At 40.8% G+C, this 288,358-nt stretch overlaps 1 protein-coding gene and 1 long non-coding RNA gene across 5 annotated transcripts; one reads left to right on the top strand and one right to left on the bottom strand.

Annotated features, from left to right (window-relative positions):
• Nucleotides 1-95,765: 95,765 nt before the first annotated feature.
• On the bottom strand, nucleotides 95,766-199,024 carry LOC125461829 (rab11 family-interacting protein 2). 2 transcript variants are annotated; one of them, XM_048551094.2, is made up of 5 exons: nucleotides 198,484-199,024; nucleotides 136,083-136,519; nucleotides 128,539-129,031; nucleotides 109,121-109,256; nucleotides 95,766-97,599 (listed from the first exon to the last, which is right to left on the bottom strand). In XM_048551094.2, the coding sequence occupies exons 1-5, from the start codon at nucleotides 198,834-198,836 to the stop codon at nucleotides 97,375-97,377; spliced, it is 1,644 nt and encodes a 547-aa protein (XP_048407051.1). In that variant the 5' UTR covers nucleotides 198,837-199,024; the 3' UTR covers nucleotides 95,766-97,374. The 2 variants fall into 2 exon arrangements, with proteins under 2 accessions (XP_048407051.1, XP_048407052.1); XM_048551095.2 differs by lacking the exons at nucleotides 95,766-97,599; nucleotides 109,121-109,256 and adding an exon at nucleotides 113,728-113,806 and having other exon boundaries at nucleotides 128,549-129,031.
• A 43-nt stretch (nucleotides 199,025-199,067) lies between these two features.
• Nucleotides 199,068-255,453, top strand: LOC125461882 (uncharacterized). Of its 3 annotated transcripts, none has more exons than XR_007249565.2 (6): nucleotides 199,104-199,177; nucleotides 227,487-227,588; nucleotides 243,536-243,669; nucleotides 246,724-246,881; nucleotides 248,855-248,908; nucleotides 254,495-255,453. It is a non-coding gene; the product is annotated as an uncharacterized LOC125461882 (long non-coding RNA). The 3 variants fall into 3 exon arrangements; XR_009446950.1 differs by lacking the exon at nucleotides 254,495-255,453 and adding an exon at nucleotides 250,766-251,727; XR_009446951.1 differs by lacking the exon at nucleotides 227,487-227,588 and having other exon boundaries at nucleotides 199,068-199,177.
• The last annotated feature ends 32,905 nt before the right edge of the window (nucleotides 255,454-288,358 follow it).

Below are 288,358 nucleotides of genomic sequence, written 5' to 3'. Positions count from 1 at the left end.
TCCTCCACTATTGAGGAAGAAACCACTGATCCTTCTGAGGAAGAACCAACAGGGCTGGATCCTGCATCCTCCTTCATCTCAGATACTGGCACCTTGGTGTTTAACTTTAGCTGGATTAGAACTGGGAGCACATGCTGATGACCACGTCACTGGCATGTCTCTACAGTTGGTCAAGGAAGAAATACCCCAGACTGCTGGCAATCAGAGGACAGTTGGAGTCCAGGCGAGTGCTCAGCCTGAGGCAGGAGAGGATCCAATAGTGCCACCTACAAATAACTTAATTAAAATGTACAAACTGATGCAAGCTTCTGGAAGGCACTTGGGAAACCATCTTGAAGGTTGGAGAAGTCACCAATGGTATCCATATGTTGCTGCCTGTTGCATGTGAACATCTGACAGCCTCTATGGACAGGGTAGAGCTGCCATGGAGAGCCAGGTCCAGCACCCTCTCTGTCTGCTGGATATACACACAGACTCGCAGACAGTGATCTCACACAGAACACAATCCCAGAAAATGATCCCTGTGAGAATAAGACCCCAGAGAGTGATGCCAAAGAGAAAATAATCCCAGGCAGTAATCTGGGAGGGAACGCAATCACAGACAGTGATCCTAGAGAGAACACCATGTCAGAGAGTAATCCCTGAGAGAACATGATCCCAAACAGTGATCCAAGAGACAACGTGTGAGGTGTTGCATTTTGGTAAGGTAAACCAGGGCAGGGATTACACAGTTGATAGTAGGATCCTGAGGGCTGTTGCGAAACAAAGAGACTTAAGGGTGTAAGTGCGTAGCTCCTTGAAAGTCGAGTCGCAGGTAGAAAAAGAGGTGGAGAAGGTATTTGATGTGCTTGCCTTCATCAGTCAGAACACTGAGTATAGGAGTTATGCAGGTTATGGCTAAACAGCACATAGGTGAGGCCATTTTTAGAATACCATGTACAATTCTGGTTACCCTTCTATAGGAAGGATGTTGTTAAACTCAAAAAGGTTTAGAAAAGATTTATGAGGATGTTGCCGGGAATGGAGAATTTGAATTGTAAGGAGAAGCTGAATAGGTTGGGGCTTTTTCCCTTGGAGTGCCAAGGGCTGAGGGGTGGACCTTTAAAAGTTTATAAAATCATGAGGGGCATGGATAGGGTAAATAGACAAGGTCTTTTTCCTTGGGTTGGGGAGTTAAAAACTAGACAGCATAGCTTCAAGGTGAGAGGAGAATCATTTAAAAAGGATTTAAGGATCAACCTTTTCACACAGAGGGTGATGCGTGAATGGAATAAACTGCCAGAGGACATAGTGGAGGTGGGTTCAATTATAGCATTTGAAAGGAACCTGGATGGGTATACGAATAGGAAGGGTTTACAGGAATATGGGCCAAATGCTGGCTAGGTCACATTGGGATGTCTGGTCAGAATGGATGAATTGGACCAAAGGGTCTGTTTACATGCAGTATGACCTATGACTCTATGACCTGCACCCCATTCCTTCAGCAATTGGGTCTCAGTGCCAACGAAAGGCAACGGGGGATGGAGAAACTTGAAACAACAATTGATGCCCTTCCTCCTGAGGACAGGTCTCTGCTGGTAAGCACCCAACTGGAGGAGGAAACATATAGTGTCAAAGAGTCATGCAGCACGAAAACAGACTCTTTTTCACGCCAATCATGTTCCCAAACTAATTTAGTCCAACCTGCCTATGTTTGGCCCATTTACCTCCAAAACTTTATTATTCATGAATTTATCCAAATGTCTTTTAAATGTTATATAACTGAGTCTGCATCCATCACTATCTCTGACAGTTCATTCCACACATAAACCACTCTCAATGTAATAAAGTTGCCTCTTGTGTTCTTTTTAAATTTTTCTCCTCTCACCTTAAAAATATGCCCCCTGGTTTTGAACTCTCCCACTCTGGGGAAATAAACCCCTGTTACTCATCTTATCTGTGCCCCACATGATTTTTTAAACCTCAATAAGGTCACCCCTCAACCTTCTTTGCAACAGTGAAAAAAGTCCCAGCCTATCCAACCTCTCCTTATAACTCAAGCATTCATTCCTGGCAACATCCTGGGAATTCTTTTCGGAACTTTCTCCAGCTAAATGATATTGTTCCTATAACAGGGCAACCAGGACTGGACAAAGTACTCCAGAAGAGGCCTAACCAACATCCTGTACAACCTCAACATTATGTCCCAACTCCTATACTCATTAAGGTTTGAGCAATGAAGGCAAGAGTGCTACAGGTCTTTTTAATGAGAGGGAAAAGAAAGGAAAACCTTACAATGAACAAGGACGACCCCAGTACATTGTTGCAATTGTAAATAGATGTTCACTTTCCATCATCAGCTGGGTGAATGACTTGTTGTTTGAGGTACAACTACAAGAAATAAGATATAGGCAGGCGCATTGGATGTTGTATGTGTAAGGAACAGTAAGCATTGTCCAGAACGGTCTAGGCACGAAATGTCAGCTTTTGTAATCCTGAGATGCTGCTTAGCCTGCTGTGTTCATCCAGCGTCACACTTTGTTATCATTGTCCAGAACTGACTGCTGACTGCGAAGCCTGGCCATTAATGTAAGGGGCTAAGTTAGTACAGTAGGAGTTCCTACCAGATGTAGTGATAGAGACAGACTGCAAGTCAGCGGAATTAAGCAGACAAGATGCCTTCACTGTTGTGAGATTTTTCCTTGTGAATAACATAACTAAACACATTCAATGTTTACATTATTATTGAGTGAAAAGCAATTTGTTCAATCTTAAAATAAAAAGGGCATGTGTTAAGGTTTCTTTATGAAAAAAAAGAAAATAGATTAAGGCACTGCTGGTTTGTAGATGCTTATTCAGGCTTAGTTGAAAGCTAAAATTGTCAAATTGGTTGTAATGCTTTCATCAAGATAGATATTTGGATATTTAAGCTGCTTTCTGAAAGTTGAGAATAATGAGCAGGTTAACAGTTGATTCTGATGCAGGGCTGAGATGATGCACTTGAAATGAGAAATTAAGCCAAGGCCCCTGTTCCTTTTGCAGTGGACCTCATGGATGCCAATGGCAGTACATGAAAAATAATGTTTGTTTGTGATTTGTTAGAGCTATATCAGAGTAGTGAGGAGAGGGAAAGGTGTTTTAATTTTCTAAACAAAAGCTTTACTTTATATTAAATACTTAGCTATCTTAAACCCTTAACATTTAACTACCTCGACTTAGTCATTTTTATTTGTAGTTTTTAAACTTTGCTTTCTTCATTTTGATGATTATTTTAGGGGGCACAGGGAAAACTTTAAAGTGGTAACATAATAAGGATCAAGTTAGAGACTTGCAATTCCTAACAAGTCCAGTTTTGATTAGTTAAGCTCAAATAAGCCCAAATCTTAGGTCTCCCTCCTCACACCTAGCCTGTGATTTGTTGAAGCTGAATCCTCTGCAATAAGTAACAACATTTCCACTTCTTATCTCTTCACTTTCTTCTCCAGATCTCTCTCCCTTTAATCTTTGGAGTCTGCTGCTGGTTAACAAGGAAATCCTGTGCCAATTATCACCAACAACTTCCCACTGAGAAGCTGCAGGGAATCAAAGTTATAAGAGCCTTTTCACACCAGAAAGTAGAACTGGTCCTAATTAAATGGCCCTCATATCCTGCCTAGTGGTGGTCAAAAGATGGATAGTGAGTGAAAAAAAATAACTTGTCAAAATTGTTTTATTTTAGTGTCACTGGAGTTTTCCAGTGTTGTGAAATGTGATTCAGAATTCGTGCAGGCAAAATAAAGGTGAAAATGTCACACTTCAAAAACAGTTTAAGGTCAGATTAACACTTTACATACAGGCACTATGTATATTAACAAGCTATGAAAATCATTCCCTTTCTATAGTTCAAAACAACTGTGATAAACCACTTCTTTAACAAATACTGTAAAACATGAACTAAAAGGACAATGTTTCTGAGAAATCAAGTATTCTTTGTACATGATGATGTATGAGCTAGGGTGAACCAAATTCTTTTTCCTCTCTAGCCATTTCTCTATAAATTTTTTTCCAGTTGCCAACCATCTCACACTTTCTTACCTTCTTCATTCAGTCTTTAAATAAATATAATGCAATGTAATTGCCAATTTTATTGCAATGTCTGTCTTTGTTTCTTTCCATCTTGTTGTTTTCCTTTACTAACATTGTTCTTTCTTTCTTTCCCAGCAACCTTTCATTCATTTCTTCCATCCAATTTTCGATGTCATTTGGTCAGTCGCTTTTGTTTTCTTTCTCTTTTACTTCTGCCTTACCAATTCCTGGCTTTCATTTTATCACACATTTTCCTTCTGCTCTCTCCATCATCTGGTTTTCATTTTATATTGTTTGAATTTTTTTGTTGTTCCTGTTTACTTCTTTTTTGCGATTTCTTTTATGTTTAGCTTATTGCTGCTTTTTAACTCTGTTTCTGCGATTACTTTTCTGTCACCAGCACAGCAGTCTCTGTATTCTACTCTCTAATTGGCAAGCCTTCAATCAGTTCACCAACACAGGTAGACAGATTATTGTTGCTACGGCAGCTTCACAAGAACAGTGAGAGCTGCTGCTCCAGCTGCTGCTGTTATATTGTTTCATATAATATAGAATTTTAGATTCTTACAGCACAGGAGGACATCATTTGGCCCATCGTGACTGTGCCAGTTCTTTGAAAGGTCTGTCCAATTAGACCAATTCCCTTGCTCTTTCTCTGCAGGGTGTTATGACAGCCAATTTATGCACAAGGATCTGGGTACAGCAATTAAATAAATGCCCAGGTAATGTTTTATAATAAAAATATCATGAATGTTAAATTATCAGTGGCTGAGGACAGCACAATTCTTGGTGACTCTGAGGGGTATTTTCAAACCATTGTTTAATGTGCATCTTATTAAATATTGTTAGTCAGCTGTCCATAAGTGGAATTGAAACTAAAGGGAATGTAACTTCCATGCTATTTCAATCTGTAAGCCATGGAAAATTTGTATGAAACCGGCACATATCAGTTGCAAGAGTTAACCAGGTGTAGAACTGGATGAACACAGCAGGCCAAGCAGCACCAGAGGAGCAGGAAAGCTGATGTTTCAGGCCTAGGCCCTTCTTTAGTAACCTCTCCTCTGATGCTGCTTGGCCTGCTGTGTTCATCCAGCTCTACACCCTATTATCTCAGATTCTCCAGCATCTGCAGTTCCTACATATCGGTCACAAATTCAGATTGGACAGCTGAAGGATATCACATTTCCACAGGTTAGGAACAAAGGCTCTGAGAAAGCCAGGTTGAATCAACAATTGAAATTAGTCAGTAACTTCTGATGCTTCCTTATCATTGACTTGAGTAAGGTTAAATCAAGACATGCACATGGAGGAGGTTGTTCATTGCACTGAGAAACCTCGAACTGTACCTGATTATCTGCCGCAACCTAGCTACCATCCCGCATGACCTGATTTGCCTCCAATCGTGATTCAACTTGCTTATCATGTTACTTACCTCACCCATCGATTAACCAATCAACCTCAAACCTCACTCCCCTACCTTCTGCCATCTCATCCACCCAAGTCACTACTGCACATGCCTCAACCACCTACCCACTTTATCATCTACCCGCTCACTCGTTCATCCACTCACTAATTTACCCATTTGTTAACGTTTACACTGGACATTTGACACAGCAGCTATTGCCAAAAAAAAAATTGCTGTGCCCTGTCTTTTTCTTGCATTGTGCAGTGTTGTGTTGGAATTCTCCAGGTGATGTCACGTGTACAGAAGTACAGCAAAAAGTGTCGTCTTATGTGCTTTACAGGCAAATCATACTAAACAAGTGCATTGGGGTCACAGAACACAGTGCAGGACACAATGTTACAGCTGCCAAGAAGGTGCAGAGAGAAATCAACAATATTCTACATTTCTGGAAAAGCTGAATTAAAAATACCTGGCAAGAAATGTGGAGCAGTGTTGAAGAGGGGATTTAATCTAGCAAAGTGGAAATCTGATGATGATTAGTGCTGTTTGGAAGATTTTGGCCAGTGACTTATTTGTTGATTAGAGCTTGCTCCTCTTCATTGTCTGGCTGTAGTGTATGAAGTGATATAGCCTTCATTCAATTAACTTACTAAATAGCGTCAACATGGCATGTGATAAAAAATATTGTAATATGTTATTATCAATTGATAATAAGGATTCTAATGCAGAGGAAAATAGATTTTAGTTGGCAGTTCTGCAGATGTTCTGTGTTAAGATCTTTTATATAGAGAGCTTTGTTTTCGTTTCTTTTGTTAAAAGAACATTGGCAGCCTCTTACAAATGTGCTCAGTGACTGATCATCACCAACCACCACGTTGCAAACACAAAACCTATGATTTATCAAACCAGTTACTTTGAGATCTTACTTGCCCAGTATTGCTATCAGCTGAAACACCTATCATTAGATCCTAGTGTTCATACAGTAAAGAAAATCTTGCCTCAATGAGTTGGGCATGGAGGAGCTGGGCCGAAGGGTCTATTTCGTGCTGTGTGACTGTGATTATATCAACCTGGAGGAAATTTCCTGACATGTTTTCTTTAAAATCTTCAATATTTTGTTCTTGGAAGGAGAAATATTTCAGTCTCTTATCAAATGAATTATTATTTCTAACAATTCATATAGCCTGGTTCTAAGTGTCTACATTTATCTTTTCCAGTTATTAGATGTTCAAGGATAAAAGTCAGTTAGAACATATGCTCAACCTGTCCAGCACGTCCTCCCAGAGTACACAGAGTTCCATAAATCTTTTAAATGATGCTAGAGTTTTAAACTCCACTAGCTACGCTGGACAACCATTCCAATTAGTCACCATTTTTTGAACTTGATAATCCAGGAGCAACCTTTACTCCAATGGTCTCCTTGATCAAAAAATCCAAAATCAGGACAGTTAGTTGCAGCTAGATGAATTAATGAGAACAGGAGTTTAAATTTAATGCCTGCCCCTGAAGTTTCTTGAAAGGGGACCCACAATGACAAAAATCTTGGGGACTTAACAAAAGATTAACCTGGAATGAGGCTATATTGGCTGTTGAAGAAAACTGAGAACGCTCAAATTGCTTTTATTTTTATTCAATGCAATCTCATGAGACTGTGTCTAGATTGAAGTTGGAACCCATTAGAGTTGTCAGGTATCAAAATTACTCAAAACATTAGGCCGGATGTGCTTTATATCTTTCAATCAATAACAATAGTGTTTTTTTTGCCAGAACTATTAACAGAATGAGTTTCATTCTTCAGTAAAGGATCAATATCTGACACTGGAGAATTTTAAACAGTCCTACAGTATGATCTTTTTTTAAAATAATGAGTACAATATAAAAAGCTATTGTATCTTCACATAGGTCTATATATTCCAACAATCCTGAAAACACTGACATTCCCTATTGATTCCCAATTAATGAGTTAAACCCTCACCTTATATAGGATTGTCAGGAAAAGTTAAATCATTGACAGCTGCCAGGAAATACAGTACTGTGAATAATTACTTAATGTTCAGAATAATATCTATCAAGGTAATATCCAGACACAATATATTAGAAAATGCCAAAAATATTACAGACACTAGTGCTTGTGAAATTGAGTTTGATCTTCAAATACCAATTCAAAAGTAGATGTTGAAATCTTCCCTTACTGCTGCCAAGTATATATGTATCCAGCTTTTTACGTTCCACAATTATTGGTTATGGGGCTGAGTCCATATGGTTTCAATAATCTATGGACATTGATATTTCTTATTGACTGAAATTCCTAGAAAATGATGGACAGTGTCTAACGAATTTCATTTTTTGATTAAATCAACCTGGCCATATTTAACTATGTCAGACAGCATAGTTTCCAGTTCAGTGTCTATCATTACTGTTTGCAATCACAAACCAAAAGTGAATTTGGCCTGTATTCTGTATGGTGCTGTATTTTATTTTAGGAATTTAAAATGAAATTACACTATTACTGCAGTTAAAATTGAACAATCTTATTCACTTCATTAAACATGGTCAGCAAAAATGCAGCTAACATCCAATACAGTGTTAAAACACTAACCTAAGGAACCATTTTACCTGGGTTCTTTGCTTATTAATAATGATAACAACAACTTTCCCAATTTCATGGGTTAAGGAGTTTGCTGTATTTTTCAAAATATTTAGCTATTAAATCTTGAGGAGGAATGAAAATGCCCACAATGCTCACAATCATAAATCAAAAGCTATAGCAATGGAGAAAGATCTAAAATCTATCAGTATTTGTGAAAAATTGAAAACGAATGGATCCTACCTCTTGACTGACTCATTTTTGGGTAAAAGACTAAATAAAATGAATGGGGAGGAGACGGCCTTGTGGTATTTTTGCAGAACTGTTAATCTAGATACCCAGATCATGTTCTGGAACAGAGGTTTGAATCCCACCACAGCAGATGGTGGAATTTGAATTCAATAAATGTCTGGAATTAAGAATATAATGATGACCATTGTTGATTGTTGGGGGGAAAAGTCCATCTGGTTCACTAATGTCTTTAAGGAAGGAAACTGCCAACCTTACATATGACTCCAGGCACAACGATGTGGTTGACTCTTAACTCCCTCTGGGCAATTAGGGATGGGCAATAAATGCTGCCTAGCTAGTGACGCCCTCATCCCATGAATGAATAAAGGAAATAGGTAGCCATAATAGAACATCTACTCTGGCATTGGTAGTTAAAGATGAATCTCAATTGCATAAATTGTAATGGAGTTGAATGCATATTTTTATGGAATTTTGCAACAAGTTCGCATGAGTGTAATTCAATTTGGGCTTTAAATATTTGTCTGGCATATAGCAGATAGTGAAAACACATTTCCCTGTGTTTTTTCCCATCTACATCATTCACTTTTCCAACTCTGGCCTATCGTATCCTTGCTTGGCTCCAGATTTTACGGTAGAGTCTCCAACCATCATGATTAAAAACTTTAGAATGCTCCTGATAGACCACCCCCTGGCATCTCCCTCTGCCTGTAGTTGTCTCTTTAAATGTAAAGTCTAAAGTTCAGTTCCAGAAACTCTATTCAGTATCTGTACACCCTCCTTTCGTCAAAGGGTGTTTTTCCTATTTTATAAGTTGCTCTAAAAGCATAGCTTTATTTGATAAAAACATAGTTACCAATAGCGACGGCTAAACTAAATGGCAGAAACTTTTTTTAACTGCTTCTGATGTGTGTCAGAAAGTCATGCTTTTTTTTACAAAGGGTGGCATGGTGGCTCAGGGGTTAGCCCTGCTGCTTCACAGTGCTAGGGCCCTAGGTTCAATTCCACCCTCAGGCAACTGTCTGTGTGAAGTTTGTATATTCTCCACTTGTCTGTGTGGGTTTCTGTCAAGTGTTCCAGTTTCCTCCCACAGTTCAAAGATGTGCAGGTTAGGTGGATTGGCCATGCTAAATTGTCCGTAGTGTCCAGGGGTTTGGAAATTAGGTGTATTAGACATGGGCAATGCAGGGTTACAAGGAAGGGGTAGGGGGATTGGTTGCTCTTTGGAGGGTTAGTGTGGACTTATTGGGCTGAATGGCCAATTGGGATTCTATGAAATATTATTATTTTCATTGCTCTTTTTTCTGCTGCTCTTTGCTTTTTCACTATTTTTGTTATTCTTTTTTAATTTACATTACTATGTTCCTTCATTAGACATTTTTTAGTTATACTCATATCATTTAATTAAGCTCACTAAACTTTTAAATATAAATTCTTGACCATTCTGGCTGACTAAGAATGGACAAGGCAGAAATAGAGAAAGAAAAGAGAAAGAAATCTTAAAAAAAAGGTAGGAAAAGGTCTAGAGAAGACAGAACACAAAGGTTAGATAAGTGAGAAAAAGAGCAACACAGGAAGGAAAAAACTGATGAATTAAATTAAAAGCCAGAACAAGATAGAGGAGAACCCAAGACGCAGTGAAAGAGAAAAAAATGAAAAGCTGCAATGGAACAATAGGGATAAGAGGTGAAATGAAGAGCCAAGACAGGTCAGAGGAATATCTGAAGAGAGCAAAGCCAAATGCGGAGGTGAAATGGAGAGGTAGAACAAGGAACAGCAGGGTTGTGAGATAAGGTGAAGAGGCAGGAGATTATGTGAAGAATTAGGATAAGGCAGAGTTAAGCTCAGAGATGAAAAAGGAAGCCAGGGCAGGGATTATCATGTCAGATCCTTCTCCATTTTAATGCATGATCAGTTTAGGAAGAGTACAAGTGTTGATAAAGATGATTCTGCCACAGCATAAAAATCAAGACCAATAAATGAGGCATTTTTGTTATAAATAAGCATATAAGAAATGTATTTATTTGGTACTGTGACAACATCTTATTTTTGGCATTGATAGAAAATTGAGTAAAAGCACTCATTTCTTTTTCATAAGGCATTGCATCTGAATCGCCTTGGTAACAGACTATAAGCTCCAGGGTACAAAAAATACTGAAGGCCATATTATATACATTCTAAGCCCAGTGCAGGATCTGTGCTGAAAAGATTCTCTGCTGTCCAGACTGCTCCTCGGTGAGTAAAGTGTAGAACTTGTTCTAACCAAGGTTTGAGGTTTTGCACCACGTCTTGCTAGTCCCACTCTTCTCCTTGTCATGACAAATATTAAATTTAATTAGTTTGATGAGCCAGACAATTATATAGGTTTAACACCATGTCTGGTTTAGTATCAGAAACAAATCAGGCTGGTTCATCTATAAATAATAATCAGTTAATTGTAAATTAAACATACTCAAATGTGCAAAAGTTATTGACAAAAAGTAATGTTTGAACTTTGTAAAGGTAAATATAACTTACCTTCATCACTCAATATGAAGTAAATACCAGCAACAGACAAATGGTGATCGAGCATTGTGCAACAAATAGCAGGTGCAGTCTAAACAGATCCCATGGAATTTCAGCAACGCACCCAGATATTAGGGACATTGTAAGTCACTAAATTTCATTAAAACTTTACAAGGGATAATAGATCTTCAGTTTCAATGGAAATCCCTCAAAAACTAATCTGGTGTGGACTTCCTTAACACTGCTGCCTAGCAGCTCTAGGAACCCAGTTTCGATTCCACCCTCAGGTGGTTGTCTGTGTGGAGTTTGCACATTCTCCCCGTGTCTCCAGGTGCTCCGGTTTCCTCCCACAGTCCAAAGATGTGCAGGCTAGGTGGACTGGCCATGCTAAATTGCCCATAGTGTTCAGGGATATGCAGATTAAGTGGGTTATAGGGGTGGTGTGTCTGGATGGGAAGCTATGAGGGTCGGTGTGAACTTGTTGGGCTGAAGGCCCTGTTTCCACATTGTACGGATTCTATGATTCTATGCTTCCTGTTCTGGTAGGCCATCCTCCTTTCCTCGAACTACATCATCCTGAATTCTAAGGAACTGCACTCCAACACTTTTTCACAGGCCACTCCAACTCTTCACAAATTGCAAGCTTCACTGAGCCAGTACCGCCCCTCAGTTTGCTTCCTGAGGTCTAACCTCGGTCAGTTGCACTAATAAATTACCACATGCTGACTTTCAAAGCTCATCCTTTGCTGCATTTGTGACACATGGCTTCTTCTGAGTCACCAGAGCTCCAACGACATTTCTGGAGCCCTGACTCCAACACTTACTACTCCAATTTCTACCTGAATTCTAACAGCACAGAATATCCAGCTGTTCTTGACTTCTCACTATATATACCCTGCCGTTGTAGCATTCCAACTAAATGTATATCCTGTGCATGGATCTTGTTCCTCTCTCTCACATAAACACATTGCCTCTAGTCTCACTGCCTGTCACTTTTGAACTCCTTTTCAATGACTCCCAAACTGTCCTGAATGACTTATTAGAACCCTTGCAATAGGTCCCACCTGCTATTGCTAGATACAATTGAGTGCAATTATGTTTTGGAACAGTCAAATTCTTAGATCTGTCTGTACCTCTGAAAGTTTCGATATTTATTGGGTGCGGGTTCCTGCAGCACAAATTGATACATCAGTAATGGGTTTTATCACAAACTATACAATATGACATTGGCATTTACCCCAGTGTTAAACACAGAGTTGAGTGGCTGCATTCCTGAGCACAGAGTCCACGTTTTTACAAGGACAGCATCATTTGAAAATAGCCTGTACTATCCTAAAGTTAGTTGCTTAAAATGAGAGGTGCATTATGACTGTCTCAGGTTCTAGAAATCATTGGACAAGAGTGCCTAATCGACATAAAGAGTGAATTCTAAACAAAATCGCAAAGAACAGCTCACAGACTTTATGGTCCAGCATCAATAGTCCTCGTGTCGGAGGTGGGCCTTTCCTTAGGCTGCCCTTAAGACTCAAGGATGACCTTGTTTCAGTTCTAGTTCAATGCTACCTGAGATGAATGACAAGCTCTGAGTGTTATTCTGCAGGATATGTTGCATGTGGCGTAGATGATGCTTGATGGGTCATGCGGCTGAGGTGTTCAGAAGCCTTGGTTTCACTTCTGTATTTTTGGTGCCTTCCTGAATGAAGCTTCATCATTTTGGCTGGTTGCAAGGCAATGACTCCCATAAGTCAGCAGGAATGTTTGATCTGATCCAGCCCTAATCCTAAAGTATTTCCAATGTCCTCTTGAGAGTCTCCTGCCATGACTGAGTTCTGAGTAGAACAGTGGCTAGGCATTTGGAGGAGCGGATGTTCTATATTTATGGAGGCTCTGGAACCTCCCCAGTTCATACTTAGAAAGGAAAGGGTGAGGCCACTCTGTACACTGTCACCTTGGAGTCTGGATGGAGTGCCACTGGTAGTTTGACGAGAACACACATGATCTTGCCTATCCTTCAAACTGAATCATTAGTCGGAGAAACTGGTTTCTCACCACATGCACATTGTTCACCTATCAATGTTCTCCAACGAGCATGGCCATTCCTCCTATTCATTGCTTTCCATCACCCTTGTCCATTTAACACAACTGCAACCACACACCCACATCTCAAAGCTTCAGCACATTCCCACCTCTTCAACCATGACAGCCACATCATTCAAATTCATTGTATTACCCTTAGTGATACACTTCCCTCTCTTGAAGGACAGGGTGGCTCAAGTAGTGGCATTGCCCACTGTTTATAGGATAGGCTAGTAGAGGGGCATGAATGAGGTCAATCACCAGGCATGAGAGGGCTGCGGCCAGGGTGGGGGTGTGAAGGATTGTGTGGGTGCCAACTCCCTGAATGGCAAGGGCATCCACAAGTGCTATTGCGCATGGCAGAGAGAGGACTTTAACAGTAGATGACAGTACATGGTAGAAAAAGATCCCAATAGGTGACAGGGACACTGTGCACTGGCAGATCTACCAGTTAAACCTACTGTCACTGCCAAGCAATGTGAAAGAGCCTAGCAGCAATATGATATTTCATAGTTCTTGTTACCCATCATTTCCAGCATAAAAGTAGAAGCCAATGCCTTGAGTGCTCTTGATTACCTGACCATGTGCAGCATGAGGTATCTCAGCTTCCATTTCAATGCTACCTGAATCCATGCAACATCTAACTCTGGTAGTGGAAGCTCGGGCTGAACTCAACACCTGGTGCTACATAAGCTCAGACTGCTGTCATCATAGCTGCGGATTACAGTACCCAAAGGGATTGACAGTGTTTCACAGCAGTCCATACTACAACTGATATACTGGGACACTTGCCCAGGGAGTGTCTCCACGCAGCATGAACCTGTTTCATTTAACAGCATTTATCTCTCGCCACTGACATTCCGCCAGTGCTCTTGCTATCAGCTCTCAGTCAGCCAGCTCATGATGTGAAAGTAAAGTCTAATATCAAGCCTTAAATGTGCCCTGAGCAGCCGCAGAGCATTCTGTAATGTCATCTGCAGCCTCTCCCAGTGAAAGTGAGAGCCTTCCACCAGATCTGCAGTAACAACTGTGGTACCTCTGCAAGGAAGCACAAGGACTGATAGAGCATTAGTAAGACAGGCCCTTAAGGAATGCACAAGGATAATTAGTTGAGTATTATTTTTTTTTGGATAGAGTTGATCATTAGAATGGTTGTTTGTAAAGCATAGCAATGTTGTGCAATGGAGAAATGTGTGATAAAGCTGTATAACATATATTATTATTACTTGGTAATTTGGATTTTTAAAATAGAGGCAGAAAGATTTTGGATTTAATTCTGTGAAGGTGACCTTTTAAAAAGAGAACGGAAAGAAATTTGGAACCAGCTCCTAAATCCATAATTTCTAATGAAGAATGTTATTCATTTAAATGCCCAGTTAGATACCTATGGTATTAATTGAAGAAATATTCATACTTTGAGTTTAGGATAGATAGGGAAGAAAAAAAGAGGCCACTACTTTAATTTTGACTTCAGTTCAGAGGTATCAAGAATTTAGTTCAGGAGATCAGTCGCCCTAGCTGAAGGGTTCTGGTTTTGAAGTCCCCTGACTGGCAGTTAGTATCAACATTTTCAATTGGTCAGAACTGAAAAAAAGGTTTGGACCATCAGAACTGGAAAGAATTTGTAAAACTATTTCTGCAATCCAAGAAGGGAACTGGAAAGATTCAGTTAAGTAAGAAATTTAAGAGTTGAGATGTGAGTGATAGTTCACTGAGATTGAAAAACTGCAAATGATATTGTGGTGTTCCAGGTTGAAATTGTTTTTGTCAATAACCTTGTGAATGCCTTATACATATAAAACATTGTTTAGTTTTCTTTTTGTGTAGTAGACTTGTGTTCTTCTGTTAACAATCTCTGGAGGTAGCCTTGTATGAATATATTCAGCGACTAACCACCACTGCTTAAATTAAACAGAGGGTCTATCAAACAAGGTTTGGCTAAGGGGTCTGACCTGGACAATAATACCCACAGTTGGAATCACAACAATTTGAATTGTGCTCACAGCAATCAGAGTCAAATGAGGGAATTGAGTTCAGCTGAGCTGGAAGGTGAATGTGCATGATGCCTCCTCTTTTCTGCTCTCCTCTTTTAGCCCTCTTCCTACCCTTCCTTTTCCTCCTGAGATACTCATTATTTCTCTGGTGGCAAGGGTTGTGCCCTTATGGTGATCAAGGAGTGAGATGTCCCAAGTGAGTGAGTAGGCAGCACAGAGTTCGTGCTGGGTTAATAGTGAGGGAAGATGTTGATTGGACTAAAGAGACCAGTAGAGCATGAGCCTTCGTGGGAGGTGATGAAAGTAACAGGGATAGAGTGGATGAAAGGTAGCAGAGATGAGATGATGCTACTTAAATGTTTGTAAGTGGAAACATCATTGACCATCGTACCAGATTGTTGTGCATTCCTCTGTAAAGTGGAGGCCACACTGACCCTGGGTGGTGATCTCAGCCTAGGCTGGCAGGATTAGATGGTGTGTCCCTGTCTCTCAACCCTGGAGGAAGAGATATCCCTCCCCTGCACCACCTCATACACCAGGGCATCAAGGTCCCTATCCACAAAGTGGGGCACTAATCCTCCCCTGACACATCTAGAGAAAAGGTGACAAACTGTCCAAGGCAGCTTCAGAATGCCAGTTCTCATCCAGATGACCAGTTGGTGATTCAAAGATGGCATGGGCCAAAAGGATGCTGGTCCTTTCCAGGATATTCGGTGAGTGGAGCGTTTTTTTCTGGCCGTGGAACAATGCCAGAATCAGGCCAGCATCAGACAGAAGGTGCACTCTTGGAGTCTGGTAGGTACATCATTAGGTGCTTTTGGAACGATATGGTGGGACTTATGGAAATTGACACTCAGCTAAAATATCGCAGTATTTAGCCCTAGGAGTCAATGAAATAATCAGCAACAACCTGAAAGTTGTTGATGATTCCATAGCAGATACTGGTGTTAGTTTTGAGGTGCAATTCTTGTTGCTACTTAATGTTTTTCCAGTTGTGCAAATTTAATAGACTTGTGTTTTTGATGACCTGCCAATCCCCTCCAGCTTATGCTGCTAACTCCCTCACTGAGATGGAATTCACAACAGTTTACATCAGAAATGTGCTCATGCAGTGTAGGTCCCAATGTACCTCCAAAATAGCATACCTAGTGTTGTAACTGCAAGTGTTACAGAATCCAGTTCTACAACAATAAGTGAGTTTGTGGATGACTCAAAGATTGGCCATATGGTTGGCAGTGAGGAAGAAGATCTTCAATTACAGATATGGCGGAATTGGTCAGATGGCATGATTAGTGGCAGGTGGAATTTAACTCTGAAATGTGTGAGATGAAGCATTTTGGAAGAAGCAACAAGACAAGGGAGTATTCAATGAATGGCAGGACACCGGGAAGCTGAAAGCAGCAGAGAAATCTTTAGGGTACTTGTCCATAGATCCCTGAAGGTGGATGTTAAGAAGGCATACCGCCAATTGCCTTAATCAGTTGTGATAAAGGTTATAAGAGAAGGAAGGTTGCATTGGAAGTGTACAAAAGCTGCAGCTGGACTGCGGTGTGCTCTTCTAGGTGCAGCACTATAGGAAGGGTGTCAGAGTTTAGTAGAGGAAGGAAACCTCATAGCCTTTAAAGAGCATATGGATAATCACTTGAAATGTCATAGGATTCAAAGTCAGAAATCACATGATGCCAGGTTATAGTCCAACAGGTTTATTTGAAAACACAAGCTTTCAGAGCCTGAGTCCTTCTTCAGGTGTTAGTGAGAGAGGTCGTATCAGACACAGAATTTATAAGTAAAAGATCAAAGGGTCACACTATTGATGAGGATGAACTAACCAAACCTAAGATGCTGTTAAACCTTTAATCAGTTTTAATTGATTAATATGTATATGTAAATCCCCAAATTCCTTTCAAGTCACTGTCCTAAGAGAACTAAGGGTTTTATAAGTGTAAAAAAGAGATAACATTTTAGTCCGATAATGCATGTTAGGTGTGAGGCCTTGTTTTAGAATCTGTGTTTTAGTTTGGAGTCAGTTTGGTTTTATTTCTAAAGTAGAAATTGAGAAAATGCCACATTGACAGACTATCTATAAATTATGTGTTTTATTGAACAATATAAAATATATCTACAAATATAAATTCATCTCATAAATTCATGTGTGTGTGTGTGTGTAGGAGAGAGAGAGTGTGTGTGTGTGCACATGATCGAGAGACTGTATGTGTGTGTGTGTGTGTGTGTGTGTGTGTGTGTGTGTGTGTGGGAGAGACAGTGTACAGTGTGGTGGGGTCACCTGTAGTGTGACAGGAACCCAAGATCCTTTTGAGACTGTCCCCATGGGAACCAAACTTGGATATCAGTCTCTGCTCGGTGACTCTGCATTGTTGTATATCCCAAAGTTGGCCTTGGTTGGCATTTACCCGAGACGCACTGTCCTTCACCACTGAGGTGTTCCCCCACTCGGAGGGTACATTACTGCCTGGTGATTGTTGAGTAGTATCCATTCATTCGTTGTCATCGCGACTGCAGGTGTTGAAGGACACCTCATAGGAACAAGATACAATGCTCAGCTCATCGATCGCCAGTTCCAACAGACCACTGTGAAAAGCCATAGTGGCCTCCTCAGAAGACAGATACGGGATATGTCTGATAAAGTACCCTTCGTCGTCTGCTACTTTCTGGGAGCAGAGAAACTACGCCTTGTCCTTCACAACCTCTCTCTTTCTCTCCCTCTCCCTCTCTCTCTCTCTGACACACACACACACACACACACACACACACACACACACACACACACACACACACATTCTCTCTCCTCCCTGTCTCACACGCATGCACACACACACTCTCTCTCCAACACCCTCACACACACACACTCACTGTCTCTTGCACGCACACACACACACACACACACACACACACACACGCCCACACACACACAAACACGTGATTCTATGGGGTGAATTTATATTTGCAGATAGATTTTATTTTGTTCAGAAAGCCAATAATTTTTAGACAGTCAGTCAATGTGGTGTTTTATAAATGCCTGGTTTAGAAATAAAACCAGTCTGACTCCAAACTGAAACACAAACAGATTCGAAACAAGGCCTTACACCTAACATGCATTATTTGACCTAAAATGTCACTTTTTCTTTACATTGATAAAACCTTTAGTTCTCTCAGGACTGTGACCGTGAAAAGAATTTAGGGATTTACATATACATACTAATCAGTTAAAACCTTCTAACTGATTAAAGATTCAACAGCATCTTAGGTTTATCTAGTGCAATGGTGTGAACCTTTGATCTTTTACTTATAAAGTCTGTGACTGATACTTCCTCTCTCACTAACGCCTGAAGATGGACTGAGGCCCTGAAAACTTGTGTTTTCAAATAAACCAGTTGGACTGTAACCTAATGTCGTGTGATTTCTGAATTTGTCCACGCCGGTCCAACACTCCACATCATAACATTCAAGGGTCTGGACTTAGTGCTAGAAAATGAGATTAGTGTGGATAGGTGTTTATTTTCTGTCAGTGCAGACTCAATGGGCTGAAGGGTCAGTTCCGTGTTTTAGAATTGTATGACTTTCATGTTGACAATGCTTAAAAAGAATCTAAACATGTTTACAATTAGACAGTCTGACCTCGAAAGTTTGCTTTCCACATTTTCCATGCAATTAAGTTGCCAGAGATTGATTCTTCATTCATTCCAATTCTAGACATTTGAACCAATGTGTTCAGCATATTGTGACACCCCTGTGTAGCAGGTGGGACTTAAACTTGGACTTTCTGACCATTGCTTCAAAGAACCCTTCCTTTCAATTATATAATAAATTTATTCATTAAAAAGACATGGATCATACAGAAAAGTGCACGTATTTTTGTTTAGAGATAGCAGGAAATGCCAATGCTGGAGAATCTGAGATAACAAGGTGTAGAGCTGGATGAACACAGAAAGCCAAGCAGCACCCTTCTAAGTGTCCTGCTCCTCTGATGCTGCTTGGCCTGCTGTGTTCATCCAGCTCTACACCTTGTTCTCTTGTATTTTTGTTTAGTTTCTCAATGATTCTCAGCTCATTACTGAGTTGCATGGTTAATGACAGGGGATTTGGGGTGTAAGGTGTAATGGTGGTGGTCATGCAGAGTAACAGGATCCCTTCTTAACACATTCTACTTTAAGCAACATTTGGGAAAACTTATTTCATCTTCAGAAATATGACACTGGCATTCGTAACTGTGTATTTGGTCTATTAGAAAATGCTGCAGACTGTAGCATGTTAAAGATAATTTTTGAAATGAAAAATAATGCCTAAAACTATTATTCCATTTTCTTGTTTTTAAAACATTTTTAAAAGCATTACAAATTATTTATGTTTTTGCCTTGATTAATGAAACAAATAATTTATTTTATACTTTCACAATCAGCAATGCATAACTGTACCATTATGATAAATTTCAAAATGCTTAGACAAATGAAACATTTGGAATAATCGCCAAATCTCTTCTGACAGAAGCAAACCCTCATCATGCCTCAAACAAGAAAAACAATCTACATTCTTTTTCAGGATGCACAGACAATAATGATTTAAAGGCTGCCTTTGGGAATTGTATTCTCAAAAGAGTTATTTTGTCTTTGTGGCCAGACAGACAATACACAAAACTATCCAAGTATTGTAATTAGTTTTCAGGGAGAAGCTGCCAAGAAATCATAGTGCCACTTCTGGTAATTGGAATCTAATCAGGTCAAGGTTATTTGGACACTACTGTTTTTGAAATGTTAATGTCTCCAACTCTACAGATTCATATCAGATGTTCAAAATACTTTTTGTTGTTACAATGTGACCAGAGAAAACAATTCAAAAACCAACAAACTACTGTTCATTACCTTGCTAACTTTTGTTCATTCACTTATGGGAAATGGGCACTGCTGGCTGGGTCAACATTTATTGATCATTCCTAGTTGCCCCTTGAGAAGATTTCTTCACCTTTTGCAGCCCATGTGCTGTCGGTAGACCCACAATGCCATTCAGGAGGGACTTCAGGAATTTGACCCAAACACACCATTGGAACAGTGATACGTTTTCAAGTCAGGATGGTGAGTGGCTTGGAGTGATTTTGCATGTGGTGGTGTTCTCATGTATCTCGTGTCCTTGTGTTCCTAGATGGCAATGGCCATGGGTTTGGAAAGTGCTGCCTAAGAAGCGTTGGTGAATTTCTGCAGTGCATCTTGTAGATAGTACACACTGCTGCTACTGAGCATCAGTGGTAGAAGGTGTGAATATTTGTGGATGTGGTGCAAATCAAAGGAGCCGCTTTGTCTTAAATCATGTTGAGCTTCTGGAATTTTGTTGGAGCTGTCCTCAACCAGACAAGTGGATAATACTCCTGACTTGTTCTTGTAGATATTGGGCACACTTTGGGGAGTCTGGACTTGAGTTATTCTTTGCAGGGTTTTTAACCTCTGACCTGCTCTTGTCGCCACAGTATTTACATGGCTAATTCAGTTCAGTTTCCGGTGAATAGTAACTGCCAAGATGATGTTGCTGGAACTGGAGAGTTTGAGTTAAAGGGAGAGGCTGAACAGGCAGGGAGATTTTTTTCCCCTGCATTGGAAGCTGAGAGGTGACCTTACAGAAGTTTATGAATGGATAGGGTGAGCAGCCAAGGTCTTTTTTTCAGGTGCAGGGTAGTCCAAACCAGAGGATATAGGTTTAAGGTGAGAGGAGAAAGATTTAAAAAGGCCCTGAAGGGTAATTTTTTCACACAGAGGATGGAATGAGCTGCCAGAGGAATTGGTGGAGGCAGGTAAAATGATAACATTTAAAAGACGTCTGCATGGTATATGAATAAGAAAGGTTTAGAGGTATATGGACCAATTGTTGGCAAATAGGTCTTGGTCAGATTGGGATATCTGGTCAGCAGAGATGAGTTGGGCTGCAGGATCTGTTTTCATGCTGTATGACTCTTATGATTCTGTGACTCTATGATACTGGGGAATTCAGTGATGGTAACGCCATTGAATGCTAAGGGAGGTGGTTAGATTATCTCTTGTTGGAGGTGGTCAGGCATTTGTGTGGCAACTTGAGAGTTGGGAATCTAATTTTATAATTTATGAACTATTCATAAGGAGGTAAAAGGAATTGTCCAGAAAAGCTGGATGGTTTCCTTTTTTTAATCTATGCCTTTTCAATACAACATGAATTTATGTTGCACCAATATAAATGATTTCACCTCCCAGCAAATGAAAACACCCCAAAGTACTTTGCAATGACATAATTAGCTCTCTTTTTGTCCTGGCATGAAACAACTCAAATACTAATTTGTCTAACATGTGGTTTCACAAAGTCAGGAGTAGGCTAGGTCATTCAGCTCCTTGAACTTGCTGCATTATTGGAAAAGGTCAAGATTGATTTGTTTGTGGCCTCAATTCTACTTCCCTGCCTAACTCCCACACAGAAAACACAAGGCATGGCTCCGAACTGAACTTGCCAAAAAAAAAGGCAGTGAAATATTAAGCAACTCTGAGGAATATCTCTCTTGTTAGATCTTGTGAAATCCCAAATAGAATCCTTTCAAAAACCCTTACAATTCCACGATAAACAATGACTAAAAATAATTTATTTCTATATTAGTGAAAAGTGGATGGGGAGGAAAGTACTGAAAAGATAGAAATTACTGGATTTGTCACTCTCTTTTCATCTTTACACCATTTCCTCCAGCTTCCTGCAATCCTTCCCTTCCTCATTTCCTATGTCATTTGAATGGATAGCACCAATTACAGTGATGGTCCTTGGACCAGTTCCAATATGCTGGCAGAAAGCATTGTGACAGATTACAGAGAAGAATAAATAGATGTGCAGAAGGGGTCATTTCATTATCAGTACTAATATAGAGAACTACAGTCACTTCACTGATTTGTTGAAGCGTATGTTGTCATTGTTAACAGCAGACACTGCAGAATATAATGGTTTATGCAACTTTCTCTGGTAAGGAAGCACAGCCAGATAATCCAAATCTCATGAAGTGCACACTCTTATAATTCTGTTGCTAATAATGTGATTGAAAAGAAGTCATTTGGAAACAAATAATGAGAGGCTGCATTGCCCTTTTGTGTAATTAATGTTTTGTCCTTATCCTTTGTTTTACCGAATGCCAATTATTCACATTCATTGTCACAGGGATTCTCTCTCTCTCTCTCTCTGATTGAATTATGATGGTGCAAATAGTATTTCAAACTCCTTTTGGTGGTCCATCTTTTCTGAGATCCAATTAAATCTGTTGAATGTGGTCCACATTTATTTTGTTGCACTTCCACACTCCTACTCACTCTTCATCGTCACCTTTTTAGCATCATTGTCATCTAGTCAAGGTACATCATGTCCTGGCCTTAGTATGTTGTGAGTTCTTGTTGTATCTGAAAACCAGTAGATGGGAGCGTGAATGGTCTGCTTTATCTCCTGAAACGCTCAGCTGGGACTCAACTTTAATTGGATAGAAGAGAAAACACTCAGAATGCACAATGAATGCAATGTAACAGTCAAATAAATATTACGTGGATAACAAAATAATAGAGCTATTGAGCTATAATATTATTCCCTTTTGGAATAATACATTTTACTGATATGTTCTGCTCTGTTTAACTATTTTTCACTGGTGAGGGAAAGAGAGATCACAGCAGGGCTACCGGTGATTAAATAGGCCAAATTCCATTTCTAATATATAGCCTTCTGATACTTTTAACTTGTGGTTTGAAATTTGTATTCTACAATTCTGTCTGATTACAATGAAGCTCATTGATAAATGAAAATTAAATTCTTGTTGGATTTTAAGGGTTTCATTGCACACTCTAAAATGCTATCTATTATTTCTGTGAAAACTGCTAAACCTAGGCATTTCTCATAATGAATGAGTTACAGTTACCCCAATAATTATTTTATGAAAAGGGATAAAATATTAAGCATTACTTCCTGCATTATTCATTATTTTTGCAATATATTTTGCTGGTATTAAAGCTGCATCAGTGAGTACTAACTAAATATTACCTTTATTCTCATCTGATCTAAGTGTTTTGGACTAGTCAATCCTTTAATAATTATATAATGTAGAAAGCAGTCTTATTGGATCAATTGTTCCGGTCCTTCTCGCAATTTGAGTTAAAATTATTATCTCTGCAACTGGACCAATTCTTCCTCCATTGCATTTGCATTAAAATACTCTGTCCTGGCATTGCAATACAATTGTTCATACTCCAGAGAGAATATAATGCATGTCATGAACATCAGAGTATTGTGGTTATGTTACTGGACAAGTTGTCCAGAGAGACTGCACTTTGGATCCTTTGGAAATTTAAATTCAGTTTTGAAAAAATATGAAATTTAATGTTGGTGTCAGTAAAAGTTAACATGTATCTACTGTAAAAATGTCTAGTTTGCAAATGAATCCTGTTGTCAATAGCAAATTTGGTCTGTAAGTGACTGCAGTCCCACAGTGGCATGGTTAACTTGTAACAGTTCTTTGCAGTGATTTAGCAAGCTACTCGATTATGCTATACTGCTGTATGCAATTGTTCATGAGAAAAGGAAACCATGACCACATTCTCACATAAACACAGAGGGTTTTCTAGAGCAGTATGTATGTAGTCCAACTCGGGAACGAGCCATACTGGACCTGGTGTTGGGGAATGAGCCCCGGCCAGGTGGTTGAAATCACAGTAGGGGACTACTTTGGAAATAGCGACCACAATTCTGTAAGTTTTACAATACTCATGGACAAGGATGGGAGTGGTCCTAAAGGAAGAGTTCTAAACTGGGGGAAGGCCAAGTCCACCAAGATTCAGCAGGATCTGGGGAATGTAGATTGGGAGAAACTGTTTGAAGGTAAATCCACATTTGATATGTGGGAGGCTTTTAAAGAGAGGTTGATTAGTGTGCAGGAGAGACATGTTCCTGTGAAAATGAGGAATAGAAAGGCAAGATTAGGGAACCTTAGATGACAGGTGAAATTGTGAGACTAGCCAAGAGGAAAAAGGAAGCATACATGAGGCCTAGGCGACTGAAGACAGATGAAGCTTTGGAAGAATATAGGGAACGTAGAGTGAATCTGAAACGAGGGATTAGGAGGGCTAAGAGAGGACATGAGATATTGCTGGCAAACATGGTTAAGGAAAATTTCAAAGCCTTCTATTCATATATAAAGAGCAAGAGGGTAACTAGAGAAAGGATTGGCCCACTTAAGGACAAAGAAGGAAAGTTATGCACTGAGTCAGAGAAAATGGGTGACATTCTTAATGAGTACTTTGCATCGGTATTCACCAAGGAGAGAGACATGACAGATGTTGAGGTTAGGGATAGATGTTTACTTACTCTAGGTCAAGTTGACATAAGGAAGGAGGAAGTGTTGGGTATCCTAAAAGACATTAAGGTGGGCGAGTACCCTGGTCCGGATGGGATCTATCCCAGGTTAGTGAGGGACACGAGAGATGAAATAGTTGGGGCCTTAACAGATATCATTGCAGCATCCTTAGACACGGGTGAGGTCCCGGAGTACTGGAGACTTGCTAATGTTGTCCCCTTGTTTAAGAAGGGTAGCAAGGATAATCCAGGTAATTATTGACTGGTGAGCCTGACGTCAGTCGTAGGGAAGCTACTGGAGGAGATACTGAGGGATAGGATCTATTCCCATTTGGAAGAAAATGGGCTTATCAGTGATAGGCAACATGGTTTTGTGCAGGGAAGGTCTTGTCTTACCAACTTAATAGAATTCTTTGAGGATGTGACAAAGTTGATTGATGAGGGAAATGCTGTAGGTGTCATATACATGGACTTCAGTAAGGTGTTTGATAAGGTTGATGGAGAAAGTGAAGTCACTTGGGGTCCAGGGTGTGCTAGCTAGATGGATAAAAAAAACTGGCTGGGCAACAGAAGACAGAGAGTAGTAGTAGAAGGGAGTTTCTCAAATTGGAGACCTGTGACCAGTGGTGTTCCACAGGGATCTGTGCTGGCACCACTGTTGTTTGTGATATATGTAAATGATTTGGAGGAAGGTGTAGGTTGTCTGATCAGCAAGTTTGCAGATGACACTAAGATTGGTGGAATAGCTGATAGCGAAGGGGACTATCAGAGATTACAGCAGAATATAGATAGACTGGAGAGTTGGGCAGATAAATGGCAGATGGAGTTCAATCCGGGCATACGCGAGGTGATGAATTTTGAAAGATCAAATTCAAGGGTGAACTACACAGTAAATGGAAAAGTCCTGGGGAAAATTGATGCACAGAGAGATCCGGGTGTTCAGGTCCATTGTTCCCTGAAGGTGGCAACGCAGACCAATAGGGTGGTCAAGAAGGCATATGGCATGCTTTCCTTCATCAGATGGGGTATTGAGTACAAGAGTTGGCAGGTCATGTTACAGTTGTATAAGACTTTGGTTCGTCCACATTTAGAGTACTGTGTACAGTTCTGATCGCCACATTACTAAAAGGATGTGGACGCTTTCGAGAGGGTGCAGAGGAGGTTCACCAGAATGTTGCCTGGTATGGAGGGTGCTAGCTATAAAGAGAGGTTGAGTAGATTAGGATTATTTTCATTCGAAAGACGGAGATTGAGGGGGGAAACCTGATTGAGGTCTACAAAATCATGAGGGGTATAGACAAGGTGAATAGCAAAAAGCTTTTTCCCCAGAGTGGGGAACTCTATTACTAGGGGTCATGAGTTCAAAGTGAGAGGAGGAAAGTTTAAGGGAATATGCGTGGGAAGTTCTTCACACAGAGGGTGGTGGGTGCCTGGAAGGCGTTAGCAGCGGAGGTGGTAGACGCAGACATGTTAGCGTCTTTTAAGATATACCTGGATAGTACATGGATGGGCGGGGAGCAAATGGACACAGACCCTTAGAAAATAGATGACAGGTTGGACAGAGGATCTCGATCGGCGCAGGATTGGAAGGCCAAAGGGCCTGATCCTATGCTGTAATTTTCTTTGTTCTTTGTTTAAACAAAGGTTGGATGATAAATTCCAGTCTCGCCAACAATTTCCAATCCCAAGAATATATTGAAAGATAAATTTGAAACAGAAGTGATAAATGATGTGACATTATCTAGAGCCCATTGTTGAATCAATGGCAAAGAATTAAATTAAAGGTATCCCCAACATTTTGTCTCACTTTTTACATCAATCAACTTGCTTTTCATCTTCACAAACAACTTTAAATGGCATTGGAGTATAATTCTTCAATATTATGCAAATCATTTTCCTTTTGCAGCATTGATCACTGGTCAGTGGTTGAGTAATATCCAGAAAGTACCAATGGCTTCAGGTACATAAACGCTAAAAGGATGGTTATGGTAGCCTTGATGAGTAAATGCCATCAAAAGACAAATAACTAAGCCTTGACTTGGCCAACAGCATCGATAATCTTCATCCAATGACACAGCTGCTGCCTATAACAAGTCAACGAAAGAGCAAAGACCTATAATGGCTGTTGATTGTTGGGGATTTTTTTTTAAACCTTAAACTTGCTGAAATCCTTGAAATCAATTTAAGAACAGTAGAAATCCATGACTAGCAGTTGAAAGATTAAGCCTGGAATGGATCCAGTTGTTAAGAGGAATATGTCAGATTAATTTAGCACTTAAAGAGTTAAAGTTTACACAGCACTATGCTCCCACCTCTGCATGCCTTTTCTACAGTAAGCAGTTAAAATTATAAATTTTCTTTATAATTTGTTTAATAAAATAATGATGTTTATTTGAGCATTCTCTTAATTATCAGTTTGTTACATCAAAAGTGACTGTGTACATTGACAGTTTGTTAAAAATATATGGAACGAACTAAAATGCAAAGGCAATGATGGATTTCAAAATATGCTGTAATTACAAAAAAAAGGCTTTAATAATATAACAACATTTTGGCTTGATTTTCTGACCATCGTAAAGGTGAAAAAGGATTAACATTTATTTATATGTTTTACCTGCTTTTAAATCCTTCAGATTTATTTGAAAATGAATTTGAGGTCGATCAAATGATCCCTTTAGAGTTCTGGAGTGATAGTGTGTGCAGATGCAGAAAACATAAAGAATAGTAATGGCTGGGCTTTGTGGGCATTACTGTCTGAAATATGACAGACGAAAGGTTTTGTGCCAGGATTACTTACATATTGCCCTCATATCCTTAAGACTTATTTTAAAATTCTGCGCCTTGTCTGTCTTCACATTTTCGGAGGAAAAATAGAAGGAAAACCAATTTACCAACGGCAAGTCATCAACTGTTTGCCTGTTTATCTCTTACAGGCCACCCCTCAGCCCAATGTTGACAGTACATGATATTCCATTAATCTGCCTAATGAAAATTTAACCAGTGTTATAAACAAATAATTGGCTATTATCCTCTCACAAAGAGGCATGAACATCCCAAATAAATTACTTCTGCTTATTTCATCATTCAAAAGTGGTCACTGATTGGTGTCAAAATATATGCTTGTCTTTCTTTCACTGGAAGTGGGTCTCAGCTAAGCCAGTGATTGATTTAATGAGTTTCTTTGGGGTGAGTAAATCTTCCAAATTGCTCAATCATTAGCTCTTGCTTGTCTATTTAAGGATATGACGAGTCTGCATTGCAGACAAGTTTTGTTGTGTAATTTTACATCCAGTTCCATTTAATTCATTGCTCTGTAGTCAAATTGGCTAAATTCTTTCAACCTAAGTGATGTGAAATGCCTCTTCATTTAGTATAATTAACATTAAAATGAGTGAGCTGTAATGATGTATCATTCAAATTATTTAGTAAATATAATCTTTCTCACTGACACCAAGGTTATACTGGCGTACTGCAAGGAAAATTAGACACAATATACTTAACACTTCAAAAATATTTTCTCTTTTGTTTTTCTTGATATTTCAGAGGTTCAACAATCATTTTGAGTGCATCATATTGGCCTGCTTATATATGTTAATGTCAAACTACAAAACACCTTAAAGCACTGTCATGGTCCAAATAGTTTATTATTTTTGAGTACTAGGTGTTCCTTGTAGAGTTGTGAAAATTTTTTTTGTTGCATTCTCACTATTAACAAATTAGGTTTAAAGAAATAATTACACAGTCACAGATTGGCCACACAATATTCTTGAAAAGAATTAAATTGCTTTTTGGTTTTATAAATTACTTTGGTACAGTCAAGTTTCTTATTCATGAAGCTGCTTAGAGCTGTTTACCACATCAGAATTAGGGTTAAGTGATACGGAAGAGTTTTCACATTCATGTCTGTATTGTAGAAAAGAACTATGAAGCTCCACACATTGACTCTGCTTACACGTAATGAACACACAGTTACATGCCAATTAAATAATTGCATATTTCCTGTATGCGTTCTTCATTACTTTATTAGCCCCCGATAGAGGCAACATACATTAGTGAAAAATAAACATATATTACCTGCAAATGAATGTACACAATGTGAAGCAGACTGGAATTATTCATACTGAGGCAATAAACAACTAAAATATAAAACAAATGCTTTGCCGGTGCTTTCTGTCACTTCAAAAATAAGCTATGCCTGAACATTGCTTGGCTCAGATCATAAGTGTAAAGCCAGCCTTATGTACATTCTGTACCATTTCTCAATCTTTAATGTTCATTGGTTTTACACAAATTGAATTCTCGAAGATTGGACATGGCAGTGGTGAACAATATTTAAATTGAATACTTTGTCATTTTAAATTCATGTATGGGATAAAATTGTGAAATACATGTAATTCTTGATGTTACTGGCAGGTGCTATAGAACTCCTAACTTCCATGATCACAGATGTAACACATGTGGCAGCCTTTAGAAGACATCGATTTGGCATATTTGTAGACAATAGTACTCGGTCTCCATGGTTGCAATGCAATCTGAACCTTGGTAACCATGCAAAAACAGAAAGATATCTTGTCCACTATATATTACAAAAAAATAACAGTTGCATTCAAATGAGTAACAGTGTGAGATTAAAAATGGCATTCAGAAGCTAATGCATTGCACTCTAACAGTTTATTTCACTGACTGAGCTCCTTCATCAGGTTACAGCATTATAAAACAGTCCAATCAAACAGTTATTTGATGTGTATCATATAATGTTATGCTATGCAACCAAACCTAACATAACAGCTGAGTTATAGCACTGAAACATTCAGAACACAATGCTATTAAACAAAGAACCTATTGTTCACTTTGCGTTTACATGAAAGTACCTTCATGTCTCATAGTGTACAAGTTTGAGAAAGAAAGGCAAATTGGCCATTACATATTTTCCACTTGACATCTCCTGTTTACACTTTTACCCTATTCTTTGTTCCACGTAAATCTATCTAAAAATCATTAGCATTTTATCAAGCTCACTGAAGTTTCACAGCTACCAATCATGTTCAGTCAAGCCAAAAGAGGAATGGAAATATTAACAGCAAAATTATAACTCAATGTATTAACCAGGGCATTAATAAGCTTTGTGTTTAGAATTTCATTTCTCTTTAGATTTTATGTTTCTATTCATGAGACCTGCACCTGAAGGAGATGTTAAAGATGTTAAGATACCTTAAAAAGGTAGGTGTTTCCCTTTAATATGTGTTCAGAGAGCACAAAGAAACACTCAGTTCAGTCAGAAGTCAGAACTGCTGTTAAAAATGTAGTATTGTAGCATACAATACCCTTTTACACAAATAGAACAGATGGTAAGACAGTGTAGCTTGACTATGTTTTTATCAGATTAAAATACTGAAGGATTAGTTATTATTACCTAACATAAATATACATTCACTATGAAGTATCACAAATTCAGAACTGTATGGTTCTCAGAAAAATCATACAATCAGCAAGCTGAAGGAGAATATTTGAGCCTTATTTTGAATTTACAAGTAGATAGAATATACATCATTCTTAAATTGAATTCCAGTTGTTTTGCTCCTTTTGTAAAATTAAACAAGTGTAAATTTTGGTCAAATTAAAGGCTGCACAATACAAATATCACTCAACCTTCAAAATGAAATGCAGACATTTTACATCAAATGTAATAAATTAGATGACAATTCAATCCCCTACCAGCTTCATTCAAAACAATTGTTCTTTAATTTGAATGCTTATAAATCAGAAGAGGAAGTATTTTAAAGATTGATTTAGGTTAAAAAAAGATAATTAACTGATGGCAGAGGATTATTATGATTAAATAATTCTTGTGTCTCTAATTTATGAAGAGAAATATTCATGTCGTGTGTTTTGGCTGGACCACTGACAAGCAGTGTGTTAACATGGGCTATAGTGTTCCCCGTAACCTAATCTTGAAGCAATCTTGAAGCAATTAACTCCTTCAAATCTTTAACTAACAGAGCCCACCATGCAAGAGGTCCCACGAGACTACCACTCTAATAGACCTCAGCAAGCACTCTCCATCTTCTGCTGTGATATCCGACATTCAAGAGCTTACTGTAGTGGTCAGAGTGCAATGGTTCATCTGAAACAACACAGATGAATCATCCCAGGATCATAAGCTCTTCATTAACTCCTGATTCCTCTGCTAATTAACAGCAAGCAAAGCAAAAATGCCTGGCAGGCCTGATGGACCCATGGCTCTCTGGTTAATATGATGCAAATGACATAGGTTGAAAGTCCTCAGCTGGAGCCTCTGCTGCTGCCAAATAATCTATTTGCGGTGAGGACGTAATGCTTTCTCTAAAGCAATTTACCGGAGAGCACCAACAGCAAAAATGTGAACTAGATTTAAAACTATTATCGGTAACAATGTTTCTATGTAAGTTTTTTTTTGTTTAAAAAGCATGCACATTAACGAGATGTGATTTATAGAAAGTAATCCACTGATGGTGGGAGTAATTTCAACCCACACTCATCAGTGGGTGCAAGTGAGCTGCACAATTACATCCCCCAACAACTTATTGCATTCATTCCCTCACTTTACTCCAAACTTTATTGTAAAATAATCAAGTTTCCTGCATAGCTCAGGAACAAACATCATTAATGCAGATAAATAAAACTCCTTTAGTTATGATATCATTGGTGCCCTGATGGCATTTTACTTGCCAATTTGTCAACAAATTCTCCCCCAATCCCACCGCCCACCCTCAACGCCCATCAGAGCACTGTTTTCCCCACAGGTTTGGGACTCTGCCATTAGGCCCAAATAGGGGTCAGAGGTCTGGACCAGCTGCTCAGCTGTGATTATTCCTGAAATGGTCAGATGGTGGACTCACCATCTAACTGAAGGTGGTAGGAGTGTTCTGGAGATCAACAATATCACCTCCAACACTATAAAAAAAGTGATTCTTGTGTCTGTTGTTAATTTGCAGATCAAAAGGTCTGAGATTAGAGTCTAAGCCTGTTGTCAATGATCATCCTTTAATTTGAGGCTGACATCTAATCAAGATTGCAAGTTTCTGCCATGGGTTTTCATGTGACTGAACAGGCTTTTTCTTGAAGGGCAGATCTTTGTTATCACAATAGTTGCAAGCCATAAACTATCAATTTCCAACTTCCATTATCTGATTAACTGCCTAAGATGTGTATACACTAAAATGCTTTTCAAAAGGAGAAAACACTGATGCGATGTCGGATGACCAGGCTGCACTAACCTCAAGAAATCAATGCGAAAAGGTCTCAGCCTAAATTAACATTTTGGCAGAAGGCACTGAATCTCATTCAGGAGTGAAGAAAACACAGACTCCTATTTTTAATTTGCATCTTTCTGGAAGTTTCACGTGTTGGGATGAAAATGGTCTGCAGATTGTACGGGTGAGAAATCAATAATGCCAGACACAGGAATACACAACTGAAAGGAGATTCAGGCAGCTTTTGGGCAGAACAGAGAAAAGAAAATGGATTTTTAAAAGGACTGAAAGGCTCCCTCTCTCCCCATTTTCTTCTCAAAGTCTTAAAACTTAGTACCAAGAATAAAACAATTCAGAGAAAAATCCTTTCAGTGAGAACACAAGGATTATACAAATTTCCCTATTTACTAAAGATACAGAACATCAACAAAACAGGCGTGATCTCAAATTCAACTATAATAACTCATGAATATTTTCAGCTGCCAATTCTCGATCTTCTGTTTTGCACTCCACTTCCCCATCTTTCATGTGTGCACGCCCATGGTATTTATTTCAGTTTTCCCTTTGGATTAGTAGGCAATAAAATATTTTATTCACCCAAGAAAACCTTGTAACTGGATCCTTAATTTTAATTTGTACTACTACATTTCAGTTGATTTGTGATATAGCTTCTTACTAAAACAAAATAAATATATTTGGTGCAACCAACTGAGGAGGTTAAAAAAAGGGGAGCCAATTCGTTTCTGCTCACCTGGTTGTAACAGGCTACAAATGTAGGACTTTTCAGAGTGTAGGGTTTGCTTCTGTTCCTTTCCTCCTCTGACACTGCTCTACCTTATCATTGTGATGCTGTGACTTAAAGCAAGAATAGAACACAGGACAAGGAAGCACATTTGGCATGTCAAGACTGGTTCACTATTCAATAAGATCATCCTTGGTCTGGTTGTGATCTCAGGGTCCCTTTCTTGCCTGTTCTCAAACTTTTGACTCCCTTATCTACCAAAAATCTCTCAGCTGTTAATAAATTCAATGGCCCAACCTTTGCTGCTTTCTGGGACAAAGAATTCCACAGACTTACAACCCTCTGAGGGGAAAAAAATTCTCATCTCCATCTTAAAGGAGAGACCTCTCATTTTAAAACAGTGTCTCTCTGTTTGACCAAAAATCAGCTCATTGTCAATTTCAGGGAATTTCATGGAGGGTTTTTCAACTGAGTTATTTCATGTAATTTTCTGCTCCTCACCTTATTATGTATTGACCATGTGCTATGATGCAATGTTCATGTTAGCTTGTGCAGTCAGCAATGGTGAAAAGCTCATCAGGTGCTGGAATTTCTGCTGTTTATGCCCGAGGTTCTACATTTAATCCCAGCTGCATAATATGTCAAACACTGCCAGCCCGGTCTGAAGTAGCCACCTGGACTAGCTCATTGTCTACTTTGTGGAAGAACGTGCAATGCCACAGTAAAATTGATTACATTTAGTGCTCCATGAAGTTGAGGGTGCCCATTGTCTGTTTGCTCCATCTCACTCACTAATTCTTTCAATGCGCCCACTTTGCACCCGAGTTAAGTTCTACCACTCTCAATACTCCATGCAGTAGGTACACTCAATGGTTCTCACCCACCTCATCATGCCAAACTACTAATCCTTCCTGCCCTCTGCACTTCCTACTCTCACTATTGGAACACCTCACCATCTTTCCTATTGAAGAACCAGTTCCTTGACTGACTATAGCCACCTTGGCCATTCATTGCTGTCAAGTCTGTCAAGCTGCCTAACCATTTGTCTGTAACAAAAGGCAAGGCAGAGATGCTTCAACCATCTGAGCAAGCACAAAATGACTGACTGAGTACCAATAAAGCAAGCTAACAGTGTTGGGATGCACCCTGTTTGATGTAGGAGTCCCTGTCCCTGTGTGCAAAACAGACAGACAGCAGCATTGAAATGTAAGGTGCTGGCGAACTCTAAAACTCAGTATTGCAATGCCAGACTGAGTCCCAAATGTGTCATGGTGAGGCTGGTGCTTTGACGATGTCAGCCTCCATGGACAGAAGGCACAGGCGGTCACTCCCCATGTAGTATGGGCCTAGGTATCAGGAAACGTTGGCCACATGGTTACCTGGTAGAGTAAGAAATGAATTGGAATGGCCAGATATCCACTTAGACTTCATGCTCCGAATCTTTGACATCTAGTTTCTCTGCACTGCATGGAAAAATAGTAACTGGAGATAAACGAGGGGAGATTAAGTAATAATGAGACATAAATACTTGCAAATAGGTCTCTCAGCAATTACAAGCAGTCCTGACCCACTGTTCAAACTTTTAATGCAAATCTGGACACTTTCTTTCCCTTATAATAAAATGTGAGGCTGGATGAACACAACAGGCCAAGCAGCATCTCAGGAGCACAAAAGCTGACGTTTCGGGCCTAGACCCTTCATCAGAGAGGGGGATGGGGTGAGGGTTCTGGAATAAATAGGGAGAGAGGGGGAGGCGGACTGAAGATGGAGAGAAAAGAAGATAGGTGGAGAGAGTGTAGGTGGGGAGGTAGGGAGGGGATAGGTCAGTCCAGGGAAGACGGACAGGTCAAGGAGGTGGGATGAGGTTAGTAGGTAGATGGGGGTGCGGCTTGGGGTGGGAGGAAGGGATGGGTGAGAGGAAGAACAGGTTAGGGAGGCAGAGACAGGTTGGACTGGTTTTGGGATGCAGTGGGTGGGGGGTGGGGGGGGGGGGGTGGGGAAGAGAGCTGGGCTGGTTGTGTGGTGCAGTGGGGTGAGGGGACGAACCAGCCCAGTTCGTCCCCTCCCCCCACTGCATCCCAAAACCAGTCCAACCTGTCTCTGCCTCCCTAACCTGTTCTTCCTCTCACCCATCCCTTCCTCCCACCCCAAGCTGCACCCCCATCTACCTACTAACCTCATCCCACCTCCTTGACCTGTCCGTCTTCCCTGGACTGACCTATCCCCTCCCTACCTATCTTCTTTTCTCTCCATCTTCGGTCCGCCTCCCCCTCTGTCCCTATTTATTCCAGAACCCTCACCCCATCCCCCTCTCTGAAGAAGGGTCTAGGCCCGAAACGTCAGCTTTTGTGCTCCTGAGATGCTGTTTGGCCTGCTGTGTTCATCCAGCCTCACATTTTATTATCTTGGATTCTCCAGCACCTGCAGTTCCCATTGTCTCTGATACTAGTTTCTTTCCCTTAATGTCTGAAACTTCATGGTTACATTCCAACCAACTCCCTATTGTTTATGTTGCTCAGGATTTGGGAAGATTCCACACTTGGTTATAGTCTCAGTAACAAGAGCTAACATCCTCCAGTATATACCTTCTCAAGTCCCCTCTGGATCAAATTGCTTTCAATTAGATTGCCAAGCATTATTCTAAACTCCAATGGGTATAGGCCCAACCTGTTCAATCCTTCTTACTATCATCTCAGGAATCAATCAACTGAGTCTTCCCTGAACTAATTAATAAATTATGTATTGTTTCAAATAAAGAGACAATAACTGTGCACAGTATTCCAGATGTGTCCTCATCAAGACACTGTACACTCACAGTAAAACTTCCCTATTGTTATCTTTCATTCCTACTGCAATAATAGCCAGCATTGCAGCTGCTTTCCTGCTTTCTGCACCTGCATACAAGAACGCAGTTGATCTTTGATGTGAATTGCCACTGTCAGTTAGATTGTTACTAGATTAGGGATTATCACACTGCCTTGATTTCCTCAATTACAAGAAGTATGCAATTCAGAAAATCTTCTATCAGACCTTGCTCTGTCACAGACAAGAGTGAGGCAGCTTGATAGTTTTCACAGACTGGGTTCACTGACCTCTTGAAGATTGTTCCAATTGTCACATTCTTGAAGTTGGGGTGGGATGGAGAGGAAGGATGTGGAATTAGGCTTCCTCAAAATTTGTAGGCTATGAATGGAGTCTTGATGTGAGCAAACATCTTTCAGTTTTAAAAACTCAGCTGGAATGCCATTGGGGCTATGGCCTTTATTCTTTTTCATTGGTTTGATGACTTCTTGCAGCTCTCCCATCGATGGTGATTCCCCAGTGTATTCTACCACAGAATACTGGGGGAAAGCCTGCCACCGTGAATTCATGGTTGAGGAATTGTTGATGGATGGGATTGTCAGCCTTCAGAACAGAAACACCACCCTGTGAGCGTAGGGAATTTTGTCCATTTGAATGCGTTATATAGATGATTAGGGGGCTTCCAAAAATCTCATGATGGTCTGCATATGGTTAGATGTCTCAGGCTTACTCTTCCCACTTCGCGTCCTGGTACCCTCCAGATTTGTCTTTGAGCACCAGGCTTAAACTGTTGAAATGGTCCCTTCTTGATTTTCTAACCTGGATTATTCTGACAGGCAATTGAAGATACTCACTGTAGTTGTAGGAGGCCACATATTTCAGCATAATTTTAATTGAACCAGTTCCTGGTGATGATAATGCTCAAATCCAGTGGCATGGAGTTCAGGTGTCTAGTGCAGTGAGCTTTACTGGATCCCACTGTTCAGAAATGGACCATTCTTCTGAAAAAGGGTCATTGTATCCAAAACATTAACTCTTATTTCTATCTACTGATGCTGCTAGACATGCCGAGTTCCTCCAGCAATTTCTGTTTTTGTTTCTGCAATGAGAAAACCACGCTATTGAAGAATCTTCTTGACACTGGGGCTAATAGATTCTGGATGACCACCATATGTGTCGAGGTAAGTGCAAAGGAGACGGGCTTGAATGGCAAATGTTAAATTTTTACTTTATCTATTAACATATTAAAAAGCAATATATCTGTTGCTTCATGAGGTCACACTGCATCTGTTATATGTGATTAACCATACAGAATAATCCCAGATTACTGAATGTTGCTGTGTTCCAGTCTGAAACTATCCAGCGTACTGCAAAGTTCTCCTGCAAAACAATTAAATTTGAATGACCCAGTGTCTGTGACCAGAGATAATGGGAACTGCAGATGCTGGCGAATCCGAGATAACAAAGTTTGGAACTGGATGAACACAGCAGGCCAAGCAGCATATTAGGAGCACAAAAGCTGACGTTTTGGGCCTAGACCCTTCATCAGAAAAGGGGGATGGGAGAGGATTCTGAAATAAATAGGGAAAGAGGGGGAGTCGGACCAAAGATGGATAGAGGAGAAGATAGATAGAGAGGAGAGTATGGGTGGGGAGGTAGGGAGGGGATAGGTCAGTCCGGGGAGGACGGACAGGTCAAGGGGGCGTGATGAGGTTAGTAGGTAGGAAATGGAGGTGCGGCTTGAGGTGGGAGGAGGGGATAAGTGAAAGGAAGAACAGGTTAGGCAGGTGGGGATGAGCTGGGCTGGTTTTGGGATGCAGTGTGGGGAGGGGAGATTTTGAAGCTGGTGAAATTCACATTGATACCATTGGCCTGCAGGGTTCCCAAGCGGAATATGAGTCGCTGTTCCTGCAACCTACAAGTGGCATCACCAGCTTCAAAGTCTCCCCTCCCCCCACTGCATCCCAAAACCAGCCCAGCTCGTCCCCTCCCCCCACCGCATCCCAAAACCAGCCCAGCTCGTCCCCGCCTCCCTAACCTGTTCTTCCTCTCACCTATCCCCTCCTCCCACCTCAAGCCACACCTCCATTTCCTACCTACTAACCCCATCCAGTCCCCTTGACCTGCCCATTCTCCCTGGACTGACCTATCCCCTCCCTACCTCCCCACCTATAGTCTCCTCTCCACCTATTTTCTCCTCTATCCATCTCCGGTCCACCTCCCCCTCTCTCCCTATTTATTTCAGAATCCTCTCCCCATCCCCCTTTTCTGATGAAGGGTCTAGGCCCGAAACATCAGCTTTTGTGCTCCTAATATGCTGCTTGGCCTGCTGTGTTCATCCAGCTCCACACTTTGTCGACCCAGACTCTGTTTGATTAGCAGCAATTATACATTGTGTTTTAAAGGGACACAGATCCAAATTATCACCTGTATTTGCATTGATGCATTTAGCACTATAATACAACTGACTTCATGCAAACATTGCTTCTTCCAAATTTACCTTGAAAAAAGCCACAGGAGATACACAAATGACATATTAACTGTTTTTTGCTAATTCCTTTCGCTTTTTGTCTCTCAAAGGGCATACAGTGTATCTGCCCTCTAGGTACTTCTCTTAAATCTGCTATTTTCTCTCTTCCCTTCGTCAAGAAATGCTTATCCTACTGCCTCTTAAGACACAAACACACTGTAAAGAAACATTTCCTCGAGGCAATCCTCAAAAAGCATGGATTTTCAAGTAACATTTTAAAGGAAATATTCCTTAATAGGAGCTGCGGGTATGAACCCCTGTCATCCATTGTAAAAGCCAATAAAGAGAGACCACGTGTCAGAAAGGAAAGAGGTGAGAAGTGAGACACAGCAATGTGTGTAAGAGAGACTGAAAGAAACAGTTTCTTCATTTAATATTATTTCAATTCTACAAAATGTTGAAATTGAAACCCCATAATTACCTCCACTGAAAAAGGTCATGAGGTCAGTGCCAATAAATAGTCCTGAAAGAAAATTCTAATACCAAACACCTGTGGAAAGAGAGGGAGAAACCAGGGAGAAACACAATAATACAGAAAGGCGTGCAAGTAGTTTTTTTTCCTTGTTCTAACTTGATAAAAATAAAACAAGTTGGACTTATAAAACAAACAAGGTGTTTCACATCTGTCGGATAAGACTGAAACACCTTGTTTGTTTTATAAGTAGAAGCAGGTGAAGACAGCAGGAACCAGTGAGGTAACAAAGTGTAGAGCTGGATGAACACAGCAGGCCAAGCAGCATCAGAGGAGCAGGAAGGCTGATGTTTCGGGGTCTAGGCCAAAACGTCAGTCTTCCTGCTCCTCTGATGCCGCTTGGCCTGCTGTGTTCATCCAGCTCCACACCTTGTTTTCTCAGAAACCAGTGAGGGTTTGGATTTACTGGGTCCAGAGCCAGCCACCCACCCTAGGCAAGCAGAATTGGGGACAGTAAGTGTAGGGCTAAGATTAAGGCACAGTAGCTCCTTCCCTTAGAATATGGTGTACTACCCTCCTTCCAAAAAGGAGATAAAAACATAAAAAGCAAAAAAAAAGTCAGAGGAAGAAATACAAATAAAACTTAAAAACACAAGTAGCAAATACGAGGATACAGAGGAGAAGAGATAGGAGAAGTGACAATAATAACATGTCAATGCAGGCAAGAAATTTACCATATTGGCCAATGTAACACATCCAATGGTGTGTGAATACACACAGAAAGTACCCAACAGACAAGGCAGCATATGTGGAGAGAAAAACAGACTAATCATTCCAGATCTATAACCTTTCAACTGAAAGGTTTGCAATTTGGTAGTGCAGTGGATAGCACTTAATCTGACAGCATTAGTACTCCAGATCTTCAGGTTAATGCTCAGTGTACATTGGTTTGAATCCTGACATGGCATATGATGTAATTTGAATCTGGAAGTAAAAGCTAGGCTAAATGGTCGTCAAATAACCATTGTCAACTCTTGAAATCCAGATGGTCCATTTAGAGAAGGACATCCACCACATTTAACTTGTCTGCCATACATCTGACTCAAGACTTGCAGAAATGTGACTTTTAACTGCCCGCTGAAATGATGTGGTAACTAGGAATGGGCCAGTGATGCCAATGTCCAATGCAATAAAAGATCTCTAGCATGTGAAACAGGATGGGAATAGGAATAGGAATAGGAATAGGAATAGGAATAAGAACACAAGGAAGGGTGTCTGATATATAGAAGGGTAGAAGGGATTATGTGTCAAATGTTCTTATAGTAAAATATAGCGATCTGGAGTGCCAAATTCAATGTTTAATCCACATGGCTGTAGATTGTAAAATGCCCAGCCAAAACATGAGGGGCTGTTCTTGCAGCTCTAGTGGAACACTGCAGCATACCAATGATATTATAATCACAGTGGAAGCAAGGTGAAGAATTATAGTGACATGGAACGGAGAGATTGGTGTCACATTTGGAAGGGTTCCACGGAACAGTCTCTCAGTCCACACTAGGTCTTCCAGTACGGAGGAGGCTGACTGTGTACACTGCATACTGTACACTAAATGGAAGGACGTACAAATAGATTGCTGTTTTGTATACTCTAGTCTGAATGAATAGTGCTACAATGTACTGGACATCTATAAACTTATTAGGCCTCCCAACTGGTTTCATGGAAAATGCATAGCACTGAATTCCATAGATCATGGTTCTTACCTTGTTCTGCATGCAGTTCAATCTCAGCAGGAGTGATAATGAATTACAAAAAATGATCAATGTTCCTCACTAGAAGAAGAAAATTCAGTTAGAGTTCCCATTTCTGATTGCTCATCATCATGTAAAATACAGTGTTTCTGTGCCCGATGTCACACAATTAGGCTTCAGCGCTTCCCTGCCCCTCATATCCCCACCATCCAACATTCAAATAACTTGCTGAAAGTTATGCTCTGAATAAATGAGTGGGGAAGCTATTGATTGGCAGCTGGTGTTTATGGAGCTGCCCAAAAATATAAATCACTACCTTTGGAAAACAAAGAGAGAAAATATGGGTCAAGAATTCAAAACTCGTTAATGTGCTGTTCAAACTGAAAACAGTAAAAAGCAATCTAGCAATTATGATAAATGCAAACCAACCCAAGTACAATGGCAGCAAGTTAAAGAGACAGTGCTGTTTACAAAGAAAAGATGATCCTCTGCATAACGCAGGCAATCTAAAATTAAAACAAAATCCATCTGGTTTATGGATGTGATATGCATACTGATGGCATTCTGTAGGTCAGCTCATAATATGTTTGCACACTTAAAATTAAACAAAAACAGGTGCTTGAAAATAGAAAATCACAAAGGATATATTCTTGGGCCTTGTATGAACTTTAGGTTGAGTTATTTACTTTGTACTGTTAATGTTATTACTAGAAAGGTAGCAGAAGTTCAGCAAGTATTTCTTCCAGTACACCTACTTCCTTTAATTTGTTTCTTTATAGTTACCATTCCAATGCATTTCTGTATGATTCAAAAACTCATTTGTTTCACTCACTGCTGTTTATCCTGTTTGTAATTAACAGCTTGTCTCATTAACTAAATGGTAAATTTGATTTCATTTCATGAACTTCTGTTTGAGATAGTGATCCCTAAACTAACTTGCCATTTTACAATAAATGCATTTACCAAAAATGGGGAACTGTTGGTACTCTGAAATCATGATGATGGTTTTCAATCTTTTTTTAAAGTAGCAATTTGCTAATTTAAGTGAATTTGCATGTTTTTGGCTGTGCTAACAATGCTAGTTTGCAATAAACAAAGGCCAAATGTAGGTAGTATTTTAATGTCACTTTGAAATACTTCCATTTTTGATATAATGCCACAGATAAAAAGAGGACCCTGCGTCATACAGTCCCGTGAGGATGCCCCAAAGTATTTTAAAATCAAATATGAGGTACACTTTCAAAACAGTTGTTTTAATGCAGGGGGAAACATCAAATAATGTAAAGGGAAGATATTGCCATCATGGTCTTACCAGATCATAGGGCTGCTCTCAGAGATGACTGGCGGTGGTGTAGCCAGCAGGTCATCCATACCGCAGGCAAGGGAGAGAATCCTTCATGGTAACCTGAGCAGGTGTGGGAGTTGAATCCATACTCCTGATATCACTCTGCACCATAAGACAGCTGTCCTGCCAACTGAGCTAACCAACCCACATTTGACAAAATACTGCCAGTGAGAAAATGAAGAGATCGTCTGCTTTGGTATCGTTGCTGGAGGATAAATGTTGGCCAAGAAATGAGAGGAACTCTCTGCTCTTCTTTGAGCAAAAGATTTTTTATTTAAATGGGATCCTTTATGCCCATCTGGAAAAGAAAGTGGACCTGGGTTTAACATCCCATTCAAAAAGCATAGCACCCCCAACAGCAACAGCAACTGCACCTCCCAGTCGCAAACCATTTCCACTCCCCCTCCCATTCTCTAGATGACATGTCCATCATGGGCCTCCTGCACTGCCACAATGATGCCACCCGAAGGTTGCAGGAACAGCAACCCATATTCCGCCTGGGTACCCTGCAGCCATATGGTATCAATGTGGACTTCACCAGTTTCAAAATCTCCCCTTCCCCTACTGCATCCCTAAACCAGCCTAGTTCGTCCCCTCCCCCCACTGCACCACACAACCAGCCCAGCTCTTCCCCCCCACCCACTGCATCCCAAAACCAGTCCAACCTGTCTCTGCCTCCCTAACCAGTTCTTCCTCTCACCCATCCCTTCGTCCCACACCAAGCCGCACCCCCAGCTACCTACTAACCTCATCCCACCTCCTTGACCTGTCCGTCTTCCCTGGACTGACCTATCCCCTCCCTACCTATACTCTCTCCACCTATCTTCTTTACTCTCCATCTTCGGTCCGCCTCCCCCTCTCTCCCTATTTATTCCAGCTCCCTCTCCCCATCCCCCTCTCTGATGAAGGGTCTAGGCCCGAAACGTCAGCTTTTGTGCTCCTGAGATGCTGCTTGGCCTGCTGTGTTCATCCAGCCTCACATTTTATTATCACCCCCAACAGTTGTTCTATTTCCACTCCTTCTATACACCTCCTCCACAAATATTTTGTAAGATATTGTGTGTCTATTTAGACGATACGTTGGTTAAACCCAAGACTGAGTTCATTGTTTAATGTGTAATAATGATCCCCCTGGCTCTTAACATGCTCTAGAGATTTGAACAACCTACTGAAGGTATCCCAGAGCATGGGATAAGAGTCATCAGTGATGCCTTCAATAGATCCTTCAAATCCAATGGCAAGAAATGAATCCCCAAGCCAACTTGCCCAGCATTGAGGTAATAATCAGTCAATGATTTCTGCTGAACATGCAATTTGTAACCATTATAATGAACATTCAAAGCAACATGAGATAGTAAGAACTGCCAACACTGGAGTCAGAGATAACACAATGTGAAGCTGGAGAAACACAGCAGGCCAGGAAGCATCAGGGGAGCAGGAAAGTCGACTTTTGGGGTCAAGACCCTTCTTCAGGAAGGGGCAAGAGGAAGGGAGATCAGAAATAAATGGAGAAAGGAGGGGTTGGTCTGGGGAAGGTAGGTGGGATGGTAATAGGTTAGTGCAGGTAGGCAGTGGTGGGGATTTGTCAGTGAGGTGGGAAGGCAGCTAGGTGGGAGAGAAGATGAACAGAGATAATACAGTGAGGAGCTGAAGGAGCACAACAAGGCCAGGCAGCATTAGAGGAACAGGAAAGCCACTACTTTGCTCAGGACTCAGTTGTGGCAGGAAGGTACTAGGAAGATGGTACAAATGCTTTAGAAATCCCTGAAGAGGTCAAATATGCCTGCCAGCACACATCAAGAGACTTTGTCAAGAATGTTTGGGGGTGAATTTGAAGCGTCAGAGAACATATACAAATATTCATATACATCTACTCAATCCATCAAGGACCAATTGCCCTTTGTGTAGCAGAGACTGTAAATCACACATTGACTGAGAAGTCCAGACTTGAAGCAAGCAATTTTTGATCTAGAGACAGTGCTCAAAAAGAAGACAGAGTTTGTGTTCATAAGATAGATAATACAAGACTATGACAGGCTTTTTATGACTGTATTTTCAGATATCCGTATAGATTCAATAAATGGCATTGCTCAAAACAGAACAGCACGTTCTTCCAATGCAAATTGAAGAAGATTAAGAAAACTTCACAGTATTTTATACAGATTGGGATGCCTAACAAGTTTGTGACAGAACCAGTGTAGTCCATTTCAATACGGCCATTAATGCTATATGAGACATAACCATTACATTCTTCGCAATACAGTTAACTCAATGCTTTGTGATATGATTATCAAGTTGCTTGAAAAAATGGTTTTGTAACATGGTTGCCATTGTTCTATGGAACTGATGCTTAATTCGTAAAATTTTGTACATTCATAGAATCATTGGAAAGTTCCGCACAGAAGGAAACCATTTGGTCCGGCTCTTAGAAAATGTGATCCAATACTTGAACACCCATTTCTCTTGTTCACCTTTCTCAGATTCATGTAAAATTAGTCCTGTCATGTATTTATTCAATTTCCTCTTGAATGTTATCATTGAATATACCTTTATCATCCTTCCAAATCATAACTACTCACTCGCTGTAAAAAGTCCTCATTTTGCCAATTATGCTAAATGTGCATTCTTCTTACTGACATGTGATAGTGGAAACAGTTTTTCCTCTATTTACTCTTTCAAGTAAATATTTCACTAACCTATTTTACCCAGATCCAGTCTTTTCACATAACTGAAGTCATGCATCCACAGTACTACACTAGTAAATCTCTTCTACACTCTACGGCCTTGACATCTTCATTTGTGTGTAGTGCACAGAATTGGGCACAATATTCCAACTGGGATACAAGAAGTGATTTAAAACCACTCAGCATAACTTCCTCACTTTTGTACTCTATGCCTGTGTTTATAAAGCTATCTCAGGTCTAAACAGCTGACCCCTTACGCTGATGCTATGACCTCTCTTTCTACATTGTCTGGCAAGGGGAAGCAGACTCTTCACATCAACTCTGTCAAGCCTGCTGAAGAATTTTATTAATTTCAATGAGATCATCTCTCTCATTTTTCTGAACTCCAGAGGATATAGGGCCATTCTACTTGATCTCTCCTCATAGGCAACCTTCTCATCCCAAGAGGGTTGTGTTATGTTTTATGATAGAATGGGGATTTAGAATTACTGAAAGTATTTGACAATGGATCTTGTCAGCATCCAACATGTCGGAATGCTCATTATAGCTCCAGGAAGGCTCTCTTAAAGGCACACACATTTGGCAGTTGACAAATGGAAAATATATAGGGATCATCAGGTTTTGTTTTCAGATGTTTCATGAGGCCTCAAAGCATCTGAGAGATCACATTAGGACAACAAAATAACCACTATTCTTTCCAGTTTCTGCTATTTGTGGGTTCTTAATTACACTGCTCACAAATACTAACAAGAAAACACAGCTATTGAATGATCTGTCAGACTACATCAATGAACTGTTCATTTGTGTGCTTCTGTTTTCCACAAATTTAAGGCGGGCAGTAAAATTGGGTTTCAATTGAAGCAGGCTATCAAAGGAAGTTTGAAACCTCCCCAAGTCAATTGTGAACGGTGAGGAATGCTGCAGCCATTAAATTCAACTGTGCTATGCCTGTTATCACAAGAACGCAAAGTTTAGGAGACCGGCCAACATTCTCTAGTATTTGGTATAGGCTCCACCAGCTCATGGTATCAAATTCTATCAAAGTCCATCGATACAAAGTGGAGTGGTCTCTGCACTTTTTTCACGATTAGCCAGTAATAATCGTCAGAGTAATCAGATGATCACCTCGGCATGTACTTGTAATTGTCAATTCAATGGTCAACTTTTGCACTTCTTTGGGATTACGTTTACAAAACATAAGATGCTCTCACAAAGTAGGCCTTTTTTTTTTACACTCTTCATTATTTTGCTCCTAGTCTGCAGGCAAAACATGAAACACAAATTCCATGGTGGCTCAGTGGTTAGCACTGCTGCCTCACAGTAGTGACCCAGGTTCAATTCCACCCTCTGGCAGCTGTCTGTGTGGAGTTTGTACATTCTCCTAGTGTCTGTAAGTGCTTCCTCCCTCAGTCCAAAGGTGTGTAGGTTAGGTGGATTGGCTATTCCAAACTGCCCCATTTGTATAGTACTGTGCAGATCAATGGAAATGCAGTGTAAAGGGGAGAAGGTGGTTTGGGATGCTCTTTGGAAGGTCGGTTTGGACTTGATAGGCTGAATGGCCTGGTTCTATGCCAATGGGGATTATATGATTCTACTTATAAAGCACCCTTAATATAATAAAATGTCTCAAGACATTTACAGGAGCATTAACAAAAAGTCTTGTAAGGAAATATTAAGGCCTTAGTCGGAAAGCTTACTGAATGCGTTAATATTTAGAGTGTTTAAAAGCAGGATAGTAAGGGGAGTGGGGGATGGTTAAGATAGGAATAGGCTTTTGGAAGAGTACTTCAGAGCTTTCGACCTAGATAGCTGATGGTGCAGCTGGTAGTGGAAGACTTTTTTAAAAAACTAATTCATGGAGTGTAGATTTTGTTGGCTAAGTCAGCATTTATTGCCCATCTCTCATTGTCCAGAGGTCATAGATATTGGTGTATTCGCTGAGCTGGGAGGTTTTGATAGCATTAATGCTATCAAACCTCCCAGCTTAGCGAATGCACCAACAGCTACAACCAGCACCTGAGCTACAAGTCTTCACTCAAACCCTGTCCACAGGTCAGTTAAGAGTCAATCACATTGGGTCTGGAGTCACATATAGGCCAGATGGAATAAGGATTACAGTTTCCTTCTCTAAATGACATTAGTGAACCAGACAACAAGGCATAGAGCTGGATGAACACAGCAGGCCAAGCAACATCAGAGTAGCAGGAAAGCTGACATCTCAGGTCTGGACACTTCTTCAGAAAAGAAGGGGCCAGACTGGAAACGTCAGCTTTCCTGCTCCTCTGATGCTGCTTGGCCTGTTGTGTACATTCAGCCCTACACCTTGTTATCTCAGACTCCAGCATCGGCAGTTCCTACTATCTCTTAGTGAACCAGATGTTTTTTCCTCTCTGATGATCAAAACAGCTTCATTGTCACCATTAGACTCTTAATTCCAGATTCTTATTGAATTTAGATTTCATCATTTACCATGGTAGGATTAAAACCCCAAATCCTCAGAACATTATTAATCTAGAGACAGAGGTAGTCCAGTGATAATACATAAGGCCATTGCCTTCTTTAATTTCTGACATACTCACAAGGCCTGAATTTGTGGAGAGATTTTGGAGCATTATGTACTGCTAAAAATTATTGAGATTAAGAGGGGAAGGACCAGGAATGGAGTTGAAAACAAGGAAAAGAATTTTAAAATTCCCATGAAGCTTAACTGAGAACTAATGATAATCAGCATGCACAGGAGTGAATATGATTTAGTATAAAATCATGAATAGCAAATGTTTTGATGACATTCAAGCGTACAAGGGGTAAACAAGTACTAGTTAAATCAGTAGATTGAAATAGTCCCATCTAAAGGGTACAAAAATTAAAGATGGTATTTCATTTGCCAAGGAGTGGGGGTGAAGTCAGCTGATACTCTTATTTAAGGATAGGAAATTGAGAAGAGCTGACTCAGTAAAAGGATTTCACTTCTGAGATTATCCTTAAATCAGGAAACAAATCAATTAAGCCTTGATATCATTGGGAGAATAAATATAGATAAGTTAAAAAAGATTAATTTGCAAAAAAACTCTTATGAAGCCTACAAAAAGTACCAAAATATTATGACTTTTCTACAGTATCTGACAAAGGACATTAGCTTCTGATAAAATTAAAAACAAACAAAAAAAATCTTACAGGGTTCTCTGACTTTTTCCTGAAGTTCAATAGTGTATCACTGAACGTGTACTTGCAGTAGTTACTCAACATAGAAGCATCCAAGATATCAAAGAAGCTATCTTTGTGTTACTTTGGATCACAAACCATAAACATTAAAAGAAAACACCTAACAGCATGACAAATTTCAGCCTCTGACATTGTTTCCATTTCACTTGCCATGGTCCTATTCCATGATGGCCGGCTTGTTCCACTTTGCGGCCTCTCACCGCGCTGGGCTGTATAGTAACAGGCAAAGGGAAAAGGAGAGGAGTCCACACTGCAGTGTCACTCTCACGCAAAATCCATCATGTACTGGGTAACTGTGCTGAGATTCCCAATGGACATCTGGTCTCATCTACCGTGGTACTTAGTGAATTTCACAGCGTCATTTTCCGATCAGTAAATCAAACAGGAGGACGAAGCAATAGTAACTTTATGGGATCTTGTGAAACTAAGTAAAATGAAAGTACTGCCAAATAAACGTGATTTCTCACATAGCCCAGGTTATGAATGCAGATTGTTGCCTGTGTGTCGTGTTTTAACCACAGTATCGGTTACATATTATGCGCAGGAAGTGAAGCCGTTACTTATTAGAATTAATTGATGTGCCTGTTTTTTATTTGATAATCTGCACAATATTCCATTTCTTTTCGTCGGTATCTCCATTTTGTATATTGAATAGATTGGCATGTGGGTTTGATTCTTAGACAATCACTGTAACATTTGCTGTTAGATTAGTCTTGTATCAAGCTGATTCAACGGTTTGACATTAATATTAGGCGCGATGATAACACATTCAGGGCGGCAACACTGCGGTCACGTTCAAGGAGCCTGCGTTTTCTGCAGAATTTACAGTTTGAAACCGGAGCCCTGTTTATAACATCGCTCTTAGCAATGCAAAAGACATAGCGGGCCACAAAACAAAACTGCGAGCTGTGTTTAGCAATCGAAATGAATAATATCTGCCTCTAGGACCCCCTTCAGACCAATGAAAAGTCGGGTTAATTAGATTAATTCTGAAATGCGGACAGAATATGAAGAAATATGGGCAGTAGACCAGCAAGTAGACACTGAAGGACTGTTGTCAAGCTATAAATTATTGTAAGGACGCATTAAATTTCCAATCAGATCTTCAAAATATAGGGCTAGCTGTAGGTTTGAAACGTATATGAGGCTTTGTAGTTTGAACTCCAAATTGCATTCTTTATAGATATAGATCAGTCATATTAAAATAAATATTTTGGGAATGTGTACAGTTTATTGAAATCTCATACGTATGGCTCGAGCACAGGCTCAAATTTATGACATTTCCATTTGAATGAAATGGGCATTTATTAAAGACCCGTCCTCGAACGGATTGATTTCCCGCGAAGTTCATAGCGCATAGGAAAATATGAATTCCGCCCCCCCCCCGCCATTTTCAATCTCAGCCATATCTGTTTGGTTCAGTTTGCAGTTTCTAGACTTCATCAGTAATCGCTAAACAAATCAGTTTGAATTAGAGAAAGACAGTGTTAACGAATAAAGTCAAGCACGCACAAATCAGTCTTTATATCACGTTCATTCCCGAAGAAAAGTAGGTGTAAATTTTAAGAAGGGTGATTAAAGACAATAATAAGTGAATGAATGGATTATCAGCGAATTCAGTGTAATTACAGGCTATCTATTTTGACCCACCGCCCCCTTCGCACTGTTCGCGAACAATGCGCAAGCTTCATTGTTCTTTCAGTTAATGCATAACTCCAGTACAACTCCCTGTGAATGAAGTGAAAGTTTGACCTGCCATTTCAGAATGTATGTTTATTGTGTAATAATCCAATAGCCCCAGTCCTGACTGGCACAGCAACTTCACGTTGGTACTTGTTCGACGCTCCTTCTCCATATTCTCCCAACTTCTTTCAACATCCAGGCCTCAGTAACTTTTGGGAATCTAACAAGGAGATAAATGGGCGGCCCCAAATATGGCCCAGCTGATGTGTGATGAATGATTGCTATTAGAAATACCGGCGGGCTGTTGCGTGTTGACCAGTTTACAACCTGGTCGTTGAGACTTTGCATTGGTTTAGTTTTTCGGGATAAATAAAACCAGATTCAGTATTCATATATCACGTGCAATTTGACTAAGCACGCAAATAGTTGGCACTATTCTGAAAGCTTCTTACATTGGGATTGAACCTGCGACCCATTTAGTGCAGTGTAAGCAACCCTTGATTGGAAATGTGGTTTTAAAACTGGATTTGGGGTTTGAATGGGTGAATGTGAGGGAGGGGGTGATGTTTGCTGGGAGTGTTGATTTAACACCAATTAAAACGGGACCTGCAGTCGGGCTGTCAACAACTTGTTTAAAATAAAAAGGGTGATCTTTAAAGCTCTCCCTCTTTGGTTTGTTCCAGAGAAACCACGTCTCGATTAAAGCTGGTGTTCGCATTGCAGGCTTAAATCTCATCTCATTAATAAAAGTATAATTACCGTGCTTCAGGAAGCCAGGTCAGATGGAGTTCTAACACCGCGATAACGACACCCGGAGCTCAGTGAAGTCTTCCAACCAGCTGCCGACTGCAGATAAAGTGACAGGCCGTCATTCCGCCAAAACATGGGGTTTTGAAAAAAAAATATTCCTGTGCATTAAACTTTTCTGCGCTCTAGAACAACCAACCGTGAATTACAATTCACCGTAACGAGTAAAGCTAGACTTTCGAGGCTTTTTGCCTTCACAGTGTCTACAAGCGACTTAATATCTGAACCAAATTCAATTTTCGAAACCTTGGCTCACTACTCACCGCCGATCGTGATGCTTGACTTTTATTAAATTGAAGAGCACATCTTAAGGCTTTAACGGAAAGTATAACCGTGTCAAACAGCAGCAGAATCACACCGCTGAATGCAAAGATTAATTGCATTTTTATTACTCCGAGTGGAATCGACCTGAAATTTGTAGAATAAGCTTGCAGTGGTTAGTCGTCAATGTGTGGCGTCGTCCCCCCCCCCCATGGTTTACACAAGGCTGGGACATTGTCCTAATTCACTCGGTGTACTACAGCCACTCTCTCCATTTGAACTCATCTTTAATTATAATTGGGCTGGATTGTCGCTGTGTCGTATTCATTTGAGAGTTACTATTTATCTCAATTGAAAATTAAGTTCACCAGTAAACTGGATCGTGAACGGGTTCTAGTACAAGTGAGACCCAAGTTAGACAAATGGAGTCTACCATATACATATCCAACATACATCGTAAATTAATGAGATCATTAAGCAGAATTAGTGATATGTTTAACTACACATTTTCTAAATTGGAAACACTTCCTCAAACATTAATTTCCTTGGCATGTTTTTTTTAAAATTTGGATTGCAATAAGTAGTAACGTTTTGATCAACGTGGAAACATAAGTTCCAAAGTTTACAGTATAAAGTGTTGACTTTCAGGCTTTTTGCAGTCATTCCATACAACGAGGGCTGGTAACGTGGATTATAGCTTTAATACAACAATTGGGTTGAAAGGATACTGTTAACATATGCTTTCTTGGGGTTGGTATGGAAGTGTACTGTTGATGTTTAATGCAGTGTGCCATTTTAATATCGAACTCCGTTTTGCATATTGAATAAGATTGACATGTGGGGTTGATTCTCATCACGTTGGACCCCAATCATTGCTTTATTATGAAAAGCTTTAGGGACGCGATCAATAGATTCTAGTGAAAAATAACACGGACTTTATGACAGGAATTTAGAATGAGCTGAGCCTTAACACCAAACATGCCGAAATTGAAACTCCTTTCCGTGACCCCTCTGAGTATTTTTTTTTGGGTTCTCCCGCTAAGAGAACTGTGCTAGTACCTCTGACGGTGAAGCTGTTGGAGGCATTTTAAGAAAAGGGAAAAAGTGAAGGAGCCTTTCTTCAGAACAGAATCATTGACTTGTACAAAGCTTGCTCTCAAGTGTTCTCTCTCTCTCTCTCTCTCACCACTCCCATCCCCCAACTCAGCATTAAAAAAAACTGATGTTGGATGTTAGTCTGTATTAAACAGCAGTTCTGTGGTAAAATCGTGCAGGACAGTGGTCTTAAGCAACTTGATAGCTGGTCTAGAATCACAGCCTGTGTACCAAATTGACGGCAATGAAAATAATACCAAAGATACACAAAAGTACACTTGTTTGCAGATTAATGCAGTCTGAATGTCTTTTCAGTCCTTCTTTCCGGATGAGTTAGTGGGTGCACGCTTCTACCAGCCATGATTGGAGTCTAACTCTAATTATTTGGAAACTTTCCTACATAGTTGTAAGGCCTGTTGTACAGGAGACTAGTTTAAACGCTTCCACTGAATCTAAATTAGGACAAAGGCCTGCAAATAATAGCTCACTTTTCTCATAGAATTCCCCCAGATCGTCTTGAACTTGTCAGGTTTGGAATGGCACTGTTTCAAGTGCCTGTTTCCCAATCTTGTCCAACTGAGGCCCTGAGTGAATAGACTGCTCATCTCATCCAGGTACCTTTTCATTAAAAACACGTGTACAGTCTTAACTGCGTCTCCACGCAGGGTGACGTTTTGAAAAAAAAAGTAAACTTAGAAATCTAAATATTATAAATCACTTGCAGTTAGTTATCCTACTTGACAATACTTTAAAACAAATCTAGATTCTTGAAGTTACACAACGACGGTTAGTATGGTCTGTAGAGTCAAGGTGCTTGGTACATCGTGATATCTCCCTGAAGCCCCATTGTTTTTAAGAACGGGTGGATGGTGCACTTTGCAGAGCGTCATTACAAACCTGAAGCTCAATGTGAGTAGGGTGAACTCTTTGGGAAAAGGTGAAATATTATTTCGGGCCTTCATACTGATCAGATCGAGCAAAAATCGCTTTACTCAATCTTCTGTACAACAGACCAGAGTTTCTGAAAGGAGTATTATTGGATTTTAAATGTACTACAGCTGCTGACTTCCAAAAAAGCAGAGCACCTCCCAGTTTAGCGCCTGGGGATCACTGGGCGGAGCAAAGATCTGTCTATCATTTACTGCTTAATCTTCATTTTCAGAGATTGACATTATAGAAACCTGTTCTTTTGAGTAATTCTCATCTCATTCTGGGATATCGAACAGGACGAAGGTTTATTATTACAATATTCTCTTCAGTCTAAAATATACCTGGATAACAAGATTTTGGCGTCAGCCTGGTTTCTCCATCACCTAATTTTATCCTTCACTTTAAGCAAACCTCGTGCATTTGGTGCTTGGATTAGCTTCCATTATGGAAAAATTTAGGATGAAACAAAATGATTGTCCCGTGGTTTTTGCTGTTTGATTGACAGTTAAAGGGTTACAAGTTCAAATTCGTTTCTGGGAGAAGGTAAAATATGCCCCATAGCAAACTTTATTTTTGCTTTGGATCATATGTACTGGGAGCCGCTCCTTCACGCATCACAGCGGAACGCTACAGGATCATAATTACCGCATAATTAGAAGTATCACTGTGGTAATCATTCTTTTCATCTGTGAAAGGGCGTCTTCCCTCCCCCCCAACTATAAAATTAAGAGTGTCTTTCAGGCAAATTCACCTGCCTTCAGATCAGGCTAGTTGTGGGGTTAGAAAGTTGCTATTCTGAACTATTTAGGTAATGTCTGAAGGCTTAGGCTCATCAACGTAATTAAAGAGAAATATGGCTACAAATTGTGAGCGACTGGAGGTGAATTATTTGAATGGGGTAAAAAGGGACTCATTCAGCTGGGGAAAGGATTTACCTGGCTCACTGCGCTTTATTAATAAAGGAACAAAGGATCTCCTGTCTCGGCCGCAAACAATCACTTTGTTCCGGTTCAGCGAGTTGGGTGAGAGCAGAACTGCTTTGAATTCAGGTTTCCTTGGTACCTGCAATCTAGTCTTGGGCTCCTGATGCTGATCGTAACTGTCCAGTCATCATTTGGAGGCGTGAAAGGAAAAGACCGAGTATTCGGATCCACCGCCTGATCCGTCCTTGTTTATTTAATGTTGTCTGATGGGCCACGCAATGAAACGACGCCAACGAGAAACTGCTCCTATTAACATTTGGAGGCCTACCGTGCAGGAAGACTTTTTGCGTTTTGTTCTTTACATAAAAAAAATACTTACTTCATTTGTCTGAAAGTGGCATAAGAGTGCGAGTCAATAATATTTAATTTGGCTGGGGCTTCCCCACCTCTCTAAGATAGGCCGTTGCCCTTTCCATTGCGAGTTGAAAAATATACACAAGATCATATTTGGTGAAGAATGAAAGACTTCCTAAACTAGGTCCAGGGGGCAAGTTAGTGGGCACTCATCCCAGAATATCAGCTTGATTATGCGCTACACTTGTTTGAAACGCATCGCTTAGTATAGAACAGGTGGAAATTTTAAAATTTAAAAAATCTGATTCAATGCAGAAGTCCTCTGAAAAGTCAGTTCCGGGTCAGTCACCTGAATCAAGAGATTTAATAAATCCTGTGTGTGTGTGTGTGTGGGGGGGGAGGGTAGCCCTAGTTTATTCAGGTTCAAGTATTGTGGACAATGAATAGCTGACTAGTTGTAATTAAAATGCCCCTTTGTTCTCAGATGTTAACTTGTAGTTGTGTACTGTTAACACCATTTTTTTTTTGCCCTTTGCAAACAGATTCCCCCCAAAGACTTAAAATTTGTTCGAAAGACTAAGGCGCTTATCTGATCTCCGACAGCGTTTACCCTGTAGATGGTTTCAGCTGCTCTTCCAAACAAGCTTCATATTTGAGCACGGCCTGCTTCTTGTTGTTGTTTTAAAACGTACAATTTTAAAAAAAATCCCGTCGTATCTAATCCCCTGCGAGGAGCTCTGGCTAACAAGGGAATATTCATATCATTATCTGAAGGGAATTAATTTGTCCTTGAACAGTGCGTCTATTAGTTTAGAAAAGACAGGTTTTTTTTTGTCGGCTTTAGTTTTCAAAGGTGATGTCATGAGGAATTGGTGTGTACACGTACCAATTTAGAAACCTACAATTACTCGCTGAATAAGATATCAACGTCAAGTTTGCAGTAATAATATGTCTGTGGAATGGAGGTGGCGTTATTAATTACCTCGTTTGGAAGAGACGATGCAACTTGAAGACCGAGCTAGCAGCTTTCATGATGATTTCTCCAATTAATGAGGATAACTAATGCCCCAGCTCGCCCAGCTGCATAACCTTGTACTCTAACAAATCCCCAATCACCCCCCTGGGAAGTACATTGATCTGATTAAAAATTAAGAGGATATTAGGAAGGAATATCTTTTAAAAGAAAAAGCATTGTCCGCCCAGCGAACGAATATTGAATGATTAATAATGCGTACAAGTTGGTGCCTACATTTTTCATTATCCGTCTTTGAACTTTTCCTCTTGTTGTTTTAGAAAAAAAGAAGTTATTCTGTCCTTCAGTGAGGAAGAACATTTTACAATAGAAGCAAATCTCAGAGCAACATGTTTAAAAATCCATTAAGTTTTCCATTCTGTTGGTACAGTATTCACTTATAGCCAATACTGGAATGTTTTTAAATTACTCTCAATGCAAGCAGATTCTTACTAAACAAAGATTGAGGGATTACTTATCTCGAACTAATTAGACTTAAAACCGCGGAAATCATCTCCCTTCCTCAGGCCCATGGAGCTTGCTTTAAGTACATTTGCTGCTTTGTGTCGATGAGAAATTATAATGAAGCGATGAATACCCTATTGAGTGTAGATTAGAGGATTGTAACTAATTGGTCAATTGGCTAATTGTTCTTTGTTAATTAGCTGGTACAGAGAAACAGATGGATCCAGTGAATGACCGCCAGGATTTCCTGTAAATTCAATGCTTGTTGAATCTGACAGGACGAACAGGATCGAGAAAATGAATTAATCCTCGCCAAACTGTATCCTGCAATACTGAGATGAGATTTGTTTTTCTATCACACTGTCGATCTCCTTCACCCAGCACCCCGGACTCTTCCTATCTTCTACAGTCAGGTCGCACTGAGTGGGTTTTCTCACTTCGGAATTAGAGTAGGACGTTAGACATGAAAGCTATTCGGCCCATCGAGTCTGTAGTGTCACTTTCCAAAAATAAGTTCAGTCTGGGTTTTGTTTTTAGTCCCTACCCCAAAATCTCTGAACGTTCTTCCAGTATCTATTCAAGTCCCTGTATTCTCTAGATACAAAGAAATTTATTCCCACCCACAGCATTGAATTCTAAATCCCAACCACTCAAAGAGGAAAGGAATGCATTTTTTTTCCCAATCTGCAGCAATTAAACATCGGACGGGCTGACACACTAAAATCTGCTATCTAAAAGTTGTGGGGCAGTCGAAAGTACAGCTGCTGTCTGTCAGCCAGGCTTGTTGACGTGGCGACTTGAACCTTACTGGTGCTGTATTTCTAGTTGGGACTGAGAACCCTGAGCTCTGAGTCCGTTCCAACAGCTCCAAAGTTGGGGTTGGAATTGAGGTGGAGAACAGTTGCCTATTCCCCAGGAATGACTGGAATCGAGGACTGATTCCCATGGCGACGCAATATTTGGACCTTGAAGGGAAGATGTCCCCCCAACCCCCCGACTTTTTTTATTGAACGCTTTGTTACAAACTATTGGAGATGCGGTGGGGAGAGACTGACAGTTACCGTATTGGGTGCTTCATGTATTTTGGACAAAGAAAAAAACAAACTTAGATCTGTGGAGAAAGAGATAAAGTACTCTTAGGATCCAATGACCCTTCATGTTTTTGAAGAAGTGTTAGTGGATTGGAAACATTAACTCTGCCATATCTATTGAGTTTCCCCACCAGTTTCCGTTTTTGTTTCATATTTCCAGTATCCGCAGTTCTTTATTTTCGTTTTTTTTGGTAGATGAGTTTCTCTGTCTTGTAGCTTCATACATTAGAAAGCCGAGATTTCAGGCGCTGTCCGTCTCTCTGATTCATTTATCCCAACCCTTGGCCGTGAGCCTCGTTTCCTTCGTGATATTGAAGCTGTCGCTTCGAGATTTCCAACCTTTCACCTCTCCCTTCAGGAGGCCGTGCAAACAGCCGGGCTAACTTTTCAAGTTACTTCTACTGGAAGGTCATCAAACTGACCCGTTCAATCTGTCCGCGTTTCCTGACTGGTTGAATATTTTCGGTGTAAGTCAAATTTAACCTGAAGCCCTTTATGGTGATCCCTGAAATGGAAATTTAACCGCGTCCTCACAACATTGACGCAAAACTGAAGTTACAGCCGAACTGCGATAACAAAGTGTGGAGCTGGATGAGTACAGCAGGCCAAGCAGCATCTTAGGAGCACAAACGCTGTCGTTTCGGGCCTAGACCCTTCATCAGAGAGGGGGAGGCTGACCGAAGATGTAGAGAAAAGAAGATGGGTAGGGAGAGAATAGGTCAAGGAGGTGGGATGAGGTTAGTAGGTAGGAGATGGAGGTGCGGCTTGAGGTGGGAGGAAGGGATGGGTGAGAGGAAGAACAGGTTAGGGAGGCAGAGACAGGCTGGGCTAGTTGTGTGATGCAGTGGGGGGAGGGGATGAGCTGGGCTGGTTGTGTGATGCAGTGGGGGGGACGAGCTGGGCTGGTTTTGGGATGCAGTGGAGTGAGGGGGAGGGGAGATTGTGAAGACAACATTGATACCATTGGGCTGCAGGGTTCCCAAGCGGAATATGAGTTGCTGTTCCTGCAACCTTCAGGTGGCATCATTGTGGCACTGCAGGAGGCCCATGATGGACATGTCATCTAGAGAATGGGAGGGGAAGTGGAAATGGTTTGCGACTGGGAGGTGCAGTTGTTTATTGCGAACCGAGCGGAGGTGTTCTACAAGGGAAGGTGCTGGGTGTGGTGGGGTTGGAGGGGAGTGTGGAGCAGACAAGGGAGTCATGGAGAGTGTGGTCTCTCCGGAAGGCAGACACATGTGGGGAAGGAAAAATGACTTGGGTGGTGGGGTCGGATTGTAGATGGCGCAAGTGTCGGAGGATAATGCGTTGTATCCAGAGGTTGGTGGGGTGGTGTGTGAGAATGAGGGAGATCCTCTTGGGGCGGTTGTGGCGGGGGCGGGGTGTGAGGGATGTGTTGCGGGAAATGCAGGAGATGCGGTCAAGGGCGTTCTCGACCACTGTGGGGGGGAAAGTATAAACAACTGCACCTCCCAGTCGCAAACCATTTCAACTCCCCCTCCCATTCCTCAGACGACATGTCCATCATGGGCCTCCTGCAGTGCCACAATGATGCCACCCAAAGGTTGCAGGAACAGCAACTCATATTCCGCTTGGGAACCCTGCAGCCCAATGGTATCAATGTGGACTTCACAAGCTTCAAGATCTCCCCTTCCCCCACCGCATCCCAAAACCAGCCCAGCTCATCCCCTCCCCCCACTGCATCCCAAAACCAGCCCAGCTCGTCCCCACTGCACCACACAACCAGCCCAGCTCTTCCCCTCCCCCCACTGCATCCCAAAACCAGCCCAGCTCGTCCCCTCTGCCCACTGCATCCCAAAACCAGCCCAGCCTGTCCCTGCCTCCCTAACCTGTTCTTCCTCTCACCTATCCCTTCCTCCCACCTCAAGCCACACCTCCATTTCCTAACTACTAACCTCATCGTGCTTCCTTGACCTGTCCTTCTTTCCTGGACTGACCTATCCCCTCCCTACCTCCCCACCTATACTCTCCTCTCCACCTATCTTCTTTTCTCTCCATCTTCGGTCTGCCTCCCCCTCTCTCCCTATTTATTCCAGAGCCCTCTCCCCATCCCCTTCTCTGATGAAGGGTCTAGGCCCGAAACGTCAGCTTTTGTGCTCCTGAGATGCTGCTTGGCCTGCTGTGTTCATCCAGCCTCACACTTTGTTATCTTGGATTCTCCAGCATTTGCAGTTCCCATTATTTCTGTTACAGCCTAACTGCAGCAGCCCAGCTGAAACTCAGAAGCAGCTGACATCTATAGTGGAGACAGTCTCATGACACCCAATGTGAACAGCACATGCAATAGACTAACTCTCTACTGTGTTTTCATTACTGATTAAAAAGAATCCTGGATCTGTTAGGTCTGCTGCGGATTCAGACATTAATTTCAATGTTTAAAGGTTAAAGTGAGTGAAAATGATATGCTCTCAATTGTTTCATATTAATGGAAGGCACAGTCTAAACCTGCCCATGAAACCTTTTAGGCAACATTCATGTTGTAAAATAATTGCAATTAATGCCAAGTCAGCTTCTTAAACCACCATGTTAATCTTTTAAAAAAAAATGTGTACTACTATCCGTGGGCTCCGTTCAGTCAGATCACCTACAAACATACTATTTAGGAGGAGAAGTAGGCCATTCAGCCCTCCTGGGTTGGCCATCCAATAAGATCCTGCCTGATCTGTTTGTATTCTGATACAAAGAGTGGTAAGCTGGTTAAATAATGATCACCAGTTTTTGATCCTACTTGTGGTAATCTAACAATACATCACTGTCACATGTTTTCAGATCCCCAACAGCTCCTGAGTATGTTAAACTGAGCAACTATCCCTGGAGCAAAAACAAAAATTGCTGAAAAAGCTCAGCAGGCCTGGCAGCATCTGAGGAGAGAAATCAGAGTTAACATTTCAGATTCTGCGATACTTCCTTCTGGCTTTTATAAACTATCTCTGGCACCCCAGCCATGTTTTTAATAACTTATCCACTAAATGTTCTAAGTATGTTATAACCTCAAATGTTTTAGTATCAGAAAACACCCTCCCACATTATTTTCCTTCTTTTGCATTAAAAAATATTTATTTGAGAACAAAGCTGTTAAGTGTAAAAACACACACAACCCTCTTTGGTCAGTGGGTTCAAGGGTCAGTCAGTGAGGAAGTTCAGTCAGCTATGTAACTAAAGCCAGCAGGGATTTTTCACCTTAGAGATAATGGGAACTGCAGATGCTGGAGACATCAGCTTTTTGTGCTCCTAAGATGCTGCTTGGCCTGCTGTGTTCATCCAGCTCCACACTTTGTTATCAGGGATTTTTCACCTTATATATTTAAAGTGATAAACACCAGCTAATCACAAGTACAAAACTCCCATTCTCCTGCAGTATCTGTAGTATGTATGCATTACAGTTAATATCAATAGATCTCAAAGTTTATTCTTGAATTTTAATGCTCTGCTATATTTTTAATTAATCACTCAATTGGCAACCATTTTTAACAATTTCATGTCCATTTATTCCAATTAAGCCTCTATGGTGTCTTTTGTTTTCTGTTCTCCTGTCTAGTCAAATTATAGAATAACATTTTGGTTTTATTGCATCTGACATAAGACATGGGAGAAGAAGTAATTCAATCTGCCCCTTAAGCTTGCCCCACTGTTCAATAAGATCGCAGACGATCTGCCCCAGGTCTCAAATTCTGTTTTGTTCAACTCCTCATAGACTTCAACTTCCCACTATTTGAAGAGTCTATCCACTCCTGTTCAAATACCTTCAGTGATCTTGCCTTCACAAGTCTATGGGGTACAGAATTCCAGACATTTATTACCACACAGAAGAAGTAAAAGTCCTTTGCATCTGAGTTTTCAAAGCCAGAAATCTCTCAGTGCCAGATTTTAGTGCAACAAGTTTATTTGAAATTGCAAGCTTTCAGAATGCTGTTCTTTCATCAGGGTGAAGGAGCAGTGCTCCGAAAGCTTGTGATTTCAAATAAACCTGTTGGACTATAACCTGGTGTCATGTGACTTTCACTTCTGCATTTTTCTACCCCAGTTCAACATCTCAGTTTTACATAAGTATCCCCTTATTCTGTAGCTATGCCTCCTAGATAAAAAAATCCACCGTTTATGGAAACATCATCTCAACATTTATTCTGTCAAGCCCCTCTAGATTCTTGTATGTTTCAATAAGATCATCCCTAATTCTTCTAAACTCTCATAAGTAAAGGCCTAACTTGTTAGCTGTGCTTGTTAAGTCAATCCTTTGAGCCCAGGAATCAGTTCAGACCTTTTGAACTGTCCCCAGTACCAGTTTACCCTTTCTTAAAAACAGGGACTAAAGCTGTACGAAGTAGTCCAGGTATGGCTTCATCAACACCCTGTAAAGTTGTAACAAGACTTCCCTATTTCTATTGTTCCAACCCTAGAGCTATAATACCCAAAAATTCATTTATCTTCTTAATTACATGCTGCACTTGCATAAAATCCTTTTGAGTTTTCCACATAAGAACACCCAGATTCCTTCATCCTGCTCAGTTTTGGAATGTCTATCCATTTAAGTAATAATTTACCTTTTAATTATGCCTTCTGAGTGAATGACTTATCACTCTCCCACAGTAAACGCCATCTGCCAAGATTATGCCCACATATTTAACCTATCTATAGCCCCTTGCAGATTCCTTCCATTCTCATCATAACATGCCCTCCCACCTAATTTTATATCAGCTACAAAATCTAGATACATTACACTTTGCTCCCCCTTCCATGTTATTTATACAGATGGTAGATAATTGATGTGCTAGGACTGATCTCTGTGACACTCCACTTTGAACCTGAAAAAAACATTATTCTTGACTCCTTGTTTTCTGTGTGTTAATCAATCCTCAATCCATGTTAATACACTAGCCCCAAAATCATGTGCTGCTATATTGCACAATAAGCTTTAATGTAACACCTTATTGATTGCCTTATCAAAATCCAAATATACATCATCTACCAGTTCCCCTTTATCAGTTTTCCTCATTACATTTGAAAAGATTTCTAGAAAATTTGTCAAACACAAATTTCATCTCATAAAACCATATTGACAGGAAACAGAGGGTGGTGGTGGAAAGTAGTTTGTATGACTGGAGGCCAGTGTCCAATGGTGCATCACGTGGATCAGTGCTGGGTTTCTTATTGTTTAAGATATGTTTTACGTATAAACAATATAGAAGAAAATGTAGGAGGATGATCAGTAAGTTTTCAGATGACATGAAGACTGGCCAGCTAGTTGATAGTGAGAAAGATGGTTGGATTGGTCAGATGGACAAATCAGTAGCAAATGTAAATTAATCCTGATAAATGTGAGTCATAGAGCCATGCAGCTTGGAAGTAGACCCTTCGGTCCAATCAGCCCATGTTGACCATAATCTCAAACTAAATTAGTTCTATCTGCTTGTGCTCGGCCTATATCCCTCCAAACATTTCCTGATTGTGTACTAATCTAAATGACTTTGAAACATTGTAACTCTAGCCACATCCACCACTTCGTCTGGGAGTTCATTCCACACACAAGCCACTCTCTATGAAAAAAGGTTGCCTCTCATTTTTAGAAATCTTTCCCCTCACTCAAAAAATATGGCCCCCAGTCTTGAAATGGCCCACTCTAAGGATAAAAAAACACCTGCCATTCACCTTATGTATATCCTTCATTATGTTATAAATTTCTATAAGGTCATTTCTCAACCTCCGTAGCTCCAGTGATAAAAGTCCCAGCCTACCCAGCCTCTCCTAATAACTCAAACCCTCAATTCCCATTAAAATCCTGGTAAATCTCTTCTGAACCCTCTCCAGCTTAAAAATATCCTTTCTATAATAGGACGATCAGAACTGGACACAGTACTCTAGAAGAGGCCACGCCAATGTCCTGCACAACCTCAACATAATGTGATGCACTTTGGAAAAAAAATAACAAACTAAGGCAGTATTCCATGAATGGCAGGACAGCTGAGAGGAGCAGAGGGATCTTGAGGTACTTGTTCACAGATTGCTGAAGGTGACAGGACAGATTAGTAGGGTAGTTAAGAAGAAAAATGTATGACTTGCCTTTATCAACCATGGCATTCATTATCAGAACAGGGTAGCTATGTTGGAACTGTGCAAAATTTCTGTTAGGCCACCCTGGAATGGTGTGTGTAGTTCTGGTCACTGCACTACAGGAATAATGTGATTTCACTGGAGAGGGGCAGAGAAGATTCCATAAGACCATAAGATATATGAGCAGAATTAGACCATTCAGGCCACTGATTTGCTGTGCCATTCATTCATTCGCTTGTACCCTTGATACCCTTAGCAATCAAGAATCTATCTATCTCTATTTTAAATTGGCTTGATGACTTTGGACCCATAGCCTTCTGCAACAATTAGTTTCACTGATTCACCACTCTCTGGCAAAAGAAATTACTCCTTATCTCAGTTCTAAAGGGTCATCCCTTCCCTCTGATGCTGTGCCCTTTGGTCTAGGCTCTCTTACTAGTCAAAGCATCTTCTCCACATCCATTCTATCCAGGCCTCTCAGTATTCTGGAGATAGTAGGAACTGCCGATGCTGGAGAATCTGAGATATCAAGGTGTAGAGTTGGATGAACACAGCAGGCCAAGCAGCATCAGAGGAGCAGGAAAGCTGATGTTACATGTTGAGACCCTTAACATCAGCTTTCCTGCTCCTCTCAGTATTCTGTAAGTTTCAATCAGATCACCCCTTATCCTTCTGAACTCCATCAACCAAAGACCCAAAGTCCTCAACCATTCCTCAAAAGACAAGATCTTTATCCCCAGGATCATTGTTGTAAACTTCCTTTGGACCCTCTAATGCAGACACATCCTTCCTTAGATATGGAGACCAAAACTGCTCACAATATTCCAAATGTAGTCTGTCCAGAACCTTATACAGCTTCACCTCTCTGTTCTTGCATTCTAGCCCTCCTGAAATGAAGGATAACATTACATTTGCCTTCTAAACTGCCAAGTGACCCTTCATATTAATCTGAAGGGAATCCTGAACTAGGATTCCTAAATTCCTTTGTTCGAGAAAATTGTCTACACCTCTTCTTCTTACCAAAGTGTATCATCTCACTCTTTCCCACCAGGACGTTACCTGCAATTGAGCAATTTAGCTTTGAAAAAGACCAGAAAAGCTCTGTTGGCTTCTCAGGAGCAGAGAAGGCTGAGAGGGGACCTGACTGAGGTACATAAGAGGGACATGGATAAGGTGGATAGAAAATAACTATTCCCCTTAGTTGAAAATTCGGTAACAATAGGGCATTATATTAAGGTGCAGAGAAAGACATTTAGAGGGGATTTGAGCATTTTGTCAGACAGAAGGTGGTGGTATTCTGGATGGTACTGCTTGTCATAACATTCAAAGTTATGTGCCAAGTTCTGGAAAGTGGGACTGGTATAGACTGATTAGTTTTGTGTCATTGCAGACTAGATGGGCCAAAGGGCCTCTTTTGTACTGTATGATTCTATGACTCTGCTTGATTGCATTAGGCTTTTCTGAGTGTCCTGTTGTTTCTTTCTATATAATGGGCTCTCACATTTTTCCGCAATGACAAATGTTAGGCTAATGGCCTATTGTTTCCTGTTGTCTATCTCCCTCCCTTCTTGAACTGTATCATACTACTTTACCAATTCATTGGAAGTCTCCCAGCATCCAGTGAATTCTGGAATATTTCAACCTTTTCCTGCACCGTGTCTGCAGCCAATTCCTTTAGAAGCCCTTGGATACAAGCCATCAGGTCCTGGTGACTTGCCCATTTAGACCCATTCGTTGTTCCTCATAATAGAGACTGTTATAAGATCTTTCCTCCCATTAGTATATCGCTTATCTTTGGGATATTTATAATGTCCTCCACTCTGCAGTTGTAAAAATATTGGTTTGAATTACCTGCCATTTCCTTGTTCCCTGTTATTAAATTTCCAGTTGCATCTTCCATGGCTCCCTTGCTTACTTTAGCTGTTTATATCCTGATAGAAGCTCTTGCTGTTTGTTTTTATATTTCTTGCCATATACTTCCTTAATTATTTTTTCTCTCTTCATTTGCTTTTCAGTCATCCACTGCTGGTTCTGAAAGAAACTCCTATCATCTGGTGTACTACTAGTTTTCACCACTTGGTATGTCTTAGTTTGTGATTGGATACTCTCCTTGACCACCTTTGTTGACCGGGGGTGATTCATCTTCTCATTGTCTCTCCGTGATATTTTGTCTCTTAACCACATTGTATTGTTTGGCAAATTTAATTAATTTCAACACGTCTTCCAGTGTCTCTGGTTCATTTAAGTTCTGCCAACAGCTGGTTCCATTCCTGAGCAAAGCAACTAGAAAATCTCTGACTATGGTTTGTTCTCCTGTAGCTACATAGTAACTTGACTGGTAACCTGAGGTTTCATTCCTGGCACATCCTATATTCTCAAACCAGAAGGTGCCACTCTTTAACATTACTTTTAAACATGGGGGTAGATGGGGTAATGTGAAAATTTGGAATTCAAAATGTATGCAGATCAACCATGATCTATTCAATAGTGGAGAAGGCTTGAAGGACTGAATGGTCTACTTCTGGTTTGTATAATATTAGTGTATTAATTATGTTATGGTAGGCCCACATAATATGAAGGTATAACAGCTTTACCCATCTGTCAAAAATGTCAAACTGTGTCTAATGCATAAATCAAGACTATCTGAAGCTCGTCAAAGGATATCAGCATCATTCTGTCTGTAACCTGCCAGAAATTCTGTAGCCTAGTCCCTAATTCTGTTCAATGTTCTTGTTGCCCACTTTAGCAGAATGCAATGATGCACAAAATGGACGTCTTGGTGAACTTCATTTCAAATCCATATCCATTATCTAACACCCTATGACCCATTTCATAGTCTTGTTTAAAAGCGTGGGTGATTCATTGGTTCCATATACACGTCACCCCTATCAAATTGCAAACAACACTGTACTATATGTGCAGAAGAATAATACTTGCATATTCCAGGCTAGCTGCCAGGATAGAGTGATGAGAACCATTTTTGGTGGGATGAATTTAAAATGTAAGAATGTGTAATGAACCTCAATCAGAATATTGTAAGCCCTCTTGAGTTTTGGCTTAAGGCTTGTGAAATTGCAGGTCAAAATGAGAGGTGGTTTTGTTTGGTTCTCTGGAAGCAAAAGGCTCAGGGATCATGTTGAGCATTTTAGACAGATGTGTTCAAAGCAAACACTACATGGTTCAATGATTACAAAAGGCTGGCCTGAAATGTGTACTGATGAATCCTCTCTTTATTTCAAATCAGCAACATTGACAATAGTTCATTATTTTTCCCACCAGTCAGCTGGTTGTTTTATTTTTGTTAGAATTTTAAATAGGGCCAAATAAAACTGAATCATGGATCACTTGTCTGTATGGAGGTGGAGGAGGGTTGTTGTAAGTGCTAATTAGTTAATTATATTGTAAGCCTTTAATTGGACAATTCTCACCTTCCATAACTCATTTGACACTTCTTTTTAACATTTTTTGTTGATTTTGAATACATTGCAAAATAGTGACTTAATTATACAATATAAGACCTTTACCAATCCATACGTATCTTTAGTATTGAGGCAGTTGCATTTTAATTGACAATGGAAATAACAATCCAAACACACTGCTTTGGAGCTAAAGTTTGCTAGTTTTCCCTCCATCCACTCATAATTACGTAACAGTAGGGGCTTGGAAAGTTGAGGAAGTGTGGCAGAACATGAGAGTTGTGTAGTGGCATGTTATACCTTCATATTATGTGGGCCTACCATAACATAATTAATACACTAATATTATACAAACCAGAAGTAGACCAGTCAGTCCTTCAAGCCTTCTCCACTATTGAATAGGTCATGGTTGATCTACATACGTTTTGAATTCCAAATTTTCACATTATCCCATCTACCCCCAATAATCTTTGATTCCCTGCCTAACATGAATCTATCTACTTTGATCTTAAAAATGTTCAATTGCTCTGCCTCCACATCTTCTGATGCAGTGAGTTCCAAAATTGCACAACCCTCAGAGAGAAGTTAAATCTTCTTATCGTTATCCTTAAAGGTAATCCCTAATTGTAAATCAGTCCTCCCTACTTCTGGACTGACTCCAAAGGAGAAACATCATTTCCACATCTAGCTGGTCAAGGATGTTCAGGATCTTGTATACATCCCTCACTCTTCTAAACTCCAGAGCAAGCAAGCCCAGTCTGTCCAACCTATCCTCATGTGACAACTTGCTCATCCCATTTATCAATCTAGTAAACCTCCTCTGAGCCACCTTCAGTGCATTTACATCCTTTCTTAAACAAGGAGGCCAGAACTGCATACATCGTTCAAGATATGGTCTCATCATGTCCTGGATAACTGAAGCATAATATCCTTGCCTCTGCATTAAATTCCTCTCAAAATTAAGGATAACATTCTCATAGTCTTCTTGATTACATTCTGTACCTGGAGACTGACATTCTGTGACTCTTGCATCAGAAAATCTAAATCCATCTGTGCCTCAGAATTATGCAGTCTTTCTTCACATAAATAATTCTTTGCTCATTCATCGTTCCTGCCAAAGTGAACAATTTCATATTTTGCCGCATTATACCCTATTTGCCATATTCTTGTTCAACCTGTCCATATTTGACTACACCTTCCTTGTGCTTTCACCATTGTGTAGTTTGTGACCTAGTTTGACATCATCTGTAAATTTAGGTACAACGCTTCAATCGCTTAGATCTTTAATATAAAACCTGAACCCCCCGCATAAATCCCAGCAGGACTTCACTCATTACATTCTACCAATCTGACAAATACCCATTGTTTCATACTCTCTGTTTTTTGCTAACCAGCCGATCTTCTATCATTGCTGATATTTTACTCTCTAGTGAATACTGAAGCAAAATATATATAAAACAAAGAGCTGCAGATACTGGAGATCTGAAACAGAAACAGAAATTGCTGAAGAAACTCAGCAGTCTACCAGCATTTGTAAGAAGAAAGCAGTGTTAATGTTTTGAGCTGACTCTTCTTTAGAGCTGTTAGTAGCTAGGAAAAAGTGGAAGTGAGGGGGAGTGGAGTGGGACGGGGAGAGTTAAGCAGATAGGTGACAATGAAGCCTAGACAGAGACCGACAGAGAGAGAGAGAGAGAGAAAATGAAAGATAATCCCTTTTTTTTAAACCTACCCGTTACATGCCTCTCTCTGGGATTATTCTCCACCTATCTGTTCACCTCTCCCTTCCCTCCCCTGCCTCAAAACATTAGCTCTGCTTTTTTCCCCACAGATGCTGCCAGAACTGCTGAATTTCTCCAGCAATTTCCATTTGTGTTGAAGCAAAATATTTGTTAATTTCATCTGCATTTCCGATTATCTACTCTTAATTCCCAATTCTCATGCTCCGGAGGATGAACACTCCTTTAATTTTCCTCTTTAAATACCAGCAGAAATTCTTGATGTTTTTACATTCCTAGCTAGATTCTTCTCATAACTTACTCCACCTGTTTAACCCTTCAGTCATTCTCTGCCATTCTTTATATTCTGATCAGGCACCTACTTTCGAACAGTTATATGCTTTTCCTAATATTTGATGCTTTTCCTAACTTTTCTACTTAACCGTGGATGGTATGCCCTCCCCTTAGAAATTTTTAATAGTAGGAATATACTTATTTGAGTATTCTGGAATATCTGCCTAAATACCTACCACTGTTTTTCTACTGATCTTTTCTTTAGCTTAGAATGACAGTTCATTTCAGCCAGCTTAGCTTTCCTGCCCACATGGTTGTCCTTACTTAGGTTTTAAACACTCATCTTAGACCCAATCTTCTCCTGTTCAAACTGGATACAAAATTCAATGATGTTGTCAACTCTGCTACCTCAGGACGTTTATCTTCTGAAGTCATTGATTAATCCTGTCACATTACACAATATGAAATCTAATATAATTTGCTGTCTAGTCAGTTCTAAATGTGCTTCACTAATATGCTATATCAAAAGCTTTCCGAGAACTGTACATTCTTCATCCAGGCTAATACTGCCAACGTGATTATTCAAGTTCATATCTAATTTAAAGTCACCCATGATTATCTATCACGAGCACCAAATAATTCTTCTTGTGTACTTTCTCCAACATTGTGATGACTGTTAGAGGGCCAATTCCAAAGGACCAACGATGACTTCTTTTCCCTATAATTCCTCATTTCCACTCAAACTTATTCTACATACTGATTCACTGAATCAAGGTCATCCCTCGTTATTGCACAAGTGCTGTCCTTAATTGACCATACTCCCCCTCCAACGGTACCTAATGTCCTATTTTTGTGAGTGTCATATGTCTCTTAATGTTCAGAATACAATTCTTGCCATCCTGCAGCCATGTCTCCATAATAGTGATGTTTAAATTTATTTTCTTCAAGATATGCTGCCAGTTCATGTACTTTGTTGGGAATGCGAGGTACGTTCAGCAACAGACCTCAACAGTGTTTTTTTTTTGTTATTCTTACAATACCTGGTTTTGATTGTTGGGGTATTTCCAGACTTTTTTCTGTCCCTTTCTGCCATTCTTTCATCCTCGTTCTCACATTTCTCATGTTTTCCCTTCTTAACCTTGTTTCTATCCTTTGACATACCACATATTCCAAATTTAATACCTTGCCCCACTATTTAGTTTAAAAGTCTCTCTATTTCCTTAGTTATACAGTTATCAAAAACACTGACCCCAGGATGGTTCAGATGTAAATGGTCCCTATGGCACAGTTTCCACTTTCCCCAGTACTGTTGTCAGTGCCCTACAAATTGAAATCAACTTCTCCCATTCCAGTCCTTCAGATACTTATTCTTCTCTCTAATTTTACGGAGCATGTGCCAAATTGCACACTGGTTTTGGTTACTTAGACTTGTCCTGTCAAAAGTTTGCTGTTCAGTAAAATATTTGTTTCTTATACAGTTCCAACAATAAAATTAAAGAAAAAAGTAGATGAAACCAAAAGTAAAAGAAAATATGTCTGAATCTAAATTTTAGGTTAGGAAGTGCACAATGATTATAGATCTCTGAAATTGCACACTCACAATTTTGATAGCCTCCAAATTGCTCCAATGTGTTTAAGCCCTGTAACCTACTCTAAGATAATCATTCTTCTCCATCATCTTTAAATTACATGGAATTATTACAAGAAACATTTATGTCTTATTTGAAATTCCTCTCTGCTACTTTAGTGGAGATGTCTAGCAAGTTAAAATAAATTAGCAGCTCAGTGAAATAAAGAGAAAAGGAGTTTTGTTCCAGTGTTACGCATTGGTTTGCACAGAAAAGCCTGAAAGTCTCAGTGTGGAAACAAACCATACAGCTAGTGTGTGCCAGCATTTACTCTCCGCAAGACTAAACAGTTCTAATCACATTTACCATCTCCCACTATCTGTTTAACCTCTTTTCTCTGATTCATCTATTCAACTTAATTTTCTATGTTGATGTAAATTCAGCCTCAATTACTAACTCAGCCCATTATTCTAAATTGCTTGTCTTGTATCTACACCATTTTTCTTGACACCAAAAATCAACAGAAGCAATCTGATTCTAATGACATCATCTCTTCTTTTATAATTGTAAACCTTCATGAACATAAGTATTGCTGGACCAAAAATAACAAAGGCACATCTAACTTTCCTTTTACTTTCCTAGGCATCATATGATACCGCATTACTCGATTCATTGCGATCAATCTCTGTCAAATAGTCTTCAATAGTCCTGGGACATAGTAAAGAATTTTCCAGCAGCGGAAACCTTAAAAAAAAAGTTGGTCCAAGATCATCTGTTTCTTTCAAAGCATCATATCCTTGTCATGGACATAAAAAATTCTAATGCACTTTTTATTTATTCAGGGAATGAGGATTTTGTTAGCAGGACCAGCATTCATTGTCCATCTCTCTTAGTTACCCCGGAGAAGGTGATATGAGCTGCCTTCTTGAACTGTTGCAGTCCATTTGATGTCGGCATATCTGAAATACTTAAGGATTTTGACACAATGACAGTTAATGAATATAAAATATATTTCCAGGTCAAGGTGGTGAGTGATTGTACCCCTAAAGTAGTTTCTGAGATGTATAAATATTGTCCAAATGTATTCCAAACAGCATGTTAGTGAATCTGGGAAACATCCACCAAAAATTTCAATATCTTTCTTTTATGTGATCCCTAGTTCTCACTATTGTTAACATAGATGTTGGTGGGCAAGTCGTTCAAAACAGGCGATAATGTATCTGTTACTGTTTACAAACCAATGTTGCACTTAATACTCCTACGGGGATTTTAAGTAGTCTTATCTTTACGCCTTGGTTCTTGTGTGCTATACCACTTATAAACTAGAATTCTGTTACATTTCTTTTGAAGCAATCTCATCAATCTGAGATAACCACAGAAAAAAATAATAGAAATACTCAATAGGCCAGGTAGACAAACGAAAAGAGAAAGAGTTCATATTTCAGGTCAATGATGATGATTGGTTTTGCCTTGAATGTTCTCCGTTCTTCACAGCAGGGAGTCTGCAATTATCCTACAGGACAATTTTAAGGTCAATTTTATTTCCAACATTTCGATGCATTAAGAAGTGGGCACTGTCAATCATAAATATTTATAAAAATCATAAATTACTATAGAGGTAGCTGTGGAAGATACTTTAAATTGGGTGTCACTTCTCAACACTAGAATACTGCATGATTAATGTTTGCAGAGTCTGTCAGATTGAAGTGTTAAGTTTTATATTTATGCTACAGTTCTTTCGCTATTAGCAATACCTATAACTCCAGTTGCTTTTTCTCTCATTACTGTTTTTTCTCATTTTTAAAACAACTTTTTAGTCTTTGAAATTTTAAAAAAAGTCTTTGTCCTTTTCTCTGACAATTAATAATGTTGCAGATGCTTTATATCTGGACTGTTTCAAAGAAAGTCGGTAGAAACAATGCTGTAGGCATGAAAGAGGGGTGGAAATTGCGCTACATAGTGGTTTCTTCCTATATGAGAAGAAGTTGCTTGTATTTGGCCATCACACCAGACATGGGGGGAGATTAATCTCAGCAGTAACATTAAACCAGACGTTATCATGTCAGATATTTGTTATACTCCCCTGGCTGTGTTCAGTTCTACAGAGATCAATGGAAGTCAGTGTCAGGCAGGGATTGTAAAAAAACACTTGATACATTATTGCCCGCTTTGAACCACTTGCTCACCAACATCTCTGTTAACAATAGTGAGAACCAGGGATCACATAAAAAAAGTCCTTGCATAATAGTGTAAGTTCCTAGAATGCACATTTGTGGCGCCAAGTGAACTTCATTTTCAGTAGGTGAATTTAATATGCAGTCTATCAGATTGAAGTTCAGGTTATGAATCAAAAGACTATTTAATTAAAATAAATCAGGTGAGTGATGTTTTCAATGCAAAAGTACGTAATTAAGGTTGTTTACATACTTTGCTATCACTCACAGTATTTCAAAACCAATAAAGATGCACCTCACTGAGCTCTCTCTCTCAACAGACATTGAGCTTTGAAAGCAGCTGCTCACTTCCCTTGCAGTGAAACACAATCTTAAGAGTTGCTGACTTAATACAGTCTCTTTCCTGGCTTCAAACAGACTTGTTTTCTGAGCATAAAGCCACAAATGTATCATTCCAAATCCTTTCAAGATGTACAGAAACAAAGCCAAAACGAAGAAATGAATTTCCTTTACCTATATTAAAGAGTTAGTATGCAAACCCATACCTGGAATATGACATACTGTACTATGTAGACAATATGAGATCAGTCAGTTACATTTTGCAACAAGTGATTTAGATCCGGTCACTGAAACAATTGTGAAGATTAGCCAGAAACTAACCAGAAAAAGGTATCAATTATTAATACTGTGTTTCTCAAACACCTTTTCCATACTTTTGAAATGGGAGTGAGCACCAGTCAGAATGTCAAACTTTCCAATGTTACATGTTGTACAAATGAGATTCAGCATGAAACTTCAAAGGTAACCCTTCCAAACTAGGCAGTGTCAGAGTATGAGAGCTATGGGTTCAGACCAAACAAATATCTAAATTCATTAGATATTTAGTAGATTTAAGAGTTAGTGTGAATGATTCAGAGCAAAAGAATGACTTATACTAGAAACAGACTTACAAATTAATCATGGCAGTACTATGAAAGAAAGAAGGAAGAAATTAACTTCGTTTAAGTTCTCTTTAACCATTGACAAGAAATTGGACTTTTATGTGATCCCTTGAAATATGATACAACATCATGTTTGTTAACTTTATTTCATTAAAAAGATTTTACTTTAGTTCAGAATGGACTGTCATGCCAAAGTCTTAGATCTTGGCGTGAACAATGTTCAACATTTATTTGTATTTTTACAAATTCTATGCAAGATGCAACAAATTATTGCTTTGGACATTAGTAATACATACTTGTAGCATGATAGAAGCCTGAATTTACTTCTAATTTACAATGTGATTTCCTAGTGACTAGTAAAAGCTGGGCCAGGTTAATGGGGACAGATAGTAGAGTGGTGTTGCAGTCATGATACAATGAATGCAGAGCAGCCTTGAAATGTTGTGTGTGCTATTACTGATTATAATTCTTATGTCTGACCTCATCAGTGAAAAGTAGCTGTATGTTTTATTGTGGTGAAATAAGCTCACAGTGTTCAATTTTCATTTTAAAACCTTTAATTATTGAGACCAAAAATATATTAATTATTTTAATCTCTCCCACAAGTCTCACACAGTTACATTTGACCAAGTTTCGTACTTGCTGAAAATTCAGGGTAGATATACACTATTGTTAACCCTCTGGAGACCACAGTAGCATTTTTGGATGATGTTCAATGATATTCGATAACAATGTCATCCTACTCCTATCTGACTAAGATTTTTGTATTCAGTAATGGTTTCTGATACTATACGAGTCAGCAGTGGTCCTCGCCTGCTATGGTTTATTAAGCTTTATTCAACAAACTCTGTTTAATAAAAGTATAAAAATAATAATGAAATACACAAAACTTTGTGTTCCTATACAAATAATTGTGGTCTTGATCTCTTTAATGTGCAAAACAAAACATACAATATGCATAGAACTTCTATTAAAAGTAAGCCTCAATCAAAGGTAACACAAATTGTGTATAATTTTCAAACTACAGAACTTCAATAGTTTATTTTCTTTGTCTACGAGTTGAAATGAATTCAGAAATAGACTAACTGAATCCCTTTGATAGTTAGCAAAATGTGAGGCTGGATGAACACAGCAGGCCAAGCAGCATCTCAGGAGCACAAAAGCTGACGTTTCGGGCCTAGACCCTTCATCAGAGAGGGGGATGGGGAGAGGGAACTGGAATAAATAGGGAGAGAGGGGGAGGCGGACCGAAGATGGAGAGTAAAGAAGATAGGTGGAGAGGGTGTAGGTGGGGAGGTAGGGAGGGGATAGGTCAGTCCAGGGAAGACGGACAGGTCAAGGAGGTGGGATGAGGTTAGTAGGTAGCTGGGGGTGCGGCTTGGGGTGGGAGGAAGGGATGGGTGAGAGGAAGAACCGGTTAGGGAGGCAGAGACAGGTTGGACTGGTTTTGGGATGCAGTGGGTGGGGGGGAAGGGCTGGGCTGGTTGTGTGGTGCAGTGGGGGGAGGGGATGCACTGGGCTGGTTTAGGGATGCAGTAGGGGAAGGGGAGATTTTGAAACTGGTGAAGTCCACATTGATACCATATGGCTGCAGGGTTCCCAGGCGGAATATGAGTTGCTGTTCCTGCAACCTTCGGGTGGCATCATTGTGGCAGTGCAGGAGGCCCATGACGGACATGTCATCAAGAGAATGGGAGGGGGAGTGGAAATGGTTTGCGACTGGGAGGTGCAGTTGTTTGTTGCGAACTGAGCGGAGGTGTTCTGCAAAGCGGTCCCCAAGCCTCCGCTTGGTTTCCCCAATGTAGAGGAAGCCGCACCGGGTACAGTGGATGCAGTATACCACATTGGCAGATGTGCAGGTGAACCTCTGCTTAATGTGGAATGTCATCTTGGGGCCTGGGATGGGGGTGAGGGAGGAGGTGTGGGGACAAGTGTAGCATTTCCTGTGGTTGCAGGGGAAGGTGCCGGGTGTGGTGGGGTTGGAGGGCAGTGTGGAGCGAACAAGGGAGTCACGGAGAGAGTGGTCTCTCCGGAAAGCAGACAGGGGTGGGGATGGAAAATGTCTTGGGTGGTGGGGTCGGATTGTAAATGGCGGAAGTGTCGTAGGATGATGCGTTGTATCCGGAGGTTGGTAGGGTGGTGTGTGAGAACGAGGGGGATCCTCTTGGGGCGGTTGTGGCGGGGGCGGGGTGTGAGGGATGTGTCGCGGGAAATGCGGGAGACGCGGTCAAGGGCGTTCTCGATCACCGTGGGGGGAAAGTTGATAGTTACTCATCTTCAATGTGTTACAAGGCTACTAACAAGGCTCCTGAGATGCTGCTTGGCCTGCTGTGTTCATCCAGCCTCACATTTTATTATCTTGGAATCTCCAGCATCTGCAGTTCCCATTATCTCTGATACTAACACAGTGATGTCTAATTAGCAGAATTAAGCATACAGACTTGTGTTAAAAGAGAATTGTAAAATTGTCATCCTGTAAGTTGTATCAAGTTGTTGGTTAATTTTTTTTCAGACTAAATAAGCAGAGGCACTTTGCCATTTGTATTGCCAGACATTCTGTTTGTTGGATGAAATGGTCGATCACTTTACTTGTTTTAATGGATGTTAAAGATTTCATGATGCTGTATGACAAAAAAAAGCAGCGCCCAATGTTTCTCATAAATCAGAACCAAATCAATAGGTTGTTCAACTTATAAAATTTGCTTTCCAACATTTCAAAGAAATTGACTGTATGTTAATTATTTCCTTTCATTTTTTGAGATATTCAGTGGCCAGACATAATACTTTCTCCACTGCTGACAGTCAATGCAGAAACTTCTCCTAAAATGGATATATTTGAATTAAAATTGATGGCAACAAAAACCCCTTCCATTCTGTCACACAAATGCTTTAATATCAACCTCAGAAAGTTAGCATCTACATGTAGTGACCCAGTGTCATGACTCATTTTTTGAACAATCATACTTTGGTGGTCTTTTTGAGCAAGATTGACAACTTAATGCCAAGAGAGCAAATTCTGGACATATTTGGCACTAATCATGGGTTTAATGGGTACTGGCCTCAAAGTTCCTAAAATAATTTAACTTAATATATTAATATATTTATAGCACAGAGATTTCCTTTTTTTTCCTTTTTGGTAGAAAAAACATATTTTAGCAATCAACATAATTTTACATTCTTCCACTTGATTTTTTTCTAAATGTGAGGATTCCAAATGGTTTGAGTTTGTTAATGTTAACAATGTGCCACTATATTATCCTCCATTTATTTACAAATTGTTCAGTTTACAAAATCAAGAATTTTGTGATGGGAAATTGGGATTAGTGTTACAGAGGCATCATAAATACCATTCCGCTTAGTTTGTTTCTTGCCACGTAATAAACATTGCTATTCTCATGCTGCCTATTTTCTTTGCAAGGTAAATTCTTCATTTGCCAGTTAACTTAGCCAAATGAATTCCCTTATGTGACAGGCAGTGATATTATGCATTAGATGTGTCTGATCTGCTCTGAGATCTCAATTTTCATGAAGATGGACAGGATCTCTGGTTTAACCGAAATGGTGCTGGACGCTAATATCCAGAAGACCCTCCCCCAACTCTTCAGGTGGAGAATTTATACTGCTAGAGTTCTTTGGAATGTAACATGCCCTTTTGAATAGATTCAGGGACACCTTTGGAAGAGATAACAAGGTGTAGAGCTGGATGAACACAGCAGGCCAAGCAGCATCAGAGGAGCCGGAAGGAGCAGGAGCTGACGTTTCAGGCTTAGACCCTTCTTCAGAAAAATCTGCTCCCCTGATGCTGCTTGGCCTGCTGTGTTCATCCAGCTCTACACCCTGTCATCTCAGATTCTCCAGCATTTGCAGTTCCTACTATCTCTGAAACACCTTTGGGAGAGGTCATTTGGGAGATAGCAAATGTCTTTTTGGATTATTAAAAATAGACCTGAATGTGCACAGGGCAATAAATGATCATGGGGAGTGGTGAATAGAACAATAGGGTTAAGTTTGGCAGGGAGGGTTTGAGGAGACCTGAGGGACTGAGCTGGAATATATTGGTGTGGATGGGGGCGAGGGGAATGAGAGTGTATGGGAGGGGAGGTGACAGGTGTTTATTTGTTTGCTTTGAAGTCCTGGATAGCTGAGATGGACCTTTCTTGCAGTCTGCTCCAGTAACTCCAGACTCAACACCAGTCAGCCAGCCAATCAGAACAAAAATGCAACTGTATGGGACACGTTATGCCGAGATATCTTTGGAGAGATGGCAATTTTCCTTACTTTGGGAGTGAAAGTTTGGTCTTGGCACTGAGAACTATGGTTTGTTGTATTTGAGGATTATAAGGTGAAGAAATTCCACTAGTATACAGAAGCCTCAAAATAAAATCAGTGAATTTATGGCAATGTAATCTATTTAGTATGGACGTGACAACATTGACCCATTAAGGCATGTTATTTCCTGTACCTTAAACCTGTTTGGTACTTGAGTCAAGTAGTGATATGTTGGCCTAGGGATTTCATAGTTTATTTCAGAGTCTATCTGCCTTTGCTTCTGCACCTATTCATACTTATTTAAATCTACACTCCATATTGTTTGTTTTGCTCAGATTTTATTTTCTTTTTGTTACCTGTGTTTGTTAGTGAAATGTTTTGCTTAAAAAGGCTCTATGATGATTTGATTTGATCTATTTTTATTATGTGTACCTAAGTGAAATGTTTTGTTTTGTGTGCAGTACAGGCAGATCATACCATATAAAGTGCATTAGGGTAATGGAACAGTTTGAAGAATATAATTTTGCAGCTGCAGAGAAAGTGCACAGAGAGCAAGATCAACATAGAACATAGAACATAGAACATAGAACAGTACAGCACAGAACAGGCCCTTCAGCCCACAATGTTGTGCCGACCATTGATCCTCATGTATGCACCCTCAAATTTCTGTGACCATATGCATGCCCAGCAGTCTCTTAAATGACCCCAATGACCTTGCTTCCACAACTGCTGCTGGCAATGCATTCCATGCTCTCACAACTCTCTGTGTAAAGAACCTGCCTCTGACATCCCCTCTATACTTTCCACCAACCAGCTTAAAACTATGACCCCTCGTGCTAGCCATTTCTGCCCTGGGAAATAGTCTCTGGCTATCAACTCTATCTATGCCTCTCATTATCTTGTATACCTCAATTAGGTCCCCTCTCCTCCTCCTTTTCTCCAATGAAAAGAGACCGAGCTCAGTCAACCTCTCTTCATAAGATAAGCCCTCCAGTCCAGGCAGCATCCTGGTAAACCTCCTCTGAACCCTCTCCAAAGCATCCACATCTTTCCTATAATAGGGTGACCAGAACTGGATGCAGTATTCCAAGTGTGGTCCAACCAAAGTTTTATAGAGCTGCAACAAGATCTCACGACTCTTAAACTCAATCCCCCTGTTAATGAAAGTCAAAACACCATATGCTTTCTTAACAACCCTGTCCACTTGGGTGGCCATTTTAAGGGATCTATGTATCTGCACACCAAGATCCCTCTGTTCCTCCACACTGCCAAGAATCCTATCCTTAATCCTGTACTCAGCTTTCAAATTCGACCTTCCAAAATGCATCACCTCGCATTTATCCAGGTTGGACTCCATCTGCCACCTCTCAGCCCATCTCTGCATCCTGTCAATGTCCCGCTGCAGTCTACAACAGGCCTCTATACTGTCAACGACACCTCCGACCTTTGTGTCAACTGCAAACTTGCTGACCCATCCTTCAATCCCCTCATCCAAGTCATTAATAAAAATTACAAACAGTAGAGGCCCAAGGACAGAGCCCTGTGGAATCCCACTCACCACTGACTTCCAGGCAGAATATTTTCCTTCTACTACCACTCGCTGTCTTCTGTTGGCCAGCCAATTCTGTATCCAAGCAGCTAAGTTCCCCTGTATCCCATTCCTCCTGACCTTTTGAATGAGCCTACCATGGGAAACCTTATCAAATGCCTTAAATTAAGTTAAATAACATTAAATTGAAAATTTGAATGATCCATTCAGAAATCTAATAACTAAGGGGAAGAAGCTTTTCTTCAATCTATCGGTGCAGGTGTTTTTGCATAAGTTTTTGCATCTTCTGCCTGATGGAAGAGGTTGGAAGAGGCTGTGATGGGGTGGGAGGGATCTTTGATGATGTTGGCTTCCTTCCTAAGGCAGCAAGAAGTATAGGTGGAGCCAGTGAAAGGAAGGTTGGCTTGCGTAATGGACTGGGCTGTGTTCACAACTCTCTGCAGTTTCTCATGGTCCTGAGCAGAGCAGTTGCCATACCAGGCTGTGATGCACCTGGATGGAGTAAGTTAACAAGCTTGCTTGGTCTGTTTACTGTGGAGGAAGGAGGAACTGATTGGAAGAGCATTGTAGAACAAACCAGACTAAACTTCGAGGGCCATTATCATCCACTTGTCCTGAGGATCAAAAACATGTTGCAAGAAAGGAAAACCACATACTGTGGTGCAATATCACAGGTGGAGAATGTAGTGCAGGCATTGATTTTAGTTCAGTGGTAGTCCTCTTGTCTCATCAACAGGTTAAATTCAACCAAGAGACCGGACGTCACAATAAAGACTGCAAGTACAATGATGTATTAAGGGAATACTGCACAGTCAAATCTACTGTTTTTTAAAAGAAATGTTAATCTGAGGCAGTCTCTCCTTTCAGGTGACTATAAAAGATTACACATCACATTTCAAAGAACAGGTGAGGTGTCTTTCAATTATCCGGGCCAATTTTTCCCTTCAGCAAACAACACAAAGACACATTCTTGTTTGTGAGACTTTCTAAATGCAAATTGGCTGCCATATTTTCCTATATTCCAACAATAACTACACTTTAAAAGTATGAAGGGTGACCTTGTAGAGGTTTATAAAATCATGAGGGGGACGATGAGGTGAATAGCAAAGGTCCTTTCTGTAGGGAGGGGAAGTTCAAAATTAGGGGATATATTTTTAATGCAAGAGAAAGACTTAACAGGAACCTGAGAAGCAACATTTTCACACAGAAGGTGGTACAATGGTTGAATGAACTGCCAAAGAAAGTGGTAGATACAGGTACAGTTACAACACTTAAAAGACATTTGGACAGGTACATGAATAATGGTAATTGTAATGGTTTAGCAGGATGTGTGCCAAATGCAGGCAAATGGGACTAGTTTAGTTTGGGAAACTTGGTTGGCATAAACGAGTTAGATCAACGAGTGTTTCTATACTGTATAACTTTTAAGACTGTAAGGCATTTTGGGACATCCTGTACTCATGAACAGCACTTTGTAAATGCAAGACTTTTCACAAATCTTTCATCTATTAATCATGTTTTAATATGACCTGTTTATGTTTTAAAATGAATTGTTGTTAAGATATATAGTAAATAGCATTAGGCAAAAAGTGATCAACTGCTATCAAGATCTCAATAAAGATTAGCTGCTGACTACCTCAACAATTCCTCCACACTTAAGTTTCCTCGAAAGAAGTGTAACAAAAGAATTGTTCACTGCTCCTTCATTTTTTCCATTCAGGACTTCTAAAACTAAACCTTGAATAGATTTCTTCAATGTTCTGGGCTTGCTACAACCATATTTGCCCCATTTTAGCAGCACTGTTTTAAGGTGACAAGCATATTCCGCTTTGCATCGTACATGGTGCACCACAATACTGCAATACTATGTAAAGACTAATTACAATGGTCTAATATAACTTTAGAAACTTGCGTTTATGTAATGCTTTTCATGATGTTAGAATATGTGCAATTACTTCATAATGCAACAAAATTGAGCAATGAATTTTCACGTAAACAGGTTTCATAAGCATCAATGAGGTGAATGACCAGATGGTAATTTGATTATTTTTTAAATGATATTGGTTGAAGCATGAATCAGTTTAATGACACCTTCTCTTTCTTTCATATCTGTCAAAGCGCTGATGAGGACCAAATGTAATGTCACAATCAGACGTACAGCAGTCCTGAAACTGATGTATTCAAGTCACTGCAATGGGACTTGAACTCAAAACTTTGAGACTCAGATCGCTACAAAGACTACAACAAATAACAGCAACAAGTGCAGTTTGAATTTAAATACCACCTCTTAGTAAAACATCACATGACACTTCAAAAATGCAATAATCAAATAAAAGTTTACAATAAGCCAAAGGTGATAGTATTAGGGTAGGTAACCAGAGATTTAGTTTCAAGGTCTGCAATCTGTAATGCACAGTTGCATACATCTCTTCAGCATCTGATTGATTGCTGGTTCACAACTTTTTTGTCCCCAGTAAGATTGTATCAACATGAAAAAGGCCTAAAACAACAAATCAGGGAAATTAAATGAATTCATATCATGGGGGTAACAAGCTAGCAGTTAAAAGTCATTTCAAAACATAGTTTGAAAAAAAATGTTCTTCAAATGTTCAAGGGTTTGGTGAAACCCGAGTTATTCTGATTTGATGAACAGATATGACGACTTTGCTTTCTAAACTAGCTGAGACACTAAATTATTCTGAATATGCTGTTAGAAACGTTTCTTCATGTATTGTGAGAATTAATAACTAAAAACATTGGCATAATTTTACACACTTTAAATTAGCTTGTTTTAAAAATGATTTTATTGCCAAAATTAAACTTTAAAAAAAGACAGTCAATTCAGTTAGATTTATTTTTTTTTTCTATTATATTTACAAATGATGCATTCTACCAGATACACTGTGCAATTTGCCAGTATCAGATTCAGAAATGCCTAATTATGTCTTGATGCTCTCAGTTGTTTTTATTTTGAGTCAATTTCTTTTTAAAAAGGCTTTTCAGGGTAAAATAAAGGTTGCCGATAAAGGGTCACTGGGATGAACGTTAACACAATCTTTCTCTCCACAGATGTGGCCAGGCCTGAGTTTCTCCATCACGTTCTGTTTTTGTCGTGGCTGATTGCTGGCTTTGAAGAGTGGCAAATACAGAGAAAGATCAAGAGTAAGGGTGATTAAATGTTGAAACTTTTTTAAATTACAAAAACGTACTTTTTTAATAAAACAATCTTTGTCTATATTCAAAAGTACTAAAGCAGTTCTGTACAGTCTTTGCATATATGAAAAACACAAACATTGGAAACTTACATTCCCTGCAGTTGCAAAAACCAAAGGCACTTCTTAGTCATGTGGGACACTATTTGCATTCACTGAGAGGGTCTGATAATTGAATGGACCCTCATTATACTTTGGCAGAAACACCTTAGATGGTGGTCTTTCTACACTGGACCTTGGCAGGAGCTGCCCCAATCTTTAGCACGTCCTTTAGCACATACTCGTGGACCTTGGAATGTGCCAGTCTGCAACACTTGGTTGAGGTCAACCTTTTGCATTGGAAGACCAACAAGTTTCACACAGACCAAAGAGCATCTTTCACCAAGTTGATGGTCTGTCAGGTGCAGTTGAATTTAATCTTGATGTGTGTCCTGGGGAACTGCATGTAGAGCATAGAGTCCTGCATCGCGGAGGTGCATGGGAGGAACCATGAAAGAAACCACTTCATCTCTCTCCCCACCTTTGCAAACATTGAAAATTTGAAGCCTGGAGCTTAGACAGTTAAAGACGTGCTGCCAATGGTAGATCAGGTAAAGTCTGGGATATGCGCAAGGCCACCTTTGACATGGCTTAGTGCCCAATATATTTGTAAACTAAGCAAGTGTTGGACTAAGCAAAATTTAATTGTTGCACTACAGTTCAAATAAGACTTGCCAAATAAAAAATCAAAACCTAATATCCAAATGATCTCCTTGACAAGTACCACATTTTTTGAGAAAGAACGTCATTTTCACAGTTATCTTCTATTCTTGGTAACCTGGATTCTGTCTTGAGGATAAGAGGAGGATTACAAGCCTCTGCCAATCGAGACAAAACTTCTCTCAACAACAGCAATTAGTCTGCGACTGATCTCAGGATGTACTGAGCTACATTAATTAAAATGTAAAAACAAAATGGAATGTTGGCCATTAGTGTAACGGAGATAGAGTATAAAAATAGGAAAATCCTGTAACAACTGTATGAGGCATTTTTGAGACCAGCTCTGAATTACTGAGTTTTGGTGTCCTTATTAAAGCTGGGATATGCACGTGTTGGAAGCCTTTCAGAAAATGCTCCCTAATCTGATTCTGGAAATGAATGGTTGTGTTACAAGGAAAGATTGAGCATATTTGGTCTTCACACATACGAGAATGGGAGGTGGTCTCCTTGAAATGTATAAGATTCTGAGGAAGCTTGTTAGGGTAGATACCGGGAGAATGTTTTCTCTCATGACGGGGTCTAGAACCAGGGACATAGTTTAAAAATTACTGCTTTATAAGGCAGGAAGTTCCAAAGTTGTAACAGCCTCAGATAAATTATTTTTCCTCTTCTTCATCCCTAGAGGCTGACCCCTAATTTTAAAACCTATTTCTCAATTCAATGACAAGAAGTGACATCCTTTCCATATCCACTTTGTCAAGACATTTCAGACTCTTTTATACTTCAGTTAAGTCAACCCTCATTCTTTTAATCTCTAAATAAAAAAAATCAGCTTACTCTAACTACTCTGAGATGACAACCTGTTCGTTCCAGGTATCAAGTTAGAAAACTGGTGTGAATTACCTTCAATGCATTTACAACCTTTCTTAAATAAGTAAACCAAAATTGCACACTTCAGCTGATGGATCAGTATGTCTCCATGTTATACAACACTTGGAGGAAGCACTGAGGGTAGCAATGGCACAGAATGTACTCTGGTGTCCACCTGCCCTTGCCCCATGTATGTTCACCACCAAGATTAGTTTAATTGACTAAGCTGGCTTAGTGCTAAAGGACATAGCTGCTAGACTGGGTCCACAATTCACAAGAGGGAAAAATCTACTTGACCTCAACAATCTACTTACCACAGATGCTTACATCTATGGCCGTGATAACTGCACAGTCCTTGTGTAGAGATAAAATCCCAACCTCACATTGAGGATAGTCTCCAATATGTTGTGGGGCATAACTATGTGCTAAATGGGATAGATTTCGAATAAATTTAGCGAGTCAAAACTGGCCATTGATGCACTGCGGTCCATCAGCAGCAGTAGAATTGTGTTCAAACACAATGTGTCACTTCATAGTGCCCCATTGTACCATTACCATCAAGCCAGTTTGAAATCAACATGTTATTCAGCTTCAGATCTGTGAGTAATACAACTTCTGTGCAAATAATCCAAAGCAACTGCAACCTCAGTTGTACCTTACAGCCATGCCTTCAAAATAGCCAGTATTATAAAACAGAAACTTCACAACTCCAGCAATAGCATACTCCTTAACAAAATGAACATTGTTGGAAGACTGCAATTACTAGAACAAGTATATGATGAATGGATTTTTCTCCTGACAGCTAAAGCAGCTCTTTCCGTCTGTAATTAGTATGCCATGTTGTAAAGCCTCAGATCACCTTTCCTGATGACCTTGACTGCATACAGCTTCTTCTCATCATGAGTCTCATCATTTAAGGAAGGGACGTGGGCCCTCTTGTGATACAGGAATAATGTTCCAATCCCTGGACCAGGAGGTCTGGGTTCAGGCACTAACTGCTCCAGAAGTGTGTTATAACAAGCCTGAGCAGGTGAATTAGAAATTAACTTTGAGGGAGGGAATGGCACAGTGGTACTATCATTGGAGTACCAATCCAGAACTCCCAGATCTAGGGACCTGGGCTCCAATCCAGAACTGAAGTTGAAATTTGGTTTCAATAAAAATCTGAAATTAAAAACTTAGCCTAATGGCAAATATGATGCCAACATTAACTATGATTACAATCCATTTAGTTCCTTGATGTCCTTTAGCGAGAGAAATCTGCCATCCTAACCTGGTTTGATCCATGACTCCAAATCCTCAGCAATGTGCTTGATTTTTAAGCTATCCACTGGGCAATTGGGGCTGGACAATAAATGCTGGCCTAGCCAGTGATTTTCATGACTGGAATAAAGCCGAACCCCTGTTCAGTAAAGTTTGTGGGAGCAGTACCAGGTACTTCCAAAGCAGCATCAAATATACAAGACTAAATGATCCTACAGCCAACAGATCAGATCCCAGCTCTGCAGTCCGGCCACACCCAGTCAGGAATAGTGGTGGGCAATTACACAATGAACAAGAGCCCCAGGCTCCAGTAACAAACCCATCCTCAAAAAAAATGGGGGAGCCCAGTAAATCAGTGTGAAAGGGCAAAGAATCCACAACAATTTTCAGCCAGAAGTGCTAAGTGGGTGACCCATCTTGCCCTCCTCCTGAAGTGTCTAGTATCATAGACCCTAGTTTTCAATCAAATCTATTAATTTCATGTGATATTAAGGGATGACTCAAAGTCTGAGATACTGCAAAGGCTTTGGGCTCTGACAACATTCCAGCAATAGTACCGAAGACCTGTACACTAGAATGAACAATTTGTAAAACTGCACCTAATCAAGCAGATTACATGGAGATGGGGGTGGGAGGGACATTTGAATGGTGGTGCACAAATTGCAAGGATTGTCCAGGACTTAATACTCTTGCAGCAATCCTACACACATTTCATAATAACAAGCAGCAACACCAATTATGAGGATTTGAAAAGAGTTTAGTGTGAAGGCTTTTGCACCTCGTGATGGGTTTGAGTTTGTCAAGTATTGAGCTGACCAGAAAACAAAAACTCCAAAAGATTTTATTGACTATTTTGACATAGTTCCTTTTCCATTAGCTGAGGAAACTAATTACCAGATTGCTGGTAATTGAAGAGGATTGGGATTGTCGTGGAGAATTTAAGTAGGGACACGATGGCCTTATTTGTGTTGGTAGTGTCGGAGGGTGGAAACTTAATTTAATTAGCTGCATGGCTGGTTTGTGATGCAGAGGGATGCCAGCTGTGTGGGTTCAATTCCTGCGCCTGCTGAGTTACCATGAAGGACTCTCCTTCTCAATCTCTCCCCTTACCTGAGGTGAGATGACTCTCAAGTTAAATAATCACAAGTCATTTCTCTGTAATGAGAGTGAAGCCCTATAGTTCTCTGGGTCTGTGGTAACTTTATCCATGTATGGCAAGAGGAATAGGAGTCTGGCTTGCAGACTCCAATTTCTTTCCCATTGGAGGGCTCACCTCTCCATATAGAACCACAACACAAAGATTGGAATTAATGTATTGAGTCTGCCCCCAACCTGGGGTCAGGTATATTGTCAGTGTAAAAGATACCCTTGGAAACAGTGATCATAATGCAGTAGAATTTAGCATTCAGTTTGAGAAGGAGAAACTTTTGTCAGAAACAACTGTGCTAAGCTAAAACAGGGGAATTTGCAAAGGAAAGAGGGAAGAGCTGGCTGGAGTGGACTGGGGAAAGAATTTAGCAACAAAGATAGTTCAGGAACAAAGGCTGACATCTACAAAAACAGTTCATGGCTCACAACAAAGAATACTCCAATGAGGAAGAAGCATTCCACGAAGGGAATAAACTAACTATGAAGAATTAAGCATAACATCAAATGGAAAGAAAAAAAATACAATGTGGTAAAAGATTAATGGTAATATGGAAGATTTAGAGTGATGTTTTTTAGAAAAATTCAACAAAAGACAATCCAAAAAAGGAAAACAAACTTTGAGAGTAAGCTTCTGAGTAATGTCAAGATGAACAGCAAGAGCTTCTTTAAATATATAAAAATGAAGAAAGAAGCTAAAGTGAACACAGGCCCCTTAAAGAATGAGGCTGTGGAAATAACATTTGAGGAACCAGGAAATGGCAGAGGGATTGAGGAAATACTTTGCATCAGTCTTCACAGTAGGAAATACTAACAGCGTTCCAAAAATTACAAAATATTCAAGGGGCAAAGAAGAAAAGGAAATAAGTACAACTACTTACACTGGAGAAAATAAGGATGAATAGGTCCCTGGACCTGGTGGGATGCATCCTAGAACATTAAAGACAGTAACTACATAGATTGTGGATACACTGGTAGTAATCTTTCAGGAAAAATCCCAAAAAATTGAAACTGTCGATGTTGCACTTTGTTTTGAAAAAGGGAAAAGGAGATTGGCCAGTTAGCTTAATCTCTGAGATTGAAGTAATATTGGAGTCTATTAGAAAGGATATAAGCAAGAGATTTAGCTTTGAATAACATGATCAAATAGAGTCAGCATAACTTGTGTGAATGGGAAATCAGACCTGATAAATTTAATGGAATTCTTTCAGGAGATAACAAGTAGGATAGATAAATGGGGAGCAGTAATATATTTGGATTTTCAGAAGGCATTTGATGAGGTACTACATATTAGGCTACTTTGTAAAATAAGAGCTCATGGCATTGGAGGTTGTATATTAGCATGGATAGATGATTGGTCAGCTAACTGAAAACACAGTTGGGACAAGAGTGGCATTTTCAAGATGAGGCTGGGGAAATAGTAGTGTGCCACAGGGGTCAATGCTGGGGCCACAATTATCTACAACATACTTTTCCAATATATAATAATGACTTGGATAGGAAAAGTGTATGCACTATAGCCAAGTCTGTAGAAGACAGAAAAATAGGTGAGAATGCAAATGGTGAGGATGGCACAGAGAGCCGGATACATTAAGTGAGTGGGTAGAACCTTGGCAAATGGAAAATGGCAAATGTTGGAAAATGTGAGGTTATGCACTTTGGCAGGAAAAATAGAGGAGCAAAATATTATTTAAATGGAGAAATACTATAGAAAGTTACAGAAGAGATGGATTTGGGGCTCCTCATGCATGAATCAGAAAAGGCTTGTATCCAAGTTTAGTGGGTAATAGAGAGGCAAATGGAATGTTAGCCTTTATTACAAAGGAAATAGAGTATAACTGTAGGGGAGTTTTGCTAAAATTAAACAAGGCAGCAGTCGAACTACAGCTGGAATACGGTGAACAGTTTTTGGTTCCTCACCTAGAAAGGTATCCTTGAATTGGAGACAACCCAGAGAAGATTCAGTACATTGATCCTGGGTAAGGAGAGAATATCGTAAGAGGAGAGGTCAAGAAGGTTGGACCTGATGGGCTGAATGTCCTCCTTCTCTTCGGTGATTCAGTCTTTGTGTCTAATGTATATATTCAGATGGTGAAATAAATGATTGGAGATAGATGTGTCAAAAGATGAACGAACTGCTTTTTAAATAAAAATTTCAATTAAAATAATAGAACATTTTGACATTCCACAAATTAGCTGAATGCATTTAACAGTAATTATGAAGTTAAAAATCCATTTACACCATTTTCAATGTGTAACTTTTCAAGGGTTTGGAATTGTTTTCTGATTCTGCTTCTATTGAAAAGTGATAGGCTTGAAATATTAACATTGTTCCTCTCAACATGGATTCTGGTAGACCTGCCAAGCATTTTAAGCAATTCTTCTATTTATTTCAGACTTTCTGCATCTACTGTATTATGCTTCTACATTTCCAATGACCATTCTTTTGTAAAATGCAGGCATTTTAATAATGGGAAATCAAATAATTTGGTAATGACATTCTGCTAAGAAAACTAAAATTGGTATTGCATAGTTTGATAGAAAGTTAAGCTGTCTTAATTCAGTAACAATAACATTTTGTCTCAATTTCTAGGCAGTTATAGATGGAAGTTTGAGATGGTTGTTGGTACATAACACAATAAGGAATATTCTGCAAACCTCTTTCTTGTTTTGCAAGACTCCATATAAGGAATGCAGTCTGCCAAAACTGTGACCAATTGCATATGGCGTTACTGAAAGTTTTAACTTCATTTAGTGCGTTCAAAATTCAGGATTTTTATTGAGAACTTGTGTGAAAACTTGAAAAATTAGGCTATGCATCCATTTGTCTGGGTAATTAAAAATGATACTGCTGCATTTAATCAGATTTTTTTCCTGAAACATTGGTACATTTCATTTACCTACTTAATTGTGATTTAATTACTGAATTACATATGAAATTTGAGCCAGACCTGCTGTGTATGTAATGCATGTTCCCTATCAAATGCAATACCCTAGGTGTGACAATTTGCAGGAACAAGATGAACAGGAGACTAGAAGTATACAAGTTCTTTCTGCTTATTTTTGATATTTCTTACAGCTATTACTACTCTATTAGCAGGTTAGTATGTTCTGCAATTTATTTTTCCAAGTATCAAAGGAAGATTATTACAGTTCATTGATTGCTTTTCTGAATGACCTTTAAGGTATAAGTTGACTGTCAGATGATTTTAAGAAGATACTAATATTTCAGAGGGTATAAGTTAATATAATACATTGCGACTTCAGGCACCATATCACTTCATAACTAGTGAAAGCAAAGCTTGATTAAATTCCTGACCAACATGATTAAGTTAGCATTTCTTTTTAATTTTTCTTCCCTGTTCATGCTGAGATGGTAAATGCAGTCACAAATATGTTGATATAAATACAGCCTATTGCTTCAGTTAGATTGTACTTGGAACCCACATGAGGTGAAGCCAACATCATCTAAATTATTTTGTGGGCTCCAAATTAATTTTGCTGTCAGCTTAGGGATTTGTTTACATGCATGCATAGTCTAACATATTTTGCCAGATTTATGTAGAATGCTTAGGTGCACAGTGTAAAAGAATTCACAATAAGGTTACAAATTGTCCAGGGGCATGTCGTACAAACCAATATCATTTTGGACTGGAGTTTTACCATATGTGAGGATCTCTCATTGCTCAGCATCAGTGCATCTTAAGAGCCAGGCAAGGGCCTGACTTTAATTAGACTGCCACTTTTTATAAGATAATTAAAGATAAGGAAGGGTCTCTTAGTCTATCCATCCAGAGAGGTCCCAAAGCCAACGCTACCCATTCCACCCCTACCAAAGTGTAATACCCAATGAAACGAATATGTTTTGCCACTATTACTCTATCCGCAATTTTAATCCACACCCCATGTCTACAGCTGAAACTATCTCATGTCAAAGTGAAACTGGCAACATATCATCTAAAAAGTGTTGTGAAATACAGAAGACAAAAACAATTTAAGGCCAGCACAGTGGCTCACTGGTTAGCACTTTTGCCTCACACTGCCATGGGCATGGGTTCAATTCCACCCTTGGGCGACTGTCCGGGTGGAGTTTGTGCATTCTCCGTACCTCTGCGTGGGTTTCCTCCCACAGTCCAAAGATGTGCAGGCTAGGTGGATTGGCCATGCTAAATTGCTCATGGTGTTCAGGGATGTGTAGATTAGGTGAGTTGTAAGGGGATGGGTCTGGGTGGGATGCTCTGAGGGTCGGTGTGGACTTGTTGGGCCAAAGGGCCTGTTTCCACACTGTAGGGATTCTATGAAAAAGTGCCAGCGTAAAACATGAATCTGCAAAGTGACTGAGAGATCAGGCAAGTTTCAAATTGTGTTGTAGAGCAGAATGATAATTAAGTGCACAAGGGGCCGGCATTGTAATGGTTTCACTGTTTCTATGCTTTTTGATAGATTATCGAGAAACCCACTTAGTTCTTGAACTATGTTTTTGGGGGTTGTTATTCCAACAAGCGATATCTCCTCTTGAAAACATTCTAGCCCTTTCATTTTTCAACGGTGGCTGTCTTCCACCTCGCTCCCTCCCCGCCCCATTACATCAAACTATCGAGTTCAACCTGTTGTGTCCAGCAGACAAAAGACGAACAATTAGCAGCACGCTTCCAGTGAAAAGGGATCACTTTGTTTTTCTGACCTCAGAGTGAGTTTATGTTGAAATGGGCCAGAACGCGCATCTGTTGCAACCAAACACTTGCCTCTGTTTAAGCAGAATGGAAACAGAGCCATTACTCACCTCACCGCCCCGGGCAAATCCCAATAAAACAGTGCCAGTTAACTGCACTGATTGTTCAACTTTTGTCATTCATACTTCAGAGGCTTTTTTTGATCTTGGATTAAGAGAAACAGTTTCTACACCCCCTCAATATCGGAGGGCCTTTTTAAAAGGCTGGGTTGTTCCTGCCTGTGGATAGAGTGCTCAGACAACCACAATTATTTAGAACGAAAGTGCAGCGGACGTTGGAAATCTGAAACAAAAGCAGAAGATGCTGAGAATGTTGCAGAGATAGCAGGAACTGCCGATGCTGGAGAATCTGAGATAACAAGGTGTAGGGCTGAATGAACACAGCAGGTCAAGCAGCATCAGAGGAGCAGGAAAGCTGGCATTTCGGGTCTAGACCCTTCTTCAGGAAAAAAAGGGTCTAGACCTGAAACTTCAGCCTTCCTGCTCCTCTGACGCTGATGTGCCTGCTGTGTTCATCCAGGTCTACACCTCGTTGTCTCAGATGCTGAGACTACTCAGGAGGATGGAGTAGCATCTGTGGAAAGATGTCAGGTCAGGGACCATCTACCAGAACCAGTGCCTACATGTAGGCCAATTTTGACCCAGGAAACATTTCTATTTCAGGTTCCGTAACCCCCCACCCCTGCTGTACTACGTTAAAAAATGTGTGATGATATTGAAAGAAACAAAAAAAAAGCACACAAAGAACTGGAGATACACAGCAGGATCTGTGGAGAGAGTAAACGGTATTAGCGTTGAATTGAGTGAACCTTTCTTCGGAATATGTTGCGGTGTACAGCAGGGCTGGGAAACTTGGTGCTCGCGAAAGAGGCTCCATGGAGCTGGAACTGAATTATATTTTCAATGAAGGACACAACTGGCGTGGGTGATCTCTACAGCAAACATTTGGTGAGCCAAGGCTTCTCGCCTCTCTTGTGTCGGTGTCATCTGCCTCTTTGTGTCTTTTCAGACGCGTGTCAGGTGAGAGCAGAGTAGGGGGGTGGAAACAGGGGGGGCTTGTGCCTCACGCGTGCCACGTCTGACATCTGATTTCTTTCAACATTTTCAACTTCAGTGCAAACAAGATTAGTTTACTTTTCAATTCAAAAAAAGTTTTGTTGGGGGGGGTGGTGTGGGAAATCGTCTCCACCACGAGGAGTCGAATGGAAGTGGCAGCTGGCTGTTACTAGGGGCTCCTCAGCATCTGCTTCTGCTTGCTTTCCGACACGGAACACCTTTAGTCCATCTGCCAAATTTCTCCTTCAAAACGTTTCAAATGATCGCCACCAACAAGCGGCAACAATCGACGGATATCGATCCGCTTTTATTAACCGCGGATTAGCCCAATATCATTTCACTGCAGTCTGGCCGCTTCTGTCTAAGTGACACGCGTTCGCCACCCGACATGTAAACAAGCGCGTGTTTAAAGAAATTTCAGGTGCTACTGTGTGAGGACCCGCTTTGTTAGCGCCGGGATCAAATTACCGCACTTTTCTTTCAACCACACCACTTTGATGCTGATGTTACAAATTACATGTAGCTTTTTTTAAAAAACAAAAAAATTGAACTCCATGAAACCATATGTTTTGCCAGTAGGCAAATGGATAAAGGATGCAAGAATATCCATAGAAGGATTATCACTAATTTATTAAACATTTTCCTATTCATAAACAGCTATATAACACTCAGCCAGCTAGTTCTCTGTGGCCAGAAGCCGCCTGGATGCAGAATCAGTGACACCTATTATCGCAGGTGAGAGGAAAACTTCAATAGCAGAAAGTTTTTAAGAGAATTCAGGAGCCGAAATTAAACGTGGAAGATACGTGATCAAATGAAATGCAATTAAAAAGCAACCCGCAGCAGATCTAAGAGTAAGGTGCCTTGCTATGGTGGTAATTTTGTTTCATAGATATCTCTGACCAGCCTGTGATTTTCGCCTACACAAAGTAGTCTTGAAATCGGTATCTGACGTTCAGCATTACGCCAGGTCTACTAAGGTCACGAATCAAAAAGATACTTAATAACAAAGGCACAGGTTTGTAATCACTCTGTATTACCAATATTTGACCAGGAGAATCAGTCAGTCAGTCAGTCCTCAGAGGCTTAATGACCCATTTAAACGTGCAACGAGCACCAAAGTGCGGTTGATCAAGAGGTTTCCTAACCAGCCAATTCCAGGCTGGATGTAGAAATTCATACAATACCTTCCCCTACTCTCGGGAAGCCAGTCAACATGAATAACTGCTCATTATTAATAAGATCCTTAAAAGGTCAAAAATTAAAGTTGATTTTTATCTGTATCCTGGTAATTTATGAACACGTCCATCGAGAACCAATTTCAAGAATTTATTTTTGATTTAATGCATATTTGACAACCTCGAACCGGCAACTGATGGTCGAATGAAAGTTTCCTTTCCTTTAGGAATGAATACTATCTTAGTAATCAGCTGCCTTTGGCACATTGTGCCTGTTTACTGTATCTTAATTCTGTTTAGACCGCTTGTGGTTTACAACATTTTAAGAGTAGCAAGGGCTTTTACATTGATAGCTCACAACAGTTTCATGACTAGAGATTCATCTAGCTGATAAGTTCTTCCGCATTTCAAAACAAGGACTATCTTTGGACTTTGCGAGTCGTGGTTAGGATTGGGCACTTTCTGTTGTGAGGTTCTGTTCCTGATCAAGGAACGAATCTTTATGTATTTCTGCCACAGTGGCTCAGCGGGTTATCAGTGGTGGTTATCGGTGTTCACACAATCTCCCTGTATTTGTGTGCGTTTCCTCTAGGTGCACACTTTCTCCCACAGTCCAAAGATGGAAAGGTTTGGTTAACTGGCCATGCTTAATTGCCCCAAAATGTCCAGGCTACATGGATTAGCCACAGTAAATGTGGGGTTATAGGGATAGTGGAGGGGCAGAGTCTGGGATGCTCTTTGGATGGTTGGTGCTGACCTGATGGGCCAAATGGTCTCCTGCCCTGTAGGGATTCTGTGGTATATGAAGCTTGATCTTCCAAAACAATTGTGACAGTCCCATTATAATTTATATTTAACCTGAAAGTAACCAAAAAACATGAATTTTAAACAAGAGGACAATTTATTTCTATTTCTGGTACTTTTAACTAATTCTACATTAAGCATGAGACAAAACAGTATCAGTTTAAACATAAGCAAAATGCAGTGGTTATGGCAAATCTGAAATAAAAACAAAATTTGAAAAATATTCATGTAGTCAGGCAGCATCTGTGGAAAGAGAAATGCAACTAACATTTCAGATCATGATCTTTCATTTGATTTTGACGTGCTGATACATAAAGGTGTCAATTTGGATTATGTAGCAGTGTAAAAATCAAATTTTAAACATACTAGATATAAAAATTGCCACTGTACTTCATCTTATGTTAACAATATGAAAATATCATAATGGAATATTAGCATGCATGAACAGATCAAACAATCAACATCTAAACTGAATTTTTTCAGTACCCTGGTAAAATAGGGACAACATTCAATTTATATATTTAATATACTTTATTAAATATCTGAAACATGCAGCATATGGTTCTTAGCAATATTTCAAGCTTGGCCACAAATGCAGAATGCATTTAGAAGTTTAATACGTGTAATGAAAGATGTGCTTTGTCACGACTTAATTACAGTGCAAACATAATTATACTGAACTTACTCATTAAGTCATTAGCAGATTAATACCACTGGTACTTTCCTTTCAGTTCAATGTCATTTCTAAATATGCAATCAATTTACAGGGAACCATTCATTCATATCAGCATTCTTTCATAATAGAATACATACCCAAAGCTACATGCAGCCATTTTTTTCTTAGCTTATTTATAATACCAGACAAATATGGAATATCTATTTAATACATAACATAGGTGATGCCTGCACGCTTTATTTGTAATTGACTATTTTTGAATTTGCCACATATACATGGTGAACTATACTGAATGATCAGCAATGTTTTCACTTTTAAAATGTCATGACTTTGAAAAAACACCACGTGAAATCTTACATACTCAGTTTAAAAAAATCAAATATCTTTAGCAGATCTTGCCAAGGTGCATTAAAAAAAAACACTATAGTCTTCCATAAAACTTTGCTTCACATGGATGAATATTACATTGGCTTTGTATTCAAAATGTTCAACTATTACTACAGAAATCAGTTACCATATTTGTTCAAAATGCTTTAGTGTAGCACCTCAGCTTATTTAAATAAAACTGCTGATAAAATTGGAGGGCTAAAGAGAGGGGGCTGGAGTGGGATTAACTGGGTAGCTCTTTCAGGAGCTAGTGCAGACATGATAGGACGAATGGCTTCCTTCTGTACTGTAAAATCCTCAAATGCTATGGACATCTATAGAATCAAAGTGCCAGTTTGCAATACTTTTCCAGGGTGATAGAACATTCATTAAACTGATTTCTAAAAATCTAATAAATTTAGAAGGCAGCATTAAATTACTTTCAGCTATTTACAATTATTTTTGATGAAAACATTTAAAAATCTAATTCATGAAAAAGATAAATAATTAATTGAAAAAATATACATGAGCATTGCAACAATGTGCCACAATATGTAAATGAGTGCACACGAAAGAAATTTCTTAGAACACAATAGATCATAAGGAAAGTAATAATTGCAGGGATATACAAACCAAATGAAACAAATAGCCATACATTACTGGGAAAGTTCAAATTTTAATTGGTTCTTTTTAATCCACAGAAGGAAAAGCATTGGTACTCATTGTTTTCATCGGTGCACTTCTTGTACTGACTGTAAATAGAGTTGACATATCCTTTATGTAATGTGGATCAAAGCACTTAACTTTTATCAGTTTTGTCCCATCTGGCAAATGTGAATGGGTTATTTATTGCATGCAAGTGTTGAGGAATTCTTAACTCAACCAATAACTTCAGTTACAGAGACAGCAACTCAGGTAGATAAATTATCGACTTCATTATTCCCAATTTGCACCTTAGTTTTTATTACAGATAAAAATGTGTAAATTTGCTTTTTTAAAAGTCTTCTGCAACAACTAACCAATGAAGCCAACCTGTTTCAAGATGCAATTATGGTACAAAATAATGGTGTTTAGACAATGTGAAGAATATATGCAATATAGAGAATATCTTACCAAAAGCCTCCAAGTCACATTAAATCTCAATAAATATCCTTTACAAATGATATGCAGATTTAGCAGTAAACTGGTAATCAGTTTATGCAACCATCAGGGCTTCTTGGAATAGGCTTATGGATATTCACCGTAAAAATGTATAACTTCATAACATGATCTTGTCTCAAGGATAATTATTGGCATCATTCTCAGAATAACACATCAATTACATGAACTTCCAAAAGGGAATGATCTTTGGAGCTGAACTCGAGCATTATTCTTCTAAAAAGTGCATCCTAAATCAGCATGGATGACTGTTTGTTTGTACTGGTTAATTACAGCTACAGAACCGTACTTCAAAGGTTCACTACATTTATTTTTTCAGCCAATACAAAAAAGGTGTATGTGCATTAAGAATTTGGTTGAATTTACATCTCTAAATAGTTGAAAGGTATACAGCAAGTACCTTCAAACCTGGGGGGGGGGGGGGGGGGGGGGGGAGGCAAATAAATAAATAAATTTACAAAAGCCAGCATTTTTAAGTGAAACATTAAAAGAACACCAAAAGCATAAAATTAAGTAGCTTAAACGTTTTGTTACAAATTTAATTTTCAGATGTGCAAAAGCAGTACTGGCATACAGTATTTAAATAGACTCTGTGGGCACACAAACCATTTAAATATTTTAAAATGTATGTGTCAAGTCTTCAAGTCAAGCAGCTTTACCCAGCAATCGGTTATCCTCAGAGTTGAGGTCTGTTTTGTTTTATTGCAGCCATGAAGTCAACTTTGAATGACTAAGATTGGTTTCAGCATTAGCTTGAAAACTTTGATTTCAATACAGTTTACAAGTGATTCTGGACAAACACAAACAGCAATCTGCAGTATGCAATGCACACTCTGTCCTTTTAAGATCCTCAGAGGGGTAAGTGACAGTAAGTCTCAACCAGGAATTGCCTCTATTAAAATGTAGCATTAAATAACGTGTTGCGTATAAATTTCAAATGAGACAGTCAACTGAGTGTAAAGATAAATATGTTTGGATTATGACTCAATGAATACAACCTTCAACTGTTGCTTGAAGGCTAGTCAATAACATTGTTATGGTTCCATTTAAAATGCACAAGAAACCTTAGGTATAGTTTGGCATAAAATGCACAACTTTTATTCTGAACAACTACCAAAAAATGTCTTTACAAAAATGTATGTAACTTATTATAAAATTTGAAAGAACTATCATTCTTCAGATCAGTTGCTTTTTTAAATTGACACAGAATTTGACAGTTTGTTTGAAGACTGTATGAAGAGTTCACCACTGAAGCTGGTTCTCCCTACGAAATCCCAGTACAGTTTAAAAAAAAATACAAAGTATCTCAGGTTTGAGTTATACTACACTCAATCCAACTCGGTATGAAACAGGTGTGATTTGGGTAGGGAGTAAGGTGTGGTCACACATTCTGAGTTTCTAATTTTTAAGGTGCCATAGGTGAAACAACATTTACCCAACTTCTCTTAAATGCAAAAATGCCAGTAAAACTGCTGTCTCTCATGACACAACTAACATTTTAACGTATGTAAATAAGTGTTCCAATCAGTTTGTTACATTTAAAAAGTTGTCCATTTGGTTTGTGCCTAAAATTTCCCATCCTTTCCTCAAGAAGTACAGATAAAATGAGAACGGGCAACATCATTTTTCTAGCGTATTGTAATTGTAATTAAATCAAACATATTGTGGTAACAGTTGTTGACTGAGCTCTCAAGAATAAAAAAAAGTGTCCAGTGTTGTTTTGGAAATCCTGGAAGATCAAAATATAAAAGGCAATCAAGTAATAAGCAAGAATTAAGTGATTGATTGGTTTTGGCATCACAGAACATTTAGAGACATTTGCATTCAAATGTATTCAACTAAACTGTATGAATGCCTGCTGCAGTATTATAGAAAGCACACCACTAAATTTATTGTGTGAACGTCTCCTCACTAAATATGTCAGACCTTTCCCCAAAGTACACAAATACAACAGATAAACAAGTTATAGGCAAGTATAAGGTGTTCAATTTTGGCATCGCAGAGTATACTGATTTTTTTTTTCATATATTCAAGTGTATTAATGGCTTCTAGCATAAAATAGAAATTGCAACACCAAGTTTACTGTGAAAACCCCCCCAAATAAATATTGGCTCCTTCCCAAAAGGTATGCAACAGTACTGGAACTAGTTAGATGAAAAATTACTGCAAAGCTATATTTACTTTAGAGTCGCTATTTCATTCTATTGCTGCTACATACTATCTGGAGAGATAATAGAAAAATAAATACAGTAAGCAATGTCAACAGGGGAGTGTTATTCAGGAGGGATTCCCCAGGTCAACTTACTAGTGAGGTCACAATGCATGTGCTAATCTATACAAGATATGAATTACATTGTTTAAAATAAATTGAAATTTTAAATTTGTTCGTTGTTGCGTGAGTGTGAGTGTGAGTGTGAGTGTGAGTGTGAGTGTGAGTGTGAGTGTGAGTGTGAGTGTGAGTGTGAGTGTGAGTGTGAGTGTGAGTGTGAGAGAGGAAAAAAAAGATGTATTGTTTCTACTTTGCTTGGCAATCATTACTTAATAGCCGCTATGGAATGAGCAAATACCATTCTGTAAACTTCTTTGCCAATTCACGGTCTATAAAAGGTCGTGAGGGTTGCCATTGCATTTTGTCACAGACATTAAATATATTTTGTCAGTTCTAATGTGTTAATTAGGTCAATTGTTTTTTGAAAGTTTCCCAGCCTTTCTAGATGGTTCGTATGGCACTCTAAGAATGCTGGGAGTTTCCTCCATTACTCGCACTAGGAGGTTATCAATGTAGTCCTCAAGCTCTCTGATTTGACCATCCTTTCTCTTAACAAGTTCTTTTTGCTTCACAAGTTCATAGATCAGCTCATCATATGATAAATTACGATATCCAATGGCAAGTTGAATGGGATCCTGGAATGAGAAACTGAAATTAGATTGCATAAATTTGAATTCTCGACGTATTAGATTAACTTAAACACAATTGAATACTGCTTGCTACCTACAGCTTATATAGAATTACTGTTTCACATTGTACCACAGTACATCATTGCTGATCATTGATACCATAATCTGAATCTTTCTGCTAAGACAGGCACGAGCTAAATAAACTTGGGGTGATAAAAATGTAGCTTTTTCAAAACAGATGATCAAATTGAATGTGTCAGGAAACATGCAAGCTGAGACATGGACTTGGAATTTAAGACCTACCTGAAAAACAAGCATAATTTGTAAGCACAAGATATAGCAAGGACTGCAGATGCTGGAGTCAGACAACACAGTACAGAGCTGTAAGAACACAACAGGCCAGGCAGCATCAGAGGAGCAAGAAAATTGACGTTTTGGGTCAAAACCCTTCTTCAGAATGGGGGAGGGGGGAAGGGAGCTGGGAAAGAGAGAAAGGGTGGGGTTGGGGAAAGGTAGCTGGGATGGTGATAGGGGAATGGAGGTAGGGAGTGGTGGGAATTGGTTAATGAGGTGGGAGGAGTGGATAGGTGGGCAAGAAGATGGACAGGTTGTGTTAGGTCAAGGAGGCAGGGATGAGAGGGAGGGTTGAACATGGGAGGCGGCCAAGTGTGAGGAAGATTTTAGAACTGATGAATTCCATCTTTAGGCCATCAGGCTGTAGGCTCTCGAGGCAAGAAATGCTACATCTGGCCCTACACCTCAACCTTACCTCCATTCAAGGCCCACAACAAACCTTTCGTATCAGATAGGGGTTCACCTGCATATCCATCATCTTGGTCTACTGTATCCGTTGCTCTGGATGTGACCTCCTCTACGTTGGAGAGACCAAGCATAGACTCAGACCATTTCATACAGCAAGTGTGCTCTGCCCATGACAAATGACACCACCTTCCGGTTGCCAAACATTTTAACTTCCCCTCACACTCTCTTGGTGACATGTCCATCCTGGGCCTCCTCCAGTGTCACAATGACAACAACTGTGAACGGGCAGCATCTTGGGATTCTACAGTCCGATGGCCTAAATGTGGAATTCACCAGTTCTAAAATCTTCCCAACACCCAGCCTCCTCCCATATCCAACCTTACCTCTCATCCCCACCTTCTTGACCTGATTCAACTTGTCCTTTTTCTCTCCCACCTATATACCCCACCTATCCCACTGACCAATCCCCACCACTCCCTACCTGTACTCACTTATCACCATCCCACTTACCTGCCCCAGCCCCAGCCCCCCTCTCAATTTATTTCCCAACTCCCTTTCCCCGCTGCATTTCTGAAAAAGGGTTCTAACTTGAAATGTCGACTTTCCTGCTCCTCTGATGCTACCTGGCTTGCTGTGTTCTTCCAGCTCCATTGAGTGTTGTCTCAATGTATAAACTGTCATCTTTTGTCTTGTCTGCAGAGTTCATAATTACATATTTACTAAAGATGGAGGTCATATAGATCAACAGCTTTTGAAAACAATCTTGTGTTTGGAACATGGAAAATATTCAACCCAGCCCAAAAGACTTCAATTGCTTTCAAAGAAATAAACGTCCACATTTGAAATATATATTTTCTTTTGTATTCATTCATGGGACGTGGGCATCTCTGGCTGGAACCGCATTTATTGCCCATCTCTAAATGTCCCAGAGGGCAGTAAAGGGTCAATCATATTGCTGTTAGTCTCATGCTAGCCAGATAACTTAAGGGCAGCAGATTTCCTTCCCTAAAAGGGCGTTAGTGAACCAAAAGGGTTTTTCTTGACAACTGGCAATGGTTTCACAGTCATCACTGGACCCTTAATTCCAGATTAATATTGAATTTGAATTCCACCATCTGCAAATGGTGGAATTTGAACCCTAGTCCCTAAAACATTATTTGGGTCTCTGGATTAATAGTCTAGTGATAATCCCACCAGGCCATTGCCTACCCAATAATAAAGCTTGGTTTTACGCACTAATAGGGGCTATTAGAGAAATGGTCAAGGGAAGGAAAGTAGTACAATGTAAAGAAACGAATTGTTCATGTAAGCACAGTAAATCACATTCCTAATATACATTTTGGAAGTGAAGTTCAATGTTGTCAAGCTGTTCATTTTCCCCATTTGTGGGGCATATTACTGTAGATGAATGTGGCCTTCAAGAAAAACAACAGGGGAAACATTTTTTGGATTTTCGTTTGTAGGTGTCCCTAGGATGACTATGAAGGGAGAAATTAAAATCAAATCAGTACTGCCAGAACAGAACATAAGAAACTTACTGATAATTAATGAGAACTAAACTTAATGAGAATTCCTTGCATTCAGCGTGCCAAGCAAGGAAGTCACATGGAGCATGCACTTCTCAGATTGGCATTTAAATCATCCTACAGGCAACAGGTACTAACTGATTTTGCTGAAAGATTTGTCAGTTTCATGGCCTGGAAATCAATGTCATTATATCTTAAAAGCGGTATATTAATGCTTTTGAATGTACATGGTTAAGTATGAAAAATAACCTAGAGACATAAAATAACTCACCAAAGGATCCTTAATGCTTTTCATATCCATGACCTCTACCATCTAGGAGGATAAGGACAGCAGAGGCCTTGGAATACCATTACTGCAAGTCAAATACCATCTTTCACTGTTGCTGGCTCAAAAGTTTGGAACTCCCACCCTAGTAGCACTGTGGGAACACCTACACCATACAGACTGCAGCAGTTCTTCAAGGAAGTTTCTCAAGGGCAGTTAGGAATGAGCAAAAAGTGTGGCCTAGACAGTGATACACCACACACCATGAGTGAATAAATAAAGTGAAATACTTTTGCAAACTAACCCACTTTGAAAACATTTTAATAAAGATGGTTAATTTTATCTTAATAAAATTTGCTTTGAACAACCTATTAACTGCGTTGGTATAAAGACCACTGTTTTATAACTGCCAATGTTTTGTGCTTTCTGTATTTAATTCTGACTACATTATGTCTTCATGTGCAAGGGAAACAAACTAATTTGTTGTTTCAAAAGGTGAAGATTTCATTAGTGAGGAGTAGATTATTTTAAATTTTGTTTGGCATGGCAGCATCAAATACTCCTAAGTCAGAAAGTCAATGAATCAGATGCAGGGGTCAGATAATGGTGGAAGCTTGCTGTGGCTGCTCAAAGTACTTTAGTAATCATTTCAGAAGAAAACTCATTCCATCAAAATGCAGCCAGGTGAATGCTGTTGATTAAAATCCTTAAGGACGCTCAAGAAAACTTACATATTACTTTCATTATTCCTTTTATTAATTACTGGCATTTTAATCCTCAAATTCGAATGGTCGTATCATGAGCTGGAGGACATTGCTCCGTACCATTTGATCGTTGGTTTGGGCCACATTACTTAAATCAGTTTTAAAAAAAATATACAGGACACTCCGTATTTTTACTGAATAATCACGGACAGCCTTAAAAAAAATAGATGAACCACGAATGCTGTAAATCAGAAACAAACACAGAAAATGCTGTATAAGTGCAGCAGATCTGGCAGCATCTGTGAATAGAAGTCAGAGTTGTCTAAGAGTCAGGGCTCTCTAAATGCATCAGCAACTCCATGACAGAACTGATATTACTATCTAGGTTGCTTTCCATGCTATGACTCATTCTCTCTTCCTTAAACTGTGTTCTTTTAGTATACTGCTCAATATTTCCTTAGGCTGATCAACAGGAGTTTTGTTTTGCTCGTCAGGTGCCTTAGTACATTTTATTCTGTTAAAAGGTGCTACATAAATGCAATTTGCTGCAGGTTATTACATAGCGCTCCCAAGAAAATGTCTACTGGCTCAAGGAATTACCCTGGCAACATATACCTTGGATAATCATTTTCATAGCCCCTTGTCTTAACCTTGCAGTGCACTTAACAAAATTGATCAAGTTTATATTTTTCTACTCTCACAACTGTGAAATACCAAGATACGACTAACTGAAATTATGACTTTCATTCACTATATGGAGATCTCTGACCACAACTAACTTTCTGGCTCCAAAACCTTTATGGCATTAGCGGTAGAAATTTAAGCCTCTGTCAGGGTTTGTCAGTGTTTCCACCACAAAAGGTGTTAACACTTGACATTTCATCTCTCAAGTTCTGTGCAAGACAATGCTGTTCAAGTTTGTGCATGGACTCTCTCAGAAATTTCTCAGCCCAATGGAGGATGTTATAGAGACGTGGAGAATTTGAATACAAGGATTAGAATTTTAAATTTGAGGAATAGCCAGCTGAAGCCAAGCTAGGTCAGTGAATTGCGGTGATGGGTGAATGGATTTGATGGAAGTTAGGAAATAGGCAGTGGAGTTTTGGATGAGTTGGTATTTACATGGAATAAAAAGTAGAAGGCAAGCCAACATAGTACTGCAACAGTGAAGTCTAGAAGTAACAAGAGCACAGAAAAAGGTACCAGCAATTATGGAGATAAACAGCAGTGAAGACTGGCAAAATTACAGAATTGGAAATAGGTCGTCTTGACAATGAAGGCGATATGGGTTTGGATTGGTTTGGCACCAAGGAGGCGAATAGTTGAACGTGGGGGTCAGAAAGTTGTCAGGGAAGGAGATGGAGTTGGTGAGCATTGATCAGAGTTTGTAATAGGTACAGAAGACAATGGCTCTGGTCTTTTCAATATTCAAATCAGAGAAATCCCTCTATTCATCTGATACTGTCTATCAGACAAGCTGTGTGACAAATACTGACATAGCAGAAGATTTGAAAGAGGGGATGGTGAGGAACATCTGGATGTAATCTGTGCAAATGGTGGAATTGGCTATTAATCACACATCAGTGAAAATTAGTGCAAATGGTTAGGACAGCAGCAAACTAATGCCATATTCTTTCTTAACTGTTTCAAACATAAATATTCATGTTTGAAGCCACTAAACCATCTCTCATGCACATGTTTAAGAAAATGCAATTATGTACATTTTTAATGCAAATCATGCGATTCACTTAACTATACAGAAAATATTTTGTAGATCTGCAGTGATAACTAAAACAAAAATGACCACAAAACTTCAGAGATGTGAGCGAGTTTTGAGAAGATTTGTAGCTCAGGTTGAGTTTCTGGATGTGAGTTTGCTCGCTGAGCTGGAAGGTTAGTTTTCAGACGTTTCATCACCATTCTAGGTAACATCATCAGTGAGCCTCCGGTGAAGCGCTGGTGTTATGTCCCGCTTTCTATTTATTTGTTTAGGTAACCTAAACAGATAAATAGAAAGCGGGACATGACACCAGCGCTTCACCGGAGGCTCACTGATGATGTTACCTAGAATGGTGACGAAACGTCTGAAAACTAACCTTCCAGCTCAGCGAGCAAACTCACATTCAGCGATGTGACTTTAGGTCTTGGTGCACCTAGATCTGGTATAAATTTAGGTGAGCTACAATTTTGCATGACGACTGTGAAATTATATTAATGAGCTAAAGGTTTTGGTGGAAATTTAAGGAACTGTCACACAACGTGACTAGCATTTATTTTTGGAACTGTGTTGTCTAATATAATGCAAGTTTAAAATATCCCATAGCATTAAACAGACAGAATTTATTACCCATTCTATGGGGAGTGGCTCTGTAATACAAATGGAGCACAATTTGGATAGCAGTTATAAGTTTCTAAAATGGACTCGCAGATTCCTGTATTTAATGTTACACGTTTATCTGTTCCAATTTTTGACAGACAAAAACATTATCCCTTTACAACAATACTACATCTTTAAATAATTTGCCTGTAAAATACTAGACCATTTTAATGTAGTTTATTTTTGGAAAAGGTAAAGAATAGCATATGTTATGACATTTGGACAAAAATGGAGTTTACACATGCTCTTAAAAACCAGACAGTGACACACTATCAAGTATTTTAAAAAAGTTAATGAATTTCTAGATTTAGAGATTGCTAGCAATCACTATCACTTCTCTCATCTAAAGAGTCATTAGTAGAAATTGACTCAGGCTTGAGATCATTCATAAACTTATGAAACAGACAAGCATTTTCTCCAAGATACCGTACTCAGAGCTGACTTTGCAGAACAAGGTTACTTGGCACTTGTACAGTGGATGGAAAGTAAAGCAAAATAATTGTATTTCCAACTCTGAAGTATTTTACTGCCAAAAGTGAGAATGTGTTTCAGCCGATAGACCAGTAGATTTTCCAGATGGCTAATGTCTAAAGACTTAAAACAAACCTCCAATGCATAAACAATACCTGCTACAACAATGAAGAAAAACAATGCATCAATGGGAATGTTTTGGAATTAAAAATTCAGGTCTCTACTTTTAGGGCCACCAGATCACTTTTGTGGGGTTCAGGCAGGAGTGCAGGTAATGAACAAGCAATTACAGGGAGTTGACTGGAGATGTTTACTGGGTGACAGACAGAAGTGTAGGTTGGGGACAATGCTACAGGTAAGCCGAACAATCCCTAAGCCTTGCTATAATGCTGCAGCGACTATGGGCAACCTCATCCACCTCAAATCCCTGAAATTTTGAAGCAGCCACTTCCTTCTTTTCCTGTCAATGTAGGCTGCTGCTCCTTTCAGGCTGGAAGGCTTTTGATTGGCCCCAAATTGAGAGCTTGCCTGCCATTTTTAAACTGGATGAAAAGGCTACCGTTTGGTCTCTAGTTGGCTTCTTTGAGGAAAATCGCAAAGAGTGGCTGTTTCTCTCACAGTACAGGCTTCTGACCCACACTTCATCCGGATGGTGGATTCATAAATTCACAGGGAAATCTCACACTTGGCTCCTAATAAAAACTCGGCTCCTTGGATTAATGTGCAAAACTTGCTTGGCCACAGTTTATGGGTAAGAATACTTAAGATTAATCATGTCAAAGAAACACACGTTAATATCCAAAGCAGTCAGAAGAGTCAGATAAGGAAAAAGGATCTGGCAAGCCATAATCATTTTACTGTTGTTCCAATGAGGAACTTGGCTCAGGGAATATCTTTCACATTTGTTGTTCTACTCTCCTCATTCACTTTTCAATGCTTAATTAGGTGTTAAGGAGTTCACACTGGCTTCTAAACTGACAGACTATCATTCCTGTTTAAACATTGCTTTTTGGAGACAGGTACTGGCAGTATAGCGGAGATGGCAACACATCTAATTATTATGCACCCACCTAGCATAAAGCCTCTTCAGTATCCAATGATGGAGAACAGGAAACAAAGTATCCTGAAGCTCTTGTATGGAGACCACATACAATTATACTCTAATTGAAACCAATGCTGATTCTTTAGCAAAGAGCAAATAGTGCCGATTCAACTTGGCACTCTTTGGTATACAGACAAACACAGTCTTCAAGTACTGCATCCCCTTACCTCTAAAATAACATTTTCATTAAAAATAAGTCAAAAGATACAACTCTTAAGCATCCTTAACTAAGCAGAGAAAACAATTTTACAACTAAAGAAACAATTTAAAGAATAATTGGTAAACCATAGGTCCTCAATGAACTTGAAATAAGGCAACTTATATCTTCAAGTCAGAATTCAGAAATGCTAGAGATCCATATAGAAATTGCAGTTATTAGCTAGCACTCTAAAACTGGATCAGTAATTTGGTAATGTACACTTATTTGGAGGTTTGGTTCTTTGAAATCCCAAGAATACATGGGAGCTTAAACTGGCAAATCTTTAGAAAGGCTTTTAAAATTGCATTTTCAAAAGTTTCTTTAACAGCCACGCTCATTTTTTTCCCTTCAACTCTAGCTCTCAGCATCCTTTAAAATGTAATATTTGGCACCAGTCTTTTTTTCCCGGTTCTATGAAAAATGCATGCATGCAAAATGATTGTGTGCAGAATGTTCCTGGGAATTCTATCCATTAATTATTTATGTAGCACTTCACTAACATCATAGCACAAAAGGGTGTATTAAACATAACATTTCACCTCACTATTATGACTTACAATGATGCCACTAATTTGGATTTTGTTTCTTACACTTTAGAGCTAATCATAAAAAACCTATAACTTCCCTTCTAGCCTGAAGTAGTGGGCTGGATTTTCATAGGCAATCTTGTATACATAGCACCAGAGTGGCATTCTTTCAAACAACAGAAGGGAGCTCTGCAGTTAGAATTTTGGAATCTCTACAGTGCCCATTAAGTCTGCGCTAACCCACTGACTATTTGATTTGATTTATTATTGTTACATATACCTAGGTGCGGTGAAAAGTTTTTTTGTTCTGCATGTCATATCATACAAAGTCATTTACGGTAATAAAATTAGAGTGAAGAACACAATGTTATGACTTCAGGGAAGGTGCACAGACAGCGAGAGCAACATTAAATTTGAAATCTGAGAAGTCCATTCAGAAGTCTAATAACAGCAGGGAAGAAGTTGTTCCTGAGTCTGTTTGTACGTATACACAAACTTTCATAATTTTTGCCTGACGGAAGAGGATGGGAGAGTCTTTGATTATGTTGGTTGCTTTCCCGAGGCAGAGGGAAGCATAGATGGGGTCAATGGATGATAGTCTGCTTTGTGATGGACTGGGCTGTGTTCATGGCCTTCTGTAGTCTCTTGTGGACTTGGGAAGAGCAGTTGCCAAACCATGCTATGCTACATCTGGATAGAACACTTTCTATGGTGCATCTATAAAAATTGCTAAGAGTCCTTATGGACATATGGAATTTCCTTAGCCTCCTGAGGAAGTAGAAAGAATGTTGTGTTTTCTTGACCATTATGTTGACATGGACGGATCAGGGCAGATTGCTAGTGATCATTTCAATAGAGACTTTGAGTGTTCCAAGCAAAGAGGAATTTCCCAATAGAAAATTCAATTTCTCAGGTAATTCTTTCAGTGTGCTTTGATGGGGATTCTGGCAGAGTCCTCATGAGCATATCCCATTTATGCTGGAATAAGACTGTCTGGCCATTGGAGAATGTAGGCTAATACCCTTTATAAGATACCAAATTACATACTTGCAACCTACCTTGCAACACCAGCAACATACTTAGTTATTAACCATACATCAAGAAAAATTCAGCAAAGTTTCAAAATATTTTCTAATAAAGTAATTTTATAAAATGTATGATGAAAAGAGAGACCATTCTGTTGACACTTGAATCAAGTTAATCAAGAAGGTTGTCAAGATGAAAGTCTGTGGAAAAATCTCACTGGCTGATGTGTCAACATTTTACTTTGATAAAAATTTTGTTACTAATAAATTCTGATTAAAGTACAACCAGTCTGCCAAGAAATGTTATGCTTGGACCAAGGGTTCCATATAAAACAGGAGCAAATGGGAATGATACACTGGAATTTCATGTCTGGTTACAAATTACACTTTGATCAGCTATAGATTAATCCAGGCTGCACTAAAAGATTTCTAAAAAATTGAACACACTAAATAAAGCCTTTCACGTTTGACAGGATATGCATAAAGGAATCTGCAAACTCCCCTGCATGCCAAGATTAGGTTAAATTTCCCAAACATTAAGGATCACAAAAACTGTGAATTTATACAACTTGACTATACATGGTTTACAGATAATTTGATTATTCATAAAATAAAATCCATAAACAAAGTACTTATTCAGTTTTTAACAATGTGATTTTAGAATAACATCTGCGTACTTTACGTTAGTCTTCACCACACAAATGCACTATCTGCTAAATAATAAATTTCACTGGAATGTTAACTGATTTTTTTCTTCACAGATGCTGCCAGACCTACTAAGCTTTTCCAGCAACTTCTGCTTTTGTTCATAATAAATTTTAAAACTTGGTAAACTAAAATCAGAGTTAAATCTCAGACAGGTATTACTTATTCAAATTTGGAACAGAACTTTAATTACCTCCCTTCATCTCATGACTGGCATACAGGGCTTCATATGACTTAGTGCCATTTCTCTAAATGTCACTACGTTGCTGAAACTGCAATGAAACAGCCACCTCTTTGAAAATATCTCAGTCATCTCCATAATTCAGCAGGCAGTCACAACTTTTCTCTACTTGTGAGCCAGCTTTGGGCATGTTTTCAAATGAAACGGTGGTGTGATGTCAGAGGAAGATAAACAAAAGGTCAAGTGTTATACAATCAGAGTTCTGTGGGAGGGTGGTATCAGACAGGAGGTTACAGAAGATAGATGGGACAAGGACATTTAGGGGTTGAAGCACACGTATTTGAAATTTAAGTCGGATGTGCAGGGACCAAGAACCAATTTAAGTCACCAAAGGCATGGCAGAGTTTTAGATAAGTCAAGTTTATAGACAGTGGAGTGTGGAATACCAGCCAGAAGAGTATTGCAAATAGTTGAGTAGAGAGATGACAAGGCTAGGTGCGGGTTACAGTGGCATATAGAATGAGGCAGGGCTAGAGATAGACCAGATATCGATATCAGGAATATGTTGTGGCTAACTGGAAATCAGACATGGGAGTGGAATGTGGTCACACCAAAGACATCCTGTTGAGGGCAAAGTGGAGGGGCTCAAATCAAATGCTCTGTGATATGAAAGGTATAAACACTTGATTTTTACTGTATGGTAATTACATATCTCAATTAGAATTACTAACAATTAAGCCAAAAAATGTGATCCAAACATTCTTAAATCTCCTAAACTTGGACAAAACTGGGGACTGGCAAAGAAAATAAGCAGGACATCATCATTAAAAAGTGAACTCTTCAAGATAAAGTTCTATTGTCCTACCAAAGTCCAACCCTCTCCACCATGTCCTACTGTTCAGGAAAAGAAACAGATGCCATGGTATTTTACTATCACTTAACAACTATTACTTCTCACGTTGAAATAAATCTTTCATCCATTTGCTCTTTTTTAAAGAATACCTCATGTTACTAATTACAACAAACAAACAAACAAACAAACAAAGTCAGCTGAGAAATTTTAAAAGGGCTCAGTCTAACTGCAGCTACAAGTTTGACAGGCTGCTCTAGCACTCAAACCTGTCAAGTATTTGATTGGGATAATAAGGTGTAGAGCTGGATAAACACAGCAGGCCAAGTGGCAGAGGAGCAGGAAGGCTGGCGTTTCGGGCCTAGACCCTTCTAGATTGGGATGGTATAAAACAAAAGTTTGCAGAAAATACAAGCAGCAGCCTTTTTACCCCAAAACAAATTCAGGTCAATTATCATAAGCCACAAAAGTACATATAAAAATCGGAAAGAGACAAGAGAAGTCTAAAAAGCAGTAAAATGCACTCCCTCCAACATACCAAATCCATGAAGGGAGAAGCACTTACCAATATAACCAAAAATTTTGATTCAATAACTCCTCAATACTACATTTAATCCAAAATGAATTTTAGGTTGAACATTTTACCAAAGGACTGAGACATTTAAAAATCTCATCAGAGCAGTTACGGCTATAATAGAAACACTGACATTGAAAATTAATTTCAGCTTAAAATGAGTATTGAAATGAATCAAAAAATGAAAGCTTCATCTCACCATAAACAGCTATATGTTTGCATATTGTTATTCAAGTGTAAAAAAATTCCTTGCACTTACTCTGCTTTTTTCTCCATAGTGTTCAGAATGATGTTGTTTGAATGCATTATTTGAATGTTGATTATTCTCTGGATATTTATGTCTGTCAGTGGAAGCTTTTGCCTTTATATCTTCAGAATTTGTGGATTTGGTTAAACTGGAGTAAGAAAAAGAAAAAGGGCAACAACACAAATGTTTATTTAAATGAAAGTTGTCAACACCCAGCAGTTTGAAACACTTCAATGATGTGGCATGTGTGAAACTTGGCTGCACAGCCATGTTAATCCTCTGTTTTTAAAAGGATGACCATCCTTTTGAAGAATGTGCACAATCGTAAGAATTAAAGGCCAATCCAGGTATATCCGTAAGGTTCTTTGCAAATCAACATGGCAAGTAACTGCTAGCCTCCCCCAGCTGCTGCACAATGCTAGATTTGTTTCCTCAAAAGATAGCCATAGTAGTTGCATTTAATTTAAAACTATTTTTTCCTTTAACTTGGCTATATAAAAAGAGGCAAACAATAAACTAGCATGATTCACTTTTCAATTTTCTCAGTTTCCTTGTATGCCACTCAAAATTACAAATTTGCATTCATCTATATTCAGTAATGTGAATAAACCAAAATTTTAAAAACATCCATCACAAACAAATTGTAACTTCAATAATCCAACCTATGCTATATCCTAGGTTACTTCTCAAATCTTTCTACGTCAAGTCAGATTGGCTCCCTTTCAGCATTTGCTACACACATTTAATGGACTACAGTGCCAGCATGCACTTCCAAAATGAGTCTTGCCGCTTCACAGCATTTAAATATAATGAGCCAGATCTTTAATTTTTAAGAAATTTCTATTTGAACACACTAATTTCATGGTTTTGGAGTAGGGGGAAATTAACCTGTTGTTCAAAGTTCATCACCACGATGCAGTCTAAAAACCTGAATTCCCATTTGAGCTTGAACAATAGTTCTGTTGCTACAATTCTCATTATGGCCCCTTTGCTCTCCTCTCTACTTAACATTTCATATTTTCCTCGACTATTTATTCCACTGTGTTTGAAAACTCATTTTGCCAATAAAAGAACAAACGATACATAATCTATCTTCATATTTCAAACATGTTTACAAAATAAACCAAAGATTTGGAATTTGTTATACCAATATCAATGTCCAATCTTCAAGTAGAACACAGGATTAATAAAGCTAGTTTAAATTTGAGAGTTATGATTGTTAAGAGAATCTTTTTTCTGTATTATCAATATTTTTTAAAATGCTCTGGTCCAAGTTAGGATATAAAGTTGTATTATTTTCTATAAATACCAGTAACATCTTTTGGAAAGCAGGGTATCACCTCATTATAAAATGTCAAATGTTACATGCAGCTCTATTTTCTTAAGTTTATGCAGTTTAGAAATCTACAAGCATATTACTTAGGTCATGACCTGGACATTTTAACTTGCTAAGACCACTGAATTCCAACCATAGCCAAATTGAATCAGAATCTAAAACAGCCTTCAGCAGCAGTGGGAGTTTTCAGGTCAGGGAGACAAGAAAAGGTCATATTACAACAAAGGTCAGAACCACAAGGAGAAGGTGCCTGGCGAATCAAACCAGTTAAGTCTTAACTGTTCTGTGATAGTGATGTAAGGCGTTCTGCCCTACTTGCTATAAGATTGATTTGAATGAGGCATTCTTTTGTCAAGTATTGTCTAAGCTCTAAAGATAGGAACCCTCCCTCACGGCTCTTCATTCTCAAACTGATGTGTCAAGGATATGTTGGACTTGTTCATTCATGGCTCCTTTTTTGATCTCACTCGGAAAAATGAGTGAACTGAACTGGATCGAATTAGCTGTGGTGAAAACCAAGAACACTTCAATTTATAGAAGTGTGGCAGTAATTTGTCGTGCCCTTTTTTCATCTGATGTCGTTCCCATGTCAGACAAGTTGGAGGATATGGTGGTCAATGGCTAAGGTTAAACAGACAGGCCCTAATTATCACGTGACAAACTGAAGCCAATTTAATTGTAGAAATAATCAATTTGAAGACAAATGTTACAGAAATACGTACACCATGTTACATTGTGAATCCACACCTGTTCAGCAATTTAGTTGAAGGAATGAGGTGGCAGACTAGCACAAAGATAAAACAAAACAAAATAATTTTGTCAGAACTGAGATATCATATCACCAGTTTTGAAGGTAATTATACTTGTAATAAAATTAAACTGATTCTGTATTGAATAGAATATTTTCAGATTCGCATTTGATAATAATTTAAACTTGATGAGGTGAGATTTAGTCAAAACCAAGCAAATGGTATTATTTCAAAATATGAATTTACCTAATTTGATTCGGAACAAATTATATTGCTTACGAGACAAAAACAATTTGCTGGAGAAACTCTTCATCAGAACTGACAGCAGGTAGGAAAAAGTAACATAAATATTGAAGACGGAGGTGGGGATGTGGCAGGAAAGGAGGGGGATGATGGGGTACAGCACGTGAGAGGGCGAATTTAGGATCGTGCCACAGAGGAAAGGGGAAGAGAGGGGAGGAGGTGTGTGCGCAGAGGAGAAGGGGGTAATAGGGGATGAACAAGTGCAGGAGAGGAGAGGGAGAAGTGCACACACGCGTGCAAGAGAGGACAGAGGAGGAAGCATGAGAAACAGTTTGAGGTGAAGACGATAGGCAAAGGGATTTTTGATAGTTGAGAAGCTGAATTTTTGACAATGAGAGACAAAAGTAGCATAGAATGGGTAAGCTGTGCTGAAAGCAATCCATGCCATGACAGGGCCTGAGTGTCAGGGTGCTGGTAGGTCAAAACAAAAAAGGAAGGACATAATCAGACTCTAAAGTTAGTGAACTCAATGCTCATTTGTACAGGCTACAGGGACCAAAAGCGAAAGACAAGACATTGTCCTTCATGCTCCTGCTGAGCCTCTTAGAGCATTTCAACAGGTCTGAGACAGAAACATGGCAGCGTGTTGAAGTGACAGGCAACTGGAAGCTTAGAAGCATTTTTAAGAGGACAGAGCATAGATGTTCAGCAAAAAAAAAAGCCACCCAGTTTGTGTTTCATCTCCCCAGTATAACAGGGGCCACCTTGTGAGCAATCAATACAGAAAGCTGGATTGAATGAAGGAAAGCAGGCAGGTGTTACATCTTCTCGGCACTTTCCTAAGCAATCTGTGGGAACGTGTTTGGAGAAGGAGTGGCCAACGGTGTCCAAGAGGCAGAGATTCTGCACATAATTCTGGTCACCACACTACCAGAGGGATGTGAATGCTTTGGAGAAGGTACAGAAAAGGTATGCCAGGATGTTACCTGGTATGGAGGGTGGGCGGGGGGGAGGTAATTTTAGCTATGAAGGAAGGTTGGATAGACTGGGTTTGTTTTTATTGGAACACAGGAGGTTGAGGGGGCAACCTGAGAGAAGCTTAAAAGATGGTGAATGGCATGGATAGAGTGTAGAGTATGAGGCTTTTTCCCAGGGTGGAGGGGTCAATTACTGAAGGTCACAGGTTCAAGGTGAGAGGGGCAAAGTTTAAAAGGGATGTGCAAGGCACATTTTTCACACAAAAGGGCGGTGAGTGCCTGGAATGTGTTGCCAGAGGTAGTTTGTGGAAGCAGACACAATAGCAGCATTTAAGAAGATTTATAAATATATAAAACAGGAACAGAATGGAAGGATATTGTAAGTGAAGGCAGTTTTACATTGGAAGAGCAAAATGTGTTGGCGCAGGCTTGGAGGGCTGAAGGGCCTGTTTGTTTACTGTATTGTTTTTTGTTTTTTTTATATATTCCAGGGAAATGCTGATCAGGGAGGGGAAGGGAATGTGTCTGGTTGAGACATCCTGCTTGAATTGGTGGAAATGGTAACTTAAAACCCTTTGGATGTGGAGGGCCCTATTGCTGTTATGGGAAGGGTGACAAGGGGTAAGGGCAGAACGGCAAAAGTTGAATTGGTCTTGACCAAGGGTGCTGTCAACCACAGGAGCAGGAAATCCTTAGTTGAGGAAAAAGGTGGGCATTTATGGGGTCCTTGCAGAAGGCATCATCAGAATAGATGAAACTGAGACCAAGAAATTGGGAGAATGGGACGGATTCCTTACAGTAAGCCGGGTAACTGTGGGAGTTGGTGGATTTGTATGCATTTCAGTGGCCAGCCCAATTGCAGAAATGGAAACACAGATATTGAGGAAGGGAAGAGCGGAGTCAGAGATGGATTAGGTGAGGGTGACGGCAGGATAGAAAATGGAAGTGAAATTGATATTTTTTTCCCCAATTCTAACTGAGAGGGAAACAGCACCAATGGTGCCATTGTTTGACTGGAGAAAGAGCTTTAAAGTGGTGGTGTGAATAAGATTGGAACAAGAAATGTTCCAGGTACCACACAATGTGTCAGGCATGACTGAGACGACGATGATGACAGTGGTACAGTAAATAGCCTGGGAGGTAGAGCACCAGCTCTCTGACATTTCCTCCTATCCACACCCGACCACGACCCCACCAACCAAGGTCAAGCTAGCTGCTACCAGTTCTGAAGAAGACTAGAAACAACTCTTTTCTTCCCACGGATGCAGCCAGACCTGCTGAATTTCTGCAGCAAATTCTGTTTCTCTTTCAGATCTCCAGCATCTGCAGTTCTTTGTTTTATTTTAAGTCAACTGACCAGCTTGAATCACCAGTTTGCACATTTGTTCAGCTCCTAAGAACATAAAACACATAACACATATATATTTTTAGAAATTCAACAGCAGGCTGCAGCTGTATCTTTTCGCAAGTACAAGTTCCACAAACAATAGATTTTTCAGAATTGTTTCTCTTGGCTATGTCACATTTAGGAGACAAGGAAAGTTTGTATTTTGAAGTGATACCTTGCCCCGGCAAAAAAAAAGAGTTGTGAAACTCAGAACAGGGAGGGAACTTTAGTTGAATGGTTTAGGAATAGGCCAATGAGTGAAAACTGCAGGACATCCGAGGTGCTCATTCAAATAATAAGCCAAATAGATTGACAGAAACAAAACCCAATATCTATTTGCTCACATTACCCAGTGAGCCAACACATTTTTGCATGTTAAAACATCAAGTAATACATGGTTTAGTCTTGGAAAACAGCAATTGTCATTATCTCAGGTAAATGATGGAGGGCCTGAAGGGCGAATGGTCTGGCTTTGCTCTTACATATTGCACTTATCTACCAAACTGCTTTGTGGGCTTGCCTTTTCCACACAGATGATCATAGATGTGTTCAATAAACCTTTATATTTCTGAAAACCTAAAGAGCTCATTAATCTGCTTGTTATCCCCAAAGATCCACAAAAAGGAGTTGTAATAACTTGTCCAGTTAAACTGTCGTTCTTCCTGCTAGGCTGTCCAGTAACTCTTAAGAGCCCATTAATTACCTGTCTTGTTTCTCTATGGAGATAGTTAATTACCTGTCTGGTATCTCAATGGAACTCATTAATATATGTCCAGTATCTCTACAGAGCCATTGATAACACATTCATATTATAGTGAGCTTTCTTTTACCACTTGTCAAAAGCTGTAAATTGAGAAATTTTCACATAATTTGTACTACTTTTTGGTAATTTTGTCTCAGATGTTTCACATTAACAAAGGTTAATAGATTGTCAGAAGAATAGTCATCACAGGACCATGTTTTGTAGCAGAACAATATGCCACAACTTAATCTAAAGTAATACATTTCTCTTGCCATGTATCTTATCATAATTTAGTAATTAGCAGTTACTAAAACTGTGACAGTTTGTTAATGCAGCAAGAACAAGCATAATTGAACCAGGTAAATCTGCTTTTAAGTTTCTATGTAATATTTGTGTAAGATAAAAGCTTAGAAGATTAAACTTAAAATTAAATTTAGTGTTTTAACTTGAACACTATTCTGGCTAGTACAACAAATGTTGACATTTTTATACATATCTGAAGTAGTTTACCAACAGAGATGTACTGGAAGACTCTGGAATAATTATTCAATCTATTGGAAACTATATTGAAGCAACACAGGCAATGCCAGAGACGTGAAGGTTTCAAAAATATTGTATAAACCTTATAAGCAAGATATGCGTTCTGTAATGTTTATCATCATTACACTTAAAATAAGCATCTCCTGGTTAACATTTAAAAGGATGATTTTAGGAATAGGCAATACAGATTTCTGAATATTAAAATATTTGCTCCACCTTTAAGAGCTGAAACATTTAACAATGCACAGAGAGCAGCAACACTTTGAAGAAACTAACTTTAGGCCACAAGCCCACAGTGAGTAATTCATTAAATTATTACACTGACTCCTGGTTTTCCACTAATTTGTTGCCCGCGATACGCTTACTTACAAGGTTGGCCCAAGCCCAAGTTATTTTCCCACATTAACACATCCAGTTTGATCCTGTGGTCTTTCGCAGTACGTAGGCAAGTTTCGCAGTACATAGGCATTGGAGTGGTATGCGTGTTTTTTTTGTTATCCATAATAATAGGGGCAAAGACCTCCTGCAGATAATAACTCAGACCAGAAACCTACCAACTAATTGATATACAGCATATTTAAGGGAAGAAAAAGTGAGAAAGGGTCTGCAGCAGGTGATGAGGGAATCGAGAGGGAAACACATATCTGACCTCACCCGTAACAGTCTGTCGGCTGTGAATGCATCTGTCCATAACAGTTTCATTAGGCGTAACCACCACATCTTCCTCGTGGAGACAAAATCCCACTTTCAGATTGAGAATACCCTCCATTGTGTTGAGTGGCACCATCACAGTGTCAAATAGGACTGACTTCAAACAGATTTAGCAACTCAAGACTGGGCATCCATGAGGCATTATGGGCCATCAACTGCAGCCTGGCATATCCCCCAGTCAACCATGACCTTCAAGCTTGGGTATCAACCTTGGTTCAGTGGAGACTGCAGAAGGGCCTGCCAGGAGCAGTATCAGGCATACCTGAAAGTGAGGTGTCAACCTGGTGAAGCAATCTCACAGACGACTTGCATGCCAAATAGCACTTGCTGTTTATGCTAAATATAGCTAAGTAAACCCACAAACAACGGATCAGATTTAAGCTCTGCAGTCCTGCCACATACAGTTGGGTATGGTGGCGGACGATTAAACAACTCATTGGAGGGGAAGCTCCACAAATACCCCCATCTTCAAGACAACAGTGCAAAAGACAAGGCTGAAGCATTCACAGCAATCTTTAGCCAGAAGTGTGAAGTGGATGATCCATTGTGGCCTCCTCCAGTGGTCCCAGCATTACAGATGATAGTCTTCAGCCAATTGGTTGGAGGCACTGGATACTGCTCAGGTTATGGGCCTGGACAACATTCTGGCAAAAGTACTGAAGACTTGTGCTTGAGAACTTGCTGCTCCCCCAGCCAAGCTGTTCCAGCCCAGTTACAGCACTGGCATCTACCAGACAATACGGAAAATTACTCAGGTATGTCCTGTATGTTAAAAAACAAGACAAATTCAACCCAGCCAATTACCACCATATCAGTCTATTCTTAGTAAAGTGATGATGGGGTGTCTTCAACAGCGCTATCAAACAGCACCTGTTTAGCAAAAACCTGCTCAGAGACATCCAGTTAGGACCCGACTGCTGACTTCATTAAAGCTTTGGTTTAAACATGGTCAAAAAGCTGAATTTCAGAGGCGAGGGGAGAGTCATTGCCCTTGACATCAAGATTGCATTTGAGAGCGTGGCATCAAGGAGCTCGAGCAAAACTGGAATCAATGGGTATCAGGGGAAAGCTCTCCAGCAATTGGAGTTATACCTAGTACAAAGGAAGCTTGTCGTGGTTGTGGAGGTCAGTCATTTGAGCTCCAAGACATCTCTGCGGGAGTTCCTCAGGGTAGTGGCTACATCTAACCATCTTTGGTTGCTTCACTAACAACCTTCCCTCTATCATAAGGCCAGAAGTGGGGATGCTCACTGATGTTTGCACAATGTTCAGCACAATTTACGACTCCTTAGATTCTGAAGTAGTCAATGCTCAAATGCAACAAGATCTGGACAATATCCAGGCTGAGGCTGACAGGTAGCAAGTAACATTTGCACCACACAAATGTCAGGGCTACAACCATCACCAAGAATAAGCAAGGTAACACTACCCTTGTTTCCATCACTGAAATCCCAACTATGAGCATCTTTGGGGTTACCATTGACCAGAAACTTACTGGATTCACCATATAAACACAGTGACAGAGTTTGTCAGAGGTGTGGAATATTACAGTGAGTAACTTACCTGTTGACTCTCCAAAGCCTGTCCACCATCTGCATGGCACAAGTCAGGACAACTATGGAATGATTCCTATTTGCCTGGATGGGTACAGCTCCAACAACAGTCAAGGAGTTTGACACCACCCAGAACAAACGCAATCCACTTGACTGGCACCACATCCACAAGCATCCACTTCTTGTACCACCAATACTCAGTCACAGCAGTGTGTTGTACCTACAAGATGCACTGCAGAAATTCACTAAGATGTTCATACAGCACCTTCCAATCCCACAACCACTTCAATCCAGAAGACAAGAACAGCTGATACATGGCAACACCATTACCTGCAAGCTCCCCTCCAAGCCACTCACCATCCTGACTTGAAAATATATGCTATTCTTTCACTGTCACTGGGTTAAAATCCTGAAATTCCCTCCCTACCAACACTGTGGGCTCAACCCACAGCAAGTGGACTGCACTAGCTCACCATCACCTTCTCAAGGGCAACTAGGGATGGGCAATAAATGCTGGCCAGCCAGCAACATGCACATCCCACAAATTTTTTAAAAATTGCCTTCCACATTAGTAGGTGTTTTTTTTTGTGATTCGCTGACCAGGACTTCCAAATCCCTCTGTGCTACAGTTTTTTTTGCAGTCTTTCTCCTTTTAAAATAGTATTCAAATCTTTTTTCCTACCAAAGTGCATCCTCCCACAACGTATTTCATCTGCAAGTTTTGCCCACTTGCTTAATCTGTCTACATGCCTTTCCAGATTCTGTGCATTATCCTCACACCTTGCCTTCCCACCCATTCTTGTGTCACATGCAAACTTGGCTAAAGTACATTCACTTTCCTCATCCAGGTCATTAACATGTATTGAAAATAACTCCAGACCCAGCAATGATTCCTGTGGAAGTCCACTACTTACAGGTTGCCATCCTGAAGATGTTCAATTTCTCCCCACTCAATTTGTCTTTATTAATTACCCAACCCTCTAACCTCAGTAAAATACTACTATCTCCAATAGCATCGTCAATTAGTTTATTAAATAGCTTCACATATGGTAACTTTGCCAAACACCTTCTGGAAATCCAAATATTCACTGCTTCCCCTTTATGTATCCCACTTGGTATCTCCTCAGATAACTCTAATGAATTTGTCAAGCATGATTTCCCCTTCATGAAGTCATGGTGACTACTCGATTATATTATGCATTTAGAAATGGTCTACTAATACATCCTGTATAATACTTTAATATTTTCCTAGTAACAAATGTTAAGCTAACTGTCCCACAATTTTGTTTCTGGTCTCTTCTGGTGTTGGCAGTTTTCAGACTCTCTCACACTTTTCCAGATTTTAAGGATTCTTGGAAGATCACCAAAAGAGCAGCCATTATCTCTGTATTGACTTCTTTTAATATACTAGGATGCATCCCATCAGGTCCAGTTTACTTATTGGTCTTTAGCCCTATTAGTTTACTGGAGTACATTTTCTCCAGTAATAGTTATTGTTTTTATTTTCTCTTCCATTTTTGCCTCGTGATTCTTAGTATATTTCGAACAGCTCCCTTCTACCCCAGTACTGATAACAGTGTCCCAGAAATTGAAACCTATTCCAACTACACTGATCTTTGAGCCACACATTTAACTCTGACTTTATTTACTACATGCCAGTTTGCCTGTGTTTTAAGTAGTAATTCAGAGATTATCTTAGAGGCTCGGCTTTTCATTTAAGCTCTTTACTGTTCAAATACTTTCAGCAAAACCTCCATTCTAGTCCTATCAATGTCATTGGTACCAACATGGATGACAATTGAATCATTTCCTTCCCACACTGAGAAGATGATGTCCCCAGCCCTAGTGCTGAGCAGGCAAGACAGCCATTCGGACTCCTGCTCACGGTGCAGAGAATAGGATATATCCTTTTAATCATACTGGAACTTACCTCTATTAATTTCTCATTTCCTATTCCGACTTGAATTGCTCCTTTTACCACAGCGCCATGTCAATTTGCTCATCCTCCATGTAGATGCACTCCAGAGATATGGAGAACCTTATAATGGTTGGACAATTACAGCAGCCTAGACTCTTCAACTGCAAACCTTGCATCAACTCCAGCCACGCCCTCCTCTGTCTGATCATAATCACTGAATCCCTACAGTGTGGAAGCAAGCCATTCGACCCATCAAGTCCATATCAGCCCTCTGAAAAGCATCTCACCTAGACTTACCCACTTACCCTATCCCTGTAACTCTGCATTTCCCATAGCTAACACACATCCCTGGGCAATTTAGCATGGCCAATCCACCTAAATTGCAATTTGTTGAACTGCGAGAAGAAACCGCAGCACTTGGAGAATGGGCAAACTCAACAGTCACCCAAGGCTGGAATTGAACCTAGGTCCCTGGCACTGTGAGGCAGTAGTGCTACCCATTGAGCCACCATGCTGCGCAATCTTTGCTGCTGTAATTGATCACAAACCAAATACGAATTATCTGGTCTGTGGGATGTGACCTTCCTCTGGAGTAAAGTGTTGAAATGACATTCCCTTTCCCAGAGGGAGTAAGGACTGCATATGCTTGAATTAGAGATAACACTGTGGACCTGAGGGAATGCAGCAGGTTAGGCAGCATCATAGGTGCAGGAAAGTTGACATTTCAGGTCAGGACTCCTCTTCAGAAATCACTCCCCTTTCCCAGTTGTGGTACAATGTCTGCGCCTTGGGCTCCAGCTCAAAATGGTTCCTAAGTTCCTCTAGCTGCAAACACTTAAACAGAGGTGTTCACTCTGGATTCCAACATGGCGCAATGTGACTGGATTAATTAATGACCCGCGCAAAGCCATCCCTAGGTGGTAGTAGCCACGATGATTGAATTTTACATTTTTCTCAACTTAAAACACTTGGTCTAAGATTAATATTTAAAATTTAAATAACTGCCCTTATGTGGTCAATGAAAGCACAGTTAGCTGAAATTGTCTGGGATATTAGAGATATGGTAGCAGATATTTAAGAGGGATAGTTCAAAATACTCAGAACAAGTATATTCCTAACTCAAAAGGAATTCTCAAGGGACAACCCACCAATTATGATTATCTGAAAAAGAAAACATCCAAGTTAATGAAGAGGCATATATCCGCAAAAATATGGAGTGGTAAGTCAGTTGTTTGGACAGGATATAAAGAATGATGGAGATTGACTGATACATTCATCAGGAGAAAGACAGTATGCTAGATAGAAATGTGGGACCTGACAGCAAGAGAGTCTCTACAGGTTTTTAATAAGGAAGAGTGTAAACAGACTGAGTGTTGGTCCTCCAGGCAGACAGAGAGAGAATGAATTAATCATACATAACAATGTAAATTGTGAATGAAAAGATATTGTGCACTTGTTTTCATTGTAGAAGACACAGAAACCACTCTAATAATAGACATAATTCAGGAAGTGCAAAGAAGAGGGGAAACTTAATGAAATTAGACATGACAAGGGAAGCTGAACTGAACCGAGAACTGATGGTGCTGACAAGTCCCAGGTTCATACTACGCTTTTAAAAGAGGTAGTGAAATAAAGTAAATGAGGAAATAGTAGGTGACCCTCAGGTAGACAGAGGAAGCACTTCAGGTGATACCCTCAAGGCTTCACTGACAAAGATTGGGAATCAAAGGCCCAAGACCATCCAAAGCGGAGGAGCAGCATTTGGGAAGGCATTGAGTGCCTCAAGTCTCGCAGTTGGGAAAAAGTGGAAGCCAGGCAGAAACAGTGTAAGAAGCGCTCTGCTGTAACAACATTCTACTCACACCGTCTCACAACCATCTTCTGACCCTGAATGTAACCGAGCCTGCAGAAGCCACATTGGTCTGTCAACTATCTACAGACTCACCCTGAGAGTAGAAGAGAGTCATCCTTGTCAGTGAAGGACTGCTGACGATGCTGTTAAATTTTTCAAATTCGTTAAACCCTGGAAATGTACCATCCGACTGGAAAATTGCAAAGATAACATCTTCATTTAAGGAAGGGAGGCAAACTAGCAGCAAACTGACGGGGAGTTAGCTTGGAGTCTGTCAGAGAGAAAGTGTTATTATTGATCATTAAAGTGGTTATACCAAGGTACTTAGAAACTCTCAATGGCTTTGAGGAGGAGAGATCACGTTTAAGCAATGTACTAGAGTTCCTTGAAAGAGTAACATGCACTTTATGTAAAAGGGGAGCCTGTAGAAGTAATGTGGTTGGATTTCCAGAAGGTATTTAACAAGGTGCCACATAAAAAGGCTACTGTGTAAAGTCAGAGTTCATGGTGTAGGATGTAACATAACAGCAAGGCAAGAATACTGGCTGCATAAATGGATTCCATAGGGACTGTGCTGGGGTCTCAATGTTTTACAATTTATGTGAATCAGTTTGATGAAGGCAGTGAAGACAAGTGGACAGATAGGTTGAGTGTGTGGACAAAAATCAGTCAGAGGGAGAATAATTTAGGAAAACGTGAAGTTGATGACGTTGGCAGGTAGAATACAAAAAGTGTTACTTCTAGAGAGAACAGCTGCAGAGGGGCCTAGATGTTTTGCTGCATGAGTCACAGAGAATTAGTACACAGGTACAGCAAGTAATCAGATTTATGAAACGCTATTCTACACTCTGGGAGGAATTGAACACAAAAGATTGTTCTGGTTCAGTTGTACAAAGCATTGGCGAGACCGTATCTCCACTACTTAGTACAGTTTTGGTCTTCTTACTCAAGGAAGGATCTAAATGTATCAGTGATGGTTCAGAGGTGGCTTACTGTATTGATATCAACAATGAATGGGTTGCTTTATGATGAAAGGTTGGACAAACTGGGCTCATTTCCACTTGAGTTTGAAAAAGTGAGAGGTGATTTGATCGGTGTACAATATCCTGAATGGTCCTGACAAGGTGAACATGGAATGGGTGTTTTCTCTTGTGAATGAGTTCAGGACTAGGCACATGGTTTAAAAATTAGAGGTCATCCTTTTAGGGCATTGAGTAGAAGTTCTCTTCTCCTGAGGGTTGCATGTCTTTGGAACTCTATCTAGGAAGCAGTGGAGATTGGGACCATTCAATATTTTTAAGGCAGAGGTGGATTGGATTTCCTTGCTCAAGAAGAATCTAATGTTGTATTCAGAATAGATGGGCAGATGCAGTTCAAAACACAATCAGATCAGACTTAGTCTTTTAGAAGGGTGGGGAATGCTTGAGGGAGAGAATGGCCTTTTTCTGCTCCTAATACATATATTCAAGTCTGTCCTACTATTTAAAAAAAAATGTATTTTATATTGTATCTTTCAGAATCACTGGGCATTGCAAAGCTCTTTAAGTGAACTTGCATACAGCAAACTCCCTCAAACAAACGTGGTAATAAACAAGACAACAAGGTGTAGAGCTGGATGAACACAGCAGGCCAGGCGGCAAAACAGCAGAAAAGCTGACGTTTCAGGTCTGGACTCTTCTTCTTCTGAAGGGTCCAGACTTGAAATGTCAGCTTTCCTGCTTCTCTGACGCTGCCTGGCCTGCTGTGTTCCTCCAGCTCTATACCTTGTTATCTCAGACACTCCAACATTGGCAGTTCCTACTATCTCTGGTAATAAATAATGTGTTTTGGTGATATCATTTGAGTGATAGGCCGAGTCACTGGGGATAACTGCCCTGCTCTTCAACAAAATAGTGCCATGGAATGTTTTATATCAACCTAAGAAAGCTGACAGGGCCTTGCTTTGAAGGCTCATCTGAAGGATGGCAACTTCACTACTGTAGTACTCTCACTCTTCCGTTGCACTGTCAGTAATTTGTACTCAAATCTTGTTGGGATTTGAATCCATTATCCTCAAGGGCAAGTGTGTCAACACTGAGCTTAAGATGAAAAAAATCAGTTAGCTCGTATCTAATCTTTAAGAATGCAAGACGCTGAAGGAGGCTATTCAACCCATCACATTTGCACCAGCCAAAAAGCAAGCTATCCAGCTTAAGCTCACTTTCTAGCGCTTGGCCTATAAGCTTTTAAATCATGGCACTTCAAACACATATCCAGGACACTTCATAAATACTCTAAAGTATTATAAAGCCTCTACAATTCTTTCAGTCTGAGTTCCAGACCTCTATTTTCTGGATGTAAAAAATTTTTCAACTTGCATGGTTTGCATCAATCATTTCAAATCAATGGCCGCTATTCATTTACCTTCAGCTAAGGGAAATAGGGCCTTCTTTTCTATTTTATCTGGACTCCACAATTTTTCACACTTCAATTGAATCACCACTAATAAGCTTCCTCTTCCCAACTAAAAACAACCTCACCTAGCAAAAATATGGGATTACACAGAATGCAGTAGACTAGTCTCCCCATTCTAAGGATCATCCTCCACAATTTCCACCACGTCCAGCAGGATGCCACCACCAAAAGCAGCTTATTCTCCCTTCCACTGTTAACATTCTGCAGGAATCATTTCCTCCAAGACATCTTGGTCCACCTTTGCATCACTCCTAATGCTTTCTCTCCCCACAAAACACCTTCTCATGCAATCACAGAACCTTTAAAAATTGCCCATTCACCACCTCTCTCCTCACCTGTCCAAGGTCCCAAGCACACTTTCCAGTCGTAGCAGTGATCCGTTTGCAGCTCTTTGTAGAATATTACCAGTAACATCCTTCCGATTTGATGAAACTATTAGCTTTATTTCAGCTTCTAACCGGGTCAATAACTTGCCTTCAGTTCCAACGCTTTAATTTTAGTTTCTAATCTCTCTGATGCAAAAATCTTATTGAATACCTTGTGAAAGTCCATGAAAGTTACATTAATCAAAATTCCCTTGTTTACTACTTCATTATTTGCCCCTGGAACTCAATTTGGTTTATTTGACGTGACCTACCCATTTACAAATCCATCTTGGCTCTAAATCAGTTCAAACTTCTTAAGGTACTCTGTCACTCAGTCCTTAATTGGAGATTGCAGAAACTTTCCCAAAACATACGTACAATTTCTTATTATCTGTCATGCTCACTCTCTTTCATCCTCTTCAATAATGGGGTGCAAATAATGCAAGTTGACAATGAGTTCAGACCTGAGGACAATCCCTTTGGTAGACATTACTAACTTAGGCCATGGCCTGTGCAATTCCTCCATCCAAATAAAAGGGCACCAAAACAGATGTTTCCCTTTGTTCAGTGAAGGACCTTCTAGACCCCCAGGCAACTACAGGCCGATGAGCATGATGTCAGTAGTGAAGCTGTTGCAGAAGAAAGAGAGACAGAATTTATTCACATTTGGAAGCAAATGGGCTTGGTAATTATAGGCAGCATAGGATTGTGTGAGGAAGACCATGCCTCACCAACGAGTTTTTCTGAGGGGGTGACAAGAATGACTGGTGAGGGATGGGCGGTCTATATAGGCTTTAAGGCATTTGATAAGGTATCTCGTGGCACGCTGGTTCAGAAGATAGAGTCTCATGGAATCATGGATGAGCTGGCTAGATGGATACAAAACTGGCTTGGTCATAAAGACAGAATAATACTGGAAAAGGGCTTTTAGGAATGGAAATGAGTAACTAGTAGTGTTCCCTCTGGAGGAAAACACGGGTGGTCTGATTCGTAAGTTTGTAGATGATGCCAAAATTGGTGGAATTGCAGATACTGAGGACGACTGTCAAAGGAAACAGAAGTAAAAAGATTGTACATTTGGGCACAGAAAAGCTGATGGAGTTGAGTCTGGAAAATTGACAGGCAATGCATTTTGGAAGATCAAATTCAGGTGTGAATTATACAATAAATGGCAGAACCTTTAGGGGTATTGACATGCAGAGGGATCTGGGCATACAGGTCCACTGATCCTTAAAAGTGGCACCACAGGTGGATAAGACGGTCAAGGCAGCATACAGCGCAGTAGCCTTCATCTCCAGGGCATCAAATGTAAAAGTTAGCAAGTTATATTACAGCTGTATAAAACTTTAGTTAGGCTACATTTAGAATATTACGTGCAATTCTGGTTGCCACACGACTACAAAAGGACGTGGACGCTTTGGAGAGGGTGCAGAGAAGGTTTACCAGGATCTTGCCTGATCTGGAGTGCTTTAGTTATTAGGAGATGTTGGAAAAACTGATTGTATTCAGTGGAAAGATGGTGACCGATGGAGGACTACAAAATTATGAGAGGCATGGATAGGTGGATAGTTGGAGGCTTTTTTCCAGGGTGGAAAGGGGGTACAGGTTCAAGGTGAGGGGGAAGTTTAGTGAAGAAGTGCAGGGAAAATTTTGAGAGGGTGGCGAGTGCCTGGAATGTACTAGCAGAGGAGTTGGTGGAAACTGGCATGTTAGCAATGTTTAAGGCTTATCTTGATAGACGCATGAATGGGAGGAAAACAGTGGGACAGAAACCGCACACTGGTAATAAGTAGCAGGACTAGGTAAGGACAAGGAATCAGCACAGGCTTGGTGGGCCGAAGGGCATGTTCCTGCTTGTGCTGTATTGTACAGAATCCCTACAGTGTGGAAGCAGGCCTTTCTGCCCAACAGGTCCTACAACGGCCCTCTAAAGAGTATCCCACCCAGACCCACTCACCCCTGTAAATCTAACCTGCGCATCTTTGGATTGTGGAAAGAAACCAGAGTGCAAACTCCAGATAGTTGGCTGAGGGTGGAATTGAGCCTGGCTGTCTGGCACTGTGAGACAGCAGTGCTAATCACTGCTATATTGCAAAACTGAAACAAATGCAGTCTGTAGTGATATTTCTCAATGTTAGCTCAAGATGTGGTCCTCATGGAATGGTCTTTGTATCTCACTGAAGGTGTGTTATGTGCCACCTATTAATATGTTGTACTTTCAATTAGTCACTTAATGTCTTTTCAGAAGAATTTTCCCCGCAAAACTCCCCACCGTTAGTACAGTCCAGACTTTGGCAAAATGTTTCAGCTAAATATATTCAACCTTCTTAGACAATGAAGTGAATCCAAAATCAAATCAACACTATGTGTACTTTTAAATATTTGCAGAAAATCAATCATTTAGACATTTCAAGAACATAGAATCCAAAGGCTTCAGAACTTAAAAATTGTTTCAAGGCATGAGAAAACAAGCAGGAGATTAGAACTTCTTTGCAATAGAAAATGATCAAGAAGTAGACTTATTAAAACTTTGGATATTAAATGATGGTACACCTTGTGATGGAGATTTGGCATAACGCAACTATCTCTCACAGTATGTAATACCAAAATTTGGATTTGTGTTTGTAAATCAGTTGAAGCTAATGAGAAATCAAAAAAAGAACAATGCACATTGAAGATCCACATCAAAAATCAACATTTGTCCTCTATTCACCCCTTCAAACATTCTGGCCACTATAAAATAAACACATAGCGATCCAAATTAGTAACAGCTTTAAAAGTCCAACAAGCCACAATTATACACCTGCTATTTCAAGCTGATTTACATGCGTTCTACATGATTTTCTCTCAGGCATCAGGTGCAATGCATCAGATAGTTTTTAAGAAGACTGGATTTATAGGGTTCTTTTGGCACTATCTATCTCAGAGCTGGGAAGCCTGGGTGTAAGTCCCATCTGTTCCAGAGATGTGTAATAACATTGCCGAACAGGGTGATTTTAAAAAAAAGTGGGTTTAATATTTCATTAGGAAATCTGTTAAAACTGACAGAATCACTAGGTTATTAACCTAGTTAAAGCTAATAGTTTCATCAAACTAGAGATAAGTTACTAGCGGTATCCTAAGCCTAAGAAATCTCTTAAATTTTCTTGTATTGTCAGAGTTTGCCTGACTTATTTATTCATCACTTCAAATTTGCCTGTAAGGTCTGTTTACAGCTCAAACAGCAGGTAAATTACCTCAGTATTTGTACAATATTCAATAGTGAAGGATTTTAGATTCTTCCAATTGCTCAATGTGACGGTCTTTCTTCTGCTGATTTTCAGTAATTTCAATTGAATATGTTTACGGAGGATGCTAGAAAATTTTTTTTAAAAATGCAATGCAGCTTTGGATTCCAGTGTACTGGGAGATGAAGTAACATCACAAAGAATACATTTCACACATTTTTAAAATATTGTTAGACCACTATTGGATATCCATAAAAAAGTGTGTTGAAACACTGCAATAAGCTATCAATCTGACTATATACAAACACACAACGTCAGAATCTAGTTGACTCTTGAATCCACTTCGGTGATCTTCTTGGGTAAACCTATTCTACATGTCTTTTGCCCATCAGGTATAAAGATTGTTGCCGATATCTTTTCTGACTTGACCTCCTCATATTGAACTTGTAAGCATGATGTGAAAACGACTGTGCTCCTTAGTACTTTACATCAATATTCTGCTGAAAGCGAATTTGTGTGTCATTTAATTGCTACTACTGGATACTGTGTTCTCGCTCACTCTTTGAGACTTGGAGACATCTTGAAGGCTAAGCGCTTTGCACTTGTTTTGCAAATTAAGACTTTGAAAGCCACTAAAATTAACAATTAAAATCAAGTAGGGGGAAAAAAGCTTCCAGGAATACCTTGAGATATAATATAGCAATAAATCTACAATATGCAAGTAAACTGAACTAGGATCAAAAATTTGGCTTAAATGTACCAATATTGACTTTGCAATTTGTAGTTCAGAGCTATTTAATAAAAGATTAAATTTTTGTGAATATTCATGAATCCAATTTTTAGGAGCCAATTGCCTGAAAACAATTTTGTTTTTGACCTGACTTAATTAGATGATTGGTACACGTTACAATTGGTGGAGAAGATACCATATTATGCTCATTCAAAAATGGACAAAATAAAAAGACTAATGCAAATTCAAACTCAAACCAACATGGCAAAAGTCTACATTGTTCAAAGCCAATAAATGACCTTCAAATGAAAAGGAATAGAAGGTCTTTTAAGCTGGAGTTATGACCATTCAGTTCAAAATACCCCAACATACCCAATGTTAAGAGTGTTCAAAAGATTTTTATCTATTTAAAAAAACTAACATAACACAACATATATAATGGAAAACTTGCAGTCAGACTTACAGCTTTATTGAAATAGCAGTTAATGGTCCAACGCATACTCAAATATGATTTTTTAAAAATTAGTAGCTGGTCCTATGTTAGATGACCCTCATTAATGAGTTTCACCATAATGTACTGAAGCCGTACATAAAAATGCAGTTGTGGAGTTATACGTTCAAAGACAACTAAAAACAAAAAACTCACCTGGACATACCAATTGTGTTGTATTTTGTGGCAAATGGATTTTTGGAATCAAATTCACAACTGCTGTGAAAGTTTCCTGAAAATGGGTTTAGTGGATTTGGATCAATAATGCTGTCTGACTTTATGTTGCTAGCCTTTTCAGACTTTTTGACATCTTTCTTGCCAGTCACACGCGCAAAGAGGCTGATTTTATCCTTCTCTTTGTCTCTCTTGGTTTCTTGTTTAATTTCTGGATGTCTATAATTTGCAGTGGTTTCAAAACTTGCGTCTCTGATCTGCCAGGAGCTGCTGCTGTTGTCAAAAGGATTTCTGCTTCTTGGAAGTGTCGCAGCCTTCTGTGATATATATGAGCCTTGCTTTGAAAATGGATCAGCTGGTGGTTTTGCTGGATCACTCCCATTCTTTGTGACAGAAATTAGATCAAATTGGTTCACCTTGGAGGTATCCATGCTTTGTGATCTCCGGTGAGGTGATTTGGCCAGGGAGTCACTACCTGTGAAGATTTTAAATTGGGCGGGGGAGAAAAAATAAGCTTCAATTTAAATTTGGTTTAAATTGTAAAATCAGAAAAACACAGATATCTGAAGTAGCTTGAAAATATCTTCTAAAAGTGGAAATTTCAAATATACATCCATCACATGAACTAACTTTCATAAGAACTATATAAAAGCAAAAATTAATTTAATAGTTTTTAATGGCTCCAAATTTCGCAATTACAACAAATACTTGTATTAAAAATAAGGCAACTGGCATTGATGTAGCACTCCTATGACCAGTGAATGTTCAAATGTTCACTTCAACTAATTAAGTACTTTAGTAGTACTTACAAAAAGTTCTAACAAGACTAGCCATTGCAAATGCAGGGAAGGGTGTTCCAGAGTTCACAGTCTAAGGAAAGTGGGAAGGCCACTTAGGCCTCAGATGAAGAGAAGTTTCTTAACTCGGAACACAGTGAGTTTATGGAATTCTCTGCCACAGAAAACAGCTGAGGCAAAAACATTTAATATTTTCAAGGAGTTAGATATAATGCGTAGGAATCAAGGGTATTGGGGAAAATGTGAGAGCAGTTAAAGAGCTTGATGATCAGCTATGACCATATTGAATGAGGCTCGAAGGGCCAAATGGCCTACTCCAGCTCTTGTTTCCTATCTTTGAAATATAATCACTGTACTAATATAGCAAAATCTCAAACAGCGGTGGCATTTATCAGATTATCGGTTTCAGTGATGCTGGTTTTACAACCACTCAAGTAGACGAGGTTGCATGTCCCATCCAAAAATCAGTACTTCAGACAACATAACATTCCCTCAGTTCTGCTCGAATGTCTCAGCCTTAATTTCTGCACTACCGCCATGGAGTGGGACTTAAATCCAGGCCTTATGAATCAGAGGCAAACATGCTACCCAAGTAAACTACAGCTGGCATTACTAACTATCTTAAAAAAATACTGAATATTTCTCATGTATTTGAGGAGCATCAGATCCGAATAATATTAGCTTTCAAAAGTTTCAGGTATGGTGTTGATATCATTATAGTTTGTTTGGCATACTGAACAGATGAATTCCCTTATTCATTATGAAATGTAATGGGAAATCCAAAACATATGACAACACTATTACTTTTTAAACACTGTAGTCAATGTGGAGGAACGAATAAGCCACTTTTTTTTTTAAGAACTTCTGTTGCAGGATGTCTATGGGAAGATACATAAAATGATGGGGGGAGAAAAAAGGATGCAAGCATGTTTATACTGCAAACCACATTACGCAAGTCTACTGCAGATCTTCCCTTTTCACAAGTCAAACCAAACTAGCTTGATCATAGAGTATTACAGCAAAGGTGGCCATCACGTTTGTGCTGGCTCTTTGATAAAGAACTCTAGCAACTTTAGAACTCACTCATTTGTCTCTGTATTCCAGACTTTTTATTCCTCTCCAAGGATTTATAAGACCATAAGACATAGGAGTGGAAGTAAGGCCATTCGGCCCATCGAGTCCACTCCACCATTTAAATCATGGCTGATGGGCATTTCAACTCCACTTCCCTGCACTCTTCCCCGTAGCCCTTGATTCCTTTTGAGATCAAGAGTTTGTTGATCTCTGCCTTGAAGGCATCTAACGTCCCAGCCTCCACTGCACTCCGTGGCAATGAATTCCACAAGCCCACCACTCTCTGGCTGAAGAAATGTTGTCTCATTTCAGTTTTAAATTTACCCCCTCTAATTTTAAGGCTGTGCCCACAGGTCCTAGTCTCCTCGCCTAACGGAAACAACTTCCTAGCGTCAACCCCTTCTAAGCCATACATTATCTTGTAAGTTTCTATTAGATCTCCCCATAACCTTCTAAACTCCAATGAATACAATCCCAGGATCCTCAGCCGTTTATCATACGTTAAACCTACCATTCCAGGGATCATCCCTGTGAATCTCCGCTGGACATGCTCCAGGGCTAGTAAGTCCTTCCTGAGGTGTGGGGCCCAAAATTGGACACAGTACTCTAAATGGGGCCTAACTAGAGCTTTATAAAGCCTCAGAAGCACATCGCTGATTTTATATTCCAACCTTCTTGAGATAAACGACAACATTACATTCGCTTTCTTAATCACAGACTCTACCTGCAAGTTAACCTTTAGAGCATCCTGGACCAACACTCCCAGATCCCTTTGTACTTCTGCTTTATGAATTTTCTCACCATTTAGAAAATAGTCCATGCCTGTATTCTTTTTTCCAAAGTGCAAAACCTCACATTTACTCACATTGAATTTCATCAGCCATTTCCTGGACCACTCTCCTAAACTGTCTAAATCTTTCTGTAGCTTCCCCACCTCCTCAGTACTACCTGCCTGTCCACCTATCTTTGTATCATCAGCAAACTTCGCCAGAATGTCCCCAGTCCCTTCATCCAGATCATTAATATATAAGGTGAACAGCTGTGGCCCCAACACTGAACCCTGCGGGACACCTCTCGTCACTGATTGCCATTCCGAAAAAGAGCCTTTTATCCCAACTCTCTGCCTGTCAGACAGCCAATCCTCAATCCAAGCCAGTAGCTCACCTCGAACATCATGGGCCCTCACCTTGCTCAGCAGCCTCCCGTGAGGCATCGTATCAAAGGCCTTTTGGAAGTCTAGATAGATAACATCTACTGGGTTTCTCTGGTCTAACATACTTGTTACCGCTTCAAAGAATTCCAACAGGTTTGTCAGGCACGACCTCCCCTTACTAAATCCATGCTGACTTGTTCTAATCTGAGCCTGCACTTCCAGGAATTTAGAAATCTCATCTTTGACAATGGATTCTAGAATTTTGCCAACTACCAAGGTTAGGCTAATTGGCCTATAATTTTCCATCTTTTGCCTTGATCCTTTCTTAAACAAAGGGGTTACAACAGCAATTTTCCAATCATCTGGGACTTTCCCAGACTCCAGTGACTTTTGAAAGATCACAACCAAAGCCTCCGCTGTTTCCTGAGCCACCTCCCTCAGAACTCTAGGATGTAGCCCATTGGGGCCAGGAGATTTATCAATTTTTAGACCTTTTAGCTTTTCTAGTACTTTCTCTTTTGTAATACCTACCATACTCAACTCTGCCCCCTGGCTCTCCCTAATTGTTGGCATACTTCTCATGTCTTCCACTGTGAAGACTGACGCAAAGTACTTATTAAGTTCTTCAGCTACTTCCTTATCTCCCATCACTAGCCTTTCAGTTCAAATTATCCAATTCGTTTTTGCAGCCAACTACTGAATCTGCATTAACCAACCTATTAGAGTGCATTTTCATCCTAACAGCTCATTGTACAAGGATATCTTCCTCACTTTGCCTTTGGTTCTTTGCGAATCACTTTAAAAGTCTCTTATCAATCATTCAGCCAATGGAAGCATGTTCTCTTTACTTATCAAGTCCATCCACGATATTATACACAATGATATCTCCTCTTAAGTTTTTTTTTGTTCTCAGGTGATAATGCTTATATCAACACAATCCAGATTTAGAGTGCACGCTGCCATAGCTTGTTAGTTGCTGAAACACTGATGCACGTTTTTGAAATCTCTAGACCGGGCCATTCTTTACTTTATAAACTTGTTATCTCATCAAAACTTTGCTGCATGTTATTCTTTGCACCAAGATCTTTCGACCCAACGCTGGGTCAGATCTCTCTGACCCAGTTAAGTCTAGCTTTACAGAGGGGTGCAAAAGATGGTCAGGGCTTTTAGGGTGGGGTCAGACAGATAGGTCAATGGAGAGTGGCAGGGGTTGGTTCAGGATTTTGTTAAGTTTTCATCGGGTCTGGGAGTCTTGATAGTGGTAGACTTCAATTTAACAGTTAGCTCGGAGCTGACGCGGGTTTTAAATTTGTTTAATATTTCCTCGGTAACCGTTAAGCCAAATCAGTAGGAATCGTCAGAAATCTCCAAATAACTGAGGCGCGGGCTGTTTTGGAGGCTAGTAGGCACCAAATAATGGAAGTTTCTACTTCCAGGACAATTCCGCATCGAAATTTTCACATAGTGTTGTGTGATAGGACTACTCTATGTTGCTGCCATACTTTCCTTCCCATCAGAGTCTGGGCAAAGTTGTTGAAAATCTCAAAACAAAAGACTTTATTTGCTGGTTGAAATTACAATTCTTTGTCTTACTTGCTAGAAAATTAACAAGACTAAGAGAAATAATCCCAAATTTCAATTAACAGCAAAGATTCCAGCTATTGGAGATATTCATAGAATCAAAGACCGATTATAGCAGAGAAACATACAGTGCTTCTCCTCAAAGTCATCCAAATTTAATTTCCACATAATCCATACCACTTAATAGGATAAACCCTGGTTCAAGCAACCAAACTACTTTTTGAAACTCACTCTTGGAATCTAGTTCAAGAATTTGTGGCTGATTATCACATTCTAACTATCATCAGAAGGAAACGACAAACCCTTCATTACAATGTTGTGACCAACAGGAACATCTATCACTACCTTATCCCATTGTAATGCTACACAGAAAGAGGAATAAAAAGCCCATGTCTGTCTATAAATCCATTTTATTCCCTCTTTAATCAACTTTCCCCAGTAACATTGCAGCGCATCTACATTGTAACTTGGCCACTTCTTTAAGTACTTCCTACAATCATCCTCAGGGAGAACTCTTCATGGAATATTAGAGAAAAGCAGCTTCAGAAGTGTTCAGAATCTACATTTCTGGATAAATACATTATAAACCGTCTTTTAAGTATTAAATAACTGCATATGCTGGAATATGTTTCAAGGCTAAGAAAAGTGCAGAGGTTCATTCTTGGCCCTTCTTTCTGGTGAGCATGCAGACCTCCCCCCACCACCTTGGAGGCATTTGACAGCATTTACCCCTGTATACCCAGCTCTAATTTCCGAATTTGATCACAGGTATTTCTGCTACAACACGTGTTTCTTCAACGTGAATTGGCTGTCATGTGATTAATGAATAGTGGACTCTATTTGGATAACGTGAATTTTCTACTGTATGGTATAGTGATTTTCTATAGCAATTTCCCAATAATGCAATTTTCTACGGTGATTTTCTGTGGCACGAGGTCACAAAAACACAACTATGGCATTATAGGAGAAATACCTATATTTGCACACTGCCAGGTCACTTGTTCAAAATTATATTTTAACTGTGTTGTAATATCCTCCAGCTAAACAATCAGACAAAGCAGCAGTTTCAAATCTGAACTAACACCATCACCACAATCGCAGGCAGAATGACTTTGTAATCTCAGCATACATTTGCATTTTTGAGCAGGATTTCTAACTTTATATCCTCTCAATCAGGAGGACCATCTTTTCACACCCCCATTATATTACCTGCCTTTGCTGGTTGAGAGTAAGAGTCATACAGCATGGAAACCGTCCCTTTGGTCCACCCAGTCCACGCTGAACATAATCCCAAACTAAATTGATCCCACTTGCCTGCTTCTGGCCCAAATCCCTCCAAACCTTGGATAACAAGATGTAGAGCTGGATGAACACAGCAGGCCAAGCAGCATCAGAGGAGCAGGAAAGCTGACAGAAGGGTCTAGGCCTGAAACATCAGCTTTCCTGATCCTACTGATGCTGCTTGGCCTGGTGTGTTCATCCAGCTCTACACCTTGTTATCTCAGATTCTCCAGTATCTGCAGTTCCTCGTATGTCCCTTCACACCTTTCCTATTAATCTAACTTTCCAAATGTGTTTTAAATGCTGTAATTATGCCCACATTCGCCACTTCCTCAAGTTCATTTCACAACCTTGTATGTAAAAAATTTGTTCCTTGTCTTTAAATCTCCCGTCTCATTTAAAAAATGTGCCTCGTCGTCTTGAAATCCTCCATCCTAGGGAAAAGACAACGCCCATTAACTCTATCTATACCCCTCATTATTTTGCACACTTTCTATAAGGTCACCTCTCAACATCCTCCACTCCAGTGAAAAAGTGCCAGCCTATCCAGCTTTCTGCTGTAACTCAAATCTCCCATACCCAGCAATATCCTGGTGAATCTCTTCTGACCCCTCTCCAATGTACCAATATTCTTCCTATAACTGGGTGACCAGAGCTTCAAACAAATCTGCCTCTGATCCTGTCACCAAAAGGCAAATTTAATCCCATGCATGCCTGTTCAGTGAACTTTGACAAACTCAAAAATGCTGATCCAGACATTCTATCACAAATCAAATCCTCCTATTACACTAATCCTTGATGACCCAGTGACTCCCTACCCCAAATTTACATGCTCATGTCTGAATTCAAATCCTACCATGATCCCAGTTCTCTCAATCCATAATCTTTACCAACACTGCTACTACCAACTCATCCATTTCCCTTATCTAAGCCCTCTCACTTCATCATTGATGGATGTGTTTCAACTCCTTAATTTCTATGCTTTGAAATGATAAACATGTGAAAAGTGGATCATATGGCTCTGAAGCCTGCTCCACTAAGCTCATCATCATATTTTTTATGAAATTTAAAAAAAAGTACTACTTTTACCAATCTTCCTAAACTTTCATCACTTGGGTTAGGGCGCTTTCTTTTGCTGATCACACTGGCTCACATCTCATTACGTTCAAATTTAAACCTTATACAGCAGGAAATGGTATTGTTTTGGTGCTCCAAAATGCAACTAAAGCATTCCAATCAAATAATAGATACAATCAATGAATATACTTGCTTCATTATTTAGTTTCATAAAGTTTAGTGACCACAAAAGAGACACAAGTTTACAGTCAAAATAATTTAAATTTTCATTAGCTCAACAACAGTAAATAAACCATTTACTACACTTAAACCAGTTCATGATGTTTCAGTGTTGTCATTAATTCATGCATTAATTTTATATTCAATTTACTTGGCTTTTGTATTTTTTTTGACTTGATACTAATATCTCCTCAGCAGAATGCAGAGCAGACTAAGAGGCCAAATTTGAAAAAAAAAGGCTTTTCTATGAAGCAAACTAATTTTAGCATTTTTAAAATCAATGTAAATCAAAATATGTACTTAAAGCATAACCAGTAGAATTCAGTCTTTGTGAACGGACTTACCTTTTTCTTCACTGGAGTGAACAGAATCTGTAGGAGGCTTGTAGACCACATGGCCTACGGTATTAGATTTGATTTTCCCCAGTGCTGGACGGGGACCAGGTAAATCTGACATTGACTGGGCAGACGATAACCTCTGTGGTCCCAAGAAAAAGGCTCTTTTTGGCTTTGATTTTAGTTCTAAGTCTGTCTCCAATGCTTCTTGATCAGGTTTAGCAGATGTACTTGGAATTATTGCAGATGAATGATCAGAAAAAGTGGCATCATTTTTTCTTCCCTTCATTTTGTCTTTCAGTTTGGCAAAAGGGGACCTCGTTTTATCCTTCATGGAAAGGTCGAACATACTTGCAGTCATATTGTTTCGCATGAATTGGATGGAAACTTGAATTGCACCTCTTTCTTTTGACTTCTTTCCTGGTTTAGATTCCAACTTGAACCACCTAAACACAATGTGGAACTTGTTACTATGCATAAGAACAGATACGAATGCAAACATTAAAGGCACAGCTTAACTCAACACAGCAGTCTAAAATAAAATCATTTCTAATTTTGTACTAAAACAGTGCTCATTGCTAAAAGTACATGTCTAATTTTATTCATTAGGCTTAGCCTAAAACAGTTGTTAAAAGGAAGTTACTATGACTGTACAGTACATTAAATGATAGGTTCTACTTTGAGATGAAGGATTTGGAGTTTTAGCTTGAATACCAATGCAGAAAGTTATTGCAGTAAATGAGAACGTGAAAAATATTCAGGCATCAGTACAAAGTTGGGTATAGCTTGTGATGTACACAGGTCTTTGTAAGATGGATTATGTATAGAAACTACCTCTTTTTAAAATCTTGGTTGGTTCAAGGATTGACATCTTGTATTATTTTGACATTTAACCCTGTCTTTTTTGGATAAGCATATGGACATACATGGAATAGTGTAGGTTAGATGGGCTTGAGGTCGGTATGACAGGTCGGCACAACATTGAGGGCCGAAGGGCCTGTACTGTGCCGTAATGTTATATGTTAGGTTTTATGTTTTTTGTTATCAAATTACATGCCTTCAGCTTGAACATAAACCACTGCTTTATAGGCTTGGGCGCTTTAAGTTCATTTGTACCACTTCTGCGAAATTAAAGTTCTTCTGACAAGGCAAGTCGAAAAGGTCTCATCTCTATGGATTAATATCATATGAACTTTTAAATACGAGTGGCACACAACTGAAAATGTCTAAATATTACAAAGATTTATGTCTGATCTCCATAATCTAGTCAATTCATTATAGCACCCATAATATCTGACATTTATCAGTTATATTTTGCCTTCTTTACTATAAAAGGACCTGTTAACTTAACACGCATGCATACCAACATCACCTTGCTTCAACTTTTTACAATAACATTCCCTGACTCTGCAGCACGTATACAAATGAGAAAAACTGAAACACCATGACTCAGATTTAACTATTCATTGCTGTTGGCCATTATAGTTCCCATTTTCAATGGACAAGCTCAAAATGCTGCGTTACAAGCTACATTCCTGTAAACTAATTGCAAAAGTTAATGCCAGTTTTCATACAAAAAGACTAAAGCTAAATAGGCAAAGCTAGCAATACAAGAAAATACTAAATTTTCTTTCTAAATGTACTAACAGTTTCAGGTGAACTATGAACTAAGGCTACTGGTGAGCAGCAAGCAAAATTCAGCAAGCAACGATTAGAAATAACTTTTCACAAAATATAAAGTTTTCTCAATTAAAATGTTTTCCCATCATTGTTAGCAGCAATTCTTAACTAAGCAAGGGTATGTATATGCAATAGGTAATAGGTCTCAAATGGAACATTGTCATTTTACATTAAGGGCTGAATCTTCCCACATTTTGGCATTTTTGTCAGATTTCATAAATATTTTTTTCTCTGCAAGGGCTAGTGAGTTTTCTTGTGCTATCATCTCAAACCTGCCTCATTACCTATTCACCGTCACCCTATGTTGTCTTTCCTATCTGATGTTAGCTGAATTCTACTGTTCACTTCAGCCGGAAGGCTAGGATTTGATTGGATTTGATTTATCTATCACCACGTGCACCTAAGTACAATGAAAAGCTTTGTTTGCGAGCAGTACAGGCATACCATAGTAAGCAAGGGCACACATATCAGTGTTACGAAGTTGGCTAGAGTAATTGTGAACTGGAAGGCAAGAAGCTGAAGCCTGTAAAAGCCAAAAAAGAGCTGCAGATGCTGTAAATCAGGAACAAAAACAGAAGTTGCTGGAAAAGCTCAGCAGGTCTGGCAGCATTTGTGATGAAAAAGTCAGAGGTAACGTTCCGGGTCCGGTGATCCTTCCTCAGAACTCACTGAAAAAGTTAAACTCTTTTTCTTCACAGATGCTACCAAACCTGCAAAGCTTTTCCAGCTAAAGTGTGTGGTTCCTTTAAAGAGATTTGTGCTTTGACTGTACTTAGAAATTTTAATAAAAAAGTATTATTCTGATGTGACAAGTTTGAATTTGGCCAATTAATTGAAACAAAGCACCTAGATACAGAAAGCCGATTGAGTTTAAATTTGATGGTATTAACAACCTGAAATCAAATCATATAAGATTTTGATTATGTCATTACAGATATATGAGGAAGGCATTTAGAAAATCATGGAGAGTCAACTGCCATCTGAGAGAATCAACTCCTTCTGCCAGAGTTAGCACCATTCAGCTCTCAGAGAAAATCCATCTACTTAATCGAAAGTACTGCAGCATTTTAGGTCAAAGTCCTCATTGAAGAAATTAGTGAGGTAAAACATCTCTGAAAGCATAATCAATGGAAGAAAAGTGTTTGTGAAGAGACTGGAGACAACAGAATATTCCAGATGACAATCTCTCCAAGTTCACTCAGACTAAGTTATAATTTATTGCTTATTAATTGGGTTAATATTAGTGGAACTTGTCTTTATTTAAACAGCATTCCAGTAGAATTTAGACCAGTTCGGGAGTAGTTAGTAGTCTAAGGGGGAATTGTCAGTTTGTCAGTAATTTTGTTTATTTAACCCAACAATGAACAAATTAATAGCTTTTTTTGTTACTTGTAAAGTGGAGATCAGGAGTTTTCTTTTAACAGATCTCAACAGATTACGAGGGGATAGACAAGCTTCTCTGGGTATTTTGGGGATAATTGTTAGAAGGGAAACCCTATTCCTGTTGTAACAGATTGGGGCTTGTGTCGTAGTATAATTATCGGTAGGGTTTGGCCATTCCTCTTCCTTAATGCATACTGTGAAAACAACTTAGACAGAGAAAGGCATAGAGACTATACCGTACAGGATGTGCGCTAGACAAGATCAATATTAACAATTTCAGCATTACCCCAGAACAACCATCTCTGGCACTACCTTTAAAAGGCTGTTGTGTACCTAGAAAAAAAGAGGTGCCTTGCAGAGAGAAACCTGGAGGTACTGGTATATGGGGTGGAGGCCCATAATTCCCTGTTTCAGCAGTGAAGGGCATGACACCAGACCCTGTTAGCTTGGCCTTAGATTACCACTGGATCAATGTAGCTCAGCTGTCTTGAGGAATGCCCAGTGTAGGAAAGTAGTCAATGACCATTGCTGCTGTCACATTCTCTCACTACTACCTCACACTTACGCGGTCTCTCTGCTATTGCACATATCTTCCAGCAAGGCCCATGCTTAACCATCCTCACTACTGCATGCAACACTGTTCCAGGCTTACTCTCATGCACTCAATGCCCAAAACCAGCCCAGTTCTTCCCCTCCCCCACTGCATCACAAAACCAGCCCAGCCTGTCTCTGCTTCCCTAACCTGTTCTTCCTCTCACCCATCCCTTCCTTCCACCTCAAGACGCACCTCCATTTCCTACCTACCACCTCAAGCTGCCTCCTTGACCTGTCCATCTTCCCTGGACTGACCAATCCCCTCCCTACCTCCTCACCTATACTGTCCTCTCTACCTATCTTGTTTTCTCTCCATCTTCAGTCCACCTCCCCCTCTCTCCCTATTTATTCTAGTTCCCTCTCCCCATCCCCCCTCTTTGATGAAGGGTCTAGGCCCGAAACGTCAGCTTTTGTGCTCCGAAGATGCTGCTTAACCTGCTGTGTTCATCCAGCTCCACACTTTGTTATCTCTGATTCTCCAGCATCTGCCATTCCCATTACCACCGCTCCATTAACCCTGCCTGGCCTCTGTCTCCTACTAATTCACTAAGGATACTATGGGTGGAATCTTTCTAGGGCTGTAAATAAGGTGGGCTCATGGCAAAAAATCTGGGAGATTCATGTGAGAAGTTGGTTGAGGTCTTCCTTCCCCCGCCAATGTCAGAAGCAACAAGTTTCATGTTCCAACAGATTTCAGGATGCAAGATGAAAACCTTGTTAGGGAGTGGTGAGATGTTTATGAAGGATAATTATTGCTTATTATAATCTTCATAACACAGAACTTTACCCAATTAAAACACAGGTCGTATTCTGCTACCTGCCACATACAAATTAAAAGCCTGACGTTCCTAACATGAAAGTCATTGTGGGTGCCTGGTGACTTCAACTCAATGCCTTCCCAACCACATTGGCATTAACTGCTGTACCGTCCACTTTCACTGTATTCATAATACCTCCCCTTTCTCTCAGTCCAGCAGGAAACGGAATTGAGAAGGAGCCACAGTAGGTGGTTGGGTGCCTACATTCAGCCTCTCATCACTATGAGAAGAGGGCCCTGGCTCTACTTGCCTCAAGCGACCAGCTGGCTAGGCCCAAGCCTCCGGTCTGATGTCAGATGCTGCCCTAGAATTATTATATTGAGTCTCTTGACTGAAGTAAGGGTGTCTTCCTTCACTTGACTTCGCTCCAACTTGGAGAGACAGCCTTTTGGTTGAAGCACATGCAGTGTGGTGCCTCGTCTGCTGCTGGTACATGGTGCAGGACTAACACTGACATGTACAGTGATGTGCACCTACATTCACCCCGTGACTTTGATTGCTAATCACGACAAGTTGACTGGCTGACTTTGCAACCTAAAAAGCAAGGCGGGCAAGACAGACGAAAGCAGAGATGCCATAAGCATCCAAGTAGGTGCAGGTTGAGTGAGCACTAGGACAGCAAACAAGCGGCTCTGAGCTGCAGCCTGATCCTGTCCTTCAGCCAGGTTCCTGTCCTTGTTAACAGTGTTCTTGCAACAGCATTGCAATGACTCTTGCAAATGCACTAGGAAATGCAGTATTGTAGTACAGACATGTACTGTAAGCGAATTGGGGATGTACCATGATAGCACGGAGTGGTTGGCACATGTCAGACGCCAAGATCTATGAACATAGGGAGCAGAAACGCATCTGTATTATAACAACATTTTTTATATCTGTAACAACATTGATTAAATTCTGAAGTATAAAGTTATAACAGATGGCACACATAACCAAACAATGAGATTTTACCAAAGATATGGCAAAACAGCTGCATTTCACTCAGCACTTGACAAGTTATTGTATCTCTGTATCTGAGTATTACAATACATTGAACATTAAATGAATGCACACTACTAGTTTAAATCTACTTCAGCAGTTGATCCGATTCCTAACAATGTTCAAAAAAAAAACTTACAAAGATGCATAATTTAAGCCTAATTGCACAAAGATGACCTCTGGCATACTCTGGATGTAAATTCCATTCCTACTTTATTTTTTGAGTCTGATGGAAAATGCTACTATAATCATCTGTGTGCCATTAAAAACAAATTTTTACCAAACATGGAAACGCTTTGCAATTGCAGCTAGCAAAAAAATTCCATCATTTTCTTTGTACAAAAAGCTCCCTAAATTAGACAGACATGCAACTTTGGAACAATCAAAAGTTGCATTGTCCAATATGCCATTCTAAATGATGATTTCTTTAGAGTAAAACAAATGATAGCTACTGTAAAGTGAAGTTACATATTGTCATCTTCCAAAATCTCCACGAGATAGAGAGTTAAACGTTATCCCTCCTCTAAGTTACTGTCAGAAGAAATCTGAATCTTGTTCACGAGGGCTCTTTCAAACTCAAATTCCCATTGGGGACATGAGCATGTAAGGAAAAAAAAAGTGATGTAAAGAATCCTCCCATGTCTTATTTTCTCAAATAGGTGAAAACTAAAGTCTTCAAGAGGAAATAAGGTCTTGAAACATTAAAGTTTAGCTTTATTTTATAAATTCACCAAATGCTGGAGTATTCAGAAATGGCTTACAAAGGTTCCTTTTTTTTGAAAAAGGTCTCAGCATACCCAAGAAACTACAAAAAATATATTCATTAAACAGGTTCTACAATAATTAAACATTCCAAAGAGAAGAAAGCTGAAAAAAAAGAACAAGCAGCTTGGGTTTGAGGTTCAAGTTCTGAGGTAGGGTCAATGGATTCAAAATGTTAACTCTGCTTTCTCTCCAAAGATGCTGTCAGACCTGCTGAGTTTCTCCAGCAATTTACACATACATACATAGAATCCCTACAGTGTGGAAGCAGACCATTCAGCCCATTGAGTCCACACTGATCCTCTGATGAGCATCTCAGGCAGACTCACCACAAACCCAGTAACCACACATTTCCCTTGGCTAATCCACCTAACCTGCACATCTCTGGGCTATGGGAAGAAACCTGTGCACCCGGGGAGAAACTCATGCAGATACAGGTGTTTGCACAAACTCCACACAGGCAGTTGCCAGAGGGTGGAATTGAACCCAGGACCCTGATGCAGTCAGGCAGCAATGCTAACCACTGAAACACCATGACATCTTTATTTATGTTTCATACTTCCAGTGTCTGCAGTTTTCTTCTGTGACCTTTCATGTCCAAAAGGCTATAATCTTAGACAAATTGTTCCCAATACAAAAATAAATACAAAATGGCACTGAAAAACAGTACAACCAGATTCTGAGGTCAAGTAGGTGCCAGATGCAGCTCAATGTTCAATAGTATAAAACTGATGCAAGAAACTGAAAGCTTTTAAGTCTGAACACTGATTGGAAATGCATTTCTAGAGCTAGCTTGAATGAACTGTGGAGACCATTCAGTCAGGTTTTCCTACAGAAAAATACTTAGTTGCATTGTCAGAGATTTCAAAGGCACAAATCAAGAATATCCATTTAATTGTAATTCAGATCCCATCTGGTGTTCTATGTACACATTCATTCAGCAGACCACATTGTTCAGGAGGCTTATAAGCACAATGATTCTCAACATCCGCACTGAAGTTATGGGAAAGATTATCAACAAATTTGCTGCTGTCAAGACTGTTCACTTTAAAAAAGCAAAACATTAGTAAAGCAAATTTAAAGAAAAGGAGTACAATATTAGAAATAAGCAGAATTTATGGGAGTAGAAATGGTGACAGAATTGTTGAATGTGCTATCAAGTTAGGAATATCAAATAATACAACTGGTTGGTAATACAAAGGATGAATTTCTGAAGAGATTAAAACAAAACTTGAGGAGAAACAACGAACAGGTGGTGGCTGTTGCATGAAAATGTCCATCCTCAATGATGGTGGAGCGGAGCATATCAGTGCAAAAACAAGACGGAAACATTTGCAACCAAAAGTGCCTATTAGATGCTCAATTTTAGCCTTCTGAAGGTCCCTATCATCTCTCATGCCAGTTTTAGCCAATTGATACATTTCACATAATAACCAGGAAATGGCTGAAGATGCTGGATACTGCCAAGTCTACAGGCCTCAACAACACAGACAGTTAGTACTGAAGACGTGAGCTCCAGAATTAACCATGTCCCGAGCCAAGGTGTTCCAGTACAACTAACAGCATCTATTCAACAGTCTGGAAAATTGCACAGTTATGCTCTGGCCACAACGAATCCAACTTAGTCAATTCCCAACTCATCAGTCTACTCTCTCTCAAAATGATGGAAAAGTTTGATTACAGTGCTATTAGTGGTACTTGCACAGCATTGACCTACGAACTGGCAGTTTGAGTTCTGCCAGGGTCACACTAATTTTGGCCTCAGTCCCAAGATGGATAAAAGAGCTGAATTCAGACTGACTGCTCTGGACATCAAGACAGTACATGACCAAGTGGTGGATGCAATTACTATGGACACCCAGTGTCAACTGTATAACTTAACATTGAACAGTTTTATTTCATAAATATCTGCATCTGTGTTTTCAGTTTCTCACATTCCATGATTTGCTTCAGGTGCAGTGGCTTCGTTAGAGGCAATATGCAACACTCAATATATGACCTTGCCAGTTCATGAAAAAACCTACGTTTTTGCAGCTTTGTGTGTACAGGCATGGGATCAGCTCTCTTTGAAAAAGGAAGTGTTTAACTTACGTCAATTTAAGTATTGTGGTGTCCATAAGTGTTATGGCTTTAATTATTATGATATTGGGGATATTGATGACTTTTACTCTGCTTCTGACAGAGTTAAACTTCCCCCAGATATCAACAGAAACACACAGTACCATTACAGAATGACTGAAGGAATTAATGAGCTCAAAAAAAGTGGTTTATCCCTTGGGGGATAAACCAAGTTGAGCCCTGCTCTTCTGATGTGTCACTGTATCAAGCTTTCGGAGGCCATGACCTCTACTTCTATGGGGAAATCTTCTCCCATCATCTATCTTTCAAACCCTGTAAGAATTTTATATATATTTCATGAAATCAGAAGAACTCAGTGTAGAAATAGGTAATTCAGCCCCAAGCCTGCTCTGCCATTTGATACAATAGTGACTTATCTCACCTCGGCCTCAACTCCACTTTCCTGCCCATTGTCCATAACCATTCTACCCATTACTAATTAAAAATGTCTAATACCTTCTTCAATGTCTCAGCATCCACTATACTCTGGGGTAGTGAATTCCAAAGACAATAGACACTTTGAAATACTTAACTTCTCATCTGTGATTTAAATCTGCTACTCATGATCTAAAATTATGATCACTCATTTTAGAGATCCCATCCTTCTGAGCTTTAAAGAATCAGGGGTTTAACTTCCTAAATCTGTCCTCAAGGAATACTCCCCAATAGTATAAGTAAACCTTTGCTACACTCGCTCTAAAGAGATGCATAGCACTTTAAGTACCAGGATCAAACTGTACATCGTACTTCAGGTGTGGGCTCACCAAAGATCCTATGTAATTGCAGAAAAAAACTCTTGTACTCCAATCTATTGCAATACCTCCAATACTTTCCTATCAAAAAAATCTGAAGATTCAAAATTTCACGCTGTTGCCTGGTTTGGACAATCTTATACAAAACAATTCAAAAAGTTATTTAACAGGCTGAGTAAGGGGTTTTGGACTATTTGTTGCTACTCATCTTAACATGGAACATAGAACATAACAGCACAGTACAGGCCCTTCGGGAGAGAATGGATTCATTAAAATAGCAATACGTCAGACCAGGTAAATCTATGTAAAAATAGGGGTTTGCAATGGTCACTGAGGGGCTGCTATCAATCAGATAGCAATAGCAGTATACAACTTCACGGCATATGGGTGAGTCTTGCCCTTGTAAGTTTTAAAATATTCAACATAGTAAGTTACCAATTGGAGAGTCAATATATACAGAAGAGTACATTCCAAGTGACTTGGAACATTAATTATGCTAGGTCACCGAAGAAACCCAAAGCAATGGACTGCAACCATTTAAGAACTATGCTTAATAGATCAACCTACATAGAACATTACAGCACAGTACAGGCCCTTCAGCCCTCGATGTAGTGCCGACCTGTCATACCGATCTCAAGCCCATCTAACCTACACTATTCCACGTACGTCCATGTGCTTGTTCAATGATGACTTAAATGAACTTAAAGTTGGTGAATCTACTACCGTTGCAGGCAAAGCGTTCCATACCCTTACTACTCTGAGTAAAGAAACTACCTCTGACATCTGTCCTATATCTTTCACCCCTCAATTTAAAGCTATGCCCGCTTGTGCTCGCTGTCACCATCCTAAGAAAAGGCTCTCCCTATCCACCCTATCTAACCCTCTGATTATTTTGTGTGTCGCAATTCAGTCACCTCTCAACCTTCTTCTCTCTAACGAAAACAGCCTCAAGTCCCTCAGCCTTTCCTCGTAAGACCTTCCCTCCATACCAAGCAACATCCCAGTAAATCTCCTCTCACGCTTTCCAAAGCTTCCACATCCTTCTTATAATGCGCTGACCAGAACTGTACACAATACTCCAAGTGCGGCCACACTGGAGTTTTGTACAGCTGCAGCATAACCTCATGTTTCCGGAACTCGATCCTTCTATTAATAAAAGCCAAAACACTGTATGCCTTCTTAAAAGCCTTGTCAACCTGGGTGGCAACTTTCAAGGATCTGTGTACATGGACACCGAGATCTCTCTGCTCAACTACACTACCAAGAATCTTACCATTAGCCCGGTACTTTGCATTCCGGTTACTCCTACCAAAGTGCAACACCTCACACTTGTCTGCATTAAACTCCATTTGCCACGTCTCAGCCCAGCTCTGCAGCTTATCCATATTTTGAAATGGAGTATGGGTACAGGCAAGTGAAAAGAAATGAGAAGGTAACTAACAAGGCTTGTTGCATTCAGTGAATTATATCAAGTTCTAAACTCTATACTTCTCAGCAGCTCATTTCTATAGATAGCACCCAAGACTGTAGCCACATTTTGATATAAAACACAATTCTATAGCCTATCACATAGAAGTTGGGGCCAGCTGTAAACGTGCTGTGCTTTAGTTACTCTCCCGAAGAAAAAATGTTAACTTTTTAGAATACTAAATTCAAATCCTGACGTGAAATGGTGAGGGAGTAAGGAAATCATCTATAAATGTTTCACAGTAAGATGATAGAAAATAAAAGTGAATTAATTAATTAAGTACATGATTCAGTCAGAAAGATTAAGCCCACAGCGTGTTTTCCTTGATTTGTATGAATAGGAGACAGTTAAAACTAAAATAGCCAAGCAACAAAATTACAGCCTTAAATTTTGCAGTTGACCGAAGATTTTGATTTTATAGAAAGCCTTTCAATTATGGGTCAATGTTGCTCACTGGAATTTGTTTTTAACATACAACAATTTTCATCTCAAGTAGGGTTTCATCTCATCACACTGTAAATTGATCTTAAATGGGTTCAGCTGTAACAACTGTACTGGAACTGTATTGGCAACATATGAAATGCAATGCCATAGTTGAACCAGAAGAATCGAGACCAATAAACCACAACTTGTTGTTACCCATGAGCTGGGTATTACTTAACTAATCACTAATATAGAAAATTGGGATTGGATAAAGGAAAGATTTGCCTTGGTTAAAGCAGGCATTATATCACACTATGAAACTAATCAAGTCAGACAATTTAGTTGTTTGCCACCATTTTTGTGACTTTTGTTTTTTGCACGTTATTAAACTAATAAAATGCAAAATGCTGGAATTACTCAGATCAGAAAGTATTAGAAAAAAGAAACAAAAAAGTTACACTTCAATTTGTTTTAGATTCTTCTCCACAACTAGAAAATCTTACACATTTAATAGACTAAGTGGAGAGGCAGATAAGGCAAAAGAAGGGAAAGACGATGAAAGAATAAAAAAGGAACACCGGCAATAGGGAAAAGGCAGAATTGATTAAATGGCAGAAAGCATGATAGTATGAAGCAAACGAGAATAAAATTGGTCTGGAAGAGAACTGAATAGCGGAATACTGTTCTATTTCTGAAAAGAAAAAAAAAGCTATTATCAATAATCTGAAATTGTTCAACTGGATGTCAAGAACAGAATACTTAAAGAGATGTTGACCCTCAAACTTTACTTGAACATTGTATGAACTTGAGGAGAGAGACAGGTTACAGTGATGGTGGGATGAGGAGTTAAAACAAAAAGCAACTGGGAACTCGTGGTCATACTTGCAGTCCGATGGGAAATGTTCGGAAATATGATCATTCAATTTGTTTATTCTCCCACTGCAGGGGAGACTGCAAACTAAGCACTGAATAGCAATATGGGAAAACAAAAGTATGAAGACGTTTCAATTTACCTGGAAAAAATGTTTGAACGCCTAAACTTTGGGAAGGAAGATGGCACTTGTATGTGACTGTGGGGTGAGGATCAAGTGTTGAGAGAATGAACCAAACCACTCTGAAGGAAATAAACACACAGTCTCTTCACAATGATGAAAATGAAGTGCAAAGAAGCAACGGCATGTTTGGATCCAGTGCATGATCCATTTCACATGGAGGCTAGTAACGTGGAAGGTGAAGTTTATCATGGTTCTGGAAAGCTGGAGATGGGGAGAGAACATAAGTTTGGGATATATGACTGACAGTGCAGGGACCCATCAATGAAAGTGGAAGGGAATCCTTAGTTGAAGAAAGAAAGAAAAATTAGAAGCACTGGCATGGAAGATAGCATCATCAGAACAGAAGAAAAAAGTTAGGAAGATTGGGACATGTTCCTCACTGGAAACTGAAAATAAGAAATTAAAAAATAGAGGTTGAGATGACCCTTAAAAATATGACCACAATACGGAAATATGAAGCATAATGCAATGGAGGGGAGGGGGGGGGGGGGAACTACAATGAAAATGTTCCATGCATGCTCTACTGAAGGAGGGACATCCAGGATCCATATGGGCTCACAAAGGCTCTTTTGAGTAAAAGTGTGAATAACAAACACACTGTACTAATAGGCACATTGTAGGATATAGAAACATAATTGTCTTGCAATCAGTGTTGTTCAGTTGAGCCAATGCTGCCAAAGGCCAGCTTGGCTTTTAACCACCAAACTGAACTGTTAAAACGTTGGAGACTCCACCCTGAGCATACTTAGCGTTTATTTTTAAATTCAACAGTAAATTTTGGTAACTGCAAGTCATGATATGAGAGACTGCGCACTGCTGTGTTGTCAAATCATGTTAAATAGACATTCTGGACAAAATGTCAGAATGACAAATACAAGAAGTAATGTACTTTGGCAGAACTCGTTTGTTTTGAAAGTTTGGAATTTGGATCACAAAATATTTGCACATTATATCCTTTTGATTACTTGTGAAGTTCAAATTGGAACACAATTCAACAGTCAACTTAGAAAGCTAGTCATGAGAGAGATATTTTTGGATGAAAAATGCAGTTTACATTTTAAAATTAAAGTAGTCAAAGTGATGGCGACATGATTTTCTCATTAAACTAATAACTTGGTTAATTTTCAAGATCAACAGCATCTCACATTCAAAAAGCTGTCTTACTTCTATGCAAGATACTGTATTAAAAAGCTAGTTTCAATTTTAAGGTTGCCAAAAGATAAATTATGAACAAAAATCAGACAGCAGGCTAGTTCTGTGGGAAAGTAATGTATTTGAAAAGACAGAATATTTTTTCCCATTTGAATGTTCAGCTCAATTTAACTTCAGAATAACAATTTTGGTCAAAATAATTTGAAAATTTGATAAGCTTGCATGATAGTTAAAAAGGAACACCACTTTCATAACATTCGCAATACAGGGAGTAGCATTGTTGAGAAATTTTAAATGGACTTTATTTACGATCATTAATCTTTAATTCGCTTTAAAGCGCATATTAAAACTCTAATCTGTTCAGCTATGTGGCTTTTCAAGTACGACTTGTTTGAAGAATGGGTTTTTTCCTGTACTTAAGCAATAATTTACAGTTACAAGTTGAGAAATGAACATTTTATGATGTGTAGTATTGCAAAGATAAAAATCTAATGAAGGAGATGAGAATCTTGAGGTTAGTCGTTCTCCCAACTGTGTGACAAAAGTCTAGCAAGTTGGTATACAGAGGCATAGTGCTCTTTGCACTATGCACAGGCAGGGCATTTTGGGTGGGGGGGGGGGGGGGGGGGGAAACTAAGCCGCAGCTGACTCCACCAAGAAGAAAGCCCACTGGATCAAGCTCCAAAATTAGCCACGTTAAGTGCAACCTGGAGGGACTCTTGGCCTATCAGCAGCCTCAACATGGAAATTTCGCCACACCAGAAGCTGCTGGCCAGAGGCTGGCAGCCACTGCTAACTGTAGAGTCGGGTTTTGGGGGGGGGGGGGGGGTGGTGTGGTGGTGCTGAAAAGGGGCTATCGTGGGTGCAGGCTGCATAGTGAGAGGCAGGGCAAGATAGGGACTGGCCTTCAGCAGCACCCTATCTCTAGCTCAAACTGTCCCCAGATCAGGGCATATGGAGGTTAGGAAGATAGTCAGATCTTCCAGCCCAGAAGTCAAGTGTTGTGGGCAGAGGGGCACTTTCTCAGCACTGCCCACCAGCTTGCTTATTTGCCCTTCTTCTCCCCTATAATAGAGAAAAGTCTCCCTAATATTGGATCAGTGACACTGGTGATGATCTAAGGAAAAATGAAAAAGACCGTATTATTGCTTCAAACCGAACAACGGCCAACAGCAAAAATCAGACATGCTGTGTCTGACAATAAAGCATATTCATTCATTTAGAGCATTGCAACTTTAGCCAAAGAAAAACTATTGCACAATGATTTGCAACACAGCTCAAATCAAAGCAGAGAAGCTGTTGAAATGAAAATGATGTAAAATAAAAAAAAATTGTCAGGACAAAGAATAATAAATTTCACAGAAATTTAAGACAAAAGCACATGCTTAAGTAAAATTTATATTAAGGCATTAGAGGCAAAAATGTGAAGCTCCCACTAGATGTGTGCCTTTCAAGTAACAACTGTTAACTTTGACTAATGCTGTAACAAATATTTCCAAGTGAAACTACTAGAGCTCAAGATCTCAACTGGAGGTGGAATTCATGACAGACTGAGTGATAAAGGTTTCTAAAGAAAGTTTCTGGGGTAGCTTCCCTGTTGAGATTTAAGGAATTGTTAGTGAATGAACAAAGAACAAAGGAAATTACAGCACAAGAACAGGCCCTTCAGCCCTCCAAGCCTGTGCCGATTGAGATCCACTGTCTAAACCGGTCATCTATTTACTAAGGGTTTGTATCCCTTTGTTCCCTGTCCATATACATCTTAAAACAACACTACGTGTCTGCATCTACCACCTCCGCTGGCAATGCGTTCAGGGCACCCACCACCCTCTGCGTAAAGAACTTTCCACGCATATCTCCCATAAAACTTTCCTCCTCTCACTTTGAACTCATGACGTCTAGTAATCGAGTCCCCCACTCTGGGAAAAAGCTTCTTGTTATCCACCCTGTCTATACCCCTCATGATTTTGTAGACCTCAATCAGGTCCCCCCTCAATCTCCATCTTTCTAATGAAAATAATCCTAATCTACTCAAACTTTCTTCATAACTAGCGCCCTCCATACCAGGCAACATCCTGGTGAACCTCCTCTGCACCCTCTCCAAAGCATCCACATCCTTTTAGTAATGTGGCGACCAGAACTGTACACAGTACTCCAAATGTGGCCGAACCGAAGTCTTATACAACTGTAACATAACCTGCCAACTCTTGTACTCAATACCCTGTCCAACGAAGGAAAGCATGCTGTATGCCTTCTTGACCACTCTACTGGCCTGCGTTGCCACCTTCAGGAAACAATGGACCTGAACACCCAGATCTCTCTGTGCATCAATATTCCCCAGGATTTTTCCATTTACTGTATAGTTCACCCTTGAATTTGATCTTCCAAAATGCATCACCTCGCGTATGCCCGGATTGAACTCCATCTGCCATTTATCTGCCCAACTCTCCAGTCTATCTATATTCTGCTGTAATCTCTGACAGTCCCCTTCGCTATCAGCTATTCCACCAATGTTAGTGTCATCTGCAAACTTGCTGATCTGACCACCTACACCTTCCTCCAAATCATTTACGTATATCACAAAGAACAGTGGTCCCAGCACAGATCCCTGTGGAATACCACTGGTCACAGGTCTCCAATTTGAAAAAACCCCTTCCACTACTACTCTCTGCAAGTTGCAACAATGCATCTTATAGATGCTGCCGCTGTGTATTATTAGAAGGAGGAGCAAGGTTTTTGGAGGGCATGTACATCGCTGGTGCTCGTGCTGGGTTTAAAAGTCATAGAATAGCAACTCACCAAGGTTCCATCTGTAGCTTCTGCCATTGACAAGAAGGCAAGAGCAGCAGATGCATGGGAGCACCATTACCTGAATATTTCCCTCCAAGCCCCACAATGTCTTGACTTGGAACTATTATTGCTATTGCATCACTGTAGCTGGGTTAAAATCATGGAACTGCCTACCTCACAGTAGGGCCACCCAGTCCCTGTGTACTGATGCAGTTCAAGAAGGCAGTTCACCACCACCTTCTGGGGTCAATTAAGGATTGACAATATATGTTGGTTTAGCCAGTAATGCCATATCCTTCAACAAGTATATTAATCTTGTGTGGCTGCAATAGTTCAACACCTCTTCATAGAAACAGATTCTTTGGTCCAATTCATCCACGCTGACCAAGTTTCCTAAACTAGTCCCATTTGCTTGCATGTGGCCCATATCCCCCCAACCTCTCCTACTCAGTTACTTGTCCATTTGTCTTTTAATGGTTGTAACTGTACTTTCATTTATCACATCCTCTGGAAGTTCATTCTACATCTGAACCATCCCCTGTGTGAAAAAGTTTCCGCTCAGGTCCCTGTTAAGTCTTTCTCCTCTTACCTTAAAAGTAGGCCCCCCTTGTTTTGAACTCCCCTACTATAGGGAAAAAGGCTTTTGCTATTCAGCTCATCTACACCTCTCATGATTTTATAAACCATTATAATGGTCACCCAACCCTCAATCTCTGATGATCCAGTGAAAAAAGTCCTAGCCTAACCAGTCTCTCCATACAACTCAAGCCTTCCAGTCCCAGCAACATCCTGCTAAATTTTTTTCTGAACCTTCTTCATTCAAATAGTAGGGCAACCAGAACTGTACACAGTACTCCAGAAGAGGCCTCACTAATGTCCTGCACAATGCAAACATGACATCCCCAATCCTATACTCGAAGGTTGTGTAATCAAGGCAATGGAGGCAAGCATCTGAAATGCTTAACCACCCTGTTCCATATAACACAAACTTCAAAGAATTACATACCTGAACCCCTAGATCTCAGTTTGACAACACTACCCAAGGCATAGTTAAACCCCACCATTAACTGTGCAAGTCCTGCCCTTGTCCATCTTATCAAAATGCAAATTAATTATCACATTTATCCGAATTAAACCCCACCTGCAACTCTTTAGCCCACTGATCAAGATCCCTTTGAAATCTTAAATAATCTTCTTCACTGTCAACCGTACCACCAATTTTGATGTCATCTGCAAATTTACTATCCATGCCTCCTAAATTTACATCCAAAAATCGAGAGGCTGCGGGGTTGGCGGGGGTGGGGGCTGGTGGGAAGAGAAGTTTTCTATGTAGAACACTTAAAATGAACAGGAGTAGCAGCAGTGGGAGGGAAGGCAGGCAAATGAGTGAGAAAAAGTGGACAAGTAAAAGCGAGCTAACAAGAATGTGAGCGCCAGAAAGAAAGAGGGTGTGATGAGAGAAAGCCAGCGAGAGAGTGACACAGTGCAAAAGGGAGGGCAGAGTCAAAGCCAAATACAGTATTGAACGAAACAGTGACATTAAAATGAATAAACAAAAGCAACATTTCCCTGTTCACTGAATCTCTTGCAATGAATACATTCACTTAGAATTCTATCAATCGGAACATGAGTGATAAAGGAGTGTAGACCTGTGCTACAAAAAACGGGCAAGTTAAACTGAGGAATTTAGTGATGAATGGAATGCTGCTAGACGATATCCTACCTAGCAGGCTTCACAATTACAGTAGTGCGCTGATACAACCCAAGCATAAAGACAAAAGACATTTTATCAATATCAGGTAATCAGAAACCAGCCAAATGCATTTACAGAAAATACCTCTGCAGGATGGAGGGCTATTATTCACTCTAAACAATGCTAAAATGAGCAAAACAAAGCTTGAGAGGGCAAGCCATTCTATAAAAATAATTTTGTTTCAACAAAAAACTCATGGCTGCCAGTTTAGAAATATCGATTTATAAAACACAATCTTGGTGTTCATTTATGAATGTACTGTAACATTAGTTAATGCCTTCAGCTTTCCAGCTATGGTCCATGCTAAAATCTACTTGATACTTGTTCCCCGTCTGTATTTTTAAATTTTGATACTATATCTGCAATGTGAACATTAGATGACAAAAACAATAAAATTCTGAAATTACACAACATTTAACTTTCTGCACAAAATCATGTCAAATCCCAATTCTGTGTTTCTGCAAATGCTTGCTAAGGAAAAAAAAACACAGGTAAGTTGAAAAGTTGTGTTTCAAATTACCAAAAGCCAATGAGTATTGCCAATAATGTTTCTATGAACTGTCAGAGCTCCTTTATGTACACAAAGAAGTGAATAAAGTCATATTGAGGAGAATGGATTCATTAAAATAGCAATACGTCAGACCAGGTAAATCTATGTAAAAATAGGGGTTTGCAATGGTCACTGAGGGGCTGCTATCAATCAGATAGCAATAGCAGTATACAACTTCACGGCATATGGGTGAGTCTTGCCCTTGTAAGTTTTAAAATATTCAACATAGTAAGTTACCAATTGGAGAGTCAATATATACAGAAGAGTACATTCCAAGTGACTTGGAACATTAATTATGCTAGGTCACCGAAGAAACCCAAAGCAATGGACTGCAACCATTTAAGAACTATGCTTAATGGATCAACCTACATAGAACATTACAGCACAGTACAGGCCCTTCAGCCCTCGATGTAGTGCCGACCTGTCATACCGATCTCAAGCCCATCTAACCTACACTATTCCATGTACGTCCATATGCTTATCCAATGACGACTTAAATGTACCTAAAGTTGGCGAATCTACTACTGTTGCAGGCAAAGCGTTCCGTTCCCTTACTACTCTGAGTAAAGAAACTACCTCTGACATCTGTCCTATATCTTTCACCCATCAATTTAAAGCTATGCCCCCTTGTGCTCGCCGTCACCATCCTAGGAAAAAGGCTCTCCCTATCCACCCTAGTTAACCCTCTGATTATTTTATATGTTTCAATTAAGTCACCTCTCAACCTTCTTCTCTCTAATGAAAACAGCCTCAAGTCCCTCAACCTTTCCTCGTAAGGCCTTCCCTCCATACCAGGCAACATCCTAGTAAATCTCCTCTGCACCCTTTCCAAAGCTTCCACATCCTTCTTATAATGCGGTGACCAGAACTGTACACAATACTCCAAGTGCGGCCGCACCAGAGTTTTGTACAGCTTCACCATAACCTCTTGGTTCCGGAACTCGAACCCTCTATTAATAAAAGCTAAAAGCTAAAAAATCTTATGAAAGTTACCTTGAAAATCATAATGGACAAGCGAGACGAGGTATATTAACAGGAGTCAGGAAAATTGAGGATGGGTGTAACCAGATCATGTCATTAATCTTACTGAATGGTGCAGAGGGCTCAAAGGGCCAAACAACCTACGCCTGCTCCCAAGTCTTATGCTCCTAAATAAACAATAGCACATCAAAAGCAGAAATTAGCACAACGTTGTCTGGATTTAAAGCTGGAGTTGAAATAAAACAGTAATTTTTGATAAATCCCTGTAAGTAAATTAGAACATTTACCTATGTGTCACCATGTATTAAAAAAAAATCACTGTTGTTCATCACCAAAAGCTAAAAGACAGGGTGCTGAAATGTGACATATGGTAGCAAAGATGCGAGATTGATCCAGGGAGGAAATATGAGCATTAGGTTAGAGAAATAGGCTAGAGAAAGGCCATCCCATAGGATCAGGACCCCAAATGGGGTTGAGAGCTGAAATTTTAAAGTCCTGAACTCAGAGGCAACAAGCTGTCATGGAGCTCCCAACAAGTTGTAACAAACAGCATTCCTGCTCTCATAGCACCCACACCCTTCTCCATCTCTTCAGTCTCATTGAGGGGTTACAACAATTTTCAAGCCACGATATGGGGATCACAGTGGAAAAAGGCTCAGGAAAAGTCTGAGCTAGAGGATGGGCAATCATAAGTTTTAAGTGAAGATAGTATGACAAGACTGTGTCCTATTACCAAAATTATTTAATCTATACAAGGAACAAATATTCGACGAGTCAGATGTACTTTAATTGGAATGAAGAAAACAAAATGTGTAAAATGCTGATGAAAGCACTACTTGCAGAATCAGCAAAGAACCTGTAAAATATTTCAGACTGATTGAAATGAGTATGAACACCAAAAAGAGAAAGCATTGGAAAAGCTAAAGTGAAGATTGAAGTGGATGGTGTTACAATAGGAGGAGGTAAACTTGTATACTTAGAACAAATGATGAAACTAAATGATAGATTTAATGCCAAAAAGTCAGAAGGAGAACAAAGCCAACCACAAGTAATTTTGTGAGGTATAGGACGTGTTAACAAGAAAATTCCAGCTTGAAATACGGAGAAAAATCAAAGGATGTTCCATTCTGTCCTCTTTCCTGTCCACCTCAGAAACCTGTACATAAACAAAATGTGGAAAAAACAGAGACCTTTGAAATGAGGATGTTGAAATGTACACTTAATTTTTAACTTACAGATCATAAAGAAAATGATAAATGTATGAAATTCTAAGAGCAAAATGAATCCTAAAAGTGATATCCAGGAAAGAAAATGTCAATATTATGGCCATCCAAAAAGAGCTGGAAAGCTGCAGTATACTTTTAAAAAGTAATATGGAGTGTAGCATAAGGGGAGGTTGACCTATGCCCAGTTGGTTGATAGATGTAACAAAAATTATTGCAGACAAGCTGTATTGGGTTAAGTGAGGATGGTACAAAGAGCATAAAATGTGGTAGCATTTCCTGCTGTTAAGAGTAGCAAGGTAGTTCAAGAGCAAATCAAACTGCTGAAAGAGAGCTGCTAGTGACAGTGGGGAAAATGAGGTATCTGACATGTGAGTGAACAGGCCAAGCAACTGCACATCTATTTAATCAGAATACACAACTTTGAAACTGATAGTTCAAGAATTGCAAAGGATGTATGAATTAAAAAGTGTGTGAACATAAAAGAAAGACAATTAAAGAGGAAAAGAAGGACTGAATTGAGAAAAGGTAGTCAGAAAGGAAAAGTGATTTTATAAGCAAAATATATTTTCAAAATATTCAACAATTAAAACCTGAGATCATTCACTTTTAAGTAATTGACATTTTGTGCTTAAAAGGGGTTGAATGGATTTAATTAACAACTACAGTTAAAAAGGGTGCTCGGACTGGAGCAGACAAAACACAACCTTCTGTGGCAAAGTTAGCTAACTCTATTGCACAAATCGCACCTGATCAAATGGCTGATGGACCGAGGAGTGGCAGGTGGAAGTTAATTTAGATAAATGTGAGGTGCTATGTTTTGGAAAGGCATACCAGGGCAGGACTTATACACTTAATGTGGAGTGTTGCTGAACAGAGATCATACAGTGCCGGTTCACAGTTCTTTGAAAGTGGAGTCACGGGTAGATAGGATAGTGAAAGTGGTGTTTGATACGCTTACTTTTATTGGTCAGTGCATTGAGCACAAGAACTGGGAGGTCATGATGCAGCTGCAGAAAGACATTCGTTAGGCCACTTTTGGAATACTGTATTCAGTTCTGGTCTCCCTGCTACAGGAAGGATGTTGTGAAACTTGAAAGGGTGCATAAAAGATTTACAAGGATGTTGCCAGGGTTGGAAAGTTTGGGCTACAGGGAGGGGCTGAATAGGCTAGAGTTATTTTCCCTGGAGTTTGAGGCTGAGGGGTGAACCTATAGAAGTTTATAAAGTCACGAGGGGGATGGATAGGGTGAATAGCCAAAGTCTTTTCCCCAGGGTTGGGGAGTCCAAAACTAGAGGGCTTAGGTTTTAGGAGAGAGGGGAAAAATTTAGAAGGGACCAAAGGGGCAATGTTTTCACACAGAGGGTAGAATAAATTGCCACAGGAAGTGGTGGAGGCTGGTACAATTATAACAATTTAAAAAGGCATCTAGATGGATATATCAATCAGAAGGGTTTACAGGGACATAGGCCAAATGCTGGCAAATGGGACTAGATTAATTTAAGATATCTGGTCAGCATGGATGGGTTGTACTGAAGGTCTGTTTCCATGCTGTACACGTCTATGACACTAAATACAGCAACTTCACACAGCTCAATGTATTCTAATTGTGCCACAGCAACTGTTGGCTTTGTGACTGTTTTAGGACATCAACCTTTTGGGATTTTTGCCTTTAAATTGCTCAGCTGCCCTTCCCTGAAATTGCTATAGCATTTGTGTATGAACAAGGAGGCAGGTAAACGTGTGCGGGTGGTAGTCGTGGTGGTGGTGAGTGGTAACACAATTAGCCTTTACCTTCAATTTGACTGAAAATTATGGGCCAGTTTAGTGATACTATAGATAAATTGGTTGCATTATATTACTTTACTACATTAAAACTTTGTGAAAGAACTTAATTATAAAATGTCTCAGCCATTTTTAAATAAATGCATATGTTCTGTATGCTACCTATTCACAGACTGAAATAAAGACTTCATGTGTGGATGAAGATACTGCAATACATTAAACTTGCTCTATGCAAGGAATAAACTTAAAACTTCGTTATAGGAGCAATTTGGAGGTGAGAACAGTCAATTGCTCCCAGCTATTCAATGTGCAGTTAAGTTAAAAATTAACTACAAATTTAAGGCCACAAATATTCCTGTAGGTTATCGGATATTCAATTTCAAATTAAAACTGGAATGCAAGATTTTTAGCATTAATTTGTCTTAGGATGTGAAACCAAGAAACACAAAGAAAACAATACTTGGATACTAACTGCACATAATACGCTGTATCCTAAATTTTTGTGGCTACATCTAAGTGGTGTTCGGTTTTTTGGAGAGGTTTCTGCTGTAGAGCCTAGCAGGTATTTTTCAATGCTTCTTACCAAATTTCCTGCTTAATTACCAACCCTGTCTCTCTGGTGTTTCTCACATCCGATTCTAGCCCATCTCGCTACACAGCAAGCCAGGCAGCATCAGGAAGAAAGCAGCAGTCAAAGATTCAGATATTACCCTTCTTCAAAGCTGGATGTGGGGGTACGGGGAGCTACAAATTTGCGTTGCGAGTTGCTGCGACACTAAAAGAAGCCGAGGACAGACATGTCTGAGGGGCAGTGGGGCAGGGAGTGGAAATGGGTGGTGGCCAGGAGGTTAGGTTGGTTGCTCAGGCCGTGCTTGGCAAAACGATCACCTAGTCTATGTTTGGTCTCACTGACATTGAGAAAGCCATAACTGGGAGAACTTGATGCAATAGACACTGTTGGAGGAGATCAAGGTGAAGCTCTGCCTCACTTGGAAGGCCTGTTTAGGGCCCTGAATGGAGGCGAGGGATGTGGTGTGTGGGCAGTTGTTGCACCTTTTACGGTTACAAGGGAAGGTACCGGGTGGGTTAGAGTGGCTGTGGGAGCGTGGCGTGAACTGAGGAGGGGTGAAGGGAATGGCCCTTTTGAAGGTGGACAGGGGTTGGAAGCACAGTCTATGTTACCCAGAATGCAGCACCGATTTTGGTGAGCACTAAATAGCCTGGGGTGACCTTGCACAGAGGCACTGATCGCTGGTCTAGTGCCTTTGTCAGTGCACAACTTAGAAATCCTTCACAGGTTACCCGTCACACTCTGGAATGAGCCAGCTGCAGAGCGGCTCAGAATGGCAGCGACCATCACAACCACTTGGAAAGAATGGCCTCCCATTCCTGCAGCCTTCCAGCTGTCGTCAGCGTCTGGCAGACGTCCAGCATAGCATCCTGGGATATACAGATGTAAGTGCCTAGCTGAATGCTCACAGCTTTCATGCCTGATATTGTGTTGGATTACCTTGCTTTGCCATGTCATGCCTGTTACAGCATCAGCCAGAGCCAAAGTTTACCACTAGTGCCACACTTAAAGGGCTGTTTAGTATAAATACAGGCTAGAGGCAATGCTTATCAACAGGAATGTGTCTGAGTTGGGTGAATGACATACCTTGATGAACAGCACACAGACAACTGTAGGAATGACTGACAATTGCTTGTGAGGCATGCACACTGCATGTGCCTCCAACCAAATTACCATGTCAAAAACTGGTGGGATCTGGTCCTCAGTCCAGACGTGAACAAGTTGCTGTCAGTCTCAGTCCTGGTACTGTCACAGGCACAATCCAGGGCTTTACTATGGTCAGTCATCTGCTTGAAATGCTTATTTTCAGGGGATGTGTCCCTGTATAGAGGGGTTGGAGGGCTAGCATAGGCAATTGGGGAGCTATGAAAACAATGTCTCAAGTCTGGACAGACATTTAGGGGTTGCTTGTCAAAGTTAGCCAGCGGTAAAGGATGAATGCAGTTCTGCAGCATTCAGATTGGAATGGTAAAGCAGAGGCACTTGTGAAGGATGGGAATCTCAGGGTGAATGTTAGGTCTGTAGAACTGCATCAGAGGGTATGGATGACCAGGGCAGGGAGGGGTAAGTGATCACAAACGTGGCTTCCAAGAGGGAAACTAAAAAGCAGCATCGTTGGGAATAATGCCAGGGCTCAGTGGGTAGGTAGGACAATGGCTGAGAGGTTAGCACTGCTGCTTCGCAGCACCAGGGACTCAGGTTTAATTTCACCCTCTGGCAACCGTGCAAACTCCACACAGACAGACATTCTGCCTGTGTCTGCGTGGTTTCCTCTGGGTAGTCGGATTTCTTCCCAGAGTCCAAAGATATGCAGGTTAGGTGGATTGGTCATGCTAAAATGCCTATCGTGTCCATGGAGGTGCAGGCAAGGTCAATTAGCCATGGGAAATGCAAGGTTACAGGAACAGGGTATGGGTCTGGGTGGGATGCTCTTTGGAGGGTTGGTGTGGACTCAAATGGGCTGAATGGCCTGCTTCCACACTGTAGCGTTCTATGTTCTATGACACCTGTAGGTGGAGTTCTGTCTCTTCACATTGAGCTGATGTCCAGAAATGGGTGTTGAAGTAATGTGAGGTAAAAGGGGACATGGAGGCTGTTGATAGGCAGGACAATAAGGTGTAGAGCTGGATGAACACAGCAGGCCAAGCAGCAGAGGAGCAGGAAGGCTGACATTTCAGGCCTAGACCCTTCTTCAGAATTGGGGATGGGGAAGGGGGTTCTGAAATAAATAGGGAGAGAGGGGGTGGTGGACAGAAGATGGATAGAGAAGATAGGTAGAGAGGAGACAGACAGTTCAAAGAGGCGTGGATGGAGCCAGTAAGAGGAGAGTGTAGGTCCGCCCTGCCTACACTCACCTTTACTGACTCCATCCCCACCTCTTTGACCTGTCTGTCTCCTCTCTACCTATCTTCTCCTCAATCCATCTTCTATCTGCCTCCTCCTCTCTTTCCCTATTTATTTCAGAACCCCCTTCCCCTCCCCCATTTCTGATGGAGGGCCTAGGCCTGAAACGTCAGCCTTCCTGCTCCTCTGATGCTGCTTGGCCTGCTGTGTTCATCCAACTCTACAACTTGTTATCTCAGATATTCCGGCATCTGCAGTTCCTAATATCTCTGTTGGTAGGAGGTTCTGATGACAACGTAGAGCCCAGTGCAGACAATGTCCGCTGAGAGCTCTATGCCCTGCTAGCATATGCCATTGTCTAATGCAAAATGCTTATAAAATGGCTGTGATAATGCCCAGGGTGGGTGCAGTCAGTGTCAGTTCAATGGGCAAAAGCATTTGCTGGACCATGCGATATTGTAGGAATAAATACATGAAGTCATTTGCAAAGTCCAGCTACATTTAAGTTATAATCATTTTAATCTTCCAATTGTTATGCATGCAGCATTGAAGATATTTAAAAAGGGTCAGCTGCTGGTCAAAGGTGATTTGTAAAGTTCCATTGATGCTTGAAAATCAAACTTGGGCATTTCCACGTTGAGGTTAACAACAATGACTTTACAAAAGGCCAATCCTGGTTTAAGTAGAGTCATTATTTGTGCAACTCCCAAGGGTTTGGTATGAGCCACACAACTTTGCTTCATCATCTGTTGTGTAAGTGTAACTTTAGTCTGCACTGAGTGCAGTGGGAAGTAGAATGTTTGATGTGGGTCTGGGGTACAGAGGTCATTGGAGTGCCGCAAGCTCTCTCTTCTCAGTGAGAGATTGTTGTCACTTAGTCGGCATGGCACCCTCACCAGGTTCCTGTCTATGCTGAACCTGAATGTGGATGGACGATGCAGACAGGTTCCTAGTTATCAGGATACAACATGTCTCACTGAATGGTGAAGTGTATGTGACGCTGATCTGCAAGGTATGCCACTGATGACTCTGTTTTGTGATCTAAGAAACTTGTTCACTGATTCTGTTCCCATTTTGGGTCATTTTCACCGAGTCCTGAGCCTTGCTGCTGGTGGTAGTTTGGCTGCTGTGGCTGTCTAAGATGACTTAGATGGATGCAGGAGGACCAGGGCCAACAGCAAGCCCAGGAATAACAGAGGGCCTCCATGGAGGCTGAGAAGCACCCAGCTCAGGGAGAAGTCACTGCTACAGGGTCTCTCAGAATGTGTGGGGCGTACTAGAGACCCAGAGTATTCTCACCCAGACTCCATTTCAAGGGAATGATCAAGGCACAGTGTCAATGCAGGCTCTGTATGTCCCAGGATGCTGTGTTGGAAGTCTGCCATATACTGACAATAACTGGAAGGCTGCAGGAATGGGACGCCATCCTTTCCAAGGCTAGTAGATGCTGGATGCCAAGTCTGTGGATGAGGTGTGGATATGTTGGTGCTTGAGGATTGTGCCCTAAGCTGCAGTTTGACCAAAATGTGAAGTGGAGGTCATTCAGAGCAAACATTGAGCTGAATTCACCAGCACCTACTCTGATTTCCATGTTGGATTTTTCTAACATCTAGCTTGTTTGCAAATTTGGCAAAATAGAAGGTTAAATATTACTGAGGCAATTTAGGCCATCAAGGCTTTTAACAAGCCATTATCCCTTTAATAGGCAACTCACCACTGCCTGGCATTCACCCATGGTGTTTGTTTTGAAAAAAAAGCATAAAAAGATAGTGCGAGGGGGATCTTTGGCCCATGATAGCCAAAAGGCACAGGTTCAAACCTCACCAGCTCCAGAGCTGGGCCATAATACATCTGAACAGTTTGATTAAAAATATCTAAAAAGATAGCTGACCCTGCTGGACTTTTTGTCTGAATTTGTCACAAATCTCACCATCAGCCCTTATCGCTGAAACGCCTCTAAGATTCTGCCAATGAGTTTAATCACTTTGCATGTATTAGTAATTAAACACTTAATGATAACAGTTTTGTTGGAATTGATTTAAGCAATAAAAATGTGAAAGCAAATTTTTTCAAGTAGTTAGATATTATTGCTACCCTACAAAGTCAAACTTCTGTAAAACAGGAATGGAGTTTTGAAGGCTAGACTGTTTGGGGCATACAAATTAGTGTGTCACAAGACCACTCGCTACCAATTAGACATCCCATTATTCTTGTGGTTTTATCATTGTTGAACTATGGTCTCAAAACTAAACCATATGCACACTACTCATTTTAAATACTATATATACACACTAATTAGCCAGTAAATTTGTACAATAAGAAATCCAAGAAAAACAAGACAATAATGAATTCAGTACAGTAGGATGTTGAAGCACTCAACCTTTTTAGAAATAGATGAAAAATTGGCCCCATATTCTACAGATGTAATCACAGATTTATCCTTTGACCCAATTCATGAAATAAACATATTTAAGCTACAGTAACTCAATTACGATTTACTTTTTTAACAACAGTTTTCATACTGAAATCCTGCATTAGAACATAATGAAATCTGCATTTTAAAAATAAAGATTTAACAGTAAGTGTTTTATTTTGCTTTAAACTACCGTATCAGATTTTTTACAACACTCCAAAACTTTTCACTTTTAGTGAAGTGAGTCAAATTGGGTCTATTGCACTTTGGGAAGGGAAGGCAGGAAAACGTTTTAAATAAAAACATAAAATGCTGGATAAACTCAAGATCTGGCAGCATTAGCAGGCAGCAAAATACAAACTTCTGAGTCAAGTATAACTTACTCAAAACTGAAGGAGGCCAAAGTACAATGAGTTTTCAGCCACTGAAAGGCAGGATAAGAGGAAGAACAAAAGGGAAGGTCTGGGTTGGGGTACGGGACAGGAGAGACTAAATTGCAAAGAATTACATTATTTAAGAATACACAGAATGACCGGTGTCCCAGACTGTCCCTTTTGCTCTCTCCAATCTCCCCCACCCCTTTTAATGGCATAAACCCCATCACATTCAGATCTAATTGCTTAAAAAAATCCCAATCATCTGGGATACAAAAATAAACACAGTAGCACATGACTAAGAGGGCGAGGGCGAGGGCGAGGGAAGAAAAATAGGTAATGAAAGTAAATTGGTAAGAAGTATGAAAACAAAAACAGCAAGAGCTCCTAAGGCTATAATAAAAAGAAGAGTAGCTAAGGTATGTGTAAAGCTTGAAGGATATGTCAGGGGAATTAAGTGGGAAAGAAGGTAAATGGCAGATAATTTAAATGGGAAAGCTCTTCACTGTGGAGGACATTATAGTAGTACAAATAACTGATAAGCAAGGTGCAATTTTAGAGGCGATCTTGTAACAGTCTTTATCATTAGGGATAAATTATTTGACAAACTAATAGAACTACGGGAAAATCAGACTAGTCAGCACTTGAAGGACCGCATCCGTAAAGTTTTAAAGAAATTGGCTACAGAAATCAAAAAAAGCTTTGTTGAAATATTCCAGAATTCGCTAGATTCCAGGATGGTTCTAGCAGTCTGGAAAGCTGCAAAAATGATAGTCCCAGTCAAAGGGGCAAGGGATGGAGACAGAAATGGGAAGCTATAGGCCAGTCAGTTCATCACCACGAGGGAATTGCTGCAGTCCATTATTAAGGAAGAAATATCAGGACATTTAGAAAAGCTTAATGAAAAATCAGTCAAAAGGTTTGTGAAAGGAAAATTATGTTTGACAAATTTACGAGGGTCCTTTCAGGATACAACAAGCAGACGAAGTGTAATTGGATTTCCAGAAGGCAGAAAACTGGAAGACGTACTTGGGTAGGACAAATGAGGCAAGGGAATACATGAAGAAGCCTGGGAAACACAGAGGATCAGAGGGACTTTGGTGGGCATGTTCACCAGTCCCTTAAGATAGCAGGGCAGGTAGATAAAGTGATTAAGATACGAGATACTTGCCTTTAATAGTCAAGGCTTACAGTTTAAGACAAGGAGGTGACAGGCTGGGACTGTATAAAATGCTGGTTAGGCCACAGCTAGAGTGGTGCATGCAGTTCTGGAATCCACTTTATAGAAGGGATGTGACCGAGATGTTCGAAACTATGAGGGGCATAGACAGGGTAGATGGAAAGAAACTTTTCCCCGGGTAGAGGGCCCAATGTCGGGGGCACACATTTAAGGTAATGAGCACAAAGTTTCCAGGAAATGAGAGAAAGGTTTTGTTCATGCAGACAGTGGTGGAATCTGGAACTCACTGCTTGCAAAGGGTGATAGAGGCAGAAACCCTCATCATCCTCAGTATTTAAATGTATACTTGCAATGCCAAGGCATACAAGGATATGGGCCACATGCTAGGGAAGGGAATTAGAATGATTAGATGCTTGATTTTGACCACTGCAGACTCAAATGCACCAAATGTTTTTTTTTGCGCTTTGGACCTCTGATTGCAAGTATTTAAAGCGAAGGTAGACTTTTGAAATATTGGGGAGTTGAAGGCTATGCAGACCTGACACAAAAAGAGGAGTTGAGGTCTGGGGCAAATCAGTCATAAAATTGTTGCATGGCAAGACAAAGGGGGTCCAAATGGCCTAATCCTGCTCATCGCGTTATACAGCACGGAAACAGAGCCTTTGGTCCAACCAGTCTGTGCCAAACGTAATCACAAACTAAACTAGTCCCACTTGCCTGCGCTCCTTGGCCAAATCCCTCCAAACCTTTCCTATTCATGTTCCTATCCAAATGTCTTTTAAATGCTGTAATTACACCCACATCCATCACTTCTTCAGTAAGTTCATTTCACACACAAACAGCCCTGTATGTAAAAAAATTAGATCATCTTTTTTAAACCTCTCCTCGTCTCATTTGAAAAATGTACCTCAGTCTCGAAATCCCCGATCCTAGGGAAAAGACAACGCCCATTGACTCTATATATACCCCTCATTATTTTATACTTCTGTAAGGTCACCTCAACCTCTCCAGTGAAAAAGTCCTAGCCTATCCAGCCTTTCTCTATAACAACTCAAACCTTTCCTCCCCAGGAATATCCTGGTGAGTCTCTTCTGAATTCTCTCCAGCTTAATAATATCCTTCTTATAACTGGGCAACTAGAATGGGACACAGTATTCCAGATAAGGCCGCACCAATAACTTCCCAACTTCTACATTCAAAAGGACTGATGAAGGACTGAAGGCAAGCATGATGAATGCCTTTTTAACCACCCTCTCTGTCTGTGATGCGAACTTCAAAGAATTATGTGCCTATACCCCTAGGTCCCTCTGTCCTACAACACTACCCAAGAACCTGCTATTAATTGTATAAGTCCTACCCTTGTTTGTTGAACCAGAATGCAATGCCCAACATTTATCCAGATTGAACTCCATCTGTCATTTTTCAGCCCATTGACTCATTTGATACAGATCTTTTTGAAATCTTAAGAAACTTTCTTCACTGTCTACTGTACCAACAATTTTGGTGTTATCCACAGACTTACTAACCATGCCTTCCATATTCTTTTAAATTTCTTTTTATGTACTGTACCTGCTGCTTTGAAAAAGCATGTTCAATGTTGTTTCTCTTTTCAGAAGCTCAATTAATGTTGCCCAACCTGTTGAATTTTAGCAGCACTTTCATTTTATTTCAGATTTCTGGCACATGTAGTATTTTGCTTTTATTTTAGCAAAAGGTCTTTGGCTATATTCTTACCGCAGAACACTCTTATTAAATTTCAGACTTCTTCTTAAACCAATATCTCTAAGAAAAATCATGAGGAATTTCAACACACAATTAGATACAAAAAGAGGGGTAGGAAATAAATAGGGCTGATACAGATAGCTTTGTGGTGTTGTATTAACAGTGTACCAAGGTAGTCCATTTTTATATTAAATTTCAATCATTCCAAATAATATTAGCAAATGAGAAAATCTCTTTCTTTTCTGATCCTTCCAGTAGGTAAAGCTTTGGTATAAATCTTCTGGCACAAAAAATCCTTTGTTATAATGTTCAAGTAATCAATCTTTTTTCACTTGTGAATGAGGGTGGGCTATCTACCAAAGAGCTATTAAAAAAAAATTTAGTTTTCATTCACACCGGTTAGTAATCAATATCAGAAACTCTTGCTGATTCTCTTTCCCCTCTCTACCGCCCCAGCCAGAGCAATGAAGCCAAGATCAGCAAAGGCATGACAAACTAAGGGTCAAACCTAAAACCTCTTGGCTTTATATGACTTTCTGCTGCTTGATCTGATGATTTACTTGCTAGCCATTAACCCTTAATTTTTAAGATATAAAATAATATGTGGTATTACCCAAGTGAGCATACATCTGTTAGACCAGTTTGTTACGGAATTCTAATTCTACATCAGAAAGCTACAGGCTATGTTGAATGGACCTTCTTTGGGACATGGAAACAAAAATGCAGGAGAGAAAAAGACGATGAGAGAGAGTCCAAAAAAAATTCCTGATAACAGATCAGAAAATCTAGCTCGATTCCTTTCCTTCCAGAAAGAAAACATATTTGAAAGTTCATCCTACTTTACAAGAAAGCACACCAAATGCAGAGAATTATTCTAATCCTATGCAAAGTCATAGGGTTGAAGGGCAAATGAGTTGTGGAAATTTCTAGCAGTTCAAATTTGCCACAACTGGTAAGTCTGGTCCTGTGTCTTATAGAGTGAGATATTCATTAAGTTTTAATGAAACAACTTGATAACAACTGTTTTATTCTGTATGAAACTAAGGTCAAATTACCACCTACTCCATAAAAATATAACTCCAAAATGGGGAATATCACTGCAAGTGAGGTTGGTATTAAAAAAAGCCCTTCGCATCATATTCTTCTGGAATGCAACCTCTTCAGCTCCAGATATTTCTAGCAGTTTCTAAAGTATTGTATTTTATGGTATCCTTTCTCCTATATTTCATCATCACTAAATAACTATAATTCAGTTAGCTTAGTTTGTGCGTTTTTTTTCTATATCTGAGGTGAGCGAGTGCAGAAGGCATGTCCCATGGTCTGCAACTTCAAGCAGGGTTCACATACTTGGGAGAGAATATTGGTTTCTACACACATTAGGCACAGCCCCTTGCAACTTTAAATATTCTACAATGAGGGAAGTGTTAGAGGAGAAAGGTAGACTTTTGAAATATTGAGGGCTTGGCAAGCGCGACACAAAGAGCAGAGGTCTCCGGCAAAAGACAGTCATAATCATGTTAAATGGCAGGGCAAAGGAGGATCAGAATGGCTTACACCTGCTCTTCGTAAAATACAATACTTCAGAACTGTTTGAAATATCTGGAGCTTACGCCTGTTCTCTTCTACCGTTTTTTTTAAAATGTACCTGCAGCTCTGAAGAGGACTCACATTCAAATTGGTTTCTCTTTTCAGAAGAGAAGTTAAAAACCGCCCAGCTGCTTAACTTGAGTAATATTAATGTTTTAAACAGGCAATTTATAATTTGCATTTAATATTTATATTTAATCACATCTTGTTCATGTTATTGTTTTATTGCAAATAGTTCATTGAGTGACATTAAATGTTACTAACTTGAAGCATTTCAGTTCAAATTATACATGTCTTTTTAATATCAATATCTATAATGTGGCTTATGAATTTTATGCTAATAACAAACAAGTTCAATAATAAAGCACCTTCCAAAATTTAAACAGTTCTGAAAAAATTATTAAAAATAGCAACAGATTGAGATTACCTGCAATAGTACCTAACTGGCGCAGAAACTTTTTTAAAAAAACTTTATGGGGTGCCAATTTGAGATGGAAAAGAAAAATAAACTCATCCAACAGAAAACTAGATAGCACGATCTTTTTTAAAAGAAGTCTTACTAATTGGAAAATGGTCATAATTACTGTGAAGCAAAGTCGATTGAAAACATATTGCAGTTTATATTAGATTCTAATGATAAAAAAACTTCACAAAAACTTCACAAGCATGAATAAGAAGGGGTCGTTTTCATCAAAAAGTTTAATTGCAAAAAGATTTGAATGCCATGACTTTCACAGGAGCCTTAAAAGTTATGGTTTTACAAATGACTTCTAAGAATGTGATGGCACAGAAGTTTAATTTACTCCATACTGAAATAACTAGAACTCCTCCTCTAATGTGACTCACATCAGCTACATAAAAGCTAGACAGAATGCTATTCATTACAAGCATGAACCTGGGCAACTATTTTTCAGATGATGGCCAAAGGGAAAAAAAAGTAGTTTAACATTCAAAAAATTAAACTAGAGATTGTAATTTTATAAAATAATGTGACAAATACCACATATTTATTGGAATCACTAATTACATTTGTCAAAATGCTACTGTGATAATATTTTACAAATCAGGCACCATAAAAAATTTAGGGTATATGTGGAATTAGAAGTTACATCAAGCCAAAAAAGAGCTTTCTTGTATCTGTGCACAATTTTTACATCAAAATTTATAAATCACAAGCAAAGAAACAGAAAATGGAAGACAGTTGAGACCATTCAATCCATTGTATCAATGCTAGCTGACAAAGATCTATTCATCCAACTTTTGGGTTATAGCCAAGTGGGTTTGAGCACTTCAAATGAAAATCCACGTACCTTTTAAATCCAGGAATCATTCACGTTTCTCCTCTGCCAGCCTTTCAGATCCAGATAATCATTACCGATCATAGGAAAGATTCCCTTCTACTCCCCTCTAATTCTTTTGTCAACAATTTCACATCTATCTTCCAGATACAGATGAGTTTGTCACTCTTGTTTTGATATTATTCTGTCCTCACCTCATCAACTTCTCCATATAGGAGGAGTTGGCTTGTGATAGTTTGAAATTTGACATTCTTGCCATTGTCTTGATGAATGCAAGAAAAACAGCTTTGACACAACATTTGCTTTCTGTTATTTAACTCTGTACAAGTAGGTTGTTCTGATTAGAATGCAAAGTAAACACTTTACCTAAAATTTAAAAAGCCTTGTGAACTGGTGGACTAATCCCCAATAATTATAAATAAGACAAAAAAAAAGAATAAAATGACAGCATATTTAAAATAGCACCAAAACTAAAATAGATTCTCATTAGACTCTGCTAACAGCAATTACCAATAGCAGAAAGTTTGGTTGTTCATCAAAGGCTGAATACTGACCGTACTCATCCATCACGTGTGCGCAAAAATCAGAACGTAGCGTCTAATATTAAATATAATTCTGATTGGGCAGTACTTGCTGAACAAGTCTAAACATATGAAGAATTACAGTGACAAATTTAAAATTGCAATGCTCAAAACGTAGCTCCTTAAGCTTGTTAGAAGTTAAATACATTCATATGTAGGATCCTGTCCCCTTTAAGCGGAAAGATCACGTCCAGGCATTATGGCTTTTACAAAAATTAAACCATAAGCATGGGGAGTGATAGCTGACATTACCATTCCTTTATGATGAGGCCTCAGCCAATCAGAGCTGATTTAAGCAGCCAGCACCCATTTCTCCCGCAAGATAAATCATTGCTTCATGTGTAATAGGTATTCTTGTATCCCAAGTGCAAGATGAAGTGACATGTCCCTTTTCTTTCCCAGAAATACTCAAGTTCTGTACTATTAAAACAACTATACATTTAAATTTTCTCCTCTTCAATTGTAAATTATACCACTACAGGAACTGATTAATAGAAAGCTAGCGGTGATGTCACTGGGCAACAAAATCACAATGCACAGAGCTCCGAAACACATCATGAGATAAAGCCACCGAAAGCTAGAAAACTCCAGGTCCACAAGAGAGGGTAGGCTCGTACAGACAAATCGAAACTTACTGGGCAGATTTCCAAAGGATTTTTTACATGATAATGTAACAAATTTGAGATCACACCAGTGCAGGTTCAACATACAACATCTGCATATAGAGTGTCACTAACAGATTGAAATGTAAAATCAGCAAAGGCTACCAAGAACCATAAAATCTAAAAGACTACTTTCTGACATTACCATTTCGCAAGTTTTTAAAGAACAGTTTTAAAGGAAAATTGTTCAAAATCTATTTTTTAAACTGGCAACAAAGTTAGTGAAGTAACCCTAAACAAACAAATATAAAATGGCTTGTATCCTTTCTAGAGGCATTCAGCCACAATCCCACAAATGATAGCCTGGCTTCTCAGCTAAGCACATATACCAAGTGTCTGAATCTGTGGTTGCTATTGCACTCAGCAAGATTACTACGGCAACAACACATCATCAGTAGGGTAAAACTAAACTGTCTCATGATGGTCTAAACTCAGATCACCTTCCAAAGATGGCAAAAGAGCTTTCCACACAAAAAATATTTAGCAAGAAATAACCAACAATGTAAAGAAACTTAAGTCAAGCCAGTTAACATTTCAGATTCAAGGCCTTTCTTCAGTTTAGCCCAGCATTCTACTCATGTAGAATACTTGTTTCAATTAATATCCATCAGCCAAATGATAGGCAACGGATATAATATGTTGTGGCTGGTTTGCTCGCTGACCTGATTCATTAGTTCACAGACGTTTCATTACCCTGCAGGGTAACATCATCAGTGTAGCCTCCAATGAAGCACTGTTGTTTTCCCGCCTGATATTTAAACTCTAGGGTCCATTGGAATTGGTTACCTCATTTCCAGTTTTCCTTAGCAGTGGTGCACATACAGGGTCAAATTCTAAGTATTTATTGATGGCCTTCTTGGTGGAGAACCAAGCCACTTGATCATGGATCAAGTCCTGAATTTCAACAGTGGCCACCCCACACCCACAAACGGAGTTGTGGCAACACACTATTTAAACAAATGTCAACACACTGCGGAAACCTGGAACTATGCCAAAATGTAGAAGAGTACCTCTCCTTAGTAGTTAAGGACAATAGATACCTGACGATGTCTATCACACAAACAACAGGAAGAAGTACGCGCTGACACACTCGTCACGTTACCATACATCAAGAACTTATTGAAATGACCACAAGACTATGACAATTGGCCATCAGAGCAGCACACAAACCTAAGTCGATACTATGCCAACTGCTAACTCGAACCAAAGACCCCTTATCCACTAGGGACAGAACCAACATGACATACAACATTCCATGCAAAGCCTGCGACAAACATTACATTGGACAGACAGGAAGGAAACTGGCCACAAGGATACACAAACACCAACTAGTAACAAAAAGACATGACCAGTACTCGCTCGTCTCCATTCACACGGTTAAGGAGAACCATCAGTTCTATTGGGACAATGTCAGGATCCTAGGACTGGCCAAACAAAGAGACAAGCACGGGAATTTCTAGAGGCTTGGTTCTCCACTAAGATGGCCATCAATAAACACTTAGAATTTAACCCTATACATACACCAATGTGAAGGAAAACTGGAAATGAGATAACCAATTCCAACAGTTTAAATATCAGGCAGGAAACCATAACAGTGTTTCATCGGAGGCTGCACTGATGATGTTACCCAGCTGGGTAATGAAACATCTGAAAATTAACAAATCAGCTCAGGTGAGCGAGCCAACTATAGCATCTACAACCCACGCCGCAAATCTATTCAAGAGGCTTAGATAGAATATGTAGAATAAGTGTGTTTGATAAGTGTACTTTCATAAGTTGCAAGATTGCTCATAAAATACCTTATTCTGCTAATGTACCATAGCAGGCATGAACTTTCAATTAGTGGCATCTCATGGGAGTTACATACTGTTCAATTATATAGACTACAATGTACCTGTAGAAGGCATATGATGCATAGTAAAAATACATTTGCAGCCAGTTACATTACTGTACGTACTTACTCATTTTGCAGACTTAGTCATTTTTCTAAATCGAAGCTCGTTAGGTTTATTGACTATTTTAGCATTCCAACTTCTGTTGTAAATGATTTCTACCCATTATGAAATGAATGTAATCACATATTCAAAAGCTATTTCAGGTTCTATGTTAATTTTACTGTGAGGTATCTGGCAACTCTCCAAGTAGAGGGGACCCATAATCTGAGCCTACTGTATTCCCTGTTTTTAATCATTGATGTAGTTCAAGATGTTTGTGAGCAGTTACAACTTTAAAGAAGGGTACAGTTACAGAACAGCCAATGCTTTAGAAACCCTTGGGCTTCAATCCTAAAATGTAACAGTAGATCCTTTTATAACTGAATGTTCCTAAATACCATCCACATTTGTAGCTCCTTAAGAGAACTGTATAAAATATTTCCGGTTTATATCCTGCTTTTTGTAACCCCAACTGTTGAAAGTAATATAAATTTAAAACAGTTGTATTGTGCCACTTTTAAGATAGTTATTTTTGAGCTTCTACGTAAATAGAAATGGTGCTGCAGATTTATACAGGATTTGCTGAAATTAAGTTACATCTGTAAACACAAAAAAAGTACAATTTTTCACCAAAATATACTGCTATGATGCAAAGAGGTGGTCATTTGGTCCATCATGGTTGCAGTGGTTCTTCAAATAAGCATAATTACCACCTGTCAATCTCCGTTTTCCTGATACCCTTCATTTCTAAGAAAATAACCATCCAATGACTTTTTTCTTGATTGCCCTGATTGAACCTGACTTTACCACAGTTCCATGCAGTGTATTCCATACCCCAATTACTTGCTGCAGGAAAAATCTTTTTTCTCACCTTGCATTTGCTTCTTTTACAAATTACTTAGAATCAGTGCCTTCGTTCTCCATCCTTGTATGTGTGGGGCAGTTTCTCCTTACCTACTCTATCCAACCCCTCAAAAAAAAACAAAATCTTTACTAGATCCCTTCAAGCCTTTTTCTCTCCAAGGGGAACCATCCCAACTTCTTAATTTTATTCTCAGGAAGTTTCTCACTCTAGACCATTGTCGTAAATTGCTTCCACGTTCTTTCCAATATGTTCACAACCTTCCGATAATACGACATCCAAAGCTGTACATAACATCCCAGCTGAGGTCTAACAAGTGTCTTTAAGTTCAATACCATCTCCTTGTTCTTGTATCATATGCTCCTGTTAATAAATCCAAGGATGCTATCTGCTTAATTAATTGTTCTGCCAACCAATCCTGGCAGTTTTAGGATTTCTGCATATGTGCACTTAGGTTGCTCTGCTCCTACACCCCATTTCAAATTGCATCCCCTATTTTATACTGACTTTTAATGTTCTTCCTACCAAAGTGAGTCACCTCATACTTTCCCACAGTGAGCCCCAACTGCCACCTGTCTGTCCACGCCAATTTTTCCACGTCCTTTCAGAGTTCTATACAGTTCTCCTTATTTCACAATTCTTTCAAATTTAGAGTCACCTGTGAGCTTTGAAATGGTCACTGCACACAAAGATCTAGATCATTAATAATACACGAAAAGCCAGGCTCCCAAAATGAACCACTGGGGAATACCACTTTAACCTTTCTTCCAGCCAGGAAAATATCCATTGACCACTACTGTTTCCTATTACTAGGTGAGGTGATGGACTAGTGGTATTATCACTGGACTTTTAATCCAGGGATCCAGCTAATGTTCTGGGGACACGGGTTCGAAGCCTGTCGTGGCAGATGATGGAATTTGAATTCAATAAGTGTCTGGAATTAAGAACCTAATGATGACCAAAATCAATTGTTGAGGAAAAATCCATCTGGTTCACTTATGTCCTTTCACCCAGAGAGAGTGGTGGATATATGGAATACTCTGCCCCAGAAGGCAGTGGAGGCCAAGTCTCTGAAGACTCTCAAGAAAGAAATGGATAGAGCTCTTACAGATAGTGGAATCAAGGGAAATGGGGATAAGGCAGGAACAGGATCTTCTATCTCCTTCCCAAAATCCACAAACCTGCCTGCCCTGGTCGACCCATCGTCTCAGCCTGCTCCTGCCCCACCGAACTCATCTCCACCTATCTGGACTCCATTTTCTCCCCTTTGGTCCAGGAACTCCCCACCTATGTCCGTGACACCACCCACGCCCTCCACCTCCTCCAGGACTTCCAATTCCCTGGCCCCCAACACCTCATATTCACCATGGACGTCCAGTCCCTGTACACCTGCATTCCGCATGGAGATGGCCTCAAGGCCCTCCGCTTCTTCCTGTCCCGCAGGCCCGACCAGGCCCCCTCCACCGACACTCTCATCCGCCTAGCGGAACTCGTCCTCACACTCAACAACTTCTCTTTTGACTCCTCCCACTTCCTACAGACCAAGGGGGTGGCCATGGGCACCCGCATGGGCCCCAGCTATGCCTGCCTCTTTGTAGGTTACGTGGAACAGTCCATCTTCCGCACCTACACAGGCCCCAAACCCCACCTCTTCCTCCGGTACATTGATGACTGTATCGGCGCCGCCTCTTGCTCCCCAGAGGAGCTCGAACAGTTCATCCACTTCACCAACACCTTCCACCCCAACCTTCAGTTCACCTGGGCCATCTCCAGCACATCCCTCACCTTCCTGGACCTCTCAGTCTCCATCTCAGGCAACCAGCTTGTAACTGATGTCCATTTCAAGCCCACCGACTCCCACAGCTACCTAGAATACACCTCCTCCCACCCACCCTCCTGCAAAAATTCCATCCCCTATTCCCAATTCCTCCGCCTCCGCCGCATCTGCTCCCACGATAAGACATTCCACTCCCGCACATCCCAGATGTCCAAGTTCTTTAAGGACCGCAACTTTCCCCCCACGGTGATTGAGAACGCCCTTGACCGCGTCTCCCGCATTTCCCGCGACACATCCCTCACACCCCGCCCCCGCCACAACCGCCCCAAGAGGATCCCCCTCGTTCTCACACACCACCCTACCAACCTCCGGACACAACGCATTATCCTCCGTCACTTCCGCCATTTACAATCCGACCCCACCACCCAAGACATTTTTCCATCCCCTCCCCTGTCTGCTTTCCGGAGAGACCACTCTCTCCGTGACTCCCTTGTTCGCTCCACACTGCCCTCCAACCCCACCACACCCGGCACCTTCCCCTGCAACCGCAGGAAATGCTACACTTGTCCCCACACCTCCTCCCTCACCCCCATCCCAGGCCCCAAGATGACATTCCACATTAAGCAGAGGTTCACCTGCACATCTGCCAATGTGGTATACTGCATCCACTGTACCCGGTGCGGCTTCCTCTACATTGGGGAAACCAAGCGGAGACTTGGGGACCGCTTTGCAGAACACCTCCGCTCAGTTCGCAACAAACAACTGCACCTCCCAGTCGCAAACCATTTCCACTCCCCCTCCCATTCTCTTGATGACATGTCCATCCTGGGCCTCCTGCACTGCCACAATGATGCCACCCGAAGGTTGCAGGAACAGCAACTCATATTCCGCCTGGGAACCCTGCAGCCATATGGTATCAATGTGGACTTCACCAGTTTCAAAATCTCCCCTTCCCCCACTGCATCCCTAAACCAGCCCAGTTCATCCCCTCCCCCCACTGCACCACACAACCAGTCCAACCTGTCTCTGCCTCCCTAACCGGTTCTTCCTCTCACCCATCCCTTCCTCCCACCCCAAGCCGCACCCCCAGCTACCTACTAACCTCATCCCACCTCCTTGACCTGTCCGTCTTCCCTGGACTGACCTATCCCCTCCCTACCTCCCCACCTACACCCTCTCCACCTATCTTCTTTACTCTCCATCTTCGGTCCGCCTCCCCCTCTCTCCCTATTTATTCCAGTTCCCTCCCCCCATCCCCCTCTCTGATGAAGGGTCTAGGCCCGAAACGTCAGCTTTTGTGCTCCTGAGATGCTGCTTGGCCTGCTGTGTTCATCCAGCCTCACATTTTATTATCTAGGAACAGGATACTGTTTGTGGGCGATCAACCATGATCATAATGAATGGTGGTGCTGGCTCGAAGGGCCGAATGGCCTACTCCTACACCTATTGTTTATTTTCGGAAGGAAGCTACCATCCTTGCTTGTTCTGGTCTTCATGTGACTTCAGACCCATAGCAACATAGTTGATTCTTAGCTGCCCTCTGGGCAATTAGGGATGGGCAATAAATGCTGCTCAGCCAGTGACACCCTCGTTCCATGAAGGAAAAAAAAACTGATCCTTTTTTATCCACATTGCTCCTGATCCTTATATTCTGTGATCTATAACTTTATTCAAGTCTGTTATCTATGTGTTGTCAAATATCTTCTGGGAAGTCCAAATGCATCATAAGAACCTCATTATATTACCCATACCAATCACATCACCTCTTCAAAAAAAAATCCAGCAAGTTAGGTAAACATGACTTCCCCTTTAGAAATCCATGATGCCTCTTCCCACATCAACACATTTGATGATTACTAGTTCTAACTTGAAAAATTGTTTCTCGATGCTTCCCCACCACTCAAGTTAAAAGAAATTTGAGGTTCTGTCAAATCACCCTCATAAAATATGAATGAATATTTGTTACTGTAATTCTAAATTTAAGAAGGTGCACCAAAAACCTGCAAGTTAAAAGTACATTTAGGTTAAGTGAGCTGCACAAAAGCTTAAGCAGAAACTAATAAAATAGCTTAAGTAAATATTGTGAACTATGTCATCACCACTTCCAAAAGTTGAAAAAAAAGCAGAGTGGAATCAGGAAAGAACAACCAGATGAGACCAAATTGATAGGCAAGAAAAGGTTTTGTAACAAATACTCATTGAATCACTCTTTGATAATCCTTTGCCAAAGTCTCACCTGCAATAGCTTCTAAAATACTGGAATCTTGAATCAATAAAAGGAGGATTGCTTTGGTTCGTCACATAGTGTAAATGTATCTACATATTAAAAACATATTTATGACATCTCCACAAATATCAGCAAGGAAACCCTCCCTGTGGATTTGTATTTCATAAGGACTATATATATTTTAATTAAAATATAAAATGGAAAATGTATGTTTGAACTGCTGTGTTACAAAAGAACCATTTCTTTTATTTACAACTCAAAGCAAAAAAAAGTGAACTGTGGTATTCATTCATTGGTTTTACACGAGTATGCACCTTGTGAAACGGGATTTGATATTTTTGAGAGCCTAGAGCCTTTGGCTTGAAAAATAAAAGCTGTCTAGTAACAGCTTTTTGATTTGGTTTTAAGCAACAGTTTTGTCACAGAACTGAGAAGAAAGAACAGGATATGGAGTCTCTAAAGTGTGTAAGCAAGCCAGGTCATTCTCTCGCTTTCTGAATGAAAAGGAAATAACACTCAAAGCCTCTGCATAGAGAAAACTTCTAAATTAAATGATGATACTGACTTGAGGATCATCATGGTCAACACCAGCATGGTATCATCTCTTAACAAGAAAGAGAAATGAGAAAGTCACCTCATTTGGACTCTTGATCCACACACTTTGTTCCTTTTTGGCAATGTTTTCCACCCAATGTCTTGTTTGTCCCATTTGTGAATGAATATATGTGCACTCTGATTAAAAGGGGTACAGTTTAAGTTATTATATTATTAACATATAATCCATTTTCTACTTGTTAAAGTTTGTTATGAAGGGTTTTGCTTTCTTATTTAACTAATAAAACTTTGAGGAGTTTCTTTAATCATAGATTGTGGTGACAGTTAGGCAAATCAATCATCCTTGTGATTAAATTGGCTGAATTTCACATTTGTGTTGGCTTGAGGAACAGTGGGGCTTGGTTGGTAGTGCACTCTTTCCTTCATGGTTATGGCATCCAGCCCAAATTGTAATTTTCAGGCCATCTCCTTTGATAGTAGTAACTGCACACCTAGTACAAGCAGAATACAAGCTGCAACCCTTGACAGATTTCCAAATAGTTCTGTGTAGCAATATGAAAATTACTAAATAATAAGCTATCAGAAATGTAACCTCCACATAGCTGAAATAATTTCATTCTAAATTTCATATGGGGGGCTGGAGGACTAAGAAAAGAGAGACATCCAAAAGGAGGGAAGTTGCATGCATTGAGCCATCTATTGAAAAAAGACGGTGCACTTTCACAGTTCTGATTTTATTCCCTTCAAAAAACTGAAATGGGTTATTTTCACCTTGACAGAAGCATTAACCTGGAATGCCAGATAGGGGTTCTTATTAGGGTGCTACGAACAGTTTTTAATTTTGAGGGCTGGTTAAAAACAAAGCTTAGGTGGAGCTTTAAAGGGACAGATTCATCCTATATCTCAACTTACGGACGCTAAGTTGAATCGTAATCCCAACAAACAGAAGAAAATTGAAAATCAAAATCACCTTAGTTAGATCAAGTGTCAGTAGAAGGCAATCTCCCCTCATTTTAGGAAATGTCAGTGGAAGTCAGGTCAGATTACTACACTATCAATATACAATGTCTTGTATTTGTAGATTTGAAGAACCTGCTAACAATATTTGAATTGGAACAAAGAGTGTCTTGACACTTAGAAATTATTTACCATTAAAATAAATGAGAAGATGCACTCTCCTTTTTCGATATTTGGAAAACTAGAAATTAAATGAAATTGAGTGCAGTTAAATGGCTTCCAGGGAATCCCAAAATACTGGCAAACACCCATTGACGGTAATCTTATCTACTCTTACACACTTTGCACCAGCTAAGTCGTTCAGCTCAATTCTCTTGCTACACTAACTGCATTAGATATCACATCAATTGAAATCAATATTTATTATTAGTTGCCCTAACAGCACTGATAATTCATGCTACAGTTGTAAAAACAAATCACTCAACTTTTCAAAAAGCCACTAGGCTGTGCTGAATTTCTTAGTGTAAGTCAAATTAAAACATATTCATACAAGAGCCAATCTATACAAATCTACAAATACAAGACATTGTATATTGATAGTGTAGTAATCTGACCTGACTTCCACTGACATTTCCTAAAATGAGGGGAGATTGCCTTCCAGTGTAGGAATAATGACAAAAACAGAAGTGGATAGAAAATCTCAGCAGGTCTTTTCCTAGCTGCTATCAATTCTGAAGATGATCCACTGGACCTGAAACGTTAATTCTGATTTCCTTCCACAAATGTTGCCAGATCTGTTGAGCTTTCCAGCAATTTCTATTTTTGTTTCAGATTTCCAACATCTGCAGTTCTTTAGATTTTCTGTTCAGCAGTATTGACTTTTGGACGAAAATTTACCAAGATGCACTAATCCCCTAATTACAGCTCAAATCAAATCAGTAAAACAGTGTTATCTCTCTAAGTGAACACAGCAGGCCCAGCAGCATCTCAGGAACACAAAAGCTGACGTTTCGGGCCTAGACCCTTCATCAGAGAGGGGGATGGGGTGAGGGTTCTGGAATAAATAGGGAGGGGGGGGGGGTGCGGACCGAAGATGGAGAGAAAAGAAGATAGGTGGAGAGGAGAGTGTAGGTGGGGAGGTAGGGAGGGGATAGGTCAGTCCAGGGAAGACGGACAGGTCAAGGAGGTGGGATGAGGTTAGTAGGTGGGAGATGGAGGTGCGGCTTGGGGTGGGAGGAAGGGATGGGTGAGAGGAAGAACAGGTTAGGGAGGCAGAGACAGGTTGGACTGGTTTTGGGATGCAGTGGGTGGAGGGGAAGAGCTGGGCTGGTTGTGTGGTGCAGTGGGGGGAGGGGACGAAATGGGCGGGTTTTGGGATGCGGTGGGGGAAGGGGAGATTTTGAAGCTGGTGAAGTCCACATTGCAGGAACAGCAACTCATATTCCGCTTGGGAACCCTGCAGCCCAATGGTATCAATGTGGACTTCACCAGCTTTAAAATCTCCCCTTCCCCCACCGCATCCCAAAACCAGCCCAGTTCGTCCCCTCCCCCCACTGCATCACACAACCAGCCCAGCTCTTCCCCTCCACCCACTGCATCCCAAAACCAGTCCAACCTGTCTCTGCCTCCCTAACCTGTTCTTCCTCTCACCCATCCCTTCCTCCCACCCCAAGCCGCACCTCCATCTCCCACCTACTAACCTCATCCCACCTCCTTGACCTGTCCGTCTTCCCTGGGCTGACCTATCCCCTCCCTACCTCCCCATCTATACTCTCCTCTCCACCTATCTTCTTTTCTCTCCATCTTCGGTCCGCCTCCCCCTCTCTCCCTACTTATTCCAGAACCCTCACTCCATCCCCCTCTCTGATGAAGGGTCTAGGCCCGAAACGTCAGCTTTCGTGCTCCTGAGATGCTGCTTGGCCTGCTGTGTTCATCCAGCCTCACATTTTATTATCTTGGATTCTCCAGCATTTGCAGTTCCCATTATCTCTTATCTCTCTAAGTTACTGGTTACGTATGCAGTTACATTACAACTTTTATGGTTATCAAGCAGAAGGACAGCAGACACAAAATAGATTATTTTCTGATTCTATCATTGCCAAAATTGGAGCAGACGTAAAACAAATCTCTTTTACTGTGAACAAAAACTGAAATTGCTGGAAAAGCTCAGCAGATTTTGCAGCATGTGAAGAAAACAAAAAATCAGAATTAACGTTTCAAATTCAGTGACACTTCCTCAAAACTAGTTTTGCTCCTGATTTACAGATCCACATTTCTTTTGGTTCTCCTTTTACTGTGCTTTAGTGAAATACCTTTACTCTTTACCTCAGAAGAACACTTCTTACTCAATCTGAATTTCTTGTTTCTCAGTTTCGTTACACTTGCTGAAGGTTGGATGCATTGTTATGCTGTCGCTTCTACTGTTGGAATGGTATTTTTGCATCTTGCTTTCATCACTGAAATCCCAAGGTGAATGACTACTAGCACAAAGCACGGGTCACTGCACCTGAAAAGTTAACTTTGCTTTCGCTCCACAGATGCTATCAGACTTACTGAGATTTCCTAGCACTTTCGGTTTTTGTTCCCAATTTCCAGCATCGCAGTTCTTTCGGTGTTTTTTGTTCAATGGCCACCAGTCTGCTTTGTCAGGAAAATGCTCTTAATGTTCACACATCTTACTGGTGTTTTCCTTTCAGAGACAGGGATAATGTCCTCTAATCCACCTCTTCAATCATTCTTATGGGATACTAGTTTCACTAGCAAGGTCTGCATTCATTTCCCATCTCTACCTGCCACTGAACTGAGTGGTTTGCTTTACAGGGCAGTTAAAGGTCAACTGTATTGCTGTGTCATATATAGGTAGGAATGTATATTCCCTTACCTTAAGGACATGAGTGAACCAGATTTATGGCAAATTTTGATAGTTATTATGGTCAGGTTATGGACTAGACCAAACCCCCTGCAAATAAAGCAAGGAGATTGCCTGGACCTTGTCTTTAAATCAGATCAAAGTTCAGAGTAAAGTGCTGTGTTCCAGCTGTAATTGCATTGGACACATTATTCAGCTTTTTAATTAGAAACCACTTCATTTTCACTAAAGTTAAAATACAAACAAAAGAAAGAAGAATTGGAATAAGTTAACTCTATTGGAAAACTTAGGAGAACAATAGATTATTTAACCACTAAAAAGCAACTGCTCCAATAAAATAACATCCCACCAACACACCCTTGGCAAAGGCAAAGTCAGTAAAACAGACAGTCTCACATTCAATTCCGGCAGCAGAAAGAGAACCCATGTTTTTAGCAGTAACAGAGGGAAAGATCCAACGGGTTTCACAATGAGCTTCAAAATCCCCAGCAATTACTGGAAGCTAAACTAAAACACTGATTCTGTTGGTACCTGACTCCAGCCATTAGAGCTACTTCTGTTATTGCAATCTAAAAACAAAATCCAAGACCTCACATGCTGTTTACTTTATTGGTTTGGAAGAGACAGCTTATCACCTATAGCTCAAAACCTCTCCAAAAGAAAAAGACAAAATATACCTCTTAAAGCCATAGTATTGCCATACACCATCCCCTTAAAAATTGAACCATAAACATACAAAGATGGCTTCATCTTTAAAAACCTTTAGTCTTACACTGTTAGTACACTACAATGACTCTAAGCATGCAAACATTCAATACTTCAGTCCATTTCAATCTGTTTCTTACGCCACCAAACACCTTAGTCTTCATTCATCAGTTGTGACAATGTGTAAGCAATTACGTTCTCTCATCCTGCCATGTGCAGAATTTTCAAATTAAACAGCTGTAACAATAAACTCCATCTAAGTAGTTCAGTATTTTTTAAGTCTTTAAATATTTCCAAAAATGTGAACGTGTTATGATCAGTATATACAATTGTTTCAGACATACTACTGGCAACATAAATGTTGAAATATTGCAACACAACACCAAGCTCAAGGTCTCCTTACATTGATGAATAACGAACTTTCTGGAAAACACCCGATAAAAAGACCTATCTTCTCACCTTCTTGCAAAAGACAGGGCCGACACACTCATCACCTGCATGGAAAGCCTCAAATGGCTTTGCATAATTGGATGTAGTTAACACTGGGGCAGTGGTTAACACAGTGTTCAGGCTGTCAAATGCCTTTCAACATTCCTCTGTCCATTGACATTTTCTGCATTGCTTCAACAAGTCAGTCGATGGAGCAATTGTGCTGCTAAAATTTACTACGAATTTTCAATAAAAACCATTTAGTCCCATAATAGTAGCATTTCCTTCTTCACTGCTGGTATGTGAAAATCACATCACACAAGCCATCTGTCAATGTCCAATGATAAGGCCTAGGAGCACGGCTTGGGCTCTTGCAAACTCACTCAGCCAGATTTATCACCAAACCCTACTTTTGAAATCGAATGAAGAAGTCTAATAGATGCTCCAAACGTTCCCTTCATAGTGAGATTGTTCATATACACTATACTTTAAATTAGCACAGTCCATTTGGCATCACAAAAGCTGAAGTTTCCTTTGCTCGCTTGGAAATAGGCACCTGCCAGTATCATTCAGTAAATCCAGCTTTGCAATACAAGTTGAATGTCCCATCTTCTCAATACAGTGGTCCAGCTGTGGAAAAGGATATCGGATTTTCTAACTGCACTGACTCTGTGGTAATTAACATAACCGTTGGGTACCATCTGGTTTTGGAATCATCACAACAGATGAGCTCCACTCACTGCAACTCACTTCAATTATACTGTCGTTGAGTAGGCTTCCAATCTCCTTTTGAGCCCGTGCCAATTGTTATAAAAAGTGGAGGTTGACGCCCCTTCTACGAACTAAAACCAAAACACCCAAAAGAGGAGCGCTTCATCCAAAAATCTGTAAAAGGAGTGGGAAAAGTGGTGTAACCTGCCTTTCAGCAACTTCTGGTGATTAAATAAACCCCTGATACTCATGTAAGAATTAACAAAGTAAGAATTTATTCATCTAACTCAAATAGTGAAAAAATTAACTAAACTATTAATAAACCGAATAAACCCCTACTAATTGCTCCAGAATAAAAACAAGATTCCAGAAGTAGGCTGTTCCAATAAATACAAGCCCCACTTAAAGAAAATAAAATTTTAAAAAGCATTTTAAAAAGCAAGGTTTAGTCTCTCGAAATTACAGCCAGATTACTTGTCTTCTGGAATGGTCTGTACTTTCTCTGACGAATGTTCCGTCAAAAATGCCTCCTCCTTCAATTCCTCTGTCAGGAATATTAACTAGTTGTGCCATTGGTGCCTTCGCTGTTTAGATGGTGCTTTCTCTAAGACTTATAGGAGCCTGTGAATGCCAGCAATTCTCTTAAGAGCTGACAGCTGTTAACTCTGGCAGATGGCAGTTATTTGTCCTGTCTTTGTCCAACTGACCTCTTCTCTTACACCACTAATGACATAGCAATTTCTTCCAACTGAATTGGTCTGAGGTTGTTCAAACCATCAGATTCAAATTTGGTACCTACTTGGTTCAAATTGATTGGCTAAATTCAAAAACCTGTTGTCTTGGTACAAATGCTGCTTGGCCTGCTAACAGTACAGCCTTTTGATACAAATGTTTCAATTCAGGTGCTCATTGCACTTACAAACTTTTAAGTTGTTCACAGACATCTCCAAGCATAGAAAAAGAACAATGTTTTAAAGGGACCATGCAATGCTTTCCCCCTAGCATTTTACAAACACCAAATTCTAACACCTTGCCTCCCAATCCATAAACACTCTTAACCCTCTAAAATTGTGAAGTTGGGTAAGTCCATAAGGATGCTGCTTAATTGGAACAGCATTTCCTTTATCTACAATATGCATAACTATGTTAGTCTCTCTCCGCTTATATCCACATATCTCCTCACGTAATAGCTCTTCCAGGTCATTTCAATTTTTGCCTGGAAGGAAACTCAATTGATCCCAAATTTTCAGAACTTCCTCATTATTCAATTTAATTTGAGGAATATAAAATTCAGAATGGTCTGAACTTGGTTTTTCACTCAGTTGTAACCAGTATCACATCCTCCTTTTGCTTTCCTTCTCTGTCAAAACACCATTTGAGCATATACACATGGAAACTGAGTTTTCCTTCTATCTGTTGTTCTAATCAAATAATTCACATCACTCAATTTCCTTTTGAGTTGATAAGGCCCACCGAAACTTACATTTAAAAAGCTTACCATCACTAGTAGTAATACTAACACTATCTCTTGCAACAAAATTTCAAATTTATGATTTCTTGTTTGCTCCCTGATTTGTCACATGCTGTACTACTTTCAAATGTTGCTGAGCCAACTCACCCACTCAAGTAAATCTTCGCTTAAAATTTGACAGTCAAGATATGTAGTCTCTGAATGCTGCCTTACCAATTTTTCCTTAACTTCTGTGGTTCTCTTACTTCATGTCTGAAAACTAATTTTAAAAAAATGGAAATTTAGTCAATTCATTAGGTGCATCCCAATTGCAAAAATAACAAATCAAATTCTTTTATTCCAATCCTCTGGAAAGTTTTGACTATATGCCCTCAACATGGTCTTTAAAGTTGATGCTACTGTTCTAATGTTCCTTGCTAATGTACTGGATGGTATGCAGTTGATTTAAATTGTTTTATTCCTAAGTTATAGATAACTTCCTTAAATAATTTTGATGTAAAATTTAACTCATTGTATTTCTGTGTGTGCTCATAGAATCTCCACACAGTGTGGAAGCAGGCCATTTAGTTCATTGAGTCCACACTAACCCAATTTTGACTTACGAACTAATTCATAATCACTGCTGTTTCTGCCACTAATCTTGCAGTTTTAACCTTGAAGGAGTGAGAACTCAACGTGGAAAAGCAGAAAAAGTGAATATTTGAACTCCGCTGAAATAACAGTTTTTCTAAAGCATTATATAGCTGATCAATTTTCAATGCTCCTATCTATCTATCAAAGTTACTTCATTTGATCCTTTCAAATGCAATGTACTTTTGACCAGGTTTCCTCCTTAGATTCCTAAAACATTGTCTGTAAGCTTGTGGCATTAGTTCACATGCATTTAAGATGGCTTTTATCACATCATAGTCCCCAGATAACCCCTCTTATAGTGATGCAAATACCTCACTAGCTCTACCTACCTATTTTGTTTGAATCAACAATACCCACATGGTCATTTGTTTCGCCACTTGCTCAAATGAAATGAAAAAGGCTTCTTTGTCCTTCTCAAACTCTGGTAACACTTGGACATATTTAAACAGATCTTACCAGACTTTTGGCTCTGATGGGTTAGGTCTTCATCACCACTTTTATTTTCTATCTTTTGCCATTTAAAGTTGATTTTCAACTTCTGAAGTTCAAAAACACACCTCCCTTTCTTGTGCTTTTAAATGTAAGACAAACTGTTTCATTTCTGTTTCATATTCAAGTTGTTTTAATTGTTTTGCTTTTAGTTCCATTCCCGGAAGAACTGGGCTGGTTGTGTGATGCAGTGGGGGGAGGGGACGAACTGGGCTGGTTTTGGGATGCGGTGGGGGAAGGGGAGAATATTGAAGCTGGTGAAGTCCACATTGATACCATTGGGCTGCAGGGTTCCCAAGCGGAATATGAGTTGCTGTTCCTGCAACCTTCGGGTGGCATCACTGTGGCACTGCAGGAGGCCCATGTTGGACATGTCATCTAAAGAATGGGAGGGGGGAGTTGAAATGGTTTGCGACTGGGAGGTGCAGTTGTTTATTGCGAACCGAGCGGAGGTGTTCTGCAAAGCGGTTCCCAAGCCTCCGCTTGGTTTCCCCAATGTAGAGGAAGCCACACCAGGTACAATGGATACAATATACCACATTGGCAGATGTGAAGGTGAACATCTGCTTAATATGGAAGGTCATCTTGGGGCCTGGGATAGGGGTGAGGGAGATGGTGTGGGGGCAAGTGTAGCACTTCCTGCGGTTGCAGGGGAAGGTGCCAGGTGTGGTGGGGTTGGAGGGCAGTGTGGAGCGAACAAGGGAGTCACGGAGAGAGTGGTCTCTCCGGAAAGCAGACAAGGGTGGGGATGGAAAAATGTCTTGGGTGGTGGGGTCGGATTGTAGATGGCGGAAGTGTCGGAGGATGATGCGTTGTATCCGGAGGTTGGTGGGGTGGTGTGAGAGAACGAGGGGGATGCTCTTTGGGCGGTTGTGGCGGGGGCGGGGTGTGAGGGATGTGTTGCGGGAAATGCGGGAGACGCGGTCAAGGGCATTCTTGACCACTGTGGGGGGAAAGTTGCGGTCGTTGAAGACCTTGGACATCTGGGACGTGCGGGAGTGGAATGCCTCATCGTGGGAGCAGATGTGGCGGAGGCGGAGGAATTGGGAATAGGGGATGGAAGAACAGCAACTCAGTCTGCTTGGGAACCCTGCAGCCCAATGGTAGCAATGTGGACTTCACCAGCTTCAAAATCTCCCCTTCCCCCACCGCATCCTAAAACCAGCCCAGCTTGTCCCCTCCCCCCACTACATCCCAAAACCAGCCCAGCCTGTCTCTGCCTCCCTAATCTGTTCTTCCTCTCACCCATGCCTTCCTCCCATCCCAAGCTGCACCTCCATTTCCTACCTACTAACCTCATCCCACCTTCTTGATGTGTCCGTCTTCCCCGGGCTGACCTATCCCCTACCTCCCCACCTATACTCTCCTCTCTACTATCTTCTTTTCTCTCCATCTTCGGTTCGCCTCCCCCTCTCTCCCTATTTATTCCAGAACCCTCTCCCCATCCCCCTCTCTGATGAAGGATCTAGGCCCAAAACGTCAGCTTTTGTGCTCCTGAGATGCTGCTTGGCCTGCTGTGTTCATCCAGCTTCACACTTTATTACAACGGGGTTTGAACCTGGGTCTCATGGCTCAGAAGTACGGATACTACCACTGTGCCAGAAGATCATCTCCAACTATTGCACCACTGCCATCCTTGATTAAGTGCACTACCCTTCAACCTTTACCTAGCTTCTTATTCCCCTTGCAAGTCATGTCGCTCAATTATAGGCTTGTTAACTTGTAGCCACATATCTATAAATCGACAATTAGTTCATATTTACTTTTAAGTTGCATTATTAATTTTTTATTTGTGTTATGAATGCTAAACACATTCAGAACACAGACTTTAAGATTTCTCTTTCTTAGATCTAGTCTTGACTGCTGGTGTATCCTTTGACTATTGATTCCGCTATAGGCAGTCCCCAACTGATGAACAGGTTGTGTTCTAGAGTCTGTTCGCAAGTCAATATGCACTCAAGTTAGAACACAATGCACAACAATGTAATGCAGCTCTGAGTACAGGAAATGTTCATGTGTCAGGTCTCTAAAATTGAAACCATTCATGGGAGTTGTAAGTACGAGCATTTACAAGTCAGACATTTGTAGCATCAGGAACAACCTGTATCGACATTGCCATGCTCTGTCATTTCCCATATGATTTTCCTCTTAGCTGGTCTCTGATATAGCCATCTTTTCATATTTGATCCCTTTCTGCCATTATTTTGAAACCCTCTCTACTTCTGTAATTATGTGGTTTGCAAGAATCATGATCCCAGAATGCTTCAGAAATAGACCAATGGTATAGCCCTCAAACAGCAATGCACCATAAACCAGAACCCACTTTCCCACAGAAAGACATTTTCTGAAGAAGAGTCCACACCCGAAATGTCAGCTTTCCTGCTCCTCGGAAGCTGCTTGGCCGGCTGTGTTCATCCAGCTCTACACCTTGTTTCCCACTCTCCCACAACACCTTTCTGACTACATGCTCATCTGTCTAGTTTTTATGCATTTTATGCCAATTCACATATAGCTCAGGTCATAATCCAGCGATCATAATCAGAGGTTCTGCTTTCTAATGTAGCATCTAGCTCCTCATCTCTATGGAGAGCCTCTCCAATTCCACCTATTACATTGTTACTTATGACAACATAAAACTGGGTCAACACCTTCAAGCAGCAAGTTCCTCTCGGGCCCCAGCAGCTGTCCCGAACTCTGGCATGATTCAAGTGAAACAGGCATCTGGACTCCTGCAGAATTGTATCAATTCCCCTATAATGACTAGAGTTTTGTAACACTTCCCACTTGAATGGCTTCCTGGTCCATGGATCAGTTTGCTCATTCCCAAAAAGCTGAATGATCCCCAAACCTATAATTGCTGAGGCTGATACCCCAGCCTTCTGGGTGTTCTTACCTGTCTTGCTTGCAGTCTCAAACTCCTGCTCCTGACCACTGGCTGAATCAGAAGCCTCTTTTCCTAAGTGGAAGGACTGCCGCTTAATATGAAGCTTCCTAGTAACTCTTGCTTTCCACCATGTGTCAGAGTTTGCAGCTCAGCCTCCAGCTCAAAGACTCTGAGCCAAAGTTACTCAAGCACAAACACTTACTGAAGTAGGTGTCTTCGTTCAACATGGTATCCAGGAGCTCCAACATGCTGCTGCCTTGATGTCACCTGACTTGCCAACTTCCATTAAATTTCAATTAATTAGTGAATTATATAGTTCACTTAATTTTGTCCCTTCAAATACAAAAACATTACCACCAATTATTTCATAGCTGGAATTGCTACATGGCTGGAATTTATCCTCTTGTAATGTTGCCTGAGGTGATATTCGAGTGTTCATCATCAGGTTTTTGGGGTTCTTTATTTTAGTGCTATTCCTTAAATGCTTTTCACAGATATGGAATCAGTACTACCTCTCACAACCACTTCCTTTCCCTTTATGCCAACAGACTATTTGTGTGATATCCTTTTCTTAAAAAAATGATAAGCGGGTGAAGGATAATCTTGAACCCATTCATTTTTTTTTCAGTCTTGCATTTATTTGCTGAGTTCAATACTACAATCACATCCGCTTAAGCAAGTTACACCCACAAACAATTAAACACACAGATCCCTTCCCTCATCTTTGGCGTCACTGTATGGCTCTCAATTGACTTTGAATGTAAATTGATCAACTGGAACACTGGTGATTTAATGGTGGTAGTTACTAGATGAAAAGTACCGCAGGTGATTTGGTGGTGGGGCAAAAGCCATTCAGTTGTGAGAGAAAGCACTCCAAGATATTAAACAACATTAACAGAACCCTTTGGGCTCTTATTCAGCAGTGGTAATATCCCTATCTCTGAGCTAGCAGGCACAGGTTCAAGTCTAACCTTCTCCAGAAATTTGTAACAATATTTCTGAATGGGTTGAACAGAAAAAAAAAATCACTTAACAGATCCCCTACCCTTTCTTCAAATGAAATCTGAGTTAACACAGACAACCATAATCTCAAAACAAATCCTCTATATTTTGTATAAAACATATTGCTTTCTTTACAATCCTACGCAATTCTTTCCTACAGCCATGTCCTTTTAGTAAAAAAGACATAGTTGATGGCTTGAATCCACCCACTTAACTGGCACATCTTTCTCTCAAGCATTTGTTTTAGGCAAGCAAAACCAATACATAATCTTTTCTCATTCTCTCCAAGATTACGCATTGGATCTATTTTTCTCATTAGCCTGTTCAGAGCTGTTATTACACACCTCTGCAGCAGGTTGAACTTCAACCTGGACCTCTTGGACCAAAGGTCGGGACGCTACTCCTGCGCCACAAGGAGGCTAAAGATCATTCATTGTCTACAACATCAAATGAGCTTATTATCGAGCATGGCCTGTGTACAGAATTATACTTAAATGTTTCGCAAATGAAATCCTGGATCACCTCCACAAAAGCCAGTGTTTCTGCAATTGAAATACTTCTAACAATTCTGTTTCATGTTTTAGCACTCCCTAGCTCAAAGGGCAACGTTTCCCATTTTTATACCATAATAAGTACTATGGAATTAGATGCATCTGAAGACCCATTATAAGATTTCTAACTGAAAGGTCACTAAAAATGACTAGTTTCATGCTGTATGGTCATCCACAGATAGGGATTTCCGTACACATTTCTCCAGATTTTTTTGTTTAAAAGCTGAAAAATTACAACTGAAAATTAGAATATGGTGGATGCTGGAAATTTGACATTGAAAACAATATACAGCTACAAACTCTGCTGATTAGAGTGCAAGGGCAGGGAGAGACAAATTTAACATTTCAGATCTGTGACCTTTCAAAGCTGAGAGAGCTTAGACAGCTAATATGTTTTGATCATGGGGTAGAGTGGGCAAGGACAAAGGGAAGGTCTGTGATGGAGTGAAATAATAAGTCAGGAGAGATTCGATGACATAATGTTAATCTATTAGGGTATGCAGATAGGTAAGCAATGAAACAAAAGAAACAAAAAAAAAGTGCCTAGTGCAGGTGTGCTAACTGCAAGGTAAGAACTGTAGCAAGGAAAAGAAACAAAATGGAGATCCTTATAATCATTCAATTCAGTGCTCAGTCCAGAATGCTGTAAAGTCTAATCAAAGTTTTTAGGTATTGTCCTGAATCTTACAGATAGGGTCAGAGGAACAGGGCTATAAATCAGAGGACAGAAATGTCAGTACGAGCCCAAAGGTAGAGAATTAAAATGACAAGCTAACAGAAGCTCAGGGTCAAGCTTGCAGGTGTTCTGCAATATACCACATAAAATCAATGTACATCATGAAGATGCAGAAAAGTCCTCTTTTATTGATACAAATAAAAGATCAAGAGGCCCACTTTTTATTGAACACACTCAGAGAATAGGATCTAACCAAAAATACCTCTCCCTGGAAGCATCATTCAAGCCAGTAACCTCTGCTTAGTTCCCACCGTTTTCTTTCTATATCATTGAATCCCTAGCATGAAAACAGGCCCTTTGGTCCAACAAGTCCATAACAAGGTAGGACCTTGCAGCATTCTACCCAGACCCATCGCCCTATAACCCACACTCGCCTGAACACTACAGGCAATTTAGCATGGCCAATCCAGCTAACCTGCATGTCTTTGGACTGTGAGAGGAAACCAGCGGAAATTCATGCAGACAAGGGGAGAAAGTGCAAATTCCACACAGGCAGTCACTCTAAGCTGGAATTGAACCTGGGAGCCTGGCACTGTGAGGCTGCAATGTTAACCACTGTGCCACTGCCTTTTTATCTGGGATAAGAAGCACTTCTCTGAAAACGGTCATCCTACAGAATTCAAATTTTTTGATCAACATTTTCATGAATATGACACCAAAAGGTCTATTTTTTAAAAATTACTCTTTCACCTGTCTAAGAATCCACCTTGACATATCTAACACCATTTTAGCCTCAAGAGTTCCATAAAGGCTAGTTGCCCCTTGTGATACCCCAGAGTAAATTACTAATTCTCTCCAATTCACCAGTTTTATAAGCAGCTACCAGAACTTCATTGCGGCATCAATTGCAGTACATGCCGGTCATTCAAAATGGCAGATTGACCCAACTGCACAAGAGACCTCTGAAGTCAACTGAATCCTGTTTCTTCAATAATAGTTAAACAGTTCTCAGAACTTTGGTTTCTGGAACTCTTATTCAGATTATGTTGCATTCTAAAAGAAAAAAAATTGAATTCAGTGGAATGTCTGAAATCACGGTTTTCATTACTAGTTCCGATACAACTTACATACCAGATCTCAATGGGTATAATGTTGAATCCTGCTCAAAACACTGACCCCATATCCTCATTTTGGACAAATTGCTCCCTCAGCAACAATGTGCAAACATTGATTGTAAAACAACAATTCATGTGGCACGCAATCGGACAGGTACACTTCTGCAATAACAAGGTGTACAGCTATATGAACTTAGCAGACCAAGCAGCATCAGAGGAGCAGGAAAGCTGATGTTTCTGGCCTAGACCTTTCTTAATGAAGAAGGGTCGAGGCCTGAAACGTCAGCTTTCCTGCTCGGCCTGCTATGTTCATCCAGCTCTACACCTTGTTATCTCAGATTCTTCTGCATCTGCAGTTCCTACTATCTCAAATACACTTCTGCATTGGGAGTTTGAAACACTGCAACTCCAACTTGTGCACCGTATACCATCCTTGAGATTGCAAAGGCCACAGAACAGAGACAAACTTCAGTATCATGAGAATGTTTACTTCTAGTTCTGTTTGGAGGTTGTTCCTTGATTTTCATTTAATTGTGCAATTTAGACAAGCAGTGGCCTTTACTCATTCATTTGTCTATCAGAAGTACTCCTGAGAGGTCACCCCCTTGCACTATTTTTCTCTGCTGTTATCATTGTGTGACTCAGGAATTACTTCTAGACTCACTTGCATTGTGCTTTTGTATTTGCCACACTTTCACCCCAAACTGCCAGCACAAATGAGCAGAAAAGATTTGTAGTGCCTTCTGAACTGGAAAATTAAATCAACTAACAGAAGGCAAATTGACATCTCGCCTACAGACCAATTGATACAGACTGTTTCAACCACCTTGATTGAAATATTTGTATGAATCATCTGCCTTTGTTACTGGCAACTTACAGTCTGGTTGGCTAAATTTTTCTGCAATATTTCAGTAGTTACTAATTTCCTTTCGCAGTCCATCACTAAAAAGGAGTCTTAGCTACAGTATTCAAAACCATCACATCTAAGACTGAGCTCATCATGGGCAAATTTCCCACCATCAGTTAGACTCTTAATCAGGGCACCAAGGTCAGTGTGTATTTCTTAATGAGTATGTCTATGATTACCTGTGTTCTTAAAAATTATTATAGAAAGAGAAAATCTGGTCAAGTCTACAAAATATAGAATAGAAAAAGTTCCATCTTTGTCTCATGACTTTATATCCTTAGCAGCTACCTCATTAAAGTCACAAGCCTATGTCAGGCTTATAATGGGATATGGCAATGTCCTCAATTGAACAAATAAAATTAATACTGACAACAAATCTCTCGTTATATTGGTATTGGGTTATACTTTACAGTCTTCTGGAAACTATGCAAAATTCAACAATTTCAGATTCCAATCTCTGTACTGATTGCTTCTATTTCTAGCTCTTGACTGCATTTGGGCAGCAGCACACCTGTTCTGCGAAAATACTTGTTTCCTTTTTCTGCCCCATCACTACTCCATTTCATCGAAGAATGGCAGCGCAGAAAGACGCAACTTGGCTCATTATGCCTGCACTACCTCTATAAAACTAATACCAATCTACTGCCATTTCCCCCATCTTTGCATTTTATTTGGAATCAAATAATCATCCAATGCCATCTTGAATGCCTTAATCAAATCTTCCACAACTACATTTCCAGATACTGCATTCCTTACCCCGAGTACTCACTGAAAGTAAATGTTTTTTCTGACATCATCCTTGCTTCTTTTGCACATCATTTTAAATCTATATTCTCAATTTTTTCTTTTACAAGCAGGAACAGCTTCACTCTACCTACTCTTTTTAGCCTTCCTTTTATTTTGAAAACCTCTACCAAATCTCTAAATTAAATTTTCAAACCTAATACATTTCTCAGTTTTATAAGCTGGAAAAGTTGTCAAAACGTAGATTATTTCACTCCCTGCTGCTTTCAAACATGTCCTACAGATTCAGTGTCCATAGGTTTTGCTCTTGCATCTTCCAATGGTGCCTATCTTACGTACAAAACCATTATACTGCATGATACATTCCTTTCTAAATCAACCTTACATTTTATGCTCTAAACTTCACATTCTGCTAACCTCTTGTATTTTGCATTATTACTTGTTAACTCATAACTTACCTGCATTGGCTTCTGGTCCTGCATTTCTTTAATTTCAAATACTTATCGTTACTGTAAACTTTGAGTCCTCACACTTCACCATAACTCAAGGCCTGAAGGCCTCAGAACTCCTTGTTCTTTCAACTCCGACTTTTTATGAATTCATTCCTTTACATCGCCACTTACAGATGCTCCTTCACCTATCTACATACTTGGGTCTGGAACTCCCTCCCTGAACTTCCTTTAATCAGTCCTCTTTAAAATCCACCTAAGTGTTTCACATCTTTCCCAACATCATCTTTGGTTTGATATCTCAATCTCCCCAGTCAGAAATCTTGGGACAATTTTTCTACATTAAAAGGCACTTTGCAAGTCTGTATCATTGAATGCAAAATTCTTCCACCTGAGCCATTTTATTGTGTACCAACTACAGCATACGCCTCAGAAACTTTTTAACTTCAACAGTTTCTTCCAGTTTATTGGCTTCTACTGCTACAAAGGATAACAGCAAAATCAAAAGGAATAACAGCACTAGCAGCTGTCCCTCTGAATTACATATCATACTAACATCTGTTTACAAGGACTGGCTAAATACTTGGTACTTCTCTCATCTAACACAACCATGGGAGCACTGAAAGTCAACAATCATTCATTGATAGGCCATTTCAATCTTCTTAAAGAATTAAATGATGGATCAAAAATTCCACCCTTAAAATATTGATAATACTTACACATTAAGAAAACCTTTGCTTGGAATGATCAAAACAATGAAAACTTACCAACACCGTTTATACAATAGGAAATTAGATTATTCTCAGAGATAATAAGTGTTCTTTGCAGTTCATTTCTCTTCTTTCATTTAGGGTGCATGTACTTGTATTCAAATACCTGGGTGCAAAGGATTTACACTTGGGAAGGGAGAAAATACTCATACGAAGGGAAAAATATTCAAAACAAAAACTGTTGCATATGAATGCATTTCAAATCTTAGAAGAGATATTTAGTTGACCAGATCTCCTTTGGCATTAATCACATTGACAGAAAATGAGGGTTATGGAAATTATTTCAGCAGTAATTTTTACTGGCATTTAATCATGATTTTCTAGTCCTTGCACCTGTCTCAGGGTCTCAGTATTTTGAGGGGGGCCCAAGGTAAGGATCTTCACCGATGATTACATAATGTCCAACATCGCAGGCAGCTCATCATATACTGAAGCAGTACATGCTCAAATGTAACAAAATCTGGACAATATCCAGGCTCGGATAACAATTGGCAGGTAATATTTACACTACACAAATGCCAGATAACAGCCATCACCAGTAAAAAGACAATTTATCCAACACCCCGAGACATCCAATAGCATTAACATCACAGAATCCCCATAATCAACATCCAGGGGGTTACTATTGATTAGAAACTCAACTGGAATCACTATATAAATACAGTGATTACAAGAGCAGGTCATAGGCTAGGAATACTGTTGTGAGTAACTAACTTCATTACTCCCCATATCGTGTACACTATGTACAAGACACAAGTTAAGAGTACGGTAGAATACTTCCACTTGCCTTGATGAGTGCATCTCCAACATTACCCAAGAAGCTTGACACCATCCAGGAAAAAGCAGTCCATTTGATAAGCACATCAACAACCATCTACTCCCTCCACCATCAATGCTCAGTAGCAGCAGCATGTAGTATATGATGCACAGCAGAAATTCACCAAAAACTCCTAGGAAGTACCTTCCAAAACCACAATCTATTCCATCTAGAAGGACAAGGACAGCAGATGCACGGGGAACTCCATTGCCTACAAGTTGCCCTACAAGCCACTCACTATCTTAACTTGGAAATACATTGTTGTTCACTTACTGTTACTGGGTCAAAATCCTGGAATTCCCTTTGTAAGGCTATTGCAGGCCTACTGACAGCACATGGATTGTAGCGGTTCAAGAAAGCAGTTCACCACCATCTCAAAGGTAATTAGGTACAGGCAATAAACGCTCCTAGCTGGCAACATCCATGTTCTGTGAGTGAATACAAAAAGAATCCTCAAAGGATCAGAAATGGACGGGAGGGATAAATGGAAAGGAACCTGAATGCCTTTGATTCTTGTTGAAGTAAGCTTCAAAACCCCTTCCTTCAAATGTATTCCTTCTCCACCCAGTCAGCCTTCTCCCTGATCATATCCATGTTGCATCTTTAATAAAAAAAGAATTCCAGACCATTTTCCTTCATTATCAGTTATTTCCAGTCTTCATGCAACCGTTTTAAATATTTGATCAAACAAATACATGGACAAGACCATGAAATTCAGGAGTACTGAAACGTATTCTAGTTTAAAATGAGTGAATTTGCCCATTTGTGCAAGAAACTAAACTTGCGTAACTGAAACAAATCACTTTATAAATCTGAAGCTTCAAATTAAGAGATTTAACTGTTTTTAAATCATTATACCAGTGAGTAACTGAAACAAACATCCTGTCTGGCTAAATTGTTTCCATGTTCTTCTCTGCCAAGAAATAAAACCCACACTTGTTCTAATTACAGATGTTGCCTGGGTGTTTCAAGCATTAAGGCAACTGACAGGCTTTCCAGAAATTTAAAAGTCAAGAATTCTCTCTCCAATTCTTTCCAAAATCTTCTGAATAAAAGACAGAAACTCTTGAATTCTGAGTTCAACCTGAGTGTGGAGCAAATGAGTGTAAGAAAGTCTCATTCCATGGAAGCAAGTCCTCTCTGGTTTCATATGAAGTCAAGACTCTAGATTTGGACTGCCTTTACTTCATTAATTCTTCATTGCATTGTCACATAAACACACCGATTTTGATTTTGGTTAGCATATTTCATTAATGTTTTGGAATGAAAAAAATATTAACCGTTTTGAAGCATTAAAAAGGATAAGCTTTGCTGATGCTGAAAGTATAAATGAATACAGAGCAGTGTAACTTGGATATGGAAAGAGTAGTGCATTGATATTTCACCAAAATAGACAACACGTCTATATTTTAATAGTCAAAAACATACACACTGTTCCATAGTTGCATACTCGTGTGGTTGTATTCTTTGTCCTTTTACCTTATGCGGATTGCACAATAGGACAGCAACGTTTTTTTAAAAACGAGAAATGAGCAGCTGGTGCTTTTATGCAATCCCAATCACACAAAAATTCCCCAAGTATACTGACAACATCAGAATTGTTTTCAACCTGCTGCCAGTCTTTTGTTTGGGCAGGAGGTGGGGGTGGAGGGGTGGGGGGGTGTTGTGGAGGTGGTGTTGGAGGTTGAGTCGGTTCAACTTAGAGCATTTACACCTCATACACAAGTCAAACACATTATGGACAAACTACGGATGCATACTGAATTATTGTAAATGCAACATCATGAAGATTAAACGTGAACAACTGAAGCCCTAGATGTCTTCTAACTCAATGGCAGATTTATACAACCCAACACACTACAAAAGGGGAAACACTTACTCCTTTTGCCTCCTCGATTTGTTTTCAAAAAGTTCATTGAGGCAGATGGCTACCTGACCTAGGAATTTATCCAGCCCGACTAGGGAACGGTGCATGACAATCAGGTGGAGGATGTATTTCTCTGGAGTCCCCTGCAGCAGTAGACCAGGAAACTCGAAGGACACCTCCTCTTTCCATATCGGGCACAAGGTTTTCTCCGCCACCGAGGTCGAATATTTCTCCTTGCCCAGCTGGATGATGGTGTACGTGTCGTTGGTGCCGGTTTTGCTTTTGGGGTTGAGATCCCGGGCTTGCAAGACTGTCACTTGGACATGGGTAGGAAACCATGTCTGCGACTGCTCCGACAGCATCATCTACCTATTTCTTTTCGTTTTGTTTGCTTCGCTCGGTTATCTCATTGAAAGCACGCTTAGTCGGCGAATATTTAAACTCAAAGGCGCCCCGACCGCGCCGCCTTCACACTCCCTCACTGCTGCCGGGACATAAAAGGCCGAAATGTGATGAGAAAGGCCGATCCCGCTTCACCTCCCATCCTCGCCGCCTCCTGGTTGCGGGGGGGGGGGGGAAGGGTCAGAGGTGAGAGTTGAAACTCTTCCCCCGTCTCCCATAGCAACGCACTCGGCTTCGGTAACCCAGCGGGCATTTGCCCCGGGGTGTCAACTACAAGGCCAGTATCTCCAAACCGATCTTCGAGGTAAGCAATGTATTTACAGTTTTATTTTTGAAAAAAATATATATACACACACCTAAATAAACCTGATGTGCAGAGAGATGTCTGTGTAACTGGAATGAAGACGGACGTTATTTTTTTGTCATCGAATAAACCTCAAAGGTGACAAGAAGGATTGAAAATCCCATTTAAACAGTTGCGTTTTGCTTTCTCTTTTTTCTGGATGTTGGCACACGTGAACAGAGGATTTATAGTTTCCTTTAAACGTGCGGATGCCCCTTAACCCAGCGTGCAACCACCACCCCCACCCCACCCCCCAATCCTGCAGCTCTCGGGATAACCAACACAGCTTTTCCAGCAACTTTGTAGTTTTTTTTTATTCCTGATTCACAGCATCCGCAGTTCTGTCGGTTTTACTCGGGATAACCAAATTTGGTGAATTCCTTGCCTTTTCCGCAGGAGACATTGGCAACATTACCCGGCAAGCAAGATTAACTTCAAGCAGCTAACAGAATTGTATTTTCTTAAATTGGCAATCCAAATTTGAGAGTTTTAGATTTTCCCAGTGGAAGTTAGGGGATAAAAAAACTTCAAAAGAAGATTACATTTTCTTTAACAGCCCCTGGTTCCATTTAGGTAGTGACAATGATGTGGAGATGCCAGTGTTGGACGAGGGTGGACGACATCAGAAGTCATACAACGCCAGCTTATAAACCAACAGGTTTATTTAAAATTACAAGCTTTCAGAGTTGTACTCCTTTGTCAGGTGAACTGTTGATTATTGTTGTATCATACTTTTTGTCATGAAATTTCATGGTATATTGGTATTATTTGGAAATAGGTTGAAAAGTGGACTGAACATTTCATAGGTTTAAAATTGTTATGTTTAAATAAAAATCAAAGTGTAGAGCTGGATGAACACAGCAGGCCAAGCAGCATCTTAGGAGCACAAAAGCTGACGTTTCGGGCCCAGACCCATTTCTGATGAAGGGTCTAGCACCGAAATGTCAGTCTTTGTGCTCCTGAGATGCAGCTTGGCCTGCTGTGTTCATCCAGCTCTACACTTTGTTATCTCGGATTCTCCAGCATTTGCAGTTCCCATTATCTCCTGATACAACTTTATTTCTACATTATGTTTTTAGCACGATTTCAACCCAAGGCTCCACCTGGACCACTTTGAAAGTTTCTTTTTAAATGTTCCCTGCTGTCGGAAGGATGTTATGAAACTTGAAAGGTTTCAGAAAAGATTTGCGAGAATGTTGCCAAGGTTGGAGGGTTTGAGCTGTGGGAAGAGGCTGAATAGGTTGGGGCTATTTTTCATTATGCATCAGAGGCTGAGGCGTGATCTTATTGAGGTTTATAAAATCAGAAGGGACATGGATAGGTTAAATAGGCAAGGCCTTTTCTCTGGGGTAGGAGTCCAAAACTAGAAGACATAGGTTTACGGTGGAAAGGAAAAGATTGGAAGGAATCTAAGGGGGAATGTTTTCAAACAGAGGGTGGTGTGTGTATGGAATGAGCAGTTAGAGGAAGTGATGGAGGCTTGTACAGTTACAACATTTAAAAGGCATCTGGATGGGTACATGAAAAGGAAGGGTTTAAAGGGGTAGGGGCCAAATGCTGGCAGATGGGACCAGGTTTATTTGGGAAATTTGGTTGGCATGGACAAGTTGGACCAAAGGGTCTGTTTCTGTGCTGTACATCTCTATGACTCTGAGGAACTGTTGGAAATTCACTCTGTACACCCCACCTGCACCCTAAAATCCAAGTCAAGAGTTCCCCAAGCTGTAGATTGCATGCTGCCTGTCCTTCAAGGCACCAATGATGATTGTGGCAATGAGATTTGCCTGGTTGAAAGGCTGTTGGGAAAACCCTGATCCTACTGGATCATTGCTGTTAAAAAGCAAAGTTAGGCAATGAGTCCAAAGTACTCTTTAACCTCAGTGTCCAGTGGCCTCAGGATACTTGTGTGCTAACTAATTGCAGACAAAGTAAGGTGAAATTCAGTGAAAGTTTGTTTGACAAGCCCAGGATGAGGGAAGAATAAGTAAGCTGGGGTTCTGAGGAAGGGCCACTTGACCCGAAACGTTAACTCTGATTTCTTTCCGTGGATGCTTTCAGACTTGCTGAGCTTTTCCAGCAATTTTTTTCCCAGTTTTTATTTGGTTTAGCATATTGTTTGTGACTAATCATTAGATATATGATGTGGCTTTTAATGTTTTCTGCTGGAGTGATGTTGCTGATCACTTTTTATTGGCTCATGTTAAGATTCAAAGGAAAAAAAAAGGTTCAAGGTGGCTGTTACCTTGGCTGCTTTCAGCAGCGCTTTCCCTCTCCTTCATACTCTTCTCCTTCATGTTGCATCCCACCTCTTCCCACCCAGCATGCTCACTGCAACATCTGGCAACACCCTGTCACTTGCTGGTGTGTCGAAAAGGCTCAGTTTTAATTCTGAGTAGGTGAGTGGACTTTCAATGAATTAAAATTCTGCCCATATTCTCAGCTATGAAATTCAGTCAATTCCTATCAGCTCAATATATTTGGGTATTTATGCAAACATACTTGTCCTGCAGCGATGCCCAACTTTATGCTCTGTCCTTTGCTTCTTCCTCCAAGTGGCATGCAAAGCTCCTACTTGGTACTACTCCTCCTTATTCTTTTTTTCACTCCTGATAACTGGGCAATGTTGGCTGGGCAAGCATTTGTTGCCCACCGCTAGTTGTCCTTGGAAAGGTGATGGTGAACTATTTTCTTGAACCACTGCAATCCATTTGGTGCACCATCAATGATAATAGGGAGGGAGTTCGATTTCGGATGTGACGAGTGCTGCACTAGCTGTTGCTAAAAAAACTCCCACTAAACATTGCATTTTCAGCGCCACACTGTTTTAAACTGGTATACAAAGCTGAGAATTTCCTCAAATCCTGCTATTTGCCTTGAGGATGAAAATCCAAGCTTATATAATAGTTTCCTGCTCCTGCACTCTCCTTCAACTTTACACTGAATAACAAATCCAGCCAGGTTACAAATTCCTCTTTGGATTATTATGCTGTAGTTCCTATAATGTGTTTCACACGCTTCAATAAGCCCTGATATGCCTTTTAACCTGAAAGGCATAATATAGATGTGAGTCAAGACTTTTTTCCTTTGAACTGTTGCTAAACACTGACAATAAACAAACATAGTGAAATGTGTGATCTCTCCCACCCCTATTTTTTTTTCAGACCTCATCTGAGAGCCAAAGTGAAGTCACTCAACCATAACATGCAATCATCAGTGATAAGTATTCCTGGAAATCAAAGTAATTTCTGATTTGGGGTCAAGCACTTAATGCTTGAATGATGGTGCCAACCTGTCCTTTACAAAAACTCAAAACAATCTATCAGACACTGAATGAATATTAAAATGCAGTGAAATCAAACACATTTAAAGAACATCAGAAAGGATTTAATCAAATTTCTATGGTACTGAGAAATCTGAGATAACATGTAGATATAGGCTGAATAAAAAGGTAAATAATAGCTAAAAGAAACAGGCAAAAGTCTGTAAAGAACCAGGACATGAGGAACATGATTCAGCTTGAATGTAAACAGTACCTAAGGATTACTAAAATAGAAATCTGGAAAGTAAAAAAGAAATTAGAAAGGAAAATTGCAGTGGTTTATCAAGGGGAATAAGAAGTTTTTCAGTTATGTTCACAGAAGGCAGAGGATTAGAGAACACTTTGGGCCTCTAAAGGATAAGACTAGCAGATTAGTTGTGGAGGATCAGGGCATGGATGCATTTTTAAATGTGTTCTTCAGTTTGGTTTTCGCAAGAGAGGATTCCTGATCCCGTAAATAAGATGACTGAGAGAGCTGGGAGTGTTTAGTGAAGATAGATATTATTTGAGGAATTGTTATTAAGGACCTGAAGGCCTGACTGCATACATGTGGGAATTCTTGAGCAAGCACAAGAAGAAACAGCAGACGCTTTGGCAGAATGTTTTTTAGCTGCAGGAGAGCAGGTATAACACCAAAGAAGATGGTGATGTGGTTCTTACTGTTGAGATTTACACAATAATATTATTTTTGCTGAATGCTAGTATGAATTTAGGAGGCATCACTAAGTTAAGAGTAGTGGAGATGTAGTTGATGTAATACATAACCTAGGTGACCAACATGTATTCAATAGATTTATTGGGAAATGAGTTACAAAAGCAACACTTTTAGGATTTAAAAGAAAAGCAATGGACAAAATATTAAGGAACTTTTTATTTAAGAAACAGGATAATGGAGTGATTACCTGGCTGAAGAGAAATAATCTTTGAGGCAGTGGTATTTAGGCAACTGCTTGGAAATGTGCTAACTGGGAGACAGTCTAACTGGGAGATATTCATGGAAAGCCATATATTGACGGTACTTGCAAGGTTCAGGTCAGACTAATGACATGAGAATTTGAAGAAAAACTGGGATCTAAGATGTGATTAGATTCATCTATGGTCAGAAAGGCAGTTTCGAAGATTCTCTTGACATTGTTAGTGACAAATATGTGGGAATGTAGAACAATTGAAATATTAAAATTTCATTTCTGTCCAATTCAAAATGAAGTAGGTAACAAATGTAGTGGGATTAATCGAGAAATTAACTACACATATTATGGCTATAGAGTTTGTTATTTCTCACTAATGCCTGTCTAATAAAAATTGAACTACCTCCTGTCGAAAGCAGGGCCTGCCATGTTTTACTGGCATTGCAAGGAGGTTTCAGGCACTATTATGATCCATGCAGACATATTTTTGTGGGGTGGAAGCAGTGAATTTGAAAACATTGTCATAAGAGAACTGAAAACAGAATTCAAAATTTGAAGTAACAAGGTGTAGAGCTGGATGAATACAGCAGGCCAACCAGCATCAGAGGAGCAGGAAGGCTAACTTTTCGGACCTAGACCCTTCTGAAATGGGGGAGAGGAAGGGGATTCTGAAATCAGTAGGGAGAAAGGGGGAGGCGGATAGAAGATAGAGGAGAAAATAGGTGGAGAGGAGACGGAAAAGTCAAGGAGGCAGAGTTGGAGTCAGTAAAGGTGAGTATCGGTGGGGAGTCAGGGAGGGGATAGGTTGGTCCAGGGAGGACGGACATGTCACGGAGGCGGGATGAGGCTAATAGGTAGGAGGTGGTGGTTGGGGCTTGAGGTGGGAGGAGTGGATAGGTGGGAGGACAGTTTAGGGTGGCGGGTACGAGCTGGGCTGGTTTTGGGATGCAGTGGGGGAGGGGAGATGTTGAAGCTTGTGAAGACTACTTTGGTACCATTGGGCTGCAGGGTTCCCAAGCGAAATAAAAGATGCTGTTCCTGCAACCTTCGAGTGGCATCGTTGTGGCACTGCAGGAGGCCCAGGATGTCATTCAAGGAGTGGGAGGCAGAATTGAAATGATTCATGACTGGGAGGTGCAGTTGTTTGTTGTGAATCAATTGTAGGTGTTCTGCAAAACAATCCCCAAGCCTCCGTTTGGTTTCCCTGATGTAGAGGAGGCCGTATTTGGAATAGCGGATGCAGTATACCACATTAGCAGATGTGCAGGTGAACATTTATTTGATGTGGAAAGTCTTCTAAAGGCCTGGGATGGGGGTGAGGGTTGAGGTGTAGGGGCAGATGTAGCACTTCCTGTGGTTGCACGGAAAATTGCCGGGGCTGGTGGGGAGTGTGGAGTGGACAAGGGAGTCACGGAGAGAGTGGTCCCTCCGGAAAGCAGATAAAGATGGGGAGGTAAAAATATCTTTGGTAGTGGGGTCGGATTGCAGATGGCGGAAGTGTCGGAGGATGATGCGTTGGATCCGGAGGTTGGTGGGTTGGTACGTGAGGATGATGATGCCACATCTACCACCACCCGGTATGCCACTTCCGGTACAGCAAACGCCATCGACACCGCTGCTGATGCTGCAGCCTCCATTTTCGAGGCCAACACCACAGACATCAAGGGCGACGCTACTGCCGCCACCAACACCCAAGATTTACTGGCCTCCAATGCTCCGCCCACCACTGATTACGCCCCACCCACAGGCAACTGCTGATGCCACTCCACCCATTGCCAGCAACTCCAGAGGAGACAGCAGCATCCAGCCCTGCTGGATCTTCACCATTCTCCCAGAGCTCCCCCTCACGGAGGGCGAACAGTCAGTCCTCAATGAAGGGCTCACCTTTGTTCCCCTCCACCCAAACAGCAATGAATACAATTCACGCTTGGACATTGAACAGTTTTTCCACCGCCTCCATATCGGCGCTTACTTCTTTAATCGTGAGTCTAATGCTCCCTCTACTGACCCCTTCTCCCGCCTCCAACACAACACCTCCTCCAAGACACCACCCCCAAGTCCTCCTACCCTCCCTTGACATCTTCATCTCCAACTGCTGTCACAACATTGATCGCCTCAACCTCTCCACCCCACTCAGCCACTCCAACCTCTCCCGCACAGAACATGTAGCCTTCCGCTCCCTCCACTCCAAACCCGACCTCACCATAAAACCCGCGGACAAGGGAGGCACAATTGTGGTATGGCACACTGACCTCTACATCGCCAAGGCCAGGCACCAACTCTCCGACACCACCTCCTACTGCCTCCTTGATCGTGACCTCACCCTGTCCACCAAAACATTATCTCCCAAACCATCCACAACTTCATCACCTCAGGTGACCTCCCACCCACAGCCTCCAACCTCATCGTTCCCCAACCTCGCAGTACCCGCTTCTATCTCCTTCCCAAATTCCACAAATCTGACTGTCCTGGTCGACTCATTGTCTCCATTTGCTCCTGCCCCACCGAACTCATCTCCACTTATCTTGACTCCGTTTTCTCCCCCTTGATCCAGGAACTCCCCACCTACACCCATGATAGCGCCCACACCCTCCATCTCCTCCAAAACTTCCGATTCCCTGGTCCCCAACACCTCATCTTTACCATGGACATCCAGTCCCTATACACTTGCCTTCCCCATGCAGATGGCCTGAAGGCCGTCCACTTCTTCCTGCCCCGCAGGCCTGACCTGTCCCCTTCCACCGACACAATCATCTGCTTAGCTGAACTCGTCCTCACCTTTAACAACTCTTCCTTCAACTCCTCCCACTTTCTCCAGAAAAAGGGGGTGGCCATGGGTACCCACATAGGCCCAAGCTATGCCTGCTTTTTTGTAGGAGACGTAGAACAGTCCCTCTTCCGAAGCTACACTGGCCCTATCCGTGACCTCTTCCTCTGTTACATTGATGACTGTATTGGTGCCACCTTGAGCTCAAACAGTTCATCCACTTCATGAACACCTTGCACCCCAACCTTAAGTTCACCTGGACCATCTCCGATACCTCTGTCTCCCACCTGGACCTCTTTATTTCCATCTCTGGCAACCACCTAGAAACCGATATCCATTTCAAGCCCACCGACTCCCGCAGCTAACTGAGTACACCCCCTCTCACCCGCCTTCCTGCAAAAAGGCCATCCCCTATTTCCAATTCCTTCGCCTCCGCCGCATGTGCTCCTGACATGAGGCATTCCACTCCCGGACATCCCAGATGTCCTTGTTTTTCAAGGACTGAAACTTCCCCTCCAGAGTGGTTGGAAACACCCTTGACTGTGTCTCTTGCATTTCCCGCAGCGCATGCCTCATAATCTCTCCCTGTAATAACAACCAAAACAGAATCCCCCTCATCTGCACATACCACCCCACCAACCTCTAGATCCAACGCATTGTCCTCCGACACTTCCACCATCTGCAATCCGACCCCATCACCAAAGACATTTTTCCCTCCCCACCCTTACCTGCTTTCTGGAGGGAGCACTCTCTCCTTAACTCCCTTGTCCGCTCCACGCTCCCCTCCAGCCCCACCACCCCCGGAACTTTTCCCTGCCACCGCAGGAAGTGCTACACCTGCCCCTAGTGGGTGCTATCACGGATGTATGTGGGGAGGTCCTGGATCAAGGGGAGAAAACGGAGTCAAGATAAGTGGAGATGAGTTCGGTGGGGCAGGAGCAAGTGGAGACAATGAATTGACCAGGGCAGTCAGGTTTGTGGATTACCCTCTCACCCCCATCCCAGGCCGTAAGAAGACTTTCCACATCAAACAGATATTCACCCGCACATCTGCTAATGTGGTATATCGTGTCCGCTGTTCCCATTGTAGTGTCCTCTACATCGGGGAAACCAAATGGAGGCTTGGGGACTGCTTTGTGGAACACCTACAATTGGTTCGCAACAAACAACTGCACTTCCCAGTCATGAACCATTTCAACTCTGCCTCCCACTCATTGAATTACATGTCCATCCTGGGCCTCCTGCAGTGCCACAACGATGCCACCCAAAGGTTGCAGGAACAGCATCTCATATTTCGCTTGGGTACCCTGCAGCCCATTAGTATCAATGTGGACTTCACAAGCTTCAAAATCTCCCCTCCCCCTACCGCATCCCAAAACCAGCCCAGCTCGTGCCCACCTCCCTAACCTGTCCTTCCTCACACCTATCCACTCCTCCCACCTCAAGCCCTACTCCTACCTCCTAGCCCCATTCCTCCTCCTTGACCTGTCGGTCCTCCCCGGACCGACCTAACCCCTCCCTAATTCCCCACCTACACTCACCTTTACAGGCTCTAAGCCCACCTCTTTGACCTGCCTAGCTCCTCTCCACCTATCTTCTCCTCTATCCATCTTCTTTCCACCCCCCCCTTTCTCCCTAATTACTTCAGAATCCCCTTCCCCTCCCCCATTTCCGAAGGGGGGCCTTGGCCTGAAACATCAGCTTTCCTGCTCCTCTGATGCTGTTTGGCCTGCTGTGTTCATCCAGCTCTACACCTTATTTCAGATTCTCCAGCATTAACAGTTCCTACTATCTCTGTATCAAAATTTGAAGTGAAGCTTTTACAAACATTGAATTAGAAATAAAGTAGAATAGATCAGGTGACATTTTGCATTAGCAATCTAATGTAGAAAATATTTGCACGATTGCAATTTGTCAAAGTCAGGCCTGGAGAAAAGATGCAATACCTTTCAGAATTGAGATGAGAGAATTGTGCATATTAATTGGACAACCGAATTGCTGAGTACTCAAATAAGATGAGATTCTAATTTTGAGGTCCTGATGGTGACTATGAAAAATCCCAAGTTAGAAAGTTTTATTTTAAGTGAATAAAATTTTGAATAAAATAGAATGTGGTATTTTGAATTTTCCAACATTTTGAAGGGCCGGAAACATGGAACTCATCGTGTTTAGTGATGCTTCCTTTGCACACTTCTGTGAGTTCTCAAATGCGAAAGGGTTTATAATTTACAACAGTGTGACATCCCTACCTGCTTCAAGAAGTCCATCATCACCTGGTGCCAAAGAAAACTCGTGCAGAGTGCCTCAATGACTACCGGTGCTCTGACCTCCGTAATTATTAGGTATGCAAGAGGTTAGTTGTGGCTTACATCAATTCTAGCCTCCCAGCCTGCCTTGCAATTGACCTACCATTGCAACAGGTCCATGGCAGACAACATCTCTCTGGCCCTGCACTCATCCCTGGAACATCTAAATAACAAGAATATATATATCAGGTTCCTACTTATTGACTAAAGCTGTGCCTTCAACACCATTATTCCAGTTAAACTAATCTCCAAACTCTGAAGCTTAGGTCTCTGTTTCACCCTCTGCAACGGGAGCCTCCACTTCCTAACTCATTGACTGCAGTCAGTGAGAATAGACAACAACACCTCCTGCATGCTAAGCTTTAACACCAGTGCCCCATAGGGCTATATAGTCAGCCCCTTAGTATATCCCTGTACACTGATGTCTGTGTGGTCAAATTCTGCCCTAACTCCAAATACAAGTTCGCTGATAACATCGCTGTTGTAGGCCAGATGTAAAACAATGACAAAACAGAATATAGAAAGGAGAAAGTGCTTGGTGGCATGCAGTAATGATAACAATCTCTCCCTCAACATCAGCAAAACAAAAGAGCTGGTCATTGACTTCAGGAAACAAGGTGGAGGGCACAATCTTGTCTTCATCAATGGTGCTGAGGTGGAGATGGTCAACAGCATCACATTCCTAGGATTAATGAGCACCAACAATCTGTCCTGGTCCACCCATGTTCACACTACAGCAAAGAAAGCACAACAACACCTCTACTTCCTCAAGAGGCTCGGGAAATTCCATAGATGCACCAGAGAAAGCATTCTGTCTGGATGCACCAGGGCTTGGTATGGCAAGTAAGAAACTACAGAATTGTAAACGCAGCCCAGTCCATTATGCCAGCCAAGCTTCCATCCACTGTCTCTACTGATAATTCGCACTACCTTGGGAAGACAGCTAACATAATCGAAGACCTTCCCCACCCCAGTTATAATGTCTTTCGATCACTTGATTTGGGCAGAAGGTACAAAAGTTTAAACAGATTCAACGACAGCTTCTTTGCTGTTAGATGTCTGAATGGACCTAGCAAATTTTAAATTTAATGTTGATCTGGCTGTTTGTGGAACCGTAACATTTATTCTTAGCTCTGTTCTGTTATCCTAATGCACTTTGTATGGTATGGTCTATCTGTAGTGCACGTACAATAAAACTTTTCACTGTACTTAGGTACATGTGACAATAATAAATTAAATCAAGTTTCTCTTTTGGACAAGGGAGGTAAATGATCAGAGTAATCAAAATACCTTGGCAGCAGAAACTCATGCTCTTGTTGGGCAGTGGATATGGTGCTTTTATTCATGCAAGTATTGGAAAAAAATTCTAAAGGGATTCAGCAATAATGCTCATTGAGTCCTACATCATGCATGAGTCACTGTGGGATAATTTACATTCAGCAAAATGTGTGAATGAGCAAAGATCTGAGCATTAATGTTGCAATTTCAAATCAGATGAGGAGGAAGGACAAATCTCAAAATTGTAATTGGTGGATAGCAGCAGTCTGATTGCTTTACATAGAATTGTGCAAGTGAAAAGAAACACCACAAAAAAAATCTGTAAAAGGGATATTTGGATCTGTAATGTTAAAAAAATCAAAGCCTGAATATAATGCATAGTTAGTCTGCACAACCTACTGTCATTTTGTAATTTTTGTTTACTTTCATTATCATCATACTTTATTCTTTAACAGTAACAAGTGAAATCTGTTATCGTCTAGTAAGATCTGGCAAGGATGCCTGAGATCAAATGAATTAGGGAGCAGATGAAGGGGAAAATTGGACATGTACTTTACTTACAAGTGGGAAACAAGTTGTTATCAGTTGTGTTGGAGTTTGGGCTGTGTGAGCTGACATAAAACTCTGACTAGAAAAGTATATGACTGGACGCTGTCTGAGTGACATTTTAAACTCTGTGTTAAACAAGAATGACTGCTGAATCAAACTAATGCTAAGAATGTTGTTGCGCCTCGCATTGGATCTAATTGCATATATTCTAATTCTGTAATTACATAAATTAGGTTTTCAATAACATTTTATGATCAGTATATGTAGATTTATTTTCATATATCTATTTTATCGAACTTCCCTAAATAAAGTGTACAAATATTTGTTTTGTAGCTTTAATTAGGCTTGTCATTGACCCACAGCAGAACCATCAATATGTAACAATTTTATTTCACTGCACACATAATACTGAAATTTGAGAATATCATGCTTTGTATCTGATTTCATATCACATACTTTCTTGCGTGCCATGAAAGTGTGCTCAAAAATTTGAGTTCATGTGTATTTTCAGAATTATTGTCACAGATCTAAACGAAAGAATGTTCTAATATGCACTAGTATTCTGCAAATGGGCCAAATATTGATGCCTTCTTAATGCTTACATTCAATTCATGCCGGATAAATTATGTGATATGAAATCAAAATGAACTGTTCTCAATTCTCAGTCTTTTTTTCCTGTGAAATCAATTGCTTGGATTTTGAAGGCTGTCCTGTAGACTCACATAAAGCTTGCTAATGCTGTAGAACAGCAGTATGAATGTGTACAATACCCCTTTATCAAGCTTTGCATATAAAGACTGGACCTGTTTTGGGCCTCTCTACTGTCATACTGAACCTACAGGGATTCTGTGGCATGATGAGATTTTTCAATGTCAGTGATCCTTGATCAAATACTCAATTTTGAAGTTTGAAACATAAATTCACCAAGTAGGAATAAAGTGTAGCTAACTATCATATTAAGCAGTCTGTGGATCAATAGAAATGAAATGAAACAGCTTACTGTTCTTGATTTCACTCTATAACTTTATTTAAGCATTTGATCAAGGGATCATTCAATATTCAATGTAACAAAGACAGAAAAAAATTTGCCCTTTCAATCAAAGGCTTCTAAAATATCAGAACCTTACATGAAAACACTTCAAAATGCAGAAACAAAACAATGGTTATGTCTCCTATGAGCTTAATTCCACTTGCACACATGTGACAGGTGGCCATAGTGTTTATGTGCCGGTTTTGTTATTTGCAAAGTAAACAGTATTTTGTTTTTGGAATTGATAACATTATTGTTAAATTTGTGTTGAGGGAAGTACTGAATACCTAGGATTGCAACAAATTATAGAAAGACATTAACAAATTCTCAGAATGAGCTTTTTTTTTACTCTGCAGTATTTAATAAAAAACTCAAGGCTTTGGAAAGCCGGTTTATTTCCCCTATCAGTTTGAGTAAGCTGTGGCTTTGTAATCAGTAAGTCAGAGACTTTAAACATGTGAACTAGTTGGCCTGTGCCTCTTGCAAGCAAGCATAAGTGCCTGGAACAGTAAGATTGAGGAGCAGCAGGTCGTGATGAGGCAAAAAGTACATTTCAACAAACCCTGTTGATAGGGACAACTTCACCTCTGCCCATAACACTCAGATTTCTTTTATTGTGTGTGTGTGTGTGGGTGGGTGGGTGGGTGGGTGTGCGTGTGGGGTTAGTTTTACAATGAGATTATAATCTTAACAAGTAGAGTTATGTGTCGATGGTTTGGAATTGTTTACTTGCTGCTCGAATCTATTAATTTGCAATAAATAGCAATTTTGGAACGGAAACCTGGTCTGTACTTTCTGTCAACCTGGGTCTAAAATACAGTAAATTGGGGAATTTTGAAGATTTAATTTAAAAAATGTTTAACCTATATGATGGCTCTGGGAATAGCAGGGCTTGATTTTCAGCATGGTGCCCCGTGAGGTATAACATGGAAAAACAGTCAATAAGGCATAAATTGTGATCAGACATAAAGGGAACTGCAGATGCTGGAGAATCCGAGATAACAAAGTGTGGAGCTGGATGAACACAGCAGGCCAAGCACAAAAGCAGAAATGATCTAGCCTTTATAAATACAGACATAGAATACATAAACAAGGAAGTTATTGTGAACTTTTTTGGAACACTTATTCTACCTCAAGTGATATATTGTGTTCGGGTCTGGATACCACATTTTAGAAAGGATGAGAAGGCAATGAGTGAGTGAAGATAAGTGGTTATCAAAGAGTTTCAGCAATGAATGATTTCAGTTCCAGACTGAAGCTGACTCTATTCTACTTAAAGGAGAATAGCCAGAGAGGAGATTTTGTAGAGGAGCTCAAAATGATGAATGATGGTCATAGCAGATCATAATGCAAGTGATTCCACTTTAGAGGGTGCTAAGGTGAAAAATCTGAGATTTTAATGGCCTTCGATGTGAACTGATTTAATATTGAAACAGTTTTAAGTAGAAAGTGCCATAACTACATAACATCTTGCATAATAATTTATCTTTTCTTTTGTTTCAGTTGTACAATTGCAATTTCTGGTCGCCCTATTATAGGAAAGATGTGGATGCTTTGGAGAGGGTTCAGAGGAGGTTTACCAGGATGCTGCCTGGACTGGAGGGCTTATCTTATGAAGAGAGGTTAACTGAGCTCGGACTCTTTTCATTGGAGAAAAGGAGGAGGAGAGGGGACCTAATTGAGGTATACAAGATAATGAGAGGCATAGATAGAGTTGATAGCCAGAGACTATTTCCCAGGGCAGAAAAGGCTAACATGAGGGGTCATAGTTTTAAGCTGGTTGGAGGAAAGTATAGAGGGGATGTCAGAGGCAGGTTCTTTACACAGAGAGTCGTGAGAGCATGGAATGCGTTGCCAGCAGCAGTTGTGGAAGCAAGGTCATTGAGGACATTTAAGAGACTGCTGGACATGCATATGGTCACAGAAATTTGAGGGTGCATACATGAGGATCAATGGTCGGCACAACATTGTGGGCTGAAGGGCCTGTTCTGTGCTGTACTGTTCTATGTTCTATGTTCTAATTTCCTCAAAACTGAGTGACTGCTTCTTTGTTCACTATGGCATTCAAGAAAAAAATCTCAAAATCTTACACCTTTGGATTCTAATGTCATACCTGAGGCAGTCTCACCAGGTAAGGAAAATTTTAAGGGAATCATTTGCAGCCTTCAAAATAAAGACGTCAGTTAGGTTTGTGGCATTTATTCCATTCTTCCTTTTCATAATAACCCTTGGGTTTAATGGTGAGACATGAAACGACCAGTGTTCCTTGTTTTCAAAAATTTTAATTTGAATATCTGACGATACTGTGGCTTTAAGAAGTGCATTTTGTGTTTTTGTTTTGGAAGCAAGGTCTTAAGGCAGAGGTTCTGGGCAGTCTGCCAAAGTGAGTGATTTTTTTTAAAGTTCGAACAATAGAAGCAGCCTGAATGCGTGTGGTCAAGTTCCCACAGAACCAGGATTTTTATTTTTCAGCAAGAGGTGAACTTGACTGCAACAAGGCATTAATTTTCTTGTTACAATAGTTATAAGTTGTTTTTATCATTGCTTCAGGGAAACCTAAACCTACATTAATTTTGCAATGGAAAAATAATACATGCACGTGCTTTCATTGTATTTTGTCACCAATTTATAACCTTAACAGCACTTTTGTTGTAAATTACAGTTTTTAATGTATACTGCTAACTAGCTAGGTAGTGAGGCCATACATTTAAAAAAAAAAGGTAGGTGACTAGGTGATGATTCGGTCAATAAATCTGCTGCCAAGCCATGAATATACTAAGTTCTGACATCCTGGATGTTACTTATGTAAATATTTCAAAAAATGACAGCCTCAACTTACTAAAAATGTAGAAGAAAGGGAAAAAAATAAGTTTGCTATGTTGATGGAACTGTTGAAAGGATCTCTGTTGTGTACTGATTACGTTCGTGCACACTAAGCAGCTCTATTTACAGTTGTTTTAGAGATAGTAGGAACTGGAGATGCTGGAGAATCTGAGATAACAAGGTGTAGAGCAAGGATAACAAGGTGTAGGTCTATTTATAGTGTGGTGCTTTCACCAACTTGCAGGAGAAAGCAACTGCAAAGAAAAAGAATTACCTTTTTCTGCCCAATTATCCAAGAGCCCTTTTACTCATTATCATGAATAAATATCAACATTAATAAGAGCAAAATTGTAATGGGGAAAGAAGTGCTTTGCAAATATATTTTTGGTTACTGCTGTCTTCTCCAGTCCCGGAATGGGTTAAGGAAAAAATGTCAAAAGTCAGCAGCACAAGAAAAGCAGTGTGTCTTCGCTGTTGATGACTTTTGCGGCTTCTTCCATCACAAACCTCCCTTTTTTTCATTCTGCTGAGGTCAACAAGGTTTGATTTGAAGCTCCAATAAGTAGTATACTGCCATACACTAATTCCAGTTAGAACGTGATGCTCATACTCGTGATGTAGAATTGGTCAGTATTGAATAATGTAACCTATAATATTAGTCTGACATAGCATCATGATTTCAGGTTACCATTGACCAGCAACTGAACTGGACTTGTCACACAAATATTGTGGCGACCCGAGCAGGTCAGAAGCGAGAAATCTTGCATCAAGTAACACACTTCCTGACTGCCCAAATCCTACCAGCATCTACAATGCAGAAGTCAGGAAAGTGATGGAATACTCCCCAATTTTCCGGATGAGTGAAGCTCTAACAACTCTCAAGAAGCTTACAGCATTCAGGATAAAGCAGCCCACTTAATTGGCACCACGTCCACAACATCCACTCCCGCCACCACCAATGCTCAGTAGCAGCAGCATATGCCAACTGCAAGATGCCCTACAGAAATTCACCAAAGACCCTTCGACAGCACTTTCCAAACCCACTATCACTTCCATCTAGAAGGAGAAGGGCAGTATGGGTCAAAATCCTGGAACTCCATCCCCAACAGCATTGTGAATATGTATACACCAAATGGACTGCAGCAATTCAAGAACCCAGTTCACCATCACCTTCGCAAGACAGTTATAAATGCTTGTCTAACCAGTGCTGCCCACATCCTGTGAGTGAATTTAAAAAAAAGTTTGGAATTGAGAACAAGGATTTATGTAGTGTAAAAGCATGCAGTACAGTACTAATATATATAAGCTTAGTGTAGTCATGTGAAATTCTCTACCATCTTAATGGAGGTGTTATGTGCTAGATCAATAGCTTCTAAGTTTTTTTTTACATTCGAATGTGAGGATATGTGCTGCAAATGACAATGTTTATATGTTCCCTTAATCAGCCAGGTTGGCTTATCTTGTCCTGGGTGGACATGGATGCACTTGCAGCACGGTGACTCAGTGGTTAGCACTGCAGCCTCACAGCACCAGGGACCCAGGTTCGATTCCCGCCTCGGGCTACTGTCTGTGTGGAGTTTGCACATTCTCTCCGTGTCTGCGTGGGTTTCCTCCGGGTGCTCCGGTTTCCTCCCACAGTCCAAAGATGTGCAGGTTAGGTGGATTGGCCATGCTAAATTGCCCGTAGTGTTCAAGGGTGTTTGGGAATGGGGGGATGGGTCTGGGTGGGATGCTTCAAGGGGCCTTGTGGACTTGTTGGGCCGAAGGGCCCGTTTCCACACTGTAGGGAATCTAATCTGATCTGACATTCAACTCCTGAACCTGCTCAGCAGTTTAATAAGATTATGACTGATGTGATTGTAACCTCAAATCCATCTTCCTGCTTATTCCCTGATAACTTTTGCTTAACAAGAACAGTCTGTTGCTAGCATTTAAAAATATTCAAGGACTCTGCTTTGACTCCCTTTCAGGAAGAGAGTTCTAAAGATGCACATCCTCTGAGAGAACTTTATTGCCTAATCTCTTTTTTTAAATGAGTGTCTGATTTTTTTTTTCCTTTAAATCAATCACCTCTAGTTCTAGATTCTCCTATAAGATGAAACATATTTTCATGTCTGTCCTGTTGACACCCCTCAGGATTTTGTTTCAATCCTCTTACACTTTTAAACTTCAGCAGAAACTTGGCTTGTCTGTTCAACCTCTCTTCATAAGACAATCTGTCTATTCTACCTTTTAGTATAGTAAACTATTCTGAATTGTCTCTACCACATTTACATTCTTCCTTTTAAATAAGGTGACCAATACTATGCACAATACTCCAGAATGCAGTTTCACCATTATCCTGTGTAACTGAAGCATAACCTCCCATTTGTGATTCAGACATGAATATTGTGATTCTAGCATGAATACATTCAGATCCCTATGTGCCCCAGAATTCTGCAATTACTCATCATTTTGGAGAATATGCTTCTTTTTCATTCTTCCAGCCAAAATTTACAATTTTATCGATTTTGGATATTATACTCCATTTGCAAAATCTGTGCCCACTTATTAATCCATCCATATCTTTTTGAAACTTCCTAATGTCCTCTTCACAAATTACTTTCCTATCTATCTTTGTCATCAGCAAATTTGGGAACTGTACCTTTCTGGAGAAGACATGTGACCTTTAAGTCCATTAAACATCATAGAGGAGTTCAACTTTCTAAATATGTACATATTTTAAAATGTAAATGAAAGGAAATATAAATCCTGTGCTTAGCATTTTTGCTTTGATGAGAAACTCAGCTAATCTGGCAGCATCTGTGGAGAGTAAAACAGAGTTAATGTTTCAAAACCGGACACCCTTGTTTTAGATTTCTAGCATCAGCAGTTCTTGGTTTTAATTCCGTTTTAAAATATGGTCTTTGGGATCAGTCATGCATTCTGCTGCCTCTGATATCTATCAGTTATGGCAAATGTCAACCACCCTGGCAAACGCCATGTGTTCCCTTTTACAGGACACAGGCCAAGGCCTCCTGTAACTCCCAGTAAGTACCTTTTGGGGATCTTCAAGTTAATTAGATTATTGTTGAAAAGAAACTTGCTGAAGCTTTTTCAATTAATTTATTACATGTAAAGCACTTCAAAAACTTTCTGAGAAATGTATTAATTAACTATGTAATGCCTGTTTCTTTTCAAAAGATGCAATCCAATCCAAATGATCTTTCCAAATTGAATAAATTCACCTTGTCTGAATTTTATGGAGAGCACTGTTTCATGAAACTTTTTTTTTGTTTTCAAAATTTGAACAGCTAATCAGTACTTTGAATGTCTGATTGAGGACAAAAAGGAACTGTCTTTCAAAAAAACCAACAGAGGAATGAATGAACTTGGTATTTCAGGTATTAGATGACCTCGCCACAGATCGGCATATTTACCAGAGTACTGAAACTCGGCAGAGATGAACATTATCGGTATTCCCTTTCTACAATCATGCACATGTTATTAGGTACATACAGGTGGTCAATCAGTAATGATCTGTCTTCTACTTTAATAATGTGAAAGTGTTGAGGATTATTTTGGCGAAGAGATGAAAATAGGCATGAAGTTGATGGTGCTAAAAGACATTACTGTTCAAAACTTTGGTTTTAGTAAGTAATTTTCGTAAAAATTAGTGATTCCTAGAATTTGATCTTTCCTGAAGGTACTAAATCAGAGACCTGCACTCATGCAGGCTTTATTTCTTACGAAACAGCAGTATATGTGGATTCCGTACACCTGCTTCAACTGAAAATTTGGAGTATGATGACTGATGCACAGCAAAAAGTTTCAAAATGACAAGGATTGAATGAGGATGCACTTATTCTCAGATATGGCAGTGGAGGCTCTGGTGGAGGAGATCCAAAGCAGGCTGGGAGTCCTCTATCCACAAAGGAAAAAAACTCACCTTGTGTTTCTATTCCTCTATAACTGTCTTCTGCACCGGCTTGTGCTGCTCTGGTCAGCCTCAATTCCTATTTCTCTGGGAAACTAAGTAGGCAAGTGTCTAAAAGCTGATAACTTGGTCTTCCTTGCTCTGGGTAATTCCTTTAAGATAGAGAAACACAACACTTCCTCTTCTTGGATAAAGTCTGAGAAAATTTTCCAGTAAAGATCTGTTAAACAAACACCAAATGCAAGAGAAACTCAGGTCTGGGAGCATCTGTGGAGAGAGAAACCGAGTTCATGTTTCAAGCCTGGTATGATTCATGAGAAGTGAAAGGTCTAGAATTTTTTTACATGTATACTTTTGGCGCAGATGGAGACCCAGTGCAATAGACCAAAGGATTGTTAGTAGTAGAAAAACAGAAAAAGAGATCTAAAATCTATGTAAATTCAGATGTAAAAGAGAGATAATGCATCTTCTCTACTAAGAGCAAAGTAAACTGGACAAAACAAGGCATAGTTGTGAAGGGCAAGGAGTGAGAGAGATTGCAAAAGTAATGGAGAATGTACATAATGTGGTCAGTTTCTGAAGTTATAGAATCCAGTATTGAGACTTTATAAAGACCCAAGGTGAAAATGATGTAACATTCCTCAAGACCCAGGACAGAAATGTTTGTGAGTGAGGAAGATGGCTTATTAAAGTGACAAGTAACGGGGATATCCAGGTCATTGGAATGGACAGAGTGGAAGTATTCCACCAAGTCTGTATTTAATTTTGCCAAAGTCAGGGAGCCCACATATGAGCAGTAAATGCAGTAGGTTAGATTGAAAGAAATAATGGTAATTACACAGGGCAGCTGTCTCGTTAGAGAGATGACTGGTGGTGGTTTAATCTGAGGATCACCACAATTCAGGTAAAGGTAAAGGTTGAGAAAGAGGGTCTTTCATTTAACCTTAGCTGGTAAGGGAATTGAACCCATACTTTGATATTATTCAGAACTACAAGTAAGATGATGCCTCACCTGGAAGGTGCGTTTGGGGCCTTGGACAGTGAGAAGAGAAAAGGTAAATGGGCAAGCATGGTAAGGTGTCATGGGTGAGTGAGGAAGTGTTAGCAGTGATGGAGGACCAAAGGTATCTAGAATCCATTATCAAGGATGAGATTTCTAAATTCCTGGAAGTGCAGGCACAGATTAGAACAAGTCAGCATGGATTTAGTAAGGGGAGGTCATGCCTGACAAACCAGTTAGAATTCTTTGAAGAGGCAACAAATATGTTAGACCAGGGAAACCCAGTAGATGTTATCTATCTAGACTTCCAAAAGGCCTTTGATACGGTGCCTCACAGGAGGCTGCTGAGCAAGGTGAGGGCCCATGGTGTTCGAGGTGAGCTACTGGCTTGGATTGAGGTTTGGCCATCTGACAGAAGGCAGAGAGTTGGGATAAAAGGCTCTTTTAAGGAATGGCAATCGGTGATGAGTGGTGTCCTGCAGGGTTCAGTGTTGGGGTTGCAGCTGTTCACCTTATATATTAATGATCTGGATGAAGGGACTGGGGGCATTCTGGTGAAGTTTGCTGATGATACGAAGATGGGTGGACAGGCAGGTACTACTGAGGAGGTGGAGAGGCTGCAGAAAGTTTTAGACAGTTTAGGAGAGTGGTCCAGGAAATGGCTGATGAAATTCAACGTGAGCAAATGTGAGGCTTTGCACTTTGGCAAAAAAAAGTACAAAGGGTTCTCGGAGTGTTGGTCCAGGATTCTCGAAAAGTTAACTTGCAGGTAGAGTCCATGATTAAGAAAGTGAATGTAATGTCGTCGTTTATCTCAAGAGGGTTGGAATATAAATGCAGCGATGTGCTTCTGAGACTTTATAAAGCTCTAGTCAGGCCCCATTTAGAATACTGTGTCCAATTTTGGGTGCCACACCTCAGGAAGGACATTGTAGCCCTGGAGCATGTCCAGCAGAGGTTCACACGGATGATCCCTGGAATGGTAGGCTTAACGTATGATGAACGGCTAAGGATCCTGGGATCGTACTCATTAAAGTTTAGAAGGTTGAGGGGAGGTCTAATAGAAACTTACAAGATAATGTATGGTTTAGAAGGGGTGGACGCTAGGAAGTTGTTTCCATTAGGCAGGGAGACTAGGGCCCGTGGGCACAGCCTTAGAATTAGAGGGGGTAAATTTAAAACTGAAATGAGGAGACATTTCTTCAGCCAGAGAATGGTGGGCTTGTGGAATTCATTGCCACAGAGTGCAGTGGAGGCTGGGACGTTAGATGCCTTCAAGGCAGAGATCGACAAATTCTTGATCTCACAAGGAATCAAGGGCTACAGCGAGAGTTCAGGGAAGTGGAGTTGAAATGCCCATCAGCCATGATTTAAATCGCAGAGTGGAACTTGATGGGCCGAATGGCCTTACTTCCACTCTTATGTCTTATGGTCTTATCACTGAGGATAGGATTATTGCAGAATGCTGACAGTGGAGGGGAGGGGAAGATATTTTTGGTAGTGGCATCCTTCTGAGGTGATTAAAATGATAGAAGATGATTCTTTGAACGTAGAGAGTAGTAGAGTTAGCGAGTTTTGAGAAGATTTGTAGCTCAGGTTGAAGTTCTGGATGTGAGTTTGCTCGCTGAGCTGGAAGGTTCGTTTTCAGACGTTTCGTCACCATTCTAGGTAACATCATCAGTGAGCCTGCAATGAAGCGCTGGTGTTAAGTCCCGCTTTCCATTTATCTGGTTAGGTTTCCAAGTCGGTAAAACAACATGACCCACTATCACTCATATCCTTACATACCAATGAGGAAGGACACCACTTTGATTGGGACAACACATCCATCCTAGGACAAGCCAAACAGAGACACGCACGAGAATTCCAAGAAGCATGGCATTCCAACCGGAACTCCATCAACAAACACATTGATTTGGAGCCAATCTACCATCCCCTGAGAAAAAGAACAGGAAATGACATCACCAATGCAGGAAATGACATCACCAACCCAAGGAAACCTAACCAGATAAATAGAAAGCGGGACATAACACCAGCGCTTCGTTGGAGGCTCACTGTTGATGTTACCTAGAATGGTGACAAAACATCTGGGAACAAACTGGCAATCTCAGTGAACCAGCTTACATCTGGAACACAATAGAGACCCACTCTCTTGTGGACCGAGAGGAGGAGAGTGCTGTCTTGGAGGTGAAAGGAGGATGTCGGGTTGGCTGTGCACCCTTGCGACCAGTGGATCTTAATGCTGGCTTCGGCCTAACGCTGGTTCAGGGGGGCAGCCAACCTGCAACGATGGCTGCGGCAAGTGCTCGTGCCCCAGGTCAGGGGGTCCGGAACACCATCCGTGTTTCTGTAAAGAAGGTGGATGAAGGTGCACCTGTGGACTGCACCTTCTTCGTGAAGAGTGTCCTGTTGGACTGTTGTGGGTTCGCTGCTGCAGACATTTACTGCCTGCAGGATTTCCCCAGAGGAGGTTTTTACGACGTGACCTTCAGGAGTGCCAAGCTTTGCGAGCGCTTCCTGGAGGTTTTCAAGGAGAAAGGAGGTGAGGGCCCCCTCTCTGTATTGACCGCTGTCCCACTGTTTATGATGCCAGCACAGAGGAGCCGTATGGTGACTGTACATATGTACAACCCGCATGTGCCAATAGTTGATGTCCTGACCTTCCTTGGAAGGTATGTGAAGGTGGAAGGGGACCTAACTGACATCATGGACCCCTTTGGCATCTGGACGAGTAAGAGGCAGGTCAAGGTGACGCTGAGGATGGGCGTGGACGGGAATGTCGTACACCCACCGTCCAGCTTCGCGATCGGCGGGAGCAGGGGCTACCTGACCTATGCAGGGCAACCTAAAGTCTGCCATGCCTTTGGTAGGTCAGGTCACGTGGCGGCCGACTGCAAAGCCACCATCTGCAGGGAGGAGGGACACCTTGCAAAGGATTGCCCACAAGAGAAAAGCTGCAACCTTTGTGGGGAAGCGGGCCACCTCTATAGGGCATGCCCGCGGCGGGGGACCACCTACGCCCAGGTCGCCGACAGGGGCAATGCGGGGCCAGACCCCCCGGAGGAGAGGAAGGCACCAGGGCCCAGCAAGGACCCCTCTAATGTGCAGGAGGGCCAGGCCGTGCAGGAGGGCCCAGCCCCGCAGGATGGGCCCGAGGCCAGCAAAGCACCCCTGCAGGCTCCGATTCCCCCCCGACAACCCGGAGTCGATGGAGGCGGCGACAGACGACCCAGGGGAGTGGACAACAGTCTGGAAAGCGAGGAGGAAGGTGCGTCGACGGGCCCAGGAACCGCAACCATCAGGAGGGAAGAGGCAGCTACAGGGGGGCTATAAGAGCTCCTCTGACGAGGGGGATTCGGAGAGGGCCCACCCGAAGCAGAAGTTAAAGATCTCGAAGGGGAAGGAAAGCTGCACCCCGCTTCCAGGTGACGGGAGGCGTCCTGAGGCTCCCACCGACACCCAGTCAAGTGCCGCTGGAGCACTGGAGGGCCCCCCGGAACTTCCAGGCAGGAAGGAGGAAACAGCGCATCCCCAGCCTGACCCGGAGCCGGACCCTCCTGCCTCCGCACCCCTGACGGGGGTTGCTACCCGGAAGGCAGCACAGACGGCTTCCTGAGCCCGGAGAGCGTCCAGCAGTTAGCCCGGGCAATGGGCATGTAGGGACAGATGGAGGGGCTGGACCTTGGACTTGGGGAGGGTACTGTAGTCACTGCCCACAATGGGGGTATGAGTTGTGAGCATTAATGTGCGCAGCGTCAAGTCCACCGCAAGATGTGTGTCCACGTTGGCCTACCTGATCACCATCACGGCGGACCTCCTGTTTCTGCAGGAGTGCGAGATACCGCACCTCAGCAGGTACGGGAAATGGTCCGGTGCCTGGACCTGTGGGCCTTCGATCTGGTCAGGGGGTAACGACTGTCGCTCATCGGGCCTGGCTATTCTGCTGCGGGGTCGCAACTTCACCATCTCTCAAATTCAGGAGGTGGTGGGGGGGGGGTGCCTCCTAGTGGCTGACGTCACCTATAGGAACGGTCCCCTGAGGCTGATCAACGTGTACGCCCCAGCGGTACGGAGTGAGCGGTTGGCCGTCCTGCAGCGGCTTCCACCCCTGCTGGCTATGTCCAGGCCGGTCATCCTAGGCGGAGACTTCAACTGCATCATTGATGCAGATGGAAGATCCGGCGTGGGGACAGCAGGTGGGGGGAGTCAACTGGACGTCACGTCCAGATTCCTGATGGGCACGGTGAAGGACGCCAAGCTGCTCGACGTCTTCAGCACCCCTGCAGATGGAGCGCAGCAGAGGTACACCTAGTCGCGGCCAGACGGGTCTTCTTGTTCTCGGTCAGGTCCACCGGCGTCAAGCCGGTGTTCTTCTCTGACCACTGCCTCCTGCTGGCCGACTGTCACTTACAGGACGACCAGCCGGCCGGCAAGGGGACGTGGAAGCTCAACACGACTCTGTTGACCTCAGAGAATGTCAAGGAGCTTAAGAGGGAGTACGCTGGTTGGAGAACCGTGAAACCCCTCTTTGAGTCTCCACGCGACTGGTGGGAGACGGTGAAGGAGAACATCAAGAGGTTCTTTGTCCTCAAGGGTGTTCAGAAGGCAAGAGAGAGGCGGGGAAAGCTGTCGCGACTCCAGAAAAGGGTGCAGAACCTGCTCCTTCTGCAGTTGATGGGGGTCGATGTCACGGAGGACCTCCGCGAGGTGAGGGGCCAGCAAGCCTCGCTCTTCGCCGCGGAGGCCTCCCGGATAATCTTCCGGTCCAGGGTCCGCTCCATGGAGCAGGACGAGACTTGCTCGCGTTTCTTCTTTCAGAAGGTGCACAAAGAGAGCTCTGTGCTTAGCCGGCTGAAGGAGGACGACAGCTCGGAGAGGTCATCTCTGTCCGACATTTTGAGGATCAGCAGATCCTTCTATGCCGGACTGTACAACACGAATCCCACGGACAGCACGGCCTCCGAGTCGTTCCTGTCGTCTATCATGGAGGTCTTAGACGACGGCACGAGGGAGTGGCTGGACCGGCCGATATCCCTGGACAAGCTGACCAGAGCCCTCAAGTCCTCGGAGAGGAATAGGACTCCCGGAAGCGACGGCTTACCGGTCGAGCTGTATTCCGCTCTGTGGGGCCTGGTCGGCCGGGACCTGCTGGAGGTGTACGATAGTGCACTTCGGGCAGGGGAAATGTGCAGGTCCATGAGGAAGGGCATCATCACCCTCATTTACAAGAGGAAGGGGGAGAGGGAAGAAATTAAGAATTGGCGTCTCATTTCACTTTTGAACGTGGACTACAAAATCCTGGCCAAGGACATAGCCAACCGGGTCAGGTCTGTCCTGGAGTCAGTGATTCACCCTGACCAAACCTGTGCTGTGCCGGGCAGGAAGATCGCTGAGAGCCTCGCGCTCATCAGGGATACGATCGCCCACGTACAGGACAGGCGGGTGGACACCTGCCTCGTCAGCCTGGACCAGGAGAAGGCCTTCGACAGGGTCTCTCATGCTTACATGAGGGACGTCCTCTCCAAATTGGGGTTCGGGGAGGGCATCCGCAATTGGATCCGGCTGCTCTACGCCAACATCGTTAGTGCAGTCTCGATCAACGGGTGGGAATCAGACAGTTTTCCTGTTAGATCTGGAGTCAGGCAGGGCTGCCCGCTCTCTCCTGCCTTGTTCGTGTGCTGTGTGGAGCCCTTCGCCGCCTCCATCAGGAAGGACATGAGCCTGAAGGGCGTGACTATCCCAGGCAGCGGAGGCCTTCAGGTCAAGACCTCCCTGTACATGGATGATATCGCCGTCTTCTGCACCGATCGCCGGTCAGTGAGTAGACTATTGGACATCTGCGGCCAGTTTGAACTGGCCTCGGGTGCCAAAGTCAATAGGGGTAAGAGCGAGGTCATGTTCTTCGGGAACTGGCATACCGCTCCTTCATCCCCTTCACCGTCAGGACAGACTACCTGAAGGTGCTGGGTGTTTGGTTTGGTGGAGCTGGGGCGTGCACTAAGACTTGGGAGGAGCGTATCACCAAATTGAAGCAGAAGCTGGGCAGGTGGATGCTCCGGTCCCTCTCCATCGCGGCTAAGAACCTGGTTGTCAGGTGCGAGGGGCTTTCGGCACTGTTGTATGTGGCGCAGGCCTGGCCTATTCCCTGGGACGACTGCCGGGATATTTTCTTTGCTTTTGCTTTGTTTTTTTTTTCTTCTTTGCTTTGTTTTTTTCCTTTAGTTGGTGTATGTACTCCCGTGGGTAACCCGGAGCGGCTTGCATGACTGGGTAGGTGTATAAATGTTTTATATTTTGTACATTCTATGAGTAAAGTATATTTTTTCAAATAAAAAAAAATGATGAAACGTCTGAAAACGAACCTTCCAGCTCAGTGAGCAAACTCACATCCAGAGTAGTAGAGTGGAAAGGAAGGATCTGAGAACCCCATTGTTTTTCAGGAAAGTAGGAGTAGAGGTAAAGGCACAAGTGCAGGAGTTGAGTTGGGCACGGTCGATGGCCCTGACAGTCACAATGTGGGGAGGGATGTATCCTCTGCTGATGATAAAGGAGGTCATGCTGGAGGCACCCTTTTGGAAGCTGGCATCATTAGAACAGATGAGACTGCGAAACTGGGAGTGTTATGGAATTCTTGCAGGAAGCATGGTATTAGGTGTAGTTGAGGTAACTGTGGGAGCTCATTGGTTGAACTAGACACTGATGGACAGTCTGGCCGCAGAAATGGAAGAGAAGTCAAGATGAGCCAGATGACAGTGACAGAAAAATGGAAATAGGGAAGTAATTGATAAATTTTTCAACTCCAGATAAGAGTTTAGTGTTGGTGAAAGCTTGGCAGTTTCCCAGAAAGTCTTTTATTATGTTTCAAAAATCTTTCAACTTTCTGCAGCAAGAATAAAAGATTTAAATAGCAATTGAAACTTTCTGCAACAATTTGTAATTGTTGTAAGGAGAATAATATTTCAGGAAAATGACATGCAGTCTCAATGAACACCAGGTGTTGATTTAAATGTCAATCGGCTTTTTATGATCCTCGTGGTGGAAGTTACTTTTGCCAGTCTGAGTCTAAGATGGACTCCAGTACAAAATGTGGCTAAAGAAGCATTTTAGATTCAGACTGATTTTTGCCCATTTTGAGGGCTCTTCACGGACAACTGATGCAATTTATATTTAGTCAGTGCCTGACGTGAACAAAAGTAAGAGGTGTATCAAATTAATTTAACTGATTTTCTTTCTATCCATAACAAGGTTGGTTTTTAATTTATTTGCCTTGCTTTTTTAAGAAAGGAAAGGAAAATGTGAAGTGATTTGTTTCCCTCAAACCCTGTTTGTGAAATCCAATTAAGAATAACCCAATTCAAATTCTTTAGAGTTAAAACAAAGTTGTGTTTGTTAATGCATTCAATACATGGGGAGTGACATGCAATACACATCACAAACACATGCATCCAAGAAAGAAAGGGGAATAAAGGAGAGAACTTACAAATTGCACATTAATTATTCACATGAACCTGAGAGTCCAGTGAGTCAGCTTCCAGTGGTCATACATTTGAAGTGATTGTGCAGAGAAGTTCTTATTGTAGGTCCTCTGCAGCCTAAGTTTCGCTGAAAACGACAGTAGTTGTAAATTTGGGATTGTTCACTTTGCAGATGAAATCAAAAATTCCTTCCAAAAATTAGACTTTTCAAAGTAAGTGAGGTCAGAGGCAATTGTGAACTAAACCTGGAGCTGCTATCTACATTCTTTTCTGGCGTTACAAGCAGAATAAGGAAAGAAGTCAAAAATTGTATAATTAAAGGTGAATCAAACAAACCGGTAGTTTCCCTCAGTATGAATTATCTCAACCACTCAGTAGCTGGGTGAGCTTGATTTTGCTGTTCTGATTGTATTTGTAGCAGATAACTGTGGAGCTGTTCATGCCATCTCAATAATCTCCTTTCCATAAGTTACTGAGGTAGACATCGTGTTTTATTATTTCATTTTGTTTGCCTGGAATGCTTATATGGATGAATGTTTGACATTCTAAAGATGATGAGTTAGTTTTTGTCCTTGTAATTGCTAGAAATATCTCGGAGCAGTCATCTTACTCATTCTGTTTTATTGCAGCTATCTTTTTTGGGCTTGATAACATTTTATATTTTTATAAAAGCTACTAAATATATATAATGATATACATTAAATTTGATTTTTAATCTTATTCATGGAAGTGCCATTTGGGGAGATTTATCTCCAATATATTTTAGACTACACTTTGAGTTTAAGTTCTTGATATTTACATATTTAGTTAAATGACCACATTCATTTTTCACTGGAAAATGTCAGGTTAAATTTGCTCCGTAGCAGATTTTCAAAAATGTTTAATGTCATGTCTTGCAGCCGGAATATATAGTACCGAAATTACTGGGAGTTCAGCGCTGGACTGCTGCAATCACACAAGTACCTTACTTCAGCTTGTTTCATCCATTACAAGAAAAAAAGGTTAATGATAATAGAATTATGAACCCGTTTCATGCACGTTACAGATTAGATGACATGGAAAATTATTTCATTAACAAAGATGATCATGATTTAGCTGTAATTCTCAAAGAGTATTTCTACTGACAGTGAAGTAAAAAAACACTAAAATAGCTGTGAACTGCTCTTAGAAAAATGAAACTGTGTTGGCCGTAAAACATTAGTCTTTATTTTTCCTAACAGAAGAAATATTCTTTTGTTAATCTTGACCAATGTGGCTGGAATGTACTCTGGTTTAGATATTGTGATGCACTCTTAAAAACAATTTTGATCAATGTTTCCAGTTTATTTTCAACAGGTGATTTAGTTGAGATGGTTTAACTCGGTTCCTTTGGCAATAGCAACATAGTGTTTTCAGCATGACATAGTTGCCGAGATCAACATTTTTGTGAAAATATAAACTTAAAGAACGAACAGCGTTCTCTCTGCAGCACATATCATTTGGTGATTTGTGATAGTCAATTCATTTCTAAGCAAATTTTAAATACTGTTTAATTTTCATGTATCTTTAGCTTTTTTGGTTAAGTTCACTGCCTGACTCTCTGACACATGTTGAATGTTGGATGTCACTTTTTTTTATGTTCATACCAATTGATGGACATGATCTGTTTCCAGACACCACTTTAGTATGATTGTGCCATTGTGGAAGAATGCTTCTCTCCATTCATCTTATCTGGTTGTATTGTAAACTGAAGATGTGAAAGGATTGTAAAGTGATTTATCAGAACTTGAAATACATAAAGGCAGTGGACAGATTTCCTCCAGTCAGAAATTCTGTCTGTCTTGTGCTTCCACGATCTCTGGTTCTTTCTCTCCCACTCTTACTGCTCCTGAGGAGAATGCATCTGTGATTGATTGGGGGAGGAGCAATATGGAAGGGAAGTAGGAAATCTGTGATTGGAGGAGGTATTTCGGTTGGTCCTGGGCAAGACGAGGATTTCTAAATCTGAGCTCACCTGTGGGAGCCCTCATTCAGCCCACTTAAACAAAGTGAGTACACATTTGGGCTGAACTGAAGTTTCACCTAGCCAGAGGTAGTAGAAGAACTTGGGGTGTTCTGGACTCAAACTGCAACCATGGAAATAGGGGACATACAAAGGTGCTGGCTATCCTGGCATCATTCCTCTAATGTTGCTTTATTTTTTATACTCAAGATTTGAGAAAATGCACTATTTGATTTATCACACACTTCTTACTTTTTTTAAAATTTAAAAATCACATTTTTAAAATAAAATTATTTTTAAAAATAATCACATTTTGTTTTCTGAGATAGCAGGAACTGCAGATGCAGGAGAATCTGAGATAACAAGGTGTCGAGCTGGATGAACACAGAAGACCGAGCAGGAAAGCTGACGTTTTGGGTCTTGACCCTTCTTCAGGGATGGGGGAGGGGAAGAGGGTTCTGAAATAAATAGGGAGAGAGGGGGAAGCAGATAGAAGATGGATAGAGGAGAAGATAGGTGGAGGTGACAGACCGGTCAAAGAGGCGGGGGTGGAGCCAGTAAAGGTGAGTGTAGGTGGGGAGTTAGGGAGGAGATAGGTCAGCCCAGGGAGGACAGACAGGTCAGGAGGACGGGATGAGGTTAGTAGGTAGGAGATGGAGGTGGGGCTTGAGGTGGGAGGAGGGGATAGGTGGGAAGAAGGTCAGGTTAGGGAGGCAGGGATGAGCTGGGCTGGTTTTGAGATGCGGTTGGGGGAGGGGAGATTTTGAAGCTTGTGAAATCCACATTGATACCATTGAGCTGCAGGATTCCCGAGCAGAATATGAGTTGCTGTTCCTGCAACCTTTGGGTAGCGTCGTTGTGCCACTGCTGGAGGCCCAGGATGGACATGTCATCTACCGAATGGGAGGGGGAGTTGAAATGGTTCGCGGGAGGTGCAGTTGTTTAGAGCGAACCAAGCGTAGGTGTTCTGCAAAGCGGTCCCCAAGCCTCCGCTTTGTTTGCTTGATGTAGAAGAGGCCTCAGCGGGAGCAGCGGATGCAGTATACTACATTAGCAAATGTGCAGATGAACATCTGCTTGATGTGGAAAGTCTTCTTAGGGCCTGGGATGGGGGTGAGAATGTAGGTGTAGGGGCAGGTGTAGCACTTCCTGTGGTTGCAGAGAAAAGTTTCGAGTGTGGTGGGGCTGGAGGGGAGTGTGAAGCAGACAAGGGAGTCATGGAGAGAGTGATCCCTCCAGCAGGCAGACAGCGGTGGGGAGGGAAAAATGTCTTGGTGGGGGGTTTGGATTGCAGATGGCGGAAGTGTCAGAGGATGATGTGTTGGATCCGGAGGTTGTTGGGGCGGTATGTGAGGACGAGGGGGATTCTGTTTTGGTTGTTATTGCAGGGTGGGATTATGAGGGATGAGTTGCGGGAAATGCGAGAGACACAGTCAAGGGTGTTTTCAACCACTCTGGAGGGGAAGTTTAGTTCCTTGGAAAAACAGGGACATCTGGGATGTCCGGGAGTGGAATGCCTCATGTTGGGAGCAGATGTGGCAGAAGTGAAGGAATTGGGAATAGGGAATGGAATTTTTGCAGGAGGGTGGGTGGGAGGAGGTGTATTCTCGGTAGCTGTTGGAGTTGGTGGCCTTGAAATGGATAGCGGTTTCTAGGTGGATACCAGAGATGGAGACAGGTCCAGGAGGGTGAGGGAGGCATTAGAGATGGTCCACGTAAACTTAAGTTTGGGGTGGAAGGTGTTGGTGAAGTGGATGAACCTTGCTTTCTGGTAGTTTTTTCAGTTGTGCATGATCAAATATTGAGGTGCCTGTCAAATATGAAGAAACTAAGTTTTGACATGCTACTTAACAACCCACCACAGAATGAAGGGTCTAGGCCCGAAACGTCAGCTTTTGTGCTCCTGAGATGCTGCTTGGCCTGCTGTGTTCATCCAGCTTCACACTTCATTATCTTATACAGAATGTTTGCATGTGGGTGAAGTGGCTGTTGTGGATCCCACGTCTGCCGAGGGAGCGGGAGGCAAGCAGCTGGGAAGAGAAACACGAGCGTCTAGAATTTGAGAGATTTATTTATAACAGATTAAAAACGTCCTATTTATGGATTCCAAGTTAAAAGTTTTAATTTACACTGTACCATACTTGGCAATTGTGCCATATTATTCCAATTTGAAAATCCTATGAAAATTCAACTGAAGTTCAGGAGGTAACCTTACTACATGATTGCAGCATGTAATAAGAGTTCGTGAGAATTAAATAGGAGACCCTGAGAGACAAGAGGTAGACACCAAAAATCAAAAAGTAGCCCTCAAATCTCATGAAGAACCCTTGCAAAAAGAAACTGATGTGTTTTAATTTAATCAGACAGATTTCTTCTGCTTTTGGTTATTCAGTATTTGAACTCAGTGGTAATACTGTTAAAAGTTTGGTTGTATGAATAAGTTTGAAAGATGGGTCATTTTACTTTTGTGGCTTTAGATGTTAACACAAGCATGTTTTGATTAAGTTTTGGTGTGTGTTTTCTGTTCATGTGTCAGTTGATCTTGGTGTTATTTCTAAGCATGAGCGGAACCACTGTTTCGGAGCATGCAGATGCATTTTAATGAATCTGGGACTATGTTTCTGAGAAATATGTTGTATAATATATATGCTATAAATTTCTGTGATATCAGAAAGATACTGGTGTCGGTGACCAGGAAACAAAAAAAACTTAGAAATGTTGATACTCTTTAACAAAAATGAACTGTTTCAAGGGAGTATCACTTGTGAGGCTTATTAGTAGTGAATTGTTCTGTCTAAAGGGAGTGTTCCAAGAAACTGACTAGTTAACAGGATTGCCTCAGGGCGTGCCCACCCTGTTTGACGCATCATATATAATAACTTCTACTTATACAAGTCCTTTTTAATGTAAGAAAACCTCCCAAAGGGGCTTCACAGGATGAGCATGATCAGATAATTATTGGCATGTAGCTCAACAAGAAGGTGTGACTAAACGTTTGATCAAAGTAGTAAGTTCCAAGAAGGTCCTTAAGTGAGGAGAGCAAGTTGGAGAAGTGGAAAGATTTAGTGGTTAAAACACGAGTGTATACATTCTCAATAAGAAAAACCCAATCAAAAACTCCAGCTGATAAAACATGACCTGTATGTGTGACAATTCATAAAAAATCACGTCTGGCACAATGATCTTATTGGCTGTTCTTCATTAATAAATTTACTTCATTTGTTTCTCATTTCACTAGCGTCCTGTTGCTGCAAGCTGTTTCTTTGTTTCACTGCTGTCGTGCTGATATTTATATAAATATTTCTCCCAGCCTTAATGTTAGCATCAGCTATTGGTATTAATTCACTGACCTTGGTGTCCATCCTGCTGAGCTGGGAAAGTTCTACCCTGGGTGGCTGTCTCAGTCACTGAGGTACAGCCAGTGTTCCACACTTATTTTCTACCTGTCAAAGGAGACTTGAAATTCTAGAAGATTGAGCCAGGTCTTGTGGCTGACAGGAATATACTTTTTGAGAATAAAAGCAAAACTTACACCTTTTTTGGCCAACTGAAGAATATTTTAACTTCTTTGTGTTTAAGTAATATAAGGTGTAGGCTTTCTGACTAGCAAATCTTTCCTCCTTCCATTTGGGGGTAAGACAGATCTTGCTTGTTGGTTTCTTAACAATTTAACGGGAGCTTAGCTCATGTAGGATGAAGTTGTCCTACAAGTTTTTCTGCATCTGTAAGGGGCTGTTTACTGATGGACTTCAGTAAGGCATTTGATAAGGTTCCCCATGGCAGGCTGATGGAGAAAGTGAAGTCACATGGGGTCCAGGGTGTGCTAACTAGATGGATAAAAAACTGGCTAGGCAACAGGAGACAGCGAGTAGTAGTAGAAGGGAGTTTCTCAAATTGGAGACCTGTGACCAGTGGTGTTCCACAGGGATCTGTGCTGGGACCACTGTTGTTTGTGATATATGTAAATGATTTGGAGGAAGGTGTAGGTGGTCAGATCAGCAAGTTTGCAGATGACACTAAGATTGGTAGAGTAGCAGATAGTGAAGGGGACTGTCAGAGATCACAGCAGAATATAGATAGACTGGAGAGTTGGACAGATAAATGGCAGGCGGAGTTCAATCCGGGCAAATGTGAGGTGATGCATTTTGGAAGATCAAATTCAAGGGTGAACTATACAGTAAATGGAAAAGTCCTAGGGAAAATTGATGATCAGAGAGATCTGGGTGTTCAGGTCCATTGTTCCCTGAAGGTGACAACGCAGGTCAATAGGGTGGTCAAGAAGGCATATGGCATGCTTCCCTTCATTGGTCAGGGTATTGAGTACAAGAGTTGGCAGGTCATGTTACAGTTGAATAGGACTTTGGTTCGGCCACATTTGGAGTACTGTGTACAGTTCTGGTCACCACATTACCAAAAGGATGTGGATGCTTTGGAGAGGGTGCAGAGGAGGTTCACCAGGATGTTGCCTGTATGGAAGGTGCTAGCTATGAAGAGACGTTGAGTAGATTAGGATTATTTTCGTTAGAAAGACGGAGATTGAGGGGGGACCTGATTGAGGTCTACAAAATCATGAGGGGTGTAGAAAAGGTGGATAGCAAGAAGCGTCTTCCCAGAGTGGAGGACTCAATTACTAGGGGTCATGAGTTCAAAGTGAGAGGAGGGAAGTTTAAGGGAGATATGCGTGGAAAGTTCTTCACACAGAGGGTGGTGGGTGCCTGGAACGCGTTGCCAGCGGAGGTGGTAGACGCAGACACGTTAGCGTCTTTTAAGATATATTTGGACAGGTACATGGTTGGACAGGGACCAAATGGACACAGACTGTTAGAAAACAGATGACAGGTTAGACAGAGGATCTCGATCGGCGCAGGCTTGGAGGGCCGAAGGGCCTGTTCTTGTGCTGTAATTTTCTTTGTTCTTTTCTTTGTTCTTTGTTTAATATTTTGTGGGCTAGATCTTTCAAGAACTGGTAAAACCTGCCAAATGAGGACAGGAACATTCAAATATCAGTTGAAACTGAAATGTTTTTGAGCTTGTGACCTTTTGACGTGGGGGACCCAAACTGCTTGCAGGTTGGCCAAGGGGCCACGTGAGGTTAATTATTTGTGAGGAAAGGATTAAAGAAAATGTTAAATAAAGTTTAATCTCCAATTCAAACTTCTGACAGCAAGTCTTAAATTCTGACAGGTTTTGGGATCCTCCATATTGAGCTATATTATCTTGTCACTTGAAAGGTCTAGATTTCCAAATACTTCAATTATATTTTCACATTCATGGTTCTGCTGATATGCTCAGTGAACACAATTTAAATCTCAGCTATGAACCTCTTATTAACTATACATAACAGTATGAAATTGTTCATGTGAAGAGTGGATCAACACATACAGTTCATGAAAGTTCATGATTTTTCTTTCTTTAAATGTTATATTTTAATGACGGATTTATTAACACTTTTAAAAATGACCTGTTATGCAGCCACATTGCACTATTTATGGAAAGGGTGGATTGAAGAAATGGGAAGGACAGGACTTGAGCAAAATCATCTGGGTGAAGTAACCAGTCTCTACACGGTTTTTCTAGCTATGCTTAATGTTGCTGGCCCAATTCAGATTCTGGTTAATAGAGATGTTCAGGATTTTGTTGGTGGGCAAATCAGCAATGGTTATCATTTGGGGTCAAAAGAAGATGGATGGCCTTCCTCTTATTTCTGGTGGACTTGCTGGAATTTCAATAATGTAAAATAGCTTTCATATCAATTAGCTTAAGTTTGAATATTATGTAGGTGCTGCTTCATTATGGGAGAAACGGTGGAACAGGAGAAAGCTATTCAGCCCATCAAACCAGTCCCAACATTCTAGATCATGACTAATCATCTCCACAATGCCACTTTCTCACACTACTATCTCTATTTCTGTTAATGACATCAGTTCCAGAAACTTATTAATTTCTGTCTAGAACCTGCTTATTCATTGAGCTTCACAGACTTTTGGGGTAGAGAATTCCAAAGATTCACCACCCTCTGAGTGAAGAACTGCCTTCTCGTTGTCTTAAATGGCATCCTGAACTTTAAGCCCCGTGGCCCCAGCATCACCAGCTAGGGGAAACATCCTACTTACATCCACCCTGTCACACCATGTAATAATTTTCCAAATTTCAATAAGGTCACCCCTCATTCTTCTAAACTCTGAGGAAACAAAGTCTGTATTCTCTAATCTCTCCTCATAAAACAGTCCTGCTATCCCAGGGATTAATCTGGTGAACCTCTGCTGCACTCCCTGTAAGACAAGTATATCCTCATTCAGATAAGGAAACCAAAAATTTATACCAAACTCCAAATGAAGTCTCACCGAAGTTCTTAACAACTGCAGCAAGTTTTGCACTCAAATTCCTAAGAAATAAATGACAATATACTGTTTGTCTTTCTGACTACTTGCTGCATTTATGTACTATTGTTTAAAAACTCATGGACAATGACATCAGTTCCTTTTGCATATTGATTTCCCAATCTGTCTTTTTAAGAAATATTCAGCCTCTTCTCTGCAAAGTTAATAAATTCACATTTATTTACTTTATATTCCATTTTCCATGATCTATCCCATTCACCAAGACTGTCCAGGTCCTCCTGAAACTTTGTTGATTCTTTTTCACAATATGGCTGCTTTCTTCTTTTGGCTTTCATCCTACCTGAATTCCTCAACACCTATGGGCTCAATCTATGGATAATTACTGCCTGCACTCCCAGACCACAGTTGTCAGTGGACAAACAATATCCTCACCACATCATCATTGCAGATCTCTGACTCACTTATCATACAGTTCACCCCTTTAGCCTGCATTTTGGAGTTTTCATTCTAATGGTGCTGGCAGGCTGCTTTGTGCATGGACACAGGCAGTCATCTTATGCATTGGAGTAGGTGCCCTCATTCAGAACTTACAGGTTTATACTATTCCTGTCTTATCTCGCCTTTCAGCACAGACTCAAAACTAGTAGTGACAAACCAAGAGAGTGGACAGTTTGCTGTACAGCACCATGCGATATAAATTGCACACTGACACAATGTGCCATCAATTTCTGTGGAAAACACACTGCATGTGCTTCAACCAAATGGCCATGACCCAAACTCCATAAGTTATAATGATTCAGCAAGTCGGAACTGGAAATGAACATTGTTTATTGTTGAGCATCAAAATAGATCCATTACCTGTAGTGTTCATAGACATGTCCCAGTCTAGGACAGACAGTTCTGCAGACCCATCTCTGGGTCTGCTTTATTTGATACCCATAGATTTTATCACTCACAACTGAAATGGCTTTTTATGGCATTACCCAATTGCCATGCTGGTTTTTTTTGACCTTCTATTAACCTCGCCATTAAATCACCTATGTGACCAATTGGACACTTTACATGCAAAGCCCTTTAAGGGCAATGCAAACCATCAACAATGAGGCGAAAAAGGATAGGGGCTAAATCAGAATGAGTTTGGAAGAGGAAGTAGAGCACTGCCCTCTATGGTGCCCATCTCTTTCTAAAGGCATTGGGTATTGGTGGACAGAGTGTGCACTCTCTCCAAGAACACCTGTGTATGAGCATAGCTGTGGAAGAAGGTAAGACAGTTGATAGACATAACTGTCTTTCCACAGCCCACTGCCTGGAACTGTTTATGGCCAACTTGGCCAGGCCCAGGAGCAGACCCATGAGAAAGCCCTCTGACTTTCCCATACCCCTGAGGTGCAACACAAAGCACAACAAAATACTTTCTATGTAACTAAAAAGGGGTCTAATCACTACCTACCAATTTATACATGATCCACAGACTGCATTTGCTGTCAGAAGCCAGACAGGCTTATTTGACACCCGGTTCCAACAGATCAGAGTTGTGTGAAGTGAGCAGTCATTGCCTGTAAACATTTTGTTGGTTGAAATGCAACCATCAAAAATACCAAGTGCTAATTCAGCATTTTTGATTCCTTTCTTCACTATTGCTGGTGGTTAAGGACGATTAAAATTCTCTCCTATCTGAAGGCTTTCCAGCATGTGATACTCAGACATTACAAAATTACAAGATATCATGCTTGTCTGGCCATTGGAAAAAAAATTACACTGTTCAGAGAGAGTTTTTAACTATGGTATAGCCCTGAGGACAGGTAGCCTCAGGAGCTTGACAGTGAGTTAATCAGGCAGATGATGATGTAAAGTAAAAATACCTTTATGAACATGAGATTCTATTTGCATTGAAATGTCCCCTTTCCCTCCCTGCGTGTATTGCGAAATTCCAGTGAGAGTAGTGCCATTGAGGCCTGCGTATACGTAATGAGGAGAGCTGCAGTGAATTGTGTGAAATAACATGATAGAGCTCATTAAGTGAAACCTTCCATGATGTTCTCCGAAATTGACGCTGAGCCAATTGTTAGTAAGATTCTACTCAATAAAGTTCCAAATGAAGCCATTTTACCTCTCCTTCTGGTACTTTTACCCAAGACTTTCATCAATAAAGGCCAATTGAACAATTCTCTTTAATTTCTCTTTAACCTTCTCTTCTTAAAGGAAAATTATTCCAACTTCTCTCTCCTCAGTCCCTATTAGACAGTTTGGGGATTTGAAGACAATTCTCCTATTTCTTATTGGCATAGCCTTCACATCCTTTTTAAAGTGTGATGTTCAAAATAGGATGCAAAATTCCAACTGAGGCTTAATTAGTGATGTATAAGTAATTAGCTTAACTTGATTGCTTTCTGTGGTTCTTTCTGTAACAGCATATTAACTTCTACTTTTCAGGCATTTCTAACACATTGGTATTGCCCCTATTGTTGAGTCAGAGAGTATTGATTCCACTCTGAACTGCTTGGGGTATGTCCTAACATGCCTGAACAGGTTGATTCAAAATTATTTTTAGGGTCAGTACAGCTGCCCCTGAAGACTCTGTCTCTGAGCCACAAGGTCATGATTCAAGTCTCACCTGGAGACTGGAGGTGTATCAAAACATGTTTGCATATGTTGATGGTAAAATAAAACTAATAACTTTGCCTGCCATCTTCAAAGACTTGTTTTCAGAAACTTCCAATATCTCTGTTCCTGTATCCATTTGAAAATTGTACCATTAAGCTTATAAAATCTATAATGTCTGTCCTTGTCACATTTACAAAATGCATTACTTCTCTTTTTTCCAAATTAAATTTTGTCTACATGCAACATGCCTATTTCATTTCTCTATGTTCTCCTGATCTGCTGCTATCTTCCTGACTCATATGCACAAGAGTAGCCTATTAGCCACACAAACCTTTTTGTGCCTTTCAATTAGATCATCGTAATTTGTGACCCAAAATCTTTCCTTTGCTAATGTCCATTCGAAATTTTGGTTACAGAAAACCCCTCCCTCTCAGTTGGTCAAAATTCACAATCTCTGATGAAGGGTCTAGGCCCGAAACATCAGCTTTTGTGCTCAAGAGATGCTGCTGGGCCTGCTGTGTTCATCCAGCCTCACATTTTATTATCTTGGATTCTCCAGCATCTGCAGTCCCCATTATCACTGACTCACCTACATAAAAGTAGTTTTCTTTTTTACTATGTTAACAAATGTGTTAATATTCTGGTCATTTATGCCATTTATTATCAAATTCTGCAAAAGCTTTAAAATGAAATACTTCAACTTAAATTATTACAGAGTTATTTCTTGTGATGATTTCTCTTCAATAATGAACACATTTCTTAATTCCCAGCATTATGATGTCAGGATGATTAATTTTGTTATGTACTGTGTGTGCATTTTTAGGAAGGCTTGTCTCATTATATAATGAAGTACTTCCCTATAACAAGAATATGATGAATATGTTTCAATATGAAATGGGAGTTTGATAACCTGGAAAATTAAATGTTTCAAGTTCTACAGTTATATAATTGTTGCCCTCTTCCCTTTGTAAACTAGTAGCAGTTAAAACTGTTACACTCCATTATCATACATGTATTTGACTTTAAACAAAAATTTATTGGATACAACATGAGAAAGAATGAATAGAGCTATGATAAAATAGCTATGTATTTTTTAATGTCATAGGGAAATTTGTTCAGTTCCCCAACTGAAAATAACTTACAAATATAAAATTTCCTATGAGCTACCAAAAACAAAAAAAGACCAAATACACCTGTAATATGCCACAGGTCTGAAAATTAGCTTCTTGGATTTTTGTACATTACTAACACGAGTAGTTGGAGTAAATTGTTATCATACATTAAAGTACTTTCCATGTGTAGAATTGTTATAATGAATATTTTTGAAGGCCTTATGCTTGACTTATGCCTCCATGAGGAGCATAACTTTAGATTAAATGTTGTCACAGATGAAGGCTGGACCAGCAGACCTCCTGGCTGTAATCGGCCATTTTGCCTGGGTCAAGATAAACTGGAAACGTCATAACCATGTAAATGAAATGTAAACAGAGATCATACTAACCAGAATGGTTTCAGCGATTGGATGTGGATTTTAGTTACGAGATTAGTTTGGAAAGGCAGTAGATATTGTTTTGTGGTGCAAAGGAGATCAATGGTATGTTTGATGGAAGCATATAAGATTCTAGCAAGTTTAGATGAGGTGGTGAGGAAAAACCTCCATTTAGCTGTTAGGAGAAGGACTAGTAGATAAAGATTTAAAATTTTGGGTAAGGGATGCGAGAAGAAGAACTGTTTTAGACAGTAAGTGGTACTGCTGTGGAACCTGCTGCTCATGACGATAGTGGAAGCAGAAACAATTAGTGATTTCAAAAGCAAATTGGGTGGACATGAAAGAAGTGAATTTGGATTAAAGCAATCAAGCAGGGAAGTAGTACTGATTGGATTGCTCTTTGCAGGGCTAATTGGATTTGGTGAATTAAATGTCTTCAACCTGTGCCACAAGAGACACAGGTGGAAATTCTACAGCATCTCTCACCAGCCAGGTTGGAAAATGGGGCACCACCTGCAGCTTAATCACCTGAGTTGACCTGTCACCTGTCTAATTGGGGCAATAGAGGTATTAGACAGTGTGTCTGATTGAGTGTTATTGCAACCTTAATTGGCTAGTTAATAGCCATTCAAGTGCCTCATCCTGCCTGCCCAGATTAATCCACAATAGGGCAAGGCCTGGGCCAAATGTATAGTCTGTATTATTAGGCAAGCTGATGTCATGCAAGAGGTGGTGAGGACCCTATTTTGGGTCAAGCTAATATTCCTATTAACCTGGCCTCTCAAACCAGCCCCCACTTACACCCACTTCTGTGCTGGGGAACAACCTGTGGCTCTGACTATCTCAAGAAGCTGACTGATCATTCCAAGCCTTGGACTGGTATTGGAAGCTACCCTTGACTTGCTGTGTTGGGACCCCTTAACCGAACACCTTTGCCTACTCACTTAGCTGAGAATTGCTGACAACCAGGGCAAGATTCCTGGCTTTGTGTCTGCACTAAATAGTATGACATTACAGCAGTACTGTCAGCCTGATAACTCTGGTCGAAGCAACAAAGTGCAAAAAGACAAGGAAGTGGCTCATTTACCTTCCAGATATGCTCAAAGCGAGTAAATGTTCTGGTAGTGAGCAAAGAGCCTAGAGATCAGGCTGGTTCAGTCCATGAGCTGTACGACCTGTCCCTATGTGTATAGTATTCTTGCTGCACCATTATAATAATTCCAGTGTGGACCATCGATGTGCCATTAGGATTCCTAAAGCCTGCCACGTGTCAGATCCAAGATTCATGGATGTGGGCTGCATGTAACCAGTATCTATGGAGCATACCTTGAGATGTTGATGCCTATTGTCCAACGTGGACGTTCTTTGGAGCAAGCTGAATTTCTCAGGTACCTGGGGAGTGACTTCTGCGTCAATAATTCTCGATGTCTAGTATGTTTGGCATATTTGATAGGATAGGAAGTTGAATATTAATAAGATAAGTTGCCTCATTAGTAAGGTGTTTAACAAACTATAATCCCCTTTTAATTGGTGACTATTTATGGCCAAGAGAGGAAAATCTCCTTGCCACTCAGCAGATGCATAAAAGTTACATTGAGTTAAATTGTCAAGGTAGCTCATTGTTTAGGCCCCATGGGAATTTGTCTCTATTTCTTTCTCAAAGTCTTTTTCTTCACCTCTCTATCTCTGCCTGACTGATTCTTGGTTTGTCCCTTTCAATCCAAATTAAATCCCATCGACCAGCATACCAGAAGAAATACAGTACCCAGAATTAACAGCTCTTGCTTTTGAAAATCAGTCATTTTCATGTATGATATAAGATATACTGGCACTGGAAGCAGCCCAGAGAATTTATCATGTGGACCTATACTCGTTGAAGTTTAGAAGAATGAAAGGTGAGCGTACAGAAACATATAAGGTTCCTGAGAAGCTTGACAGTGTAGATGTGGAGAGATTGTTTCCTCTTGTGGGCTGGCCTAAGATTGGAGTAAATTGTGGTTGTCCATTTAAGACTTCTAGAAAATTACAACTTCAGAAACGATATGGTCGCAACCAGTTTGGGACAAGGGAAATTTAGTGTATTCTTGTAGTCAGAATTAAGAATCTGAAAAAGTTTTTGAATCACTTTCTTGGGAAAACCATGAGCTCCCACTGGCACCTTTGGCCAGCTACTGTAACTTGTTCAAAAGTTGCAAGGCTTGGTTTCATTGGGTGGATGAGAAGAGAGCAGAGAGAAAGAGCTTGGGCCACAATTGCTGACGAATTACATTCCTGTAAGTCACTGCTGCTTTGAACTTCTTTGGATTAGCCCATTCCAGCCAGGCAGATGATACCCTGGCCATCTGTTGGTTATCAATGCAGTAGAATGTAGAACAGTTGATAAGAGCTGTTTCTACTCTATCTAATACTTACATAAGTATTTCTCTGGAGGCCAGCAAAACCCAACACAGACCTGTTTGATACTTGATTCTGTGCTCCTGGAAACCCAGCAGTTATAAAAAAAATCTGCTGATGCTGTAAATATGAAACAGAAATTACTGGAAAATCTCAGCCAGTCTGGCAGTACCTATGGAGACAAATCAGAGTTAACATTTCCAGTCCAATGACCCTTCTTCAGAACGAGGTATATTTAGATAAGGCTTATTGGATTTTAGGAAGTGAATGTCTTTATACCTGTCTGAACAACTTCTGAAATGAGGCAGAGTTCCACCGCCAACATGCGACCCCAGGCCCCAGCCCACAGCAACGCTCTCCACGAGACATTACACCAAGCAATGAAGGCTCCTGCCAACACAGACAAGAAGCCTACAATCCATTTTCTCCTGAAGAACATCAGTTATTGATGTTAAGATTTGCAACTAATGAGTCTGCCATGCATTTTGAAGTAGGGTCTGTTGGGGTATCAATCTGCTTTTAAAAAAAAAAAAGGGGTGGGTTTAGCGTTATACATGCAAATAATTTCGGATATGTTATTTGAAAGCAGTTTCATGGAACATCCTGCTAAGTAAGACATCTTCCTTCCCTCCTTATCCAATATGTATTGTGTCACGTTGATTGCACTTTTTACTATAAGAAGGAAGGTGAAAAATGTATTGGTTCTCAGGAAGGGTAAGAAAATGTACTATGTACAAATTAGCTTGCTCTCTGCAATCCGAAGGTCTTTGTCAGCTGTTTTCAAATGACGTCAGTGATTTCAGCACACACTTGTACAACTGTCTCTGTTGTGTGTTTCATATCATCAGAATCTCTATCAGGGCATAGAGACATTTTTTCACTAAGTTTGTGTTTTTTTTCTAAGTTGACACCATGCCCTGATACCCTGGCTATTTGTTTCAGGTGCTTGTTTTGAATTTTTTTTCAACTTTTGAAGGTTAGTGGAGTTGTGGATAGTGTGGAGGGCTGTTGTAAGTTGCAACTGGACATTGACAGGATGCAGAGCTGGGCAAAGAAGTGGCAGATGGAATTCAACCCAGAAAAGTGTGGTGTGATTCATTTCGGAAGATCAAATTTGAATGCAGACTACAGGGTTAATGGCAGGATTCTTGGCAGTGTGGAGGACCAGAGTGATCTTGGGGTCCATAGATCCCTCAAAGTTGCCACCCAAGTTGATAAGGTTGTTAAGAAGGTGCATGGTATGTTGGCTTTCATTGGCAGGGGAGTTGAGTTGAAGAGCTGTGAGGTTATTGCTGCAGCTCAATAAAACACTGGTCAGACCACACTTTGGAATATTGTGTTCAGCTCTGGTTGCCTCATTATAGGAAGGATGTGGAAGCTTTAGAGAGGGTGCAGAGGGGATTTACCAGGTTGCTGCCTGAAATGGAGAGCAGATTTTATGCAGAAAGGTTGAGGGAGCTAATGCGTTTCTCACTGGAGTGAAGAAGGATGAAAGATGGCTTGAGGTGATGTACAAGATGATGAGAGGCATAGATACAGTGGATAGCCAGAGACTTTTCCCAGGACAAAAATGACTATCACGAGCAGGCATAATTTTAAGATGATTGGAGTGAAGTGTAGGGGAGATGTCAGAGATAGGTTCTTTACACAGAATGATGGGATGCATCTCCAGTGGTGGTAGTAGAGTCAGGCGCATGAATGACAGTACAATGAAGTGTATGCAGATTTAGTTTTGATCTTTAGAGTAGGATAAGAGTTTGGCACAACATCGTGGGCTGAAGGGCCTGTACAGCGCAGTATAGGCCCTATGTTCTATGTACTTATGATGAAAACTTGGAAAGACGTATGAATAAGCGAATCAAATAAATGTGCCAAGCACTGTTTCTTCCTGCTACTTATTTAAAGTTAGCATTCTCGTTTCTACACATTCCAGCTAATGACACCTATTCTACGTGGCATGTATGCCAGCGACTACTCCATTCGATTGGCAGACTTTCTAACACAGGAAATTATTTGCAATTATCTCTCAAGGCACCAGCAGGCACATTTATTTTTCACCGGCATTGCAGCGTCACAATGCATTATGTGGAAGAAGTAAATGTAATAAAAATGCACAAATAATGCTCGATATTTTTTCAGTTGTTGCAGAAGGAACAAGACCAAATTGATTTGCAACAATCAGTGGCTGAACTGAAAGAAAACAATAAAGTGCTGGAAGATCACATTACTTTTCTCAGTGAGAAAGTGCATGAAAAAACTGAAGAGGCTAAGAGGTAAGTAAAGAGTTGGATATTCATGTTGCATTGTCATGTTCTAAACTGTATAAGACCTTGTGTCATTTTGGCATATGGATTTTATTTCATATCTTGTTGATTTTTAAACTTTGATGTTTTCTGTTGTATGGAAGAGGCAGAGACCAAATGGCTTGCTCTATCTGATAAATAGACTGCCTAGACTGAAAGAGTTTCTGATTTTTCTGAATATGATTGGTTTATTTCCTGAGTAGTTGGAAGTAGACACATTTCAAATCCATAGTTTGCAAATAATAGGCATGACATTTTAAATGTTAATTGTTACTCTAATGTTAATTAATTGATTGTATTATGATGAAAATAAATTAACAGTAATTATTAAAGATAGGCCACTAATTTGACATTTTGTTAAAGTACAAATCCAAGTGAAAAAAGATTTATGGTACTTTGGATCTGATCAGCCCATCATTTAAAATATGTTGCTAAATATATTTTTAAGGTAATGAATAGATCATCTGCTAGTTCATTAAATTGTTCAATTCACCTTGATGTCAAAATATTTTGCACCTGAAAAGCTGATATTGAAATAACAGGATGGTAAAATACCATCATTCTTTTGCACTATAACGTAATCAGTGCATAGTCAAAATTCAAAGCCTTGTCATTTATACCTCAGAATGAAAATGTATTTCTGTTTAATGTGTGCTTATGTTTTTGAAAATGTTCCACTTATTTCCGAATGTCTATTCTGTGTTCAGATATTTTAAAAATGTAGCCTGTAATTATTTGCCAGATTAGAATACATAACCTGCATGCTGGTAAGGGAGTGGGATGTGCAAACCAATTTACAAGTTCATCTATCTTGTTACAAACTACCACATTCATTTGAGTTGCACCTTTTTAAAAAAATTGGATAAAATTTCACCAATAAATAGTAAAATAACCATTTTGATTTAGTTATGCTAACAGTGAAATGTTAAATGAATGCAATCAAGGGAAGGAATTTCTCTAACTGTTTGAATAGTTAAACTGTTAAATTAATTTTGGCAGTGAAAATGGGAACTGCAGATGCTGGAGAATCCAAGATAATAAAATGTGAGGCTGGATGAACGCAGCAGTCCCAGCAGCATCTCAGGAGCACAAAAGCTGACGTTTCGGGCCTAGACCCTTCATCGGAGAGGGGGATGGGGTGAAGGTTCTGGAAAAAATAGGGAGAGGGGGAGGCGGACCGAAGATGGAGAGAAAAGAAGATAGGTGGGGAGGTAGGGCGGGGATAGGTCCGTCCAGGGAAGACGGACAGGTCAAGGAGATGGGATGAGGTTAGTAGGTAGGAGATGGAGGTGCAGCTTGGGGTGGGAGGAAGGGATGGGTGAGAGGAAGAATAGGTTAGGGAAGCAGAGACAGGTTGGACTGGTTTTGGGATGCAGTGGGTGGAGGGGAAGAGCTGGGCTGGTTTTGGGATGCAGTGGAGGAAGGAGATTTTGAAGCTGGTGAAGTCCACGTTGATACCATTGGCTGCAGGGTTCCCAAGCAGAATATGAGTTGCTGTTCCTGCAACCTTCGGGTGGCATCAGTGTGGCACTGCAGGAGGCCCATGATGGACATGTCATCTAAAGAATGGGAGGGGGAGTAGAAATGGTTCGCGACTGGGTGGTGCAGTTGTTTATTGCGAACCAAGCAGACGTGTTCTGCAAAGCGGCCCCCAAGCCTCCGCTTGGTTTCCCCAATGTAGAGGAAGCCACGCCGGGTACAATGGATGCAGTATACCACATTGGCAGATGTGCAGGTGAACCTCTGCTTAATATGGAAAGTCATCTTGGGGCCTGGGATTGGGGTGAGGGAGGAGGTGTGGGGGCAAGTGTACCCGGTGTGGCTTCCTCTACATTGGGGAAACCAAGGGGAGGCTTGGGGACCGCTTTGCAGAGCACCTCCACTCGGTTCGCAATAAACAAGTGCACCTCCCAGTCGCAAATCATTTCCGCTCCCCCTCCCATTCTTTAGATGACATGTCCATCATGGGCCTCCTGCAGCGCCACAATGATGCCACCTGATGGTTGCAGGAACAGCAACTCATATTCTGCTTAGGAACCCTGCAGCCCAATGGCATCAATGTGGACTTCAGCTTCAAAATCTCCCCTTCCCCCACCGCATCCCAAAACCAGCCCAGTTCGTCCCCTCCCCCCATTGCACCACACAACCAGCCCAGCTCTTCCCCTCCACCCACTGCATCCCACAACCAGTCCAACCTGTCTCTGCTTTCCCTAACCTGTTCATCCTCTCACCCATCCCTTCCCCCACCCCAAGCCGCACCTCCATTTTCTACCTGCTAACCTCATCCCACCTCCTTGACCTGTCTGTCTTCCCTGGACTGACCTATCCCCTCCCTACCTCCCCACCTATACTCTCCTCTCCACCTATCTTCTTTTCTCTCCATCTTCGGTCTGCCTCCCCTTCTCTCCCTATTTATTCCAGCTCCCTCTCCCCATCCCCCTCTCTGATGAAGGGTCTAGGCCCAAAACGTCAGCTTTTGTGCTCCTGAGATGCTGCTGGGCCTGCTGTGTTCATTCAGCCTCACATTTTATTAAATTAATTTTGGCATTAGCTGCAGAGCGAAATGGGTAGGAAGCAGAGATTCACATAAGAAAGGCAGACATTCCTGAAGAAGAGACCTGTAGCAATGAAAAAGAGAATGAGAGAAATGCAATGGAAGAAAATGAAGAAGTTTAGAGAGTAAGACACTATAGACTATTGAGGCACAATTAAATGAACCGAAATTTGAGGCAAACGATTTGACACCTGTGTTCATGTTTTTCTGGAATGTGATTTTTGGAACATATGAAATTGTGGCATCTTGATAATAATCAGTGAAGTTTTATCTAGTGAAGACAAACCCTTGAGATTACACTCAAAACTGTAATGTAAAAGATTCCCTATTGGTGATTGGTCTTTGAAAGTTTAGTTCCTGAGATTTCGGAAGATTAAAAAATAGGAGTAGGGGCAGGTTGTTTGTCCGTTCATGTGCCCCCTGTCACTCAAGATTGTGACCTAATGTCCTACCTCAATGTTATTTTTCAGGCTCCGTCAGGACTATCGAGACCTATGGGAGGACGTTGCAAAGCAAACTAGATACTGTGAAGAGACAGTCACAGACTTAAAAGCAAAGCTACGGATTACAAAGGCTGAAGTGGCTTCACTACACCAGTATTGGAGTTCTTCATAGATCTTCTTAGAGGGTAAACCATACCTCGTATTTCCACCTCACCAAACCCCCTGTCTTAAAAATGATTTTTATAAAAGGGAAATTGTTAACAACTGTTTTACATTAGAAAAATACAGTTTGAAGCAATAAATTAAACTTATGTAATGTGTTTGGTGCAACAAGACCAAATATATGAGCAGGGAAGAGTATAGGATTACTTTTCGCTGTGCTGGCATTGCTGGTTTCCAGGTGTTCACCTTTTGATCTGGCTTCAGGCAAGAATTTCAGAAGAGGCTTTTGATGACTTTTGACATATTCTGTGGCAGATCCTCAACAGGTAGAGTCTCTGAAGTGTTGCTAAAAATGTCAATGTTTTATACTCATTCAATAAGTGCTTTATTGGAAAAGTATGTCTTGAATTTATTTTCAGCTTTATTAATATTTTGCAACAGAAATAAAAAATACAAATTATTTATAGTCTGCAGCATGCACAAATTACACATTCAACAATGTTACTTATTAATAATTTCATACATTGAATGAATGTTTATTAAGTATTATTTAATTTTAAGACTTTTGTCATCTGACCCTAAAGTATTGTTTAGTGTGAAGATAGTTTCACCAAATCAAATCACAGTAATTTTCCAGACACTTAACTAAATATGATACCACTTTGTTCAGCCAATTCACAGTTGAGATATACCTTGTTCATAGCGAAATAATGGAAGTGCATTTAAGTAGCAATCCTTCAACATTTCCCAAATGAGCGAATGGAATAATTGTCAATATTTGTTAATCTTGTGGTGGAATGTACATTAGTTGACATTTGGATATTTACATTGAATAATTTGATAAACCCTTGCAAGAATTAGCAAAAGTAAATTCTTTTCTGGTAGGTGTGACAGCCCCTCAAAATGTAAAGAAGACATCAAGTGGGAAATCCTTATTTTCTTTCTTTCAGTATGGCATTAAAGTACAAGACATGATATTAGTGTGAAGGAAAGATATTGTTCCAACATGGTTAACGATCTTTTGACAATTTAATAATTTTGCACTATTGTTCTGATGTTTGCAATTCATCGGAGAGGAAACAATTAGGGGACATTAAAAAGTTCTTTCCCTTTCTTCCATCCTTCCTACTATCCCATTTAAATGTGTGCATTAAATCAGTGAGTGCAAAAGTATAACATTTGTGGCTATTGGCAAAGGTGTACAGAGAAAATGCTGTGCTGACACAAAGTAAGCCTTTAGGAGGGAAGTGGATAGGATTATGACATGTAGGTAGAGTCAGAAGTCTCCCAACACCAGGTTATAGTCCAACAGGTTTATTTGAAATCGCAAGCTTCTGGAGTGCTGCTCCTTCACCAAACTATAACCTGAGATAACGAGGTGTAGAGCTGGATGAACGGAGCAGGCCAAGCAGCATCATAGGAGCATAACCTGGTGTCGTGTGACTTCTGACTTTGTCCACCCCAGTCCAACACTGGCACCTCCACATCATAATATATGGTATAGTGGGAAAGACATACTGCAAGGAGAAATTTCCAAAAGCGAAGTCGTTGTATATTCCCATGTTTTAAGCACTGTTGTGTTTGAAGCCAAAACAGACACACAAAAGGAGAATAGCTGGCAACTTTAATCATTTACTCTGTGACTCTGTGAATAAGAATTCTGAATGCATTTCAGCTGTTGAAATCATGATCTTGTATACAAGTACTAGTAAGTATCATTTTAATAATGCAAAAGTAAAATTATACAGGTGTTGGAAATCTCAAATTAAACTGAACTTGTTTAAATACTCAGCAGGGTAAGGCAATATTTGTTGAGATTGGGGGGGAAAAAAGTTAGCATTTTAGGTTGATACCCTGAGATGCTGCTAATCTGTCAAACATTACCAGCAATTTCTGTTGTATCATCTTAATTATGTTTCCCACATTTTATAAGCTATTATATTTTAACCTAACACAATAGTCAAATAAATTGGTGTCTATTTTTGTGTTTTCTTAGAGTGCCTGGAAGGGTCAAAGACATAAAAGTTGAAGCTGACCTAAATTTTCACAAGTATGTCACAATTCTGTGGTAAATCAGAATCTCTCTTTTTTTTTTGGTTAATTAATTCTCAAAAGTTGAGTTGTGGTAAGGGGACGTGATGGCCTAATGGTATTATCACTAGCCTATCAATTCAGTCAGGTAATGTCCAAGGGATCTAGGTTCAAATCCTGCCATGGCAAATGGCGGAATTGGAATTTAATACAAATTTTGGGATTAAGGGTCTAATGATCATGAAACTATTGCCGGTTGTCAGAAAAACTTATCCAGTTCATTAATCTTCTTTAGAGAAGGAAATCTGTGGTCCTTACTCAGTCTGGCCTACATGTGACTCTAGACCCACATCACTGTGGTTGATTCTCAGCTGGGCAGTTAGAGATGGGCGATAAATAATGGCCTCACCAGTGATGTCCGTGTCACATGAATGGAAAAAAATGCCCCGCACACATTGCAGTGGGCAACCCCCTCTCTCCCTATTTATTTCAGAACCCTCTCTGATGAAGCATCTAGGCCCGAAACGTCAGCTTTTGTGCTCCTGAGATGCTGCTTGACCTGCTGTTTATCCAGCTACACACTGTTAGCTTGGATTCTCCAGCATCTGCAGTTCCCATTATCTCTGATCAAAATTTTAATCTCATTGCGAAGCCTTTTCCAGGAATGCCTAATCTGAAGAAGTTACCCTCCTCAGGGAATCTCTCTCCTACTGCATCTCTCTTGTCCTCCCCGGACTGACCTATCACCGCCCCGCCTATACTCTCCTCTCCACCTATCTTCTCCTCTATCCATCTTCGGTCCACCTTCCCCCCCCCCCCCCCTCTCCCTATCTATTTCAGAGCCCTCTCCCCATCCCCCTCTCTGATGAAGGATCTAGGCCCGAAACGTCAGCTTTTGTGCTCCTGAGATGCTGCTTGGCCTGCTGTGTTCATTCAGCTCCACACTTTGTTATCCAGTGCAGAATTGTTTCCTCATGTCTACAGGAGCCTTTCAACCTGATTTATAGATGTGCATTTTCCTTGTTCTCTTGTTGCAGCGAATAGCATGCAGGTCATACTGTTTTATAATTTTGTTTGCAAACAACAAGTTAAACCCTATGTCTTGCAGTCAGCTACAATATTCATCTCATGCAATCGGCAATCAGCAATAACAATCTGTGGTACAACTTTGTTCTTTTAAATTCACCAGAGGAAAATTACACAGTATATCTGAGCAATTCATCTCATTTTATGTAATATTCTGCTGTGGTATGAAGGTCCAGAATAGGTACATCCATTCCAAGAGAGGCAATATGAGTTATATGAAGATACAGTAGGGAATTGACAAAGGGGGAGATGCCAAAAGTGAATTTGAAAGAGGTTGAACAGGAATTTGAGGTTTCCCATACCTGCTAACCACTGCACTAGACAAGTGAATGTCTTGCTGTATGTTTACTCCACGTGGGAAACAAGCAGCACTTCAGAAGGACTGAAAGTCTTGGTGTAATCAATTTTGGTATATTAAGTGTGTGGTCCATAGTAATTTTCTGACAACCTGTATTTTCTTACTTGATTCCAGCCCTTCTGGTTGTTGACCTCAATGTCAGCTTGTACAGAGGTTTCACTTCTGCCTACAGGGTTGATGCAGGTTCAATGGACTGAATAGCCTGTATCTCCTCTATAAGGATTCCATGTTATACACTTGCCACCTTCTGCTTTAGAATTGTTCTACTAGGCACAGGAGGAGGAGATGACAATTTGTTCTGTAATCTAACGTCCTTTACCACCTCTCGGTTATATTACCAGTTACTAACTGTAATTGTGCTTTTCTTTTGGCTTTAGTCATGATTGTGTAATTACAGTACGATATAATTTATCTTCTTTTATTCATTTGTAGGATGTGGGCGTCACTGTGGCCAGCATTTATTGCATGCCCCTAATTGCCCTTGAAGGTGCTGGTGACCTGCCTTCTTGAACTGCTGCAGTCCATAAGCTCTTAGTTGACTAATAATATCCTTAGGGAGGGAATTCCAAGATTTTTATCCAGTAACATTAAAGGACTGGTGATATATTTCCATGTCACTGTGTATCTTGAAGGAAAAGTAGCAGCTGATAGTATTTCCATCTGCTGCCCTGGAACAGGTTTGGAAGGTGCTGCCCGAGGATTTTTGAGTTTTTGTAATACATCTTGCAGATAATGCACACTTGGATGGTTGTGGGTGTGATGCCAATCAAGTGGGCTGCCTTGTCCTCGATGGTGTCAAGCTTCTTGTGAGTTGTTGACCTGCACCCATCCAGTAAAATGTGGTGTATCAATCGCAATCCTGACTTGTGACTTACAGATGACCAATTAGTTTTTGGAGAGTAGGAAGTAAAGTTACTTGCCACAATATTCCTCTGGCCTGCTCTAGTTGTAGCCACAGTATTTTTGTGGCAAGTCCAGTTGAGCTTCTGGTTAATAGCAAACCTTACGACGTTGATAGAGGGGGATTCAATGATGGTAACATCGTTGAATGTCAAGGTCCGGTGGTCAGATTATCTCTTATTGACTAGATTCCAAGATTGAAGTTTAGATTAGATTCCCTACAGTGTGGAAACAGGCCCTTCGGCCCAACAAGTCCGCATCCCACCCAGACCCATCCCCCGAAAACCCACACATCTCTGAACACTACGAGCAATTTAGCATGGCCAATCCACCTAACCTCACATCTTTGAACTGTGGGAGGAAACCGGAGCGCCCGGAGGAAACCCACGCAGACACGGGGAGAATGTGCAAACTCCACACAGACAGTCACCCAAAGCGGGAATGGAACCCGGGCCCCTGGCGCTGTGAGGCTGCAGTGCTAACCACTGAGCTATCGTGCCACCAAAATTCCATCTAAGAGGAGAGATGGACCATGTTCCCTTTCTTCTGTTCATAGAAGCCAAAGCAAAATATCCTGCAAGAGACCTTTTAGCCTGGCACTTATAGTCATTGCTGGCATTTGTGGGGGTAAAATCATGGAACCCCTCAAAGGTACAAATATTACATGCCATTTGTCAACCCATGCCTGGATGTTGTTGCATTTAAACATGGACTGCTTCAGCATGAGTTGTCATGACTGGTGCTGAACTTGGTGCAATCTTTGGTGAACATCCCCACTTCTGACCTTACAATGGAGGGAAAGTCATTGAAGCTGCTTAAGATGGTTGGGCCGAGGACATTACTCGGACGTAATCTGCAGGAGATGTACTTGATATGAGATGACTGACCTCCAGCAAACACCACTATCTTTCTATGTGCCAGGTATGATTCCAACGAGTGAAGAGTTAGCCCCAGACACCCATTGTTTCATAGTTTTGCTAGGTCTCCCTGATGCTGCATTTTTTCAAATCCAGTTTTGATATCAAGAGCTGTCATTCTGACCTTACCTCTGTAATTTGGCCCTTTTGTCCATGTTTGAGCCAAGGCTGTAATGTGGTCAGGAACTGAATGGCCCTGACAGAACCCAAACAGGACAGCATTGAACAGGTTATTGCTGAATAGGAATTGTTTGTTAGCAGTGTTGATGACACCCTCTGTAACTTTACTGATAATTGAGAGAAGACTGATGGGGTGGTTATTGACTCGGCTGGATTTGTCCTGTGTTTTGTGTACAGGACATGCCTGGGCAATTCTCCACATTGCTGGGTAGACGCCAGTTGTTGTAACTATATTGGAAGAGCTTGGCTAGGAGAGAACAAGTCTTCAGTACTGTTGCTGGCTATTGTCAGGGCTCATAGCCTTTCCAGTGTCTCCAATATTTCTTAATATCTCATACAGTGAATCGAATTTGCTGAAGACTGGTATCTGTAATGTTGGGGACTACTGGAGAAAGTAGAAATGGATTATCTCCTGAGTACTTTCGGCTGAAGATTGCTGTGATTGCATTGGCCTTATCTTTTGCCCTGATGTGTTGGCCTTAAAGGGCTAATCCTTCTGCAAAAAATGACACTGAATCCTCTTTGTAGGTTATGTGGAACAGTCCCTCTTCCGCACCTACACAGGCCCCAAACCCCACCTCTTCTTCCAGTACATTGATGACTGTATCGGCGCCGCCTCTTGCTCCCCAGAGGAGCTCGAACAGTTCATCCACTTCACCAACACCTTCCACCCCAACCTTCAGTTCACCTGGGCCATCTCCAGCACATCCCTCACCTTCCTGGACCTCTCAGTCTCCATCTCAGGCAACCAGCTTGTAACTGATGTCCATTTCAAGCCCACCGACTCCCACAGCTACCTAGAATACACCTCGTCCCACCCACCCTCCTGCAAAAATTCCATCCCCTATTCCCAATTCCTCCGCCTCCGCCGCATCTGCTCTCACGATAAGACATTCCACTCCCGCACATCCCGGATGTCCAAGTTCTTCAAGGACCGCAACCTTCCCCCCACAGTGATCAAGAACACCCTTGACCGTGTCTCCCGTATTTCCCGCAACACCTCCCTCACACCCCGCCCCCGCCACAACCGCCCCAAGAGGGTCCCCCTCGTTCTCACACACCACCCTACCAACCTCCGGATACAACGCATTATCCTCCGACACTTCCGCCATTTACAATCCGACCCCACCACCCAAGACATTTTTCCATCCCCTCCCCTGTCTGCTTTCCGGAGAGACCACTCTCTCCGTGACTCCCTTGTTCGCTCCACACTGCCCTCCAACCCCACCACACCCGGCACCTTCCCCTGCAACTGCAGGAAATGCTACACTTGTCCCCACACCTCCTCCCTCACCCCTATCCCAGGCCCCAAGATGACATTCCACATTAAGCAGAGGTTCACCTGCACATCTGCCAACGTGGTATACTGCATCCACTGTACCCGGTGCGGCTTCCTCTACATTGGGGAAACCAAGCAGAGGCTTGGGGACCGCTTTGCAGAACACCTCCGCTCAGTTCACAATAAACAACTGCACCTCCCAGTCGCGAACCATTTCCACTCTCCCTCCCATTCTCTAGATGACATGTCCATCATGGGCCTCCTGCAGTGCCACAATGATGCCACCCGAAGGTTGCAGGAACAGCAACTCATATTCCGCCTGGGAACCCTGCAGCCATATGGTATCAATGTGGACTTCACCAGTTTCAAAATCTCCCCTTCCCCTACTGCATGCCTAAACCAGCCCAGTTCGTCCCCTCCCCCCACTGCACCACACAACCAGCCCAGCCCAGCTCTCCTCCCCCCCCCCCCCCATCCCAAAACCAGTCCAACCTGTCTCTGCCTCCCTAACCGGTTCTTCCTCTCACCCATCCCTTCCTCCCACCCCAAGCCGCACCCCCAGCTACCTACTAACCTCATCCCACCTCCTTGACCTGTCCGTCTTCCCTGGACTGACCTATCCCCTCCCTACCTCCCCACCTACACTCTCTCCACCTATCTTCTTTACTCTCCATCTTTGGTCCGCCTCCCCCTCTCTCCCTATTTATTCCAGTTCCCTCTCCCCATCCCCCTCTCCAATGAAGGGTCTAGGCCCGAAACGTCAGCTTTTGTGCTCCTGAGATGCTGCTTGGCCTGCTGTGTTCATCCAGCCTCACATTTTATTACCCTGAATCCTGCACAGTGACTTACAAAAGTTATGTCTCTGCTTTTGTTGATTCTTTGCAGCCAAATTAAAGCAGACACACTGAGATGTGAGCAATCTCAAAAAGAAACATTTAGAATTCAATTAACTTTCGGGCAACACAATGAGCCTTTCTAAATATGTGAATAGTCACAGCATCTGAGAAGAAGAATTGCTGATTAGAAATAACCACAAGATATACAGCACTATTGACTTTTTATAGGACAGTATTTCCATCAAACCGACATAGCAGCTATCTTAAGTTTTGATCTGTATGAGAATTCTGGAAGGTGCCATTTTGTTGGAATGCCTAGGAAGTACTCTGAGAAGCAACCTCAATGAGGGTAACAAGATGTAGAGCTGGATGAGCACAGCAGCCCAGGCAGCATCAGAGGAGCATGAAAGTTGAAGTTGCGGGTCTGGACCCTTTAGTTCTCAGCAAAGTGAGCTCAAAGAGAGGTTATCCTTCAGCAGTTAAACTACCATTTTGACAAAAGTTTTCAGGCAATCTGCAACTGTCCTAACTGGAGAAATAGTGAAGATCAAGAAATTTGTTTGTTTCACTTTGTATCTTCGAAAGCCTGTCCTGCCTATTGTGTGCGTAGTATAATTATTCAAGTGAAGAATTTGTTGTACCCATTGAATTGTGAGTTGATGTTTTTGATTCCTTCACTTTAAAAAGGTAAATCTTCAAGTAGTACGTGTGCAACAATAACAAGACTGGTGTTGCTTTCATCTTTATATGTAGCATTTATACATTCCGACTTTTATTTTTTGTATCTGTATTTTAACAAATAAATATCACTTTTTTAATCACTTGCAGCAACGGTTATCTATTAAACTAAAGTGTGTCTGTCTTTAAGACTAAAGCTTTGCTGCTGCTTATCTTAAATTGGATATTAATAGGTACTTGGTGATGTTAATCAATGTTTGTCCTCATTATTGATGCAACCACTCCATTTGATGATCTAGTGCATCAGTGGTGTTTGTAGTTTATCTAAGAAGTCAACAATTCAATTTAATACTAAATAGCAACTTTTGTTGTGTACATACTCTTTGCCTGTAATCTTTTCTTTTATTCATTATAAAGGAATTGTAAAAATACCAGTGGTCTGTTCTGGTCCTATTTTACATGCTATTTGCGATTTTGATGACATTTTTTGAAAAATGACTTGTTTTATAGTGCTGGAAAAATCAATTCAGATTGCTCCATGAATTCACCGTCATTGTGATGTAATTCCTTTTGATGGTTGCATAGAAATTGCTATTACCACACACCAATGGTAACATTTTTGTTCCATTTCAATCTTTCCATGAATCATCTCAATGCACAGTTAACTGTTTCATAAAAGCAAAAAAACATAGACTTTTCACTTGATTAATATTGGTCAATAAGGTGCATAGTTATAACATTGTTATGCCTTATTGGTGATTTTAGTTCTGCTTCATCAGGATTTCTGGAGTCCCACTTTGCCTCTACTTCTGCGCTCTCCCCCTGTAGTTTTCATGAGTATCGTAGCTGTATGCAAGAGTTTAGGAAGCGCAGGCTATGGTGAATTCTCTTAGATTTTAAGCAAACTTTCACTAAATGCCACACACTCTCTTGTCAACAGTGCTAATCCACAATTCGATGGTAAATTCAGAAATAACCATGCCTTGTGTCTGAAATTTAAATCAGGATCTCAGTTCTTTGTATACTACTGCTTTGTGCTTTGCAGTAATAACTTTACTTTCATCAAAAGTTTCAAAAAACACTGCAAATTTTCACAGTCGTTATTGAATCTGAAATTTATACTCACCAGAATATTTAATTTGAGGATTTATTTTTAAATGCTGGAAATATAACAACGTGTTAACCGGAATCTGAAAGAAAAACATAGGTTAAGGTTTCAGGGTGTGACCACTCATTAGAATGCATCTTATTTTACAAAGGTTTCCAGTACCGCATTGAAATTAAGAAGAAAATCACATTTGCAACAACTTTCAGAAAATCTCTTGAACAGAAAAACAGCACAAACAACAAGTAAGGTGTGTATTGTGTGCCTAATTATTTGTAATCCAGAGAAGAGAAATTTTAATTTCACCCATTTTTTTAGAATTTTAGGTTAAGCTACACATTATGTGATTCATTACAAAGAGGGACTGTGAATTATTAATTTTGAAGAAAAAAAACAGATAATTGATATGTAATATTGTCTTACTCTGCAACAGGGTAGTTGTAAGGCTTTAGCTGTAATGCATCTGTGTATCTCATTAGTGTGAAAGCATTTCAACAGAGTGGTGAACATTTATCAACAATGATTTATGAAGAGGCTCAATGGCAATTCATTTTGTGAAATTTATCCAATGTGTTGGAAAACAAAGTAACTGAAGAGATTGTATGTCCATTTCACAAATTAGAAATTCTGATTGATCTACTTCTATCATAGGAAAGAACATCTTCATAAGAAGCATGTGATCATTGAAATTATGTTTTTATGGGAAGGGTTTCTTTTTACACTGAAATATAATTAAATCTGGTTTCAAAAATTACCTTTCCACCAATTATAAGAGTTCTAGAAAAAACATTTTAGGAATGAAAAATATTATAATGACTGTCATTTTTAAAATGCAATGTTTCATGGTTGAACCAGTTGGAATTTTTCAGGAAACCTAATAGATAAAGATAATTGAGTAGATGCTATTAATTTGATTTTTAAAAGGCCGGATTAATACCACAAAATAGACTAGCAAATAAGTCAGAATGTGGAGTCAGGGACATGATGCAGGATGGTTTGATGATAACCAGTTTCAAATCAGAGCAGAGTGGAAAAATAGGGTGTCAATAGTTAGGCCAAAAACATGGATGGCGTTCCATAAATATCAAGATGAGGGCTACTTCTGGACATAATTTACTTTGATAAATGGAACTTGGGAATCAAAAGCACAATTTCAAAACATGCTGATGAGAGCAAATTGGGATGATGATTTTTAAAATTTGTTGATGGGATTTAGGCATTGCTGCCTAGCCAACATTTATTTCCCATCTATAATTGCCCTTGAGAATGTAATAGTGGGCTCTTTCTTGAACTACTTCAGTCCAATGGACATAAATACACGCACAGTGCTATTAGAGAGTTTGTGGATTTTGACCCAGTGACAGTGATGAAAACATGGTATAGTTGCAAGTTCAGAGGTTTGCTTGGATGGAGACCTACAGGTGATAGTGCTCACTTGCCTATTATGCTCTTCTCCTCCCAGGTGGCACTGGCTGTAACTCTGGAAGATGTTGAGAGAGAAATTGGGTGGATGGAATTGTTACCGTGCGTCTTTGGGGATAGTATTGCTGCTGCTACTGTGTAAGTAGTAAAGAGAGTGAACATTGAAGTGGCCAAGTGAGTAACGATTGAGTGGGCTGGGTCCATGGTGTTGCCAAGAATTTGGAATTGCTCTCTTGCCTGGATGGCTGCATTTCTTCACACACTCCTGATTGGTATCTTGTAGATGGTGGTGTGGCATGGGGAGACAGGAGGTGAGTTCCGTGCCATAGAACTTGTCTCTGACCAACAGTTGCAGCCAGATTACCTCTTTGACCGGTCGAGTTCAGTTTTTGGTCAATGGTAATGTCCAGGTGCGTTTGATAGTGGGATTTACAGAGATAGTTATGCCATTGGAAGAAGGAAGATGGCTAAATTCTATCTTGTGTGAGATGACTCAGCATTTCTGTGGTACGACTTTTACTTGCCCCATATCAACCAAGCTTCAATATTGTTTAGTCTTTCTTCATATATAGATGTGAGCTTCTACAATAATTACTGAACTTGCCTGCTTCTGAATTATTGATGGAGGGAAGGTTATAGATGAAGGGGCTGAAAATGGTTGAACATTGAGGACTCCCCTGAGGAGCACCTACAGTGTTGTCCTGGGACTGCGATGGTTGACTTCCAACAATCAGAATCATCTTCCTTTTTATGCTTTGTAAGCCTCTAAGAATGAAGAGTTTTTTGTTCTGATTTCCACTAACTCTGGTTTTGCTAAAGTTGCTCATGCTATATTCAGTCAAATGCTGCCTTAATATGAAAGGCAGTTGCTCCCACCTCACCTCTGGAATTCAGATCTTTTAGTTATCTTTGGATCAAAAGCTGAAAACATGTCAGAAGCTGAGTAGCCCTCAGGGAACCCGAACTGAATGTCAGTGAGCAGGCTATGACTGAGCAAGTGCCATTTGATAGCACTGTCAACAAACGTTTTCCATCACTTTGCTGATTATTGAGTCTAGATTGATAGGACAGTAGTTGGCAGAGTTTTATTTGCCCTGCTTTTTGTGGACAACACATACCTGAACAGTTTTCTACATTGCTGGGTAGCTGCCAACATTGTAGACAATACTGAGCAGGACTCAACTTATGGGACGACATTAATAACCTTACAGTATAAGCAAATAATTAGCGAACGAAGTTCAACATAAAAAATATGCGATAGTATATGGGTTCAAATCCTACCATGGCAGGTGGGGAAACTTGAATTTGAATCAGTAAGCTCCACACAGTCACGAGGGAGAGATCAGATCCAGTGTGAGACGTGGCCCAAGTCACTGCGATAACCTAACCCTAACCCTATCGCAGTCATTTGGAGATTTTGGAGGCAGTGTGGGAATTTTGGAGCAGGCGGAAGAGGTTTCTTTTTGCTTGTTTTTTTTGGCTCATAGTTTGTAAGGCCTTTTTAACAGGACAAATTGAAGCCCAGAATCAGGGCCTAGCATAAAAGAAAGATAGACATCACAGGAAAGCTGTAGGTTCATTGGTTGGTAATAGCTGCTTATTTGACCACTTATTATAGGTTATGTGCAGATTGAAAATAAATAAGATCAATATTTACAGATTACCAACTAAAAGACCAGTAGCAATGTTTTTAAAAACAAAGCAAATAAAATACAGATGCAGGACAAGCATTGTATGTACCTGTATGGTGCAGGAATTGCTGGACTCCGTTGCGGTTCATAGTGACCACATCTATAGCAGGTGTTGGTTACTTGAGGAACTCTGGCTCAGAGTTGATGAGCCTGACTCAGCTTTCAACACTGCAACACATCAGGGAGGGGCACAGTTAACTTGATGCTGTGTTTTAGGAGGCCATCATGCCACTGAGATTAACTGTCTCAAATTTGGTCAGTGATCAAACTCAGGAGGCTGTGACTACCAGCAAGGCAGGTAGAGAGAGGGGTTCAGGAGATAGTGCTGTAGGAGCCTCAGCTCTTGAGCTCATCTGACTGGTTTGAGATTCTCTTTCCCTCTGTGGATGAGAGTAGGCCTGGAAGGAAATGAGCCCACAGCATTGGTGCAGGGAGCCATTGAAGAGGGGCTAGAAAAGAGAAATGTAGTTGTAATCAGGGATCGTATAGTCAAGTGAATCAACACTGTTCTGTGTGGATAGAGAGTACCAAAGGCAGTATTGCCTGCTTCCCAGGCTCAGGATCTCTCCTCTGAGCTACTGAGGAACGTGGAGTGGGAAGGGAAAGATCCAGTTGTCATGGCACACGTAGGTACCAACAATATACATAAAAAGAGGAAAGTGGTTCAACTAAGGGAATATGAGCAACTAAGAGCTACATTTTAAAAAATAGAATCAAAAGTTAATAAGCTCTGAAATACTACCCAAGGCACAAGTTAATTCTCACAGGATCAACAAGATTACAGTGGCTCAAAGATTGGTGTGGGAGAAATGGGTTTGAATTCATAGGACATTGTTATCAGTACTGGGCAAAGAGGGAGCTGTTTCAGTGAGATAGACTCCACCTGAATCTTGTTTGGACCAGAGTTGTAGGTATAACTTTAAATTTTTAGAAGTGAGTGTGGGGGAATAGTGGTCAGTTGCATGGAAAATTTAAACCCCAAAGGTACAGGAGAAGTAAGATTGCAAGTCAGTGACAGGATTGATTGTTACCAGAAAATGAACAAGATGCAGAATGTGTGATTGTTATATTGTATCTAGGAACCATGAAATTGTAAGGAAACTCCATTAGAGAACAAACTTGAAAACTTTATATCTTAATGCACAAAGCATTCAGAATAAGGCAAACAAACTGATGGTGCAGATCAAGATAAATGAATATGATCTCATAGCTATTAGGAAACAGGGTTACAAAGAGACCATGATTAACATTCAAAAATATTTGATTTTTTTGGAGAGACAGGAGGGATAGAAAAATTGGTGGGTTGGCACTTTTAATAAGAAATGAGATGAGGACAGTTGTGAAAGATGATCTAGGCTCAGATTGTGTAGAGTCCATTTAAATGGAGGTAAAAAGCAACAAGACATTGCTATGAGTAGTGAACTGACCCCCAAGCAATAGCTACTCTGTGGGAAAGGCTAAAAGTCAACAAATAATAGGAACATCTAAAAATAATAGAGCAATAATTAGCGTGGTTGTAATCTTCATGTTGATTGTGTCACTCAAAGTGGAAAAGGAAGTTGCAGCAACAAATATAGAGTGCGTTAAGAATTATTTCCCAGACCAATACGTCAAGGAACCAACCAGGGAGTTGGCTATTTGAGATCTGGTAATAGATGATGAAGCAGTCTGAATAAAATACCTCTGATTTAGAGATACCCTATGAAGCAGTGATGGTAACACGACAGAACTTCGTATTCAATTCCAGGGTGAGAAACTTGAGTTGGGATCAATTGTGTTTAACTCTTAAATAAAGGGAATTACAATGAAATAAGAATCGTGTTAGCTAAATGGAAATGGATTTGGCAGGAAAGACAGTAAGCAAGCAGTGGAGACATTTTAAGAGGTAATTTATGATTCAGCAAAAATACATCCTGTTAAGGAGGAAAGAATCTAGAGAGAGTTAGACCAATCATGACTAACCATTGGCGTTAAAGAGCACATTATGTTGAAGGAAAAAACATATAAGGAGGCCAAAGTCAGTGATAGCCTTGAAGCCTGGAATAAATTCAATAAAGGAGGACTAAAAAGATAATAAAGTCAGAAAATAAAGTGCAAGGACAAATAAGCCGCAAGAGCTTCTTTAAATTTATTAAAAAGAAAGAGCGAGGTGAAAGTGAACTTAAGTACCTTATAAAATTAATCTGGGGGGATAGTTTAGGGAACAAGGAAATGACAGAGGAGTTAAGACTGATATAAAACATCTGTTTTATGTTGGAAGATACTTCAAACATTCTATTAATACTAAAGAATGCAGAGAGGAAGTACCATGTCCATCTTTAAAGAAGTAGTGTTAGTCAAACTAATAGGCGAAAGGCAATGAGCCTCTTGGCCCTGATGGCTTACTTCCTAGAATCCTAAAAGGAGGTAGCTGCAGAAATAGAGGATGCGTTTATTGTAATTTTCCAAATATTGTTGGATCCCTGAAGTTTTAGAGGATTGAAAAACTGTTAATATGACAGCCCCATTTATAAAGGGAGGGAGGCAAGAAGTAAATAACAGGCTCATCAGCGTATAAACATTGGAAAGGTATTGGAATCAATTATTAAGGAAGTAATAGCAGAACATTTAGAAAATCATCAGTTAATCAAGCAGAGTCACCATGGCTTCACGAAAGGGAAATAGTGTCTGACTAATTCATTAGAGGTTTTTATGATGAAGTTTCAACCAGTGTAAATAGAAGGGAACAAATAGATATGTTGTACTTGGACTTCCAGAAGGCTTTTGACAAGGTACTTCACAAAAGGTTAAGTAATAAGATTAGTTTCCACATAGTTGGAGATAGTGTATTTGCATGGATAGGGAATTGGCACATGGGCAGAAAACAGCGAGTGGGGGATAAGGGGATCTTTTCAGGATGGTGAACCATAAGCAGTGAGGTTCCACAGGGAACAGTGCTGGGACTGCAAACTCGTGCAATATATATTAATGACTTGGATGAAAGAAGCAGATGTACCATAGCCAAATTTGCAGACAACACTAAAATAGATGGAAAGGTAAGTGATGAGAAGGTTACAAACAGTTTACAGAGAGATATTGAAATGTTAAGTTAGTGGACAAAAAGTTGACAAATGGAATGGACTGTGGGAAAATATAAAGTTGTTCATTTTGGAATGGAGAGTAAAAGAACAGAATGTTATTTAAATGGAGAAAAACTGTGGAAAGCTACAGAGGATCTTGGGAGTACTTGTGTAGAAAACACAGAAAATTAATACACAGGTGTGGCAGGTATTCAGGAAGGTCAATGGAATGTTGACCCTTATTTTAGGGGGAAATACATGACTGGGAAAGTCTTGTAGCACTGTACAAGGTGTTGGTGAGACCACATCTGGAGTGCTATGTACAATTTAGTCCCCTTTATTGAAAGAAAGATTTCATTGAAGGCAGATTAGAGAAAGCTTACTTGGCTGATCCCTAATATGGATGTATTGTCTATTGAAGAAAATTACAAATACATTTTATTGTTAGTAGAACACTGGGCAAAGAGTTAACAGTGGCCTTTGGACTATGGGCAGCAGATTTGCTTTTTTAAAAAAAAATGGAAGAGCAAGCAAACAAACCAATATTTGTCAGTAGGAACTGGCCTGAAAGTTAATTGCAGGCCGATTCTTGTTCCAAGAACACTGTAGATATTTTAGCTTCAGATATACATTATGCTCAAATGTTGACAGACATTTGAATGTTAATAGAGGCCAGCAGGGGGAGGTCAGTGCCAGCCAGTCTAACAAAGAATGTTGAAAAAAGACAAGGAACCAAAGTTTGAACTTTTTTTTGAAGATTTATGGCTGTGATTGATACCAGATATAGCTTTTAGTTGCTCTCTGGTTATCTTCTCATTGCCAACTCATTGAAAGTTCAAAGAATAGAATCCTAGTTGTAGGAACTAAGTGAATATTCCTCAGAGCTTACTGGAAGCTGTTTTCACTGACCAATGTCTTCAAAATGCAAGCAAGATTTAATCCCTATGTTACACAAGTGAACTGACCAGCTCGGTGTTTTATTTTTCTTCTGATTTATCCCTTAAATATGTGTCTATTTATTAGTGGGAGCTAAAGTAAAAGAAGATTGTGCTTAAATCATAGACATTAATTAGATTTCCTTGCATTTTAACTTTGCTCAGCTAAAGCTATTGTATTAGTAACAAAATGCTCATTATTTTCATTAAGCTATAATCTTGGTGTCTGGTATCAGTTCTTCAACAAGTTTAGTTAGGAGATATTGGAGCAATTTGAGCACCCTTGAAAGTTTTAACTTTACTGTGTTGTGAATACAGGAGTAGGGAGGCTGATTTAATCTGTCTGTCTTTGTGTTGTAACATTATGAGCTAACCCAGCATAGTGAAAAGGTTATGGTTACGCTGGAGAGGATGCAGAGAAGATTCACTAGACCGTTGCTTGGGATGAAAAGAATTAGTTCTGAGGAGAGACTGGATACATGTATGTATTTTCCTTGGAGCAGAGGAGTCTGAGGGGAAGCTGATTGAGGTAGACAAAATTTATGAAGGACACAGAAAAAGTAGATCGTGAAAATCTTTGCCCCCATGGCGGACATGTCTAACACCACAAGGCACAAATTTAAAACCATAATGTTGGAGCAGAATTAGGCCTTTAAGCCCATCAAGTCTGCTCTACCATTTGATCATGGTGGAAATGCATTCTCCTGCTTTTTCCCTGTAATCTCTGATCCCCAAGCATATCAAGAATATTTCTATCTCTGTCTTAAATCCACTCAATGACATGGCCTCCACAGCATTCTGTGGCATTGATTTGCACTGGATTCACTTGCGCCTGGTTGATGAAATTCCCCATCATCTCTGATCTAAACGTGAAGGGTAAGTGGTTTAGAGGAGATATGAGAAAAATGGATTTTCACTGTGTGGTAGAAATATGGAAGGTGGTGCCTGAGAGGCAGGTGAAGACAGGTACTGTCATAATGTTTAGAATCATAAAATCCCTACACTGCAGAAAGAGGCCATTCAGCCCACCAAGTCTGCAGTAACCCTCTGAAAAGCATCCCACCCAAACCCAGCAACACCCCATCACTCCATCCTCACATTGCCACATTTACCATAGCTAACCTACCTAGCCACCTAGGAACTACAGGACAAACATAGCATGGCCAATCCACCTAGCCTGCACATCCTGGACAGTGGGAGGAAACTCGAGCACCCGGAGGAAACCAAGGCAAACATGGGGAGAAAGTGCAAACTCTGCATGAACAGTAACCCAGGCCTGATTCCAACCTTGGGTTCCAGGCACCATCAGGCAGCAGTGCTAACCACTGAGTCCGAATACCACCCAAGAAGCATCTAATTGAGCATTTGAAATGCCAGGGCAGAGTAGGCTATGCATCAAATGCAGGTAAATGGGATTATGTAGTTTGGTGTTTGTTAGCATAGACAGGTTGGGCTCTAGGAGCTGTTTCTATCTGTGTGACTCTATAATTTTATAAGGAATTAGAAGGATATGATGGCATTAACAGGAAATAAACAGAGACTTGCATCAATCGTAAAGATTAGGATGGACTGATTGGGTCAAATGGCATGTTGCTGAGTATATATCCTATATAATCCTCCATGTGAAATAATATGGACATTTGGAATCTACTTTTCAGTGGTTAGTGGCCCACAAAGCATAACTAAAAGCAATTGGTAACAAATTGGTATGATGTTGGGAAATCAGCTAAACCTGCGTTGCAAGTAGAAAAATCCATATGAGGCCTCTGAATCAGGCATCATCAACTATCTTGCTTGTAAGACTGCCCCCTCCTATTTATTAAAAATATAGTAGTCCCTAGTAACATATCACAGTTCCTTTTCTGTACAAGAATTCATTAAAGAACTTCACAGTTTTTTTTGTCCTTACTACTCAGAAACTAAGTGAGACATTTTTTTGAAAGTGTGCTGTCACATTCCAGAAACAAATCAAGAAAAACTCCTGTTTTCCTTATTTGCAATCAGGGATGAATTTGTTTTCTTTAATGTGATTCTTGCAGTGCAAACCTTTTGCCTACTAGCATGTACAGACCAGGATCAAACATCTGTTATTGTGTATTCTTGACAGAAGATAAACACAAATGGGTCTCTTGCCCAGATTACTCTCTCTCCTTAAGTGATTATGGTTCAGTTTGCAATGCATTTCTCCCCTTGAAGCCATTCTCTTTGAAGCTTCCTTAGTACCTATCAAATCTGACCTTCCACAGTTTCCCTTCCGGCTGGGGATAATCTGCATAGCCCTTCCAGACAATTGCTGAATTATATTGCTCAGAATTACATTTTTAGTAATTTTTGGCGCTATGTCCTCTCTCAAAAAAAAGTCGTTAGTAGTTCAACATATCTGTGATCTGTGTTATGGCCTGTCATCATGACTATTGACCACTCCATAAGATTAATTCTCTTCACCACCATCCTCAACAGGAGAGAACATGGGAGTCCAGTAGTTAGTGGTACAGCAATGAGGTGCAGAGCTAACTGGTTTCCAGTCTTTCAGCTGAACGTTAGTGCATTGAAGGAAGGAACTCGAGTGTTATAGAGGAAGAAATGTCACAAATGGTGCAGGGATATTCAATGTTTTTCACCGTCCACTATCTCCTGCTGCTCACATCTCTATTTTGTTACTTGTGGACATGTTACTTGTGGACCATCTTATTGAGAATCCCAGTGATAAACACAGTCTTCAGAGAGCTGAAAATGTTCAACATTACTTCTATGTGACCTGGAATATTTATATTAGAGAAATGTTTTTCTAACTTAAAGCTATTTATCAGAAAATATAATACTTTGGAAAACATAAATTATGGTTTTCTGACGTTTATGATTCCAAATTATACACAGTGCTGAGTTTCAACTCTCTCACTTCTAGAGGGCAAAGCAAGGCAAATACACAAGTAGCATAAGACTAACAATTAGCCCTTAACTTTCCTTGATTCTGCAATTTTTGGAAGAGAAACATTGAATAAGAAACTCATTTTAGCGTTGCTGTTACATCTTTGGCTCATATTGCAAGTATACTGTTGCATGCAGTAGATTTATTTCTCACGTATTAAATATAGGAATACATAAATACAGCAAAAAGTGCATAAAGTTGCCATTTACTGGCACCCATTTGGTTACAAATTCCAGAATTAAAAGTTGTAACAGAGCCAAAAAGTCCAGATCTCAGAGTGCCAAGTCCCATCTCCACAATGGTGCAGGTGCCACTTCAATCACTAGGATGCCCAGGAGGTCGCTGCTGCCACCGCCGCCATGTGATAGGCCTGTTCTCCCCGTCCACTGCTGCCCCCTCACCAGCCCCGCTCTCTCCATCCACTGCTGCCCCCTCACCAGTCCCAATCGCACTGCCCACTGCCCTTGCACCACCCACTGCTGCCCCCTCAGTGGCGCTCTCTCTCACGTCCCACTGCTGTCCCCTCACCAGCCCTGCTCTCACCGCTCACTGCCCCCTCACCGGCCCCTCTCGCACCGCCCACTGCTGCCCCCTCACTGGCCCCGCTCTCACTGCCCACTGCCCCCGCACCGGTGCTGCTTTCACTGCCCACTGCCCCCTCTCTGCCCCACTCTCATCGCCGACTTGGCAAGTCTGTACTTTTTTTTTCAACTTGAAGTCTTGAAAGGCAGGACATTGATTAGAGAAGACAGACAACATTTATAATGTTTACCCATGTGTTTGGCTGCTGGACACTGTGTTTTCCTTTGTAATCAAAACTATAAGATTGTTTAATGGCATTGTTTTATATTGAATGTATATCAGAACGCTCGGAGGAAATACATTGCATGCCAGAAATACCTGGATTATTAAAGAGTTCACTGGAATTTAGACGCCAAACATGTTCGCCATATAGTCCAATGAGGAATGTCTATAACTGTGTAATATGCACTATACAGCTAATCTTTTAAAATAAAAATAACTGGTGTATTTATTACTAAAAACATCTTGCATTAGTTTTTAAACTGGCTGTGGTATGAGGTGCCAGTGTTGGACTGGATTGGATAAAATCAGAAATCACACAATACCAGGTTATAGTCCAACAGGTTTATTTGAAAACTCCTTCTATGGAGTAAGACCTTAAACCTCTTGTTACTGTAACACTTCTTGGATGGGTCATGTGGGCACATTCCTATATCATAAAATTCTAAAGGGGTGTAGGGGCAGAGAGACCTGGTGGGTGAATGTGTATAAACCATTGACGACGGCAGGAGTGATAAATCCTCCAGGATCCTGAGCTTGATAAATAGAACACAAAAACAAGAATGTTTTGAAAAATCTGTATAAAACACTGGTTAGCCCCAACTGGAATATTGCTTCCATTTCAAGGCACCACACTTTAGGCAGGACATAAAAGGCATTAGTGGATGTGCAGAAATGATTCACAAAAACTGGTCCAGGATTTAGAAACTTCAGTTATGTGGATAGAGGTGGACAGGCTGGGGCTGAACTCCTTGAAGAATAGAAGATTAAGGAGAGTTTTGAGTGTCTGGATTTAGTAGATAAATAAAGGAAATGTTTCAATGACATTGAAAATCAGAGGGCATCGGCTTAAGGTATTGACAACAGAAGCAATAGTGACATCAGGGAGTAAAAGTTTCACAACAAGTGATTAAGATCTGGAGTGTGGCAGAGATAGATTTTGTTGGGGCTTTCAAAAAGGAATTGGATGACTATCTGAAGAGAAAATATTTTTAAGTTGTGAGAAAACTCTTGCTGTCAAGTACTTATTAAGGAATAACATGCTCACTGAAAGTTACTTTGGGTTCAGAATGGCCCCTTAGCTCCTTACGCTTCACAGGCTTGATCCAAGAACTGACAAAAGAGCTGAACTCAAGAGGCAAGTTAATAGTGACTTCCCTTGACCTCAAGGCAGATTTGCACTGAGAATGGCATCAAGGAGCCTTACAGAAGCCAAAATCAGTAGAAAGCAAGGGGAAAACTCTTCACTGTTTAGAGTCACACTATCAGAATAGAAGATGGTTCTGGTTATTGCAGGTCAATTTTCTCAGTCCCAGGACTTCATTGCAGGAATTTCTCATGGTAGTGATGTAGGCCCAACCATCGCCAGCTACTTTATTTACGATCTTCTTTCTATTATAAAGTCAGATGTGGGGATGTTGCCAATCATTACAATGTTCAGCACTATTCGTGGTTCCTCCGGTCCCAATGCAACAAGACAATGGCAACATTCAGGCTTGGGTCGGTAAGAGAAAAGTTGCATTTGCGTCAGACAACGACCATTATGATTTTAAGGTGATTTATGACTATTGCTTGTACAGAGGTACGGTGAAAAAGTATTGAATTACATACTTTGTTATGAGATGCTTTCTATTTAATGTTGTTTACATGACTTAAGTTTCAAAGGATGGTGGGCAAAGGAACTCATTTCATGTATTATGGACATACCAGGAGCAGTTTCTTTAAAAGCCATCATTGAAAGTTCATTGTGGATAATGGAGTTTTTGTTTTAAACAAGGCTCCCTAGGGATCACATAACTGAATATAACAGCTCGCTTTGCATTAGACCTGGTAAGGTTCTTATTGTAGAGATAGTAGGAATTGCAGATGCTAGAGAATCTGAGATAACGAGGTGTAGAGCTGGATGACACAGCAGAGCAAGCAGCATCATAGCAGCAGGGCCCGAAACATCAGCTTTCCTGCTCCTATGATGCTGCTTGGCCTGCTGTGTTCATCCAGCGCTACACCTTGTTATCTAAGGTTCTTATTTTATTTGGTTCATTTTAGGGAGAAGCTTCCTAAGACTAAGCAGAATTAGATGAGAGCTTGCTAGGAACAAACTGTCCAGCTGATCTCCCCATTTCTGAAAAAGAAAACCCTCTACTACTTCAGTTCAGGGTGAAACCTATTTGTTATTTTGTAGGAGTGATTGAAAGAACATTTTAAAGTTGTATTTCCTGAGCAACGTCTGCAAGATTTCAGAGATAGCATGTACAATCACATGACCACACATTCCAGCATATCTGAAAACAGACTCTGGAACATTCTATACTCTAACCTTTGCCTTCAACCCTCTTGGCCAGAGTGTTTCAAGTCAGAATCAGGATCGTCTCCTAATAAGTGGTTAGAAGCCAAAATGACAAGAAACACACCATCTTTCTAGTCTTTCTGCCCACTTGTGAGCTGTTTTCCTCATGGAAAAAGAGAAACGGGCATTAAGGGGGAATGAAAGCACAGCTGGTACTACTTGTGCATTCGGATGTGCATTTGGGAGAGTGTTCAGACGACGTGTAGGGTTAATTGATCAGGGTTGGGTGGGTAACAGTGGATGAGACAATATGTTCTGACTAATTGCGAGGGTGGATGGAGCATGAGTCTTGGTGGGAGGTGGGTCTAGCAACAGTGAGTGTGTGGAAGGTATTGGATAGACGATAGTGGCACTTGTGCTGTTGGAGTAGAAAATGACATTAATCTCTTTCTGCAGTGCTTTACAATCGTCCAGATGGCTGAGACTACTTTAACCCAGTGGTAACCTCAGACCACACTGACATAGGCCTGGTGTTGTAGAATCCACATAATCCTAGGGCAAGAGTAAGGCCAGCCTATGCACCACCGCATTCAGAAGAATATCCAAGACCCTGCCTGCAAAGCAGAGTGCTGATTTTATGCAGTACGCTGTGCAGTTTAGACATAATTTTCTCTGTCTGCTTCAGGGTTCATCATCCTATTTGCCTTGTTAATTGACAGCAGATAAGTTGATATTGAGTCTACAGTAATGCCCAACTTTCTTCCAATTTCAGCATTATTTATTTTGACACTATTTATAGACTGTTTGGTATTTTTTCCTGCTTATGTGCACCACCTGACACTTATTCATTATTCTGGCCACCTGTATATTTTTACCAATCGCTTTGTAGTTCCTCAATTGCATGCTTATAATTAATTTATTGTTCTCTTTTACCCAGCATTCAGCATCACCTCACATCTGAAATAACTTCTAACAAATACTTGCCGTTTCACCCTTTAGCCGAACTTCTTACTATTCCTAACTTATGCCCTAATCCCTACCATTTTGAGTTTAATCAGCCAGCTTTCCGTTTTTAAAAAAAGTTAGCAAATGCTGTTGGAAGTTGGGCACACTGTCATTTGGACTTTTCACTGTCTGGGGCGTTACTAGAGCAAGGTCAAGATGTTTGGATGGGTAGGGGGCAGGAAATTTTCTGAGATGTTCTCCATCCTCAGCTGTAACTTGGTCAGAGCAGGCTTCTTGCCTCACTTCCTGGTATGGGAGCAACTCCAAGGAAATTTTGCTCCTGGATTGTTTTTCAGTTTCCTCAAGTCCTTAAGTTTTGAAGAACATGGAAGTAAGCCTATCAAAGCACTCAATCATAACTCAGAACAGAAATGTTGTATGAGTTAGTTAAATGATGTAAGAACCTTCCCATAATTAAATAAAACTTGAATACCACAGTAACTCTTACAGTAGTATTCTTTAAGTTATTTTAAATGTTTTCTTTCCCTTGTACCAAGCTATAATATAAATGATTATACTGTAAGAACAATTGAACTTAATCACAAAGCCTTTCAATTACCAAGCCACCTGTAACAGCTCTAAATAACAAAAATCTATCAGTGTAGTCGATAATCTGTTTGAATTTCTTTGACTACCTCAAATAAGAACTCTTTTATTTTTGTGATGTGGCCAGTGTTGGACTGAAGTGGACAAGGTCACAAGTCACATGACACCAGGTGATACTCCTACAAGCTTGTTTGAAATCACAGGCTTTCGGATCACTGCTCCTTCATCAGATGAAGTATCTTCACCGAGTGAAGGAGCAGTGCTCCAAGAGCTTGTGGTTTCAAATAAACTTGTTGAACTATAACCTGATGTCATGTGACTTCTGACCCTCTTCTATTTCCAGCCAAAGGACAAAATGACACGTTTGCCAATCTTTGTAGCGGAAATAGCTACAAACCTGCAGCCCTCTTGAGAAAACCCATGGAAATGCACTCAATCAACTTGAAATCAAGGTTGCTCTGTTTAACATGCTTCAAGCCAAATTTAGCTTTTGAAGTGGGTTGTTCAAATAAATTCTGTTTGCACAGCAAAGACTTCCCTTCAACACTGCAATTGACATTTTAAATTAACTTATCTTTTTAAGGGTGTCATCTTTATTCATAAAACAATAAACCGTTTGAAAAGGATCTAACCACTAAGAGAAAACTGCTACAGACATGTAACTGATACTTTCTTCCTTGTGTAACAGAAATATATCTCGTTGAGAATGATTTAAAAGTTAAAAAGAAAGATAATCCCCCATGTCTTATATTGACACTTCATTGTTTGAGGAATGAACTTGAAACCTTCACTCCAGTACACCTACTTTGATGTATTTCTTCTCTTACTCCATTGCTATCTTCTTTCTCTGGGCAGAAAAGTTGCTTTTATATTTGTTCTGCAAACTCTTGAGAATTCAACAGATACAAAACATATGAAATTAATGGTGATTTAGTACCAACAAGGCATCTCTCATGTAATTTAAGCCATTAAAGTCACAATCCAAGATGTTTGTATGACTAAATTATTTGGCATGCAAGTAAATATCAAATGAGTTTGTTCAGAAACATTTAGCCTGCAGAAAATTGAACTTAATCTTTCATTTTAAATCACTTGAACTGAAGACCTTGCATACAAGAAAAACTAGAATATTAAAAAAAGGTTCTGTATAATATAATCTTTGTATTGTTATTGGCAGCGAGTTTTGAGAAGATTTGTAGCTCAGGTTGACGTTCTGCATGTGAGTTTGCTCACTGAGCTGGAAGGCTAGTTTTCAGACGTTTCGTCACTTTTTTTAATTTGAAAAAATATACTTTATTCATAAGATGTACAAAGAATAAACCATATTTATACACCTACCCAGTCATGCAAGCCGCTCTGGGTCACCCAGGGGGTACGTACACCAACTAAAGGAAAAAAACAAAACGAAAGAAGAAAAAAAAACCAAAGCAAAGAAAATACCCCGGCAGTGGTCTCCCCGCACAGTCCCCATTGACCCCCTGACCAGTTGGGGAAGGCACCAGCTGGGCCCAGTTACCAGATAGGGCCCTTTTTTTTTTCTATTCTGGATGAGGGGTTTCATACGGTGGTCTTTCCCCACCGCGCCTTGGCGGTGGCTGCCCCAAGCTTTAGCACGTCCCTTAGCACATAGTCCTGGACCTTGGAGTGCGCCAGTCTGCAACACTCAGTCGGGGTCAGTTCTTTCAGCTGGCAGACCAGCAAGTTGCGGGCAGACCGAAGAGCGTCTTTCACAGCATTGAAGGTCCTCCAGGTGCAGTTGATGTTGGTCTCCGGTGTGCGTCCCGGGAAACAGACCGTAGAGCATGGAGTCCTGCCTCACGGAGCTGCTCGGGACGAACCTCGACAAATACCACTGCACCCCCTCCAGACGACCTGCGCATAGGCACACTCCAGAAGGAGGCGATCGACAGTCTCGCTCCCCCCCCCGCCCCGCCCGCAGCCACCTCGAGGGGAACGTGTGATGGCGCAGAGATTCCGGGTGTGCGTGAAGGATCTCACTGGCAAAGCCCCTCTCACCGCTAGCCAAGCAATGTCCTTGTGCTTGTTTGAAAGTTCTGGCGATGAGGCATTCTGCCAAATGACTTTGGCAGTCTGCGTGGGGAACCACACGACGGGATCCACCCTCTCCTTTTCCCGAAGGGTCTCGAGGATACTACGTGCTGACCACTGCCTGACGGCCTTGTGGTCAAAAGTGTTTCCCTTCAAAAATTTCTCCACGAAGGACAGGTGGTACGGGACGGGCCAACTACTCGGAGCGTTCCACGGCAACGAGGCCAGGTCCAACCTTCGCAACACCGGGGATAGGTAGAACCTCAGTAAGTAGTGACACTTGGTGTTTGCGTACTGATGATCTACGCACAGCTTGATGCAGCTGCACACAAAAGTAGCTATCAGGGTGAGGGTGGCGTTCACTACGCCCTTTCCCCCATTTTCCAGGTCTTTGTGCATGGTGTCCCTGCGGACCCGGTCCATCCTCGACCCCCAAATGAAGTGGAAGATGGCCCAGGTGACCGCAGCCGCGCAGGACCAGGGAATAGGCCAGGCCTGCGCCACATACAACAGTACCGAAAGCCCCTCGCACCTGACAACCAGGTTCTTAGCCGCGATGGAGAGGGAATGGAGTGTCCACCTGCCCAGCTTCTGCTTCAGTTTGGTGATACGCACCTCCCAAGTCTTAGTGCATGCCCCAGCTCCACCGAACCAAACACCCAGCACCTTCAGGTAGTCTGTCCTGACGGTGAAGGGGATGAAAGAGCGGTCGTCCTAGTTCCCGAAGAACATGGCCTCGCTCTTACCCCTATTGACTTTAGCACCCGAGGCCAGTTCAAACTGGCCGCAGATGTCCAACAGCCTACTCACCGACCGATCGGTGCAGAAGACGGCGACGTCGTCCATGTACAGGGAGGTCCTGACCTGCAGGCCTCCGCTTCCTGGGATAGCCACGCCCTTCAGGCTCACGTCCTTCCTGCTGGATGCGGCAAAGGGCTCCACACAGCACAAGAACAAGGCAGGAGAGAGCGGGCAGCCCTGCCTGACTCCAGATCTGACGGGAAAACTGTCCGATTCCCACCCGTTGATCGAGACTGTGCTAACGATGTTGGCGTAGAGCAGCCGGATCCAATTGCGGATGCCCTCCCCGAACCCCAATTTGGAGAGAACGTCCCTCATGTAAGCATGAGAGACCCTGTCAAAGGCCTTCTCCTGGTCCAGGCTGACGAGGCAGGTGTCCACCCGCCTGTCCTGCACGTAGGCGATCGTATCCCTGATGAGCGCGTGGCTCTCAGTGATGTTTCTGCCCGGCACAGCACAGGTTTGGTCAGGGTGAATCACCGACTCCAGGACAGACCTGACCCGGTTGGCTATGACTTTGGCCAGGATTTTGTAGTCCACGTTCAATAGTGAAATGGGACGCCAATTCTTAATTTCTTCCCTCTCCCCCTTCCTCTTGTAAGGGAGGGTGATGATGCCCTTCCTCATGGACTTGCACATTTCCCCTGCCCGAAGCGCACTATCGTACACCTCCAGCAGGTCCTGGCCGACCAGGTCTCTCAGAGCGGAATACAGCTCGACCGGTAAGCCGTTGCTCCCGGGAGTCTTATTCCTCTCCAAGGACGTGAGGGCTCTGGTCAGCTTGTCCAGGGATATCGGCCGGCCCAGCCACTCCCTCGTGCCATCGTCTAAGACCTCCGTGATAGATGACAGGAACGACTCGGAGGTCGTGCTGTCCGTGGGCTTCACGTTGTACAGTCCAGCATAGAAGGATCTGCTTATCCTCAAAATGTCGGGCCGAGGTGACGTCACTGAGCCGTCGTCCTCCTTCAGCCGGCTAAGCACAGAGCTCTCTTTGTGCACCTTCTGAAAGAAGAAACGCGAGCACATTTCATCCTGCTTCAGCTTCAAGGAGCGGACCCTGGACTGGAAGATTATCCTGGAGGACTCCGTGGCGAAGAGCGAGGTTTGCAGGCCCCTCACCTCACGGAAGTCCTCCGTGACATTGACCCCCATCAACTGCAGAAGGAGCAAGTTCTGCACCCTTTTCTGGAGTCGCGACAGCTTTCCCCGCCTCTCTCTCGCCTTCCGAACACCCTCGAGGACAAAGAACCTCTTGATGTTCTCCTTCACCGTCTCCCACCAGTCACCTGGAGACTCAAAGAGGGGTTTCACGGTTCTCCAACCAGCGTACTCCCTCTTAAGCTCGTCGACGTTCTCTGAGATCAACAGAGTCGTGTTGAGCTTCCACGTCCCCTTGCCGGCCGGCTGGTCGTCCTGTAAGTGACAGTTGGCCAGCAGGAGGCAGTGGTCAGAGAAGAACACCGGCTCGACGCTGGTGGACCTGACCGAGAACGTCCGTGACACAAACAGCAAGTCTATCCTTGAGCGGATAGACCCGTCTGGCCGGGATCAGGTGTATCTCCGCTGCGCTCCGTCTGCAGGGGTGCTGAAGACGTCGAGCAGCTTAGCGTCCTTCCCCGTGCCCGTCAGGATCTGGACGTGATGTCCAGTTGACTCCCCCCACCTGCTGTCCCCAAGCCGGATCTTCCATCTGCATCAATGATGCAGTTGAAGTCTCCGCCTAGGATGACCGGCCTGGACGTAGCCAGCAGGGGTGGAAGCCGCTGCAGGACGGCCAACCGCTCACTCCGTACCGCTGGGGCGTACACGTTGATCAGCCTCAGGGGACCGTTCCTGTAGGTGACATCAGCCACTAGGAGGCGCCCCCCCACCCCCACCATCTCCTGAACTTGAGAGATGGTGAAGTTGCGCCCCCGCAGCAGAATAGCCAGGCCCGAGGAGCGACAGTCGTTACCCCCCAACCAGATTGAAGGCCCACAGGTCCAGGCACCCGACCATTTCCCGTACCTGCTGAGGTGCAGTATCCCGTACTCCTGCAGAAACCGGAGGTCTGCTTTGACGGTGGTCAGGTAGGCCAACGTGGACACACATCTTGCAGTGGACTTGACGCTGCGCACATTAATGCTCGCAACTCGTACCCCAATTGTGGGCAGTGACTACAGTACCCTCCCCAAGTCCAAGGTCCAGCCCCTCCATTTGTCCCTTCATGCCCATTTCCTGGGCCAACTGCTGGATGCTCTCCGGGCTCAGGAAACCATCCGTGCTGCCTTCCGGGTGGCATCCCCCTGTCGAGGGTACGTAAGCAGGAGAGTCTGGCTCTGGGTCAGGCTGGGGACAAGCTGTTTCCTCCTTCCCGCCTGAAAGTCCTGGGGGGCCCTCCAGGGCCCCAGCGGCGCGTGGCTGGGTGTCGGCGGGAGCCTCAGGACGCCTCCCATCACCTGGAAGCAGGGTGCTGCTTTCCTTCTCTCTTGAGATCTTTAGCTTCTGCTTTGGGCGAACCTCCTCCAAATCTCCCTCGTCAGAGGAGCTCTTCTAGCCCCCCTGTAGCTGCCTCTTCCCGCCTGATGGTTGCAGTGCCTGGGCCCGCCGGCACGCCTTCCTCCTCGCTTTCCGGACCGTCATCCACTCCCCTGTCGCCTCCTTCATTGACTCCACGTTGTCAGCGGGGAGCAGAGCCTGCAGGGGCGCTTTGCTGGCCTCGGGCCCATCCTGCGGGGCTGGGCCTTCCCGCACGACCTGGCCCTCCTGCACATTCGGGGGGCCCTTGCAGGGCCCTGGTGCCGTCCTCTCCTCCGGGGGGCTTGCCCTGCATTGCCCCTGCCAGCGACCTGGGCGTAGGTGGTCCCCCGCTGCAGGCATGCCCTATAGAGGTGGCCCGCTTCGCCGCAAAGGTTGCAGCTTTTTTTCTTTTGGGCAATCCTTTGCAAGGTGTCCCTCCTCCCTGCAGTTCCTGCAGATGGTGGCTTTGCAGTCGGCTGCCACGTGACCTGATCTACCACAGGCATGGCAGACTTTAGGTTGCCCTGCGTAGGTAAGGTAGCCCTTCCTCCCGTTGATCGCGAAGCTGGACGGTGGGTGTACAATGTTCCCGTCCGAGCCCATCCTCAGCGTCACCCTGACCTGCCTCTTACTAGTCCAGATCCCGAAGGGGTCCATGATGTCGGTTAGGTCTCCTTCCACCTTCACGTCCCTCCCGAGGAAGGTCAGGACATGAACTGCTGGCGCATGCGGATTGTGCATGTGTACAGTCACCATACGGCTCCTCTGGACTTGCATCACGAACAGTGGGACAGCGGTCAGTACAGAGAGGGGGGCCTCACCTCCTTTCTCCTTCAAAACCTCCAGGAAGCGCTTGCAAAGCTTGGCACTCCTGAAGGTTACATCATTAAAAACCTCCTCCGGGGAAATCCTGCAGGCAGTAAATGTCCGCAGCAGTGAACCCACAACAGTCCAACAAGACCCTCTTCACGAAGAAGGTGCGGTCCACAGGTGCACCTTCATCCACCTTCTTCACAGAAACGCGGATGGTGTTCCGGACCCCCTGACCCGGGGCACAAGCACTCACCGCAGCCATCTATGCAGGTTGGCTGCTCCCCTGAACCAGCGTTAGGCCGAAGCCAGCATTAAGATCCACCGGTTGCAAGGGTGCACAGCCAACCCGATGTCTTCCTTCCACCTCCAACACAGTCGCGCTCTCCTCTTCTCGGTCCACAAAAGAGTGGGTCTTTATTTTGTTCCGGATGTAAGCTGGTTCACTGAGCTGTAAGGTTTGTTCCCAGATGTTTTGTCACCATTCTAGGTAACATCATCAGTGAGCCTCCGGTGAAGCGCTGGTGTTATGCCCCGCTTTCTATTTATCTGTTTAGGTTTCCTTGGGTTGGTGATGTCATTTCCTGTTCTTTTTCTCAGAGGATGGTAGATTGATTTGGAGCCAATGTGTTTGTTGATGGAATTCCAGTTGGAATGCCATGCTTCTGGGAATTCTCGTGCATGTCTCTGTTTGGCTTGTCCTAGGATGGATGTGTTGTCCCAATCAAAGTGTTGTCCTTCCTCATCTGTATGTAAGGATACGAGTGATAGTGGGTCATGTCATTGTTATTGGCAATTGTTGTGGCTATATCTGTAAAGTTTTAAGAAAATTCAAATACCAAGTAAACATTGTTTAAGTTACTAGAGTCATGCAGGATTTGTTTCACCATTATACCTCCTATTCGCTGGTATATTTCTTAAAAAATGAGTAAGCATGAATAAGGAATGGCCGTCTGAGTTTGCAACTGTGGATTTCTGTTTTTGTGATCAATTTACTTCACTGGGTGGAACATTATAGTCATGCATACCTGTATTTTTCCATTATGGACTCATTGTGTGTAGCAATACTGACAGTGCAGTGTTTTGCAAAATTTACCCTCGAACTAATGCTTCTGTTCCACTGAAAATAGACAACCATCTAAACAATAGTCTTCCAGTAGTACCTTTATATTGCATATCAAGTGTATGTTTCAACAAAATAAAGCATTTGTAGATTATGCCAAGAATAACTTGACGAATTATTTTATTTGGAACAGTCCTTTTGTACTCATACTTTGAAAAGAATATCATTGCATGTCAGCTCATACATATATATGTCGATTGCCCAACATCCAATCTAGATAGTATCTGTAAACCGAATCTGCTTGTGACAAAGATCACTGGGTTTCAGTGGCAAAATATTTAACAGTAAAAACATGCTATGAGAATTAGAAATTATAAATAAACCTCTAAATCTTGGTAGAATAATTCTTATGCAGATTGGAGGGATCCTAGCTTAGTTTCGAACATTGGTTCAGTTCAACTTAGATGAAACTCTACAACCTCTACAAGCAAGATGGTCTTCACCTGAACCAGAGGGGTACCGATATCCTGGCGGGGAAATTTGCTAAGGCTGTTCGGGTGGGTTTAAACTAATTCAGCAGGGGGATGGGCACCTAAATTGTAGTTCAACTATAGAAAAGGTTGAGAGTAGGGTGGTCCGAAATAAAGTTTCAAGGAAGCAAGATGGCACCGGCAAGCAAGAAGTTGGATTGAAGTGTGTCAACTTCAATGCCAGGAGCTTCCGGAGTAAGGTGGGTGAACTTGCAGCATGGGTTAGTACCTGGGACTTCGATGTTGTGGCCATTTCGGAGACATGGATAGAGCAGGGACAGGAATGGTTGTTGCAGGTTCCGGGATTTAGATGTTTCAGTAAGAACAGAGAAGATGGTAAAAGGGGCGGAGGTGTGGCATTGCTGGTCAAAGACAGTATTACAGTAGCAGAAAGGATGTTTGGGGACTCGTCAACTGAGGTAGTATGGGCTGAGGTTAGAAACAGGAAAGGAGAGGTCACCCTGTTGGGAGTTTTCTATAGGCCTCCGAATAGTTCTAGAGATGTAGAGGAAAGGATAGCAAAGATGAGTCTCGATAGGAGTGAAAGAGACAGGGTAGTTGTCATGGGGGACTTCAACTTTCCAGATATTGACTGGGAACACTATAGTTCGAGTACTATAGATGGGTCAGTTTTTGTCCAGAGTGTGCAGGAGGGCTTCCTGACACAGTATGTAGATAGGCCAACAAGGGGCGAAGCCACATTAGATTTGGTAGTGGGTAATGAGCCCGGCCAGGTGTTAGATTTGGAAGTTGGTGAGCACTTTGTTGATAGCGATCACAATTCTGTTATGTTTACTTTAGTGATGGAAAGGGATAGGTGTATACCACTGGGCAAGAGTTATAGCTGGGGGAAAGGCAATTACGATGAGATTAGGCAAGATTTGGGGAGCATAGAATGGGGAAGGAAACTGCAGGGGATGGGCACATTAGAAATGTGGAGCTTAATCAAGGAAAAGCTCCTGTGTGTCCTAGATAGATATGTACCTGTCAGGCAGGGAGGAAGCTGTAGAGTGCGGGAGCCGTGGTTTACGAAGGAGGTGGAATCTCTGGTCAAGAGGAAGAAGGCGGCGTATGTTAGGATGAGATGTGAAGGCTCAGTTAGGGCACTTGAGGGCCAAGAGGTAGACAGGAAAGACCTAAAGAGAGCTCAGAAGAGCCAGGAGGAGACATGAGAGGTTGTTGGCAGATAGGATCAGGGTAAACCCTAAGGCTTTCTGTAGGTATTTAAGGAATAAAAGAATGATGAAAGTAAGATTAGGCCCAATCAAGGATAGTAGTGGTAAGTTGTGTGTGGAGTCAAATGAGATAGGGGAAGCGCTAAATGAATATTTTTCAACAGTATTCACTCTCTAGAAAACGACAATGTTGTTGAGAATACTGAGATACAGGCTACTAGACTAGGTGGGATTGAGGTTCACACAGAAGAGGTATTAGAAATCCTTCAGAAGGTGAAGATAAGTTCCCTGGGCCAGATGGGATTTATCCTTGGATCCTCTGGGAAGCCAGGGAGGAGATTGCCGAGCCTTTGGCATTGATCTTTAACTCGTCATTGTCTACAGGAATACTGCCAGATGACTGGAGGATAGCAAATGTGGTTCCCCTGTTCAAGAAGGGGAGTAGAGACAACCCTGGTAATTATAGACCAGTGAGCCTTACCTCAGTTGTTGGAAAAGGTTATAAGGGATAGGATTTATAATCATCTAGAAAAGAATAAATTGATTAGGGATAGTCAGCATGGTTTTGTGAAGGGAAGGTCGTGCCTCTCAAACCTTTATTGAGTTCTTTTGAGAAGGTGGCCAAACAGGTAGATGAGAGTAAACCGGTTGATGTGGTGTATATGGATTTCAGCAAGACGTTCAATAAGGTTCCCCACAATAGGCTATTGTACAAAATGCGGAGGAATGGGGTTGTAGGAGATATAGCAGTTTGGATTGGAAATTGGCTTGCTGAAAGAAGACAGAGGCTGGTAGTTGATGGGAAATGTTCATCCTGGAGACCAGTTACTAGCGGTGTACTGCACGGGTCGGTGATGGGTCCACTGCTGTTTGTCATTTTTTATAAATGACCTGGATGAGGGCGTAGAAGGATGGGTCAGTAAAATTTGCAGACGACACTCGGGTCAGTGGAGTCGTAGATAGTGACAAAGGATTCTGTAGGTTGCAGAGAGACATAGATAAGCTGCAGAGCTGGGTTGAGAGGTGGCAAATGGAGTTTAATGCAGACAAGTGTGAGGTGATGCACTTTGGTAGGAGTAACAGGGAGGCAAAGTACTGGGCTAATGGTAAGATTCTTAGCAGTGTAGATGAGCAGAGAGATCTCGGTGTCCGTGTAAACAGATCCTTGAAAGTTGCCACCCAGGTTGACAGGGCTGTTAAGAAGGCATACAGTGTTTTAGCTTTTATTAATAGAGGGATCGAGTTCCGGATCCAAGAGGTTATGGTGAAGCTGTACAAAACTCTGGTGCAGCCGCACTTGGAGTATTGTGTACAGTTCTGGTCACCGCATTATAAGAAGGATGTGGAAGCTTTGGAAAGGGTGCAGAGGAGATTTACTAGGATGTTGCCTTGTATGGAGGGAAGGTCTTACGAGGAAAGGCTGAGGGACTTGAGGCTGTTTTCGTTAGAGAGAAGAGGGTTGAGAGGTGACTTAATTGAAACATATAAAATAATCAGAGGGTTAGATAGGGTGGATAGGGAGAGCATTTTTCCTAGGATAGTGATGGCGAGCATGAGGGGGCATAGCTTTAAATTGAGGCCTGAAAGATATAGGACAGATGTCAGAGGTAGTTTCTTTACTCAGAGAGTAGTAAGGGAATGAACGCTTTGCCTGCAACTGTCGTAGATTTGCCAACTTTAGGTACATTTAAGTCATCATTGGATAAGCATATGGATGTACATGGAATAGTGTAGGTTAGATTGGCTTCAGATCGGTATGACAGGTGGGCGTGACATCGAGGGCCGAAGGGCCTGTACTGTGCTGTAATGTTCTATGTTCTGTGAAACTGTTTGCATAAAATGAGATAGATTGAAATGGGGAAAAAAAGAAATGCTCAAAGTTAAACATTAAGCATCTGAAAGACAGTTTAATTTTTGAAAAGAGAACCATAATTAGGAGCTATATGGTGCAAAACAGATCCCATTTTAAGACTGTCCAAAAGGGAACCATGAATCCACCATTGAAGAAAAGATATGCAGATCTGTTGACTGCTGTACCATCTGTTCATGAGAATCAAAATGTAATTTCAAAGGGCCAGTGAAAAGGGAGAGAAGGCAAGAGAAAATGTGAACAGACTAGCAACTAATGTAAAGAGTAATCTAAAGATATTCTATCGGATTGCACAAATGAACAGATGATGAATGGAGGAATGGAATCATATAGGGACCAAATGGGAACGCTGTACATGGACAGAGGTGCTAAACGAGCACTTTACATTCATCTTTAGCAATGAAGTCACTGATATTACAGCATCTGAATTGACCCACATCCCAATATTGACAGATCACACATTAACCATGGAGACTCCTTTCTTTGATTACATTTTGATTCCTTGAGTAGCCTGGACAGAATTTGAAAAATGTTTTGGGTATGAATGGAATTCATTGTTTGCCAGAGGCTCAATGGCAACTGGTAGAGGCAAGCACATGCCATCTGAGTTCTGAGGAAGGGTCACCAGACCTGAAACATTAACTCTGATTTTCCTTCACAGATGCTGCCAGACTTGCTGAGCTTTTCCAGCAACTTTGTTTTTGTACATACCATCTGAATAAGGGAAAAATCGGCTGGAATTTACAAACTGGTAATGTTTTCAAGCAGAAACAGGAGAGGGGAGTAATTGAAAAAATTCTTGAGGAAACTTTTAGAAACAATGCTAAACACTTTTTGAACTGTTGTAATTCCCATGAGTACATGGATTAGTAAATCTCCATTCAATATCATGAATCTGAACAGGAAAAGACTTTTTTTTCAGATTTTTCCAGTAGCCCCAAATATGAAACGCTTCACATCCAATAAATTGAAAGGTAAATTACTACAGCCGGAACTTGTCTACTGTTAGACTCTGGTGATATCTGTGAAACTGGAAGTCTATTCTTTTCAGTTAATTTGTTATTAATCATGTCTCTGCTACAACTGAACTGTTTATAAATATGTATTAGCCTGTATATCAGGGTTACTCAAATGTAACACTGCAAGAACAAATAAAACATTAAGAACGTTATTACATTAATGAAGTATTAAATCATGGTAATGTTAAGTGATTGTTAATTTAAACTATTGATGTAATCTTTTTAATTTCATTTGGACTGATCCCAAGGTTATTAACTGTTTTCTTGTGTGTGTGGCTCCAGCCAAAAAAATTGAGTTTCCCCACTGCACAAAATTGTTCCACAGTTTTGTCAATCAAATGTCAAACAATTTGTCGACAAAATCCTTAACTGTTAGTAAGATAGCTAAAAAGCTATGTGTACAGAACATGATTACCATACGGTGATAAGTTTGGCCAAAAACACTCATACCATTTGATAAGACAAAATAATTAGCAATGGTCAATGAGTCAAAAGCACCAATTTGTTTTCTCATTATAGATTCTCCATTATTTATATGCTGGCCCACTGTACTATGTAGTTCTGTGTTCTGGCATTTATTTGTGAGTGACAGTTAGAAAGAAACCGTCCAAGATGAATTTTGCAAACATTCATGCATTATTGAAAAAGGTCAATCAATATGCTTTCATTGTTTGTTTATTTTTAATGTGTAGATGTAGTACGCATAAATGTTAAAAATGACTTAGCATGAAATATGACAGTAATAACTTGTGGAAACATGCTGTTTGTTACAGCTTGCTATTGACTTTAGTGTGGTTCCTCTTGAAATCTGGCCTCAGGCCTCAGTACAGATTGGCAGGAAAGCAAAGCAGTAACAATTAACCGGCAAAAAAATGAAGTTTCTGTGGAACAAATTTCTCTGTGATGAAGACATTATTAGTCTCATATCTACATATTGCAATTCAAAGAAACATTCACTGATATAGGCTAGTTCTTAGGCTGACTTCATCCTATTTAGACAGATCCATGACAGTGATGTAATGACACATATATAACATTTCATATTCATTTTGTAGGGTAATTTGCTATGTATAATCTTGTGAGGTACTGAGCTTTTTATTTATTTATACTATATATATCTATCAGCTGAAAGGAAATCCCCAATATTAAAGTAATGCTAACCCTATGTTGCTGGACTGTACTGGCAGAGAAAGAACTCCATCACCAACGAAAATAAAATGACATGCAATTTCCGACAGCCACCAGAAATGACTGCAAAGGCAAGGGTTGCAAATAGCTCTTCATATTTGGAAGCAGACATAGAATCCATACAGAGGCAACACAAAAATTAGGATGTTAATGAATACTTTGTGTTATTTGCTAATGCTATATGGCTACCATATGTTGAATTAATTTGTGCAGTATGTTTACATGAAATAAAATAAGTATGTAGTCTATTTGATGCAATACCACTAGTAGAATCAAAGTCCATATCCAAATCAAAACTATTTCACTATGCACTTTTAGTCTATTAGTCAAACTAACCATTCCAATGAGAACCCAGATGTCTCGCAATTGCAACCATACTGGTTGTTGCGAACTTAAGACGATTTGCCAATGCCAGTAAGCATCAGAGATTTTCCACAGTCATTACGTGCTTGTAATTGCCTTGCCACAGAACTAATGATTATAAATGTATATACCATGTAGAAATTGGTCCTTGCTGCACTTCGAAAAGGGCATGAAACAAGTACAGCCTAGCCCAATTTTAAGCACCAACATCCTAAAAAATGTCTAAATATATTCAACACTAACTTGGGCCAGACTATTTTACAGACATTCCTTGTGGCTTCTTTTAACAGGAGTTAGGACCTTTTGGTCTGCAATATGACAAGTTTAGATCTCCAAATAAATCTGGCAGCAGTGAGGATCTTGGGTACATTCTGGCTCCACTCAGGAGTCCTATTCAGCAGCGGCCAATGAAATGCACAGTATTTTAGTCAACTTTATTTTTAAGAGCTCCCTAATCTTACACAGTCCTGGTAGTTGCCCTCCCCTTGCTTTTAAAAGTCAGGGATTGATTCTAATTTACCTTGTTTGAAGTTTGACAAAATAACTTTTCTGTTTCACCTTGTCATGTGATATACTACTTAATGTGGTGTTGTTCAATTCAGCTGTATTTTCATAGAATGAGGAGGATTCTGTGAATGAATGACTTGTATTGTCATGTGTGTTTTACAGTAAGAACACAATAAAATACAGTGAAAAACTTTCATCTGTTGCTGCAATTTGATGCCATTTTGAATAATTTAAGAATTAGGAAAAAAAAATCTACCTTAAAGAGAATCCATCAGTCCTGAGCTAGCTTATCACCCCCGACAACACCTGTGCTGCTATCCCTCCTCCACTGCTTCACCACTGTCTACACCAGACCCAACCAACATCAAAGCCACTGATCCAAATGGCAGCTGGGATCCCATTCCATTATTCCCAGCCTCATTTCTGGGTTTTCTGATTGCCACCAGTGCTGTTTACATAATAACCAGAAGCCAGAGTCTCCCAAGCCTGCTCTGCCATTTAATACAATTAAAGCTGATTTAATCTTAGCCTCAAACCCACTTTCCTGCTCATTCCTCTTTTTACCTTTTAACCCATATATAATTAAAAATCTGCCTATTTCCTTAAATTTTGATCTGTGTGCCAGCATCCACCTCACTCTGTTGTAGTGAATTCTATAGTTTTAAAGTGTGATCGGTTTCCGATAATGCATCCTGCCAACTGGACCTCACTGGTTCCATTGCAGAGATAGGCATGACCTGGCCCTCTGCTTCATGGAGACAGACACTTTTTGAAGGATTCATGGCACTCTGCTTGTAAGAGGTGGCATGAACAATCATTTGGATGACAGACCTTTGAAAAAACTTAAGATTATTTTTAAAAGATGTTACCCATGCTCTCCATTTGCTCCTTTATCCAACCCCTATGACCTTCATGCTGAGCAATGGCACTCCATACCCATTCACCTACTGTATTGGGCCCTTTAGTAGCAATTGGATGTGTTTATATAACTTTAAGAGAATCAGTCTTTCATTTGCAACTTACTGCTTATTTTATGAAGAAAACTGCTTTCACCACAGTCCAATAAAAATGCCCATTATCTAGACTCTTTAAGCATTAATAGCAGAAACTGCAAATACTTGAGTATCTGTCTATTTTATATAAATAAGCATCGTGCAATTGACAGCATAGATCAGTGGGTTGGAGCTGTCAATTAAGCAATGTTTTCCCTCTGGCTCAGCTGTCTCAAGAGTCTAATGGGTGGCTGAGCCTTGTTCTGCATTCTTGGCCAATAGACTAGTTGCACACTTCTTACAATGTGGGTGGGCTAGCCAGGAAAAATCTCAACTCCTCCTTCCCATATCAAATATGAAAATTGAGCCCACTGTACCTTTTCCATATTATCGTGGTTATGTTATCAAGGGTTTTATTTAAGTTGATTCGTTGCTGTTGAATATGATGTTTCCATATTTTGTCTGGTTTCCATCGAAGATTTAATTTTATTTTGTTTGTTGACTATTTGCTGTTGTAGTTATTTGCAGTTTTTCATTTACTGATCAATCTTTTGTAATACATTAGCTGTTTTCTATTAAGATTTTTAAAGCTCCTATCTTGAGACATCGGGTTCACAGTTTTATTTGTCAAATCATAATTTTTTGTAACTTAGGAATAATGTGTTAATCACTGTAGTTTATATCAAAATCTCTTTTCATATTAACCACATTGTAGATGTTTATGTTTCTAAAATTGGGCTTACTTAATGCTTTGCTTTTCAGTTGTTACAGAAACAGGAGTATGAAGCAGTTGTAATAGGCAAGGACCTATGATACTGGTATTTTTGAATAGCTTTTGACATTGACAGTTTAATGAAGGTTGTATTATGAAATATTTGTATTTACTGAGGAATTCATTGAGGTTTTCAGAACAAATTTCAAAGTCTCCAAACTAGAGTGACCAATTCTGTTGGAAATTTACTGTGTAGGCATTTAATTTTGACCATTAAAACAGTGCCATGAAAAGTGGTGTTAACACTTCACGCCAGGACACAAAGTTGTCTCAAAATTTAGAAACAAGGAAATATTCAAAGTAATTTAGGCGCTTTTAATGTTTAGTGAACTCCCTCCAGCTGCATCTGGTCTTGCAGATTACTTTACCATTTTATTTATGAATTTTACACAAAATAAATACTAATCAACCATTCTCGGAGGCAATGAGATTTAAGAATGAAAGAGACACAAGTCAAGAGGAATAATCAATCCAATTTATACACTGTTACAATAATTGTATTTGTGATCATCAAACTGTTAGTCAGCTGTCATCTTCCTCAAAAGTGTTTCTTCGAACAAATCTGTGCTTTGCACCTTTTCTAATGGTTTACCTTTACTTCTACCTACCCAACGGTCATCTTTGCTGTTAAGCATAAGCAAGAAGATTTTCCAATTAGTTATTCATTGATTTATATAATACAAATGGTCCTTTTCAATTTCAAGGACAAGGGCATTTTAAAACACTGCAAATCAATAAACTGAATATATGCTTTACTGTGCATGCCTTCAGATCATGTTAAAAGTTGAATATATGGCTTAACTTCGGAGTAGGCCTTCTGAATCTGCGCATCACTGGATTCAAACTGGAGCTGTGATTGCAATGTCCTGAGGCTTCAGCCTTAAAAAGACAATTGGGAACTTTAAGTCACAGTCACCAGCAGGCTCTTTTGCTCCACCCTGATGGAAAGATCTGCACTTTTATTTTAAGTAATCTAGTTGGGAAATTTATAGGTGTTCATTAAACTTTTATTGTATTAGGTAGTAGTTACTAGAAGTACATAAAGCTGCAAGATAAATTTCAAGGTTAAGATTTTATCACTAATTTCCAACAATGAATTTCTATTACATAAGTCGATATAGAAAAAGGACTATAAATTAAGTGCTGTAACCTGCGAAGCTATGAACCAGTTATTGGAAGGTGAGGTTAGAATGGGCAACTAGTCTTCCTTTTTGGTGACCTCAAGTATGATGGGCTAAATGAAGTCTTTCTGTGCCATAACAGTTCTATGGATTCTGTGGTTCTAAATTACGCCTCGCCCTTATGAGTGCCGCAGACACAAAGCTAATATGTTGTACATTCTTCAAACCTGCTGAAAAACTTTTATCTGTATTTTGCAAGAACAAAAACAAAGTTGCTGGAAAAGCTGAGCAGGTCTGGCAGCATCCGTGGAGGAACAAACAGAGTTAATGTTTCGGGTCCGAAGGGGTTCTGAGGAAGGGTCAACCGGACCTGAAACATTAACAACTCTGCCTTGTCCTCCACAGATGCTGCCAGACCTGCTGGGCTTTTCCAGCAACTTTGTTTTGTTCCTGATTTACAGCATCCCGCAGTTCTTTCAGTTTTTATTCTGTATTTGGCAGTCTGCGGTTAAAAAAAATAGCATTCAATGATGACCCCAAAGAAAGCTGCCTTCAAGGATCTAGTAGCCTTTGCAATGTTAATTTTGCTTACCCCAACATTAGTTTCAATCTTCCATCAAGTCAAGGTATCCAAGTACTCAGCAATGTCATTAAGTTGGGTAAATTCTAGAGTTTGCTTTTAACTACATGAGT

This window comes from Stegostoma tigrinum, chromosome 20, assembly GCF_030684315.1.
Source record: "Stegostoma tigrinum isolate sSteTig4 chromosome 20, sSteTig4.hap1, whole genome shotgun sequence".
In the NCBI taxonomy this organism is placed as follows: Eukaryota; Metazoa; Chordata; class Chondrichthyes; order Orectolobiformes; family Stegostomatidae; genus Stegostoma; species Stegostoma tigrinum.
Note: the sequence above shows the minus strand (reverse complement) of the source record. Positions and strands in the feature narration are given on the sequence as shown.

Bases quoted from the DNA above. Each gene is read 5' to 3' on its own strand.
- LOC125461829 (XM_048551094.2), bottom strand. From the start codon at position 198,836: ATGATGCTGTCGGAGCAGTCGCAGACATGGTTTCCTACCCATGTCCAA. The intron at 129,032-136,082 runs GTAAGTCCGTTC...AAATCTTCACAG, and splicing joins TCACTCCAGTGAAGAAAAAG to GTAGTGACTCCCTGGCCAAA. The intron at 97,600-109,120 runs GTAAGTGCAAGG...TTCTCATTCCAG, and splicing joins ACTATGGAGAAAAAAGCAGA to GATCCCATTCAACTTGCCAT.